Source organism: Musca autumnalis, unplaced genomic scaffold (assembly GCF_047663935.1).
Source record: "Musca autumnalis isolate F117 unplaced genomic scaffold, ASM4766393v1 scaffold_3, whole genome shotgun sequence".
Taxonomy (NCBI): Eukaryota; Metazoa; Arthropoda; class Insecta; order Diptera; family Muscidae; genus Musca; species Musca autumnalis.
In genome coordinates this window covers 114,805,044-115,048,485 of record NW_027411866.1, presented here as the reverse complement: position 1 = coordinate 115,048,485, position 243,442 = coordinate 114,805,044, and the positions used below count along the sequence as shown (strand labels likewise).

Here is a 243,442-nt window from a genome sequence, read left to right as displayed (position 1 = left end):
TCACTAGTAGTGGCTGTGGAATTTCATTTTAATTAATTTTCTGAAATTTAACATGTTTAACACAACAATGTTTAAACATTTTTAGAATTAAAAACTATTATTTATTTTTATTTATGGATATGGAACAAAAGGCAAATTTTTCGGTGTCGCAGGGTGAATGTGCAACATATTGACATCTGAATATCTCGGAAACTATAGGAAATAGAGAAACCCCGATCAAAAAAGCTGAAAGAGCATGGTTCAAAACCTTGTAAGGTAACATTATCTCAAAATGTCAAAAATGTCGTATGGAACACTTCAGCATGACACCGACGATATTTTAACATCGCATTGAGCTATACAAGACGAAAAGTTTTCAACTTCACCAATCTTTTGACTGTTGTGTTTTGAGATAAGATATTCAACTATCTATATATGGTAAAAACCAAATTTCCTTTACAATTCCATTTGAAAAAAATTAAAAAAAAATTTGCGAGCACATCTACGGTTTTTGGTATCGAAAAATCCGGGTTGAAATCTGTTCGCGTTCACAAAATTGGCCGATGGCGCAAAAGTTATAGCGGCTTTTATTCTCTTATAAAGAAAAAATATTTTAAAATTTCTTATTTATGCACTATATTATATGCACTATAATTTCTAAAAATTGTTTTATTTTCGCGGAAAATTAAAAAAAAAAATCTGGGAGCAAATCTAAAGTAGGTAGTTAAAAATACGTACAGAATCTAGACAACGCGTAAAAAATATGAAACCAATATTATAAACATTGGCTTTATAAATTGCATATTATAGCAACAACAAAAGAGAAAAAACTTATGGCCTGTTTCTCTAAGACGATTCTAATTCAAATTCGTAAGAATTACTACCAAACTCCTGTTGTTGTAGAAAATGTTTGATTGAAAATAAAAACAACTCAAATATTAAAAAAAAACAGATGTTTGGTGGTAGTTTGAACGAATTTGTATTCGAATCGACTTAGTGAAACAGGCTATTATTGTTAAAATATTATTCCAAATATATTACAAAAACAAGTAAGCAGAGGTTATAGTCGGACGGGCCGACTATGTGATACCCTACATCACTGCCCTGGGAATTAGCTTTCAGCAAATCAAAATTCCTTTATAGAACAAATAAGCTTATTGTAAGAAATAACTTTGCCGATTCTGCCACCTTATCACATTAAGCTTGGGACCTACAGTTTATGGCCGAGTCCGAACGGCGTGTCCTAAGACACCACATTTAGAGAAGTTTTATATGGCTGAAATACTCAGAAAATGTCGCCAATATTACTGAGGTGTATTTTGTCCACCGTTGAAAGTTTGATGTTACCTCGCCGGGGAATCGAACCCACGACCATCTGCGTACAAGGCGGATGTAAAGTTGAAATATAGCTCCAATCTATGGAATAATATTAGAAACGAAGATACGTAATGATTTTTTGCTTGGAGCATATTAAATGTCTCCGAAGTAGAGTTTGGGAATTCCCGACTTTTTTTCAGTCCCGGGAAATCGGGAATGAAAATTTCTCATTCCCGGGACTATGGTTATTCGAATTCGTGGGGCATAGACGCGACAGAGATTATTCCTGACTAATTAGCGGAGGTTATATAAAATATCTTTTTCCAACTACCATCCTAGCAAAGCTTCCTTGATATCAAAGAGTGCTGTCCGATTATATTTTTAAAGTCAACTACATTGTATGTTCTTCTTATGATTCGAAATGCGTGTTGATCATATAACAAATCCGTTTATAATGAATTTTTACACGGTTGACCTTTTGGGTACACGGCTTCACAATGGCAACACGTTGGCACCAATGATATAGAGTCGTACTTACATGAACATGCATACCATTGTTATAACTGGTTTCCAATACTAATATGCTCTATTTGCCACTTACACATTATACAGTGTTTTATATTGCAAACAATAATTCGAATGGATCACAGCTTTTATATCTTAGCCAATTAATATCCTTCAAGAATGCCACCAATAAAAATGTAGACTAGAGCAACCATGATAAACTAAAAATTAAGAATTATATGAGGCTATACAGACTTCCAATTCCAAAAAAACACCAATTATCGAGAAGACCAATACATACATATTTTATACGAATTATAACGATTTTTCCAATGGGCCCGCAATTACGAATAATCGGGGCACGAATTATCGCCATTCTACTATATTTCCAATATTAATTAACTATAAGGCAAATAATATATGACTTATACATAAAAATACAAATACCCGGGAATTTCCAAAAATTTTCCCGGGAAATCCCGTTCAAAAAATTTCGGGGATTCCCGGGCGGGAAATTCCCGACCAGAAACTCTAGTCCGAAGTCTATTCTTCAAAAATCAAAAAAATTTAAAATTTCCATGTTTTGACATACATATCTAACAGGGTGTCACCGTGGTGCAATGGGTTCAGTTCCTAGACAGGCCGCCTAAAATTTTTAACGGTGGCAAAATACCCCTCAGTAATGATGGTGACAATTTCTGAGTATTTCAGCCATGAAAAACTTTTGTACATGCGGTGTCTTATGGCACGTCGTTCGGACTCGGCGATAAACAGTAGGTCCCTTATTATTTAGGTAGTATGAATCGGGATGCACTCATCCATATGAGAGAAGCCTCCCTTGTCCCTACTGGAATGTTTGTGAACAATTATGTATGTATATCATTATACATTCCTAATAAAGGTCCCAAAATTGGAAAATTGATATTGGTTGCCCTTTCTGAAACATCTGTAAATGTTCTTTGAATATCTGGTGTATTCCAACTAATATAAATAAATATATAAGCCGCTGCAAATATACCCAATTACAATGCAATTTGCCATATCTGACCCTGACATTTTCGACATACGGACACTGCTCCAATTTTATTGAACACTTCAAATTTTCAAAGGAAACATTGTGAGTTTATTGAAGATCTATCGTCCAAAAAAAGTGCACTAGTACCATACATATGCTTGCACGCGATTTTGCGTTTTTTAGGGTATTTTACAAATAGTTCGTTGTGGATATATATTTTGATATCAAAAATATATTTTGACCGTTAAAAAACAACTAATTATGCGTAGAAATTCAAATAAATTGCATACAAACGGTAGCGACTCCGAGTGTATTTTGAAAAAAAGGTGGCGAAGCGACCCCATGCTGCAATATACATATGTATAAAAAATTCAATTGGACAATAAATTAGGCAATAGGCCCGTTAGTTACCCAGGAGACACATTATTGAAATTTCCATCAGGGGAAAGGTCAGTAGTTATTTTCCCACATGTAGGCTACTTTGCTGATATATGCCCTTCAGGAAGTAAAATATGGACCAAATTTTAAATTTTTATATTTTTCATACAAAAGTAGTGGTCCATTTAACCCATTAGATAATGGTCCATTTAACTAGAGTTGTTAAAATCTAGTTCGTTTGAACGACCTAGTTCACAATATAGTTCAGTGGACACCGGTTGTTTGTATGAACGAACTGCGAATGAGTTATATTATTTCTTTGTTTTAATGAAATAAATAACTCTGTACTCTGTAACACGTAAATCAACATAATTGGCATCAATGGAAAGGTAAAGAAATGGGCGTTATTTACGTGGGCGGAATGTATCTTCCAGGAATACAAATATAAGCTATATATTAAAAATTTTCACACAAAAGTTGAGGTCCATTTAACCCTCTAAATATTATCTGATCAGTATCTCAAATTGCAAGCTACTCTTACCTTAGTCAAAATTTCGAGGCGATCGGACTATTATTGCGACCTACAGAGCAGCTACAAAATCGGATAAAAATTATGTTTTTGGTCCATTTCACCCGTTAAATATTTCACGATCATCACCAATAACAGTAGGTCTCTATTCTGGTCTGAACCCGTCAATTGCATCTCAATGTGTGCCGTCAGTTGCATCTCACAACGCCAAAACCCTTAAAGTGAGTAAAAATCACGCAATATGCATACGATTTTGATGCACATCCGGTTTCATTAGCGCCTATCAAAAATACGTCGATATACATCTGTTTCTAATAGTTTCTTCAAGAACCGCGGATTTGCCTCCACATTCTATTTTGCGTAAAATACCCATATATTACTCGCATATCTCTATAATTTATGACACGCGTTAGGATACTGTACGGAGCACACCCATGAGATAAAGATTAAACGAAGTAAAATCACGAGTTTTATAATTCTATTATGAGTTTGGAATATTATCATGTTGCGCGCCCGGATTATTAAAAAAATCAAAAAACCCCGAAATTCCGGCATCAAAATGCCAGAACCAATTTTAGGCGGATGCAGTGGATATATCGAAAAATCATACACTAGTATAATGTTGCCCATGGAGTATTCTGTGATTCTTTCTTCGGGCATAGGTCTATAAAATGTAAGGTTAAGCCACAAATCGGAAGGGAACATAAAATAACTTGTTGGCTTCAACCCATTTTTACCCACTTTTCTACATTGATGCCAACACAGCTTCCACGAAAATTAGTTTTAATGGTCGACATTATGGGATGCCTCCTAAAAGTTCATTTTAAAGAACTTCAGTCATACTATATAGAATATGTTGACAGTTCGCGAATTCTGAATGGATGAAATTCGGATTCATCGATTGTAAAACATTTTTGGGTTTTACCATTTATAAACAAGTGAGCCAAGGCTATAGTCGGGGCCGACTATGTGATACCCTACACCACTACCCCTGTGCATAAAATTGGGATAGCTTAGCGCCTTTGCTCTGAATGTCTTCATTAATACATGCCAATTTTGTTGAAACTCATTTAAGTGCATCGTCTGTACAACTCATATAAAAAAATGGAAAAGTGGGATGTACGCCAACCATCAATAGGCTTCTTTCTTTGTGAGACCCCCATCAACACACAAAATTTCGTGAGGATCCGATCAAAAAATGGAAAAGGGATGCATTACCGACTATTGCGATATCTCTGTTGTTTGACCACCTATGACAACCTACTTCACATCGTTGTAAAGGTGATCAGGGCAATCATGAATAAAAATTCCGTGCGGAATTTGTTCCCTTTCCAAAATTTCACATTTTTTATTTCCATATTTATGCCCAAAACGGGAACATTTTTGTCGATTCGACTAGAATACGCCATAATTGAGTGAATCTAGTATTTTTCAACGTTTTAAAATATTGATTTTAAAAGAATTTCACGTTATAAAATTATTTTCCGTGCGGAAAATTCCGAGGGAAATATTCATGATTGCCCTGGATATTTTTCACTTTCCTTGCCAGGTTTTGCTTTTGATATACCTCTTACAGAAGAGAGATATTCGCTTTGAAATAAAACGTTGGCCTTTTCTCCAAATAAGTTTTTTTCACATTCCGACCCCTGAATAATATCTGACCATTACCAAAATCAATAGGTTTTTTCCTCTGTGGAACCCCCTTAACACCCCAAAATGTTGTGAAGATCCAATCAAAATTGCAAAGTTAAAAAATGGGCTGTATTACCGACTATTGCGATATCTCCGTTATTTGGCCACCTTCGCCATCCTTCTTTGCATCATTGTAAAGATGGGATTTTCTTCTTTCATAGTCAGACTTTGTTTTTGGAAGGTCCCCAACCAAAGCTGTGATATTCGTCATTATTATTAAAATCTCAAAAATGAAAAGTTGTGTTCTATTAGAGGCTATTGCGATATCTTCGTTGTTTGACCACCTACGACAGCCTACGTTACATCGTTGCAAAGGTGATATTTTGAGGTTTTGCTTTTGATATACCCCATATAGAAATAAATATGTTGACTCTTTCTCCAAATACGTTTTTTGCACATTCCGACCCCTGAATATTATCCGACCATCACCTGCAGTCCAGGGTTTTCACCAAAAAAATTAAACTACAACAACAGAGGAAAAAGGAAGAAAATCTTCTTGGCAGAGAAAGTGTAAGTTAGTCCTCTAATTCTCAATTAGTCCAATACTGCGAATATTCACAAGAATTAGAAATATGTTAAATTGAGAAGAATTTTATGGCACAAAGGAGAGGAGATTTATTTAACAAACAAACAAGCAAAAATGCAACTGATTCCCATGTAACAACTGACAGAGATTTCATAAGTCTGAATTAAGGGAAGACGTATCTAGTGGAATGTCAAGATGCATTGGGTCTCTTAATATTTAAACTGATTTTATGTATGTAGGTAATATGAAAATATTAACCATCCTAATGATAAGGTTGTTTAATTGTTTAATTTTATTCAATCGCAATAACAACTTCATTGTACGTAATGCTTGGTTTCCATTTACGAAAACCACTCGATTTCAACTGTCAATATCATGGCTCAAACGTCAAATGAAATCTTATCCGAAATCCATTGGATTTCATTTGACGTGTAACCAATGGAATTGACAGTTTAAATCGAGTGGATTTTGTAAATGTAAACCAAGCATTACGTACAATGAAGTTGTTATTGTGATTGAATAAAATTAAACAATTAAACAACCTTATCAAAGACATACACCACAGTTATCACAACTATTCAGCCTTAGATGGCGCTCCATGATATGTGAAGTCAGTTGGTACTTTAGAGAGTAAAGCAAATACGAAACGATTTGGTGAAGAAAAATATACAAAGCGAATAAAACACTTGAAAATCTAGTTGCTTTTTATTTATAAACCTAATAAAGAATTGTCATCCATAGAAATATGGTAAATGTTTCAAGCATATATACACTCAAGGCAATCATGAATATTTTCCCTTGGAATTAAATTGTGAAATTCTTTAATCAAAATGTTAAAACGTTAAAAACTACTACAATCACTTAATTATGGCATTCGTCCCTTTTTGGACATAAATATGGAAATAAACAATTGTGAAATAGGGTAAAGGGAATGAATTACGGACGGAATTTTTATTCATGATTGCCATGACTATTTAAAGCATTATTGTGCCAAACTTTTTTATCTCATCAAATATGAAGTAATAAAGTTTTTTCGTGTTACGCCAGGCAAGGCTAGCAAAATAATTACATTTTTCAGGAAACCAAGAAAATTATTATTGTAATTTCTATAAACTCACGTCCAAATGCAGAAATGCGAAGAAATAGTACCACCAGGAAAGTGTTCGAATAGAATAAATAAAATAACTAAACATTTATAAGCTATTTATCTGGTAACAGACTATATCTGCGAGATCCATATCTTCAGATTAAAATATCCAATAAAATCTTGCAATTTCCCCCAAAAATTCAACTCGAGTTCGAGTTTTTGTTTGAGTCTATACATTAATTAGCCTTTTATGAAAAAATCTTTAGTGAAAAATCTATATATATATATATATATATTAAACGGAAGAATATAGAGATATGAATTTGTGATTTGGTGATATTTTAGCCCACAGAGTTACAAAAAAATCATATATTTACAAATGTATAACTTAAAAGTGGGCGGTATCATTATATAGTGGCTACATCAAAACGTAGACCTATTTTGAAACTTTTTGCAGGAATGTTTCTTACTCACTAGAATTACAACATGCATTTTTTGAGACAATTTAGTTCAACAATGTGGCCAGAAACTCAAAAAAACTCAAAATTGGAGGTATTGTTATTAGGCCGGTGCGATTTAAAAATCGTAATACACTGGGAACTTCAAATGTCAAATTACAGATAGTTCGGTTAGTGGAAAAGTTTTGAGATAAAATATATTGACAATTTTCAGTATAGTGGTGTTGCGATCGCTAGGAACCTCAAGTAGCAAATTATGGAAAGTTTGGTTAAATTGTAACTAAAATCCCCAAAATAACGGAAATTGGGAGGTACTGCTTTACCAAAACATTGACCTACGTTGACAATTTTTGGTGGAGATTTGTGAGCACTGGGAACCTCAAATGTCCAGTAAAAGGTAGTACGGTCAATAAGTAGTTAGAGTTCTTAAAATACCTGCAATTCTGAGGTACCGTTACATGGAGGCTATACCAAAAAATGGACCTATGTTGACAAATTTTGGTGGATAAGTGTTGTGACCACTAGGAACCTCAAATGACAAATTACAGCTAGTTCGGTTAAAAATTTTAGCTAAAATCCGTAAAAACAACGAAAGTCGGGATATTATTTTGTGACCACTGAGAACCTCAAATCACATTAAACAGCTAGTACGATTACACATTTTAGCAAAAATCCCCAAAAAACAACGCAAATTGGGAGGTACCGTTATATGGGGCTATATCAAAACATGGACTATGTTGACAACTGGAAGCCTCAAATGCAAAATTGCAGCTACCTCTGTCAAAAAGGTAGCTAAAATCCTCAAAATACTGAAAATTGGGAAGTACCGTTATATGGGGGCTATACCAAAACATAGACCTATGTTAACAGTTTTTGGTGGAGATAATTTGTGACCACTGGGAAAAATTTAGCTAAAACCCTCAAATACCAAAAATTGGGAGGTAACGTTAGATGTGGGCTACACGAAAATATGGACCTATGTATGTTGACAGTTTTTGGTGGAGGTGATTCGTGACCTCTGGGAACATCAAACGTCAAATTTCAAGTTGTTCGAACAAAAAATGTTACCACAACCCTCAAAATACCGAAAACCGGGAGGTACCGTTTTATGGGGGCTATACCGAAACATGGACCCATGTTGAAAATTTTTGGTATATGAGTTTTGTGGCAACTGGGACCCTCAAACGTCAAATTATTCTGTGCAAAAAAAAATTGAAATTTCGAAACTTCAAAAATTGTGCAATGTACATATGTATGTTGACAACTTTTGGTGAAGATAATTTGTGACCTCTGTGAATGTGAAACGTCAAGTAACATTTATTTCGGTCAAAAAATCTTGCAAAACCCTCAAAATACCGAAAATCGGGATGTACCGTTATACGGGGGCTATAACGAAACATGGGTCTATGGTGACAATTTTTGGTGGAGATATTTTGTGGCCTCTGAGAACCTCAAACGTCAAATTGCAGGTAGTTATGTCAACAAATTTAGCTAAAATCCTCCAAATACCGAAAATCGGGAGGTACCGTTATATATGCGCTATACCGAAATATGGGCATATGTTAACGGTTTTTGGTGGAGATATTTTGCGACCTCTAAGATAAATTACAGGCAGTTCGGCAAAAAATTGTTGCTAAAATCCTCAAAATACGGAAAATCGGTAGGTACCGTTCTATGGGGCTATACCTAAACATGGACCTATATTGCCGATTTTTGGTGGAAAAGTTTCGTGGCCGCTGAGAACCTGAAATGTAAAATTACAGCTAGTTCGGTTAAAAATTGTAGCTAAAATCCTCAAAATAGCGAAAATCGGGAGGTACTGTTATATGGGGGCTATACCGAAACATGAACATAGGCCCATAACTTTTAGAATATAAGTTTGGAATATAAGTAATTTGACCCTAAATATCAAATTATAGCTAATTCAGTTTGAAAATGTGACTTAAAACGTAAAAATACCTGAAATCGGGCGGTACCGTTATATGGGGGCTATATCAAAACGTGGACCGATATATCCCATCATCAAACTTGACTTGCCTGCAAACAAAAGACGCATTTCAGCGTCCTATCTCCATATTTGTGGGTGCTAGAGTGATTACCACAGACGGACGGACGGAATTTTACCCTGATCAAGAATATATACTTCGTAGGGTCGCAAATGATTATTTCAATGCGTTACAAAGGAAAACAAACTTAACATACCCTCAATACTATGGTGGAGGGTATAAAAAGGTTGCATTTCGTTGTACAGTGTTTTTTGTATCCAGTCCCATTAAGCCGAAATTAGAACTTCATTATTTATTTTCAGGTGAATATTTATTTTTAATTGACAACTTTACAGGAAGGTTTCTTAACTATTTAAAAAATCTTAATGTAGGAGGGTATAAATTATTTACTCTCAAAACAGCTTCAGAATGTCTAATAACATGTTAACATCAATTATGTACTCTTTGAGATTTCTTCGACCTTCTTTCCCCCTTGGCAAATATTTGGAATATTTTGGGTTTTGTATTGAATAAATATCAAAATCAATAAATATAAATAAAAAATATTTTTGTTTAAGGAATAATTGTGGACGAGGTGGATATTCAGATAGAAATACATATAGGATACAGTATATAAGTACATGTGTATGTATGTATGTGTATAAACTTAACAATGACATTTTATGAATAGGTATATTGGATATGATAAACTTAAATATATAAAATATCTGCATTTAACTACTACGAGTACTACTGAAAAAAAGGCAATTATTTGGCTCCGCCATTTAAACTTCATTGGATTTTTCTAGATTGCGTAACTTCTGATACATGCTAATGTAGTGGCTTTGCAATTGTTTCTGATATTGCAGGACTTTTTCCTTTTCGGCAGACCATTGACGTTTCTCCAACTCAAAATTGACACGTACCACATCCAATTGTTTACGTAACTTGGCAATTTCTTCAGCATAACTGGCTGATTCCTCAATCAGGGTATCCAATGTGGCCTCTTCCAAAGGACAATTGGCCAATTTTGATGATAGCTTGGTATTCAGGGCAATATCGGGTAAATTTTGTGAACCATAAACAAAGTTATGGATATCGGAAGACATTTTTGCCAAACGTAACTCACAATTGAGTTTATTCAGTTCACGTTCATGTTCATCATCCCGATTCTCATTCTCATCCAATTGAGGTGGAGAGATTTGCAGGCAATTGATAATAACCTCGAGATTTGATTCGTCTATAACTTTCTCGGTGGCGTGATGATCTTGTTTCTCCTCATTCTTGTGATTTTCGATACGTTGTTGGGTGTGTTTTCGAGTCTTGTTACAGATATCGGTGAGATTATCCAGTTGTTGCTTCAGCCGTGTGTACTTGCCCGATGGTTCTTCACCGTATTCATGAAATATTGCCAAATCGGAGAGTTCTTTACGCAACTTGGCCAATTCGTTGGTCAGCGCCAATATAACTTGATCTTTGAGTATTATGATTTTATTGAGCTGCTTCAGCTCTGTCTGGGTCTCCTTTTGCGACTGGGCATTTTGTTGCTCCTCCTGCATCTGTTGTTGGGTAATTTTTTGATTCTCTTGTAGACTTTGGTAAATTTGTGTTTCGGCATTGGTATTTTCATGTTTTAAGTGGACTATAGCGTGTTCTTTGAGAGTTAATTCGTTCTGGAAAGAGGAGGGTAAGGGGGTTTTATGATTTTTATTAAAAAGCATTTTACGTTTTTTTTTTTAACTTACAGTTGCCTCTTTGAGCTGCGTTTTCAATAAAGCTATTTCTCCATTTTTCTCACACACCTTCCATTCGCTCTCCTCCAACTGGGCTTTGAGTCTGGCCACAGCATTTTGACTTTCTTCATATTGCTCTTCAATATAAGCCGAACGATCCTTTAGATTTCTTTCGGAATTCTTAATGCTTATGTTGTTGGTTCTGAAATAGATAGAAATAATTTAGAAGTGGATTGTTATAATTATTAGACATTTATAGTTATACAACTTAAAGAAGAGAAAGAGTTTTGGGCCAACACAAACTAATAACAACTTAGAATAGTACTTTACAGACAAATCTCAGTCCCACGACGATCTGTTCTATGCACCGAATTGACTTGGAGGATTTTTTTTTATCGTCACCTTAACATTTATGTGTTTATGTTCGTATATTTGTTCATCATGGGAACGGCAATATATTCCGGGATGCCTGTTCCGTGCTCTTTTGATCTGTGTCGGAATAGGGAACAGCCACGGGCCATGTTCCCTTCGCCAGATCCACATCAACCACATGTCAGCATCAGCTTGTTGTAATGGATGTAGAGAATGGGTACACTTCCGAGGCTGTTTTGACATTACGTCCTAGGCAATGACCAGAGGGGTACAGCGCTGATAGTTCCACATTTGCACGGCGAACGAAGGCGTTCCTACGAGGATAAGAGATTGCCACAAACGCCACACATAACCATTACAGGATACGGTCTATTAAAAGACGTGTCCTGGTAACACGTAGTTTTGCTTGGCTCAGACCTATCATAATCCCTCTTAGCAGACTTGACGACTTGATAACCTCTGACCGCCGTACTTTTCTGAACCATGGAAAAGGTGATTGCCAAGGGTTCAGAGAAATTTAGCACTCATCGCTTCAGACAGCTGCCCATTCCCTTAAATGCTCGAGTGTTGAGAAAAATTTCCGGGATATCATCACAGTTGCAGCCGCTTGATGTACCCCAAATTTCCCAACAGAGGCGACGGCTCTAGCAAATGAGTAAAGGTAAGGAACTTACTCTTGAAGTCAAAAAAGGCTGTTAGGCGAGCATAAGCGGAAAAGTAGCTATATGTGCGGACGTGAGTCGTTTGTGGAAGTCAGAAATAAGAAGTCTTAGATCCGTAGAGTGAAACAGAGAGTTCCCCAAGGCGGGGTGATATCACCGAAACTGTTTAACATCTACCTTTCTGAAACTCCACACCCGCCAGATATATCTTAATGTCGGGTCCTATCGCCGTGAACATTCTTGCAAAAAATCTTGTTGGCGCCTTACAAAGCAATCGCCCAGCAATCTGTGCAGTCTGTGGTAAGCCGGCGTCGGTAGGATATGAAAATGTTAGCGCCACGCAGAGGACGAATATTCAAACCCGCCAGGACTGCAAGGCAGAAGACAACCGCTCATGACTCCAGTCACCGTGGAAATTCTTGTCGCAATCTAGGGGACACCTCCATTGCACGTCACAACTCCATAGCACGTAGGGAAAGATTTTAATGATCTAGAGAGACGACACCAGTTGTTTGTGGAATTTAGAAATTAGAAGTCTAAGGCGTGGACATATATTCGGAAATCCACTGCCATGTTGTTTATCACCTGAACGCCTGAAATAAGGCTTCATCTGAACATATTGGTCATTGGTGTCCTGATATCGACCACTGTATTTGCGACAAGAAATAGAAACAGAGCAATATGCCGGTCTGTGGTTAGCTAAGCAGATTCGCCAGTATGCCACTCTGAGGACTGCAAAAGGGTGCCTCCTGATGACGCTAGTGGTACATGACACAGTACAAAGAAACAGTTTGAATGCTGTACTCGGAGACCATCCCCCATCAAATCGCGGATTTTCAAAGAATACTTTTCGAGGCACCTTCAGGCCACAAGTCGTAGATTTTTAAAGAATATGTTTAAGGCACCTTCAGGCACAAATCGTGGATTTTTAAAGAATATTTTTAAGGCACCTTCAGGCCACAAATCGTGGATTTTTAAGAATATGTTTAAGGCACCTTCAGGCACAAATCGTGGATTTTTAAAACAAGTTTTTGAGACAATTTCAGATCACAAATCGTGGATTTTTAAAGAATGTTTTTGAGACAATTTCAGATCATAAATCGTGGATTTTTAAAGAATAATTTTGAGGCTCCTTCAGGCCACAAATCGTGGATTTTTAAAGAATATTTTTGAGATACCTTCAGCCACAAATCGGGAATTTTTAAAAAATATTTTTGATGCACTTTCAGGTCACAAAGAATATTCTTGAGATACCTTCAGGCCACAAATCGTGGATTTTTAAAGAATATTTTTGAGATACCTTCAGCCACAAATCGGGAATTTTTAAAAAATATTTTTGATGCACTTTCAGGTCACAAAGAATATTCTTGAGATACCTTCAGGCCACAAATCGTGGATTTTTAAAGAAAATTTTTGAAACAACTTCAGATCACAAATCGTGAATTTTTAAAGAATATTCTTACGATACCTTCAGGCCACAAATCGTGGATTTTTAAAGAATATTTTTGAAACAACTTCAGATCACAAATCGTGGATTTTTAAAGAATATTTTTGAGGCACCTTCAGTCACAAATCGTGGATTTTTAAAGAATATGTTTTAGGCACCATCAGGCCACAAATCGGGGATTTTTAAAGAATATTCTTGAGGTACCTTCAGGACTCAAATCGTGGATTTTTAAAGAATATTCATGAGGTACATTTTAAAAGAATTCACAAATCGTGGATTTTTAAAGAATATTCATGAGGTACATTTTAAAAGAATTCACAAATCGTGGATTTTAAAGAATATTTTTGATACACCTTCAGGCCACAAATCGTGGATTTTTAAAGAATATTTTTGAGGCATCTTTAGGCTACAAATCGTGGATTTTTAAAGAACATTTTTGAGGCACCTTTAGGCTACAAATCGTGGATTTTTAAAGAATATTTTTGAGGCACCTTTAGGCTACAAATCGTGGATTTTTAAAGAATATTTTTGAGGTACCTTTAGGCTACAAATCGTGGATTTTTAAGGAATATTTTTGAGGCGTAGACCGATATAGCTTATTTTCAATGGTAAAATTGTAGGAGTAATACGAAGTTCTGTTCCAATGCTTTTGTAAAGGCCCGCTAAACCCTCAATAATTCTCCATCACACTCAGGGTTCTCCACCCATCAATTAACGTATTGTATAAAAAAAGTTATTCGTTCTTAAATTGTCCTAATTTTGGAAGTTTTAAACAATAATATCGCTCATTTACTCAAAGAGTGACACATCTCAAAAATCAAGTTTCGAGAAAAACGCGGTTTAAGTTGTCGATAGAAATTTGACTTCACAACTTAAAACAATTATTACACAAAAAGTAAAATAACTAACTAACTCTTTTGTAAATAGCTAGCCAGATATCAGTGCTAAATTTCTGTGCAAGATCAAGCATGATTTAAAGTGCTTAAGTGCATCATAAGCTCAAAAAACTTTTTTGATGATTTATGCCAAATTCCTACCAAATAAGCTGTAACTCGTTGAGATTTAGAGATATCAACTTGAAAATTTTACACAATATAACGTAGAAGTCTTAGAAAAATACAAATTGCTAACTCAAAAACCCCATTTTTTGAGTAAGGCCACTCTTTGAGTAAATGAGCGATATTTTTTTACTACTCACTTCAGCATTTCATATTCACTCTTCAGCTCTGCCAGCTGCTCCCTTAGCTTTTGCGTTTGTTCGTTGTGACGTAATTTGTGTTGCTTGAATTGGAATTGCTGCATAGCGACCATTTGTTCCATTTTCTTGATTTTCAACATATATTCACGTTGCTGGGCCTCATAATATAATTTCAGGCGTTTGGTTTCATTTTCCCAATATGATTCCTTGTCCTAGTGTAGATGTGGGTAAGGGAGAGAGAGAAAAACAAATTATGTCACCACATCTATTCAAAAATTCGCGTTTTACTAAAAAATTAAACCTTTTGAACTTTGAAAATTACTTTCTCATTGTGCTCCATGGTTTGTCGCAAATACGATAACTCTGAATCACGATCCTTGAGGGCAGCTTCCAAATCCGAAATTCCCGAATCCGAGGGTGATGGTGTCATATCGCACTGGTCATTGGACATGTGATATTTGTTGGTGCTACTGGCGGCACTGCTGCAACTACTGTTGCTGGCCATTGTGTTGGTATTGCTGCCACTACTGGTCATGGCCATATTGAGGCCACTGCCACCACTATCATTGGATTTTCTACAACAAAAATAAATTAACATTTATGACTGACCAAAATTTCTAAACCGAAATTAAACCGAAAGAGAGACAGACGAACGTGACGCGATAGCTAGCAATATCACGACAGGTTTTGCTGCCATTTAGGAGTGTGTCTGACTTGCAACTGAATGCAATTGTAATTGGGACCTGCTACTTACAAGGTGCCTGTTTGACTGTTGATATCCGAGTCCGGTGTATGTCGAATAGATTCCATGCTATCGTTGATTTTCAACGATCTGGAACCACGACGACGTGCCATCAGGCTGTTGCAATAATTACTGCTTGAATAACCACCACCACCAACAATAACTCCGCTGCTGCCACCGCCAACACTGCAATTGCCGTGGAGTCCACCGCCAGCTGTCATAAGAGTCATGCCACCACCATTACCACTATGCCTTAAATCGGTTGTACCTGCAAAAGGAGGAAGGTGATGAGAGGAGGAATCAGAAACTGAAATAAGTGTTAATCCAAATATAACCACAACAAATAATGAAACCGAATTAGCAGAACTACAATGGTAATTAGCTTGGCTTATGGCCCAAAGTTGTTGCGATAAGATTTGTAAATATTTATTTAGTTGTTGTAGTTGTTTTTTTAAGGAGTCCTATTGTAACTACACTAAAATACAAAGACTTATTCTGAGGCACCTTCAGACCAAAAATCGTGGATTTTTAAAGAATATTTTTTTAGGCACCTTCCGAACACAAATCGTGGATTTTTTAAAAATACTTTTGCAGGCATCTCCATAACACAAATCATGGATTTTTAAAAGAATACTTTTTGAGGCACCTTCATACCACAAATCATTGATTTTTAAAGAATACTTTTTGAGGCACCTTCAGACCAGAAATCGTAAATTTTTAAAGAATACCCTTTGAGGAACCTTCAGACCACAAAGTATACTTTTTGAATACTTTTTGAGGCTCCTTCAGACCACAATCGTGGATTTTTTAAGAATACTTTTTGAGCCAACTTTAGACTACAAATCGTGGAATTTTTCAAGAATATTTTTTGAGGCACCTTCAGACCACAAATCATGGATTTTGAAGAATATTTTTGACGCACCTTCAGACCACAAATCGTGGATTTTTGATTAATACTTTTTGAGGCACCTTCAGACCACAAATTGTGGATTTTTAAAGAAAACTTTTTGAGGCACCTTCAGACCATAAATCGTAAGTTTTTAAAAAATACTTTTTAAGGCACCTTCAGATTACAAAGAATACTTTTTGAGGCTCCTTCAGACCACAAATCGTGGATTTTTATAAATACTCTTTGAGCCAACTATAGACTACAAATCGTGGAATTTTTCAAGAATATTTTTGAGGCACCTTCAGACCACAAATCGTGGATTTTTGAAGAATATTGTTTGAGGCACCTTCAGACCACAAATCATGGATTTTGAAGAATATTTTTGACGCACCTTCAGACCAACAATCGTGGATTTTTCAAGAATACTTTTTGAGGCACGTTCAGACCACAACTCGTGGATTTTAAAAGAATAATTTTTGAGGTACCTTCAGACCACAAATTGTGCATTTTTATAGAATACTTTTTGAGGGACCTTCCAACCACAAATCGTGGATATTAATAGAATACTTTTTGAGACTCCTTCAGACCACAAATCATTGATTTGTAAAGAATAATTTTTGAGACACTTTCAGACCACAAATCGTGGATTTTTTAGAATACTTTTTGAGGAAACTTCGACCAAAAATCGTGGATTTTTGAAGAATACATTTTGAGGCACATAGAATAGAATAGTTTTTGAGGCACCTTCAGACCACAAAGTATACTTTTTGAATACTTTTTGAGGCTCCTTCAGACCACAAATCGTGGATTTTTTAAGAATACTTTTTGAGCCAACTATAGACTACAAATCGTGGAATTTTTCAAGAATATTTTTTGAGACATCTTTAGACCACAAATCATGGATTTTGAAGAATATTTTTGACGCATATTTAGACCACAAATCATGGATTTTTAAAGAATAATTTTTGAGGCACTTTCAGACCACAAATTGTGCATTTTGAAAGAATACTTTTTCAGGGACCTTCAAACAACAAATCGTGGATTTTTAAAGAATAATTTTTGAGGCACCTTCAGACCACAAATCGTGGATTTTAAAAGAATAATTTTTGAGGTACCTTCAGACCACAAATTGTGCATTTTTAAAGAATACTTTTTGAGGGACCTTCAAACCACAAATCGTGGATATTAATAGAATACTTTTTGAGACTCCTTCAGACCACAAATCATTGATTTGTAAAGAATAATTTTTGAGACACCTTCAGACCACAAATCGTGGATTTTTTAGAATACTTTTTGAGGAAACTTCAGACCAAAAATCGTGGATTTTTGAAGAATACTTTTGGGTGACGTAGGGGATGGAAGATACCAAGGAACGGTCCTGACCGGTTTTAACATGGCAAAGCCCAGGATTTATCTTGGTCCCTCTTTCATCCCAAGTGGACACTGACCTCCCCGTGGTGTCACCTGGGGAACTGCCTTTAACACCCGTTAAAGGTAGTGAGCCAACATGTGCCGCGCGTTCACCCATAAGAACGTTAAAAACTTGGGTTTGGGCGTCGGGTTAGTAACCCTCCCCTAGAAAAAACAGCCTACTATGAAAAAACGAAAGAAAAGAAAAACAAACCCCTCTAAAGTTGACGAACCCCGCAAACGTTTTAAGGACCATGATCTGCGAATCTGCACCTGGAATGTTCGCACTCTTTATAGAGAAGGTGCAGTCTTCGCATTGGCAGACGTACTTGAAAAGTACAAGACCGATATTACTGCCATACAGGAAATACGATGGATTGGGAAAGGCGTCACAACAACACCTAAAGGTGACGCACTGTATTATAGCTGCCATGACGTAAAGCATGAGTTTGGTTGTGGATTCGTAGTTAGTCGGAGACTAAAACATCTTGTATCCAGCTTCACTCCAGTGAATGAAAGACTTGCTGCTATTCGAATAAAAGCTAAATTCTTCAACATCAGCTTTATTTGCGCTCATGCTCCCACTGAAGAAAAGGACGAACAGACCAAAGATATATTTTACGAGCGCTTAGAAGAAACATATGACCGTTGCCCTGCCCATGACATTAAAATCATTCTAGGCGATTTTAATGCCAAAATTGGAAAGGAGAATATCTTTGGCCCAACAGTCGGGAAATTCAGTCTCCACAGTGAAACATCTGACAATGGTATGAGACTGATAGACTTTGCAGCTGCAAAAAACATGGTAGTTAGCAGTACCAGATTTAATCATCTCGATATTCATAAGGGCACCTGGCTGTCTCCAGATCAGAAAACAAGAAACCAAATTGATCATGTTGTGATAGATGGAAGACATTCATCGAGCGTGTTGGATGTACGATCGTTCCGAGGCGCAAATATTGATTCGGACCACTACCTTGTTGCAGCAAAGGTACGCACCCGCTTAAACGTAGCAAACAAAGTACGAACAGACACAACACGAAAGTTAGACATCGGTAAGCTGCAATCACAACAGATAGCCACAGCATATTCCACTCAACTAGCCCAATTGCTTAATCAAAGCCCTCCTCATCCCGATAACATATCAGCGCAATGGCAAAGCATTGCCCACTCCATGCAAACAGCCGCAAAATCCATACTTGGATACCAGAGACCTCCACCAAGGAATCCATGGTATGATGAGGAGTGTCGTGCTGCCACCGAAGAGAAAAATGCGGCATATAAGGCTACTTTACAATCCGTAGCAACGCGTAGCGCACGAGAGAGATACAGGGAGAAAAGGAGAGAGGAGAAACGTCTTTTCCGCAGGAAAAAGAGAGAGATGGAAAAGCGGGAGTGTGAAAAAATCGAGATGTACAGGAGCCAGAATGAAGTCCGAAAATTCTACCAAAGAGTCAAGCATCAAACTGATGGCTTTGGTACAGGCACATACTCCTGTAGAGACCAGCAAGGTAATTTGGTAACTGATACAGATAGTGTACTCAGGATATGGAAAGAACATTTTTCAAATCTGTTGGTATCCAATAGCAGCGAAGACGACGAAGATACCACAGTCCCAATCCCAGAAGATGGTATTGAATGTATACCGCCCAGCCAAGATGAGGTAAAGACAGCAATAAATCGGCTGAAGAATAATAAGGCAGCAGGGGCCGATGGCTTACCAGCCGAGCTGTTCAAAACCGGAGGCGACACGCTGATAAGGTGTATTCATCAGCTAGTTAGCACCATCTGGCAGGAAGAACGAGTACCCGACGATTGGAACCTGAGTATCCTGTGCCCCGTCCACAAGAAGGGAGATAAGACTGTATGCTCTAACTATAGGGGCATAAGTCTACTCCCTATTGCCTACAAGATCGTGTCAGGGATATTGTGCGAACGACTAAAGCCAATGGTCAACGAGATTATTGGACCATACCAATGCGGCTTTAGACCTGGCAAGTCAACCATTGACCAGATATTTACCCTGCGGCAAATCCTGGAGAAGACCCAAGAGATGCAGATCGACACCTACCACCTTTTTGTCGATTATAAAGCAGCCTTCGACAGTCCGCTGCGCTCAAAGGTATTCCAAGCCATGTCTGAATTTGGTATTCCCGCAAAGCTCATCCGGCTTTGTAAAATGACTTTAACTGACACGAGGTCCTCAGTTAAAATAGGAAAGAACCTCTCCGAAGAGTTTGGTACCAAAAGAGGTTTCAGACAAGGAGACAGCCTTTCGTGTGACCTCTTCAACATCCTGCTAGAAAAGGTTATACGAGAGGCAAACGTCAAAAGAAATGGCACAATATACACCAATAGTCACATGTTACTTGCTTATGCTGATGATATAGACATCATGGGTCGATCAGTAAAAGAAGTAACTGATACCTTTATAAAGGTCGAAGGAGAATCTGCTAAAGTGGGTCTGGCGGTAAACGGTGAGAAGACCAAGTTGATGGTGTCGACGCGCAATGCGTCCATTGAGCTCGGACCGACTGTGGAAGTTGATTCCTATAATATTGAGGTAGTAAAAGACTTCGTCTACCTCGGCACCTCCGTCAACACAACAAACGACATCAGTTGTGAAATAAAAAGAAGAATTGTATTGGCCAACAGATGCTACTTTGGATTAAGTAAGCAGTTTAAAAACAAAGCCACATCTCGTCAAACAAAAATAACGCTCTACAAAACACTGATACTACCCGTGCTGATGTATGGCTCCGAAGCCTGGGTACTTGCGCAAGCAGACATGGCAGTGCTTGGTGTGTTTGAGAGAAAAATTCTTCGAAAGATCTACGGACCAATCTGCGTTGACGGTGAATATCGACGTCGCATGAACCACGAGCTGTATCTGCTATACAACGACATCAATATTGTTAAACGTATCGAGAAGCAGCGATTGCGTTGGCTAGGCCATATCAAAAGAATGAGCGATGATGAACCCGCTAAAAAGGCGTATGAATACATGCCACATGGCGGTGCACGCAGAATTGGCTGGCCAAGGAATAGATGGCGCAAACAAGTGGATGATGAGATGAAAAGGCGCGGTATTCCAGAGTGCAAAGCAACAAATAGAGAGGAATGGAGATCTCTTCTTAGTTCGGCCTATAGAACAAATGTTCTGTAATGGGCCAGCTAAGTAAGTAAGTACTTTTTGAGGCACCTTCAGACCACAAATCGTGGATTTTTAAAGAATAGTTTTTGAGGCACCTTCAGACCACAAATCGTAAATTTTTAAAGAATACTTTTTGAGGCACCTTCAGACCACAAAGTATACTTTTTGAATACTTTTTGAGGCTCCTTCAGACCACAAATCGTGGATTTTTTAAGAATACTTTTTGAGCCAACTTTAGACTACAAATCGTGGAATTTTTCAAGAATATTTTTTGAGGCACCTTTAGACCACAAATCATGGATTTTGAAGAATATTTTTGACCCATCTTCAGACCACAGATCGTGGATTTTTGAAGAATACTTTTTGAGGCACGTTCGGACCACAAATCATGGATTTTTAAAGAATAATTTTTGGGGCACTTTCAGACCACAAATTGTGCATTTTGAAAGAATACTTTTTCAGGGACCTTCAAACAACAAATCGTGGATTTTTAAAGAATAATTTTTGAGGCACCTTCAGACCACAATTTGCGGATTTTTGAAGAATACTTTTGGAGGCACTTTCAGACCACAAATCGTGGATTTTTAAAGAATACTTTTTGAGGCACCTTCAGACCACAAATCGTAAATTTTTAAAGAATACTTTTTTAGGAACCTTCAGACCACAAAGTATACTTTTTGAATACTTTTTGAGCCAACTTTAGACTACAAATCGTGGAATTTTTCAAGAATATTTTTGATGCACTTTCAGACCACAAAGTATACTTTTTAAGCCAACTTTAGACTACAAATCGTGGATTTTTAAAGAATAATTTTTGAGGCACCTTCAGACCACAATTTGTGGATTTTTGAAGAATACTTTCGGAGGCAACTTCACACCAAAAATAGTGGATTTTTAAAGAATACTTTTTGAGGCACCTAAAGACCTCAAATCGTAGATAAAGAATGCTTTTTGAGGCACATTCAGACCACTTTTAGACTACAAATCGTGGATTTTTAAAAAATAGTTTTAAGACACCTTCAGACCACAAATCGTGGATTTTAAAGAATAGTTTTAAGACACCTTCAGACCACAAATCGTGGATTTTAGAGAATATTTTAATGCACTTTCAGACCACAAATTTTGGATTTTTAAAGAATACTTCTTGAGGCACCTTCAGATCACAAATCGTGGATTTTTGAAGAATAATTTTTGAGGCACGTTCAGACTACAAATCGTGGAATTTTTCAAGAATATTTTTTGATGCACCTTCAGACCACAAATCGCGGATTTTTAAAGAATACTTTTTGAGGCACCTTCGGACCACAAATCGTGGATTTTTGAAGAATACTTTTTGTGGCACGTTCAGACCACAAATCGTGGATTTTTAAAGGATATTTTTTGAGGCACCTTTAGACCACAAATCGTGAATTTTTAAAGAATAATTTTTGAGGCACCTCCAGACCACAAATCGTAGATTTTTAAAAAATACTTTTTGAGGCACCTTCAGACCACAAATCGTAGATTTTTAAAAAGTACTTTTTGAGGCACCTTTAGACCACAAATCATGGAATTGTGAAGAATATTTATTGAGGCACCTAGAGACCACAAATCGTGGATTTTTAAAGAATACTTTTTGAGGCACCTTCGGACCACAAATCGTGAATTTTTAAAGAATACTTTATGAAGCACCTTCAGACCACAAATCTTGGATTTTTAAAGAATACTTTTTGAGGCACCTTCAGACCACAAATCGTGGATTTTTAAAGAATACTTTTTGAGGCACCTTCGGACCACAAATCGTGAATTTTTAAAGAATACTTAATGAAGCACCTTCAGACCACAAATCGTGAATTTTTAAAGAATACTTTTTGAGGCACCTTCAGTCCACAAATCGTTGATTTTTAAAGAATAGTTTTTGAGGCACCTCCAGACCAGAAATCTTGCATTTTCAAAGAATGCTTTTTGGGGCACCTTCAGACCACAAATCGTGAATTTTTAAAGAATAATATATGTGGCACATTCAGACCAGAAATCGTGAATTTTTAAAGAATTCTTTTTGCGGTACCTTCAGACCGCAAATCGTGGATTTTTAAAGAATACTTTTTTAACCACCTTTAAACCACGAATCGTAGATTTTTAAAGAATACTTTCTGAGGCACCAAAGAAAAATTTAAGTGTTTTTACATCACACTCTATAAATCTGTCTTTTGTTAGCTTATAAAGACCTCCTCTAGCTCGTTTATACTCTCCTCTTCTATTCGAGACCTTGTCTCTCCTGGGAAAATCTACTGATGTCACTTTCTTCTGTCCCCGTAAAACACAAATGCTCCTTAAATCAATAAAAACAATTTTAAGCAATACTTACTTCCAAATCTCATATTAGAACCTTGTACTGCTGCCAATGATGGTGTAGAACCATAACGATCGCCCACGACCATACTATGGTGATGGTGGTGTGAATTTGTTGTTGAATTATGATTGCCACTGCTGCTGCTGTTGTTGTTGTTGGTGTTACTCGATGTTGTTGAACCACAACTGGGGTTGTTACTATTAGCCGATGCTGTTGCTGACTGAGCAGACGTAACAACATCACAATAACGACTGGGAATGGTATAGTCCGGCTCGAAAGGGATCGGCTTAAAAGCAATCGGGCGTAAAAGACTTGTTGACTAAACGAGACGAAAAAAAACAAAGAAACAAAATTTATGATAAAAGAAATTGGAAGGGGAGAAACCAGAAATATTTGATAAAATATTGAAGGTAATTATAAAAAATCTATACACAAATAAATACAGAAAAGGGTGTTATCAAATGAATGACAAAATTTGAAAAATCTAGCCTGTTCAAGATGATTACCTACTTTGGCTTAACATTAAAATATGTTAACCTACCATAACATTCATTAATCATTTTAAAATTCTGTCACCCTTGTCGGTGACCCCCTTTTTTAGAGTCTAGTTCTGTACAAAAGCGTTACAAACTTATAAAAAATGCTTGTGATTAATAAACATTTTTATCTGCTGAGTATTGACAGTTGAGAAAAAAGTGTGTGTTTCATTTGGTTGGTTGGTGAGTAGTAAAGTGCAACCCAACTCTAATGACACACCCATGAAATATTCCGGACAGCCAAAGCGACAGGCGGATTCAATCAGCAGACAAGTGTCTAGGGCGAGATATAATTTGAATCTGTTTGTTGTTGTTCTCCAATGGCATGTTGTTGAAGGGAAGTATGCCATTAGTGCATAACAATTAGCGATATACTTTACAATTCCAAATATGTGAAAATCTTCTCATGGCTCGGCGGCCATCCCAATATAAATAACTTCATCTGTTCGTCAACTTATAAATTCTCTTTTCAGCTCGTCTATAAGTACTCCTTTAGCATGACCTAATAATTCCACTGCTTCAGAGGTTTTTTTTTTATGAGAAACAAATGTTCACAACGTCATATATGTACATATATAAGTATGATTGTTGCAGCCTGGCAACTCATCTGAGGAAGAAATATAATCAAAGCGCTGAAAACAATGTTATATTTTATTTCAACAGTCGTAATCCCGACCGTTCGATGTTCGGCATTCTTGCCTGCCCTTGCTATTGATCGAAATGGTTGTCCCCTCACACCGCTAAGGAATGGGTCCTATGGATTTTAAGTTATCTGAACATGTCATTACCAATTCGGCCCGCTTCAGCATAGGGTCGTTTTCTTCAAGAGGTAAAACCTAACTTTGAAAAAAATTAACATGTATATTCGGGTCTGCTCGAAAAGGGTGAAAAGGTCGAGTTGGTGGCATCAAAGGACGAAGCGTGCAGTGGGAAACAAACAAAACAAACAAAATAGGAAGTATGAGTTGTAAGATAAAAAGAAGAAAAGTTCTGGAATGAGCAACCATTTCGATTGTTGGAAAACAGCACCAAGGTGGACAATGTATATAAGACTCAGTTCAAGGATTGTCAGAACAATCATACGATGCTAACTGTCCACATGAATATTAACAGCCACACAAAACGTGTGCAATGATGTAGGGTCGTCGAAAAATATATTCCCTTCTACAGCTAGACAATACTAGAAACCCTCCCTTAGAACGGCAGTGAAGACTCTGTTCTTCACCTCTAAAACATAGACCTATTATTTTAGCTCTAAACTAAAAACATCTTTAAATTCGCCCTAAAGGTGTCTACTATTGATAGATGATCTCCTAAAGGAATATCCTATTGATAGAGAGTCTCCTAAAGGGATCTTATGTTAGCAGAAGACCTCCTAAGGTCGCATTCCATTGAGAGAAGGCCTCTTAAGGGATCTCCCATTGAAAGAAGGCCTCCCGAAGGGTTCTGCTTTTGATAGAAGTTATTCTAAATAGGGACCTTTCCTTTATATAAGACCTCATAAAGGTACCTTCTATTCATAGAAGGGGTCTTTCATTGGTGGAAGACACCCAAAGAGGTATTCTACAGATAGAAGACCTCCCACAGAAATCTTCAGTTGATAGAAGACCTTTTAAAGGGTACTTCTTTTAATAGAAGTCCTCCACTGACAAAAAATGTTTTCTATTGATAGACAACATCCTAAAGGAGTCTAGTATTGCGAGAAACCTCCTAAATGAGAAGATCTCCCAATGTGGTATTCTATTGATAGAAGACGTCCTAAAAGGGTCTTATTCCATTTACAGAAGACCCCTCTAACCCAACAGCGCGTTCCCTTGATAGAAAAACCACTTAAAAGGATCTTCTATTGATAGAAGACTTCCTAATGGCGTCTTTCATTGATTGATATTGACACTGATAGAAGACCTCCTAAGGAGATTTTCTGTTGATAGATGACCTCATAAATTGGTATTCTATTGATAGAAGACGCCGTAAAGGGGCATTGCCTTAATAGAAGACCTCCTAAGGGATCTTCTATTGATAAAAAATCTTCCAAAAGCGGTATTCCTTTGATAGAAGACCACATAAAAGGGTCTTCTATTGATATATGGGCCCCTACACGGGTCTTCAATTGATGTAAGGCCTTCTAAAGGGGTCTTCTACAATTATAAGGTGATCTTCTATTAAGTGATCTTCTATTAATAGAAAACCTCCTAAAGGGCACTTCTTTTAAAAGTAGTTCTTACACTGTGCCACAAATTGGAACTCAAGGTCTGTGCGGTGGAAAATTCCTTTTGGAGATGAAAGCCCTTAGTGAGTATATTAAGAACCCAAAAGGAAATTTTCCCCATAGGTCAAGTTTCTGAGATATCGCGCGATGAATTTTTTTGAATTTTCGCCTGTGATGCTTGAGAAAATAGCTTTATATCTCTGTTTGCCGTTATTGTAGCTTCATTTTGAGATTACATGTCTTCAGTCAAATCGAATGGCGAATCTTTTTGTAGAACATTTCATTCTCCTAACTCAATTCTTTTCATGTCCTTTTCGTCCTTTCTTTTTTGAACCGTAGTAAAAGTACCATAAGATGAGATTTTACAGCATCCAAATATTCCACAAAAATGTTGCTCAGAGAATTTTAGGTATGGTTCTCATTGACAACTAATCGATATTGTCACGTTTTCATTGTCTTTTTTGACATTTACCCGATTTTTGTTCAGAAAAAACCTATGTTTTGTTTTTCTGTATATTCGTTATTTGTTATGTATTGGTAGGTAGACATACCCATTGGTTATCGCTTATATTGACATCTGGGATGTATCTGAAATATTTACCATATATAGCTCCCGATATGCTGAACACGTTAATGACAAATTTTCTTGCAGAATAGATCCGGTTATCTAATATTTTGAACCGGATATAGGGATATAAAACCCGGATTTTTTACCGATTTTAAGTAACCGATTAAGGTTATATGTATACCATTAGAAAGCTAATAAAATTGCCAATCAGGGAAAATAAATTTTTTGACAGCATCTCACCTGAGTTCGGTGCTAAAACAAAAAACCCGTATTCTTGAACCGTTTTTAAGGAAAAATATCACTGCGCGTAAATAAGAAGATCAAAGCTTGGTGGGTGAAATATTCTTTTTGCCGATGAAAGTGGATGAAGTTAATATTATGAACCCTGAAGGACAGTTATGCCGTAGGTCAAACTTCTGAGTTATAGCGACATGGAATTTATGTTACGGGTTTATTGTCGTGCTCTTAAAGTTCATCAAGAATGTATGCATCACGCCATAAAACAGAAGTTTGACCTATGGCATAACTGTCCTTCCGGGTTCATAATATTAACTTCATCCACTTTCATCGGCAAAAAGAATATTTCACCCACCAAGCTTTGATCTTCTTATTTACGCGCAGTGATATTTTTCCTTAAAAACGGTTCAAGAATACGGGTTTTTTGTTTTAGCACCGAACTCAGGTGAGATGCTGCCAAAAAATTTATTTTCCCTGATTGGCAATTTTATTAGCTTTCTAATGGTATACATATAACCTTAATCGGTTACTTAAAATCGGTAAAAAATCCGGGTTTTATATCCCTATATCCGGTTCAAAATATTAGATAACCGGATCTATTCTGCAAGAAAATTTGTCATTAACGTGTTCAGCATATCGGGAGCTATATATGGTAAATATTTCAGATACATCCCAGATGTCAATATAAGCGATAACCAATGGGTATGTCTACCTACCAATACATAACAAATAACGAATATACAGAAAAACAAAACATAGGTTTTTTCTGAACAAAAATCGGGTAAATGTCAAAAAAGACAATGAAAACGTGACAATATCGATTAGTTGTCAATGAGAACCATACCTAAAATTCTCTGAGCAACATTTTTGTGGAATATTTGGATGCTGTAAAATCTCATCTTATGGTACTTTTACTACGGTTCAAGAAAGAAAGGACGAAAAGGACGTGAAAGGAATTGAGTTAGGAGAATGAAATGTTCTACAAAAAGATTCGCCATTCGATTTGACTGAAGACATGTAATCTCAAAATGAAGCTACAATAACGGCAAACAGAGATATAAAGCTATTTTCTCAAGCATCACAGGCGAAAATTCAAAAAATTCATCGCGCGATATCTCAGAAACTTGACCTATGGGGAAAATTTTCTTTTGGGTTCTTAATATACTCACTAAGGGCTTTCATCTCCAAAAGGAATTTTCCACCGCACAGAAACCTTGTTGCACAGTGTTATCAAGAAGTCCTACACTGATAGAAGATGTTTTCTATTGATAGACGACATCCTAAAGGGGTATTGAATTGACAGAAGATCTCCTAAAGGATATGATCTTCTAAAGGGGTAGTCTATCGATAGAAGAAGTCAAAATTTTGGGCGTATGAACCGGCAAAAGTATGGATAGGATTAAAGCTCAAAAATTTGCGGGGATATCGATAGATAGGGCTTATTTTATCACACTAGCCTACGAAAAACATAATATCGCTGTAAACAGGACCACTAGGAAACCCTTCGGTAAAAATGTCCAAAGGATCCTCCAGCCACACAAAACTGTTGAACATTTGTGTGGGTGCTACCACAAAAAGGGCCCAAATTTGAACATAAACCAAGTTTCGGCGCAAATTTTAGCGAATATTTGCGAACTTTTGTGGGGGAGGTACCAGAAGGAGTGGACCTACAAGCACCACATTCGAATTTCATCAAATATTCGAAGAAATATTACAAAGTGTGTACGAACGCAGTATTCGGTTCTAGCTCTCCAGCTACTACATATGGTGCCATAGGGGTTTTTACAACTTTCGTGCTGTTGTTTCAAGAAGTATGGACTTGCCCCTGAAAAAAAACTTTTACTGCCGTAATTGAGGCAGCGAATGCAAGTTGCTTCAACAAAAAACAAATCAAAGTGATTCGAGAGCTGGTCTTAAAGTGAATTTATCCAAAATTTTGTGTGGGAGGTACCCGAAGGAGTGTACAAATAAAGTCCATATTCGAACCTGATCTATATCTGGTAGATATATTGGGATGTGTAAAGTATAGACCAAATCGGTCACTCCCTTCAAGAATTATCGTGCGCACAATTTTTCCGAACATTTTTGAACTTTTGTGGGGGAGGTACCCGAAGGAGTGGACCGATATGGCTTTTTTCTAACTTAAATTAAGTTTTGGCAAAATATTATGAAGGCCAAATTTTGAAACGAATCGGCAGATCCGTTCGAGAGTTATCTTGCGCTCCAACCAATACACACGGTGCCAAACGGGGTTTTTGTACCTTTCAGGCTGTTTTCTCAGGAAGTATGGACTTGCCCATGATAAAACTTATACCGTCGTATGGGGGGCCGTGAATACAAGTTGCTACAACAAAAATCAAAGCGATTCGAGAGCAGGTCCTAAACTGAACTTTTCCGAAATTTTGAGTGGATCGGTTGAACCAATATTGGAACCTCATCTAAGTCTGGTAGAAATTTCACGATATATAAAGTATGGACCAAATCGGTTACTTCCTTCAAGAGTTATTGTGCGCACAAATTTTCCGAACATTTCCAAACTTTTATGGGGGAGGTACCGGAAGGAGTGGACCGATATAACCCATCTTCGAACTTAAACTAAGTTTGGACAAAATATTAAGAAAGCCATATTTTGGAATCGGTTGATCCGTTCGAGAGTTATCGTGCGCTCTAGCCAGCCAGACAAACAGACAGACTAACAGACAGACGGACGGACCTGGCTAAATCAACTCCAAATTGTCTAAAACACATTTCGTCCAAACATACTTGGGGTCTAAAACCATAATTTCGATAAGACACATTTTGCCCGTATGAAAATGTATATACGCTCGTTAGCATAAATACTGAGGGTATAAAGAGTATCCTATTCATAGATGACATACTAAAGGGGTCTTTATTGATAGAAGATATCTTAAAGGTGTCTTCCATTGATATAAGACCTTCTAAAGAACACTTATTTTAATTGAAGTCCTCATAAAGAAGTCTTCCACGGATGGAAGACTACCTAAAGAGGTTATCTCTGGGTAGATAACCTCTTATAAAGGTCATCTATTGATGGAAGACGTCTTGAAGGGTTACTCTGCTGATGGAAGATCTACTAAAGACAACTTTCAGCTCGTCTATAAAGACTACTTTCAGCTGATCTATAAAGACTCCCTTCCACTCGCCCTTAAAGACTCTCTTCCGTTCATCTATAAAGACTCCCTTCAGCTCGTCTATAAAACTACCTTCCTCTCGTCTATAAAGACTCTATTCAGCAGGCTTATAAAGACCCCCTTCAGATTGTCTATAAGAACTCCCTTCAGCTCGTCAGGGTAACATAATCGGTATACGAACCTGCTGTTCATGATTTTCATCGATGGTCTGAATGTGAGACAAATCACTTGCACTGCGTTGTGGTTGATGCTGGTGGTGTGGCTGCTGCGGCTGATGTTGTTGCTGCTGCGCCTGTTGCTGTTGTTGTGTGTTATGAACTAAGGCTGTATGAGTTTGGGTACGTTGAGCTTGTAATATCTGACGATGTTGCTGCTGTTGTTGTAATTTATTGTTGTTAGATGACATTACATCTAATTGTTGCTGCTGTTCATTTATATTTAAACGTTCACTAACGTCCGTAATACTGTTACGACTACCAACCATGCTGCATCCGTTTTCTGATTTTCCGTTGGGTGTGGGTATTGGAGGTTTCCGTGGCACTGTCGTCGATCGTTTAGTAGACATTTGCATCATTGGCGAATATTTTTGATTTAATGATGTCGATAAATTTGTTATAGATGATGAGGAGTGGGAGAAGGTGGAGGGGGATGTGGATGATGCCGTCATTGATGTTAGGGAAGCTGTCATCATTGGTGGCAAGGATTGCATTGATTGTGGTTCATTGTTGGCATCATCTGCAGTTTTAGTGCCACTGCCTTTGGTTAGTTCAAACATTTGCCGTATGTTGTTGAATTTGTTGCGTCCCTGCTGCACGAAGTCATCCAGATTGCTGTGACTGCCAAATTTGTTACGCATGCGTTTTTGTTCATTGCGGGATTTCAATGTTCCCGTTTGACTGTGCGGCGGTACCAATGGTAGACCAAGGGTATTTTTCGATACCAATGAATTGGCATTTTCCAAGGATGCAGAACGTATGTGACCACGTTTGTTGAAATTGCTGATAATGCTGCTGCTGTGGTTTTTGTTGTTGTTGTTGTTCATTAGAGTTGGTGTGGTGTCATGTGTTTGCTGGAGTGAAGAATGTCCACTTGATGTGTGGTGTAATTTATTACTGCTAGGTGGACCTATTGCGGTCGCCATTGTTATAAAGTTGTCTCAAAAAGGCTGTTAACGAGGATCTGTAATAAGAAGAATAGGGAAATTTTATTAGCAATTTGAAAGCAATTATAAATGGGTAAATTGATCTTAGAATCTTAGTATTATTTGTTAGCCTTTGAAAACCATAGGTCTGAGAATATTCTCGTATAAAAAGGCGAAAAATGATTTGTATAAAAGGTGTCCTTCTGTAAAAACCGAGGAAAGTTTTAATTAGACAAATATATCTTATATCAATATATCAATGTCAATACCCCTCTATATTACAATAAGGACGTCATAAATCCCACTTTCAACGATACGCCAACCTTGCTATCTAATGTAGATCTAAGCTGACTCTCTAACCATGACGTTGCATAGCTAATTGTTAACGTTTGCCTTCCTCCCTTTTTTGTGTGTGTATTTAGTTTCGCGCTTCTCAGTACTTTAAGGTAATGATCTTTTGATTTGAGAACAAAAGTATAATTTCCATGAAGAATATCACTCCAAGATGTTAGCTAATCTTGATGTATGATGACGTTCATGGTACCAAAACTGGAGATCAACATGGCATAACAAAATGAATAGAAGAAATAGAATGAATAGACACAATGATGATGATGATGAGTTGTATAAATTTGCTGTGCTTTCATCAAGAATTATTCTATCTGGTCCTCCCAGCCAAGTGAGGTTGGAGTGTATCTCTTTATGTGAGATGAAATTCATGGCATCACGTTTTAAAATATGATTCGCATTACATTAGAAATGGTGAGACAGACACACACATGAATGGGTAGTCTAAGGTTTTGTGTGACTGACTGACTGACTCGCTGAATGATAGATAAATTGAGGGACTCAGTGGTTGACTGCAAACAGCGTGTGCCACAAGCACATTAACCTAATTTTGTTGTTTACAAAAAAGCCTCATTGTCTGTAGTTGGGTTTTATATTCTTTAGTGCCGGCCAGCCTCTTTTTTATTGCTATGATGAAGTCTATTTTATGAATATTCCATTTGTGATTTGCTTTGTTTGTTTCTTTTCATTTTAAATTAAAGTTTTACCTGTGCAAAATTATAGCCATTTTTATTATTCGTTGCGGTTGGTAAAGTTCTAAACGAATAAGAAATATATTAGAGGTTTCCTTGTTATTGTGATTCTGGTGGTGATAGAGGAAGACTTGAGAAGGTAAGGGCTCTCGAAATAGTAGAGGAAATTAAATTATAAGTCACATAAACCCATTGATATATAAAGATACTAAGATTCAAGCGGTTTAAGACATGTAACATCCTAAGCTTCCCACAACTTTTTGTAATAGAAAAAGGGGGAGGTAATTGATATAACATTCACCAAGATTCACCAATATGAACTTGCCAAGAAAAACATTATATCGCTGTAAATAGGAGCACAAAGAGCAGCTTCGGTCAAAATTTCAGAAGGATCCTCGAGCAGACTTAAACAAAAATTTTGAACATTTGTGTGGGTGGTACCCAGCGTTGCCGACAGTCAAATCGTCAACAAAACTAGGTTAGGTTACCATTTATGTAATACTAGCAAATGCCCGCTACTTCGTATGCGGAAAGGGAACAGAATATATAATCAATATTTAATACGGGAATGGTGAATGCTGGAGATTCTGTTGTACTAAGACCTATTTTTATTACCAATATTTTTTTCGATTGTAGCCAGAATTTACAAAAAAAATTTGCCGTATCGCATCCCTACACAACTACCATATTTTTTATTTCGAATTTCCTCCTCCTGGTTTTAACCCTTCTAACATATATTCAAACCCCAATTCACTTTTCCAGCTTTATCTGTTCCCCTGAAACCCATTATAGTACTATTTAGTACTTTTTGTATAAATAAGTACGAATTTTAAAAGCCTCCTCCCTACCTCCACTCTAAACACGAATTGCTAATCTAATGCCAAATTTCAAAATTCCAGTTCTACCCCTTACAAAATCACAAATTGTACAAAATTCTATACCATATAGCCAATACCAAAAGGTGCCAAATTTTGTACCATTTAGCACTTTTCGTACACGATTTTCCAAAATGTACTTTCATATCTATCCGTTCACCTAAACCCAATTTATAGCCAATGTAGTTCCATTTAGCACTTTTCCATAAGTACGAATTTCCAAAACTACCTCAATCCTACACTCCAACAATAATCTGTTCACGCAAATAGAAATTGTTGCGAATTCTGTACCATTTAGTACTGCTTCGTGCACGTTAGTACGATTTTCCAAAGCTACGTCTCTATCTCAATTCTATATTCCAACAGTAATCTTAATTCCATATTTCAGGATTCCAGCTCTTCAAATCCAAAACATACTAAGCTCACTACCATTCAGGACTTTTCGACCTTTGGTACATCTTTCTTACTCTTCATCAGTGACCCCATTCCAAATTTCAGGATTCCAACTCTATCCGTTCACCCAAATCCAAATTGTACTAAATTTAGTACCATTAAGAACTTTTCGTGCACTTATGTATAGTTCGAATTTCCAAAAACCATTCCTTGTTACTCTCCACCAGTGACCCTAATTCCAAATTTCAGGATTCCAGCTCTATCCGTCCACCCAAACTCAAATTGTACTAAATTTAGTACAATTTAGTACTTTTCGTACCCCTATATTTCGAATTTACAAAAACCTTTCATTGTTACTCTTCATCAGTGACCTTCATTCCAAATGTTTGTTTCCAGCTCTATCCGTTCACCCAAATCAAAATTGTACTAAATTTAGTACCATTTAGTACTTTTCGTACCCTTATAGTTCGAATTTCCAAAAACCTATCATTGTTACTCTTCATCAGTGACCTTCATTCCAAATGTTTGTTTCCAGCTCTATCCGTTCACCCAAATCAAAATTGTACTAAATTTAGTACCATTTAGTACTTTTCGTACCCCTATAGTTCGAATTTACAAAAACCTTTCACTGTTACTCTTCATCAGTGACCCTCATTCCAAATGTCTGTATTCCAGCTCAATCTGTTCACCCAAATCAAAATTGTACTAAATTTAGTACCATTTAGTACTTTTCGTACCCTTATAGTTCGAACTTCCAAAAACCTTTCATTGTTACTCTTCATCGGTGACCCTCATTCCAAATGTTTGTATTCCAGCTCTATCCGTTCACCCAAATCCAAATTGTACTAAATTTAGTACCATTTAGTACTTTTCGTACACTTATAGTTCGAATTCCAAAAACCTTTCATTTTTACTCTTCATCAGTGATCCTCATTCCAAATTTCACGATTCCAGCGCTATCCGTTCACCCAAATCCAAATTGTACTAAATTTAGTACCATTTAGTACTTTTCGTGTACTTATAGTTCGAATTTCTAAAAACTTTTCTTTGTTACTCTCCATCGGTGACCCTCATTACAAATTTCAAGATTCCAGCTCAATCCGTTCACCCAAATCCAAATTGTACTAAATTTAGTACCATTTAGTACTTTTCGTACCCCTATAGTTCGAATTTACAAAAACCTTTCACTGTTACTCTTCATCAGTGACCCTCATTCCAAATGTCTGTATTCCAGCTCAATCTGTTCACCCAAATCAAAATTGTACTAAATTTAGTACCATTTAGTACTTTTCGTACCCTTATAGTTCGAACTTCCAAAAACCTTTCATTGTTACTCTTCATCGGTGACCCTCATTCCAAATGTTTGTATTCCAGCTCTATCCGTTCACCCAAATCCAAATTGTACTAAATTTAGTACCATTTAGTACTTTTCGTACCCTTGTAGTTCGAATTTCCAAAAACCCTTTGGTACATCTTTCTAACTCTCCATCAGTTACCCTCATTCCAAATTTCAGAATTCTAGCTTTTCCCGTTTGCCTAATACCAAGGGTACCATATTTAGTACCTTTTAGTACTTTTCGTACACTTCTAGGCCGAATTTCCAAAAACCCAGCCTTATCTCACCCCTACACACCAACAGCAACCTACACCCAAAATTTCAAGTTTCTAGCTTCAGCCGTTTCGTCTGTGCGTTGATGAATCAGTCAGTCAGTCAGTCACTCACCTCACTACTCTTTTATATATATAGATTTTCGCTAAAAGTTTTGTCAATGAGACTGACAACATAAAATATACAACCAACAGCAATAAATCTAACCCAATCCCACTTAAATACCGCTATAAAACAGCATTCAAATGGTGATAGCAACATATATGTAAAATAACATATCGTGTAAACCCAGCTAACATTTTTTTCCGAATTCTTTGCCAATTCGGTCAGAATCTCTGCACAAGTTGCCGATTCTGATGCCGAATTCTTTTCGAATTCGGTACAAAAGTTGTATGGCCGTGTCCACCGAATTCGGAAAGAATTTTCTATGAAAATTCTAACAAAATAATAGAGTTTCGCAACAATATCGGTCCGAATTCGGAAAAAATTCTGGAAAATTCGGTGGAAAATTTAGATTTTTTGAAGAAAATCGGTCCTAATTCGGGAAGAAATGCTGGAAAAAATTCGAAGAAAAGTTTAGATTTTCTGAAAAAAATCGAATGAAATTCTTGGCCGCTGATGCCTTTGATACTGACACACAACGCAGAACAAATATCCCAACTCAGGGACAATTTTGTTTTAATGCGCTTTTTATGGATGATTCTAATTTCAAACGTCCTAATGATTTTCGCTGTTGTTATTATTTCGTGATTAATAGTAGAAGAATTTGCACTAATATGTTGAAGCTATCAACACTAGCCTGAATTATTATATGTTGAATTTATATTAAAACAATTCAAAATCTGTATATGCGAATTTTATAAAAAGTCAATTTGTTTTTCGACAACAATCGAACAAGAAAATCCCTTAGAAAATCGATTCGAAATCGGAACGAATTCGGAACGAGATTCTTAAGGTTCTTCAGAAAATGTGCAGAGATTCTTAAAAAAAAGTTTTAGAAAATCGGTACAATTTCTAGAAAAATATTACAATTCTAGAAAAATCGACAAATATCTAAAAAATATTCAGAAAATTTCGGAAAAAATCGGAAATCAGAGCCCTCGGAAAATATTGTTAGCTGGGAAGTACCCATTATAGCTCAAATATCGCTTGCTTGACAGTGTGACCGTCAATGTTACACGTACATTTTGGTAGTTGGACAGTCGGAAATCGATAAAAATTGTCATTGAAAACTGACTAACCGATTAAAGAGTGCATATGTAGGAAGTATCTCGAAAACTTTTCAAGGAAGATGTTCATCCATTGACAATTCTCAAAATCGAGTTTGGAACATTGATTTCCTTAAAGTCTATCGTGAAATTTTTGTCAAAATATAGTTATCGTCTTTTATTTCATGCAATTCTGGTTTACGATAGAAATCGTCAATTTGGACCATAAAATCGTCAAATCAGCATTTTTTAATTTTGGGCTAAAAAATCGTCAAAATGACGATAAATCGTCAAATTCGGCAACAATGGTGGTACCGAACATAATAAAGTTTGGACAATATATATCGAGATCCAAAATTTGGACTAAATCGGTTGCTCGGTTTAGGAGATAACGCGCGTACGATTTTAACGAATATTTTCGAACTTTTTTGGATCGACGCAGTTTTCGGCTCGAGAGTTGTTGTGCGATACTGTGGCTGCTGCAACCACTATACATGCTGGGTTTTTTTTACAGCTTTCGGGTTATTTTTTCAAGAAGTGTGGACTTGCCACTCAAAAAAACTTGTACCATCGTAATAGGGGCCTTCAGTGAAACCTGTTGCAAAAAAAACGATCCGAGAGGAGTTCTTAAACTGCACTTTTCCGAACTTTTGGGTGGGAGTTACCCGAAGGAGTTGACATATCGTCGGTGTCATGCTTAAGTGTTCCATACGCCAATTTTTGCTTTTTGAGATACATGTGCTTTCTAGGGTTTTACGGTATGCTCTATCTGAATTTTTGCTCGTCTTTCTCATATCTGCTCTAGTTTCCGAGATATCTACGCTTCGACGCGAAAGCCTAGACTTCTTTTAGCTATAAAATTAATATTTTAAAAATTTACAAGTTTTAATGCACGTATTGGCCAAGAGCAAATTTTAGACCAAAATATGTTGTGTGATTTTACCCATATTAATAAACATAGGAAATCTAAAGATATGGTAATCAATTCTAAAGGAAGACAATTATTAAGTATTATGGAGGATATAGGTGGCATCTTTATTAATGGTAGAACGGCAGGCGATGAAAATGGGGAGTTCAGTTTTTGTGGAGTTATGGGTAACTCAGTTATAGATTATTGCATTTGCTCTTTTGATTTCCTAAAACATATCAATAACTTCATGATTGCCTTGATATACAAATTCCGGCATGTTCTACCGATTGCAGCTCTCAGAACTTGATGTAAAAATTATATTGGAAAAATAAATATTGAGAGATCTAACTTAGAGATCTAACTTCACAGAATAATACTTCAGTGGATAATATGATAAATGCGGTTACTGAGAGCATAAGAAAAGCCAGTGTAAACCCCCCAAAAAACAAAATATTTTGAACCAAAACAAGTCTGGTTTGATTGGAAATGTTATCGACTCAGGTGTGTTATGCGTAAAAATTTAAAAGAGTATAGAAAAAATCATAATGTGCAAAATAGAATCAAATATTATACTGCAAGATCCAAATTTCTAACGGTATGTTCACAAAAGAAGTTAGAATACCTTACAAATAATATAAAAAAGTTAGATACTGTGAGTAGTCGCAAAGACTGGTGGAGTCTGTCAAACGCAGTGAAGAAACAAAGCTTCACGAGTAAAGGTAATCTTTGACTTTTTTCCATATTTTGGAACATTATTACTAGAAAGTGAAGACAAACAGAAAATTAAATGGTGTATTCCCTACTGGATTGATGCTGTTTTAGATTCTCCTTTTGAAATTTGTGAGTTGAAATCAGTATTAAGAAAGTTGAAATCAAACAAATCTCCCGGTGAGGACGGAATTCCTTACGAATTCTATAAGTTTGCTCCTGGATGTGTTCATAACTATATGTTAGCACTTTTTAATCAGATCTTCCTACATGAAGAAATTCCAACATCCTTTAAACGATCAATCCTTATTCCCTTGTATAAAAAAGGTGACCCTAGCATTGTTACAAACTACAGAGGTCTTTTACTTATTAATACGATATGCAAAATTTTTACGAACATTGTGCTTAATAGAATAACAAATTGGGTTACTTGTAATAATATTCTGAACGAATTCCAAGCCGGCTTTAGGGTATTCTACAGTCGATAATATTTTCAATTTATCCAATATTGTATGCCTTAAGAATCTAAAGAACAGCCGTACGTATGCTTTCTTTGTCGATTTTTCGTCTGCTTTCGATTTGATACCAAGAAACAGCTTGTTTTATAAACTATCATGTATGGGATTGTCTTCAAAAGTGGTAAGAGTTTTACAATCTTTGTACTCAGGAACTGAAAGCCGAATCTGAGATGGAAGTACTTTTTCTACTTCTTTTGAGACGCAGTCTGGCGTGAGACAAGGCTGTATTCTCAGTCCACTTTTATTCTCTTTATATTTAAATGATTTACCAGATGCTCTCCCAGGTGGAGTAACCGTCGCAAATACCACCATAAAAATATTATTATACGCGGATGATATTGTCATCTTATCAAATTCACAACAAGAACTGCAGATGATGATTGACGCTTTACGAGAATACTGCCTACACTGGAGTTTAAAAGTAAATCTTTCCAAATCAAAAATAATTGTTTTTCGCAAAGGTGCTAGATTATCACAAGGACTTAATTGGTATTTTGGTGAAGAAATGATTGAAATTGTCAATAGTTATAAATACCTCGGAGTAGATATAACCTACAATATGTCGTTTTCCAAACACTTAAAACAAAAGCTTTCTGCATCCAAGATAGCAATCAACTCCACGTGGTCCAAATATCTTACCCACCAGCAAATTTCACGTAGAAACAAACTAAAAATTTTTGAAGCTTGTTCAAAGTTCATAATGCTGTATGGAGCTCTGGTTTGGGGAAGTAAAAGATATGAAGAAGTAGAAAAACTTTTTCGTTTCTTCATAAAAAGAATATTATTTTTGCCTGAAAATACACCAAATTATGTACTTTATATAGAGACAGGTTGGAATACAATGTTCACCTCTACATTAAAATTGCATTTTGGTTACATAAATAAAGTTCAACAACTCAATCCGCAAAGACTGCCGAGGATACTAGCACAAGAAATTATAGATAAACATGTTAGCTGGGCAAGCGATTGGTCCAATATATGCTCCACATTACAATACGCTCCACCGAATAACAATACTCCAATTTGCTCTTATTCAAAAGAAGTTTTAGAGTTGCTGATTAGAAAAGAACGTGAAGATTTCTTCACAAATGCATCTAACTCGCAGCATCATGATTTATATAGTCGATTAAATTTCAACGCATCATCCTTATACACAGATATACTTTCAGCGCGTGCTGTCAGTTTAATAATAAAAGCTAGGTGTGGCTTGTTAAGTCTAAATGGAAGAAGTTTCAGAACCGATACAAACACTGCATGTTCATTATGTAACCTTAACCTTCCAGAAGATACACTACACTTTATTGGTATCTGCCCCGTGTATAGTGAATTCAGAGCTGTCTACTTTGGTAAAATCAAGTTAAACTTGGACGAAGTTTGTAGCATTCTAAATGGCATAAATTATATTTTGTTGTATAAATATCTAGAAGCATTCATAAAATATAGAAATCTACTTCTAAATGAATTTAATGTATGAATGATTATTAATTTATGAATTTTACAACCAAAATATTGTAATAAATATATAAAAGTAATAATGGCTTACAGCATTATGCTAGCCAAATATAGATTAGGAACTAATGTATTATATCACGATATTTGTTAAATATGTTCAGCGAAAAAATCTATTAATAAATAATAATAATAATAATAATAATAATAATAATAATAATAATAATAATAATAATAATAATAATAATAATAATAATAATAATAATAATAATAATAATAATAATAATAATAATAATAATAATAATAATAATAATAATAATAATAATAATAATAATAATAATAATAATAATAATAATAATAATAATAATAATAATAATAATAATAATAATAATAATAATAAATTTACAAGTTAATAAACACATTTCAAAAATCAGAACTTTAATTTTCGATTTAGAAGTTTTTAATTTATTGAGGCAAAAATGGAAACATTTTTTGTCACTTTGTTCGATATGGTGTACAATATTCACATTTTTGTTATAAGTGTGGATATGGAACAATTCGACAAAAAATCTATTTTTATAAAATTCTCTCCAACTTTTATATTCCAATGCATATTCCTCTATATTTTTGCAAATATTTTCTATATATTGTTATTAATAATTCAAGTCAAAAATACAAATATTTTCTTTAGTCAGCTCCACGCAGTTGTGATGCAAAACATTTGTCAAAACGGACAAATGGCGTATGGAACACTTAAGCATGGCACCGACGATATACATATGGACTACATAACCGGATCTATTTCTCGTAGAAATATTACGATGTGCAAAGTATGAACCAAATCGGTTACTGCCTTCGAGAGTCATCGTGCCCACAATTTTAGCGAAAAGTTTTGAACTTCTGTGGGGGAGGTACCCGAAGGAGTGGACCGATAGGGTTCATTTGCACAAAATATTACGACTGCCAAATTTTGGTCAGAATCGGTTTATCCACTCGAGAGTTATCGTGCAATACACGGTTTTTCCAGTTTTCAGTTTTTCAGGTCATTTTCTCAGGAAGTATATACATACTTGGACACCGAATACAAGTAGTTAAAAAAAATTCAAAACTATTCGAGAGGAGGTCTTAAACTGCACTTTTGCGAAATTTTGTGTGGGAGGTACCTGAAGGAGGGGACCAATATAGTCCATATTCGAATGTCTGGTATAAATATTACGATGTCCTAAGTATGGACCAAATCGGTTAGTCCCTTCGAGAGTTGTCGTGCGCATAATTTTTGCGGGAAATTTTGAACTTTTGTGTGGGAGGTACCCGAGGGAGTGGACCGATATTGTCCATCTTCGAGCTCAATCTAAGCTTGGACAAAACATTAAGAAAGCCAAAATTTGGATCAAATCTATTACAGTAATTTCTGGTTACCCACATCATTCATACCTGCATTCTGACCATTCCATTTTTAGGCAACTATTCTCCGGATTCCCGACATATTATGTTTTAGTGCACATTCAATAGTTGCATTTTGGGCATAGCTGCATCAAAATTTTGGCGATTTTGCTTTACTTTAGTTGTAGAATATCTATAGATCTGCACAAGAAAGAAATATAATTTTTTTTGCAAATTCAAGTGACTCTCTATTATTGCTTATTATCATCGCAGGGCAGGTAAGCTTCCTGCATTTTCGGCATTCCTGCACAAGAAGTCGTGTTTGAATGTGCAGCTAAGCAAAAAATGCTTTAATCCGTTCGAGAGTTATCGTATCCAGGCAGCCAGACGGACAAACGGACAGAAATTGCTTTGGGGTCTAAAACCATTACTTCGATGAGGCACATTTTATCCGTATGCAAGTGTATAATCCCTCGTTAGTACATATAATTGCTGAGGGTATAACAAAATTAGCATCTCATGATAGCAGAGTAATTTTAGTATTTAAACAAAAGACTTAAGAGACAAACTTCAGACAGTAATGACTCTCTTTTAACAAAGAAAGTAAACTTGAAATATAACAATTTTGAAATTTGTTCGTCTTCTTTGTTTTTATTCTTACTAAATATTATTTCATTATCTTAAATAATATTTTATGTTATTAAATACTATTGTAAATAATATTGCATTATATTATCAATATTTGTTGTAATATTTAAGTATTAGTTTGAATCAAATTTAATCGCAGGCCAAATCTTTCACATAATAACATATTATTTCCCAATTTGTGAAAACAATAGAGATTTGAACAAATTAGTTTAGAGATTAGTCCGATTAAAATATAAATTTGGCACATACTTATAATCACTTTGTTCGATTTAATCGCTCGAAATGATCGATGATAACCTTTCAATAGCGGATGGATTAAGTTTTTTTTCAACACCACTGACGTAAAGTAGAGAGTTAATAACAGATTGTAATATGAATGCACAATACAAATCACAGCAATTAATTGCTAAACTAGTGGGATTATTTGCTAATAAAATGTGGGGTTTCGCGATGTACCTGAAGCAAAAAGGCATTTTATTTTTAAATTATTACTTTAGGGCAGCAATGGGCACCACCAATACTAAAGACTAAACATTGTGTTTGTATTGTGTTAAACAACAACAAATGCCTTAACCGCTTTCGTTCGGTTGCTTTTATAGTGTACATGTGCTTCTGTTAGTCTGCCTGTGCTTCGGAGCAAAGGCGATGCTCATTGCGGTATTAAATTCTTCTTTTTCAGAAACTGGGGGTCTTGTAATAACTACATGGTCTCAAGCAGTTGAAATCATTGAAACTGCATATAAGCCCTTCGTTCATTCTCAGGACATGTCAGGTATTTTGTACATTTGGCATTGCCTTTCAACATTTTAGTCTTAAAATGAACTATGACCCCTTTATAAAGCTTCTAACAACCCCCTAAGCTACTATACACCAAAAACCAAACAAACAAAAAATATCCGGTTTAACATCAATCAATAAACAAAGCATATGTTGCACTAGCTAGGTACAACAACAACCCATAACCAATCACATATTCATAACAACATTGAAAATAACTGTTATTTGCGTGATTTAGCTCAGAAAATATGATGCGGGTATTTTGGTTTTGTTTGTAGCACGAGAGGTTGAGTTGAAGAACAAAAATTAAAAAAAAAAAACAACATCAAAGACAAGGTGTTGGTGTGATATCAAGTTCGTTGTTGGTTTTGTGGTGGTTGGTAACAATTATTATTTTGTATTATTGGTGCAAGGTAACATGGCGTGTGCTTCAATGATTATATCATCAGCATCATCATTAGGTCACCAACAATGGTGTGCTTGCTGTACCCACATTTGATAAATCAAATTTGACTCATTAATTACTCACAATGTGAGAAGAAAAAGAAATATGATAATAGATCATGGACAATTCCCAACAATTATAGATATTGAAGCGGGGGTACATTGAACCTACATTTTTAAATGAGGACACAATGTAATAATAGAAAATCTTAAAAATAGTAGAAGCTAAATAACAGCCATACTTGTCACAACCATGGACGAGATCACTTCAGACATGAAGCAGAGTTCAGTTTTCTAATTTTTATCCGTTTTAAGGTTATCCTAACATTGATAAAGTCATAGATAAGGAACTGTTTTATGGGGTAAAGTCTGTTAAAAATAAAAATACAAAGTTATAGGTTAAACCCTCCAAAATAATTTTCACTAAAATGAACAAGTAAACAGAGTAAACCCACTAGGGTGACGATTTTTACATCCGCATAATCCACATCCATTGGCAAGTGCGGATCTGAGCAGACAACAACTCAATCAAGCCACCTTTGTGTCATTTCATGTGGCAGCTAGAATGAAGACATCGGGATAAGGCTAGGAAATGCTAGGTATCAAGGCAATCTGACCAAACCTCTTCAAGCGAAGAACTATATATCTGCTTTCCATGAAGAAATCCGATTCGAAATTAATGTTGACAATAATTACGGGTCATTGCAGAATAAGATCAATGTCCTGCAGTTGGGAAAGATTTACAATGTCTTACTATTGCAAATTATACAAAGATAAAGAAGAGACAGAGAACATCAATCACGCTGCCCAATGCTCACGACCCGGACACACGATCCAATCTCCTGTCAAAAAGGGCCAACAAGTGTACTTTTCCTTAAAAAGGATCTAAAGTGGCTGCAGCGAGAAGGAACTATCAGCAATATTTTCTACTAAACAGAAGACATTTTGAGGTATTCTTTAGTAGACAGAAAAGTTTTTAAGGTCTTTTCCAGTAGAAGAAGACTTTTTTAAGCTATTCTCTAGTAGACATGAGACCTTTTAAGGTATTCCTAAGTAAACAGAATACTTTTTAAGGAATTCTATAGTAGACAGAAGACCTTTTGAGGTCTTCTCCAGTAGTAGGACGACCTTCCAAAACATTCTTTAATAGACAGAAGACCTTTTAAGGTCTTCTATAGTAGACAAAAAACCTTTTAGGACTTCTTTAGTAGACATATGACTTTTTAAGGTATTTTGTAGTAGACAGCAGACATTTTAAGATCTTCTATACAAAACAGATGACTTTTTAAGGACTTCGGAAGTGGAAAGAATACATTCTAAGATCTTTTGTAGTAGATAGAAGATATTTTAAGATATTATCTAGTAGATAGAAGACCTTCTAAAGTATTCTATCGTGGACGGAAGTAATTTTAAGGTATTCTATAATGAACAGAAGGCATTTTTAAGGTCTTCTGTAGTATACGGAAGTATTTTTAAGGTGTTCTGTAATAGATAGAAGGGTGCCCGGACATAACTCCCAAAATGATGTTGGACGTTATGTCCACTTTGCTTTGCGGACATAACTCCCAATTTTTTTTTTCTTATTTTTTTCTTAATTTCAAATTTATTTCTTTGCACAGTTTTGAAATGTATAATTATGACAATTTTATAAATTTTAGAGTAGTAGTAAGAATGTAAGCGAAATTATACATTTGAGAAGGCCTAAGTGCCAGCCAATGCCGAAGTATCCACAAAATCCTCCTGATTTCATAAAACTATTTAAAAAAACATCGAAATAATGCCCGAAATTAATTCATTAGCAGTTTGGAGAAGTTTTACCATATTACGTCGAATACCGTAAGTCATTTTGTCTACATGATAATTATTTAAAATTGTCAATATAGAGGCGTAAATTAGGGTTATGACTTTTTTACAACCTCGCATCCCTGTAAGCAGATATTTAACTGTAAACAAGGTATAGGGGCACACGACATAACTAAAATGACATAACCGTTTGTTTCTCACTAATTATATCATCGTATTATAACATATATATCATTTTATATTATATATAACTTTATTTCATATATCATAAAAATTAAAAGTGGTTTGTGCGGGACCTTCTTTCAAATTTGAATGGAATAAAAGTTATTTTAGTCATTAACCCATACCGTACCGAGACAATTTTTTTATTTAGTTTTTAAAATCAAAACACTTTTTTAGGATAATTAGGACCCACTGATGTCAAAAATCAACTCGAAAAAATTATCCGATTTTTCGCTTTCCCGGAAAGTGGTGTTCGAAATTTCGAACACTGGCGCTTAAGCTACATAAATATAAGTAAATTAAAATTGATTTATTTGCCCTTTTATTGATTTATTTCACCATTTTTGTATGAAAAAATGGTTGAATTATGGTATTGAGACTTCTTTGGACCTACAAAACTTTTCCCCGAAATGTGTCAGCACTGGTCCACATTTTGGATTGCCCCCCATATGTAGAACGGTACCGCCCGATTTTTGGGAGTTTTCAAGGATTTATCTGCATTATGCTGCAGAAATGGCTGTAAACTAATACATAGTTAGTCTTCTTTGAGGCTACTTTGCTTTCCTCCAGAAATTTGTCAGCACAGGTGCACGTTTTATATAGCCTCCGTTGAACGGTACCTCCCGATTTTAGGGTATTTCAGGGTTTCAGCCACACTATCCTTTAGAAATGGCTGGAATTTAGTATTTAGTCTTCTATGGGGGTATAATATTTTTTTCCGCAATTTGTCAGTCAATTTCCACGTTTTGATATACCCATCGATATGTAGGTTAAGTACCAGCGTTCGAAATTTCGAACAGTCAACTTTGCACATCTGTAAAGTCGCGCTTGCGCATGTAAATCATGTTCTCTAAATTTTGTGAAACGGATACATATATTGGCAATAATTCCCCATGATTTCAAAAATATACCCTTAACATCGAGGGGGAGGGGGGGGTTTTCAAGGGAATATTTTTTTTTATTTGCTGACAGATTAGACTTAATATATATACCAAAACTTATTTAAAATTTAACCTTTTTCATTCATAAATATTTTTTTGAAAAAAGTGATTTTACTGTTCGAAAAATCGAACACCAAGTACGAAATGGGTTAATAGGCAAAATGCCATTCATTCCCTCAATAGGAAATAATTTTTTGAGATTTTTTTTTTCATTTTATAGAATTTAAAAAAAAATTCAAAGTTTTTTGTGCGGAAACTTATTTTATAATAAAATGGAATAAATGTTATTTTAGGCACTAATATACAAAAGTTCATTCATTCTCACTACAGGAAATTATTTTAAAGAAAAAATTTCAAAAAGTCAATATTATTTTTTTCTTAATTCGGAGTAGTAAGAAAAAATTATTTTTTTTTAATCGAGCGATTTTCAAAGTATTTCCCTATTTTACAAAAATGTTGTATTTTCTTTAATTAAAAATATTTTTTAAGAAAATCGAGCGATTTTTTTCAAAAAAAAAAAAAAAAAAAATCAGGAAGTACATGAAAATTTTTACAAAAACTTTTTGTAGAAATATTTTTATAAAAAAATATTTTTTTATAAAATTGATTGTAAAAGGAGGACCTACCCATAAAAGAACCTGAAGAGCAATTCAAATTAAATGTACACAGAGTTTTAAAACGTTTGTCTCATTATCTCAAGAAGCACCGAAATTGTCATTTTTAGATATTTTTGTATATTTGCTAAAATTCAAATTTTATCCCTTGGGTCCCCTGAAATGGCGTCGAGATAGATTTCTGTCTGCGTCCCTGTCCGGAAGTGTAGACTTGATCACGTAATTAGAACCACAGGGAATGTCATTGGTAAACATTCCAAAACGATTCTTGAAAGGCTCTTAAATTACGCTTAATAAAAATGTTTGACCTTTTTAGGGGAACGAGATATAGCCCATCTCCGAACTTGGTTTATGTTTGGAAAAAATATCAAGTGCCTTTGCCGACACAGATATACTCTCAGTCTGTGTCATAATGAAAAGAAGTACATTACTGTTGTAACGAGTACTGCGAAAACTATCCGAAATAAAGTTTGAAATTTAACATGTTCGTAAACCTAAATGTTTAAACTATCGTGGAGGAAAAAGTGGACCGATTTACACTACCGCTCACTTGAATAGAACCCCCCTGCAAAATTTTTTTCAATCTCCATTTTTTCCAAATTGTACAAGATACGAAATTACTATGTTTTATTATATTTTGCTTCATGTGTTTGGAGTAAACTTAGTCATTCATTTGCATTCAAGACCAATTTGTATAAGAATTATGCAAGGAAAACAAAATAAAGTCAAATATTGAAGTAAAAAAATTGGCTCATTTGAATAGAACCCCCCTTTAAAACTTGGGAATACAGAAAGATTGTAGTAGAATATCGATGCATATTTACTCTATATTGAAAACGAAGTACTTTCAGTAATATTCAGTAAAAGTATATCCCTCCTGATTAAGGATACACCCGTATATCCTGCTTTGGCAAGGACCGCCATATTCTAGAGTGGAAAATATTCTCTAAAATGTATGGGAATGATTTATGCGTAAAATGTACGACTAAAGGAGACAGCAATCTTCCAAAAATAAACTTGTTGAATGAAAAAAGCAAGCTTTGTTGGGCATTACACCCGATTATTTGAAGAATCCTTGCCAACGCAGGATATACGGGTGTATCCTTAATCAGGAGGGATATACTTTTACTGAATATTACTGAAAGTACTTCGTTTTCAATATAGAGTAAATATGCATCGATATTCTACTACAATCTTTCTGTATTCCCATGTTTTAAAGGGGGGTTCTATTCAAATGTGCCAATTTTTCCTTGCATAATTCTTATACAAATTGGACTTGAATGCAAGTGAATGACTAAGTTTACTCCAAACACATGAAGCAAAATATAATAAAACTTAATAATTTCATATCTTGTATAATTTGGAAAAAATGGAGATTGAAAAAAATTTTGCAGGGGGGTTCTATTCAAGTGAGCGGTAGTGTAGTTAATGTTGGAATTAGACGTACATATGGAAGAATTATTACGAAGTGCAAAGATTGAACCAAGTCGATGACTCTCTTTAAGAGCCCTAGGGGTCTTTTCAGCTTCAGGGTAATTATCTCGGTCAGTATAGACTTACCCCTGAAAAAATTATACTGTCGTAATATCCCAGAAAACCAAATGTCGGATGTCCGACATATCTGAACAATTTCGGAAGCAAAATCGATCAGAAATCTGTACGAAAATTCGGAAGAAAAAATTCGCTTTTCGAATTTCCCAAGGATTTTCTTTCGATTCCGTTCCGAATACTGACCGAAATCGATCAGATTTCGCTCGGACATTTCGTTCCGAGATTATGTGAACCAGTTCATACAACATTCGTTAAGATATCGATAATATTCCGGATCCGACATTGGAGGTAGCTTCCGAATTTTGTTCCGATTTCGTTACGATGTCGGTACGTTTGGTTTGCTATCTGTTGTAAAAATTTGCACATTTGAGAAAAATTTAACAATTTTGTATGGGAGGTAAACCGATGGAGTGGATCGATATAGTTCATATTCGAACATGATTTAATTGCTAAAGAATTATTTCGATGTGGAACTTTTGATCCAATGTCAATCACTCCTTTCGATACTGCCCATCAGGTACTTTAGTTGGTTAGAGTGGGTGTTTTCAGAGATTTAAGTTTATTATGTCGGGAAGCATAGACTTAACCACAAAAAACATAAGACCTAATGTCTTCATGGTTAAGAGGGAGGTACCCGAAGCTGTTTCTCAATATAACCCTTCAAAGAACTTGATTTACGGTGGGAAGATTGGGTCTGGGATATTATTTGAGAGACTAAATTCTATGGTCAATGCAATAATTTGGCCATCTCCATGCGGCTTAGACGTGCAAAATTCAGCATTAATAAGATATTTGCCTTGCGACAAATTCTGGGAAAGATCTAAGATATGTAGATCGACACTTACCATATTTTGTCGATTATAAAGCAGCCTTCCCTATACATTTTTGAACGTATCATTTTGTTTTCCCAAGCTATCATCGTTGGATGCCAAGTCAGGCCAGGAAGGAAAAATTTCGATATTATTAAACATTTTTGAACAGAATTAGCAAACTATTATTTGGAGTTGCCGAACGTCCTTTAACTTAAATTCTGCCTAATTTTGGTAATGATCGGTTAATCCGAACAGAAGTTATAAACAAATATTGACTTAGCATAGTACTGAAGTTCAAAAAAATTTCCAAACTTTGAGAGCTTCTCCTGCAAAACTCACTTTTTAGACTTAGCATACTATTATTTGGAGGTGTCGACCATCAGAAAATGAACAAAAATTACTCGAAACTAATGCAGAGGAAGACTCATTTGTGATTTGCTCAGACGAGTCGCCTGAGGTTATGTTTTTCTACCGACAAAGGAGTCATTTATGATCAGAAAATAAGCTCATATTCCAGCTTTTTAATCGCGCAGTCGGATCAAAAAAGACTCGAATTTGATTAAAATTTTAAAAAAATGCTGGCTGGGTATGTTATAAAATTTATGAATTTATGATAAATTTCTGTATTTGTCCGTTTTTTAGTCTCATTGAGTAGAGCAAAAAACCACACACTTTAAACACTCACAAAAAGCGCAAAAATATTCAATGAAATAACAAACAAAAAATTTAAAAATAGTAACGAAATAAAAACATTGTATAAACTTAATTGCAGATTGATTGGAGGAACTGTGGGCATAATTATGGAAAGTAAAAAACAAAAACAGCCAAGAGCCAAAATAAATAAAAGAATTATATTTGGGTCAAATCATCAATCTTTGTATTTGTGAAATGTTGTTGTGTTTTCTACTTTTTGAAGGGTGATTTTTTCAAAGATTTTAATTCATGATGAAGAGGGTTTTTTGGGGCACCAATAGCATCAATGACTAATACTAGTACATAACCTTTTTTGTGGGGGAGTTTATGACAATATGAGTTAAGTAGAATATAGTACACGGTGCTCTTGAATCAAATTTAAATGGAAGGTGCTTACACCTGGGGAGTTTTTGCGGATTCTGAAACTATAATGTTCATAGATGAGAAAAATAAAAAAATAAAAAAATCGCCGGAGCGTTTTTTAAATAAATCGCCGGAGCGCTTTTTAAATAAATCGCCGGAGCGCTTTTTAAATAAATCGCGATTCAAGTTGACATTTTTAGGGGTTGTTTAGGTTTTTTTGCGATTTTGCTTAGAAACCGCAAGTCCTTCATTTAAATTTGATTCAAGAGCACCGTGAGTACTTTTCCTATATTCTACTTAACTCATATTTTCGTAAACTCCCCACAATATTTGAAAAACGTAGCACCTTTCTAACAAAGTTAAGATTGTACGTATATTGAATTTCATTATATCCTACACCACTATATGGGGAGGTTATTATACCCTACACCACTATGTGGGGAGGGTATTATAAGTTGGTTTTGGCCAAAAAGTTTGTAACGCATCGAAATAATGGTCGAAGACCCATACTTATATATACCAAAATGAATGTCTCGACGAGCTGAGTCGATCTGGCTATGTGTGTCCGTCCGTCAGTCCGTCCGTCTGTCCATCTAAACCTTGTAATCACGCTACAGGTCGCAATTTTGATCGGATCGTCACGAAATTTTGCATGTTGATGGGGGTCCCGGAAGGGAAGAAGCCTATTGATTTTAGTGATGGTCGGATAATATTTAGGGATCGGAAAGGGCAAAAAACTTAGTTGGATAAAAAGACAACGTTTTTTTCCAAAGCGAATATCTTAGCTTCTATATGGGGTATACCAAAAGCAAAACCTGACAATTAAAGTAGAAAATATCCCCTTTCTAATGATGTAAAGTAGGTGCTCGTAGGTGATCAAACAACGAAGATATCACAATAGTAGCAAATAAAACCCAGATTTTAATTTTTGCGATTTTAATTATATTGACGAATATCACAGCTTTAGTTGCAAACTTTCCAAAACCAAAGTAACCAAATGACGGAGATATCGCAATAGTCGGTAATACATCCCATTTTTCTATTTTTTTTTTTTTTTTGAAATCACGCTACCGGTCGCAATTTTGATCGGATCGTCACGAAACAGATGAAGAAGCCTATTGATTTTGGTGATGGTCCGAGAATATTTAGAGGTCGGAATGGGCAAACACTTATTTGGAGAAAAGTCAACATTTTATTTCAAAGCCAATATCTCTATTTCTTTAAGAGGTATATCAAAAGCAAAACTGGGCAAGGAAAGTAGAAAATATCGCCTTTACAACGATGTAAAGTAGGTTGTCGTAGCTGCTCAAACAACAGAGATATCGCGATAGTCGGTAATGCATTCCATTTTCTGATTTGTTTGTAATCACGCTACAGGTCGCAATTTTGATCGGATCGTCACGAATTTTTTGGGAGTTGATGCGGGTCCCACAGAGGAAGAAGCCTATTTAGTTTGGTGATGGTCGGATAATATTCAGGAGTCGGAATAAGCGAAAAGCTTATGTGGAGGAAAGTCAACGTTTTTTCTTATGCGAATATCTCCGCTTCTGGTTGGAGTATTCCAAAAGGAATACCCGTCAATGGAAGAAGAAAAGTCTCGTTTATATTGATGCAAATTATGTTGGCGTAAGTGAGCAAACCGAGATATTGCAAAAATCAGTAATAAACCCAAGTTTTAAATTTTTTGTAATGACGCTACAAGTTGAAATTGAATGGGGAAAAACTCATTTGAAGACAAATTCAAAGTTTTATTCTTTGTGAATATATCGGCTTCTAGTAGTGGTATTCCAACGGCAAAACCTGTCAATGGAAGAAGAAAATATTACCTTTACATTGGTGTAAAGCAGGTTGGCGAAGGTGGTCAAACAAGGGAGATACCACAATAGTCGGTAATGCATCCAATTCTTCCATTTTTTGCAATCAAGCTACAGGTCGTAACTTTGATCGGATGGTCACGAAATTTTGGTTGCTTATGGGGTCCCAGAGAGAAAGAGGCATATTATTTTTGGTGGTAGTCGGATTATTTTCCCTAAAAGAAATGTTTACCAGTGAAAAGCTTATGCACAGGGATAGTGGTGTAGGGTATCACATGGTCGGCCTTTGCTCACTTGTTATAAGTTGGTTTTGACCAAAAAGTTTGTAACGCATCGAAATAATGGTCGTTGGCACATACTTATATATATCAAAATGAATATAGCTCGATGAGTCGATGAGTCAGTCCGTCTGTCCATCTAAACCTTGTAATCACGCTACAGGTCGCAATTTTGATCGGATCGTCACCAAATTTTGTTTATGAGGGTCCCGGAGGGAAAGAAGCCTATTGGTGATGGTCGGAATAGGCAAAAAATTTATTTGGAGAAAAAAATCAACGTTTTATTTCAAAGCAAATATCTCAGCGTCTATAAGGGGTATACCAAAAGCAAAACCTGACAATGAAAGTGAAAAATATCACCTTTCTAACGATGTAAAGTGGGTTGTCGTAGGTGGTCAACCAACGAATATATCGCAATAGTCGCTAATGAAACCCATCTCTTAATTTTTTCCGATTTTAATTATAATGACGAATATCACAGCTTTGGTTGGTAGCCATCCAAAAGCAAAGCCTGACTATGGAAATATAAAATATCACCTTTATGAAGATGCAGAATAGGTTGCGCACATCCCACTTTCCGATTTTTATACCCTCACCATTTATGCTAACAAGGGTATGTACACTTTCATACGGGCAAAATGTGCCTCATCGAAATAATGATTTTAGACCCCAAGTATGTTTGCCATAAATTGTATGGATGAAATCCGTTTCAGACAATTTGGAATTGATTTAGCCATGTCCGCCCCTCTGTTTGTCTGTCTGACTGGATCAAACGAACGGATCAAACGATTCCGCCCAAAATTTGGCTTTCGTAATATTTTGTCTAAACTTAGTTTAAGTTCGAAATGCGTTATATCGGTCCACTCCTCCCGGAACCTCCCCCACAAAAGTTCGAAAATATTCGGAAAATTTGTGTGCGCGATAACTCTTGAAGGAAGTAACCGATTTGGTCGATGCTTTGCACATCGTGAAGTCTCTAGCAGACATAGATGAGGTTTGAATATGTACTCAATCGTTCCACTCCTTCGGGTACCACCCACACAACATTTCGGAAAAGTACAGTTTAGGAGTAGCTCTCGAATCGCTTTGATTTTTGTTGTAACAACTGCCTATACTTCATGAGCAAATAGCCTGAAAGGTGCAAAACACCCCTATGACACAGATAACTCTCGAACGGATCTGCCAATTCGATCCAAAATTTGGCCTTCGTAATACTTTGTTCACACTTAGTTTAAGTTCAAAGATAAGCCGTATCGGTCCACTCCTTCTGGTACCCCACAAAACTTCAAAAATGTTCGGAAAAATTGCGCGCACGATAACTCTTAAGGGAGTGGCTATTTGGTTCATACTTTACACATCCTAATATATCTACCAGATATAGATCAGCTTCGAATATGGACTATATATTACACAAAATTTCAGATAAGTTCACTTTAAGACCTGCTCTCGAATTACTTTGATTTTTATTGAAGCAACTTGCATTCGCTGCCTCAATTACAACGGTTTTTTCAGGAACAAGTCCATACTTCTTGTAGTGGCTGGAGAGCAAGATAACTCTCGAACTCATCAACCGATTTAGTCCAAAATTTGGCTTTCGTCGTCCAAACTTTGGATCTCCTAATATTTTGTACAAATTTAGTTTATCTTCTAAAATGGCCCATACCTGTCCTCACCTTAGGGTACCACCCCCAGTTTAGGGTCTCTTCGAATATCCTTTGGAAATGTATACCGATGCTGTTCGTTGTGGTCCTGTTTGCAGCGATATTATGTTTTCCGTGCACAAAATTTATACGAAATGACTAGTGAGAGCGATATCTGTCAAAAAGATATGACTCCCAAAATAAGATCCACTTCCATAATGGACTATGTCTGTTCATTCCTTCAAGCACCTCCTTCGCAACACTTTTAAACGTTAATCCTAATCCACATTTTTGACGGCAAGTTCAAAAGACAATAAAGGGCCACAAAGCTCTGAAAGGACTCTAAATAAATTTTTATCTGTCCGTAGATGAAAGTTTCAATTTACATAGGATGAGGGTATATCTCTGTTTTATTTGAATTGTACTGACGTGTATCTCAGCTTTGGTTGGATGCATTTCAACAATGACGACATTCTGTGCTTTAAAATAATTGGGGCCATTTTAGCGTTACCAAAATTGGTGAAATGCTTGTGATGTTGAAAAAGACGCTGGGATATCCCAATTTCCAATTTATGGAATTTTATTTGCATGTCAGATATTTCTGCTTCTGTTGGACATATTCCCAGAAGGCAGCTTGATAATGAAACTAAACCATTTGAGCTTAAAATTAATACAAAATCTAGCATTTATGGTAAAATAGCAGAGTTATTGCAAAAGGCGCTAAGCTATCACAATTTCAATATTTTGAAGTTTTTACTTTGATGACAATTACCTCTGTTTCTATTTGGTGTATTAAAGGCATGTAAAATGCTAATCAAGAAAACCAGCAAAGCTTTCAATCAGTATGAAATAGATATCAGGTTAGATGCACAGGGGTAGTGGTTTGGGGTATCACCCCCTTCCCGATTATAGCCTTTGCTCACTTGTTTTTTATGTTTTTTTTACGTGAAACATGACTCATATCAAAGAACATACCTTTTATGCTTAAAAGTTGGGTTGTTCCCTTAGAACATAACTTTAATAGTGGGTTGAATTTAAAATTTTAAAAACTTTTTCGTTAAACATCCCAGAAGGGACAAATACTTCGATTTCAGTTAAGCTCCATTATATTGGTACTCATTTGTATTGCCGAGAACGAATATCAGTATCACTTGTCGAATATATTACATCACTTGTAGAGAATGTTTTAATAGCTAAGATACTCAGGAAGTGTATCTGAATGTATCGAATACTCGCTCCAATTCCACTCGCGAGTGAAACTCTTCTCGAATTCGAGTAAGTTGAGGGGGAAAACTTGCCCCCTCCCCACCACCAAACAAAAACTTTCCTACCCCCTAAAAAAATTGTCTCACAACCACTAAAAAAATTTCAAAAAAAATTACCACATCCCCCAAAATTTTCACTCGCGAGTAAATCGAAGCTCTGAACCCTTTACATTCTGTATCAAATACGGACATGGTAATCATTGGTTCATGTTAGTATCCAATTTTATCTACCCAATTTTTGGAAATATCAAAATGCCATGCATGAACCGACCTAGACTCCCCATTTCCTCCTTATTATCTGATTTCATTAAAACTCATTGCATTGCTAACTTTCCCCCTAATCAACAACACCTACGTAAAACTGATAAATATTTGTTTAAACATTGTTCAATATTTAATGTTTAGGCCTAGACGGAAGTATCTCAAGTGACACAAAAACAATATTAAAAAATTACACGATTTCTTCTTCTTCTTAATTTGCATGGCCTTATTATCCAATGTCAATCTAAATATCTGAATAACATAAATTTCCGTTTACAACCACGCTCGCTTTGAAGACACGCTAATACCCGTTCATTGGCTCTCACACAAAATGTGTTAATATATGCAACACTATTTCATGGTATTATTACTACTGGGCGGTCGAAAATTTCTAAATGCCAGTAAATTAACGCATTCAGAGATTTTTTTAAAAAAAGAAGAAAAACTTAAAGAGAGACGACATCAGAAGACATTGCCATCATTACCGACCACATGAGCAAAGTCGACATTAACATCAATGATGCCACCACACCACACCATATCAAAGCTATGCAGCAGGCATAGCATAAAAATATGTACAATACTATGTGAACTGGTTCAGGTGCATCTTGCAAAGCATAAAGTAGCTTGGCAGCTTAACCATGCCACTAAGCCATTTTGACCATCCCAAGAAAATACAAAAAAACAACAACAAATTCCCCTCATTGAGAAATGTTTGAATGGCTAAATACCATCAAATGCCACAGAAGTGGTTAAATAGTCCAAGTAATGAAGACAACCAAGCACTTGTTGCTAATAATAGCTAGGACGTTCATGGTGACATTGCCATTGACAAAGTAGACCATCATTCGCAAGAAAGAAAGACAGAAAATGTATAAATGGTCCCCATATGGCTTTACAAAAATAAACCGACCGGCCACCGACCACTCATATTTATTGTCAACTGGAAAAATATGCAGTCATTATTTGCAGTGACTGGTTGTAGTTGCTGTTGTTGCCACCGCCATCTAACGGATACCAATCAAAGTCAACTAAAGTGTGCCACTGTGTAAATTGTGTTCAGCTCGGTTGGCACTAAAATGACAATCATCATGATGTTGATCATAATGACATTTGAATCCAAGTTGACTAGGATGCACCACAACCTACCTGTCTGCCAGCTTGTCATGTTGGTATTCCCTCCACCCAACATCTCCATGCCAGCAACAGAAGAAGAAAACACGACTGATTAAAATATTTTTCCAGTTATTGTTGGGCTATGGTGTTCAGTTGTTGAGGTTTTCTTGGCATTTTCCTGCATTTGTCCTCTTTCTATAGCAAAGAAGGAACAAGTTTAATAAGTTCTATAACTAATGGACAGTGGTTAAACAAAAAATTAGAAGAAATCGTTTAAAGTAGACAAGGACGAGCAGACCTAAAAAGCTTATGACTGTTGCGCAATTGGAAAAAAGAATAGTTTTACCCAAACTATCGGGTACAAAAAGCGAGTCAAAGCCATCTATCGTTGGATAGATGGGCTCAAAGGCCATCTATCGTTGGATAGATGGGCTCAAAGGCCATCTATCGTTGGATAGATGGGCTCAAAGGCCATCTATCGTTGGATAGATGGGCTCAAAGGCCATCTATCGTTGGATAGATGGGCTCAAAGGCCATCTATCGTTGGATAGATGGGCTCAAAGGCCATCTATCGTTGGATAGATGGGCTCAAAGGCCATCTATCGTTGGATAGATGGGCTCAAAGGCCATCTATCGTTGGATAGATGGGCTCAAAGGCCATCTATCGTTGGATAGATGGGCTCAAATACCATTTACCGTTGGAGAGATGGGCTCAAAGGCCATCTATCCTTGGATATCGTTGGAAGGCCATCTATCGTTGGATAGATGGGCTCAAAGGCCATCTATCGTTGGATAGATGGGCTCAAAGGCCATCTATCGTTGGATAGATGGGCTCATAGGACATCTATCTTTGGATAGATGGGCTCAGAGGCCATCTATCTTTGGATAGATGGGCTCAAAGTTTAACCGATTTAAGAAAATAATAACTTGTTCGAAAGATATTATTCACCCCTTAAAAACTCCAGAAAAACTGAAATCCGTTGTGAAAAAAGAAGATATGTCCGTTTAAATTTGGAAATGTAAGAAACCCAGATTTTCACTACTTTTACCGTTATAAAAAAAATAAAACGAAGTGATACAAACGAACTAAAGGTATTGTCGTTGTCCATGGATTCCATCACGATATAATTTTGCATCAGAAAGCTTGAATATTTTTCTGGTCAACTTTTTAGCACAGTGTCATTTATCGACATTTTTCGAAAAGTTTGCACCTTCTCAAGTCCAAAACTGTCTGAAGGAGCGTTCCAATGCTTTTGCGATGTATTAGAGAGTTCTTAACTACTGTCATGGCTACAATTGTTTACCTTATGTTCGATCGAAGTTCTCAATGGTTTGGTTGTTATATGCCAAAATGTCCAAAAAACGAGGATAAAAAACTTAAAGTCAAAATCGGGAGGCTTGATTTTCACGATAGACCTATGGTCTAGTAGACTTTTTTGCTCAATTCAATCCCAGGAATAAGAAACGCGAAGGGCCCATTAAGGTTTTCAAATCGCCCCGGCCTACTCAAAGGCCATCTATCTTTGGGCTCAAAGGCCATCTATTCTTGGATAGATGGGCTCAAAGGTCATCTATCGTTGCATAGATGGGCTCAAAGGCCATCTATCTTTGGGCTCAAAGGCCATCTATCGTTGGATAGATGGGCTCAAAGGCCATCTATCGTTGGATAGATGGGCTCAAAGGCCATCTATCGTTGGATAGATGGGCTCAAAGGCCATCTATCGTTGGATAGATGGGCTCAAAGGCCATCTATCGTTGGATAGATGGGCTCAAAGGCCATCTATCGTTGGATAGATGGGCTCAAAGGCCATCTATCGTTGGATAGATGGGCTCAAAGGCCATCTATCGTTGGATAGATGGGCTCAAAGGCCATCTATCTTTGGATAGATGGGCTCAAAGGCCATCTATCGTTGGATAGATGGGCTCAAAGGCCATCTATCGTTGGATAGATGGGCTCAAAGGCCATCTATCGTTGGATAGATGGGCTCAAAGGCCATCTATCGTTGGATAGATGGGCTCAAAGGCCATCTATCGTTGGATAGATGGGCTCAAAGGCCATCTATCGTTGGATAGATGGGCTCAAAGGCCATCTATCGTTGGATAGATGGGCTCAAAGGCCATCTATCGTTGGATAGATGGGCTCAAAGGCCATCTATCGTTGGATAGATGGGCTCAAAGGCCATCTATCGTTGGATAGATGGGCTCAAAGGCCATCTATCGTTGGATAGATGGGCTCAAAGGCCATCTATCGTTGGATAGATGGGCTCAAAGGCCATCTATCGTTGGATAGATGGGCTCAAAGGCCATCTATCGTTGGATAGATGGGCTCAAAGGCCATCTATCTTTGGATAGATGGGCTCAAAGGCCATCTATCGTTGGATAGATGGGCTCAAAGGCCATATATCGTTGGATAGATGGGCTCAAAGGCCATCTATCGTTGGATAGATGGGCTCAAAGGCTCAAAGGCCATCTATCGTTGGATACATGGGATCAAATGAATATATTCTAAATACTGTAAAATTTCCTAGATCGTTGGATAGATGGGCTCAAAGGCCATCTATCGTTGGATAGATGGACTCAAAGGTCATTTATTGTTGGGTAGATGGGCTCAAAGCAGTGTTGCCGAATTTGACGATTTATCGTCATTTTGACGATTTTTAGGCCTAAATTTGAAAAATGACGATTTGACGATTTTATGGTCCAAAATTACGATTTTTCACGTAATCCCGAATTGCATGAAATAAAACATGATAACTATATTTTGAGCACAATTTCACGAAAGTCTTTAAGGAAAGCAATATTCCAAACTCTGTTTCATGAGCTATTTTAATGTTTTTAAACAATTTCGAGACGGCTTGGCTTTATTTAGGCACATATCTGGAATAGTGGTATTTTCATTCATTTACATCAGCTGAAAATTTTCATGTAGGATTGTTAATGAATGAAAATCTACCTTGAAAATTTTTCAGGATATAATACTTCCGACCAATGTCCTCTTTAATGAGAGTTTTTGTCGATTTTCGACTGCCCATCAACCAAATGTACGTGTACCGGCAAACATGGACGGTCACACTGTGAAGCAAGCGATGTTTGAGCCAATCTGTCATTCCAAACTGGCAATGTGTACCCAGCTTTACCTTGCTGCATTACTGCAAATTAGAAAAACACGGGGAAAACTATCATCTTCTGAAAGTTGTTTTATAGCGGTAACTAAGGGGAAACATCTACTTGTCAAAAAAATGGCTTAGGTAGTGTAGAGTATGCCGCTAAAAAATTCAAGAAGGGAACAATTTCTTGAGATTTGTATGTACAATAGATACTTTAAACGCGTTTTTTCGAAATGGCATTTTTGAAGTCGGTGCCAACGACATCTCGAAACCGAATAGACCGATCTTCACATGGTTGGTGAGCTTATTAAATAAATAAAAGTCTTGCCCTTAAGCGAGACAGTTTTTAAAAAGAATTTTGCCAGATTTTTTGAAAAAAAAACAGTCAATTATTTTCGTTAAAATCAAAATTTTGACTTTGACAGTTAATTTTTTTATAAAAAAGTTTGTTTAAAATTCTGTTTCGCCTTAAGGCAAGATTAATAGGTTCTTAAAATGCTTACAAACATGTACGATAATCGACCCAAAAAGGGTTTCGCAGATAGCCATTTACCACAAGACATTGCAATATATTTTCAACAACAAAAATGGCAAAAGTAGTATAAGATGTGATCTTTCTTTCTGGATGAACGAACTTTTTAAAAAAGATTTGGTAATTACTTTGAAAACAATTCAAGAAAATGAGTTTTCTTTTGGTCTGCCCAACTAGGGAAAACCCTTTAAGTGAGATTGGGTTATATTTATTGCTGTGGGTTGTATATTTTATGTTGTCAGTCTCAGTGTCGGCTAAAAAATCGCATCAAACGGTAACCAAACCTAGTTTTGGATCATGATGACGATTTTCCAAATTTTGTTGACGGTTTGACGATTTTTTTTGACGATTTCCGACCAAAAACTGTCGGCAACGCTGGCTCAAAGGCCATCTATCTTTGGATAGATAGGCTCAAAGGCCATCTATCTTTGGATAGATAGGCTCAAAGGCCCATATATCGTTGGATAGATGGGCTAAAAGGTCCATCTGTCGTTTTATAGATGGGCTCAAAGGTCATCTATCGTTGGATAGATGGGCTCAAAGGCCATCTATCGTTGGATAGATGGGCTCAAAGGCCATCTATCGTTGGATAGATGGGCTCAAAGGCCATCTATCGTTGGATAGATGGGCTCAAAGGCCATCTATCGTTGGATAGATGGGCTCAAAGGCCATCTATCGTTGGATAGATGGGCTCAAAGGCCATCTATCGTTGGATAGATGGGCTCAAAGGCCATCTATCGTTGGATAGATGGGCTCAAAGGCCATCTATCGTTGGATAGATGGGCTCAAAGGCCATCTATCGTTGGATAGATGGGATCAAAGGCCATCTATCGTTGGATAGATGGGCTCATAGGCCATCTATCGTTGGATAGATGGGATCAAAGGCCATCTATCGTTGGATAGATGGGCTCAAAGGCCATCTATCGTTGAATAGATGGGCTCAAAGGCCATCTATCGTTGGATAGATGGGCTCAAAGGCCATCTATCGTTGGATAGATGGGCTCAAAGGCCATCTATCGTTGGATAGATGGGCTCAAAGGCCATCTATCGTTGGATAGATGGGCTCAAAGGCCATCTATCGTTGGATAGATGGGCTCAAAGGCCATCTATCGTTGGATAGATGGGCTCAAAGGCCATCTATCGTTGGATAGATGGGCTCAAAGGCCATCTATCGTTGGATAGATGGGCTCAAAGGCCATCTATCGTTGGATAGATGGGCTCAAAGGCCATCTATCGTTGGATAGATGGGCTCAAAGGTCATCTATCGTTGGATAGATGGGCTCAAAGGCCATCTATCGTTGGATAGATGGGCTCAAAGGTCATCTATCGTTGGATAGATGGGCTCAAAGGCCATCTATCGTTGGATAGATGGGCTCAAAGGCCATCTATCGTTGGATAGATGGGCTCAAAGGCCATCTATCGTTGGATAGATGGGCTCAAAGGCCATCTATCGTTGGATAGATGGGCTCAAAGGCCATCTATCGTTGGATAGATGGGCTCAAAGGCCATCTATCGTTGGATAGATGGACTCAAAGGCCATCTATCGTTGGATAGATGGGCTCAAAGGCCATCTATCGTTGGATAGATGGGCTCAAAGGCCATCTATCGTTGGATAGATGGGCTCAAAGGCCATCTATCGTTGGATAGATGGGCTCAAAGGCCATCTATCGTTGGATAGATGGGCTCAAAGGCCATCTATCGTTGGATAGATGGGCTCAAAGCCATCTATAGTTGGATAGATGGACTCAAAGGTCATCTATTGTTGGATAGATGGGCTCAAAGGTCATCTATTGTTGGATAGATAGGCTCAAAGGTAATCTATCTTTGGATAGATGGGCTCAAAGGCCATCTATAGTTGGATAGATGGGCTCAAAGGCCATCTATAGTTGGATAGATGGGCTCAAAGGTCATCTATCGTTGGATAGATGGGATCAAAGGTCATCTATCGTTGGATACATGGGCTCAAATGAATATATTCTAAATACTGTAAAATTTCCTAGATCGTTGGATAGATGGACTCAAAGGTCATCTATTGTTGGATAGATGGGCTCAAAGGCCATCTATCTTTGGATAGATAGGCTCAAAGGCCATCTATCTTTGGATTGATAGGCTCAAAGGCCATCTATCTTTGGATAGATAGGCTCAAAGGCCCATATATCGTTGGATAGATGGGCTAAAAGGTCCATCTGTCGTTTTATAGATGGGCTCAAAGGTCATCTATCGTTGGATAGATGGGCTCAAATGAATATATTCTAAATACTGTAAAATTTCCTACTGCAAAAATCATCTTTGAACTACTAAACAAACTTAAATGCACCTTTAAAGCCATTTCTCAACCACATAACGACTATGTCTATTCTTAAGCTGATGAAAACGATGATGATTGTGTTTGCTGGAAAATACTTCACCTGAACATGAAATGCGTATCATGCCGTAATAGATCATTTTCCAGCTGGATGTGGGTAACAAAACACACAACATCCAATATCTAACATCATAAACAACCAACAGTCACGTTAGTTGTAGATAGACATCGCAAGACAAGAAATCTCAGCATAAGTTTAAACAACGAACACTGAAGAGCTGCGCTTACTTCCTCCCTCCAATGTCAGCAAGTTTTTTTGTTTGTTCTATTCACACAAATCCTTGGCCAAAGGCTTCTCGGTCGTCTATCTTTGCTGTTGTTGTATGACTATGTCATTGGCAACATTGTTGGCCGTATAATTTACAATAAACACTTAAAATCCCGACACATACAAGATCAACTATTCAACAAACCCATACAATGTTGTGATGATGATGATGGCGGTTAGGCAAATTAGCAACAGTTTGTAGGCAAAATAGCTTCCATAAAAGTTGGTGTGTAGACGTCTCCACATTGTCTCTGGAGTTAGAGTAAATGTTTTTCTTTCGTTACTGGGTGTCTTTTCTATGTAAAGTTTTTCCAACAATTAAATACGACAGTTTGTTACAATGTTTGAATTTGCATATCATTTGTGTCGTACCATGAACCCGTTTCTTACTATTCAGACCAGACCAATAAATTATAGAAGCTGCAATTATTTTTTATTTTAAAAAAAACACAGGCGCAAATGATGGTAAATAGTCACTCATGCTGATATTTAAGAGAATAAATTGGAATTTTATAAACAATAAATCTACTTGATCGTTAAGTTGCAACAGTTGCAACATATCGTTTGGTTCGAAAAGGATTTTTGGTAAAAGTTTCCACTATATTCACTAATTTATGCATACAATTATCTTATAAAACAGTATAAGCTGAAAATTATTTGTTGAAACCCATTTTCGCACTTTGTTGTTTCGCAAAATTTACCTATATACAGAAATTGGTAATTAATTAGGGCAGAGACTGTCTGACAGAAAAAGTATGTCCTTGGAATTAAAATGCGATATATTTTCCTTAGGAACAGATTAATCTCTGGTTTGCAGAAAACTTAGAGCTCAATTTAATCGGAAATTTGATAAAGAAAATATTTTTGCTGTTAAAAAAGTTACTTGACTCAAAATGTTTAATAGCCTTGGGGAAAATCTATAATGTTTTCCGGCAGGTTCAATTATCTGTATCTTTTTTGATCAAGTGCTCAGAAAAATTAATGTCCAACATTTGCATTGCTGAATATTTAATATATTTAACGACTCAAGTAATTTAAAATGACATCAACCGATATATGACCTTTTAATTTGTCTGAATGGCACAAAAAGTAAATAAAATAAACATCAAACACACCTTCAAAGTTTCCTGTTTTGCCACACCACAAACATTTGCCGCGAGTTCGAACAGAGAAATAAAACAAAAAACTTAAAGGTAATTAAATTAAAGCATATTGTCTGACTGCCTGATTGACATACTGACCGACCATGCAATCGAACGATAATGGTCGATTGTAAGAGAGACACTATTCGAAAGAGATGTTGTGGTTTCAAGTGTCACTTCAAAAACGTTTGAAGTGTGCACAATTTTTAAACTCATAGGAAATATTTCCGGATCAGCTACCGCAAAATTGAAATAGAATGTCATACGTGGACCATAGGGGAATACATTATGGTTATGACTTTTTTACAACCTCATATCCCTGTAACATATTGTGATGAGCTTTTACCTAAGATTAGATAAAATCTTATTATAAGGTAGTTCGATCAAAAAGCTTCCGCACAAAAATTTTAAAAGTGCCCTGCCTTTATCAATGCAATGCCGTTAAAGGCTAGTCTAATATGGGGCAAGCCTGGCTGATACAGGACTTTCCAAATATCATTAAATTGTTTGTACGTACTGTAGACATAAGCGCTCATGATTTTTCATGGTCATTTTTTGGAAAATAACTTCAAAACTACAAATGTTTAGCCAAATTTCCTACAGAGGGACATTAATTACAATCATGCCAAAATTACGTCAGGAATATAATTTTTTCTATCGGAATCAATGACAAAACTACTGAAAACGATAGAGGACCAATTATTCTATTCCACCATTCTGATTACTAAAATTGTGGTGCATCATTTTTAATGCTTAATTTAAAAATGCCCATTTTTTGTTTTCCGGTAAAAATTTTAGTATAACTTTACTGTAAAGGGAATATTTTTCTATGCCATCTTAAAGACAACTTTTCAGTCTACAAAATTGTTTTTTGAATTGTTACAAAATCTCAACTCGTTTCCAAGTTATCAACGTTTAGATTTTTTATTTCAGGTTGCCTCAATTTCAGTGACAGTCACTGTATATCATATATAGCTTTATTCCATATATCAGATCAATTAAAAGTGTTTTAGCGTGAACTTTTTTTTACAATGTTTTATTTAACTTGCTTTGGTGTCTGTTTAGTTCAAAACTAGTAACGCATTTTCCACACAGTTGCAGTTGACAAATCGAACTAAACCTTTGCACAATTTTCAGATTTGTATGACAATACATGAATATGAAATCAAAACCAATATGGCTCAATTTTTTCCTATAGCCCCAATATAGCGGTACCACCCGATTTTAGGTATTTTGAGAATTGTATCTTCATTTTTAGCCTGAATTGACTGTAATTTGGCATTTGGGGTTCCCAATGGTACAGAAATTTCCCTACCAAAAATTTTGGACATGGGTCCACGTTTTGGTATAGCCCCCATATAGCGGTACCACCCGATTTTAAGTATTTTGAGGATTTTATATTCATTTTTAGCCCGAACTGGCTGTAACTTGGCAGTTGGAGTTCTAAATGAAACTTCCCCACCAAAAAATTGTAAACAAAGGTCCAGATTTTGGTATAGCCCCCATATAGCGGTACCATCCGATTTCAGGTATTTTAAAGCTTTTATCTACATTTTTGGCCTAAATAGGCTGTAATTTGGTTATAGGGTTTCGTTGATGGTGGAAAGGGCAGGTTGAGAGGGGGAAGTTCGGAGAAGGTTGTTCGGAAATTCGGAGGAGGTTGCTCGGAGGTTCAGTGGAGGTTGTGCGGAGTTTCGGAGAAGGTTTTTCGGAATTTCGGGGAGGTTGTTCGGAACAGTAAAATCTATTTACTAACAAAATAATAATAAAAAAACAAGTAAAAAAGTATCAGTCGGCTTGGCCGACAGAGATATACCCTCAGCCTGTGTATATTGAAAACATTTTTTCCCAAAAAACGTATGTATTTAGAGGGTTTTAAAATATTTGGTCGGAACCGACAAAAATGATGATTAGATTAAAGAGCAGAAGTTTTGCGGAAGAAATACTTACAGAAATGGATCGACGTTGACCATTATGGAAGTCGATCTCCAGCCTCTACATATGGTGCCACTAGGGGGGTTTTACTCCCTTCGGGCTGTTTGCTTAAGAAGTGTGGATTTGCCCCTGAAAAAACTTTTACCGTCGTAATTGAGGCAGCGAATGCAAGTTGCTTCAACAAAAATCAAAGTGATTCGATAGCAGGTCTTAAAGTGAACTTATCCGAAATTTTGTTTGGGAGGTACTGGATGAAGTGGACAAATATAGTCCATATTTGAACCTGATCTATATCTGGCAGATATATCAAGATGTGTAAAGTATGGACCAATTCGGCCACTCCCTCCAAAAGTAATCGTACGAAGAATTTGTCCGAACATTTTTGAAATTTTGTGGGTGAGGTACCTGAAGGAGTGGACCGATATGGCTTATCTTCAAACTTAAACTATGTTTGGACAAAATATTACTAAGGCCAAATTTTGGACCGAATCGTCAGATCCGTTCGAGAGTTATCTTGCGCTCCAACCATCTCACACGGTGTCATAGGGCTTTTTTTGCAACTTTCAGGCTATTTTCTCAGGAAGTATGGACTTGCCCCTGATGAAACTTTTACCGTCGTGTAGGGGGCGGTGAATAGAAGTTGCTAAAACAAAAATCAAAGCGATTCGAGAGTAGGTCCTAAACTGAACTTATCTAAAATTTTGTGTGGGAGGTACTAGAAGGAGTAGACCGATTGAGTCCATATTGGAACAGCATCTAAGTCTGATATATATTTCACGATGGGCAAAGTATGAATCAAATCGGTTACCCCCTTCAAGAGTTATCGTGCGCACAAATGTTCCGAACATTTTCGAACTTTTGTGGGGGAGGTACCGGAAAGACTTGACCGATATAGCCCATCTTCGAACTTAAACTAAGTTTAGGCAAAATATTACGAAAGCCAAAATTTGAACCGAATCGGTTCATCCGTTCGAGAGTTATCGTGCGCTCCAGCCAGCAGGACAGACAGACAGACAGACGGACGGACATGGCTAGATCGACTCTAAATTGTCTGAAACACATTTCGTCCAAACATACTTGGGGTCTAAAACCATTATTTCGATGAGGCACATTTTCATCGTATCAAAGTGTATATACCCTCCTTAGCCTAAAGGCTGAGGGTATAATAATTAAAAACAAGTAAAAAAGTATCAGTCGGCTATGCCGACGGAGATATACCCTCAGCCTGTGTGAACTGAAACGCTTTTTTTTTCCAAAAAACTTATGTATTTGGGGTGTTTTCAAAATTTTGGAGGTATTAACCGACAAAAATATGGATTTGGATTAATGCTTAAACGTTTTGTGGAGGAGGTATCTAAAGGAATGGATCGACATAGTCCATTTTGGGAGTCATTCCTCTGTATAGATATCGCGCCCACATGTGATTTCAGATAAGTTAGAGCTTTTGGACCATTTTATCAGGAAACATGTACTTGCCTACAAAAAACATAATATCGCTGTTAACAGGACCACTAGGAGTACCTTCTGTAAAAATTTTCAAAGACTCCTAGAACCGACTCTTAACGGAACAAAAATGTTGAACATATTCCAAGGAGTGGACCGATAGAACCCACTTTTGAACATTAACTAAGATTGGGCAAAATATTTCGAGATCCAAAGTTTGATTGATCCGTTTATGAGATATCGGGCGTACCATTTTAGCGATTTTTTCTACCTTTGGTGGGGGAGGTACCGGAAGGAGTGGACCTATAAGCATAACCTTCGAATTTCATTTAATATTCGAAGAAATATTACGATATGCAAAGTTTGGACCAAAGCAGTATTCGGTTTAAGAGTGGTCGTGCGCACTAGCCACTACACATGCTGGCCGAGGGCTTTTTTTTACAGTTTTCGTGCTATTTTCTCAAGATGTATGGACGTGCCACTTGAACCATCATAAAAGGGGCTTTATTGGAGCGAAGGCCCTAAACGGCACTTTTCCGAAATTTTGTGTGGAAGGTACACATAAGAGTTGACTTATATAGTCCAATATTTTAACCGAATCTATGTCTCATACAAATATTACGATGTTCAAAGTATGGATCAAATCGGTTACTGAATTCAAAAGTTGTCATATGCACAAATTTCTCGAAAACTTTTGAACTTTTGTGGGAGAGGTACCCGAAGTGGGTGGTACCCCAGGGAATGGATCGATATGGCCAATCTTCTAAATTAAACTAAGTTTGGACAAAATATTACGAATGCCAAATTTTGGACCAAATCCGTTAATCCGTTCGAAAGTTATTGTGCGCTCCAGCCAGACAGAAAGACGAACGGACATTGCTAAATCGACTCCAAATTGTCTGAAACGGATTTCGTCCAAACATACTTGGGGTCTAAAACCATTATTTCGATGAGGCATATTCTGGCGTATGAAAGTGTATATACGGTTGTTAGCATAAATGCCATAAAACTTAAGTTTCAACGTTTTATTTAAGAATGCACTAAAAACTAGAAAATAATTTTTCTCTTAGCCTCAATAAGTATATTCTTCTTCTACTTTTATACAGACCGCATTTTTTGATATTTATATGTCTGCAACCTCATTTTCTGACCGAATTGGCTATAGTTTAGCATTTGGGATTTTCTATTATGTAGAGAACATTTATGCAAAAATATCAACCAAATCGCAATATGTGTCCAAATTTAGTATAGTCCCATGTTTAACATTTTTCAATAAAAATGGCTGTAATTTGGCTTTTGGGCTATGGTATAGGGTAAAACATATGAGAACGGTGTTTAGTTCGGCCGGCCGAAGTTCTTATACCCTCCACCACAAACTGTATTGAAGTATGTATATAGGAACAATTAGTTATTTATCTTTCGTTTATGAAAGCAGTAAGCTCTCCCTGTATTTTATTGCAGGAACAGAATATATTTACCGATAATAATCAGTTTAACAGAGTTCTTATGGGGCGTCATCGTTGTTTCAACGTTTGTAGGCTCTGGCAACCCAAAATATTAAATTACAGCATTCGCGGTTCGAAAATTTTACAAAAAAAAAAAAAAGAAAAAAAACAGCGAAATACATAAAATTGGGCAACACCGGTTAGACTTAAACTTGAATATCGTCACCATAAATGCCCGAAGACGTAACCCACAAAATCAAAACTTTACAGGAGAAGCAAAAAACGTTATAAAATGAAAAACTGTTTTATGGAATATAATTCTTATGATGGCGAGTATTCGGAATATTATCAATCCCATACGAATGGGAGTAATAAATGAAGCCAAAACAGCGGAAACGCTAGGTTTTGGGATCCGTCATAACAACAAAATCTGCAATATTATCCCATTTTCCAAAATGCCATTTCTTGAATAGGATCGTTGTTTTTGAAGGTAGAAGCTTGACATTTTTCCAGAGCATGTATTTTAACTTTATGTATCAGATTTGCGTGTGGGTTTCGTCTTCGGGCATTTATGGTGACGATATGAATGGATAGTTTTTTTGTGAGTAATTTTTCTATCTTCTGGGACCACAAAATTCCAATTAATAACCACTTCAGTAGAAAAAAAACTTAAAAAAATCTTTAATCTTATGTCCACGCCTCCATATAAGGGTAACCCCCATATGGGGGCGTGGACATATACACTCTCATATTTAGCAACGATTTTTTGTAGCTGTTATATTATTTAGCGAATACTAAATATGAAACTTCAGTTATTTCCCTTGAATCGTGTGGCTAAAACATTCAAAATAAGACAAATCGGTAGTACCGTTCTATGGAGGCTGTATTTAACGTTTACTTGTATCGAGTAATTTCTGGAGAAATGTTTGTAACTCTAACGAATACTAAATTTCAGGTGGACAAATTTCAGGTTATTCAAATTCAAAATAACGAAAATCGGGGGTAACGTTCTATGGGGACTATATAAAGACGTGAAGCAATACCGACAATTTTCAGGTGGAAATTTGTATACCCCCAATGAAGACTAAATACCAAATTTCAACCGTTTCGGTTGGATACTGAGGGCTCAACCTTCAAAATACTGAAAATCGGGAGGTACCGCTCTATGGGGACTAAATGTAGATGTGGACCTGACCTTTACGGCAAATTTCAGGTGGAAAGTTTTATACCCCCAACGAAGATTAAATATCCAATTTCAGCCATTTCGGTAGGATGTTGATGACACAACCTTCGAAATAATGAAAATCGGGAGGCACCGTTCTATGGATGTTATATGCGGAATGACTGTAACTTGGTATTTCGGATTCGGAATTGATGGAAAACATCGATGTCTAATTGGTATCGAACAATCATCAAAAGAAACTGATATTTTACAGTTCGCATATTCCACTTCTTTTACGAATTAACCTAGACGGGGTGGAAGAGCATAAACTGAATCACGTTCTAACTTATTACTTCATGATGTAGGGTACAATATGCAGGTACATACAAATATTGCTTTTGTTCACAAATTACTAAAAATTAGTTCTGGTAGTTTGCAAAATTAAATATTTCATACAGATTTCACTTGTTTTTCGGTTTTTGTTTTATTTCATTTGTTTTTGTTGTTTTGTTTTAATCAAGACATTATCACAGGCAGCAATTTACTCCCACTTAGATAATAACTTTAACGTTTTTTTTTCATTGTCAATGGAAGCATTCGGACGGAATTCATTAACATTGAGACAATCATACAAACGGTCATTATGTGGTAATATGCGGATTCAAATTAACTTTATTTGGAGAATTCAAAACTCCGACATAGCAGCGAAATAGTAAATCAAGCGTTTCAAGTGATTTCGATTGAAATTTCCAAGTGGATACAAATCTCAAGTGATTAATTTGAAAGCATGCAATTTATAATTGAGTGCAAAAAAATAAGAAAAATAAAAAACACGCAAACTGGTCCAATATTAAGACACTTTAAATTGTTAGATATTTTTCATGTTGTATTTTTTTATATCGGCGACAACAGCCAAATTAATGAATGAAACAGTTTTGTTTGAAATTGTTTTGCAATATTTCACAAAAACCAGTCGATTGTGGGAGTTAACTCTCATATACATACATATATTAATACTTTTAAATTATAGGAGGGTATGTGGAAAAATATACGAAATATTACAATAAATAATTCGCAATTGGGTGACGTAGTGGATGAAAGGTAGCAAGCAACGGTGCACTGTGGTTCAGAAATGGATTTTCCTGGTCAAAACCCCAATTTTTTTTCGTCACCTATTTTTAATTTCTATATGGGATTCGATAGTAAACCATGGTGCGCCTGAACCAACTTTAAATGAAAGGTGCTTACACCTCAGAAGTTTTTGCGGATTCTGAAACTACAATATTCATAGATGAGAAGAAAAAAAACACCGGAGCGCTTTTTAAATAAATCGCGATCAAAGTTGGAAATATTGAAGTTCAAATTGGGACAATGCACTAACTGTATCGCCTGAATTTTTGAAATTTGACCAGCGATTTTTTATCGTTTTTGGGTTTTTCTCATTTATGAACATTGTTGTTTCAAATCGGCAAACGGTTTTCATTTAAAGTTAGTTAAGGTGCACCTACATGACATTGTTTTATAAGAAGGCGATATAGTAAATGCATTGTCCCAATTTGAACTGTTATATCTCAAAAATTATATAATAAAGATCAATCTTGTAGAGAATTTTAACAGCTACAATATTTTCTCTAATCCCATTTTGGTAGGACTTGCGGTTTCCAACCAAAATCGTGAGAACCTAAAAACCCCTTAAAATGTGAACTTTGACCGTTATTTATTTACAAAGCCCTCCGGCGATTTTTTTGTTTTTTGATTTTTCTCATATATGAACATTGTAGTATCAGAATCCGCAGAAACTTCCTAGGATCAGGCGCACCGTGAAACATATTTAAACTAAGGAAATCAAAAATTAGGTCAACATATTTCAGCCCATTTTTATAAATTTATGTTTTTTTTGAAAACCCAAGGAGTATTTTTTGTATTTTTGTGGTTTGTTTATTGGAGTTTTATAATAGATTGAAACATTTATATAACTGAAAAACACTCATAAATTGGTGGAAAATATGAAAAAAGCTAAATTTTTAATTTTTTTTGTAGTGAGTCAGCTAATCTAGTGTGGTTAATTTTGAGAAGTAATGGGGTGGCTTATGATTCTAATAATGTTGTTGATTGTAGTGATGTTGATCGTCTCAATTGTGAATTTGTGCGTAATCAGTCTCATAGTAGTTTACGTCTACCTTGTGTCCCTGAGGGAATATGTGAAGGCTTTAGCTTTCGTACTGTAAGTGTTAATAAAATTGTTGAAGTTTTTGGAACCATTAAATCCAAAGCGGTTGGTTCTGATGGGTTTAAACTAAAATTTTTGTGTCTATGTTGGCCATATCGTGAATTCTATCTTGACTACTTCGGTGTTTCCTTCTGATTGGAAGGTAGCAAAAATTGTGCCAATTCCTAAAAGGGCACTGGAGATTTAAGGCCTATTTCGATTATGCCCATTATGTCTAAAATTATGGAATATGTGATGAAGAAACAAATGCTGGAATATTTGGATAGTTCGTCCCTACTACGGTGTAATCGCAGCACCACATCTTTGCTTGTGGCGATGACTGATAGCATAAGGAAAAGGGTCAGTGATGGTGGTTGTTACATTCTTTTGTCGTTGGATCTCGAAAAGGCTTTCGACAGAATTAATCACGCTATCTTGACTGAGAAGCTTTTTAATAATTTTAAATAATTGTCTGTGAGTAGTGTGGTACCACAATGTTCTGTCCTGGGTCCCGTGCTATTCATAATGTATATTAATGATCTGTTTAGTTGTATTGCAAGTAGAAATTGTTTGTCTTTTGCGTTTGCTGACGATGTTCAGCTGTTGTTTGTTGGTGATTTTGTGTTTTTGGACGTTCTTCAAAATACAATAAATTTACTGGATGATGGAAATTAAATCGATCCGTTTAAATGTTACAGAGTTTTGACCAGGAAAAAACGATTATGAACCACTGTGCAGTCCTGGCCGACTTTAACATGGCAAAGCCTAGGACTTATCTTGGTCCCTCTTCCATCTGAAGTGAACACTGACCTTCCCATAGTATCATCTGGGAAGCTGTATTTAACACCCGTTAAAAGTAGTAAGCTAACATGTGCCGCGCGTTCTGCCATAAAAACGTTAAAAACATGGGTTGGACGTTTGGGCTAGTAACCCACATCTCAGAAAAAAACACGTGCTATGAAAAAATAAAGAAAAATAAAAACAAACCCCTCTAATGTTGACGACCCCCGCAAGCGTTTTAAGCACCATTATCTGCGTATTTGCTCTTCATACAGGAAATACGATGGGCTGGGAAAAGGCGTCACAACAACACCTAAAGGTGATACACCACTGTATTATAGCTGCCATGACATAAAACATGACTTTGGTTGTGCGGTTTTGAATTTGGTCGGGGGTAAAAACGTTTGGTCTCCAGCGTCAACCCAGTGAATGAAAGACTCCCTACAATATGAATAAAAGCAAAACTCTTAAAGATCTGTCTTATTTGTGCTCCTGTTCCCACTGAAGACAAGGACGAATCGATCAAGGATATATTTTGGAAAGGAAAAGTTCGAGAAGTTCTGTTTCCATAGTGAAACGTCTGACAATGGAATGAGGCTGATGACTTTGCAGCGGCAAACAATAATGGTAGTTAGCAGTACAAGCATCTCGACAATTAAAGGGGCACTTAGCTGTCTCCAGACCAAAAAAATACACTAAATGAAATTGATCACTTTTTTATTTTTGCCTTATTAAGGCGAAGGCCATTTATAGTGATATTTAATTAATTCTCTTTCGAGTTGAGCTGTTTGGCCTTTAGAGATACATTGAAAAATTAGGAGTCTACCGAAGTCCCACGCATCCAACCATTACACTACGTTTCACGGGTGGTAAATCCGATCTTCAGGTGTATTAGGATGTTGTTTTTGTGGCAGACGAAGGCAAAGCTTGGTAACTGGTATATATATCGAACTTCATTAGATAAATGTATATGCGAAATTATGTCAGTTAATTATGTCACGTTGCAATAGATGGAAGACATTCATCGAGCGTGTTGGATGTAAGATTAAGATAAGGTAGGCAAATGCTAGCGATATGCAGTGGAAGAATATTTAAACCTGCCAGAATGCTGCCCTGAGGACAGCAACAGGGTCCTCCTCATGATACCAGTTGACCATCTTCATGAGGAGACGAAGGTTATGCCGATGTATGGGCATTTAATGGACAGGCTTCCCCCACCTAGGCACGTCAGAAGAAAGCTTCATGATCTAGAGAGAGAGAGAGAGAGATCCAAAGTTATGAACGAGAATCTCTAGACCAACGAGCCTATCAGGCAGGATTGGGTAGCATTCACACTGCTGCAGTCGCGTAGGCTGTGCAGAGATACAGTGTTAATGTCGTACTTGGGGACAACACCCTATCCATCGCAGCAGAAGAACGTCAGCTGCCAAGGCAAACACGAGTGGTTTAAGCCCAGTTAAAATCCGGAAGATGCAGCCGCCACAATTCGTATTGGGTCCGAATAGATGCCATGATACTCAACACATGTGTATTGGGATCACACGATACACTGCATTCATTTAGCTGTCCAGCAACCAGACTGCAGCTTGAGTCTGGATACAGAGGAACCAGAACTTGATAACTGAAATAATACACGTACGTTGTTATTGCGTTGCTACAACAACAAAGTTACCACAGATTAAATCCCAGAAGATTGTATTGAATGTATTCCGCCCGGCCGAGATGAGGTAAGAACAACAATAGACCGGCTGAAGAATAATAAGGCAACAGGAGCCGACGACTTACCAGCCGATATGTTCAAAACCGGAGCGACCAACTGATAAGACTGTGTGTGCTCTAATTATAGGGGCATAAGTTTGCTCTATATTGATTATAGGGATATTGTGCGTGGTCAAGTCTTTTGAAACCGATACATTCGTAATTATTGTAAATATAGCAGTTTTAAAAAATACGGTATAGGGGAGTGCTCCGCTCCCTACCATATTAAAAAAAATATTTAGCCTATTTTTACCGGTGGTCATCCCTGATAATTTCAGAAAAATCGGTTCAGTAGTTTTTGTAGAAAAATTTAAATTGAAAATGGAATAAAGTGGGCGTATGAGTCGGAGTGGTCAAAATTGTTTCCATAAAAACCTAAGTTGGGCTACGACGAACAAAAAAAAATATCCAAGTCGGTCCAGCCGTTCTCTGATGCAAATACCAAGGAACGACATTTGAGTTGTATTTATAAGGACATGACATTTTTTTAAATATGGCATAGGAGAGATACCCCGCTCCGTTCGTAATTCGATAAAATATGCAACCTATTTTCCCGGTACACTCCCTGAAAAGTTCAGGAAAATCGGTTCAGTAGTTTTGTAGATGTTGCATTTTTTAAAAGTGGGTGTGGTGAAGTCTTTGGATCCCAAATAAGTAGGTAAGGAATCCCAAATAAGACACAACCACAATTGTCTCTCAAATTAATTTCCAAACCGATATTTTCGTAATTATTGTAAATATAGCATTTAAAAAAATAGGGAATAGGACAATTTCAGAAAAATCGGTTCAGTAGTTTTTGTAGAAAAAAAATTAAATTAAAAATTGAACGAACGACATTTGATTTTTATTTATAAAGATATTATGACTTCTTTTCTATGCACAACGCTGTTCGCTTGTTTTCCCCCAAGCAGATGATTGCATGTTAACCTTAGCTGTATGTTCATAAATCTTGGCATAATTTGTTGGCGGAAACCATTTTTCTTTTGCTAAAAATTATTCTTATATAGTTATTTTTCATTCATTCCTGAGGTTTGAAGATATTTTCTAAAAAATATTCTTCAACAATTATGTGGTTAAGAAGATACGGTGGTCAAATTCCTGACTGCTATCAAGCAGCGCAGCTATTCGCATATTTTTTCGTTATAATTACATATTTTTACTTGCAATGAGGAAGTTAGTGTTCCCCTCTTCTCCCCGTCCAGTCAGTTATTCGTTACCATCTAATTATTAATTGCTTATTTTTCACCTAACTTCTGAGATCTTTTATGCAATAGTTTGTTGTTGCTTCTTCTTTGTACTCCAGATTTACTTTGTGATTATATAATTAACGTTTTGCTAAAAGAAAACAATGCTAGCGATCCGTATAATTATGGTAGGGAAAAAGAAATTGTTGTGGATTTCTAGAAGGTTGCACTTCTTGGTCTTTAAGGCTGTAGTACCTTAAGACTTTCTATTGTGAGATTTTTTTAGGCTTTTGTTTGTAAGGTTCGCAGTATAATAGGCAATCTGGCACAATATACCGCAAAATAGTTGCAAACTGGTAGGAACTAAATTCTTTGTGGTTATGCACATGGTTGGGTTGCATAGCATTGGCAACCTCCGTTAAATGTGTGATAAGAAAAATTTATGAAATTAGTTTTAAGGTTATGGAAGGGGTCTTTAAAAAAATATTACATGAATTAAGGTAGCTAATCATCACGTTAACTCATGTAATAGTTTTTTTTAAAGAGCTCTTCCATAACCTCAAAACAAATGTCATAAGTAAGGCAATTTTTAGCTCAGTTTAAGTATGGATGTTATCAATGTATTACAAAACAAGTGAGAAAAGGCTATAGTCGGTACGGGGCCGACTATGTGATACCCTACACCACTACCTCTGTGCATTATCTTTTCACTCATAAACATTTCTTTTAGGGAGATACGAAAGTTTTCACCTATCTGCCTTTTATACCAACTGAATTAAGGCGAACTGAACCAAAATAATTAATATTTAATTTTATATTTGACTACTATCACCAACATCAATTTGCTTCTATTTCTGTGAGAAAATTTCGTGATGATCCGATAAAAATTCCGACCTGTAGTGTGATTGCAGAAAAAGTGGAAAAAAGGGATGTATTACCGACTATTGCGATATCTCCATTATTTGACCACCTACAGTGGCTCCAAGCGAAAGTCGTACACCTAATGCAATTTTTTTAATTGACTTATATCTCCGATACAAAAAGGGATATGAAGAAAGTATTTACGCAGCTTTATAGTGTATTTAGTCGACAATTTAGAAACACGATATAATAAAATAATCAACCCGTTTACATTGTTATAAAATTAAAATATCTGAAATACTAAGAATTTTAGCACAAAGCGAATGTCGTACAGCAATTATAAAGTCAAAATATTTATTAATATAAATCGTCCTTCGGCATATTTCTGGTTTCAGTTGAATTCTGCAATCGATTTAGAATATTTTTGACTAGTTTAGAACAGCTGAAGTTTAAAATATGTCGCTGTTTGTTTGGAAAATCTCTCCTATAAAGATGTCTGGAAGTATAAGTCGTCTGGAGACATTTTCCATTTATAGAACCACTATAGACGATTTATTGTTCAAGCTTGGACTACAGTCCAGCCAACCCATGTTATTGAAACAATTATTTAATACCAGTGGTCGCAAATAATAAGCTTTTATGCTTGAAGTCAGAGTTTTGGCAGAAAGAACAACGCTTACCTTGACCAATACATTATTCGACAGGTAGTGAGAACTCATTTTAATTATAAAATCTCAGAGTTTGATTCCCAATGACTTCAGAAAAATTATAAAACAAAGATTCAAATCTGAAAGATAAGCCCCACACACCCACAAATACACTGATGCGTTATGTTCTATTTTTCGTGTATTAGACATGAAGCAATTTGTGAGATTTTTCACAATGTAATGTCAGGTTTCGGACAGAACTTGTTGGATCTATGAAAATTACACTCTTTTAAGAAAATTTATGCATTCATCGCTATTGTTTTGATATTCTAAACATCGCTCTTGGATAAATTTATGTATAGCTTTTTTACGACTTTTTTTATCACCAATTGTCAAGGTATTTATGTTGTAAAAATTTGAGTGCACATTGGAAAAATAAGCTTCCAAATATTTTTCTCAATCGATTAGAGTGTCGGGACACTAAAAATGAACTCATTTTGCACTTCGTATATTAAACTATCCAAAAGAAAATATTGTTTTTTTAATGTTTTAGTTATTTTAAATATTTCATATGGGTTTTTTTCTTATTAGTAGACATCAAGGTATTAAATGGCTTTGCAGTTTTAATTTTCGATATCTGCTGAATCTAAAAAAATTGTTTTTGTAAAGTTAAATAAATATTTTCTCATGTTGTTTTATAAAAATAATTTTTATTTCATTTTACGCTTCTTTCCCATTTAACCTGATACAAGTTTCCAGAATGGACCCTGTCAATTGTAAAGAAGCGCAGATGTTACGCTAAATCGATCGTAGGATTTAACAAAAAACAGGAACATGTACTAGAATTAAATATTTTAACAAATACTTTGTCTTTATAATTGCTGTACGACTTCCGCTTGGTGCTAAAATTCTTAGTATTTTAGCTAATTTAATTTTTCAACAATGTAAACGGGTTGATTATTTTATTATATCATGTTTCTAAATTGTCGACTAAATGCACTAAAAGGCTGCGTAAATACTTTCTTCATATTCCATTTTGTGCCGGAGATATAAGTCAATTAAAAAAATTTCATTAGGTGTACGACTTTCGCTTGGAGCCACTGTACGTCAACCTACTTTGCATAATTTTAAAGATGGGATTTTCTACTTTCTTAGTCAGGCTTTGCTTTTAGATGATCCCCAACCAAAGGTGTGATATTCGTCATTATTATTAAAATCGCAAAAATGAAATGTTGGGTTCTATTAGCGACTATTGCGATATCTTCGTTGTTTGACCACCTACGTCAACCTACGTTACATCGTTGTAAAGGTGATATTTTCTACTTTCATTGCCATGGTTTTGCTTTTTGTATACCCCTTATAGACGCTGAGATATTTGCTTTGGAATAAAATGTTGACTTTTTCTCCAAATAAAGTTTTTGCTCATTCCGGCCCCTAAATATTATCCAAAATCAATAGGCTTCTTCCTCTGTGAGACCTTCAGTAACCCTCGAAATTGACGAACCGATAAAAATTGCGACCTGTAGCGTGATTTCCAAAAAAATGGAAAAATGGGATGTGTTATCGACAATTGCGATATCTCCGTTATTTGGTCACCTACGCCGACCTAGTTTGCATCATTGTAAAGGTGGAATCTTCTACTTTCATAGTCAAGCTTTGCTTTTGGAAAGTCCCCAGCCAAAGCTGTGGTATTCGATATTATAATTAAAATGGCAAAAATGAAAAATTTGGGTTTTATTTGGGACTATTGTGATATCTTCGTTGTTTGATCACCTACGAGAACCTACTTTACATCATTAGAAACGAGATATTTTCTACTTTCATTTCAAACAAATAAAAGTAAAGAAACAAATTTTAGCCTCAAACCACGACGTTTATGTTTTCTATGGAAAAATAATTGGAAACAAAAGCGATTAACAGTGCTGTTAACTATTCCAGTAAATTGTTTAGCCATCTATAACCAAAATTCCACACCACTATCACATGTTTTTGGAAAATGCATTTGTTCCTGTCTCAGTTCTGTATGTCTTTGTAAAGAGGAACAATTAGTTTGCTTTCGTTTATGAATGTACTAAGCTTTTCCTCTTATTCTCTGCAGGAACGGATTATCTTAAATGATAATACTCCCTTTAAAAGAGCTCATGTGGGGCCTCATCGTTGTTCTTTCCAAAACATGGACCAATATTTACATTTTTCCAAATTGAACTTTCGAATCTTCTGGCAACAAAAATCATTATGTTTCTCATTTTCAGGTCCATAGATACTAAACCGTATAAAATTCACGAAAGCAATAAACTACAAAATTGCACCTAACATAAGCAACTTTCTAGAACACCTGAATTTTCTAGGAGTTCAAACTAGTAAAATAACTTAAGCAAGTAAAAAACATTAACTTCGACCGGGCCGAACTCCAACATTAAATATTCTGAACTTAAATTGAATAACACTATTCAACACTGAAAATGCAAACAACTTCTAGTATGCATTTTTTGAAAGTACATATTTAGACAACAAAAACCCTAGTAGGGTTTTGTACTGTCAGATCCAGTTCGGATTTTATGGCCTCATCTAAACCGGGCTAAATCTACACTTTTTTGCATTTATCAGGCCTTTATCTAAGAAACGAATAGGCCTTGCTGTCTTTAGCAATACTGTAGCCCTATACTAGTAGAACTTATCTTTTGAAAAAACTACACAAGAAAAACTCCATCTAGGGCATCAAAATCTATCAAATATAGAAAATTGTACATAATTGCTGAAATTCTGGTCAGTATCGGCTAAACTATTGGGAGTTGAACCAAGTAAACTTTCGCAAAAATCTTCCAAATAAAGTTCTCAACAATTCTTTAGAACATTCTGAAACTCTAAAATGCTTACTTCATGTTGTTTCAGCGGTATTTTGCATCATTTCTTTAACAACACGTATTTCAAACACAGTTGACACCAACAGTTTATTCTCGCATTTCGGATTTCACCACATTATTGACATATTTATTAAATGGTCGTTGAAAAATATACTGAAAACAACGTGGTAGAGGCATTTTACAACAATGACATGTTCCGAAGAGTTGTGTATTACATTCCAGCGAATATTTTTCCAAAAAAAATATTCAGAAAAAATTAACGGTTTTGGAGATACGGTGCGAAATGTATAAAAAATGTGGAATTTTTGCATATATTTTGAAATTTGAGTTTTTCGAGTTCATTATTTCCCTAAATATTTTATTCTTGTCCTTATCTACAAATTTGCCTCAGAGTTCAGAAGAAGATTCGCATTGGTTTCAGAGATATAGCACCGAATTTCTTTAAAAACTCAACAACACGGGTACCCAAATGCGTAAATTAGGTCAAAAATGTATCTAAATTGTTATACCCTACACCACTATGTGGGGAGGGTATTATAAGTTGGTTTTGGCCAAAAAGTTTGTAACGCATCGAAATAATGGTCGTATACGCAGAGAAAAAATATTTTTCGCTTTTGTTGGAACAAAAATATCTGTTTTGGTTCCAAAAATGTATTTGTTTTGTTCAAACATTGTAATCCAAATCCAAAAATACCATATTTTGTTCCAAACATAGAAAACAAAAACAACTTTCGAATTTCCGCAATATTGTAAAAATCGTTAACAATACCGGTTGTAGGAACTATCATAATCTAATTTTGTTTACAAAAAGTATTGTCAACCCAGAAAACCAGCCCAGAAATTTTTGATTTGAGTGCATATACTTCTCATATACACTTTTCGCATAACTTGGATATAAATGTCGCGTATAATATTGCAATCATTGATGAACACAATACATGGTTTGCTGCATTGGCTGACAACAAAGACAAACAAAAAGCCACAAGCAGCCACCACAACATAAGGAATAATTAAACACCATAACAAACTCCGGTATAACACCAAACCTCAAAGCACAATGAAGATAGAAGAATGAAACAAAACAGAAACAAATAAAAACAAGAGTCTCCTTGTTGGTATACATACACACAAAAACAAAGATAAAGGCATCATGTCATACAAACAAAACTCACCATAATTGTTTTTTTTAACACGGCATCGAATAGCGAGAGAAGAGAAAAAATTGTCGAAGAAAAGAGAGAACTATTGTCCAGTTGACAAAAACAATTTTTGGATTTAACAAAACCCAATTGTTGGAATCACAATACTACATTTGGAATTTAACAATATCTTTACAATACATATTTTGCTCTTCGTTGGATCAATCATATTTTTTTCTCTGCGTGTAGACCCATACTTATATACACCAAAATGAATGTCTCGACGAGCTGAGTCGATCTGGCTATGTGTGTCCGTCCATCTGTCCATCTAAACATTGTAATCACGCTACAGGTCGCAATTTTGATCGGATCGTCACCAAATTTTGGGTGTTGATGAGGGTCCCGGAAGGGAAGAAGCCTATTGATTTTGATGATGGTCGGATAATATTCAGGGGTCGGAATGGGCAAAAAACGTATTTGGAGAATAAGTAAACGTTTTATTTCCATGCTAATATCTCCGCATCTATAAGGGGTATATCAAAAGCAAGCAAAAGTACCTGCTAATGAAAGTAGAAAATATCACCTTGACAACGATGTGCAGAAGGTTGTAGTAGGTAGTAAAACAGCAGAGATATCGCAATATTTGGTAATGCTTCCCATTTTCGGAATTTTTGGGAGTTGATGCGGGTCCCACATAGGAAGAAGCTTATTAAGTTTGGTGATAGTCGGATGATATTCAGGAGTCGGAATAAGCAAAAAGCTCATGTGGAGAAAATTCAACGTTTCTTTTCTTATGCGAATATCTCCGCTTCTGGTAAGAGTTTTCCAAAGGAAAGCCCGTCAATGGAAGAAGAAAAGATCTTCTTTATATTGATGCAAAGTATGTTGGCGTAAGTGGACAACAACATTTTCTTTAGACTCATTTCGATACGACTTGCGGCTTTCAAGCAAAATCGTGAAAACCTAAAAAAACCCTAAAATTGTGAATTTTGATCGCGATTTATTTAAAAATCCATCCGGCGATTTTTTCTGTTTTCTTTATTTTTCTTATCTATGAACATTTCTGTTTCAGAATCCGCGAAATCTTCCCATGTGTAAGCGGTTTTCATCAAAAGTTAGTTAAGGCGCACTGAGCATGATATTGTTTTATAAGGAGGCGATACAGTCAGTGCATTTTCTCAATTTGAACTTCTATATCTCAAAAACGGCAAAACCTATGGAAATATCATAAAGGGCAACCTTGTGGAGAATATTCACAGCTACAACATTTTCTTTAGGCCCATCTACATAGGACTCGCAGCTTCCAAGCAAAATCGTGAAAACCTAAAGAACCCCTAAAAATGTAAACTTAAATCGCGATTTATTTGAAAATCTCTCCGGCGATTTTTTGTTTTTTAATATTTCTCATCTGTGAGCATTGTAGTTTTAGAATCTGCAAAAACTTTCCAGGTGTAAGCACCTTCCATTTAAATTTGGTTAAGGCACACCGTGTTATATATCCAATTTTTCCGTTTTTTGTAATCACGCTACAGGTTGAAATTTTGATCACGAAATTTTAGGGGTAGATGGGGGCCCCACAGAAGAAGAAACCTATTGATTTTGGTGATAGTCGGATAATATTTAGGGGTCGGAATGGGGAAAAACTCATGTGGAGACAAATTCAAAGTTTTGTTCTTTGTGAATATATCGGCTTCTAGTAGTCGGTTGGCGGGAGAAATCGCAATAGTCGGTAATGCATCCAATTCTTCCATTTTTTGTAATCACGCTACAGGTCGCAATTTTGATCGGATGGTCACGAAATTTTTGTTGCTTATGGGGGTCCCAGAGAGAAAGAGGCATATTATGTTTGGTGGTAGTCGGATTATATTCCCAAAAGAAATGTTTACCAGTGAAAAGCTTATGCACATGGGGTAGTGGTGTAGGGTATCACATGGTCGGCCCTGTCCCGACTATAGCCTTTGCTCACTTGTTTTTTATGGACCTATATAGACAATTTTTGGTGGAGGAATTCCGGGACTTCTGGCAGCTTCAAATGTCAAATTATAGCTAGTTCGGTTAGAAATCCTAAAATCCTCAAAATACCGAAAATCGTGGGTTACCATTATATGGGGGATATACCAAAACATAGGCCTATGTTGACGATTTTTGATGGTGAAGTTTCGTGACCGCTAAAAACCTTAAATGTCAAGTTTCAGCTAGTTCGGTCAAAAATTGTAGTTAAAATCCTCAAAATACCGAAAATCGGGGGTTATACCAAAACATGGACCTATGTTGACAATTTTTGGTGAAGATGTTTCGTGACCGCTGAAAAATACCGAAAATCGGGGGTACCGTTATATGGGGGGTATTCCAAAGCATGGACTTATATTGACGATTTATGGTGGACTACTTTCGGAACAACTGAAAACCTCAAATGTCAAATTTCAGCTAGTTCGGTAAAAAAATGTAGCTAAAATCCTCAAAATATTTTAAATCGGGAGGCACAGTTATATGGGGCTATACCAAAACATGGAACTATGCTGACGATTTTTGGTGGAAATATTTTGCGATCTCTGGGAACCTCACATGTGAGTGTAGCTAAAATCCGCAAAATACCGAAAATTGTGAGATGCCGTTCTTAGGGCCTATACCAACAAATGGACCTATGATTTTTGGTAGAGAAGTTTCGGGACCACTGGGAACCTTAAACGTCAAATTTCAGCTAGTTCGGTCAAAAATTGTAGTTAAAATTCTCAAAATACCGGAAATTGGGGGTACCGTTCTAACAATTTTTGGTGTAGAATTTTTGTGACCACTGGAAACCCCATGTGTCAAATTACAGCAAGTTCGGTAAAAATTGTAGCTAAATACCTGAAAATGCTGAAAATCGGGGGTACCGTTATATTGGGTCTATTCCAAAACATGGATCTATATTGACGATTTTTGGTGGAGAAATTTCGGAACCAATGAAAACCTTAAATATCAAATTACAGCTAGTTCGGCCAAAAAAATGCAAAAAATACCTTATATTGGGTGGTACCGTTATATACCAAAACGTGGGTCTATATAGCCCATCTTCGAACTTGACCTGTCTATGGAAAGAAGATACTCGGGTGCTAAATGTTAGCGTTCGATCTAAATTATTGGGGACACTACAATGACTACAACAGACGGACCTGGCTAGATCATCTAGAAGTTTATCCTGATCAAGAATATATTTACTTTCTGACAGAAAAACAAATTTAATATACCCTCCATACTATGGTGGAGGGTATAAAAAATATAATGTTTAGCTTTTTTTCTCCGATTCTGATCCATATGCGCCAATTTTTTTTCCTCATAAATATCCGCTCTCGAACGATGTTTATAAAAATCATTGACTTAGAAAAAACGTTGATATATTTATTATTTTATAGACGTCAAAATTCTACTTACCGAAAAATATTGCAAAAATGTATTTTTAAAATTAATATCGAAATAATTGCCAGTTTCGATTAAATGCAAATTTATTATCCCCGCATTGAATATGATTTCATATGGAGCTGTGTGGTGCTGACCAATCGATATGTAAATAATTCACTGTGTGTGCCAATAATTTCACACAGTGTCAGTGAATTTCACATAAAGTTCAAGTTTTTTGAGAATTTGACGTCTCCATTGAATAAACACCGTTTTGCGCGAACAAACAACAGCTGGTGTATCTGAAAAACAAAAAAAAAATTAACTGATTATTTATTTCAAAGCAAATGCTATTTCTCTGTAACTTTGTTGCAAAGTTGTTTTGTTTTCATTCACATTCACCAATAGCGAGATCAAACTAAAGCAAATCATACCAAACCCTATAATTATGAATATTGGCGCTCCTTTTGGTTTGCGTCTTTAAATAGAGAATACAAAAAAGTATGTTTTTGAGCCACCTTGGTAGTTACAAACAAGGTACTGAAAACGTTTTATTGTCTGCTTGCCTCATGGCAAATTTAGGTTATAATGAAAATAAGTACGACTTCGTCTTGTTTTCATGTTCATATATTTTATTTTAAAGCAAGGAAAAAAATATTGTTTTTTCTTTAATTAAAAATTATTTCAAATTTCACAATTTAAGGTGCACGGATACTCCAAATGCTAAAATTATCTAATCTAATCTAAAAAATATTTTCAATCAGATGTTACCTTTATATGGGGGCTATATCAAAGTGCGGTGGAAATGTTTTGTGTGCCTATACAAAAACATGGACCCATGTTGACGATTTTTGGTGGAAAATTTTCGAGAATACTGAGAACCTCAAATTAAAGCTAATTCGGTTAAAAATTGTACCTAAAATCCTCAAAATACCGAAAATTGGGAAGAGCCGTTATATGGGGCTATACTAAAACATGGACCCATGTTGACAATTTGTGGTGGAAAATTTTCGCGAATACTGTGAACCGCAAATTACAGCTAGTTCGAAATCGGGACGAACCGTTATATGGGGCTACACCAAAACATTGGCCCATGTTGAGGATTTTCGGTGGTGAAGTTTCGGGACCACAGAGAACCTCAAATTTTAAATTACAGCTATATAATTGTTCCACAAACATCCCAGGCGGGACAGGGGAGACTTCTCTCATATCAATGAGTGCACTCCTATTCATATTAGCTCAATGATATGGGACCTACTGTTTATCGCCGAGTCCGAACGGCGTGTCTAAGACACCACTTGTAGAGAAGTTGTACAAGGCTGAAATACTCAGAAAATGTCGCCAACATTACTGAGGGGTATTTTGCCACCGTTGAAAAGTGTTTGATTTCGACTGGCCGGGGAATCGAACCCACGACCTTTAACGTGCAAGGCGGGCCTGCATACCATTGCACCACGGTAGCTAGTCCGGCTAAAAATTGTAACTAAAGTCTTCAAAATACCGAAAATCGGGACGAACCGTTATATAGCGCTATATCATAGCATGGAACCATGTCGATGATTTTTACTGGAGAACTTTCGTGAATACCGAGAACCTCAAATTACAGCTAGTTCTGTTAAAAATTGTAGGTAAGTCCTCAAAATACCTTAAATCGAACGGTACCGTTATATGGGGCCTATACAAAAACATGGACCGATAAAGAACACCATCGAACTTGACCTGCCTTGACCTTCAAACAAAAAACGTATATATACTTTATAGGGTCGCAAATGATTATTTCAATACGTTACAAAAGGTAAAATAATCTTCATATACTAGTGTGGAGGTTATAAAAAATTCTTAATTAAGAAGGACAATGGAAGGAAGCTAAGTCAGTAAGTAAATTTTGTGTCCTTTGCTATGAGAGTTCCAATACGAAATTTCTTTAACCCTGATATGTAATATCCATGTAACTTTCTGTTGTAACATTACCACTTAGTTTCTATGTGGAATTTCACTCATTTATATTCTTAAATTGTGGGGGGCTTTACAATTAGAAAGAGAAAATCACCGATTATTTAGCTTTTCACTCAATTCTGATTACACACGACGCAGAGAATACCATTAAATTCCTCCAGACCTGACCATAAACTAAGCTCTGATCTAAGCAATGCGACACACAACAAACACCACAGGAAGGAAAGTTAAGGCAAAGAAAAAAAAATCGAAATTTATAGCAGCTTGTCAAGATTTAATATCTTTAAAATTTGTTCATTTACATCGGTGAACACGTCGTGTTAAATCTCAATTTAACATTTTATACAACAAGGCTTGCGGATTGTTGTTGTTTTTGTTTTGCTTGTAAAATAAACATTGCCTCCATATGACAAGGCTGCGGCAGCTAGGAGCCGACTTTTGTGTTGCTTTTATCAATTTTTATGGGAGAGTGGGTTAGTAGACGCATCTCATTGCATACATAACTAACTTGCAAATAAGAATTATCCGCGCAACACCAGCAGCGATAAACAGGAAAAGTCAAGTGAAAGTTTTTTAAGAAAATTTTTAACATATTTCTTTTCTGGGGAAATTAGATGAAAATTATCGATTAAACAAGTATTTGTGTGTGTGTGTGTGGGCAATTGCAACCAAGGTGAAACTCTGCGAATGGACATCAGGCAAATGAATGGCGGAATGGTTAAGATGTCAAGAAAGATGACAATAAAAAACTAAACACAGAATTATTCATAGTTTTTGTTCTACATAAAAGTGACAGACAGAGGAATCTTTTTATAGTGGTCAGCATAAAATTATGATCAGCATAAAATTCTGTGTTAATATAAACATATCCGCATGTCCGTCTGTTGTAAGCACTCTAACGTCCGCAATAATTGAGCTGGAACACTACATTTTTGCACCCGAGTGTATTTTTTCAATAGGTAGGTCACGTTCAAAGATGAGCTATATCGGCCCACATTTTGGTATAGCCCCCATATAACGATTTTCCGTATTTGGCGTGTTTTAGCAACCTTTTTTGGACCACACTAGCTATATTTTGAAATTTGAGGTTCCCAGTGGTCCCAAAACATCTCCACTATAAATTGTTAATATAGGTCCTTGTTTTGGTGTAACCCCCATATAACGATACCTCACAATTTTCCGTATTTTGAGGATTTTAGCTACTTTATTGAACCGAACTACCTGTTATTTCACATTTAACGTTCCCAGTGGTCGCAAAATATCTCCACCAAAAATTGCCAACATAGGTCCATGTTTTGGTATAGCCCCCATACAACGGTACCTCCCGATTTTCGATATTTTGCAAATTATAGCTACTCTTTTGGACCAAACTATAATTTCACATTTGAGGTTCTCAGTTGTCACAAAATATAACGATACCTCCCGATTTTCCGTATTTTGAGGATTTTAGCTGCATTTTTTGGACCGAACAATCTGTTTTTTTAACATTCGAGGTTCCCAGTGGTCACAGAACATCTCCATCAAAAATTTCCGACGTAGGTCAATGTTTTGGTATAGCCCTCATATAACGGTACCTCGCGATTTTCGGTATTTTGCGGATTTTAGCCACATTTTGGAACCAAACTACCTATAATTCAACATTTAAGATTCCCAGTATTCACAAAATATCTCCACAAAAAATGTTCAACATAGTTATATGGTTTGGTATAGACCCCATATACGGTATATTGAGGATTTTAGCTACATTTTAGGACCAAACTACCTGTAATTTCAAATTTGAGGTTCCCAGTGGTCGCAAAACATCGTAATCAAAAATATTGAACATAGATCAATGTTTCACTATACCCCCATATAACTGTACATTCCGATTTTATGTATTTGGAGGAGTTTAGCTACACTTGTTCCCAGTGTTCTCACTTGAACTTGCCGACAAAAATATTGATTTGGACTAAATCTTAAAAGTGTTGCGGTGGAGGTACACGACGGAATGGACTGACATAGTCCATTTTAAGAGAGGATCTTAGTTTGAGAGTCATTTATTTCGATAGATATCGGGTCCACTAGTCATTTCAGTTGGTCACCGTATAATTTAGAGCTTTTCCACTATTATGTCAGGAACCATGGACTTACCCATGAAATATATAATATCGCTCTAAACAAGAAGTAGCATCGGTAAAAATCTCTAAAACATCCACGAACAGACCTTAAACTAAAATATTGAACTTTTGGGAGCTGTGTACCGATATGATCAATTTTCGAACTTAAAACTAAGTTTGGACAAAATATTACGAGTTATAATGTGTGGACCAAATCCGTTGCTCTGTTCAGAAGATATTTTGAGTAACATTTTCCTGACTATTTTTTAACTTTTGTTTATAGTTAACGAAAGGAGTTTGCCGATTAGCACCATCGTCGAACTTTATCTAAGATTCGCACATATATAACGATATGCAAATTTTGGACCAACGTAGTAGCTGGTTTCAAAGTTAACGTTCGCTCCATCCACTACTACATATGGTGGAAGTGGGGTATTTTACATCTTCAGTGTACCCTAAAAAGTGAAGCGAGATAGTCCGTATTCGAACCTTATCTAAGTCTGGTAGAAATATTACTATGTGCAAAGTATGGACCGAATCGGTTACTGCCATCGAGAGTTAACGCGCGCAAAAATTTAGTTTAAAAAGTTTTGAACTCTTGTGGTGGTGCTACCAGCAAAAGTGGACAGATGTGGCCCATTTTCGAACTTAAATTAAGTTAGGACTACTTTTTACCAATGACTAATTTTGAGAGTTATCGTATGTTCCAGCCACACAGACAGAAGGACGGATATGTCTAAATCCTGCCCAAATTGTCCGAAAAGGATTTCGACCAAAATTTTTTGGGGTCTAAAATAGTTAACCTAACGGTACGGCAGTGTTAAACGCGAAGCATTGTACAATAAAAGGTTACACATTTTCAACGAAGGAGTCATCTCGATCGAACGATTCTTTTATACAAGTGAGTCCTAAGTAAGAATCAAAAGATCGAAAGATCGATTTTTGAGTTCTAAGTAAGAATCAAAAGATCGATTTTTGAGTTCTAAGTAAAACTCAAAGGATCGAAAAGTCAACTTTTGCTTGGTAATACGTATCCCTAGTCTAAAACCACTATATCGATGAGACAAATTTTGGCCTTAATATAGAGTATATACCCTCTGTAGCCTGAAGGGTTTAATGAGAACATGCAAAATGCCTCTTAACGGCCTTCTTTAGGTAGATGACCTCCTAACAGTCTTCTATAGACAGAATTCCTCTGAACGGTCTTTTAAAAAAGAAGACCTTCTAACGGAGGACTATTGATAGAAGACCTTCAAACGGTCTTGTATTAATATAAAAACCCTCTAACTGTCTTCTATTGACAGAAGACCACCAAACGGTCTTCTATACAGAGAAGACCTCATAATGGTCTATTAAAATCTGAACCGATTTCGAAATATTTTGGCACATTTGTAGGCTAAATTCCGTCACACATTCCAAATTTGGCGTCTGTATCTGTAACCGTTCTATAGATATTTGATACAAAGTTTAAATTTTTTGGAGATACCTCCGATTCTAATGCTATATCTCCCGATCAGAGCGGAATTTCAAAACATTTTATAGCCTATGTTATTTTTAGGCGATGTACTAATATACCCTGAAATTTTCAGAAAGATCGGTTCTGCGGTTTTTGAGTCCATAAATTTCAAAACAAAAATTTTTCTACTTTATATATAGATAGAACACCTACTATCGATATTTGTCTGTAGATAAAAGACCTCCTACCGATCTTCTTCTGTAGATAGAAGACCATTTATCGGACAACTTCTACAGATAGAAGACCTCCTATTAGATTTTTTATAGATAGAAGACGTCCTTTTGGTCTTCTTCTCTAAATAGAAAACCTACTACCTATCTTCTTCTATAGATAGAAGACCTCCTGCTGGTATTCTACTATATAAAGAAGACTTCCTAGCAGTCTTCTTCAGTAGATAGCGGTCCTCCTATTGGTCTTCTTCTATATATAGAAGACATCCTACCGATATTCTTATTCCTTCTACCAGTCTGTTTCTAACGGTCTTTTTCTATATATATATAAGACCTTATATCAGTCATCATCTAGATATGGAAGACCTCTTACCGATATCCTTTTATATATAGAAGGTACAGTGGTGTGAAAAATAATAAGGACACTTCAGTCCATAACCAAGATTAAATTGAAAACTGACTAAAAAAGTGAAAATTACATTAGTTTATAAAATTTATTGTTTTCTTAAAATGTTAAGAAAAGTATTATAAAAATATTTTGATTGCTTGTAGCCATATTTTGTTTATCTTTTATATTTTATGCGAATTGTCGTAGTTTGGTGTGTGAAAAATAATAAGGACACTTCATGACATCTTTTAATAAAGACCAAACTTGAAAGAAATTAATGCAGGTTTTTCTAAATAATGGTAGATAAAGTGTTTCAGTGTCATTAATACTTTGTAGACGATCCTTTGTTTTCTAAAAGGGAAGCGCATCGTCTGGGCATCGAGTAGATCAAAATTCGGCACTTCTCTACTGGTATCGCGTCCTACGCAACCTGTATAAGTTGCCAAAGGTCGCCATAATTTTATGGACACTTTCCCCTGCTTGATTTTTTAACTTAATTCCACAACATTTTTCAATTGGGTTCAAATCAAGCGATTGTATGGGCCATTCTAAGAACTTAACTTAATTATCCTGGAACACCTTTTTTCATTTTGCCGTCATTTTTGGGTCATTAACCTTGCTGAAGACTCATTTGAGAGGCACACCCCCTTCAGCATACGGAAAAATTATATTTTTCAAAATTTCAAGGTAATCCTGTGATTTCAAAAACACTTTGAATACTGTATAGAGACCCCACAGCATAGTAAGAAAATGAGCCCCACACCATGCTGTTACCTCTGCCATATTTAGCCGCCTTCAGAGTATATTCTGGGTTCTATTATTGATTTTTAGGTCTTCAACCCTGATAAACTCCTCTATCGGAACAAAAAAATATATTTGGTTTCATCAGATCAAAGAATGGTACGGAATTTTTCTTAGACCAAGCGATGTGATTTCTAGCAATCTGTATTATTTGTTAAATATTTTTATACCCTGCACCACTACGTGGGAAGGATATTATTATTATTATTTTTTTTTTTTCGGTCCCACGCCACTCTTTCCCGCCCACCCGACCGAGGGGGCCACCTCCCTATATCGTAGGGAACGCGTACACCCCATATACCGGACTATGGAGGGTTAGTAGAATGATGGGATGACCGGCTACATATTAAATCAGCCGGCATACAGTAAAAGTAAACAAGTATTAATACACTAAAACTAATTATAATAAGGTTAGATGAAGAAGTACTAAATCACAAATCATGCATACGTGTCTGGCACTCACTACATACGCATAATAGCATTTTTTATCAAGTTTAAAGGGTCAGTAAACGATATACTATTATATATATTATTAAAGGATTCACATAAAGCTCTCATGGGATTATTAGCTTCATAATTGGTTCTAACGAGTGGCAAATTTATTGGGATAAAATTACGAGTTAAACGAGACGGGAAATTAAAATTTATTTCGCCTAATAAAAATGGAGAATCAATTAATCCACGAGTCAGTTTTATAATAAACATTGATTTCAACATGAAACGTCTTCTCTCGAGTGTAGGCAGGTCAATTAACATAAGACGACTTTCATAAGGGGGGAGCGGTTCGATTAAAATGATACATTTCTGGCACTATGAGCTCTAATGTGGACACCAAAGATTGTTATTTTTACTAAAACGAAAAACTGTCATTATTATTTTTCACAGCAGAAATCACGGATTTTACGAAAAATATTTGTTTTGTATAAAAACTAAACAAAAATAAACCAAAATCATAGTGGAATTTCTTATTGCAATACATGTACATTTTCAAAAACAAATTTCCATCGCAAATTCTTCCATTTTACACATTTTAGGAGCGACCAAAAGTTGTGTATGTCACTGTCCTTATTATTTTTCACACCACTGTATCTCATCGATCTTATTCTGTAGATAGAAGGTCTCCTATTCATCTTGTTCTATAGTTAGAAGACCTCCTTTCGGTTTTCTATAGCTAGAAGACCGATAGATAGAATACCTTCTAATAATTTCAACAGATAGAAGCCCTCCTACCGATCTTCTTCTAACGATAGAATAGCCGGTCTTCTTTTATAGTTAGAAGAACTCATACCGATCTTCTTCTATAGATATAAGACCATCTATCGTTCTTCTTCTATATATAGAATATATATATATCGATTTTTCCTATAGATGATATCTTACCGGTCTCCTTCTATAGATAGAACCTCATATCGGTCTTTTATAAATAGATAATTTCCTACCGGTATTCTATGGATAGAAAACCTCCTACCGATATTCTATAGATCGAAGATCTTTCACTGATCTTCTTCTATAGATAGAAGGTCTCCTTTTAGCCGATAGCCTTAGATGCTAGTGCTATTTTTTACATAATTTTATTGTAATTTGTTATTATAATAAATATTTGAAATAAAAATAAAAAAGCGATCTTGTTCCTAGTTAGAAGACCGATCTTCTTCTATAGATAAAAGACCTCCTAACGGTCGTCTATACATAAAAGATCTCCTAACAGTCTTCTATAGATAGAATACCTTCTAAAAATTTCTACAGATAGAAGACCCCTATTGGTCTTCTTGTATAGATAAAAAAAAATCTAATACCAATTTTCTTCTATAGTTGGAAGAACACCTGCCGCTCTTCTCCTATAGACAAAAGATATAGACACAATGATATGGCGCGTAAACTCAACTGCATAACTACAGTTGCCGCCAATGCCGGATTATTTATCAATAGACATCGGATTTTGCATATTTGCATATTTTTTAATAATAAAGATACGAAGATGCTGATTGGAACAATATTCGTTTCAAAGAAACTGTATTCAATGACAGGGTCATATTTTGAAATATCGAAAAATTTGACCTTAAAACGCCTAGATCCAAAATTTGAGTCAAATCGGATAAGAAATAAAAAAACATGCAAACAATGCGATTAAATACATCGAATTCTCACCCATTTCATATAAACGGGAAACCGCTTGAAGATGCGCAATCCTTTTTATATCTAGGTAGCACTATCACAAGCAACGGTGGAAGCGCAGACGATATCAAGAACCTTATAAAAAAGGCACATCAAGATTTTGGACAGCTAAAAAAATTTGGAAATCCTCATCTATTTCAATTCGAACTAAGTTACGCATATACAACCCAAACGTATCTTCAGTCCTTCTGTGCGGTTGCGAAACATGGAACCGCATAGACCGATTACAAAGTTTCAGCAACCGCTGCCTAAGGCGCTTGCTAAAATTTACTGGCTCAACACAATCTAAAATAACAGGCTCTGGGAGATGACAAACCAAACACCAATCTATGTGAATATCATGGAACGGAAATGGAAGTGGATTGGGCATACACTGCGGTAGGATTCCAGTGATAGAACAAAACAAGTAATTGAATGGAATCCATAGGGAAGCCGAAGAAGAGGACGTCCAGCACACACTTGGAGGTGACAAATTGAAAAAGATGTTGAAAGAAGCTGAGTTATATGGATCGAAATCAAAAGAATAGCATTAGCTCCTTATAGGAGTTTAAAGGAATAAATATAAAATAGAAAATCTACTACCGTTCTTCAATAGATAAAATACCTCCTCCTACCTGTTTTCGTATGTAGAAGATCTGCTGCCGGTCTTCTTCTATAGCTAAAGGCCCTCCTATCAGTCTTTCTACGTTACTGGCTTCGTAAAATAATTGACTACCATAATTTCAGGTAGTATTTGAAACATAAGTTCTTATTTTGTGTTCAATTTTTTCAAACAGTGTAGTTTGTGGCCTCCGCTAAACCTCTATCTCTCTCTCCTGCTTAGTCAAACGAAACGTAATGCTTGAAAAAAAAAACTTTTTTGTTATACCCTGCTATATTCATTGCCAGTGGCTATAAAACAATGTTTAAGCGTTTCTTTTTAAAAGTTTCTTGTTATTGTTTTTTATTTTCTTCGGTTCTTTAGACATTCATTCAAGCAAACATAAATTTCATTGGTCATAGTCAAGTCATGGATCAAAACAGAATAAAAAGCTTGGCACAACGTTCGACGATATTCATGTTCACAATTTCCAATGTCATAATTCTGAGTTGTTTGCAGTTGGGCGATGTTTCATCTCCTTAGAGCCAAATCAGAAAACACGACAACAACAACTCACGTGTGTCCAGAACCAGAGTCTCAACCTAGAGATTCAGTTTTTCATCATTCATCAGCATTATTAGTTGACGACGATGCTGCTGCCATAGTTGCATTTATTGTCTGGCCAAGTTTTCAGACTAACTATTGCCGTTGTTGTTGTTATTACTCATGAGTGTTTTTTGTTGTTGTTTTTGCTTCTCTCATATTAAAAACATCAACATTTTAATTCGCATTTATTTTCCCACGCTTGCATATCCGTACTTTGAGCTTTATTTAGAAAGACGTAAACAAATCTTGTCCAGCATACATATGAGAGTTGCTTTGCTATGGTTGATGTTGTTGTGGTTGTTGCTATTATTGCCATGAATCCCCCAACACAACCCAATCAAACATCACTAAACACTAAAAAATGACTAAACGTTCATTGTGCGATCGCCCGCCCTCCCGCTCTCTGATCAATGTCTACAAATATGAACATTTGCTTGTGAATGAAAAGAAAAAATATGCCATTGACATACAGTGTGGGGTATTTGAATATGGTTAACGAATACTTTACGAGGACCTATTGCGGTTTTCATCGGATTTAACTCCCAATAGGAGTTTGGTCTGCCAAATAACTTCGGACATAAGTCCCATTAAAGGCTCGTCTGAACATATTTGTCTATAGTGCCCTGATTCTAACCTTTTACTACCCCCAGATATTGGGTGTAACGTTCTACAGCATGTTTAAGTCGTCCGCCCAAGCCACAGCTATTTGCGACAAGGTAAGAAGTAGGGAAAAGAAACCCTGTCGGTCAGCGACTGGCAGCACTTGGGGTGCTGACAATGAACTTTTACAACATCTTAAAATGGTCTTCTACATCTGGTCTGTGGTAAGCTTTGCGGCGCTAGAATGGTATGATCAGCACAACGAGTTGTTGTCGCCGTAAGCATCCCTGCTACAATCTAGTGGACAGGCCTCCACCACTCAGGCACGTCAGAAGAGATCTTTATGATTTAGAGACCAGCCCAAAGGTACAAAGGAAAACCTTCCAGAGGAAAGGGTGATTTTGCAGACCCTTTCCAAAGGAAAGGGTGCTTCTGTAGACTTTTCCAAGGAAAGGGTGCTTCTATAGACCCTTTCCAGATGAAAGGGTGCTTCTATAGACCCTTTCCAGATGAAAGGGTGCTTCTATAGACCCTTTCCAGAGAAAAGAGAGTTTCTATAAACACTTTTCAGAGAAACGAGTGCAACTATAGACCCGTTCCAGAGTAAAGGGTTCTTCCATAGACCCCTTCTTAAGAAAAGTGTCCAGAGGAAATGGATGCTTCTATAGACCCTTTCCGAGTAGAGGGTGCTTCTGTAGACTCTTTCCAGAGGAAATGGATGCTTCTATAGACCCTTTCCAGAGGAAAGAAGTTTTTCTGTAAACCCTTTCCAGAGTAGAGGGTGCATCTATTGACACTTTCCACAGAAAAGGGTGCTTCTGCAGACAGTTGCCAGAGGAAAAGGTGCTTCTATAGACCCTTTCCAGAGTAGAGGGTGCTTCTGTAGACTCTTTCCAGAGGAAATGGATGCTTCTATAGACCCTTTCCAGAGGAAAGGGTGCTCCTGTAGTACCTTTCCAGAGTAAAGGTTGTAATGGACATGGGTGATATCGGTTCAAATTGTGAATCCACTCAGACCTTTGGTTGAAGAGAGGACGGCGGGAGCCGTTTGAGGTAGCTACAGTCGGGTATGGGGGGTTCTTGTCCACCTCCAACCAATGTCAGTTTGTTCTACAGGTATTATTGTAGACTCCCTAATAGCAACAAGCAAATCTATTTAATCATATATCTACATATGTGGACCAGTTAAGGAAAGGAAAAACAAAAATACTATCGAAACTAAGGACCCCAAAATCCTAAACTAAAATAAATAATTAACATGTTGTTGGTGGTTACAGTTATAATCAGAAGATAAATCGTTGAATTTCCCAGATATTCGGGGAAATAAGCCTCTTAACCCTCACCAGCCGTTGTTCATAATGGCATATTTAACTATGAACCCCTAAATACATTTCACTCCGGATCTAGAATTACATCCCTTTTAAAGAAACGTCTGATTGTTTTTTCTTTACCAACTCATATTGTCTTTGCAAAATTTTTTTATTCAAATCATACTAGAACCTATGACAAAGAGATTGTATACGGTAAATCTAACTAACTATACATTCATATACTTTACTTTAATATTTATATAAAAAATGGGTTAATTTTTGAAGAATTCATGAGATCTAATTCCCTTTATGGGTTAATAAATTCGTAATGAGTGTAAAATAAAAAAAAATCACCACACATAAAGAGAAAAATATTATCAAGAAATTAATTTGTATAGAGTAATTGGAAAAATCAATTGAAGAGACCCACTATAAGAAGAGCCCCTTATTAAAATTTGAGAGTAATTAAGAGATTGAACAGCTCTTCCAAATAGTGAGATCCCTTATCTTGGAGATTTCTCAAATACTCATATAGAGGTGATAAAGTACTTTTAATGACTTACCATGCACTCCGGTATCGTTGAAGGCCTTCTCGAATATCTGGATGCCGGTGTATGTATCTATAGGATTGCTGTGATTATAGGATAATATTTCTCTTGTTGGTGTGGTTATTTCTTGCATGCGATGTATATAATCAAATACCTTATTATAAAAAGAAAATTATAAATATCAAATCTGGTTTATAAATGTAGGCTCAACATGATATTCAATATTTAAATTGAAGTAACTTCAACAAAAAAATAATTTTTTAATGGGAACCTTAATATCGTGAAACGCGTTTTGGGTATACAACCACCATACATAAAATGAAATGTTTCACAAGTAAAATCGTATTGAAATTTCATACCATACTACAATTTGGGAACATTGTTGGGTATGAAATATTATTGTATATCATGTTGAGGGCTAGGATATATGATATTATGTATACTTATTTAGAAGATCTTATGATATTATTTTGAAATTCAAAGGCATATACACTGGTGGCAATATTATGTACCACTATTAGAAAAGGTCAAATATACTGCGAATGGATGCCTCTTTTGTATTGAGAATGAATATTTCGTAATTCAGGATTGGTGAATGATTATTTCTTTATGATGTAACCTTCCAGGATTGTTATGCAATATTGTGTTTAGGTTATGGGTTTTAAAGTTGACAATGGCAATAACTGAGACCACTCTTGCAGATGTCCATTAGATGTTTGGGTAAGAAATTTATTAAAGGTTATTCTTGTTTGCTGTCATACAATCATGAAGGCAACAGATCATCACTGCCTTCAATGAACAAAATTTAGGCATATTGGGGTACAGGACAATGTTGATATGTGTCACTCGCTTCGTATCCAGAAATTGCTAGTTCCGATTCACACTATCCAATGGGCCGTAGGAATTTGTGCATGGCTGTTTATACGTATGATTCCAGGCAACTCGGAAGATTATGGATGCATATAGAGCTTTTCTCAAGCTAGTAGTTTGTAATTGTCGATAAATGACGGAAGATTGTTGATCGCAGACTACCCTGTGGGTAGTCCGATCTCCGGAACAAGAGCCGGTTGTCTTTTGGAAGCTTTTCGCTCGGATTGAAATTGGCTTCTTCAAACTATAGCACCATATACTCACGATTAGATCTCTTTTAAAGAAATGCACGCAGTAATATTTTCCTAAAAATTTACTGTAGTTACACAATAGTTCGCTTTTCACTTTATAAAGGGAATAATTACCTCAGAATGTTGTAGAACAAATTTAAGTTATAATTTTAAAGAAATTTTTTTCCTTTGAAACTTATGGATGGAAAGGATTTTTAACGATTTTGTTCGAAGAATAGATGATCTTTTCACTTTCAAGGTTTCCAGAAAAAGAAATATTAAATTGTTGGCAAATTATGTGCTAATCTTAAGTTGGTCGCAGCGAAAATATGCACAAAGTAAAAAATGTAAAATCAAGACTAAATAACGTTGCCACCCCAAAAGACGTGTTATCGATTTGTATAGCAAATTTAGGATGTGGAACAAAATTTATGTTAATCCATCAACTTCATTGCGCTGAATTTGAATATCATAATTAAATTTTTATTTAGAGTGTATTTATTTCAAAAATTTATTGAAATACCTATATGACATTCACTTTGAGTTTTTTTTAAGCCAAGACAATCACCACATATTTGATAGAGTGGTGAATTTGTAAATGCACAGAGAAATGCAAGAACTGATTCAATGTTATGAATGAATACATAAAGCATGAATGAATGTAGGTGGGAAGAGAAATGACCAAAACTAAAGAAAAGAGTAATGACCAAAACAAAAAAGAAACATTCAACACTCAGTTCTATTGTGCATTTTATAATTATTTAATTATTATTTTTTTTTACAGGAGAAATACAAAAATGTATGTACGTGATGTGTGATATTTGTCATAGTGATTTTCTTTATACTAGGGTGTTTATCTTCGTTTCAGTGTAAGTTTTTGTTTTGTGTTTACAAAAAATTTCTCAAAGATGTGACGAGGACGTCAACAGGGGAACCTTGGTAGTATGAATATTTGGAACGAACCCTTGATTTGGGAAAAATATATACTTATGAATCTCAATTCAATATGCAGATGAAAATATGGAAATACTGACACACCTTTTAATATTCGAAATTTTTTATATCTTAAGTTAACGTTTGGTGAAATACAGACATTAAGAAGCAGTTGAAATGTGCAAATGTTTATGTTATTTTTAGCCCCACATATATTTGAGGAAACAGAAGTATAATGTAGGCATAGCAGTGATACCTTCATAAAACCAACTACGTCATATGATTAAGTGTTATAACGAATAAATTGGGAATATTAATCGTCTATAAATGATGTAGTGTAATTATAATTTGTTCGTCTGTTGCTTATTAGGGCTATGTAACAATATTTCAGATTCAATGCTTCTTTGCTCCTAAACGTCGTCCACAAACCGGATAATTAGCCGGAGTATTATAAAGGATAATTAGATGGAATAAGACGTTTAAGCCTTGATATCCTTTCCATGATAGGTGCCTATAGTCCTGCCTTCCATGTCCTCAAGAATATAATAATGTTGGCCCAATTTTTCTTTTATTTTGGCCTTAATAAATACAGGAGCAAGCTTTGCATTGAACGACTTCTCTTGACTACTCTGAGCAAAATTTCTGCGATAAACTGTTTGACCAACAGCAAAATTTTGTGGCCTTGTTCTTAGGTTGTAGGATATTTGATTTTTGTCATAAGCTTCTTTTATGTGTTTTTTGAGGTCATGTCGAAGGAGTTGAAGGCTGTCGTCCTTCGACAGTGGAATTATTGGTTCATTCAGGACATTTAATTGCCTTAGAAGCTCATATGATGAGGCATGGGTGACCATATCAAAGCCATATAAGGAATGATATGGTGAAGTTTGTATGGTCTGATGGAACGAGTTCCGTAGGGCACAGCTGATATGGCTTAATTTCTCGTCCCACTGCTTGTGGTCCTTCTTAAGGTAAGCCCGTATCCCTGCAATCAGCGAACGATTCACGCGTTCCGATGCGTTGGATTGCGGGGAATACAACGCAGTGTACGTATGCTTAATCCCATATGAAGTCAAAAAAGCATTGAGTTCGTGGGACCGAAATTGACTCCCATTGTCACTTACTAGTGTTTCTGGGACCCCATATACATGAAAAATTTGCCTTAAAAGAAAATCCTGAATGGCTGGAGCGGTAAATTTCCGAAGAGGGCAAAGCCAGTGGTATTTGGAAAGGTGGTCAAGCACTATCAGGATCCCAATATGACCGGACTTGCTACGAGGATAGGGCCCAAGAATATCTACATATAGCCTTTGAAATGGTCGGACGGACTCGATTTGAAGGCCCATTGGGGGTTTCATAACCATATTCGGGGCTTTGGTGGTCTTACACACATCACACTTCCGAACATAGTCCCGGACATCAATAACCATTCCTGGCCAGAAAAAGGTTCTTCTCAGGAGTTCCAGCGTCTTCGCCATACCTCCATGAGCCGCTTCTGGTGCATCATGTGCTTTAGAAATAACATGGTTCCGTAACTTCTGGGGAATCCACAGTTTCCAACATTGTGGTTCCTGGGACTCCTCACCAGAGTAATGCTCGGTCCTGTAATAGACATATTTATCTACGATTTTGAGGTCCGGATTCATACTGGGATACTTAGAGATCGTTTCCTTGAGCTGATCGTAATCGGGGTCGTCGAAGTGGGGCGAACGAAAGTCGATCCAGGGGTCAATTGTTTCTATAGCTGCGATCTCGTCATGTGGGACTCTGGACAAAGCGTCAGGTACCACATGGTCTTTACCCTTGCGGTGGCTGATGGTAAACTTGAAAGGTTGAAGTTTGAAGACCCATCGAGCCAACCTGCCGCTCAAGTCCGATTGACGCATAAGCCAAACTAGACTCGAATGGTCGGTAATGACTTCAAAGTCTTGAAGCTCCAGGTAGCACCTGAACTTCTTTATCGCTTCGAGAGCCGCCAGACATTCTCGCTCCGTAACGCTATAGTTACGCTGAGCGGTATTTAGTTTTTTACTCATGAACGCTATTGGGCGTTCATTACCTTCGTTATCTAGTTGAACTAGAACGGCCCCTATCCCATAGTCACTCGCGTCACAGTGAAGGTAGAACTTTTTGGAAAAGTCCGGATTAGCCAACACTGGAGCAGAAGTGAGTAGGGACTTCACTCTCTCGAAAGCCTTTTGAGCCTGTTCCGTCCACTGGAACTTCTTTTTGGTGGAAATCACTTCGGTAATGGGATATGTCTCTGTCGAAAAGTTACTCAGAAAACGTCTATACCAACCGGCTAGACCAAGAAACCCTCTAACTTGTTTCAAGTTTTTAGGTACTGGCCAGTTGGTAATAGCGGTAATCTTTTCGGGGTCCGTAGTGATGCCTCCGTTACCAATTACATAACCAAGGTAGTTGACCTTGGTAACACAGAACTTACTCTTGGTCACGTTAAGAGTTAAGTCGGCTTTTTTAAATTGAGACGAGATTCGTATGAGGACTTCAAGATGGGTTTTGAAGTCTTCCGATATTATAATCAAGTCGTCCAAATAACCGAAGACTGAGTGGCGGAGGTCTGGCGGGATTAGTTCGTCCATAAGTCTGCACATTGTTTGTGGGGCATTGCACAGCCCGAACGGCATAACCACAAACTGGTAAAGGGGCCGTCCGGGAACTGTGAATGCCGTTAAATGTTTAGACTTATGGTCGAGGCTAATCTGCCAGAACGCATCCTTTAAGTCTAATTTGGTTATAATATTAGCTTTTGGCAGTCGCGAGAATATGCCCTCAATATTAGGGAGGGGATACGCATCCTTCTTCGTCACTGAATTGAGCTTCCTAGCATCGAGGCACAGTCGGACCTTATTCGGCTTCACGACTAGCCTCATGGGAGAGCTCCATGGAGAATTTGAAGGCTCGATTACCCCTAACTGCAACATTCGGTCAATTTCGCTAAACATCAACTTTTCTACCGCCGGGGAAACGGGGTAGAATCGCTGTTTGATAGGGGTGGCGTCCCCGACATCAATAGAATGCTTTATGAGTTCGGTTCTGCCTAAGCCCTGAGTTTCGAAATTGGGGAAAAGTTCAATTGCATTGTTCAATTCTTTTCTCTGATGAGGTGTTAAGGGGAAAAATGTCTCGTCTTCAGCACAGGACTTCTCTATGTTTGGTAGAATATCAAATGAGGATACATCGGGAGTACATAAACCATTCATACTACTGCATATAATATCTGTGGATCCCAAGATGTTTTCTAGAAGATTGAATGTTTTCCAAAAATCTATCCCGAGGATCAATCTCTGGGAGATCGTGGGGATTATATGCAGTTTTAGATTTTTGGCTTTGTTCATAAACGCAACATTGACAACAATCCATCCTACTACATTCTGACGATTACCGTCAGCAGTTTTTACAAAGGATTTGCAATTGCAAAAATTGGGAAATTTAGAAAAATCCTTTTTGGCCAGATCTCCACCTATGCAACTTATGTTTGCCCCCGTGTCTAAGAGGCCGTATTCAATATAAGCCAGAAACGATATTTTGGCATAATACCTCATGTCATTAGGGTTTGAGATTATGGTAGAGATCTGTATTTTCGAACACATTTTTCGAATCTTGAAAAATTTTCGCAACCGAATTGTGGATCGTTTGGGTTTTTTGAGAGAAACGAGGGAAGAAACATTGAAGATTTCATTTCGCTTCTGAATGTACATCTCCCAGCGTTTATGAAGTGGAAGTCTGGGGTATATCATTTTTGTATCATCCTTTTCTAAGCTTTCTTGCAAACTATCAGGCCTTTTAAGAATCATAATTTTATTGGAGTATGGCTCTACGTGGTCTGAAATAGGGTTGTGTGTGTTGGAATGGCTTTGCTTATGGACAATATTGGGGGGAGTAAAAGTTGTGTAGTGTGAACTGTAGTGTGATGTTACTTTATCTTCGAGGTCAAAATTTGTTTCTACTGAAGGTCCCTCGGTAAGACTGGGTCTTTGTGAGGGGCCATTGGTCGTCCGTTTTTTGAAGTGGACTGAGCTCTGGAAATACACTTAACACACTGTGGCTTGTAGATGTTTTTAGTACCACAGCCATAGCAAAAAACTGTTCGTATTTCCATGCAGTCTTGCCAATGGTGACCAGAGTGGTCACAATTCCAACATTTAAAATTGGAATCGTTTCTCTGTATGGCTTCAACAACGTATTCTGGTTCTGTTTCTGCAAGGTAATTTGAATTATCTATTTCAGCCACAACTTTGCGGGGAAATGGGTTAGGATTAGGATTGCGCTGAGCTAGGGTTTTTCGAACATATTCATCGCTGAGGAAGTTCTCCCGCATTTGTACCAACTTCCTGAGGTGAGATAACGATTTTATTGGTACATATAATAAATCTTGGCGGATCTCTGGACGCAAATTACGCGCAATAATTTCTATGAACTCCTCCTCGAACATAGGCCTGGGTAATCTATCTGCTATCATGCAAAGGGCGTCAAAAAAGTTATCATAACTTTCCCCTGGTCTTTGCTTCCTATTTCTTAGCTCTTCCCTAAGATCAAAGGAGGACTTCATGTCCTTATATTGGCCACGAATGTCTTTACAAAATTGCTCCCAGGTAATGGACCGTACCAATTTATGGTAACGCCAGAACCATTCGCGGGCTTTACCAGCCAAAATAGTATTTAAATTTTTGCAAATAAGGGAATAATCGCCATTAAACGTCTCATTGGTGAGCGTTGTAACCCTATATAAAAACTCATCAATCGTTAAACCGTTTGTGGACCCATCAAATCTAAGGTTCCAGTTGCTTATTATTGATGTGACTTTGTCAGCATGCAAGTTACCAAAAGAATTATGGTATTGACCAGCCAAGGGCGGAGGAATTTGTGGAGGAAAGTGCGGAGGAATGGGCGGAGGGATGTGTTGATGTATGGGCGGAGGGATGTGTTGATGTATGGGCGGAGGGATGTGTTGATGTATGGGCGGAGGGATGTGTTGAGGAATGGGCGGAGGATTATTTCCATTTGCATGATTAGGAATAGAATTTTGGTTACTAGGCAAGTCTTGATTGGAAACATTTCCAGACTTACTGCGAGAAATTTGTGGATTACCTTTAGTATTATTCAAACTACTATTATTACTATGAGTAGGTTGAGGATCGCCATTGATATTTGTTTTTGAAATGTTTTGTGGAAAATTAAGATTTTGTAGCATGCGAGTTAAATTTGCCTCAATCATTCTATTGATTTCGGCATAGTCGACAACAGGAGTATTAACCCCTTTTGGACTGTTGTTGTTTGAAAATGGCGACATGCCAAGGTTATCATTATCCAATGGGTTAGGTCGAGTTGGAGATCCTTGTTGATTTGTGTCTGGATTAGGAGATCGTTGTTGATCTGTGAGTGGATTAGGAGAACGTTGTTGATCTGCGAGTGGATTATTACCCATTACGAAAGAATGTGGAAACAAGTTTCGACTGACGCTTCTCGTGATATAGGGGCGAGCCATACCTCCTCTGCCTCTTCCACGTGTGGTTTGTTGTGACATAAGAGGTTGTTTCGGGGTGACAACATATGTCCGCAACTCATTTAGTTGACATGGATGTTGACACACCGGACATTGTGCTGATGTAGCCAGATGTTGCTCAATACAGTCCCTTTGAAAGGAGTGCAGACACTGACTGATGAGCAGACAATCTTGACCTTGCGACATAGGTCTATTACAAATATTACAACCAGATGATATTTCATTGCTCGAAGCAAAAGGTTGATCTTCTGATATGGGAACCGATTGTTCAGCCATATTTAATTATCAAAATAAGCGATATCTAAAAATATTTTATATTGTGTTCCCAATGTATAAAAATGCCAGATTCAAATCAGTTTGAACAATAATGGAAAATATATACATTTAGGAATATAAATAGATCAATTTAAGATCAAAGTTATATGTTGGAAATGTAATTTTATGGATTTACAAATCTTTAGATATATGACGTTTCTTTTGAGGTGATGAAAAAAGATTGGAGTGAAATTCTACTGATTATAACTAATGAAAAACAAGTTGGTCTATAGAGTTTTGCATATCTCCCAGTAATATTTTATACCGACATCATCAGCTTTGACTTCAAAACTACCTACTATAGCCTCATCCTTTTAACAGAGGTCACTACCTCGCAAACAGCACAGATAATGAGATTCCATCAATAAAAAGGGCGCTGATAACTATGTCAAGATATAAAAATATTAAAGAAAAATATACCAAAACCAAGGAAGGTAAACCATATGCTTCCAAATAAGAACTATAGAGGTCAGAAAGTGTTGCCGGATATCCTTCGGTCGACTAAATCGAAGTTAACTTCAACTGGTCGAAAATCCTGAGGGATTCCGAAAACTATTCCGAGCCTAAATGTCCTACAATGAAAACAACTAATTAACCTTCAATTTGATGAAATCTAAACTTGGTCAGAATGAGCCGGGATTCCAGGTAGAATCTTCCAGGCCCCACGTTGGGCGCCAAATACTGTAATGGACATGGGTGATATCGGTTCAAATTGTGAATCCACTCAGACCTTTGGTTGAAGAGAGGACGGCGGGAGCCGTTTGAGGTAGCTACAGTCGGGTATGGGGGGTTCTTGTCCACCTCCAACCAATGTCAGTTTGTTCTACAGGTATTATTGTAGACTCCCTAATAGCAACAAGCAAATCTATTTAATCATATATCTACATATGTGGACCAGTTAAGGAAAGGAAAAACAAAAATACTATCGAAACTAAGGACCCCAAAATCCTAAACTAAAATAAATAATTAACATGTTGTTGGTGGTTACAGTTATAATCAGAAGATTAATCGTTGAATTTCCCAGATATTCGGGGAAATAAGCCTCTTAACCCTCACCAGCCGTTGTTCATAATGGCATATTTAACTATGAACCCCTAAATACATTTCACTCCGGATCTAGAATTACATCCCTTTTAAAGAAACGTCTGATTGTTTTTTCTTTACCAACTCATATTGTCTTTGCAAAATTTTTTTATTCAAATCATACTAGAACCTATGACAAAGAGATTGTATACGGTAAATCTAACTAACTATACATTCATATACTTTACTTTAATATTTATATAAAAAATGGGTTAATTTTTGAAGAATTCATGAGATCTAATTCCCTTTATGGGTTAATAAATTCGTAATGAGTGTAAAATAAAAAAAAATCACCACACATAAAGAGAAAAATATTATCAAGAAATTAATTTGTATAGAGTAATTGGAAAAATCAATTGAAGAGACCCACTATAAGAAGAGCCCCTTATTAAAATTTGAGAGTAATTAAGAGATTGAACAGCTCTTCCAAATAGTGAGATCCCTTATCTTGGAGATTTCTCAAATACTCATATAGAGGTGATAAAGTACTTTTAATGACTTACCATGCACTCCGGTATCGTTGAAGGCCTTCTCGAATATCTGGATGCCGGTGTATGTATCTATAGGATTGCTGTGATTATAGGATAATATTTCTCTTGTTGGTGTGGTTATTTCTTGCATGCGATGTATATAATCAAATACCTTATTATAAAAAGAAAATTATAAATATCAAATCTGGTTTATAAATGTAGGCTCAACATGATATTCAATATTTAAATTGAAGTAACTTCAACAAAAAAATAATTTTTTAATGGGAACCTTAATATCGTGAAACGCGTTTTGGGTATACAACCACCATACATAAAATGAAATGTTTCACAAGTAAAATCGTATTGAAATTTCATACCATACTACAATTTGGGAACATTGTTGGGTATGAAATATTATTGTATATCATGTTGAGGGCTAGGATATATGATATTATGTATACTTATTTAGAAGATCTTATGATATTATTTTGAAATTCAAAGGCATATACACTGGTGGCAATATTATGTACCACTATTAGAAAAGGTCAAATATACTGCGAATGGATGCCTCTTTTGTATTGAGAATGAATATTTCGTAATTCAGGATTGGTGAATGATTATTTCTTTATGATGTAACCTTCCAGGATTGTTATGCAATATTGTGTTTAGGTTATGGGTTTTAAAGTTGACAATGGCAATAACTGAGACCACTCTTGCAGATGTCCATTAGATGTTTGGGTAAGAAATTTATTAAAGGTTATTCTTGTTTGCTGTCATACAATCATGAAGGCAACAGATCATCACTGCCTTCAATGAACAAAATTTAGGCATATTGGGGTACAGGACAATGTTGATATGTGTCACTCGCTTCGTATCCAGAAATTGCTAGTTCCGATTCACACTATCCAATGGGCCGTAGGAATTTGTGCATGGCTGTTTATACGTATGATTCCAGGCAACTCGGAAGATTATGGATGCATATAGAGCTTTTCTCAAGCTAGTAGTTTGTAATTGTCGATAAATGACGGAAGATTGTTGATCGCAGACTACCCTGTGGGTAGTCCGATCTCCGGAACAAGAGCCGGTTGTCTTTTGGAAGCTTTTCGCTCGGATTGAAATTGGCTTCTTCAAACTATAGCACCATATACTCACGATTAGATCTCTTTTAAAGAAATGCACGCAGTAATATTTTCCTAAAAATTTACTGTAGTTACACAATAGTTCGCTTTTCACTTTATAAAGGGAATAATTACCTCAGAATGTTGTAGAACAAATTTAAGTTATAATTTTAAAGAAATTTTTTTCCTTTGAAACTTATGGATGGAAAGGATTTTTAACGATTTTGTTCGAAGAATAGATGATCTTTTCACTTTCAAGGTTTCCAGAAAAAGAAATATTAAATTGTTGGCAAATTATGTGCTAATCTTAAGTTGGTCGCAGCGAAAATATGCACAAAGTAAAAAATGTAAAATCAAGACTAAATAACGTTGCCACCCCAAAAGACGTGTTATCGATTTGTATAGCAAATTTAGGATGTGGAACAAAATTTATGTTAATCCATCAACTTCATTGCGCTGAATTTGAATATCATAATTAAATTTTTATTTAGAGTGTATTTATTTCAAAAATTTATTGAAATACCTATATGACATTCACTTTGAGTTTTTTTTAAGCCAAGACAATCACCACATATTTGATAGAGTGGTGAATTTGTAAATGCACAGAGAAATGCAAGAACTGATTCAATGTTATGAATGAATACATAAAGCATGAATGAATGTAGGTGGGAAGAGAAATGACCAAAACTAAAGAAAAGAGTAATGACCAAAACAAAAAAGAAACATTCAACACTCAGTTCTATTGTGCATTTTATAATTATTTAATTATTATTTTTTTTTACAGGAGAAATACAAAAATGTATGTACGTGATGTGTGATATTTGTCATAGTGATTTTCTTTATACTAGGGTGTTTATCTTCGTTTCAGTGTAAGTTTTTGTTTTGTGTTTACAAAAAATTTCTCAAAGATGTGACGAGGACGTCAACAGGGGAACCTTGGTAGTATGAATATTTGGAACGAACCCTTGATTTGGGAAAAATATATACTTATGAATCTCAATTCAATATGCAGATGAAAATATGGAAATACTGACACACCTTTTAATATTCGAAATTTTTTATATCTTAAGTTAACGTTTGGTGAAATACAGACATTAAGAAGCAGTTGAAATGTGCAAATGTTTATGTTATTTTTAGCCCCACATATATTTGAGGAAACAGAAGTATAATGTAGGCATAGCAGTGATACCTTCATAAAACCAACTACGTCATATGATTAAGTGTTATAACGAATAAATTGGGAATATTAATCGTCTATAAATGATGTAGTGTAATTATAATTTGTTCGTCTGTTGCTTATTAGGGCTATGTAACAATATTTCAGATTCAATGCTTCTTGGCTCCTAAACGTCGTCCACAAGGTAGCATCTGTGGTACCTTTCCAGAGTAAAGGTAGCTTCTGTAGACCCTTTCCAGAGTAGAGGGTGCATCTATTGACCCTTTCCACAGAAAAGGGGTGCTTCTGCAGACACTTTCCAGAGGAAAGGGTGCTTCTATAGACCCTTTCCAGAGTAGAGGGTGCTTCTGTAGACTCTTTCCAGAGGAAATGGATGCTTCTATAGACCCTTTCCAGAGGAAAAAAGTTTTTCTGTAGACCCTTTCCAGAGTAGAGGGTGCATCTATTGACACTTTCCACAGAAAAGGGTGCTTCTGCAGACAGTTGCCAGAGGAAAAGGTGCTTCTAAAGACCCTTTTCAATGGATAAGGTGCTTCTGTAGACCCTTTCCTGAGAAAAGTGTGCATCTATTGACCCTTTAACAGAAAAGGGTGCTTCTGCAGACACTTTCCATCGGAAATCGTGCTTCTATAGAGCTTTTTTTACAGGAAAGGGTGTTTCTATAGACCCTTTCCAGAGAAAAGGGTGTTTCTATAGATCCTTTCCACAGGAAAGGATGCTTCTGTAGACCCTTTCCAGAGAAAAGGGTTCTTCTATTGACCCTTTCCACAGGAAAGGGTGCTTCTTTCGACCCTTTTCAGAGGAAAGGCTGCTGCTATAGACCCTCTCCCCAGGAAGGGGCGCTGAGAAGTGGTTTAGTGGAAGGTGCTAGATTTGAGCTAGAAAGGCATACGGACTGCAATCATTGACGTAAGAGGGGTAAAGTTTTGTTCCTCTTTATTCAAATTCAATGCAGTGTAGCTATTTGACTTCAAAATCCACAAAAAATATATGTATGTATATCCCACTCCAAAATGTCGTTGGTATATTCAAATACAATCATCAAAACCATACACAGCTGGCAGGCGTTTTAGGTTTGCTTTGGGAGATTTTCTTTCTACAACCCGTTTTTTTTGTGTTAACCCGATCTAATGCTTCTATGTAGCCAAACTCTTGGATTGAAAACTTATGGCGACTAAGCAAATGAATGACAGAAACACACACAAACAAAACAATACATACATACAGTGATGGATACAATATGACAGACAAACAAGCAAGTAAAAAACGCTCAGTCTTATGGTCAAAATAAACATAAATTGATTTGTTAGCAAATTTTGAACAATAACAATAACTTTATGACCCGTTTGTTCTGTGAGTAAACATTGTGGCAGCTTCTCCATATCTTGAGTAACAGCAAACAACAAACTAAGGTTATTTGCTTGCAAATTATATAGAATTAAAAAAAATCACAACCAAATAATAAACATTTAATGTTTAGTTTTAAGAAACAAATTTGCGCTAACTTTTTGTGTCTAATGTAATATTTAAGCAAATAAGAGTGTGTGTGGTTGTGGGAATGTGTCGTTTTACATGCGTATTTGTTAACTATAGGAAGGAGTTAAATGTTAATGATCACCTGGCCTTTTGTGTTAAATAGCCAATTTATTTTTCTTCATCTTCATTTTTGGTAGTTGTGGGGCTTTAACAAACATTTGGTCGTTGTTTGGTCGAGCGGTAATGGTAAAAATGTAGTCATTATTTTTGGCCACTATGCCATTTATCTCCCCCCTCAATGCAGCAACAGCCACATCATATGTGTACGTAGTTTGACATACAAGAAGTCCCGTTTTAATTAAGTTTGTTTTAGTTTTTATTACCCACCACAGGTTATGTCTTTCCACGATATTTTATCTACATTTTATTTTTTGCATTGAAATGTTTATGACTTCTATAGTGCATTTAGCGTTTTTGAGAGATAAAAAAATTAACAATTTCAGAGAATTGCTACAACGCATTTTAAATTTTAAGTGCAATGTTTACGTTTAACGTTGAACAATTTGGTTTGGTTTGTGGCTGGGTTTTTGTTTTATCTTGAGGCAACAAATGTTGTTGTTTTCGTTGATGAAACGTTTTTCTTGCTGTTTTACAAGTTTGTTTCTTAAGTCTTTCATATTTATGATTGAGTGTCTGTTTTTAAGTCTTTCGTAATAATGAATTCATAATTTAATGTCTGCCTCTTAAAACTTTTTGTACAGTACAATTATGTCAATATGGAGTAAGATAGAACTATGCTGATAGACCTCAACTGGCCACCTCATTGTCAAAAATAAGGAGAAAAATATCAATATGGTGGCACAACAAGCACGCTTCGAGATGCTTGTAGATGCCTTCCAGAGGAAAGCGTGCCTGAATAGACACCTTCCCGAGCAAAGGGTGCTTCTATAGAACCTATCCAGAGAAAATGGTGCTTCTGTACAACCTATCCAGAGAAAAGGGTGCTTCTATAGAACCTATCCAGAGGAAAGGGTGCTTCTATAGACACTTTCCAGAGAAAAGGGTGCTTTTATAGACACTTTCCAGAGAAAAGGGTGCTTTTATAGACACTCTCCAGAGAAAAGGGTGCTTTTATAGACACTTTCCAGAGAAAAGGGTGCTTTTATAGACACTCTCCAGAGAAAAGGGTGCTTTTATAGACACTTTCCAGAGGAAAGGCTGTTTCTATAGACCCTTTACAGAGGCAGGGGTGCTTCTATATACCCTTTCTATATACCCGTTCCAGAGGAAAGGGTGCTTTTATAGACACTTTCCAAAGGAAAGGGTGCCTTTATAGACACTTTCCAGAGGAAAGGGTACTTTTATAGACACTTTCCAGAGAAAAGTGTGATTCTATCGACATTTTCCATGGGAAAGGGTGCTTCTATAGACCCTTCCAGAGGAAAGACTGTTTCTATAGACCCTTTCCAGAGACAGGGGTGCTTCTATATACCCTTTTCAGAGGAAAGGGTGCCTCTATAGAACTTTTCCAGAGGAAAGGGTGCTTCTATAGACCTTCTCCAGAGAAATGCTTGGAAAGCAAATGAGAGCTGATTTTGTTGTAGCAGAAACATAGGTTTGTTTCAGGGATGGCAGCCGATGGCCGAAACACTATGATCCATCCGGAGCAAAAGAGCCCGCTACCTTGGGGGCGCCCTACAAACCCTGAGGTCCCAGAAATTGAAGTCAACAGACTAGTAGACGATCATAAGCGGAAAACGTTGCTAGACCACCTGAAGCAATCCAATATTACACCTGCTCCGAAAGCTGCAAGAATCTTCAAGTTTTCACTACGATAAACATTTTTACTGAAGAGAGAGAAATTAGTTTCCTTCCGTTTGTAAAGAAGACTAAATTTCGTTAAAACAATGCCGCTAACCTTCAAAACACCGAAATTCGGGAGGTGGGGGCTGCACAACCTTCAAAATGCCGAAAATCGGGAGGTACTGCTCTATGGGGGCTATATGAAGGCGTGGAACTATACCGACAAATTTAGAGGCTAAAGTTTCGTAACCCCAACGAATACTAAATACCAAATTTCAGCCATTTTGAATAAATATTGAGGCCACAACCTTCAAAATACCGAAAATCGGGAGGTACCGTTCTATGGGGGATATACATATGAAGTCGTGGACCCATACCAACAAAATTCTGGGGGAAAGTTTTATACCCCGAAAGAAAAATAAATACCAAATTTCAGCCATTTCGAAGGAATATTCAGGCCACAACCTTCAAAATACCAAAAATCGGGTGGTACCCTTCTATGGGAGCTATATCAAAACATGAACCGATTTACAATACCAAACATCCTAGGATTAATGGAAACTTCTATACCAAATTACAAAGTTCTATCTTATAAATTGCGATCTGTATCTTGATATCAGCAGACGGACGGACAGACGGACATTGTTATATCGATTTAGAATATATATATACGTTATAGGGTCTCCGAGGAATATTTCGATGTATTACAAACGGAATGACAAATTTAATTATACCCTCCACATTACAATTTTTTTTTGAAGAAAGTTTCTCGCTTAAGGACTATTTTTATGTGTATAATAATCCCACAAAAACATGTGAAGATCGGATCATCCGTTTTCAAGCTATAGTGGCACCGCTTTCAAAAATTGCATATTCCGTTTTAACGCTCATGTCTCAGCCAATTTTTGTCCGATTGACTCAAATATTTTTCCAACATAGTCTATTCTACCTGTAATTTAAAATGGGTCAATAAATAAAATTCGATTTTGTTAAATTTACCAGTGGCCATAACCCCTTAAAGAATCTTTTTCCAATACCACCAAATGTGGACTTTTAAAAGAATATTTTCGTCGAAGACCACCGAACGTGGACTTTTTAAAGAATCTTCGGTTTTCCTTTTTCACTTGCAAAAATAAACGGTCATTAAGCTCGATTGCAACGAGAAATTAATTAAAAATTTAAAGAGTATTTTTTCGAAGACCACCAAACGTGAATTTTTTTTAAGAATATGTTTTTGAACACCATCAAACGTGAATTTTTTTTAAACACCATCGTAGATGGATTTTTTAAAGAATATTTTTCGGAGACCACCAAATGTGCAATTTCTAAAGTGGAATTTTCAAAAGAATATTTTTTTGAACACCACCAAACATGGATTTGTCAAAGAATTTTTTTTCGAACACTGCCAAAGTTGAATTTTTTTATAACATATTTTTTCGAACACCTATTTTTCGAAAACCACCAAAGGTGGATTTTTTAAAGAATGTTTTTTCTTTTAGTATTTACCTGAATGATTCTTTTTTTATTCTTTGTTCTTTTTTCTCTGATTGTTGTTGCTGTAGCTTTGCTACTAATTGCAATTTCCCTTGATCTATTCTAATGTGCCAACAAATGACACTAACTGCCGCTTTTGCATGTGGAGCATTTCTAATTTCAGCACTTGGCAATGATATCAGCAATCATCAATCTCATTACCATTACGTTCTCTCCCATAATTATATACCCCATGATACCCCATAGTGGCGACCCAAATATAACTTATTTGAAAAACTCCATCGGAGTGGAAACACCGTATGTGGGTCAAAGTTTTACAAGTACAACTTCAAATAAGTTTCAAATGTTCTTTAATAAAAACAAAAACCAATTCAATTGATATTGAAGGAGTCAATATGAATTTGAAGAAAAAAAACATAAAACAGCAATTGGTTAACATATTAAAAAAGAAGAAAAAAGTAAGCAAAGTCAGAACCAGTTTCATGGCATGAATCAAAAACAAGTTGAAGCAAACAAGCGAGCATTGTTCGAACATTTGCTTTGCGGCATTGTTTCATGCTCTTGGCTCTGGATGTTAAGATATTGGCGGTCGACACAGGGTGCTGAACAATATTTGTAATTGTTGTTTTTGTTCTTGTTCAGAATTCTGCATGAATGAATGATTTTCAAGAACACCACCATCGCCGCAGTCATTCAAGCCATAAAAAAGAAGAAAAAAATCGCAGAAAATATGGGCTATGGTCAATGGTCAACAAATATGAAAATAAATGGCAATAAAACGAACCAACCACACATGTAATTTGTCTTAAACATTTTATACCTGAGAAAATGCATGAATTTCAGTTACCAATATTTGTTTTCTTTCTTTGCCAAAACGTTTAAAAACCCAAAGGAAATCCTCTCCCAAAACAAATTCAAATATTTACCAGCACCGAAATAAGCTCAACAACGGCCATGGCACGATAATTGTTCAAATACCAATCACATTTGCCGCCATTGCCGCCAGCCAGTATAATAACAGCAACCTTCATGTCACGACAGTCTGGCTAAAAAGGATGAGTCATTCAACATTCATTGATTCTAGAAATTTGTTTCAGCTTACGACGTTTTTATTAACCTCTCAAAAAATAAAGAGACGCCAACATACAGCAGCAACTGGTGAGAATTTTTTAATAGTGATGTTCAGGGCAGATATTTTGAAGATTCGTCACGATCAACGCTTGATTTCTTCTGTGTAAGGCGAAAAGGATGGTTTCAATTGTTTTTAGAAACCAATCTTTTCAAATAACCAGAACTTTTATGTTTACCGTAAGTACTTTTAACCGAACTTGTCCCGACACAGAACAGCTAAAAATAGATTTATAACCTCGCTAAAGTTTCGGTGGGGTATAACCCCAAAGCTACTGGAGTTAGTTTGCAGGGCAGTTGAAAAGATACAGTTTGGAGTATCGACCAGTACCACATGCTGGGTAGTGTCATCACTGCCCTTGCCCTCCCTATAGGAATTTAGATGGCTGCACCATCCCGAGCGTAGTTCAACCGTAATTACTTTGGTTTGTCATAGCACCTGACGCTTCCTCACACGATTGTTGTTTATGGCATCTGCGATTGTAATTGTATGATTGCTATTCAAACCTGCTTGATAGGCTTATTGATCTAGGGGGTTTCTCATGTAACGTTGTACCTCTCTTTCTAGATCTAGAATCTAGAAGATCCCAAACGACATCCCAGGGTAAAGAGGGGAGGTTTTATCAACCATATAGTGATTAGGATGGCTTACATAGTAACAACAGAGCAAGTACTGCAATGAGAGCATGTCTTTCTGTTGATGTACTGGACGAATCTATGTCTCCTCATGTAGATGGTCATATGAAGACGCGAGGAAGCGCCCTGTTGCAGTTCACAGGGCGCCATTCTGACAAGTTTGAATATGTTCTATCGCGTTATAAGTGGTCAACAAAGTTTCTTTATCTGCACGCCAAGCGCTTCTGGCTACTGATTTGAGGATCTTGATCCTACATCTCAGCTTGTCGCAAATATATGTGGCATGAGCGGACGAAGTGAACATGCTGTCGAATATGTCCCCTAGAATCTTGGGGTATTTAGTGGTCGGAATTCCTCTACCATCGACTATGACACTCAAAACAGTACTCACCTCTGCAGAATATATGGTGATAGAGTAGTCGTAGACTTAGTGGCGGATATTTGCATATTCCTCACATGGAACAATGTGTTAAGATCAGTCAAATATAAGTTCAGCCTTTCACAAAAGACTTCAGGAAAGGTACATGACGCCACATACGTTTAGATCTCAATGCCGCCTGGAATGGGTGAAATACGGAGGGGTAGATGTTAAACAGTTTTCAGAGATGTCACCCTACTTCGGGGAATTCCCTGTTTCACATTACGGGGCTTGAACGTCTTGTTCCAGAATTCCATGTACGACTGGTGTTCACACAGATAATACATTCGCCAACGTTTCAAACTTGACCAGAGGATTGTCTGCACTATGTGTGGGGTCCTTGACAGCCTTATCAAAGACTTCTGATAAGTCGAACGCCACCAACACCTATCGCTCGACTTGCTCTGGTTGAGTCCTCGACTAATATATGTTGAAATGGCGTGCAGCACTGTTCTGCTTACGGAACCCATGCTGATGATCGGCAACTGGATAGATATTTCTGATGCTGGGGAGGAGTAAAGCCTCAAGAGTCTTTGCTACGTATGGCAAAAGCGAAATCGGTCTGTGCGATTCACCTTTGGTGGCATTCTTGTCTAGTTTCAGTAGCGGTACCACTCCGTCCATTTTCCAGAATTCGGGAACGATGTGGGTGGTTATCAATAACTTGAGAACTTTGGTGTAATGCTCGACGCTTTGGATGATTTAGCGTTCTTTTTGGCATTCGCAACATCATCCATTGTAAATTTTTCTGGTTCCTCTTCAACAGGAAGAGATCTAATGCGACGTATAACTCTTCCCTTCGCCCTGTCACTTACCGGGGTACTCGGCAAACTGTCGATTAAAATAACTTGAGCACCTCTTTGGATCAGTCAGCGAAACGTCACCAAATGTAACTGAGGTCCTATCTTTATTCTCTCCATGGTTCGAGAGTAACTTAACCCGCGCCCACAATTCACTCCAATGTTACAATTCTTCAGATGATTAACCACTTGTTTCGCTTATGGTCACCGACCAACCTGTTAATTTCGAGTGTCAGCTACCAGACTTTGTGGTCACGGGGTTGGCTCGATGAAGCTCATCACGCTTATTTGCTAATCGCGTCGCCTCTGCTGGGAAATATGGTCTCACTTCGTCTGTCAACTTTTATTTGAACTTTTCATTCATAATTTTGCTTTTTAACTTTACCGATATTTGTCGGAAACTCAAAAAATGAGTTAGAGAATCGCACTACAGGTCACAGAATGCCGCAACTCGTAGTGAGGATTGAAGTCCACTAAGACCAGTCAGTTATGACGTATCAAGAGCGGACTTATGTTGGCGAGAGGTAGTTTAGTTTTTCCGAATGGTGACATTTATTTAAGATAGTAGTCAAACATTTGGTTGGACTATACCTTACTCCTTGTGCGTTGATACCATCAACTTGGACCAACTTTAGCGGATTTTCTATCTATTGATTCTACCATGATGCCTTTGTCGTCGGTTTAAGCAAATAACATTTTAATTACTCCTTACCAGAGTATACTGGATACGATCTTATATGCGATTGGGAGCATACTTCTACCTCAACATTGGAGAATGTTGTCTTACTTCCTTTTTGTGAACGAGGCATGTAACTCCCATTTCATTGGTTTATTTTATTTACAGACTAACCACAATATGATGCTAATCAGGTTATAAAAGTGTTGCTTCCATTCGATATATTTCGGTATGTAATCCATTGGATTTTCCTGTCCTATTCCTTGGCGAGAACCTTGGCGAGGGGACAATGTCTTGACATTGTCTTTTCGTAAAGCTATTGGATAAGTTGAGCGAAGTAATGTTAAATCGGGTGCCAAACTTTGCTGCAAAAAGGTAGTGGTCGGAATAGATGTTTGCTTCACGAATCGATCGATTTTACTTCCAATAATCAGTTTAGTGTCTTGTAACTTCATATTCTTCTACTGTATAGCACTGGCATTGCATAGCCTAGCATGCAACGTCCTATTACTTTATATGAAGTCAACAAGGTTTCTTCGTCGGCTTCCCTAGGGCTGTCAGTCAGCGACGTCCAATAATCGGTAAGGTAAGGGGTATTATGTCCTTGTGCATTTGTATGAACATGCATAAGGAATAACTTTCTGAGTCGACATTTTGAGTTTTTGTTAATATTCTACATCAAATTATGAGTGTTTTAAATTTGTCATATGCTCTAACCATTTAAAAAAGGTCAAACACCAATAAACAAACCATAAAAATACATTTTTAATATTAATTTTTAATTAATTTCTCGAGTTTAATGACCCTTTATTTTTGCAAGTGAAAAAGGAAAACCTAACCACTGTGCAGCGGATGTTTCCAACTACATATCAATACTTTATTAAGGAATCATTACTTTAATCGCGGCATATTAAAGTAGAGCTTTTATCGAAACAAATGTTTGGAATATTAATCGATTGTTTTTTTAATGAATTGATTTTAAAAGCTTTATGCCGCTCTTTGCAGTAATAGCTTCCTGATAATCTGCAATCATTACCTGTGTGGGTCACTTCGAGATAAATTAATTATATTGAATTTAATTGTTAGTTAGAACGTGGGAAAATTTCACTCTAATAAAATAGTTCCACAGCAACACCTGATGTAATATTAATTTCCAATGAAACTCCTTAGCACTGCAGAATTTCGAGATGAATAATAAATTCATACGTATTTTCAAATTGCCAATGATTAAAATGATGTTGTGAACATTTGTGTGATTGAAATGCAAGGCAATAAAAACCAACACACTGTCAAATAAAGTTCTATGTAATTGAGACGGCTTCTATAGCAGTGCATAACTAGTTTTGGAACAGTCATCAATATGTCTAAAAGAGACAGCTGTTGGCCAAACCAAGTCTTTTCTTAGTTTTGAAAAAACAAAAATGCTAAAAATATATAAAAATATGTGCAGATTTTTCTTCGTTATATTTTGTAGCAAGGCTGTATAACCTCGTCAAAAGAACGTGTTCTCATGGTTTGATGTCAGTCCTCAGGGCATGTGGAAGACGATTTTTTGTGAAGATTTTTTAACTGTATAATATATTTTGGAATGGAATGAACATGAGCATTACACAATACGTATTTCAAGTAAAGTTGCCTAATTAGTTGGCCACTAACTGGCTACTTTTCCTACAAACAGAACTTCGAATAGATTTCAAATATACATAGTCAAGATTTAATGAAGAGAGTTCTCCCACCCGTTCTATGACACCCGATAACACCGTTCGACAATTTTCGAAAAATTGCGATACCCCTGAACCGGACTACATAAGTCTGAAACTATAGAAAAAATGGAGTGGCACTTAAGATTTTTCTTTTTCTCATCCTGTTGACCTTTATATTAAGGAAATTGGACCTTGACGATTTTTTTTGAAGATGTGGTTTGGTGGGTTTTATGTGTTCAGAATTAGTTCTTTAAAACAAGATCTACAACTTTGCCTCCTAGAGAAAATTAAAATTCTATCGTTTTAGCAAATATGAGCCTGGCAAAGCTCAAACCTTTTAGGGTCCATAACCGCGCAAGTTAAGTAACGCTCGTACCTTGGATAGATGGAAGATAGGACTTCAGTCACGTTTTGCGACGTTTCGCTGACTGATCCAAAGAGATGTGCAAGTTATTTTAAACGTCAGTTTGTCGAGCACCCCCATAGTGACACTGCGAATAAAAGAGTACAACGTCGCATTAGATCTCTTCCCGCTGAGAATAAACCGCCACAATTCGCAAAGGGTGTGTCATCAGGAACGCTAAATCATCCAAAGCGTTGGGCCCTGATGGAATCTCCATGGTAAAACTGAAACAGTGGCGGCTGTGGAATATCTCACTAAAGTTCTCAATCTGTCGCTAGGCACCCACATCCCACATGGTCAGGGTCGTCCCGCTACTGAGGCCAGGCAAGGATGCCAGCAAAGGTGAATAGTACAGGCCGAATTCGCTTTTGTCGCCTGTAGCAAAGATCCTTGCGGCTTTAAACCTCCCCCGCGTCAGAAATAGTTATCTGGTTTCCGATCAACAGCATGGGTACCATAAGCAGCTACATATATTAGTCGATGACTCAACCAGAGCAAGCCGTGTGATAGAACAGTGATGGTGGCGCTTGACTTATCAAAAGCCCTTGGAAACTGTGAAGCACTCCACGATATTTGAGTACATCGAGCAGACAAACGTCCGGCCAAGTTTGAAACGTTGGATAATCAATTATATGTGTGGACGCCAGTCGTACGTGGCAGGGACGTACGCAGGATTTCATATCGGGGGGGCCCAACTTGACCAAAAATCATTTAAGATAAAAATGTTGTGTATAGTTACGTAAAGCTATTTTAACGGTATTTTAGTTGATTTTATGTATATGCAATATTGGTACAAAGTATATAATTCAATAGAGAGAGATCACAATATTTTAGATATAAGATTGAAATTTGGTACAGAGTATAATATATTAGTCCTTGGATGTTAACGTTCGGTATAGTCCCCATACAAAAGTTTTTAACCAAATTCTCAAACAGAATTGAAGCTATAACTAAAAAATCTTTCAAATCAACCACATTAGCTCTTATTTGGCATTTTAGGTTCTAAATCCCGCAGAGAATTGCTTTCGAAAGATTTTATACAATTCGGGGCTATTAGCATAATTTTTAAAAATATCGTTAGTAATATGGATTTTGGAAATTCTTTTGGTGAGAGAACCTTCATGCAAAAAATGATTAAGTTGGAACCCCGTTCGAATAAAGGAATTGCATTCTCGAATATGTCGAATAGAGATATGCAGTGTTTTAATACGATGGAGGATATAAACACTTCGGCCCGAATATAACGCCTTTTCTTCTTGTTTAAAGTACATATCCAGATATCACACACTAACTTCAGTCCCATTAAAAAAGTTTTGTATTACACTATGCAACACTGAAAATGCAAACAACTTCTAGTATGCATTTTTTGAAAGTACATATTTAGACTAAAAAAACCCTAGTAGGGTTTTATCATGTCAGATCCAGTTCGGATTTTATGGCCTCATCTAAACCGGGCTAAAACTACAGTTTTTTCCATTTATCGGGCCTTTATATCAGAAACGTGTATAAATTTGGCCTTGCTGTCTTTGGCAATATTGTAGCCCTAAACCAGTTGAACTTATCTTTTGAATAGATTGCATAAGAAAAACTCCATCTAGGGTATAAAAATCGATAAAATATAGAATATTTTACATAATTTCTGAAATTCTGGTCAGTATCAGCTAAGCTATTGGGATTTGAACCAAGCAATACTCTGCAAAAATCTTCCAAATGAAGTTCTCAGTAATTTTTCAGAGCATTCTGAAACTCTAAAAACCTTACTTCATGTTGTTTCAGCGGTATTTTGTACCATGTCTTTTAGAACACGTATTTCAAACATAGTTCACACCAACTGTTTATTCTCGAATTTCGGATTTCACCACATTATTGACATATTTATTAAATCGTCGTTGAAAAATATACTGAAAACAACGTGATAGAGGCTTTTTACAACAATGGCATGTTCTGAAGAGTTGTGTATTACATTTCAGCGAATATTTCTCCAAAAGAACACATTAAGAAGAAATTAACGGTTTTGGAGATATGGTGCGAAATGTATACAAATTGTGGAAATTTTCGATATTTTATAAAATTTGAGACAATAAATGTAGTTTTTCGAGTTCATTATTTCTACAAAAAATGTATTCTTGTCCTTATCTAAAAATTTGCTTCTGAGTTGAGATGAAGATTCACATAGGTTTCAGAGATATAGAGCATAATTTCTTTAAAAAGTCAATATTTAACCATGTTTAGATGGGACCATAAAATCTATGCTGGATCTGACACAACAAAACCCAACTAGGATTTTTATCGTTTGGGTCCGTACTTTCAAACAATCCTCTGATCAAAATTGTTTACACAAGATTACCTTATTGTAAGAAAATAATATTCTTTAATGTCATAAGAACACCAACAATTTACTGTTTAACGAGAAGTGATAGAGTCCATGAAAGCCTACAAAAAATTCAGAAAATTACAATAAAAAAGAAAACATTTTTATCAGGAGCCGGGCGATGCAATCTTCGATTCATAGATTCCGAACTCGCAGTACTGTTTGAGACTACGCAAAAACATGGCCGAAAAAATATCTCTTAAAAAAGCTCGGCAACAATGTAATTAAGTCCTGAAAAAATAGGTTAAGTCTGATACCTCAATGGTTGTTGTTCCCGCTTATTTTTATCTTAATTGTATGATTAGATTTTTATGGACTCGATGGCATTAAAAACTTTCCAAAGACCAAATACTTCTGTCGGCACCGCGGAGGCAAACTTATAAAAATTCATAACTTTTGTTTTCTGGAAAACAAGTAAAAAAGAAACAGTCGGGTTTGCCGGCAGAGATATACCTTCAGTGTGTGTGAGTTGAGACTTTTATATATAGGATGATCGAATACGGCCAACATAGCCACATTTTTTTTCTAAATTGTATAGCCAGGAAGTTTCAGAATTTCGTGTCCTGTTTGGAGGTATAAACGATTGTTGGCGTTGCGAATAAATGCTTATGTTGTGCTCAAAAATTTGACTACGATGAAATCGCAAAAGTTTTGCGCTTTTGTACAGAAGATACCTGATATCTACTTTTGGAAGTCATTCCGTTTGATAGTTATGGTGTCAAGCCGTCAATTTAGTTGGTCGCCGTAAGATTTAAAGCTTTTGGACCAATCCTGACATAACCATGGACTTATCCACGACAAATACGATATCGCTATAAACAAGACCGCAAGGAGTACCATTGGCCAAAATGTGCAATGGATCCTCGAATAGCCTTCAACTACACTTATGTTGAACCTTTGTGAGGAATGTATCCGAAGATGTTGTCCCAAATAGACCCTCTTGGTACTTGATATATGTACGTTTGGAAGTTATTTTAGAATGTTCAAAGTTTCAGTCAAATCGGATAATTGAAATGTTGTGTTGGAGGTACCTGAAGGACTGAATCGATATATTCCATATTCGGACATAAATATCCCTCGAAAAAATCGATTTGAACTTTCGAGAGTTATTGTGCTCAAGAGTGGACCGATATGACTTAACGTTTGGACAAAATATTGCGAGATCCAAAATGTGGACAATATCCGTTGATCTGTTCGAGAGTTAAAATGCGCTCGAGCCAGACAGACGGATGAACTGGGATAAATCGACTCCAAATCTTTTGACGCGTGTTTCGTCAAAACATATGATTAGTATAACTACATTACATTGATGAGGTACATTTTTATCGTTAGCCTAACGGCTGAGGGTACAAGATCACGGTGTTCTTAAACCAACGTTAAATGAAAGGAGCTTACAACTGGGAAGTTTTTGCGATGTTCATAGATGAGAAAAATCCAAAAACAAGAAAAAATCGTTGCAGGTATTTTTAAATAAATCGCGGCCAAAGTTCACATTTTTAGGTTTATTTTATTTTAGAATTATTTATTTTATCACTTTTTGATGCACAACAACAAGTTGATATAAAATAGGAATACAAAATTCTGAGTAAGGCAATAAAACAATTTTTAAATTGGTTTTCGAGATATACTCCACGAAGAACCCTTGATATGTCGCACATATTGTCCAATAGACATTTAATTTCATGTACTTCTAATCCGCACAATACTGGATTTGTAATCGTTTTGAATACAAAATGAGTTAAAAGCCTCAAGACCTTTACATTCATTACAGAATTCCAAAACACTGGCATGGCACAAAGAAGGAATTCAGTTTTTACTGGAAGTTCCTCTCAAAAATAGTATTGAAACATTTTTTTTAATGTATCTTAGACAACTTAATAAAGTACATTTTCAGTACAGAACCTTCAGAACAATATATGTTTTTTTTTTTTGAAATTTCAAAAACAAAAAATATTTTAGAGAAAAAAAACGTAATAATTTTTTAAAGTAGCTCAAAAAATTTTATCGGACCAAACCATTTCGGGTGGGGGCCCGAGGCCCCCTGTGCCCCCCCCCCCTGCGTACGTCCCTGGTACGTGGAATTCAGGAACAAGAAATCAACTTCGGTAGAGTGAAAATAGAGTTCCCCAAGCACCAGTATGGTCCGCGAAGGTGCCGAGACATAACGATTTTGGGAGTTATGTCCGGCTTGGTTTGCGGACATAACTCCAAAATTTTGTGGGAGCTATGTCCGACCCCCCTTAGCGTACATAAGACCCAATGGGAGTTATGTCCCTTTTTAAAATGTAAGTGATTTTTATTTAAATACAATTTTTATTTCAAATGTATAAGAAAAAAAAATTAAAAATTAACTTTAAGTTCATATCCATTTTTCATTTCATAAAATAATTTATAATTGATTTAAATTTTTTAAGAAAATTAAGTACAAAATAAGCAGTAGCCATCTCAAATCGAACTATATTCAAAATTTGCTCTCAAACCTAAACGAAAAATGCTGCCTACAGGAAAATGAAAAGTTTTTGTTAAAATTCGCTGATACTTTCTGAAAAAAGATAAGCGCCGCTTGCGAAAATATATTTAAAAAATCGCGCGAGTTTTTTCAAAAATATTTTCACAATTTAAGAAAATAAAAAGTTTTTGTAAAAGTATTCAAATACTTTCTGAAAAACGAAAAGCGCCGCAGGCAAAAATTTTAAAAAAATCGCGCGATTTTTTACAAAAATATTTTCACAATTTAAGAAGGTAATAAGTTTTTTTTAAATATTCGCGATTTTTTACGAACATATTTTCACAATTTAAGAAAATAAAAAGTTTTTGTAAAAATATTCAAACACTTTCTGAAAAACGAAACGCGCCTCAGGCGAAAATATTTTTGTAAAAAATCGCGCGATTTTTTTCAAAAATATTTTCACAATTTAAGAAAATAAAAAGTTTTTGTAAAAGTATTCAAATACTTTCTGAAAAACGAAAAGCCCCGTTGGCAAAAATTTAAAAAAAAAAATCGCGCGATTTTTTACAAAAATATTTTCAACATTTAAGAAGATAAAAAGTTTTTGTAAAAATATTCGCGATTTTTTACGAAAATATTTTCACAATTTAAGTAAATAAAAAGTTTTTGTTAAAGTATTCAAAAATATTTTCACAATTTAAGGAGGTAAAAAGTCAAAAATATTTGTGAAAAAAATCGCGCGATTTTTTTGAAAAATATGTTCACAATTTAAGAAGATAAAAAGTGTTTGTACATATATTCAAATACTTTCTGAAAAACGAAAATATTTTTTAATAAATATCGCGATTTTCTTAACAAATATTTTTACAATTTAAAACTTCTCCTAACTGCTACTTACATAATTTCGGGCATAATTTCGTTTTTAACTAATTTTATGAAATCAGGAGGATTTTGTGGATACTTCGGGATTGGTTGGCACTTAGGCCTTCTCAAATGTATAATTCCGCTTACATTCTAACTTCTACTCCAAAATTTAAAAAAATTATAACTATAAATTTCAAAATTAAGCAAAGAAATAATTTATAAATTAAGAAAAACTCGTTGGGAGTTATGTCCGCTATTTTTTTGGGTGTTATGTCCGCTTTGCTTCACGGACATAACTCCCAACGAAATTTGGGAGTTATGTCCGCAAAGCGCAGCGGACATAACGCCCAAAATCATTTTGGGAGTGATGTCCGTGGGAGTTATGTCCGGGCACCGTCCGCGAATATAAGTGCAACCTGAGAATTGCGAGAGAGTACCTCCTCACGTTTTCAGTGGACTATCCTTACGATGAGACAAATATTCTGCCAGTACAGCAACCCAATGGCATGCTTTCGTTGCAGTACTTGTTCGGGTGTTACCGTGACAGCCATCCTAATCACCATATGATGGATAAGACCACGCGCCCAGGCATGTCAGGAGGGATCTTTATGATATAGAAAGAGAGGTCCAGCTTTACAAGAGATAGCCCCTAGACCAACAAACCTATCAAGTAGGTTTAAATCGCCCACAGATGCAGTCGCAAATGCCATAAACAACTATCGTGTGAATTCGGTCCTCGGAGAACATCTCCCAAATTCCTGTAGGGCAAGGATCGATGACACCGTGCGAATCATTTGCCCAGCATGCGGCACAGTGCCCCATTCCCCCTGCCCTGCCAAACCTACACAATTAACTCCAAAAGTTTTGTGGTTACATCCCATCGAACTGGTGACAGACCCAGATCCAGATTAAGCAGAACAAGTAAAAAACATTTTATGCTCTCCACCATAAATAATCTGAACTAAAATGGTTAGGTGCAAAAATTATTCGGCCTAAATGCCTAAAATTGGTCAAAAAATATATAAAAAATGATTTCAATATGTTGTTACCTTTATATGGAGATATATCAAAAAATGGACTTCTGTGGACGATTTTTTGTGGTGAAGTTTCGTGACCACAGAGAACCTCAAACGTGAAATTTCAGCTGGTTCAGATAAAAATTGTAGCTAAAATCCTCACAATGGAAAGGTAGAGAAGTTTCGGGACCACTGAAAAACTAGGCAAAATTTCAGCTAGTTCCGCCAAAAATTGTATTTAAAATCTTCAAAATACCTAAAATCGGGGGATACCGTTAAGTGGGAGCTATTCCAAAACATGGGCTAATGTTGACGATTTTTGGTGGGTAAGTTTCGTGACCTCTGAAAACCTCAAGTGTCAAATTACAGGTAGTTCGGTTAAAAATTGTAGGTAAAATCCCCAAAATACCGAAAATCGGGGGGTACCGTTATATGGGGGCTGTCCCTAGCATGGACCTATCTGGATAATTTTTGGTAGAGAAGTTTATTGGTCATTCAAAACATCAAATGTCAAATTTCAGCTTGTATGGTAAAAAAATTGAGCTAAAATCCCAAAAATACCTTAAATATGGAGGTACCGTTATATGGGGGCTATTCCAAAACATAGACATATTTTGATAATTTTTTTGTGGAGATTGGGTACATTAAATGCCAAATTTAAGCTAATTTAGCTAAAGGCATTTTTTGGTGCCCAAAAAGTGATTGGACGAAATGGGTTTCAGACAATTCGGGTTTGATTTAGTCCTGTCTGTCCATTGTAATTGCAGAAGGTACTGCACATGTATACTAAGGCTATAACCAAAAAATACCACGCCATGCGAAATGTTGCCCTGATAACGAAATCGGGCGTTTTAGTTCGATTGTGTGAAAAAAGTTCCCACACCGATAAAGATTTCTCAAGACTTTTGCATAATTTTTTCTATGTAAAATTTTCGGTTTAATTTTTGATTTATTTAAGTTAAAATTTGTTTTTACATTTGTTGTATTTTTATGGTATGTTTATTGGTGTTTGACCTTTTTAAATAGTTAAAACATAAACAACTCAAAAACCTCATATTTGGATGCAAAATAAGAAAAAAGTCAAATTTTTAACTTTGATCTTAAATTATTAAAATATTTCTATCCGTTCAAAAGTTACAGAGTATTGACCAACAAAGCAGAGCAATAGCAGCAACCAAGCCAAATGAACATAATTTTTCGAATATGTATTTGAAGACAATAATAATGAGGGCCACAATCACGGGTTGGATTGATTTTAATTTTCAAATTACTACTTACCTTTCTTTAAAATTTGAGTTTCTTGTTCATGTTACTCCAGCCGAGTTAAATTTTTAGCTTATCGGAAAAAGATGTCATTAAACACTATGGTTATTTCCTGAAAAAAAACGAGAGAAAGAGATGAACAGTTATTGTTTAAACCAATTTTGTAGAAAAACATTTAAATTGTAAAAAAGTAAACAATCTCAAATGACTTCCTCTAAATTATAAAAGAAAATAAACAACAGCGACACAAGGAAATCCATGAAAAACTGCATCCATTTTCTTCGCAATTTACAAAATTAATTGCAAGAAATTATTGCATTCAAAGAGTGTTCAGTTCGTGCCAACATTTCAATTAATAAAAAAAGAGAAATTTCCATTCGTAAATACAGCAATTTTAAATAAATTAAATATAGAAAAAGACAACAATAAACAACAGCAACATTTCTTTCTGGAAACTCTCCCCCCCCCTATTTTGTCACTAATTGCTAATCATTTGGAACCAACTGTTGCTTACATGAGATCCGGTCCAGATGATGTTGGTGGCTTGGACAACGACAACCATGACGACAGCAACAACAACATGCAAATTAACAACAAATTGTCATATACATACATCGTACATACATATGTATGTAAGTATGCTCCAAAGTCCAACAGCAGACATCCTGAATTTGTTGTTGCCGGTGTCTTTCCTGCCACCAACATGTGGGGACAACTGTTAAAAAACAATTTTCTGACAAATGAAACATAAAAACTGCCACAATTTCACATTGATTGCCTTAGTCCAAATTCACGAATGAATTTCGCCAAAAAAAAAAAAACAGTAACAGTAAACAGTAAAAAACCAGCAACAGCTGGACCCGGTTGTTACCTAGTTTGTAGGATGCTGCTACTGTTGTAGTTTCATTCACCATAATTAGTGTAAGTTTGCATGTCATGTGAATGGAGTTGTACACAACATATGCTTAATTTTGAAAATATTGTCAATTTGGCAATAAAATAAAACCAAAAAGTTGGTGGATGTTGGATGGATATTCAGTGAAAGTTGAAATATAAATATAATTTATGGTTAAATGTTACTGCTGCACTTTTTTACTGGTCAAATCTATGGTCAGTATGACATACTCGTATGAAATATAGTTCAAAAGTTTGTAACAAATCAAAATAACGTTTTAGAACCCACATTTATAGTTGCAAATAATAAGTATCCCTACGAAACGAGTCGATCTGGCTATGAATACAATTTCACCTATTTTAACCAAAGAAGATTTTGTCGATTCCAAACCCTAACCCAACGACTCCACAAGAAATTCCGTCACGGCGACTGACGAACGGAAGAGCACACATGACCAGAACGACTCAAATCTACTCGTACCGATTGTATGTATAGTATAGTCTCGATAATCCGGACGCTCGTTAATCCGGACAATGCTTACCGCACCGCTTCCGGACACTAAAAATATTTACACTGTAGACTCGGTAATCCGGACACACGGCAATTTGTTTACCCCAATAATCCGTATACTCATTCATTTTCTTCTACATTGAGTTATTTCTGTTATTCATTTTATTGTTTGCTGTGGTAATTTGGTTTTTACAGGGTTTTATTTTATTAATAAAAAAGTAAAAAACACTGTATTTGTATTTCCTGACAGAGATATACCCAAGGCGAATTTAACAAGGTGATCCAGAAGGCGAATTCAGGCCGTAGTCTTCATTTTCTGTCAATTTTTTTGCGCGAAATATCCACAAAAGGTAAAAGAAAACGGTAAAATATTCTTCGCGTATTTTACAAAATCTTTATTTTTTAGACATAAATTCTTTATAGAAGCGAAATATTTGTTATTTATTTTTGATTAAAAATATGTTTTGACAACAAATAAAGACATCAGTTGGTATTATTGTATCACCTTCTTTCTTGCACCATGGATATACCCTTAGCATGTGTGAATTGAAACACTTTTTTCCCAAAAACAAAAAAAAAAAATTATGTATTTCGCGGGGTTGTTAAAATTCTACGTTTATGAGGTACTGCGCGTACAATTTTAGCGAATATTTTGGAACTTTCGAGTACCACCTTCGAATTTCTTCTAATATTCGAAGAAATATTACGATATCCAAAGTTTGGATGAACGCAGTATTCGGTTCGAGCTCTCCAGCCACTACATCCGGTGCCACAGGGAATTTTTACAACTTTCGGGCTGTTTTCTCAAGAAGTATGGACTTGCCCCCGAAAAAACTCTTACTGTCGTAAATGATGCAGCCAAGTAAAGTAGCTTCAACAAAAATCAAAGTGATTCGAGAGCAGTTCTTAAAGTGAATTTATCCGAAATTTTGTGTGGTAGCTACCCAAAGGCGTGGACAAATATAGTCCATATTCGAACCTGATCTGTATCTATATTAAGATGTGTAAAGTATGTACCAAATCGGTCACTCCCTTCAAGGGTTATCGTGCGCATAATTTTTCTGAAAATTTTTTAACTTTTGTTGGGGGACGTACCTGAAGGAGTGGACCGATATGGCTCATCTTCGAACTTAAACTAGGTTTGGAAAGAAAACATCACGAAAGCCAAAGTTTGGACCGAATCGGTCGAAGGTTATCTTGCTCTCCAACCACTACGCACTGTGTCATAAGGGTTTTTTGCAACTTCCAGGCTATTTTCTCAGGAAGTATGGACTTGCGAACTTTTGTGGGGGAGGTACCGGAAAGTGTGGACCGATATAACCCATCTTCGAACTTAAACTAAGTTTGGACGAAATATTGCGAAAGCCAAATTTTGGACCGAATCGGTTGATCCGTTCGAGAGTTATCGTGCGCTCCAGCCAGACAGATAGACGGACGGACATGGCTAAATCAACTCTAAATTTTCTGAAACGGATTTCGTTCAAACATACTTGGGGTCTTGTAGAAGCTACTGCACATGTATAATATAGCCAAAAAAAAAACCACACCATACGAAATATTGCCCTGATAACGAAATCGCGTATTTTAGTTCGATACGGTGAAAAAAAGTTCCCGTGGTAATTTTATATGGGGGCTATATCAAAGTGTGGGCCTATTTTGACAATTTTTGGTGGAAACGTTTGTGACTGCAATATGTGAATCCAAAGGGTGTGTCTTACGGCACACTATGTCACAATGACCAACCTAAATGACTGAAATTTGGTGGTTAGTCTTCGGCAGAGGTATGAAACATTCCCACGGAGAATTGTGGGTGTAGGAACACGTTTTAATATAGCCCCCATAGAAAAGTACCACCCGATTTTCGGTATTTTGAAGGTTTTTGTTCTCATTATTATACAGAAATTGCTAAAATTTGGTATATAGACTCATTTGGGGCATAAAACTTTCACCTAGATATTTTTCGGTATAGGTCCACGCCTTCGTATAGCCCCCATAGGACGGAACCTCTCGATTTTCGGAATTTTGAAGGTTTTAGGCTCATTATCACACCGAAATAGCTGAAAATTGGTATTTAGTCTTCGTTGGGGGTATAACACTTTTACTTAGCAATCTGTCGGTATATGTCCTCGTCTTCATATAGCCCCCGTAGAACCGTATTACCCTCAATATCCCCCTGAAATGACTGAAATTTGGTGTTCAGTCTTCATATTTTTTGTGACCTTATTGAATACATCAAACAACTACAATTTTCCTTTAAAAATGTTTTTGGCCGATTAATGGTCAAAAACGGCCCATTTTGGTAAAAAAAATCGAGTTTTGATTTTCGCTGTTCACCATTTTCCTTAAAATTGATATTTTTAAAAGTGTATCCGTTCAAAAGCAAGATTATTACGTACTTAATAAGCCCACAAAAGTATATGATGATCGGTCCATTCGTTTTCGAGCTATAGCCAACAACGCCAAACGCTTTGTTAAAAAAGGGGGTAACCACTGAGTGAGGCGGTCACTGAAAAAGAGAAATAACATATTCGTCTGCAAACTGGAACCTTTATACATTTGAAGTACCCACTTTTCACAACTCAAACAGCAAATAATATCGACATACACTTTTATAAAAAATTTTCCCCACTCCACTAATTTAAAAATGTGGTTCACAAAATCGATGGGCTATGTACTACAGACTTGGGTTGCTGTAAACACCACATGATCACTATTTACTTACAAAAAAATTAAATCCATGTTAATTACATTCGAATCGACTGTAAAATTTATTTTAGAACGATAAATTACTTTAAATATGAAAATGTTGGAGTTATTAATTTTAGTAAAATAAGGACAAAAATGCATATTTCCAACAATTATCGGATTTGAACCTTCATATGGACAAAACTACTTCACAAATCAATACCATAATTCAAATTCCTTCCAATTGAAATGTTTACTATCAATTCTCATCAATAAATTTGTATTCCGAAGCACTTTGACCATTTTTGGCCACGGTCGTGACACTGTGCGGCACCAGTTGTAAAGTAGTTTTTTCATGGGTGAACTACTCAACAAATGTAGGCCAACAGTACACTAAGGAGATTTGCCACCTCCGAAAAGTTTGATGTTCTGGTCAGGCCTTGAACCGCAGACCTTCCGAGTGCAAGGCGGACGTGCTTACCACTGCACCACGGTGGCTCTTTGAGGTCTTTGTGTTTCAATAATGGCCCGATTCTTTTTTGGGGTGTAGAGTGTGGCGATTGGCTCTGCTATTGAAATAATTAGGCCCACTGTTTATGATACCTACCTCACAAATATCTTCATAAACTTCTTCTTTCACCTACGACAATGCTATTTACTTTATTGATCTGATCATCTGCACGGTGCGCCTGAATCAACTTTAAATGGAAGTTGCTTACACCTGGGAAGTTTTTGCGGATTTTGAAACAGCAATGCTCATAGATGAGAAAAATTCAAAAACATGAAAAAATCGCTGGAGGGATTTTAAAATAAATCACGGTCAAAGTTCATCTCCTATCGAGATGAGACAAAATAAAATATTGTAGCTGTGAAAATTCTCCACAACATTTTCTTTAGTCTAATTTCGATAGGACTTGCCGTTTCCAAGCAAAATGGTGAAGACATAAAAAACCCAAAAAGTTAAAACGGCGTTTAGTTCGGCCAGGCAGAACTTGTTATACCCTCCACCATGAGTTATATTGAAGTAAAATGGAACAATCAGTTTCCTTTCGTTTATGACAAAGACTAAATACCAATTTCCCCGTTCCTTGGGGCTATATCAAAACGTCGATATATACCCACAAATTTCTGCGGAAAGTTGTTAGACTTAAAGAAGACTAATACCAAAATTCTGATATTTCGGTAAAACCTTCAAAATACCCAAAGTCAAGAGGTACGCTTTTATGGGGGATATAGGAACCAGCGGACCCATAATGATAATTCTCTTCTGGAATATTTTATTATCCCATAGAAGACTAAATAACAAATTTTAGCCTTTCGGTGGGATACTGACGTCACAACCTTCAGAATTACGAAAATCTTGAGGTACCGTTCTATGGGCGCCATATCGAAACGTGAACGTACACCGACGAATTTCAGTCAGAAAGGCTTTTCCTCCCAACAAAGACTAAATTCACATTTTAAGCCATTTCGGCGGTTTGCTGTGGCCACAACCTTCAAAATATCGATAATTGGGAGGTGCCGTTCTATGGGGGCTATAAGAAGTCGTGGACCTATACCAACAAATTTCTGGGAGAAAGTTAATTACCCCCAACGAAGAGTAAGTACCATATTTCAGCCATTTCGGCGTGATAATGAGGCTGAAACCTTAAAAATACCGAAAATCTGGAGGTACCGTTCTATGGGGGGCCATATGAAGGCTTGAACCTATACCTACAAATTTCTGGGGAAAGTATTACCACCAACGAAGACTAAGTATTAAATTTTAGCCATTTCGGTGTGATAATGAGGCTAAAACCTTTAAAATACCGAAAATCGGGTGGTACCGTTCGAAATCATGAAAACCTAAAAACAACCTAAAAATATGAACTTTGACCGCGATTTATTTCAAAATCTCTCCAGCGATTTTTTCTTGTCCGTGGATTTTTCTTATCTATTAACATTGCTGTTTCAGAATCCGCAAAAATATCCCATGTGTAAGCGGTTTGCATTTAACGTTGGTTAAGGCGCACCGAGCATTACATCGTTTTATAAGGAGGCGATACAGTCAGTGCATTGTCCCAATTTGAACTTCTATATCTAAAAAATGGTAAAACCTACGAAAATATCATGAAGGTCAATCTTGTAGAGAATTTTCACAGCTACAACATTTGCTCTAATCCGCTCTGGCGAAAACTTAAAAACCCTGTGCTATGAATATTGTAGTTTCAGAATCCACAAATACTTCTCAGGTGTAATCATCTTCCATTTAATGTTGGTTCAGGCACGCCGTGTCTGTGTATATTTAGGCCGGGGTAGGTTGAGGGTATTTAACTGTCAACAGGTCCAATTGATTCTTTTCTACTTATTGTGTCATACAGCATTCGAGTGATTGATTCATACTCTCTCTTTCTTTCTCTGTCAGCCTCCTTTTTATGTAAATTGAATGAAATATAACTTCATTGATTAGACACCATCAGACCATTAGATTAAAGAGATGATTGATGTATTTTTTATCAACACCTTCGTCTTATTCGTGTATTTTATGGTTATTTCGAAAAACGTTTGTGTCTTAAGTCTTTTGTATTACAACTTTAAATTCTCAATTTGTAATGTTAAATTTTCGTTATCAAATCCCCCAACATTTATTTTCGCTTCTATAGAATTTCACTAACCATTGGTGGACTTTAGCTGATTATCAAGAATACATTTGATATTGCCGAAATAGAGAATTAAAAAACACACAAACACCAACAACAACAACAAAAGAGAAAGAACGAATGGAAACAATAAAAAGCTTCGATGTAATGAAAACTTGGCCAAATGATATATAACTTTTGTGATAAACCATAAAACAACAACATATGCGGATGATGATGACGATGACTATAACCTATAAAGATGTGGTATAAAGTGTGTCCACACTTGCACAGACACACACACGACCGCAGTTATTAATGCTAGGTTGGTTGGTTGGTAAATCGTTGGTGGTACATTCAAAGTGGGTCACAATAACACTGGATTAGAATTGAGTGGATGGCAAGAGGTAAATCCAGTGGGGACGCTGTGTGATGGACTTTAAATTGAATGAATTGCTTGGCTGGAATTAGGGGCTACATTGAAGCGGCATGCGTGTTTATTACTGGCAATAAAAATATGTATGTATGTTTCTGTGTGTGTGAGAGAGTGTATTTTTAGCCGGTGGCCTAGTGTTCGATGGCTGGAGGCATCACAAAACTACAAAACTGCTAAGCACTGCTGGTGCTGCTGATTTTGAGTGTTGCTTTTGTGACTTTTAAAAATATCTCCGTACTTACTGCTGTTGAAGATTGGTGTTGGTGTTAATACTGCAACTGCTGTTGTTGCTGGATGCTGCTGACTCCCTGACAGCTTGGCTATGACTGGTGTTGTTACTGCTCTTGGCTATATTAATCAGCCACAACCAGTATAAAAAAATATTTTTGAAGAACTTCTCTCACACTTCGGCACACCTGAACACTCTTTATGTTTAACACTTTAACTGTATGAGCCATAAAGTGTTGCTGCCCATTTCTGTTGTGGCAAGAGATTCAAGTGCTTCTTGTAAGCCAATGTAGTGAGTGGAGGTTCTCCAACTTATCTTTGTCGCTTTGTATTAATATTAAAGAAAGAATACTGTCTGCCTTCTCAACGAATAATAAATTGTTTGTTCTTTCATTCTTTCTTTCTTCATCAGACATACGGCCTTTCTTTCGATATGAACTTTCAACATGTGTCCGCTGTGTCCTTCCTTTTGTATTTCGGTCGATCGACCGATTGCTGCCGGAATGTAACACTTTGTGGCAGCGAAAAAAGTGTACCAGAAGTTAGTAAGGATGGATGACTTGATTACAGAAACACAAGTTTAAGCAAAAAGTGAAAGCGTTTTTTTTTTGCTTTTTCAAAGATTGTGGCATGTGCATGAATAATTTTTCCGCAAAATTTTATTTTTGTTTTGAGGAGAAGTTTTGTCTTTTTCTTCCACTGGGTGCAGTTTTGTTTTCGTTGCTTTTATTAAAATTTGTTGCAGCTTTAATTTATGGATTGCAAATTTTTGAAAGACCTACGAAGCAGTGGCTGTCTTAATGTTTTCGAAGAGAAGTTAATTGAATCGAATTACATTTTGTATTATTAATGTTTTAATTTGTAGCCTGGGCAGATTAAAAGCTTCCAAATATGAATATATATACATACATACTAAGGAACATTGGTATTTGCCAACGCAGATGGCGTAGAAGAAATGGTTCGAACATTGCCAGTTATAATAGTCACCTTTGAACATATTGAGAGGAGCAAAATAGATATCTGCCATAGTGGGTCTGACTCAAATTCAAAGTCTTCAACAACACCAATAGTTCCCGATAAATAAAAAATATCCTACAAGAGCCAAGCAGGGTGTCGTCAACGATGAATAAAAGAATGTAGCTGTAATATACCGAAAACACTTGGGGCAGTATGACTGCAAAACGGAATTAATGTCTGGCAAGTAAAAAAGTAACAGTCGGCATTGCCGACAGAGAATTTTAACGTTCATCTACGGACGCACAGTGGATCCACTTGTATGGAGAAGGTGGCCAAAAATATTTAGAGTGTAAAAATCAAGCCAATGCGCCGGTTACAGCTTTATGCTGCTGCGAAGATTGTTTTAAGAAACCACGAGCGTGACATTCTCCCCCCTTTCCCCTCTGGAGGGGTATATGGTAAGAATTGTTTTATGCTGTTAATACAAAATGACATGAACAAAGGTCCCGATTATATTATGATGCAAATATAGGCTTGGGGAAACAAAACAATCTCCAAAACAACATAAAATCTAACCAATTTAGCGGATTAAAAATAATAAAATAATAATATTTTTGTCTGAAAATTGGTAAAATTTTTAATACATTCTGCCTGGAAGGTACGTACTGCCAAAGTAAGACTAATTTGGAAGAAGATTTCTTCATCTTGCCACTGATGCCAATTATGTTAACGTACCTGGTCAGATAACAGAGTTATACGCTAATATATCTATAGAAACCCTATTCTAGGGCAGCTTTAGTCATCGACCCACCATTTATAGTCTGGCACTAGATGGCAGCTGATTTTAATACTGAATAATCTTAAACCCATGACCTACTTTGGAAAATTATTCCCGAGGTGGGCACTGGTGGGCATCATGACTAAAACCTTAGGTCAAATTTAAGTATATGATCGAATAGGCATTACAAAATACACTAAGAAAATATACATCTAACTAGAATTCCACACCACGCTAAAACGCTACTTTTTAATGAAAATTAAGCTATTACCCCCTCCTTCAAAATCCACTCTAATATTTTGCTATACGTAATAGTTTCGCGATTTTTTGAATATATTTACTTGGACTTAAAATATAGGTTGTACTCACAACAAAAAATATTCATCAAATGTTCCGACTTTTAAAGCTATTCTTCAGATAATCGCGGGCAAATGAAACAAACACTAATATATTTTTAAAAAGGTCTATGTCATATCTGTCGGAGTTGCCAGATGTTGTACCAACATTTTGACATTAATTTTTTTATTTTTGGCTAATGAGTGGATCCACTGTGGGACGGGTCGAATGAATTTAGGGTCTTTTCAGAATTTTGTGGCCCTTTTTGACATTTGAACTTGCCGACAAAAATGTGGATAAGGATTAAAGTTCAAAAGTGTTGAGGAGGAGGTACTTAAAGGAATGGACCGTCCATTATGGAAGTAAATCTTATTTTAGGAGTCATATCTTTTCGATATATATCGCACCCACTAGTCATTTCAGTGGGTCATATAACTTTTGGACCAGTATGCCAGGAAGAATGGACTTGTCCACGGGCCTTTAAACAGGGCCACAACGAACAGCATCGGTATACATTTCCAAAGGATCTTCGAACAGACCCTAAACTGCACTTAGACACAAATTTTGAACATTTGCGGCTTATGTAGCCTAAGGAGGGTACTGACATGGGCCATTATGAACCAAACTTGCACAAAATATTAGGGGATCGAAATTGATTCCAAATTGGTTGCCCCGTTCAAGAGATATCGCGCATACCATTCTAGTGACGTTTTTTAAATTTTGGGGGGAAGAACCGGAAGTTGGAAGTACCCATCTTCGAACTGGCCCAGGCCCAGTTTTGGACCGAAATGGCAGATTCGTTCGAGATTTATCTTGCGCTCCCACCACTACAGACGGTGTCGGAGGGGTTTCTTTGCACCTTTCAGGTTATATTCTCAGGAAGTATGGACTTTCCCCCGATGAAACTTGTACCGTGTGTGATGGTACCTGAAGAAGTGGACCGATTGCTTCCATATTGCAACCTAATCTATGTCTGGTAGAAATTTCACGATATCCAAAGTATGGACCCAATCGGTTACTCACTTCAAGGGTTATCGTGCGCACAAATGTTCCGAACATTTTCGAACTATTGTGGGGAAGGTACCGGAAGGGGTGGACCGATATAACCCATCTTCGAACTTAAACTAAGTTTGGACAAAATATTACGAAAGCCAAATTTTGCGCTCCAGCCAGACGGACAAACATGGCTCAATCAACTCTTAATTGTCTGAAACGGATTTCGTCCAAACCTACTTGGGGTCTAAAACCATTATTTCGATGAGGCTCATTTTGCCCTATGAAAGTGTATATACCCTTGTTGACATAAATGCTGAGGGTATAATTAAATATCGTTCATTGGTAATGGCATCAGTTGAGAACGGCTGGACCAATTTAGATAATTCTTTTTCTGAAATGTCCGTCATATCCCAACTTACCACTTTTTTCAAATTTAATCTTTTCTACAAAAGCTACTGAACCGATTTTCCTGAATTTGTCATGGAATGTACAGGGATGTTCCCCAGTGAAAATAGGCTACATATTTTGTTGAATTTCGGAAGGGGTGGGGTACTTCCCTTTTACTCTATTTCTTTAAAATGCTATATTTACAATAATTACTAATGTATCGGTATGGAAATTAATTTGGGAGACAATTGTGGTTGTGTCTCCAACCTTACCTACTAATTTGGGATCCAAGGACTTGACCACGCCCACTTTTTAAAATATGTTACATCTACAAAGCTACTGAACCGATTTTCCTGAAATGTTCAGGGAATGTACAGGGATGGCGGGGTACTACCCTTTGCCATATTAAAAAAACGCAATATCTTTATGAATTAAAATCAAATGCCGCCATAACCCAACTAAGATTTTTATTTTTACATTATTTTTCCTAACTACTGAACCTAATTTCATGCAACGACGAAATTTGTAGACGAATTTCGGGAGCCTATTGTTTTATAATCGCTATATTTGCTAAACTTATGAGTGCACTGGCTTGCAAGTTAATTTTCGAGACAACGGTGGTTGCGCCCCCGATCAAGAAAAACGATATATTTACAAATTTCCTTAAATGGTAAGGTTGAAGGGTCCATCAGCCATGAAAAACTAAAACATATAAGTCTCAATAAGCGGGAGAATTCGACTTAACCATTTTTTAACTTTAGATCGCTTTAGAATAGACAGGGGACATGGATGATCATAAATCCTAAACAGCATCAATGGACGACAAAACCGACAAAGTCCGTAAGAGAAAATAAAGTTTACAGATTAATTTAATATCCTCCTCGGTTTGACAACGGACCGAAGAAGTGAGGTAGAAAATACCTATTTTTGAATTGTCAAGCATAAAGTCCATAAAAAGTTGTCATTAACGGGCCAGCAACGCGGGCCGGGTTCTGCTAGTTTTCTAATAAAATCTAGAAAATGGGTTCAATCAGGTGGTTCCTTTACATGGGGGCTATATCAAAGTATGGACCTAGGTTGACAATTTTTGTTGACGATTTTTGGTAGAGAAATTTCGTGACCACTGATAACCTCAAATGTCAAATTACAGCTAGTACGGTTTGTAGCTAAAACCCTCAAAATATCGAAAATCGAGAGGAACCGTTATATGGTGGTTGTACCTAAACATGGACCTAAGTTGATAGTTTTTGGTGGAGGAGTGTTGTTGCACCTAAGAACTTTAACTGTCAAATTACAGCTAGTTTGTATAAAAATTGTAGCTAAATCCCTCAAAATACTGAAAGTCGGTAGGTACCGTTATATATGTATAGCCCCCAACCAAAACATTTGGTGGGGGAGTGTTGTTGCACCTAAGATAAAAATTGTAACTAAATCCCTCAAAATACCGAAAATCTGTAGGTACCGTTATATGGGGGCTATATTTATATAGCCCATCGAACTTTGGTCTACCTATGGAAAAAAGATACTCGGGTTCAAAAATCTAGCGCTCTAGCTCAAACATGCTATATACGTCCGATTTCGATGAAATTCGGAATGTGTGGCCGAATTCGGTCTATAATTTATTATATTTTATCGAAATCGGTTCAGATTTGGATATAGCTCTCATATATATTTTCGGCCGATTTCAGGTAATTGATGCACCAAACACGCTATATTTATCCGATTTCGATCAAATTTGGAATGTGTGACTGAAATCGGTCTAGAAATAAATGCGCCAGATTATATCGAAATCAGTTAAGATTTGCATATAGCTCCCATATATGTACATATATTTTATTTTTTATTTTATTCATATATTTTATCACTTTCCTTACTGGGTTTATTTGGATTTTAATTGTAAAGAAAAATCAACCTGTTTCAAATTCGTGTATTTTAATAAAAGCGTCCAGTGCTAAAGAAGGCCCTCTGAGCTTTAAAGCAGCTCCAATTTTGTAGGGTAAGTGGTAAAATTTCGGAGATATAGCAAAACTAGTTTTGCCATCTAAACTTTTCTGCAGCAGAATTCTTAGTTCAATGGTCAATATCTCTGTTTATATTAGACCATGTCCATTTCTGTTTCTAAAACCCAAATCAAATCAACGCAAACTAGATCAATGGTAGTGGTCAAATTCTGACCTATTGCTGTCGCAATTTTATTAGTTTTAAATGTTGTTGTAATGTCAAATAAATCTGCTTCTATTAGTTATATTCCAATAATGTAACCTACTTATCCATGAAGATCAACAGAGCTTTAAACCAGTACAACGTAGATTGCCTTCAGTGGGATTTTTTTCCAGTTTCTTTTTATGTTCTATACGACAAAGTTTAAGTAATCGATATGTAATAAAAATTACCATTCCTTACAACCACAATTTTTTGTTATTCTTAAAGGTTTTAACAAGCACATTTTATAAAGAATTTTGAAATACTGACATGCCTTATCTACGTACAATCTCGAAATAAGCTGAAGAAATGTTATAGGCAAAAGACATATATATATATTCAAACTTAATACGTATTAAGTATTATAAACTGTAAGCTACAATAAGCGTTGCTTGTTAAGATAAATGCAAATAATAATAATAGCTTGTTTCCGATGCCATAGTTCGTTGTTTTGGTTTCTTCAAATCTCTCTGCAAGTGCCTTGGCAAAGCAATAACTTAACATAACCTAACGATTGCTAAACCTTACAATTATGCTCCATTTCAGTGTTCCACAGCTGTAGGGCATTGCAGTTCATGCACCGTTTAACGCTATTTAAAGAAAACAACAACCACAACAGCAACAATAGCAGCAACTGGGCGAGCGAATCATTTGAATTTCCGTTGATTAATCTTTCACCTAAATTGTTGTTTAAGCATTTCTATGCTTTGCTTACTTCTTGTTGTTATTGTTGTTGTTGTTGTGGTTGTTACTTTATTGCTATTGTGTAGTTATAGCTGTTAATATAAAACGTTTTACGTAGTTGATGTTCATTTAAAAACACATTAAAGAAAGTAAGAAAGTGTATAGAGGCAATACCCGAAGAGAAATAAAAGAAATTTATCATTTCAAGATGAGTATTCGAAGATTTTTAATAGCAAAGTATTTGTTGTAAATTTTTTAAAGAACACCTTTTATTAAGTTTCTAAGGTGTAGAAAATTTTGCAAAAGACAACTGAAGATTATAAATTTATGTATATAATCTTCAACAAAGATTTTTAGTATGTTACGCCCTGCTTGACATCATCATATTAACTTTTTTTTTTTTTTCTTGTTTTGAAAATTTCTCTTAGACCTCCACCAAACTTAACTGGTTTCCCCATCATTGGTTTATTAAATACAACAACAAATGTCACACTAAACGAAAAATTGGAAAACATGTCAATTTCATATGTAAAAGTCATTTATTTGGCCTATCTATGCTGCATTATGTAATGCTTAACCTGATGCCACCGTTGTCGCCTAGTTAAACTGCCGTATAATTCTGGTGTGTTTTCAACAAAATTAAATCACTTTTCCCTCCTCCTATAATGAGTTACACCGGCCCAAACATCATAAAACCTGACTAATAATTAGGCGTATCACACTCACAGTATGCGGCGGCTAGATGATCGGGTCACCAAATTAGTTGAAGTTAGAGCTTGTTACAGCAAACACAGATTGTCTTGTACTAGTTTACGAGGTGATGTACATAACCATCTCTCGCAGTTAGGGGAAATTTTAGGAGTGTTTACAGAAAAACCATCAGACGTGTGGTCTGAGAATTTTTTCTATAGAAAAAACTCACATACCAGAAAAAAATCATCAGAAAAAAATCATCAGATCTGTGGTCTGTGAATTTTTTCTATGAAAAAAATCATCAGACATGTGGTCTGTGAATTTTTTCTATAGAAAAAAAACCATCAGACCTGTGGTATGTGAATTTTTTCTATAGAAAAAACCATCAGACCTGTGGTCTGTGAATTTTTTCTATAGAAAAAAAACCATCAGACCTGTGGTCTGTGAATTTTTTCTATAGAAAAAAAACCATCAGACCTGTGGTCTGTGAATTTTTTCTATAGAAAAAAAAACCATCAGACCTGTGGTCTGTGAATTTTTTCTATAGAAAAAAAACCATCAGACCTGTGGTCTGTGAATTTTTTCTATAGAAAAAAATCATCAGACCAGAAAAAAATCATCAGAAAAAAAATCATCAGATCTGTGGTCTGTGAATTTTTTCTATAGAAAAAAATCATCAGATCTGTGGTCTGCGAATTTTTTCTATAGAAAAAACCATCAGACCTGTGGTCTGTGAATTTTTTCTATAGAAAAACAACCATCAGACCTGTGGTATGTGAATTTTTTCTATAGAAAAAACCATCAGACCTGTGGTCTGTGAATTTTTTCTATAGAAAAAATCATCAGACCTGTGGTCTGTGAATTTTTTTATAGAAAAAAAACCATCAGACCTGTGTTTTGTGAATTTTTTCTATAGAAAAAAACCATCAGACCTGTGGTCTGTGAATTTTTTCTATAGAAAAAAACCATCAGACCTGTGGTCTGTGAATTTTTTCTATAGAAAAAAACCATCAGACCTGTGGTCTGTGAATTTTTTCTATAGAAAAAAACCATCAGACCTGTGGTCTGTGAATTTTTTCTATAGAAAAAAAAAACATCAGACCTGTGGTCTGTGAATTTTTTCTATAGAAAAAAACCATCAGACCTGTGGTCTGTGAATTTTTTCTATAGAAAAAAACCATCAGACCTGTGGTCTATGAATTTTTTCTATAGAAAAAAAACCATCAGACCTGTGGTCTGTGAATTTCTTCTATAGAAAAAAACCATCAGACCTGTGGTCTGTGAATTTTTTCTATAGAAAAAAACCATCAGACCTGTGGTCTGTGAATTTTTTCTATAGAAAAAAAACATCAGACCTGTGGTCTGTGAATTTTTTCTATAGAAAAAAAACATCAGACCTGTGGTCTGTGAATTTTTTCTATAGAAAAAAAACATCAGACCTGTGGTCTGTGAATTTTTTCTATAGAAAAAAAATCAGACCTGTGGTCTGTGAATTTTTTCTATAGAAAAAAACCATCAGACCTGTGGTCTGTGAATTTCTTCTATAGAAAAAAACCATCAGACCTGTGGTCTGTGAATAGAAAAAAACCATCAGACCTGTGGTCTTAGAATCTTTTCTATAGAAAAAAAATCATCAGACCTTTGGTCTGTGAATATTTTCTATAGAAAAAACCATCAGACCTGTGGTCTGTGAATTTTTTCTATAGAAAAAACCATCAGACCTGTGGTCTGTGAATTTTTTCTATAGAAAAAACCATCAGACCCGTGGTCTGTGAATTTTTTCTATAGAAAAAACCATCAGACCTGTGGTCTGTGAATTTTTTCTATAGAAAAAACCATCAGACCTGTGGTCTGTGAATTTTTTCTATAGAAAAAACCATCAGACCTGTGGTCTGTGAATTTTTTCTATAGAAAAAACCATCAGACCTGTGGTCTGTGAATTTTTTCTATAGAAAAAACCATCAGACCTGTGGTCTGTGAATTTTTTCTATAGAAAAAACCATCAGACCTGTGGTCTGTGAATTTTTTCTATAGAAAAAACCATCAGACCTGTGGTCTGTGAATTTTTTCTATAGAAAAAACCATCAGACCTGTGGTCTGTGAATTTTTTCTATAGAAAAAACCATCAGACCTGTGGTCTGTGAATTTTTTCTATAGAAAAAACCATCAGACCTGTGGTCTGTGAATTTTTTCTATAGAAAAAACCATCAGACCTGTGGTCTGTGAATTTTTTCTATAGAAAAAACCATCAGACCTGTGGTCTGTGAATTTTTTCTATAGAAAAAACCATCAGACCTGTGGTCTGTGAATTTTTTCTATAGAAAAAACCATCAGACCTGTGGTCTGTGAATTTTTTCTATAGAAAAAACCATCAGACCTGTGGTCTGTGAATTTTTTCTATAGAAAAAACCATCAGACCTGTGGTCTGTGAATTTTTTCTATAGAAAAAACCATCAGACCTGTGGTCTGTGAATTTTTTCTATAGAAAAAACCATCAGACCTGTGGTCTGTGAATTTTTTCTATAGAAAAAACCATCAGACCTGTGGTCTGTGAATTTTTTCTATAGAAAAAACCATCAGACCTGTGGTCTGTGAATTTTTTCTATAGAAAAAACCATCAGACCTGTGATCTGTGAATTTTTTCTATAGAAAAAACCATCAGACCTGTGGTCTGTGAATTTTTTCTATAGAAAAAACCATCAGACCTGTGGTCTGTGAATTTTTTCTATAGAAAAAACCATCAGACCTGTGGTCTGTGAATTTTTTCTATAGAAAAAACCATCAGACCTGTGGTCTGTGAATTTTTTCTATAGAAAAAACCATCAGACCTGTGGTCTGTGAATTTTTTCTATAGAAAAAACCATCAGACCTGTGGTCTGTGAATTTTTTCTATAGAAAAAACCATCAGACCTGTGGTCTGTGAATTTTTTCTATAGAAAAAACCATCAGACCTGTGGTCTGTGAATTTTTTCTATAGAAAAAACCATCAGACCTGTGGTCTGTGAATTTTTTCTATAGAAAAAACCATCAGACCTGTGGTCTGTGAATTTTTTCTATAGAAAAAACCATCAGACCTGTGGTCTGTGAATTTTTTCTATAGAAAAAACCATCAGACCTGTGGTCTGTGAATTTTTTCTATAGAAAAAACCATCAGACCTGTGGTCTGTGAATTTTTTCTATAGAAAAAACCATCAGACCAGACAATTTTTTCTACAGAAAACAAATCATCAGACCTGTGGACTGAGAATTTTTTCTATAGAAAATCATCAGAACTGTGGACAAGCTTTTGCTGCAACTTTTATACTAATAACTCCAGAGTCAGAAAATCACATTCATAACTCCTTTTCAAAACACGCATGCAGCATGTAAACTTTAATTATTTTTTATCTGCATAAACAATAATACCCTAAAAAACAAAAGACTTAAGACACAAACTTTTTGTGGCATTTCACCACATCCATGCGAGCCACCATATTTATCTTGCGCTGACAATTTTTCTTATCACAGCAATTATTTTTTTATTTCACCGAATAAAAAACCGAACAAAACTGTGAATTAAATTTATTGTGTGTCATAGCTACCAAAAAATAACAAAACAACTTTCGAAGTACCATAGGAAAGTCGTATTAAAAGGCCATAAATAAAATTTTGTTGACTTCAGCTATACAGAAAATATAAATCAAATTACGCAAATCGTTTGTCAGACAAAGTGGGAAACGCACAAATGCAACACTCTCCTAAACACTCACACATACGCTCAGGTAGATGCACGCAAGCCACCAGATGACAGATTGAGTTACTAAACAAAAATGATTTGTATCTTTGTTTTATTTTTTAATTCTTTTGTTTTTGTTGCATATGGGAGTTACAAAGTGTTCCTTCCCTAAGACAACGAAAGTGAAGTAACTTTGTTTTTACTTTATGAAATTGTAAACGATACGGAAACATATTTTCGTTGGCTTATTTGTTGCACATGTGTTGGTATTTTACCGCCACAAGAAAAGACCCAAAACTTGCCGCTCATGCATAAAAATGCAATCGCCAACAGATTATTATTTATTTTGTAAAAGCTTAAATTCATTTAGTTACGCATTGTCAGGCGATTAATAGCAAATGTGAGCTGGTTTTGTTGTTGTCGCCGTTATTGGTGGTGGTGGCACAGCGATGACGACAAATGCGCGTTATACAATGTAAACGAATGAAAAGCGCAAATTAAGGCAATTTTTCAATAGTTATTCATCATGATAATGCACTTTTTTGTAAAAATGAAAACAAACACTTTTTTTTGGGTAATGTAGCAATGCGAAAAAACACAAAGTTTTGTTTCTTTCTTTTTGCCCTTGTCATAACAATGGTGTAATAAATGATGATAATTAATTTACAATGAATATGCTAAATAGTTACTATTGTCTATTACCAACACTTATTTTTTTAGCATTATTTTGTTCTTTTTGTTTCCTGCACAAAGTGATATGAGCAAACAATAGAAATGGATATATAATTATTTTTGATGGTAATTTGATCTTAGCAGTTCGTTAGTTGGACATTGTTGTGTAGGTTCAATAGGAAGAATTTCAAAATGTATGGCAATCCGAAGTCGATTTTTTGTGAGATCTTTTTGTTGCGATATATTGATTGTAGAGTTGCAGAAAGACTCTCCTAGTCATAACATGAATTCCTTGGTAACGGCCTCTGGTATCCAAGTAAGGATTTTGTGGCTGTTTGCATGGAGTGGAATGGAATATGCGATGATTGCAGCTTTACGACGTCCAACTTCCGTGTTGTATTTGTCCGTATTTGCAATGTTTAATCGAGTACGTACCTTTGCTGTACCAAGGCACTATAGGCCTAATGCACAGTGGATGCGCCCATATGACACAAATCAAAAATTTGATGTCTGTGTATAACAGTTTTATGAATGTCAATTTCACTTAAACATGACAAATTTTACTGTACTAATAATGTTATGTCAAATTGTATTTTGTTTTGCAAGCATAAAAAACATATTTTCTTTCTTGGAAATAGTACTGTGTGAATAAACCAAATAAAGTGTATTTACAAAAAAATTGATATCATAATCCATATAAACATTAATCACGATTTATAAAATGGAAGTTGTTGCTGAAGGTATTATAGCATATATTCTGTATAAATACATGAGTGTATATTGGACCTAGTGTTTGTAATAATTTTAGCCAAAATATTGTCAAATTAAATGTCCACAAACATTAAATGTCCACAAACATTTAACTACTTGTGCCATTTATATCCGCGGCCATATATGTACTAATTTTTAACTTTCGGTGTCTACATTTAAAAAGTATATTAGTTAGTTCCATCCGTTCCATCGCCGCGTGTTATAATCAATTTTGTGACCTAACCTCAAAATGTGAACAATCGTTTTAAGGTGGTGGTACGGGTTTCTGTTCCGTGTTTAATGTTTGTATTTATGTGTTGTTATGAAGGACCGTTCCTAGAATGTTCATATGTTTTAGAAAGTCATTAACTGAGATCTTAGGTAAATTTTTGTAGTTGTTTATATTCTTGAGTTTTGAACGGTTCAGTATCTATTGACCAGAATCGGAGAAAAAACTAAAAAAATCAATTATTTTCTAAAGTTTTTTGCTATTTTGACCTTTAAGAGCCGTTCATAGAGAGGTCGAATGTTCTAGAAAGTTGTTGTCTTTGCGACATTATTGTGGTTGATTGTTTTCTTGAATTTTGAATGGTTTAGTTTTTATGGAGCAGAAACCGAAAAAGAGGATGAAAATCACAATTGTTTTGTCATTTTGACATTAAAGAACCATTTTACAGATTTAGTATGTTTGTAGAAAGTTGTTTATTGAGATCTAAGGCACATTTCTGTAATTGATTGTTTGATTCAATTTTGATCCGTTTGATATCTGTAGACCAAATTCCGAGAAAAAATTATAACAGAAATTTGACCTTAACGATTTTGACCTTGAAGATGAAGTTGAATTGATTTTATGTGTTCACAATAATTATTCTTTAAGATGAGAGCTACAATTTTGCTTCCACGAGTAAATCAAAATTCTTAGCGGTTTAGAAGATATGAGCCTGGCAAAATTATCCCTTTTTTCATCAAGGCCTTTGGTCTTCTATACCGCTGCGGTGTCAGAATATGGTTAATTTTCCATGACTCAATAAATTCCACACAGTGTTTTTTTCTTGTTAATAAATAAACATTTATTTTTTGTATAATTTTGCTTGTTTTTATATCGTTGTTTAAAACAACGTTAGTTGGTATTATTAATTGGTATGTATATGGATGGTTTTAGCATCGAAAGGATACCATAAGCATGTCCGATCGTGTTGAAAATTGGTTATGATTCTTCTATAGTGTTAAATACATAGTCCATAAAGTTTTAAGATGGTATACCGCATGGCTTATGGCCACGAAAACCTATAGAAACCTATTAATAGGTAGCGTGATACTTAAAAACATTAATTAATGATAAAGGTGACAATTACTATTATTTCGTATACCAATACTTTTAATAACCTTTGAGATTTCGCGTTTGGCTACAATACGTTGTGGGGGAGGTCCCCCGCCCCCTCCATTTTCCGGTATAAAAACTATCTTCTAATCTATTCGCAGACCTAATGTCCCTTCTGATGACCTTTGTGCGGCTTAAATATAAAATCGGATGAAACATATATATGAAAGCTATATTTATATCCGAAGAAGAATTCCTACCAAATTTTGCAGATATGTATATTTGTATGCTCATTATAAACATCGGTACAAAATTTGGAAGCTCCAGCTGCTTCCAGTGACTGGTTGCCTCAAAAACCTGTCATTGGGCATATAGTGCAAGATAGTGATCCGAGTCGATGTTTGCTCCTCGGAACAATCGAACATCCAACATGCTCAATGAATGTTTTACATCTCTCACAACGTAATGAATTTGGTTTTTTATTTCTACCCTCCAGTAAGTATATTCTTGATCAGGTTAAAATTCTGAGTCGATCTATGCATGTCCGTCACCCCTATGTGGTAGTCACTCCAACATACAGAAAAATTTGATATATGTCACCAAAATTTTAGAAAGATGCGTCAGGTTTTTTAGCTCCCACATATTGGCACCGCCCGATTTCATTATTTTGACGTGCTCAGCTACATTTTCAGACGGAATTAGCCATAATTTGGCACTGAGGCTTCGAAGTGGTCAAAAAACGTATCTACTAAAAATTCTGGACACAGGCGCATATTATGGAATAGTCCTCATATAACTGCACAGCCCTATTAAAATTATTTTGAAATCTCCAACATATGTATGTCCCAAACATATTTTGCAGCAAACATATATTTGTTTCCAAGCAGTCCCAAACATAACAAACGTTTGCATCCTGCAAACAAATATAGGTTTGGGTGTATTAGGGTAACCCTAGTACTACCACATAAAATGCAACAATCTGGCAGCATCATAGCAGTGTTGCATGCATCAGTAGTTTTAAGTTATTATCTCTCTCTACTCATTGTCAGTACACAGTCAGTCAGTTACTTTGCAACCACCAATTAATAGACATCTCATCTGTACATATTTCGTCATATTTCATTGTTCTTCATAATTAATACTTTATTTCAACTCATAAAACAACTTAAAGTTTTATTCAATAAATGAATTGATTGTTATGTTTAAACATCGTCTTTCATTCAATCGACCACCTCCGTAAGAACATAACAATTTGGCGACGAGGATTTTGGAACAAAGATGTATCATTCTCGCTAACAATTTGGCGACGAGGATTTTGGAACAAATATGTATCATTCTCGCTAACAATTTGGCGACGAGGATTGTGAATCAAAAACCGCTCACACAGTAACAAAAGGAATTTCACAATTTCATCAGAACTTTCAACAAGGCTGCGTAATAATATCAAGACACCGCACACAATAAAAGTTGTGGCAGGAAGATTTTCAAGGAAAACATCAAAACGCACAGGCGCAAGTTCATCAGGAATATTCTAACAAGAATTTTCAAGAAATCTTCAGCGATCAACACTCACACAAACAACAGTTTGCAGTCTCACATATACAGAAATTTTTTCAGCTCAACACACACACCACTACAACGTTGGGAATTTCATCATTTTTGCAGCGCACACATACAGACATACAACGGCAGCGTCTCTAACAAAATTGTAACGGCTGATAACACACAGACACTAGAACAATCTAGAACATGTCGGAACAAGCGAATATTTTACAAATACTTGCGAATCAACAGGATTTGCTCAACAAACTCACACAAATCATCGCTGGACAACAAGGTGCAAACACAGTTTCATCATCAATTCCAGGTGAATCATCAGTGGCAAAAGCCCACCTCATGGAATCTTTAGCTAATTCCATGACGGATTTTCACTATGAGCCTGACAGTGGTTTATTATTTGAATCGTGGTACAATCGTTTTAAACACATCTTCGAAAGGGAAGCAAGTGCACTGGACGATGCAGACAAAGTAGGACTTTTGTGGAGAAAAATGTCCAATCACATTCATGAACGATTCAAGAATTTCGTGTTACCAAACCAACCTCAAGAACTTTCATTGGCAGACACAATCAAACAGCTTACAAGACTATTTGGCAGAACAGAAACACAAGTAAGTCTACGATACAAGTGTCTCCAAATCACAAAGATGGAAAATGAAGATTTTAAAGAATACGCCAGTCGTGTCAATCTTCAGTGTGAACTTTTTAAACTGGATGACTTAACTACAGACCAGTTCAAGTGTTTAATTTTCATACTTGGTCTTAAATCATCACAAGACAGTGACATCAGAATCCGTTTATTAAGGCATCTTAATGAAAGTAAGGAAGTAGTCAACCTAGAAAAGCTAGTTGATGAAACACAAAGCATTTTGGATTTGAAAAGTGACACAGCACTAATTGAGGGAAGTCAAAAACAGTGCAACAAAATTGGTAAGCCTCAACAAAAACAAAAGATACCAAAAACAGCATGTTGGTATTGTGGAGATATGCATTATGCAAAACATTGCCCCTACTCCAAGCACAAGTGTACCAAATGTCAACAGATTGGTCACAAAGAAGGATTTTGCAACAGCATGCACAGGCAGAGCAAATCAAAACACAACAACGACAAACATCAACAAAGCAAAACCAATCATGATCAAAACTCAGAACAGAACAATGTGAGTCATCAGAATTTTAACACCAACAAAACAAAATTCAGCACAAAAACAGTATCTACAACAGATCCAGTCAAAATCAAGCAGGCAAGAAAATATGCTACAGTGAGTATTAATTCAAAGCAAGTGAAACTACAGTTGGACACGGCATCAGACATTACCATAATTTCTAAATCAACGTGGAAAAGAATCGGAAAGCCGGATGCATTTGAAACCACAGACACCGCCGAAGATGCAGGTGGCAATAAACTCACATTTTTTGCAAAACTTTTTCCAATAGAAGTGTCAGTTGCAGGAAAATCAAAAATTGTGGATTGTTACATTTCAAATTTGGAATCATTAAATGTCCTAGGCATAGATTGGATTGAGAAATTTAATCTATGGGATATTCCAATAGCAAAATGGTGTCATCAGATCAAGTTCACAGGAACTAAGTCATTGAACAATGTTTATCAAGTACTCAATGCTCACTTTCATCCCAGCCCAAATAGGCAAGTCAAAACAGCACTCAAAAAAAGGGAAGAGGAAGGAGCGACCGCAAAAGCATCTTCAAGAAGAAAAACTCACAACGTATTCAACGTTCATAAAAATCTATGTTCATCAGTCATGGACAGAAATCAGAAAAAGGAAAGTCAGTATAATTCCAAACACGGAAGTCGCATCAAGGTACATGCATATCAACTTCAAACAAAAATAGGCGATACTTCTGCTTCATCAAACAAATTATCACCTTTGGACATATTACTTCGAGAATTCAACATTAAATTGCCGTATACAGATTCTACAGCATATCAACCAGAATCACCCACAGAAGACAACCAGTTGAAGTAATATCCAGAACCCAGGTTCAAACTTAAAAGGGGAGATATTAGGGTAACCCTAGTACTACCACATAAAATGCAACAATCTGGCAGCATCATAGCAGTGTTGCATGCATCAGTAGTTTTAAGTTATTATCTCTCTCTACTCATTGTCAGTACACAGTCAGTCAGTTACTTTGCAACCACCAATTAATAGACATCTCATCTGTACATATTTCGTCATATTTCATTGTTCTTCATAATTAATACTTTATTTCAACTCATAAAACAACTTAAAGTTTTATTCAATAAATGAATTGATTGTTATGTTTAAACATCGTCTTTCATTCAATCGACCACCTCCGTAAGAACATAACAGGGTGCTAACAAATTATATGTTTGGGTGCAAATAAATACAAACCCAAAAGCCACAAACAAAACAAACACAAGCACCAGTGTGCGCGTTGTGGGAGCAAATGAGCGTAAATGTCAATGTGAAACAAATTGAAATGTATGCTCACTTGCTCTCAGTCAGCGCTCACTGGCTATCTCAAACATATACACACATTTATAAATGGTGGTGGTTTATTGAAAGGCATAGAAAAAAGCAAAAGCAACAACAGACACATAGATACATAAAAAATTCCAAAGAAATACAAAATATATAATTGTTCCACAAACATCCCAGATGGGACAAGGGAGACTTCTCTCATATCAATGAGTGCTGAAATACTCAGGAAATGTCGCCAACATTACTGAAGGGGTATTTTGCCACCGTTGAAAATTGTTTGATGTTGCTTGGCCGGGGAATCGAACCCACGACCTTCAGTGTGCAAGGCGGGTGTGCATACAATTGCACCACGGTGGCACCCAGAAATACATAACAGACTTTAATAAAAGAAAAACTGTATGAAATAATTTATAAAAAGTCGCACTTTTAAAAAGAAAATATATATAGAAACATCGTTTAAAGATTCTCCTTAGTTGTGAAATAACACAATCATCAGCGGGAAATCGGCATCTAGAATCAAATGATTATATAATGTAATAAATAGGTACATCCATATTTCAAATATACATATGTATGTATGTATGTATATGAAAAATGTATTGATGGAATTACCAATACTAAATGCGATTTCTTCCTTGTTCAATAAAATATTTCCATTCAACTTTTTGATTCAATTATAAAATTTCCAATTATAAAATGTATTTGGCATTTAGTTTACTAAAAAGCACCATTTCTTTAAGAAAACACAAAACACTGATTTATTCACTCAATTTACCGTCTCTACTCAACGATTATATTTTGAAGACTGAAGAAAAAAGAACAATATAGGTAATTAATAATTTTTTATACCCTCCACCATAGGATGGGGGTATATTAAGATTGTCACTACGTTTGTAACTACTCGAAATAATCATTGTAGACCCCACAAAGTATATATATTCTTGATCAGCGTGCAATTCTACATCGATATAGCCATGTCCGTCCGTCTGTCCGTCTGTGGAAATCACTCTAGCGTCCGAACGGATTGACGTAGGTTGATGAAATTTTGGGAAAATATGTTATATTTACGTAGGACTTTTGGTATTGAAAGCGGGCTATGCAGGTCCAAGCTTTCGTATAGCCCCCATACAAAATGGCGCGTGACGCGTCGTCGTTTTAAGGAATTTTAAGATATTTGGCCCATTTTACCACCGAATTGGTTGTAATTTGGTACTTTGTGTCTCCAGAAAATATCCCTACCAAAGTTGGGTTATATAGGTCCACGTTTTGGTATAGCCCCCATATAAAGCCCCATATAAAGTACGCGTCATTTTAATATATTTTGAATGTATTAGACCCATTTGACCACAGAATTGGTTGTAATTTGGTATTTTGTGTCTTCAGAGGCCAGAAAACATTCCTACCAAAGTTGGGTTATATAGGTCCACGTTTTGGTATAGCCTCCTCATAAGGCCCCATATAAAGTACGCGTCATTTTAATATATTTTGAATGTATTAGACCCATTTGACCAAAGAATCGGCTGTAACTTTGTATTTTGTGTTTCCAGAGGCTAAGAAACATTTCTACCAAAAAATGTTTATATAGGTCCAGGTGTTGATATAGCCCCCATAATACAATATCTCCCGATTTTCGATATTTTGAACGTTTTAGCCTCATTATCACACCGAGATGGCTGAAATTTGGTATTTAGTCTTCTTTAGGCGTATAAAACTTTCCGCCAGAAATTTTTAGGTATAGATCCACGCCATCATATAGCCCCCATAGAACGGTACCTTCCGAATTTCGGTATTTTGAAGGTTGTGGCCACATTAATCCACCGAAATGGCTGAAATTTGTGGTGGGTATAAAAAGTATAAAAAGTTCGGCCCGACCGAACTTAACGCTTTTCTTACTTGTTTCTTTTCCTCTTCGCTTGCTACTTTGGTTAACAACAACAAAGCACGAAACACACGTGTTTGGCCAAAGCTTCTGCGTCTCCTATTACACCATACACACAAGCTCTGTATCAGGGATAGCAAATTAAAAATTCCAAAAAGTACTAAAATGGTACTTTTTTCCATTGAAAATGTACTTTTTTCAATATTTTTTCCTTGTTCGCACTAGCGAGTTTCTTGAAACGAATAATAGTAAGAGACAACATCGCAAACACAGAAGACCATTAACAGCGGTTTCACTATCTCATACCCCTCGCCTATAAACTCGAAGTCGCCATGTTGAAAAAGAGCTAGTGTGACCTTCGACTATTTAAAAAAATTACTCAGTAAAAAAGCAACAACAAAGGCTTATATGTGAAGAATGTTGCAAAATCGCATATATTTTTATAACTTCCTGGAGGGTATAACTAACATTGTTTCCGTTTGTATGTAACACATCAAAATATTCGTCGGAGACTCTATCGGTTCCTGACGATTTTCGATATTTTGAAGTTTTGACGCATATTATCATACCAAAATTGTTGAATTTTGGTATTTAGTCTTCGTTGGGGTTAACAAATAAGTGTAAACCCTCCGTCCAGGATGAAGTAAGGACATCTATAAATCGGGTAAAGAGCCGATGGTTTACCTGCTGAGGCGTTTCACACTGGAGGCGACATGCTGATAAGATGTATGCATTAGCTAGTTAGCATCATCTAAAAGGAGAAACGGGTACCCGATGACTGAAATATGAGCATTCTATGTCCCGACCTCAAGAAAGGACTGTGTGTTTAATTTACAGGGGCATACATCTGCTCCCTATTGCTTATAAATCTATCGTTTGTGGAATTCAGAAATAATAAGACCAGAAGAGTGAAAAACCATGTCGGGGTGATATCACCAGATATCGATACCATCAACGTGTTTAATACAAAGTTGATAGTATCGACGCGCAATACGTCTACAGAACTGGAATTGACAGGGGAAGTTGGTTGGAAGATCCAAACGTCCTTCCGTAGAAGACTAAAAGGGTCTTTCTAAAGATGGAAAAAATGTGTCTATGGAAGAATAAAGGTCCTTCTATAGAAGAGCAAAGGGTTCTACTGTTGAAGGTTCCTTTATAGTATAACAATTGATCCTTCTCTAATAATCCAAAGAGTTCTTCTATAGAAGACCAAAAGTTCCTGCTATAGTAGACGAAAGAGACTTTCTGTAGAAGAACAAAATTACATCTTATAGAAAGCCGGATGGTCCTTGAAGACAAAAATTGTCTTCTATGGAAGATTAAAACATTAATTTAACTTTTTAGGTCGTTCCAAAATTCATGGGGGTATTTCCAGAATTACATGTGGTTATGAATCCGCTAATCACATCTCTTAAAGAAATTTATTCATTCATTTATTAAAGCAATTTCAATGGGATGTTCTGCTCGATTGATTCTGTGGTTTAGCGAGCTTATATACGTTTTCAACATACATACATGTGTGTATGTATCTGTCGATAATAAAAAAGTAGTGAAGTACACAAAAAAGTTTACAACAATTTATAATTTAAAAAAAAAAATACAAAAGAAGCGTAGAAATTATTATTGTTATTACCAATGCCCACAAATACCTGGTTTCTTTTGCTTGAGTTTGGTTACGCTTTAGAGAGATATTGCAAAATTATAGGAAAGTTCAACAAAAACAACAAAAGCCGCACCAGCAACAAAATAACAATAATAATCACAGACATAAAAGTTGCCGAAGAGGAAGAAATTTCATAAACGAATTAATAACAACAATACAACAAAGAAAGAAAATCTGAAAAAGAGCTCAAAGAATGAACTCATGCTTAACCATAAAAACAAGTTTTACAGATTATTCCGATGATTACAGGCGGTAAATATATATGGACATGGATTCTAAAACGTTTAACATGCAGAGAGGCTACATCGGGGGCTTTTATGTTGTAGCTGAGAGTTTACATAAAAAGTAAGAAAAATCTATGATTTTATCGAAATTCTAAAGATTATTGTTTTTGTCTATTTTCCAAGAAATAAACTTTTTCTTCGCAAACGTTTTTCCATTAAATTATGTGTGGTGCAAGGAATATTTAGCATCTTTCACTGAAGATTTACGTAGACTTTGATTTTTTAAAGCAAATGATTAGATAAGGAGATTAGAAATTAACATTGTTGCAAAGTTTTTATTTTTTGTGGTTTTGCCAATACTATTGGGTTACACAAATGGACATTTTATATTTAAACCCACCACCATAGTATTTTTATACCCACACCACTATTTGGAAAGGGTATTATAAGTTTGTTTTGGTAAAAATTCATGTAACACCGCGAAATATTCGTCGGAGACCCCCAATGTGGTATATCAATCTTCATATTTCGGCGAGATAAAGCTATTTTGAGATGTGTGTCCGTCCGTCTGTCCATTATAAATTGTAATCAAACTCCAGGACGCAATTATGGACCGATCGTCACGAAATGGAGTATGGAGGTCGGTTTCACATCAGAATAGATCGCTATTTTAATTGCTGATGTTCGTGAAATATTTAGCGGGTGAAATGGACCAAAAACATAATTTTTATCCTATTTTGTATATGCTCCGTAGGTCGCAATAATAGGCAGATCGCCTCGAAATTTTAAATAAGGTAAGAGTATATGACAACGAAGAATCTTGCAATTTAAGATGGCGATCAGATAATATTTAGAGGGTTAAAAGGACCAAAACTTTTGTGTGAAAATTGTGAACATTTTTAATATACAGCTTATATCTTTATTCTTGGAAGAGACATTCCGGGCAAGTAAGCTATACCTGGAAGAGGAACGCTTGACCTTTATATTTATGTCAATTGTGTTGGTGTACATGATAAGATAACAGAGTTACAGCCTAATATACCCAGTTATTTGTTTGTAGTGTAATCATAAACACGCTAGAGGTCGCAATTATAGCTCAATAACCACTAAATTTTGCACTAGCTAAGAGTTTAGGTAGAGGAAGATGCTTACAATTTTGGATGATGATCTGATACTATTTAGCGGGTGAAATGGACCATCACTTTTGTATGAAAAAACCAAAAAAAATATTTTTGGTCTATGTTTTATTTCCTGGAGAGCATATGCCGGCAGAGCAGACTACATACGGAAATAGATCTACTGATCTTCCACCTGATGAAAATTGCAATAAAGTGTCTGCTAGATAACGGGCCTACTACTTAATATATAATGTGTTTTGTGTAGAGAACCACATTTTCCCATTCCCAGGTGCCCTAACGTTTTAATTGTCCAATTGGAGCATGGGTCGCTTTGCCACCTTTTTTCAAAACGATTCCCCAGCCAGGCAAAATCAAATTTTCAACGGTTGCAAAATATCCTTCAGTAAAGTTTGCGACATTTTCTGAGTATGTCAGTCATGTAAAACTACTCTACAAGTGGTGTCTTAGGACACGCCGTTCGGACTCGGACATAAGCTGTGGGTTCCATACAGTGTTGCCGAATTTGACGATTTATCGTCATTTTGACGATTTTTAGACCCAAAGTTGAAAAATGACGATTTGACGATTTTATGGTCTAAAATGACGATTTTTCACGTAATCCAAAATTGCTTGAAATAAAAAATATTATAATAATTATATTTTGACCAAAATTTCACGAAGGACTTTAAGGAAGACAATGTTGCAACTCGATAATTGAGCTTGTTATTAGCAATTTCCAGCCATATTGATTATATTTAGGTATACCTAGAATACAAGTATTTTGATGGTTTTTATCTCACCTTTCGAATAAGCTTAATTTTTTCCTAGGATTGTTAATGGATGAAATCTTCCTTGAAAAGTTTTCGAGATAAAATTGAAATTGTATATATCTCGTTGTAAAAAAATACGAGTAAAACATTCATAACTTTATACTAAACGGTCAGTCAGTCAGTTTTAAGTAACAGTTTTTATTGATTTCCGGCTATCCAAAAACCAAAATGTACGTGGCACAGTGGTTCAGGAATCGATTTCGTGGGCAAAACCCGATTTTTTTCGTCACCGATTGTTACAGCCTTTTTCACTATGTCAAACCGAAATGAAAACGAAAGAAAAAAATTAACTCGTGTATGATTTTTAAATTTTGTAATTGTTTTAAAGCAAACACAAAGTCAATATTGTCATGAAAACCAAAGTTTAGGTGTTTAGGTCACAATATTGGAAGGTGTGGGCGTGGCGTGCTCTTAAAGACGCCACTTTTTTTCGCAATTTTGGAAAACACGAAATTTTTGCAAATTTCTGGAGAATGAAATAGCTATTTCTCGGAAACTATAACAGAAATTGTGTTCATTCTTTTTTTGTTAGGTAGGTAAGATTGTTGTTTTAAGAACCGTTTCAATAAATTACCGTAGCGATTACACGTATTAAGCTAATTTATTTTTCCTCAGGTACTAAATTTTAGTGAAATTCGAACTTTTGTGGACTAGAACTTTTAGGGAAAATCTTGGAAGAAAGTTCCGTTTTCACAGCATGATTCCCGAGAGCGTCCTCTTTCAACCTATATGTACTTTACATGGGTAAAAATGTGTGTTTTTTACATACCGTTTCCCATATAAATTATAGTTTTTTTTACACAAATGGACATTTTTTAATATATGAGTTTTTATAACCCAAGGTGTATTTTTTAATTTTGAAAAAAAATGTAGTTAGAACATATGAAAAACTGAAAAACACTTCTATTTTGATGCAAATCACGAAAAAAGGTCAAATTTTTCACTTTGACCTTGAATTCCTCAACCGCTCAACCGAATGTGGCTTCTAATGTGCGGAAAGCCGAAAGTGTTATCTGTCGAACAAAAAAAGAATTATGAAAATATCTATATCCTTTCAAAAGTTACAGAGTTTTGACCAGGAAGAAAACGATTCTGAACCACTGTGGGTGGATGACTAACAAACATGGTCATTCACACATTCAAGCAAGCGACATTTAAGCAAATCTGTCGTTCAAAACTGGTAATGTGTACCCCCCATAACCTTTGCTCTTTTCCAAAACCTGTAAAAGTCTACTATTTTTGGATTTTTGAAAATTTGTTCCGTTATAAATTTGTCAAAAAATAAAAACTCGATAACCATAGGGAAAACTCTCATCTTGTGAAAGCTACTTTTTATAGCGATATTTAAGTAATATTGGGTTAGGTTTATTTTTGTGGGTTGTATATCTTATACAGTCAGTCTCATTGTCATAACTATCAGTGAAAAATTGCATTAAAGGTAAACAAATCTTTGTTGGAAGATGTTGACGATTTTTGACGATTTTCCAAATTTTATTGACGATTTGACGATTTTTTTGACGATTTCCGATCAAAAACTGTCGGCAACGCTGGTTCCATATCATTGAGCGTTGCCCCTTTTGTGATGTTTGTGAAACAATTATTATGTTATTATTTAAGCTTGGTGTGATACGGTACCAGAATCCACAAATTTACTTCTTACAATAAGTTTATTTGATCCATAAAGAAATTTTGATATGTGGTAAAGGGGTAGAGTTTTGCATGGTCGGCCCCGTCCGACAATAGCCTCGGCTTACTTCTTTTTCATTACGTTTGTAACACATCGGAGACCCTATAAAGTACACCAAGACATCGATTTGCGTCGCTTCACTTTGCGTTGTTTTCGAAGTTGGGTCGTTGTCCAACGGTATCAATTTCGTATCACGAGTTTTCTTCAAAATTCGTGGAATCTGTAGGTACCGCAATGAGTGGATCTACCAAACCATTGACATATACCAAACATTTTTAGGAAGTATATTTCTGATTCATAGAGCACGCGAAATACTAAATTGCGTTAAACTAAGTTTGGATGAAATTTTTGAAAAAGTTTGAGAGTTATTTTGCACACTATCCATTTTAGTAGTACCGGCGGAAAACGTTGTTAACGTTGCTACAGGCACCGTGAAAGCAAACTTTGTGGGGACTTCCCGTAGTAATGGACCGATATAGCCCATCTTCGAACTTTAAATAAGTTTGGGCAAAATATTACAAAGTGCAAAAATTTGGTTCGAATCGGTTGATCCGTTCGAGAGTTATCGTGCGCACCAACCAGCCAGACATACGGGCGGAGAGGGTAAATTTGACTCCAAGTTATCTGAAACGCCTTTCATCCAAACATGCTTGGAGTCTAAAACCATTATTTCAATGAGGCACATCAAAGTCTAGCCCTCGTAAGCCCAAAGGCTGAAGGTATAAAAACGATGCTGACTCTGAACGGAGTGTCCCAGGCAGTAGTTGGAAATATCAGTTGCTACAAGGAAATTTTGCGCTGAGACCATTTGACCAATATGTAGTAAAAGAAAACTGTCATATTATAGTAATTTTCGTTTTAGAAAAAGTAGCGTTTTCTTAACCCTGGAACCGATCTCCGAGCTTTACATGGGTTTCCATTGAATATAATAAATCGCTTTGCGTCGTTTCACTTTGAGTCACGTTTTTTGGAACGCATTAACGACGCAAAGCGAGTCCTTGGTGTATATATATTCTTGATCAGGGTAAAATTCTAAGTCGATATAACGTCCGCCTGTTGAAATCAAGATAGGGCTCGCAATTTTTAAAATATAGCTTTGTCATTTGGCATAGAAGTTTATATTACTCCTAGGATATTTGGTATTGTAAATGGGCTTTATAGGTCCATCCGATTTTCGGTATTTTTAAGGTTGTAGATTCATTTTCACACCGAAATGGCTGAAATTTATTACTCAATCTTCGTAGGGTGTATAAAACTTTTTTCGTCGTGGGGGCTATATAAAGGCATGGACCTAGCCTTTATATAGCCCCCATAGAATGGGATCTCCCGATTTGCGGTATTTTAAAGTTTGTGCCCTCAATATTCCTACGAAATGGCTGAAATTTGGTACTTAGTCCCCGTTGGGGGTATAAAACTTTTCCCCACAATTTTGTCGGTATAGGCCCACAGCTTAATATAGCCCCCATATAACGGTACCTCCTGATTTGCGGTATTTTGAAGTTTGTGGCCTCAATATTCCTCCGAAATGGCTAAAATTTATTTTTTAGTTTTCATTTGGGCTATAAAACTTTCCATATGAAATTTGTAGGTATAGGTCCTCGCCTTCATAAAGCCCCCATAGATCGGTACCTCCCGATTTGCGGTATTTTAAAGTTTGTGGCCTCAATATTCCTCCGAAATTGCTGAAATTTGGTACTTAGTCTTCGTTGGGGGTATAAAACTTTTCCCCACAATTTTGTCGGTATAGGCCTACAGCCACAACGTTCAAAATACCGCAAATCAGGAGGTACTGTTCTATGGGGGGTATATTAACCCCACTTCTTACAGCACCCATAGAACGGTACCACCCGGTATTTGAAGGTTGTGGCCTCAATATACCCCCGAAATGGCTGAAATTTGGTATTTTTCTTGGTTGTTGGTATAAAACTTTCCCCCAGAAATGTGTCGGTACCCGTCCACGCCTTAATATAGCCCCCATAGCACGGTACCTCCCGATTTGTGGTATTTTGAAGGCTGTGGCCTTAATATTCCACCGAAACGGCTGAAATTTGATATTTAGTCGTCATTTGGGGTATTAAACTTTCCACTCGAAATTTTTCGGTATAGGCCCACGCGTTCATATAGCCCACATAGAACGGTACCTCCTGATTTTCGATATTTTGAAGGTTGTGGCCTCAATATTCCTCCGAAATAGCCAAAATTTGGTATTTAGTCTTTATTGGGGGTATTCAACTTTCCCCTCTAAATTTGTATTTATAGTCTACATCTTTATATAGGCCCCATAGAACGGTACATTCAAATTTTCGGTATTTTGAATGTTGTGGCCTCAATATTCCAGCGAAATGGCTGAAATTTGGTATTTAGTCTTCGTTTGTGGTGCAAAACTTTCCACCTGAAATTTGTAGGTATAGGTTTACGCCTACATTTTGTCCCCATAGAACCATACCTCCTGATTTTCGGTATTTTGAAAGTTAGCCACATTATTCTACCGAAATTGCTGGAATTTGGTATTTAGTCTTCTTATAAACGAAAAGAAACTAATTGTTCAGTTTTACTTCAATACAACTCGTGGTAGGCACCAACGTGGTTCTTACTTGTTTATATTAAAATATAATACTTGTATAAACAGGCTAATCCGATATTTAAAGTTGACAACACATAATAGAATATCAGTCAGTGATTTGTCTAGTTTTCTCTCGATTGCGAATATTTTTCGAATTATAATATGAAAATGTTTAAGCTTATGTTAAACTCTGCGACACAAAAAAAACAATATTCTGATACCGCAGCGTCAAGGTCAAATTTCTTTTACAATATGTCCTCGGGTATTGGTCTATACCTAAAAACTCCGTAAACAACTTTGCTTTGAAGAAGATTTTATCGGTACATCAACACAACAAAATGCTATCGATGCAGTACCTGCTTGGGTGTTATCGCTGTAAGCATCCGTTCCACAACCTAAGGTACAAGCTTTCCCACACAAATAATCGAGAACTTCTACATCAACGATCAACCCATCAGGTGGCCTTGAATAGCATTCACACTGATGCAGTTGCGCAGGCAGTACGCAGGTACAGTGGGAATGTCGTAGTCGGAGACCGTCCCCCGTACTCGGGGAGAAACAATTATGCGGTACTGAAGGTTAGGGTTAAGTCCTGCATTTATACATATGTGTGCGAATATGTGCGAAATATTCTTCTATTCGATCTGCAGCCTAAAACTTCACCATTTCTGCCTTACTAGCTAACATTCTCTACCTTGGTTTCATACCACCCTATTGTCCATACATTTTTACCAGTCACTGACCATTTGTTATTTGGCATAATTGTTGTAATGTTACGTTTCTTCTTTTTGGTTTTTTTGTTCTTGTGGTGTGTCGTGTTTTGCCATTCTATGGTGTTATGATTATTATTTTTTCTCTTAAGCGTTTTTTTGTTTTTCATAATTCTTATAAGAAGTCATTTCTGTTTCTTAATGGATTTTTCACAAAATGTATTCTTCTCGTGGTAATGTTTTTTGTTTTATGATTTTGTTGTTGTGTTTAGCAACTAATTGTTATTTGTGGTTAAGCAATTCGCATTGAGTTAATTTTATTCTATTTTACGTTCAGCTATGTTCAACTGACCGCAACTGGAATGAGGAATTTTGTTTGTTGTTTTGCTTTTTGCTCTAGAAATCTCTATGAAAAGTTGTTCTTTATCAATTTTAATCATCTGTCTGTGGACAGCTAGATGGAATTTAGTTTAGAGTTATTGCAAAAGGTAAACATTTTTTATTAAATAATGACATTTTTATTGCATTAGGTAAGACAAAGAGAAACAGAGGAAATGTGTTTTATGGTTCAATGGTTGGAGTACTACTTGTATTATGCAAAGGTTTCATAAACATTCAGCATCTTTCTTCAAACCTTAAGTGTCAATATGTACCTTGCACCCAACACTACTACCTTGAAAATAATTTATAAAAAATATATACATGGAAATTGTATCAAAATCTCAACAGAAAAACAAAAATATTCCAGAGTATTCCCTTATGAACGCACTTGAAACTAGCTCACCACCATTTATTTCCTTTGTTCTACCAGCACCGACGAACAAGAACTGGAAGAACACCATTGACAACAAAATGCCACCAACTTTGCCATGGAAAATTTACAATGCATATATCCGTATTTATGTCTGAGAATGTGTCCAAAAACGCACAGACATATCATCACCAAAGAGACACTTTTTTCAGAAGACATTTTCAGTAGAGTTTTCCTTATATGGTCTGGTCAACAGGCCACATATGCGAAAACAGCGACATTGCTGAATGTCTTTTGTCACTGACCTTCTCCAAGACGCATTTCCTGCGTCAAGGTTATTGTTAACCGCTTCGTGGCGTCTATGGATGGTTGGATGTGGTTACCGGCAAGCACTAATTACGCTGCCGATGATGATGATGAAGATAATGATGCAGTAGCATGGCTGCTGTGAATACTTAAACAGAGATGATGTTGATGATGAATGATGTGGTTTCACTTTGGTTAACAAAAGTTTACAGCATTAACCAAATTTAGTAGGAACAATAAACGTAAATAACCACAAAAAGGAGCTACTGTTTTTATATGCTGAAGAGAGATACATATAACAAAGGCAATATAAATATCCTTAAGCTCACAAATAATTACTTACAATGGAATATATACAAAAACGTAAATCTGTTAAAGAATATTTTTTCAACCACCAAAAAATGTCGATTTTTTAAAGAATATGTTTTCAACCACAAATTGCCCAATAAAAGTGGATTTTTTAAAGAATATTCTTTCAACCACCAATAGCCCAATACACGTGGATTTTTTAAAGAATATTTATTTGTTCAACCACCAATAGACCAATAAACGTGGATTTTTTAAAGAATGTTTTATCAACCACCAATAGCCCAATAAACGTGGATTTTTTAAAGAATATTTTTTCAACCACCAATAGCCCAATAAACGTGGATTTTTTAAAGAATATTTTTTCAACCAACAATAGCCCCATTAAACGTCGATTTTTTAAAGAATATTTTTTCAACCAACAATAGCCCCATTAAACGTCGATTTTTTAAAGAATATTTTTTCAACCAACAATAGCCGTGGATTTTTTTAAAGAATATTTTTTTAACCACCAATAGCCCAATAAACGTTGATTTTTTAAAGAATATTTTTTTCACCACCAATAGCCCAATAAACGTTGATTTTTTAAAGAATATTTTTTCAATATTTTTCGGTGCTGCTATCGAAGAGAACAATGCAGCATATAGGGCTTTGTAACAATGTAGAGCTATCGTGAGAAAATGAGAGAGGAGAAACGTAAAGAGAGCAGTGCGACAAAATCGAGATATACAGGAAGGAGATGGAATGAAATGGCAAAATTCTACCAAAGAGTAAAACACCAAACTTACGGCTTTGGTGCAGGCACATCCTCCTGTAAAGACGAGCAAGGTCATCTTTTTAACAAATACCGATAGCGTTCTCAGGTTATGGAAAGAGCACTTTTCCAAAGCATTGGTATCCATACTCATTCTTACGAAGACAACAAAAATACCACGCATCCAATCCTGAAAGATGGTATGGAATGTATACCGCCCGGCCAAGATAAGGTAACGACAGTAATAAACCGACCGAAAATAAGGACGTAGGAGCCGTTGGCTTAACAGCTGAGCTGTTTAAAACTGCGGAGGAAAGCTTATATGCTGTATAAATCAGCTGTTTAGCAACATCCGGTAGTAGCACCACTATTTCTCATGATGAGAAACAGTTTCCCAGTTGCCCAACATCAACATAGATTCCGAATAATGCACAACAACGATGACATATGTGATCGGTTGTCTATATTGCTGACTTAGTGCAGTTTTTCTATCTGTGGAATATTCAAATATCCACCGCTAAGTCGACTGCCTGGGCAGCTGAAATTAGTTCTCAAGTCGTTGATCTTTGGCATTTGGGGTGCTGACAAAGAAACCTTGCTGACCTCTTATAAAGCAATAGGCATGACAGTGGAATGCAGATGTTAGAAGTAGAAGAATATTAAAACCTGCCATAATGCCGACATGAGGACTGCAACAGGTGCCTACTTCATGACGGACAGGAACAATTTACCGGTACATCGACACAACAAGATGTTGTCGATGGAGCTTGTCAGCGAAAATCCCACCTCAAGAGCAAGAGGAATCCCTATCGATACCCTTAAGGAGGTGACGACTGAGGAAACCTCTAATTCGAAAAAGTATACTCTTTAGTCCAAAGCGGGTTAGTCGCAGCCTTTAAAAAGACTGAAAAGAATCCAAAAGGCAAATAATGTGGCCAAATAATCCGGTAAGCTTTGTCTTGACTCTTCATCTGGCTCAATTCAATTAATGAACAAAGGGAAACCATTTGACACAGGTGGAAACGCGAGGAGGTAGAACGATGATGGGTCTGTAACACCGACATCTGCTTTAAAGGCAGCTGGTCCTCAGTCGACCATTAAAAAAAACACACACACACACAACCAGTGGTTGTGAAGAAGTTCCGTCGTGAAGAAGTTCACACTATCACAGCCGATCCATTCGAGGAAGGTGAGAAGATCACCACGAGAGGGACCAAAATCTCTTCAATCAGTGCATTCTTCGAAACGCTGTTCGTATGCGGAGGCAACCAAGGATAGCGCAAAGCTCTACACTTCGCAGAATCCATGATCGTCTAACCTGAAGCATGTTGACAATACTGATCGATGAATTGTCCCGGATGATCTCCGACTAAAAATCATCGACAAAGCTGATCCCAATGGTCGCATCAGCGATTATTGTTGGTTGTTGCTTGCAGGTAATCTTAGGGACATTCTTAACCAGAGAAACGTACGGCTTGGCCAGGCTTCTCTATATGAGGGTGTCAAAGTAATTAACTGCGAGAATAAGGAATCAGTAGTTGTTCTACTTCAGGCTGTCAACGGCATTGGCTCGCTTTGGGAAGACAGAAAACGGTCAGTTGTGCCTCTGAATGAGCTGGGATGAATATTGAAGTTAGTCGAGAACGTCGGTCTTCAAATGGCAAAGTGGAGGATTTTTAACTTCATCCAAAAAAAAAAAAAAACGACGGACTTGTCACCTACCCAAGAAGTCGAGGGGGGTGCTAAACATCGGACTAGAGTGTTTATGCTTCTGAAAAAAAAAGTATCAGTCGGCTTTACCGACAGAGATATACCCTCAGCCTATGTGAATTGAAACTTTCATCTACGGACAGATACATTCGATCTGGGTCTTTTCAGAATTTTGTGGCCCTTTTTGGACATTTGAACTTGCCGATCGAAATGGATTAGGATTAGGACTAAAGTTCAAAACTGTTGCTGAGGAGGTACTTAAAGGAAGAGACCGACATAGTCCATTTTGGAAGTGAATCTTATTTTGGGAATCATATCTTTTTGATAGATATCGCGCCCACTAGTCATTTCAGTGGGTCATCGTATAACTTCTGGATCTTATGCCAGGAAAGCATAGACATGTTCACGGAGAACGTAATATCGCTGTAAACAGCACCACAGCATCTGTATACATTTCCAAAGGATCTTCTAACGACCCTAAACTACACTTAGACACAAATGTTAAACTTTTGTGGGGAGGTACCCAAAGGAGAGGACCGATATGGGTCATTTTAGAAGTTAAACTAATTTGTCAATCTTCGAAGAAAATCTAAGTTTGGACAAAATATGGCGAAGGTCAAATTTTGGACCAAATCGGTTGATCAGTTCGAGAGCTATCGTGCTCTCCAACCACTATATGTGGTGTCATAGGAGGGTTTCCCGGCTGTTTCCTCAAGAAGTATAGACTTGCTCCTTAAAAAACTTTTACCGTCGTAAGGAGGCAGCGAATGGAAGTTGCTTCCACAAAAATCAAAGTGGTTTGGGAACAAGTCTTAAAGTGAACTTATCCGAAATTTTGTGTGGGAGGTATCCGAAGGAGTACGTACACAAATATAGTCCATATTTGATCCTTATCTATATCTGGTTGATGAATTAGGATGAGTAAAGTGTGGACCAAATCGGTCACTTCCTTTCAAGAGTTATCGTGCGCACAATTTTTCCCAACTTATATGGCTTATCTTCGAACTAAAACTATGCTTAGACAAAATATTACTAAGGCCAAATTTTGGATCGAATCGACAGATCCGTCCGAGAGTTATCTTATCCAACCACTACACACGGTGTCATGTGGGTCTTTTGCACCTTTCAGGCTGTTTTCTCAGGAAGTATGGGCTCGCCCCTGATTACAACAAAAATCAAGGCTATTCGAGAGCAGGTCCTAAACTGAATTTTTGTCCATATTGGAACCTCATCTATGTATGGTGGAATATTCACGATGTGCAAAGTATGGACCAAGTCGGTTACGTCCTTCAAGAGTTATCGTGCGCACTAATTTTCCGAACATCTTCGAACTTTTGTGGGGGAGGTACCAAAAGGAGTGGACCGATGTAACCCATCTTCGAAATTGAACTAAGTTTGGACAAAATATTACGAAAGCAAATTTCGGACCGTATCAGTTGATCCAAATTGTCTGAAACGGATTTCGTCCAAACATAATTGGGGTCTTAAACCATTATTTGGATGAGGCACATTTTACCGTCATGAAAGGGTATAATGAGATGAGCGGATTTAGCGACAAGACCTATACAGTATTCTCCGCCTCGAATGGGGGCAAAGTCAGATCATGTATAGTCGCTAAAAAGAACCCTAGTTTTATTCTGTGAAAGTAAAGGGGGCTATGGATTCCCTAGCCAGCCCTTTTCGGACTTGCCCTTAGAACTCCTGTTCGAAGTATGTTGAAAACCCATGCAACAAATATAAACCTGGATTTTACACAACATTCTTTCAAAGACCAGTGAGATTGCTCAAAGTTCATATTTATCGCCAAGTGGATAACTTCTACTTCAGTCTGGAAAATGTTAATTGTTAGAGAAGAGGGATGAAAAGAAACGAGCTCTCTCTCATTTGTCAAGTTAACGTTGCTTCTTGTAATGCCAGTTCACAACAACTAAATATATTAGCCCACAAACAAATTTCAAGTTACAATCGGTCCCCTCTCGTTTTAACATCTTCCTGGCCATATTGTCGTCGTTGGCCAACAAATACAGATTTTGGCTAGTTTATTTCCTCGTTATCTCTTCTTTTGGCTGGTTGTCGTCAATTTTCTTTCAGTTTTCCCCACCAGCAGCAGCATCAACAGCAAGTGCATCTGTTGCTTTTTTGGCTGAGCATTGAAGCTCAATGCTGGTTTCTTGTGGCAATAACTTTTTATGGCAAGGCAGTTATAACTGCCTTCAAGATTTTCTTTTTTTCGTTTTTGGTGTCATTGCAGCAAGTTCTCAAGTGGCCTTCAAGTGTCCGAGATATCTTTTTGTCCGTTTTTTTTTTCTTTGTTTGTTTGGGAATGGTGAAAATACGTCCGCATATCTAAGTGGACATACGGAGGCAGCAAACCCGTCTTCAAATGACACCCCATTCTTATAAGCGGTTTTCTTAGATGCTGTAAATGTCTGCAAATAAAAAAGGCTAAAAACAACCTCCACAAAGACGTTTCGCATCTTGTGATGTGTCTGTTTGGGTTTGTTTTTTTGCGATGTGATTTTTTGTCGTCTCTATCTCGATGATATCTTGTGTGGCTACAGGTTTTTCTCTGCCAAAGAACATGTCTAACAGAAAACATACATATTTTTTATTGTCGGTTTTTCTTTCTCCTCTCCTCTGATCAAAGTTAAAAAAGTAGGTTTGTACTGACATTTGTCAACGAAAATCGTGAAAGTTTTCATAACTTTCTTAATTTCGTATCGGTTGTATAGTGAAGTGAATAGAAGTCATACAAATTTCCAATAAATTGTTGTATTTGGAATGTGAGAACACAGAAAACTATGGCTGCGTAATAGCGGAATTTTATTATAATTTTCACTCCCATCACAGAGTGCAGAAGGTGATTATGACTTGTTATTCGAAATGAAGTAGGCTTTTTATGAAATTTGGTATAAGAAGGCCTTTCCCGCTAGAACCAGTAGTTCTGGAAGATACAAACATGAGATCTCCTTGTTACTAATAGTTCAGAATATAAAATGATATAATATAATAAAAGAATTTTAAATATAATAAAAGAATTTTACATTTAACAAACCCAGAATAAAAAATATTCTTAAAATATCCACGCCGGTTGGAGTCCCTCCAAAAATAATCTTAAAATATCCACGCCTGTTGGAGTCCCTCCAAAAATAATCTTAAAATATCCACGCCTGTTGGAGTCCTTCTAAAAATATTCTTAAAATATCCACGGCTGTTGGAGTCCCTCCAAAAATAGTCTTAAAATATCCACGCCTGTTGGAGTCCTTCCAAAAATATTCTTAAAATATCCACTCCTGTTGGAGTCCCTACAAAAATATTCTTAAAATCTCCACGCCTGTAAGAGTCCCTCCAAAAATATTCTTAAAATATCCACGACTGTATGGAACGCCTAAAAATATCCGCGACTGTATAAGTCGTCCGGGAGCTATTAACGTCATTTTCATACCAAGCTAATATTGTATGGACGGCAGTCTTCAAGAATTTTTTTGAGATGCAGATAAATAAATAAGGCATACCAACGACATACTTTTAATATATGTATATATTTTGTTGTTGTTTGTATGTATGTTTTTGTCTGCTTAACTATATGAAACTGATGTTTATGCATTGCAGTCATGCCTCATTAAAAGGTGTTCATTAAAAGTCACTTGAAACGAGTTGGTAATTGCTGATTTTTTACTTCTCTTCTTCGACTATGGCTCTACACGTTTTCTTTAAACGTTATGTTCCGCTAGACCTCTTCTTTAGTTCAATATAAATTAAATGTTTTTTTTCTCATTCAAGTATTTGCCTTCCACACTGTAACACACATATGTTTGTTTGTATGAGCGATTCACGTACGTACACCATATTGAGCCAATTCTCCCCACCTTTATCTTTCTCCTCTGGTTAGCGATGATTAACAATGTGAATTTTTTATTCACATTAAATTTTGTATAAAATCACAATAAATAAACTTTAATTGCACTCTTAAGTCAAACGTCGTCGGCATCGTCGTTTATGTGAGAGAACAAAAAGCCGCAGCTTATTTGCCACTCGACCATATTTTGTTTGCAATTTTAAATTTCAAAAGAAATCGCTTTGAATGTTTATTATGTATTTATATTGCGATTTATATAATAAAATAATAATTATTATTTTTATGTTTGTATCATCTGAGAGTACACAAATTTACAGAAGCCAAAATGAAGTTTGAAAATTCTACCAAAGATGAGGTAAATACTGAGCAATACACCGGAAGAAGAAATAGGCAGCAGGAGTTGAAAGCTTACCAGCCGGTCTGTTCAAAACCAGAGGAGAGACCGGACCAACTGTGGAAGTTGACACCTATTTTTTTAGATGCGGTTAATGACTTCTGACCGTAGCACAGTGCGAAATATGGGAACTTTAGTGGAACTTTACTCAAAAATTAAAGTACATAAAACTAATGTGATTCTTGTTGAATTCTATTGCAAAGTATCCGATGACTAATGCCTCATATTCAGTTTTGCGATTTACCCGCGAAACAACTAGAAATGCACTTAAAAGTTGCACTTTCGCTTTACAATATTTATTTTCTTAAAAACTTGCTTCTAGCTTTGCTTAAGTAATATAGTGATACAAACAAATTGTACGTTAGTTGACTATAGTTTTTGTTGCTGTTATAATTATCGACAATGTTTTGATTATTTGGCGTTTATATATTTGTAATATCTAATTTAGTTTGGTTGCTATTCGTTCCCCAAAAATGTGATTTTTTAAAATTGCAGAATAAATCACACATTTTCTGAGATATACGATATTTTTCTATTGACAAATCAAAAATTAGCTACAGGTTTGCGCAGCTTTGCGAGATATGCGACTTTTTCAGAAAGTCATTGGAATATTCATATATCTATATTTTTGAAAATTTGATAGAAGAACCGGCATTATACGTCAATGTTTGTTTCGTTTATCCCAAAATGGGTTCACCAATACTAAGAAATGTAGCTTTTAATAGTTATACCCTCAGCCTTTAGGCTAAAGAGGGTATTTACACTTTGATACGACCAAAAATGTGCCTCATCGAAATAATGGTTTTAGACCCCAAGTATGTTTGTACGATATCCGTTTCAGACATTTTTGAGTAGATCTAGCAATGTCCGTCCGTCTGTCTGTCTGTCTGTCTGTCTGTCTGTCTGGCTGGTGCGCACGATAACTCTCGAACGGATCAATCGATTCGGTTCAAATTTTGGGTATCGAAATATTTTGTCCAGATTCGATTTAAGTTCGAAGATGGGCCATATAGGTCCACTCCTTCAGGTACCTCCCCCACAAATTTTCAAAAATTGTCGCAAAACTTGTGCGCACGATAACTCTTGTATGGAATAACCGATTTGGTCCATACTTTGCGCATCGTGTAATTTCTACCAAACTTAGATGAGGTTCCAATATGGACTCTATTGGTCCACTCCTTCGGGCACCTCCCACACAAAATTTCGGAAAAGTTCAGTTTAGGACCTGGTCTCGAATCGCTTTGATTTTTGTTTACGCAAGTTGTGTTCGCTGTCCTCTATACGACGCTGTAAGTTTCATAGGGGCAAGTCCATACTTCCTGAGAAAATAGCCTGAGAGTTACAAAAAAACACTATGACACCGTGTGTAGTGGTTGGAGCGCAAGATAACTCCCGAACGAATCTGCCGATTCGGTCCAAAATTTGGCTTTCGTAATATTTTGTCCAAACTTAGTTCAAGTTCAAAGATGGATTATATCGGTCCACTCCTTCCGGTACCTCCCTCACAAAAGTTCGAAAATGTTCGGAAAATTTGTGCGTACGATAACTCTTGAAGGGAGTAACCGATTTGGTCCATAATTTGTACATTATGAAATTTCTACCAGACTTAGATGAGATTCCAATATGCACTCAAACGGTAAACTCCTTCGAGTACCTCCCACACAAAATTTCGGACAAGTTCAGTTTAGGACCTGCTCTCGAATCGCCTTGGTTTTTGTTGTAACATCTTGTATTCACTGTCCCCTATACGAAGGTACAAGTTTCCTCAGGGACAAGTCCATACTTCCTGAAAAAATAGTCTGAAAGTTGAAAAACAAACCCTATGACACCATGTTTATGGGTGGAAGCGCAAGATAATTCTCGAACGGAAATGCCGATTCCGGCCAAAATTTGGCCTTCGTAATATTGTTTCCAAACTTAAGTTCGTAGATAAGCCAAATCGGTCCACTCCTTCAGGTACCTACCGCACAAAAGTTCAAAAATATTCGGAAAAATTGTGCGCACGATAACTCTTGATGGGAGTGACCGATTTGGTCCATACTTTACACAATCTCATAATATCTACCAGATATAGATCAGGTTCGAATATGGACTATATTTGTCCACTCCATCCCGTACATCCCACACAAAATTTTGGATAAGTTCACTTTAAGACCTGCTATTGAATCACTTTGATTTTTGTTGAAGCAACTTACATTCGTTGCCTCAATTACGATGGTAAAAGTTGTTTCAGGGGCAAGTCCATACTTCTTGAGAAAACAGACCGAAGGGTGTAAAAACCCCCTATGGCACCCCCATGGTCTCTGTCGGTCCATTCCTTTAAGTACCTTTTCCGCAAAATGTTTGAACTTTAATCCTAATCAACATTTTTGTCGGTTCATACGACCAAAATTTTGAAACCCCCTAAATACCTAAGTTTTTTGTGAAAAAATGTTTCAATTTTCACAGGCTGAGGGTATATCTCTGTCGGCAAAGCCGACTGATACTTTTTTACTTGTTTTATGACTATTCGTGCGAATTTCATTCACATTTTATGGAAAAAAATGGTCAAATTTGAGCAGTTTTCTCAGGACATCGTTAAATACCTAAAACAAAGCATAGTTGAACCAGATGCTCTTAGGTTATATACTCATTTGCAGAACCGTGTAATAAGATAAAAATATCCTCAGTCGAAACGTTCAATTTGTAAAATTTATGTTATATCAATGACACAATACTAAAAATAAAATATCTAAAAAAATTTTTTTTTTTCATTTACGTATGTGGATGCTTGGGAGGAGGGGCCAAAGCAACGGTCTATGCTCTGAATTGGTTTTTAGAATATTTTTTATTCAATGAAGACAAATTTTAAAGTAAACCAAACTCGGTGTGCAATAATTACCTAACACCATTTAAATACCCCAAATGGGGTGCCCCTCATATTGGGGCTATAGCAAAACGAGAAAATACGTTGCTAATATTTCGCAAAACGGTTTTCTACCTACGGAGAACATAAAATACCAAAATGCAAACAAATAGATTATTAAATGTGCTTGGAATCTTTACAATATATTATATTGGCCGGCACCGCTCAATGGGCTATACCTATACGCAAACAGATATTGACAATATTTTGTACATATGTTCTTCATCCACTGAAACCCCAATATACCAATTTGCAGCAAAATCGGTTGAAAAATGAACCTAATACGTAAAACGGGTCACCACCGATATGTGGGGGCTATAGGAAACCGCAGATCTATGTGGACCATATTTATCCACATACGACCCTCAACTATAAGAAACATTTTTGGAAAATTTTAGTAACCTACTTTATTCACATTAAAAGTTATGAGTAAAGTTCCACTAAAGTGCCCACATTTCGCACTGTGCGTAGGTGAAAGCCTCAATTTCTGGCTCAAGACCTGCCTCATACGAAAACTGTGATTTGCAGGGTCGAATTTCGACAAAATGTATTTCTTAATATGCCTTATGGGAAGGCTTTATCGGACCAATTTGTTATACCCACAGCCTAGCCTAAATGCTAGGGTACATAAAATTTGATACGACAAAAAATGTTCCTCATAGCATTTTTGGAAGAAATTCGTTTCAGACAATTTGTAGTCTTCTCGGATCGTTTGGAGTAAAACACACTCTGGAATATTATGACTGCTCAACTTCACTTGATTTGATATTTATTTATTTATTTTTATTTATTTATTTTTATTTGTGTATTTTTGCAATCATTTTTTTGGGCCCAAATAAAATCACGGAAAAATACGTTGATGGAATTCATAAATGGGCTGCCTCTTTATAATTCATGAGTTATGAAATGAACGTTTGCAACACACAAAAACATCTTAAGAATGCATTTACTTACCACAAAAAATTAAGAGTTTTTTTAATTCTGAAAATAAAATTAAAATAAAATACGTTAAAATGAAATAATCACAAAAATAAAGGCAACAAATTAAAGCCACAAAGAACTCTCATTTAGGTAAAATAAACAACAATTGTCACTTTGCGTTTTTGGCTAAGTTAGCAAAAGTCTAAGTGGGTACCAAACATAGTCATATATCCATCTGCTGGAAGTTAAAAGTCAATGTCATTCACATTAGTCGTTAAACTTCATCTAAAGTTTAAAAGTGAAAAAGGCCATAATTACTTAAAAAGCGTTTTGCTACAAAATTTATTCTCCACGACAATGAAATTTATTACATCTCTGGAAATGTCAAAGGTAAAGTGAAGTAATGAATAATTAGAGAGAAGCAGAGGGAGAACTTTTAGAAGAGAACAAAACAAATAAAATAAATCAACGAGTATAAATATATTTATATTTTTTGTAAAAGAACTTTGAAGGGGATTTTAATTGATTTGTTTCAACTGAAGGAAGGTTTGGATATACGACTATTATTTTGATTCACTCATGTGATTAATGTCTGTCTCTTCCTATATAAGTTTTAATCTGAAACTTGTGTATGTGTCAGGTGGGATTTAAACAAATTAAAAGTATCTAGGGTCCAAAGTATCTATGGTCCATACGGTCGTTGATCGCAAAGAAATGTACATTAAATACTTGTAATAAATTATATTTAATAATTGCCACTTTTAAGCCGACTATTAAAATATATAGATACCAATAATTCCATGTAAATATCTCCTCAATATTTTATGTATTTAGTTAACATGGAAAAAACCAGATTTGGATAAATATTTCGTTTTTGTTTTTCTTTTCAAATATTTAAAGCATAGCAAGCAACTGAGAGATACGTAAGGAAGTGGTAGCCAGATAGACATAAATAAATGAGTGTTAAAGGTGATTGGAGTTTTACAAAAATATCAATCAAACGAGTCAATGTTTGTCATTTTATTTTTTTCTGAGTTTAAGAAAAACAAAAAGTAAATAAAACAAAAATAAAACGTCGGCAGACAAAAATATGTGGAATTTTTTTGTGATTTTAATTTGAGTGCTTTATTACTTTAACCAGATGGATGGATGGATGGATGGCTGGCTTGGTGAATGTTTCATTGGCGGTGGTGCTCACAAAAAATAAAATGCCTAAATGGCATTTTGTGATTTGCCTAAATTTTTTATTTTTATTTATTTTTCTTAAAACCAAAACATATACTCTCAAAGACAAAGCTATAGTTATGTATTATATAAATTATCATATCATTAATAGTTATTAATTATGATAAATTGTTCTAAGGTATGAATGAAATAATGTTTGATGGTGGTCTATAATGAGGTATTGTTTTTTTTTTTTTGCCAAAATATGTAAATACATACATATTTAACATGGTGTGTTAGGAAACTAAAAACATGTTTATTTCTTTGTCATGATTTGTTGAAAAATGTAGATCATTTACAAATCATTTGAGTTATTTTTCTACTGATAACAACTCATGTATGTGTCTTAAGTTTTTTGTTTTGGTGGTCCAATATTTCGACAGTATTTAAATGATTTATTTATGATTTATTTTCCAAGCAACCCAATAAAACCTACAACTCTAATATTTGTTTTATAAAATAGTTACCTTTGAAATACTTAATAGTAATTATACGTGGGATTAATGATATTTCAATAGAATACTCATAGACATTCAGTGTCTAAGGTTTGTGGCATTTAAATTGATCATTTAGTATTGTATTACGCACACAAAATGCAATATCATTGTAATTGATCGATTTAGTGGGTTTTATTAGGCTGAGGTTGGCTTGAGAAAATTCTGTAAAAATTCACGTTTTATTTGACTGATGTTGGCTTTAAAAATTCATTAAAAAAGTCCACGTTTTATTTAACTGAGGTGGGCTTGAAAAAAAATCTTTAAAAAAATCCACGTTTTTTTTTAACTGAGGATGGCTTGAAAAAAATCTTTAAAAAATCCACGTTTTTTTCTTAGGTTGGCTTGAAAAAATTCTTTAAAAAATCCACGATTTATTTGGCTGAGATTGGCTTGAAAAAATTCTTTAAAAAATCCACGTTTTATTTGGCTGAGATTGGCTTGAAAAAATTCTTGAAAAAATTCTTTAAAAAATCCACGTTTTATTTGGCTGAGATTGGCTTGAAAAAATTCTTTAAAAAATTCTTTAAGAAATCCAAGTTTTATTTGGCTGAGATTGGCTTGAAAAAATTCTTTAAAAAATCCACGTTTTATTTGGCTGAGATTGGCTTGAAAAAATTCTTTAAAAAATTCTTTAAAAAATCCAAGTTTTATTTGGCTGAGATTGGCTTGAAAAAATTCTTTAAAAAATCCACGTTTTATTCGGCTGAGATTGGCTTGAAAAAATTCTTAAAAAAATCCACGTTTTATTTGGCTGAGATTGGCTTGAAAAAATTCTTTAACAAATTCACGTTTTATTTGGCTGAGATTGGCTTGAAAAAATTCTTTAACAAATTCAAGTTTTATTTGGCTGAGATTGGCTTGAAAAAATTCTTTAAAAAATCCACGTTTTATTTGGCTGAGATTGGCTTGCAAAAATTCTTTAAAATATCCAAGTTTTATTTGGCTGAGATTGGCTTGAAAAAATTCTTTAAAAAATCCACGTTTTATTTGGTTGAGATTGGCTTGAAAAAATTCTTTAAAAAATCCACGTTTTATTTGGCTGAGATTGGCTTGAAAAAATTCTTTAAAAAATCCACGTTTTGGCTGAGATTGGCTTGAAAAAATTCTTTAAAAAATCCACGTTTTATTTGGCTGAGATTGGCTTGAAAAAATTCTTTAAAAAAATCCACGTTTTATTAGATGAGGTTGGTTGAAAAAATCCACGTTTTATTTGGCTAAGGTTGGCTTGAAAAAGATTCTTTAAAACATCCACGTTTTATTTGGCTGAGATTGGCTTGAAAAAATTCTTTAAAAAATCAACGTTTTATTTGGCTGAGATTGGCATGAAAAAATTCTTTGAAAAAACACATTTTATTTGGCTGAGATTGGCTTGAAAAAATTCTTTAAAAAATCCACGTTTTATTTGGCTGAGATTGGCTTGAAAAAATTCTTTAAAAAAATCCACGTTTTATTAGATGAGGTTGGTTGAAAAAATCCACGTTTTATTTGGCTAAGGTTGGCTTGAAAAAGATTCTTTAAAACATCCACGTTTTATTTGGCTGAGGTTGGCTTGAAAAATTCTTTAAAACATCCACGTTTTATTTGGCTGAGGTTGGCTTGAAAAATTCTTTAAAACATCCACGTTTTATTTGGCTGAGGTTGGCTTGAAAAATTCTTTAAAACATCCACGTTTTATTTGGCTGAGGTTTGCTTGAAAAATTCTTTAAAAAATCCACGTTTTATTTGGCTGAGGTTTGCTTGTAAATATTGTTTAAAAATCCACGTTATATTTAGCTGTGGTTGTCTTGAAAAAAAATTTTAAACAATCCACATTTTATTTAACTGTGGTAGGCTTAAACAAATTCTTTAAAAAAAAAAACAACGTTTTATTTGGCTGAGTTTGGCTTGAAAACATTCTTTAAAAAATCTACTTTTTTTGGCTTAAGTTGGTTTGAAAAAATTCTCTTTAAAAAATCCAAGTTTTATTTAGCTGAGGTTGCCTTGTTAGCTGAGGTTCTTTAAAAAAATCCACGTTTTATTAGATGAGGTTGGTTGAAAAAATCCACGTTTTATTTGGCTAAGGTTGGCTTGAAAAAGATTCTTTAAAACATCCACGTTTTATTTGGCTGAGGTTGGCTTGAAAAATTCTTTAAAACATCCACGTTTTATTTGGCTGAGGTTGGCTTGAAAAATTCTTTAAAAATCCCCGATTTATTTGGCTGAGGTTGCCTTGACAAATTCTTTAAAAATCCCCGCTTTATTTGGCTGAGGTTGCCTTGAAAAATTCTTTAAAAATCCCCGCTTTATTTGGCTGAGGTTGCCTTGAAAAATTCTTTAAAAATCCCCGCTTTATTTGGCTGATGTTGCCTTGAAAAATTCTTTAAAAAATCCACGTTTTATTCGACTGAGGTTGGCTTGAAAAATTCTTTAAAAACTCCACGTTTTATTTGGCTGAGTTTGGCTTGAAAACATTCTTTAGAAAAATCCACTTTTTTTGGCTTAAGTTGGTTTGAAAAAAATTCTCTTTAAAAAATCCAAGTTTTATTTGGCTGAGGTTGCCTTGAAAAATTCTTTAAAAATCCCCGTTTTATTTGGCGGAGGTTGCCTTGAAAAATTCTTAAAAAATTCAATTTTTATTTCGCGGAGGTTGCCTTGAAAAATTCTTAAAAAATTCAATTTTTATTTGGCTGAGGTTGCCTTGAAAAATTCTTTAAAAAATCCACGTTTTATTCGGCTGAGGTTGCCTTGAAAAATTCTTTGAAAAATCCACGTTTTATTTGGCTGAGGTTGGCTTGAAAAATTCTTTAAAAAATCCACGTTTCATTTGGCTGAGATTGGCTTGAAAAAATTCTTTAAAAAATCCACGTTTTATTTGGCTGAGATTGGCTTGAAAAAATTCTTTAAAAAATCCACGTTTTATTTGGCTAAGATTGGCTTGAAAAAAATTCTTTAAAAAATCCACGTTTTATTTGGCTGAGATTGCCTTGAAAAAATTCTTTAAAAAATCCACGTTTTATTTGGCAGAGATTGGCTTGAAAAAAATCTTGAAAAAATTCTTTAAAAAATCCACGTTTTATTTGGCTGAGATTGGCTTGAAAAAATTCTTTAAAAAATCCACGTTTTATTTGGCTGAGATTGGCTTGAAAAAATTCTTTAAAAAATCCACGTTTTATTTGGCTGAGATTGGCTTGAAAAAAATCTTTAAAAAATCCACGTTTTATTTGGGTGAGATTGGCTTGAAAAAAATCTTTAAAAAATCCACGTTTTATTTGGCTGAGATTGGCTTGAAAAAATTCTTTAAAAAATCCAGGTTTTATTTGGCTGAGATTGGCTTGAAAAAAATCTTGAAAAAATTCTTTAACAAATCCACGTTTTATTTGGGTGAGATTGGCTTGAAAAAAATCTTGAAAAAAATTCTTTAAAAATTCAAATTTTATTTGGCTGAGGTTGCCTTGAAAAATTCTTTAAAAAATCCACGTTTTATTCGGCTGAGGTTGCCTTGAAAAATTCTTTGAAAAATCCACGTTTTATTTGGCTGAGGTTGGCTTGAAAAATTCTTTAAAAAATCCACGTTTCATTTGGCTGAGATTGGCTTGAAAAAATTCTTTAAAAAATCCACGTTTTATTTGGCTGAGATTGGCTTGAAAAAATTCTTTAAAAAATCCACGTTTTATTTGGCTAAGATTGGCTTGAAAAAAATTCTTAAAAAAATCCACGTTTTATTTGGCTGAGATTGCCTTGAAAAAATTCTTTAAAAAATCCACGTTTTATTTGGCTGAGATTGGCTTGAAAAAAATCTTGAAAAAATTCTTTAAAAAATCCACGTTTTATTTGGCTGAGATTGGCTTGAAAAAATTCTTTAAAAAATCCACGTTTTATTTGGGTGAGATTGGCTTGAAAAAAATCTTTAAAAAATCCACGTTTTATTTGGGTGAGATTGGCTTGAAAAAAATCTTTAAAAAATCCACGTTTTATTTGGCTGAGATTGGCTTGAAAAAATTCTTTAAAAAATCCACGTTTTATTTGGCTGAGATTGGCTTGAAAAAATTCTTTAAAAAATCCAGGTTTTATTTGGCTGAGATTGGCTTGAAAAAATTCTTTAAAATATCCATGTTTTATTTGGCTGAGATTGGCTTGAAAAAATTCTTTAAAATATCCAGGTTTTATTTAACTAAGGTTGGCTTGAAAAAATTCTTTAAAATATCCATGTTTTATTTGGCTGAGATTGGCTTGAAAAAATTCTTTAAAAAATCCACGTTTTATTTGGCTGAGATTGGCTTGAAAAAATTCTTTAAAAAATCCACGTTTCATTTGGCTGAGATTGGCTTGAAAAAATTCTTTAAAAAATCCAGGTTTTATTTGGCTGAGATTGGCTTGAAAAAATTCTTTAAAATATCCAAGTTTTATTTGGCTGAGATTGGCTTGAAAAAATTCTTTAAAATATCCAAGTTTTATTTGGCTGAGATTGGCTTGAAAAAATTCTTTAAAATATCCAGGTTTTATTTGGCTGAGATTGGCTTGAAAAAATTCTTTAAAAAATCCGCGTTTTATTTGGCTGAGATTGGCTTGAAAAAATTCTTTAAAAGATCCACGTTTTATTTGGCTGAGATTGGCTTGAAAAAATTCTTTAAAAAATCCACGTTTCATTTGGCTGAGATTGGCTTGAAAAAATTCTTTAAAAAATCCAGGTTTTATTTGGCTGAGATTGGCTTGAAAAAATTCTTTAAAATATCCATGTTTTATTTGGCTGAGATTGGCTTGAAAAAATTCTTTAAAATATCCAGGTTTTATTTAACTAAGGTTGGCTTGAAAAAATGCCTCAAAAAATCCACGTTTTATTTGGCTAAGGTTGGCTTGAAAAAAATTCTTTTACAAATCCACGTTTTATTTGGCTGGGGTTGGCTTGAAAAAATTCTTTTACAAATCCACGTTTTATTTGGCTGAGGTTGGCTTGAAAAAATTCTTTTACAAATCCACGTTTTATTTGGCTGAGGTTGGCTTGAACAAATTCTTTTACAAATCCACGTTTTATTCGGCTGAGATTGGCTTGAAAAATTCTTTAAAAAATCCACGTTTTATTCGGCTGAAGTTGGCTTGAAAAGTTCTTTAAAAAATCCACGTTTTATTCGGCTGAGGTTGGCTTGAAAAATTCTTTAAAAAATCCACGTTTTGGTTGAGGTTGGCTTGAAAAAATTTAAAAAAATCCACGTTTTATTTGGCTGAGGTTGGCTTGAAAAAATTCTTTAAAAAATCCACGTTTGGGCTGAGGTTGGCTTGGACAAAATTCTTAAAAACCCACGTTTTATTTGGCAGAGATTAGCTCGAAAAATTCTTAAAAAAATCCACGTTTCATTTGGCTGGGGTTGGCTTGAAAAAATCCACACTTTTTTAGCTGAGGTTGGCTTGAAAAAATCCACGCTTTTTCAGCTGAGGTTGGCTTCAAAAAATCCACGTTTGTTTTGGCTGAGTTTGGCTTGAAACAAACGTTGAGCTTTTTTTGATATTGTGTGGGCCCACATATGGAAATTTCAATTCAAAATTTAATTGTCATTTTGTAATGCAATTTCAGGGGGAAAATTACTCATTTCCATATTTGTATGGCGATGTTATTGTGATGGCATCCCACACAAACCGCCCATGAAGGTTCAATAAAAATAAACAATGGAAATTCCCTATTGAAATATTTATTATTGGGTTTCTTATAGTTTTGAATTCAAATCTCATTAGCTACCATAATTGATGTGAGTGATCAAAGAGAAACGATTTACAAAAATAATAAATAAGAAAATCGTTCAATTTGCGATTATTGTTGTTTTTTCTTTTTTAATGTTCGTAGGGAGAGGAAAGAGATGAGTGGGGAAACAATAAAGTGATTGTTTGCCTGTAAAGCAAATTAAATGTCAATTTCCGGCATCAATCTTTGTCAAATCATTTTGATGACAATGGGAAATTTACAAGTCAACAATGGTCTGTCTCTGTTGTGTTTCTTACGATTGGCATCGTTGTCTGTGTTGGAGTGTCTCATGGCAAGTAAATGTAACAATATGAAAAGGGAGGAGGATTAATATTATATCAGAAATCTGTCTTTGACAAAATGATTTGACTGTTAGTTAGACACGCAGGCGTGTTGTTAGATTGATGGACTAACTGCAGCAGATGGACGTGCAGGCATAGTGAAGTAAATATGTATTTTGCTTCTTTTTCGTTTATTTCCTTCCTTACTTTTGAATTTGAATTGTTGATTCCATTTCGTACCACTCACACAAGTTCTCCCTTTTGGCAAATAATAAACAAATTTTTGGAAAAAAAAAACTTCTCGAATAGTTTAAATTGATACTCCCACTCATTTTGTGTCAAATCTCGTAATAGTTTCAATAGCCGATTTCTGAGTATGGTATTAAATTTTTTGTTAGAAGTTTTTTGCCCAAAAAATAATGTTTTTGAATAGAAACGCAAAGAATTTGTGTTATTTATGTGCGGTAATTTATTTTTCCTTTAAAGACAAACTAATAGTTTTTGTCTTGTTGATTACTGCTCCAATTTGGTAGCAATTTAGACTTCAAAACATGACATCATATTTTTCATAATGATTTGAAGTGATTTTTCAAAAATTAATGGACAAAAAGGCTACTTTGTTGTAGGTTTGAACAAATTTCATAATGATTTGTGGATTTTCTTTTGTAATTTTTTTTGGACACAAAACATACCACAAATTTGAACATGGAACGTGGATGTTTTTAAATATTTGTTTTTTCAATGACCACTAAACCTAGGTCTTTTAAAAAATATTTTTTCAAGGACCACCAAACGTGGATTTTTAAAGAATATTTTTTTCGAAGACCACCAAACGTGGATTTTTTAAAGAATATTTTTTCAAAGACTTCCAAGCGTGGATTTTTTGAAGAATATTTTTTAAAGACCACCAAACGAGGGTTTTTGAAAGAATTTTTTTTCGAACACCACTAAATGTCGTTTTTTTAAAGATTTTTTTTTTCGAACACCACTAAATGTCGTTTTTTTTAAAGAATATTTTTAGAACAGCAACAAACTTGGATTTTTTTAGAATATTTTTTTTGAAAACCACCAAACGTGGAGGTTTTTAAATAATATTTTTTCGAACAGCAACAAACGGGGATTTTTTTTAAATAGTTTTTCGAACACCATCAAACGTGGATTTTTTAAAAGAATATTTTTTCAAAGACTACCAAGCGTGGATTTTTTGAAAAATATTTTTTTAAAGACCACCAAACGAAGATTTCTGAAAGAATTTTTTTTCGAACACCATTAAACGTCGTTTTTTAAAGAATATTTTTTAGAACACCACCAAACTTTGATTTTTTTAAAGAATATTTTTTCCAACAACGCCAAACGTGGATTTTTTTAAAGAATATTTTTTCCAACAACGCCAAACGTGGATTTTTTAAAGAATATTTTTTCGAACACCACCAAACGTGGATTTTTTTAAGAATATCTTTTCGAACACCACCAAACGTGGATTTTTTTAAGAATATCTTTTCGAACACCCGTAAACGTGGATTTTTTAAAGAATATCTTTTCGAACACCACCAATTTTAAAGAATATATTTTCGCACACCACCAATTGTGGATTTTTTAAAAAATATATTTTCCAACACCACCAAACGTGGATTTTTTTTAAAGAATATTTTTTCGAACACCACCAATTTTAAAGAATATTTTTTTAAAAGACCACCAAACGTGTATTTTTTTGAATAATATTTTTTCAAAAGCATTAAACGTGGATTTTTTAAAGAATATTTTTTTGAACACCACCAATTTTAAAGAATATTTTTTTTAAAAGACCACCAAACGTGTATTTTTTTGAATAATATTGTTGTATTGATTTGTATTGTATTGTTTTTTGAATAATATTTTTCAAATGCATTAAACGTGGATTTTTTAAAGAATGTTTTTTAGAACAGCTACAAACGTGGATTTTTTTTAAGAACAGTTTTTCGAACATCGCCAAACGTAGATATTTTTAAAGAATATTTTTTCAAACAGCACCAAACGTGGAATATTTTTTCGAAAACCACCAAACGTGGATTTTTCTAAACAATATTTTTTCGAACACCACCAAACGTGGATTTTTAAAAAAATATTCAAACAGCACCAAACGTGGATTTTTTTAAACAATATTTTTTCGAACACCACCAAACGTGGATTTTTTAGAGAATATTTTTTCAAATAGCACCAAACTTGAATTTTTTTAAAGAATATTTTTTCAAACAGCACCAAACGTGGATTTTTTTAAAGAATATTTTTTCGAAAACCACCAAACGTGTATTTTCCTAAACAATATTTTTTCGAAAATCACCAAGCGTGGATTTTTCTAAACAATATTTTTTTCGAAAACCACCAAAAGTGGATTTTTCTAAACAATATCTTTTCGAACACCACCAAACGTGGATTTTTTTTAAATAATATTTTTTCGAAGACCACCAAACGTGGATTTTTTTAAATAATATTTTTTCAAAGACCACCAAACGTGGATTTTTTTAAATAATATTTTTTCGAAGATCGCCAAACGTGGATTTTTTTTAAATAATATTTTTTCGAAGACCACCAAACGTAGATTTTTTTTAAATACTATTTTTTCGAAGACCACCAAACGTGGATTTTTTTAAATAATATTTTTTCAAAGACCACCAAACGTGGATTTTTTTAAATAATATTTTTTCGAAGATCACCAAACGTGGATTTTTTTAAATAATATTTTTTCGAAGACCACCGAACGTGGATTTTTTTAAATAATATTTTTTTGAAAACCACCAAACGTGGATTTTTTAAATAATATTTTTTCGAAGACCACCAAACGTGGATTTTTTTTAAATAATATTTTTTCGAAGACCACCAAACGTGGATTTTTTTAAATAATATTTTTTCGAAGACCACCGAACGTGGATTTTTTTAAATAATATTTTTTTGAAAACCACCAAACGTGGATTTTTTAAATAATATTTTTTCGAAGACCACCAAACGTGGATTTTTTTTAAATAAAATTTTTTCGAAGAAAGAAATCCATACGTGGATTTTTTTACATAATATTTTTTCGAAGACCACCAAACGTGGATTTTTCTAAACAATATTTTTTCGAAAACCACCAAAAGTGGATTTTTCTAAACAATATCTTTTCGAACACCACCAAACGTGGATTTTTTAAATAATATTTTTTCGAAGACCACCAAACGTGGATTTTTTTTTAAATAATATTTTTTCGAAGACCACCAAACGTGGATTTTTTTAAATAACATTTTTTCGAGGACCACCAAACGTGGATTTTTTTAAATAATATTTTTTCGAAGAAATAAATCCATACGTGGATTTTTTTACATAATATTTTTTCGAAGACCACCAAACGTGGATTTTTTTAAATAACATTTTTTCGAAGACCACCATACGTGGATTTTTTTAAATAATATTTTTTCGAAGACCACCAAACGTGGATTTTTTTAAATAATATTTTTTGAAGACCACCAAACGTGGATTTTTTTTTAAATAATATTTTTTTGAAGACCACCAAACGTGGATTTTTTTAATAATATTTTTTCGAAGACCACCAAACGTGGATTTTTTTTAAATAATATTTTTTCGAAGACCACCAAACGTGGATTTTTTTAAATAATATTTTTTCGAAGACCACCAAACGTGGATTTTTTAAATAATATTTTTTCGAAGACCACCAAACGTCGATTTTTTTAAATACTATTTTTTCGAAGACCACCAAACGTGGATTGTTTTAAATAATATTTTTTCGAAGACCACCAATCGTGGATTTTTTTAAATAATATTTTTTCGAAGACTACCAATCGTGGATTTTTTTAAATAATGTTTTTTAGAAGACCACCAAAGAATATTTTTTCTCTCAACTGCTTAGTGTCAAAATCACATGTATAAAATTCAAATGACCCCAATTCGCTTTGCCCCACTGGTCAACAGTACAAAAAGTCTTGTCAACAAAGCAAAAAATAAACAATAAAAATAAAATTCACAACACCCTCAGCAAATTCCCAACAAAATTAGTTTAATTAGTTGGACATTTTGTTCCGAGCTGTTACTACAACTAAACGCCGCTGTTAATTTAGTTTTATTTGCAATTGCATTACGCTAACCCCCCTGTGGCAGTATTAGGAAGCCAAACTAAAACTCGTGGGGCCATTGCAAATGATTTAATTTTCGCTGATTAAGTGTAGAAAGAGCGTGTAATAATTGTGTTTAAGCTGTCAGCGGCAACGGGTCAGTCGCAGCCGTAGCAGTTTATCCGCATTGACCGTTAATCGTTGTAGAGTTTGTGATTTTTTTGTAATGTTTGCACAATTTTTGACTTAAATACCTCATCACTTTTGTGGCCGGTTGACTGGCAGATAGATGACTTGAGGCTATGAACCGGTGACGTTGAATTTGGTTTGGTAAATCTTTGCTGCTGTTACGGCGGGTTTATTAAAATAAATACTAAAACTTATGAATTTGGTTAAAATATTATCAAATCTGAGAAGGGGAAAGGGGGAGATAGGAGAATAAGTCGTGTGTATTATAGTTGAGATTAGGGTTACCAATGCAAATGTAGTTTACTTATTGACAAGTTTTAGATGGACATAATAATTTATATATAGATTTAGATCAAATTGATGGAGCTTTTTGGTATAGATTGATGATATAGTAAAAACTTAAACCGAAACAATGTACTATAAGCTAATCCATCCATGTAAGACCAACAATCCCATGACCAAGAAAATAGAACTCGTACCAAGAAAATGCAACGTTTTAACTGATTTATAGCTCTAATGAACTGGCTTCCAGCTTAAATGAAAATAGGAGAATTTTCATACATACATTATTAAATTTATTTATTAATTTTTAGTGCTAACTTCCAAATGAGCAATGTTGGAAAAAAATTCCACCAACATCAACAAAAATACACACACATCGGCCTCCATAAGAATTACAACATTTAAACAAATATGAATGAACGAAAGTAAATTTACGTCAATTTAGCAGAATAACAAAAAAGAAACAAAAACATTGCAATATGATGTGTGGAGTTGTTGCAGTTTACAAGGAATCGTTAGCATTTTTTTCTTTGTCTCTCTCTTTGATTTTTTTGTTTTACCCGGTAACGATGCTGTTTCGCGTTAAGCGTTGAGTATTTCAAGAAACAGGCACTGTTGAAAAATTAACAAAAAATGCTACAAGATTTTGTAACAAGCTGTTTTTTTCGTTTCATTAGTTTAACAATTTCTAAGATAAGAAATTTGAGTTGTTACATTCGTGCCGATGTTGCCTTCCTTTTGGCTGCATCCTGTTTCAGCGAGTTTTTGTTTTTTTGGTTATGCGTTAAACTCTTTGAATTTCATAATAATTGACAACTGGTAAATGTGGCCAATTGAGAATTTTGGATTTATGAGAAATTTTCACAAATTTGTGTGGAAAATGTGGATGCAGAAAACGAATCATCAGGTTGTTGTTGTTGTAACAGTGTTTATTATTATGTTTGTATGTTCGTTCCTCTGTTCAATCTGGCTCTGGGTCTGTCTCCAGTTCCAGGAAAGTGGCTGCTTCGATGCTTCGACGTAACCACAGATCCACTGGAGTTAGAGTAGGTTTGGCTGGGCAGTTGAAAAGGTCTTTTGTGTCGTGCGGGCCCATGCCGCGTACTGGGCTGATGTCTTGCACGGCGCGGTCGATTTCCGCCTAATAAGAATTTAGGCGACTGCTGACGCTCCTCAGCTGCAATATATGGGGGATGCATTTCGAGGACTTTATTCACACTATATTTGCTTATGGCCTTAGCAGGGCCTAGCCAGCAGATGGTGATTGGGATGGCTCTCACGGTAACACCCAAGCAAGTACTGCAAGCATCTCATTGTGTTGCTTTACTGGAAGAATCTTTGCCTCCTCATGCAAATGGTCCACTGAAGACTTGAGGAGGCACCCTGTTGCTGTTCTCAGGGCGGCAATCTGGCAGGTTTGAATCTTTTTCCAATTCGTATCATATAATCCCGGGGACCAAACTGGCGCAGTATAGCTTGCCACAGACCGACCTATCGCGTTATATGTGGTCAACAAGGTTTCTTTATCTGCACCCCAAGTACTGCCGGCTAGGGACTTGAGGACTTGCTCCTACTTTTCAGTTTGTCGCAGATAGCTGTGGCGTGCGCGCACGTCTTGAAAGTAGTGTCGAATGTGACCCCTAACATTTTGGGGCAGTTTGTGGTCGGAATTCTGCTAGCGTCGACCACGACATTCAATTCTCTCCCAAACAGCGGTGTCCATGTGATGAACAGAGTGGCTGTTGATTATGTGGCGGAAATCTGCATATTCCTCGAATGGAAAAAGGTGGTAAGATCGGTTAAATAGTTGTTCAGCCTCTCACATATGTCATCAGGATAGGTACCTGATGCCAGAATCGTGCAATCATCCGCATACGTTACGATCTCGATGCCGTCTGAAGGGGGCGTAATACAGGAGAGGTAGAGGTTAAACAGTTCCGGAGATATCACCCCACCTTGGGGAACTCCCTGTTTCACTCTACGCGGTTTGGACTTCTTGTTCATCAGGTTGGAAGTGATCAGTGGTTAAGGCTACTAAAACTGGGCACACATTATCAGTTTTGAATGACAGCTTTGCTTGCTAGTGTGGCCGGTCAATTTTGGCATACATCATGCAACCACAAAATATTTTGTGGTTGTAGGACGGTTGGACAGTTATCAATAATTGCGAAAAATCGACATTCAAAACTGACAATTTGGAGTCTATTTAGCCCTGTTCTTCCATCTGATTCAACTGATCAACCGTTTTGACACAAACTTAGGTCAAGTTCGAAATGGGTTATTTCGATCCATTCCTGTGGGTGCCTCCCCACAAGAGTTCAAAATGTTTTGTTAAAACGTTGCACACGACAACTCTCAAAGAATTTTGGTTCGATTTAGTCCAAACTTTGCACATCGTAATATTTTTACCTTATATAGATCGTGTTCGAATATAAACTATATCGGTTTGGTTAGTTCCTACACAAAATTAAAAAAAAAAATTATCTACATTTTCTTCGGAGAATCCTATTTTTCTGGTCAAAATTCTGTAACTTTTGAACGGATAGAGGTATTCTCAATTTTTTGTTCTACAGATAGCACAATCAGCTTTCTGGTAAATAAAAAACAGTCAGTCAGTCAATTCGGTCTAGTAGTTCCAGAGGAATTCAAGGACAAAGATAAACTTTTAAGTTTTTTATGCTAGCGAGGGTATATTGGCCTTCTTGTAGAAAATTAACATATGTTGAAACTGAGGTATGGGGTATTGTAACTCGCGAACAATTGTACTATACCAGAAGTTTTGAACGCATTTCTGTGAAATCAACTGTTTTAGCACGGTTCAACGAGCTGAGGTCGTATTAATGTACAAAATAGGAAAAAAACCGTTGAAAGAAACGAGTTTTTTATATTAATTTCCAATTAGTGGCTTTTCAACACAATGTAAAGCTTAATACTCCAAAAAAAGTTAAAAAATACACTTCAAAGATGAAGTTCCTAATGTGTGCTTTTTTAATATATCCACTACATCAGCCTCTAAAGGAATGCTGTCATTTCTTATATATTATCGAAATTCAAAAACTTCGAACTAAACTAACCAAATCTGTATTTATTCCTTTTGCAGCTCTTATTGTACGATTTTTAACAAAACGTTATATTGGTGAATATGACCATCAGACAGGTGGGGGCAAAAGAAAACAACAAAATAAACAATTTACATTTGTTTGCTAAAAGCTTTTTGGATGCGCAACTGGATTTATGTAAAAGTTTAATATGCGATTGTAGTAATTGCGGTTACGCGATCAGAGCAATCCTCTCCCAAAGTAAAAAATTTTTGCGCATACATTTTTCAGAAAAACATATTTTTTGGTTCAAATTTCACAACTATCATACAATTCCCGTGGAAACCCGCGTGAATATAGTTTTTTATGCATTCTGAATCTAATAAGCCATTGAGCGTACAAATCCTTCAATTAGGTCAGCGGATATGATAGCCCTCAAATTTCGAAAAATTGCAAAAAATTGTTTCGCAAATATCGCATGTTAAAAGATCGATGCGCCTGTTTAAAATTATCGGAAATCAGGAGATATAATATTTTTTTCGAAAAATTGAGTGAGATGCTACATCCATGGTTCTTGATGGATCGCACCGTAACGGCACAGAATAATGTATTTTTTAATGGTGATCATTGAAATCGGATGCGCATAAAATGTAAATGTACTTCGTGGAAATTATGGTCATTTTACTGGTTTTTCGACCCTAATATGCAACTGATGCTACATCATTGTCGCCAAATAGAATTTCACGACATAGGCTTAATTTTATTTCTCGCGAAGTCTGGATGCTTTTGTAATTTTTTTATATGTAGATTTTGTAAGCATGTGCGCTACTATTTGGAAAAAAATGTCTTAAAATACTTACAATTATTTTCGCGAATCCATTTAGCAATTTCGGAACTATTTTTGCATAATCTTAAAGAATACGAATTCAGTTAACGGTAATGACATATAATAGCTTAGTATATCAAGCCGCGATTTTTTCAATTTTCTTCTAAACATTCAAATTAAAACGGTCGTATCAGATTTGGATTGACGATTTTTTTCTTAATCTTTGTACCAAAAATCATTGATGTAGCATCAACAAATTTTTTGGACATATATTGAGCATTTTATACAAGGAGCTTTTTTGTTCACTGAGAATTCAAAATTACAGAAAATTTGGCTAAGGTCGTAAAAATACCAAAAAAATCGGGCGATTGGCTTTCGTTTCGGATTACCCTTATAAAAAGCTGATATAATCGCATACAAATAAACATTTTTGGAGTTTTTTTTTCATACGACGACCCCTAAATATTATCCTACCATAACCTCTCTGGGATCCCTTTCTACACAAAAAGGTAATATTTTGCGACATGTAAAGGTATTGCAAGGTTTAGATGTACAGACGGACGTACGGACACGCATAACCAAATCGAGACATTCTTTCTGGTATGATTATCATCCCAGAAACAACATACAACCGCAGGAAAATGAGTTATATATATTTTTAACTTGCAATAAATGCTCAAAGACTCAAAATTCATCACGCCATAGTTCAGTAGTTAGACTTACGGGGAATATGTTCATCCGAGTTTTCAACATACTCAAGAAAGTCTCTCATTCCCTAAAGGAATTTTCCACCCCCAGACCATGATCCTAAATTTTTCACGCACAAAATTGTGTCCTCACAAGCGTAAAAAACGGTTCATGTATAGGAGTTTTTATACCCTACACCACACTGTGGTAACGGGTATCATATCTTTGTGCATTTGTATGTAACATGTATAAGGAAACGAGATAGACCCAAAGTTCGTTTTGGGGATATACATAGAATCACTTTTCTGAGTCGATGTATACATATCCGCCATTCGCAACGTTCAGGTCGCATTTATTGTCTGATTTAGCTGAAAATTGGGGAATATCATTTTTTAGTCATAGGAAGAACGCTATTGCTTTTGGTAAAAATCGGTTTAAATTTGGATATAGCTCCCATATATATTATCGGCCGATCTCACGCACTATTTGCTACACCAAACACGCTATATATGCCCGATTTCGATGAAATTTGAAATCAGTGACTGAATTCGGTCTAGAAATACATGTGACAAATTTTATCGAAATCCGTTCAGATTTGGATATTTCGGCCGATTTCACGTATTTGCTGCACCAAAGACGCTATATACATATGTTTGATTCGATGATATTTGGAATGTGTAACTGAATTCGGTCTAGAAATAAATGTTTAAAATTAGATCAAAATCGGTTCAGATTTGGATATAGCTCCCATATATATTTTCCGCCGATTTCAAGTATTTACTTCACCAAACACGATATATTTCCCCGATTTCGATGAAATTTGGAATGGGTGACTGAATTCGGTCTACAAATAAATGGGCAAAATATTATAGAAATCGGTTCAGATTTGGATATAAAATTGTCTTTTCTATTTCAAAACCAGTAAGGAAAGGACCAAAGTCGGGCGGGGCCGACTATATAATACCGACTATATAATAATCAAATATCATTTCAAAAGCTATATTGGCAAGATAAACATACTCTTCAATACAAAAATAAGTTATCGGAGCTGTCAACATATTACAGATATATGCCAAATCAGTCTGTAAATTATTTGGTTAATGAAATAACTTCTAAAATAAAACAGTCTCAAGTGAGAAAGATAAATAATGTAGTCTTTGAACCCAAACAAAAATGGTTTGATTGGCAGTGCTTTCGATTCAGATCCAATATGATTAAAAATTTAAAAAACTATAGAAAATCTCACACAATAATTAACAGGCAACGCTATTTCTTATCGAGGTCCAAATTACGATATTTGTGTACTAAGAAAAAAGAAGCATTCTATAATAACAACCTAACCAAGCTAGATAGGATAAACTGCAGTAAAGATTGGTGGGCACTGTCCAAATCTTTGAAAAAGTCTAATCAATTGCGTAGAGGTAATATCAGTTCAAATCAATTTAAGATTCATTTTGAGAGTATTCTGCAAAATAATATTGATGATAGCTCTATATTGTGGTGCATTCCTTCTTACGTAGATCCCTTTATTGATTCTCCAATCGAATTTTTTGAATTGGAAAATGTCATAAAAAAGCTCAAAAGCAAAAAGTCGCCGGGTCAAGATGGAATACCCTACGAGTTTTACAAGAACGCACCAATGAATTTTCTCAGGGAAGTACTCCATGTGTTTAATACCATATTTTTATATGAAGATATCCCAGAGTGTTTTAAAGAATCCATTCTTATCCCATTATTCAAAAAGGGTGATCCGAATGTTGCCTCAAACTATAGGGGTTTGTCCCTTATGGATACAATATCCAAAATTTTCAATACCATATTGTTGAATCGCATAACCTTTTGGCTTACCAGAAATAATGTTCTTAACGAGTTCCAAGCAGGTTTCAGAAAGGGGTACTCTACTGTAGACAACATTTTCAATCTTGTAAATATTATACATCTAAAAAGGGCTAATAATAAATCTACTTATAGTTTTTTTGTTGATTTTTCAACAGCTTTTGACTTGATCCCGAGGAACAGTCTTTTTTACAAGCTGTCTTCTATGGGTCTATCTACAAAACTAATAAGAATACTGCAGGCCTTATATGATAATACAACAACAAAAGTTTGGGACGGATTCACATTCTCTAATTCATTTACAGTTAGCTCTGGTGTTAAGCAAGGCTGCATTCTAAGTCCAACATTGTTTTCGCTGTACCTTAATGATTTGCCGGATGAATTACCTGGAGGGGTCGATGTAGCTGATACGATCGTCAAAGTTCTACTTTACGCTGACGACATTGTTATGCTATCTGAAACACCTGAAGGTTTACAAGTAATGATAGATGCTTTACACAGATATTGCATAAAATGGGGTCTTAAAGTTAATCTGTCTAAATCGAAAGTACTTATTTTTCGCAAAGGCAATCGAATTGCATCCAATTTAAAATGGTTTTATGGAAATGAAGAAGTTGAGATTGTCAATAAATATACGTACTTAGGAGTCGAATTAACTTACAATTTATCATTTACTACACATTTACAAAATAAACTAGCGACATCCAAAATGGCTATCAATTCTACTTGGTTGAAATACATCACACACCCAAAGATATCAAAACATAATAAATATAAAATATTCTCTGCTTGTTCAAAATCTATATTATTTTATGCGGCACAAATATGGGGGTTTCAGCGCTATGAATGTGTTGAGAAATTGTTGCGTTTCTTTATTAAAAAAATGTTGTTACTTCCAAACAATACACCCAACTACATGCTTTACTTAGAAACTGGCCTAACCACATTATATGCTTCTACTTTAAAGATGCATTTCAGTTATATAAACCGGGTGTTAAGACTTAGTCCCAATAGATTACCTCGTATACTTGCCGAAAAGATCATGGAACTAAACATCTACTGGGCAAAAGAATGGTCCGACCTATGTGAAAATCTAGGTTATACTCCTCCCAATAACACCGTACCAATATGTGTGTATTGGAAGGAGATAATTATTGCATTGAGTACTAGGGAACGTGATGACTTATCCAATACAGCGAGGAATTCGCAATTCCATGATCTGTATTCGAGTTTACAATATAATCAGATGCAAGAGTTAACTAAGGATCTCTCCTCACATGCGACAGGCTGGATTATAAAAGCCAGAGGTGGTTTGCTAAATTTAGCCTCTAAACCGTTTACTTCTAAAGCTGATGCAAATATACTTTGTACAATTTGCAACATGAATGAAATTGAAAACACAACCCATTTTATTGGCGTATGTCCCATTTATTCGGAATATAGAAATATGTACTTCGGGAAGAATAGACTCCAAGACAATGAAATAATCGATATATTAAATGGCACAAACTTTCTCTCTCTATATAAATATGTTCTTACATGCTTCAAATATAGGCAACTAATTATAAATGAATATAATATGTAAAAAACTATTGTTATTATTATATAGATGTATATTATTATATAAATATAACTTTAATATGGCTAACAGCAATATCGCTAAGCCAACTATTAGATGTTTACTATAACTAAAAATACTTATACAACAACTGGATTTACTATAAAAGTTTGTAAAATCATCTATTAATAAAATAAAAAAAAAAAAATAAATATAATACCCTACACCACTGTGAATATGTAAAACATATATGGGAGCTAAATCCAAATCAGAACAGATTTCGATATAATTTTTCACATTTGTTTGAAGACCAAATTCCGTCACATAGTCCAAATTTCATCGAAATATATAGCGTGTTTCTTGCATCAAATACCTCAAATCTGCCTAAAATATATATATGAGAGCTATATCCAAATCTGAACCGATTTCGATATAATTTGGCACACTTATTTCTAGGCCAAATCCCGGCAAACATTCCAAATTTTTTTGTATACCCTACACCATAATATGGAGGTTATAATTAAAACTGTCATTCCGTTTGTAACACATCGAAATATTCTTCGGAGACCCTATAAAGTATATATCGCTCATTTACTCAAAGAGTGACACATTTCAAAAAATCTGGTTTCGAAAAAAACGCGTTTTATGTCGACGATTGAAATTTTACCTTCCTACTTAAAAATACTATTATACAAAAAATAAAATAACTACTTGAACCATATTGTGCAAAAAGCTAGCCACATATCAGTGCTAAATTTCTGTGCCAGATCAAGCATGATTTGAATTGTTTTAGTGCTTAATAAACTCAAAAAACTTCTTTGTTGAATTATGTCAAACCCGTAGTAAATGAGCTGTAAGTCGATGAATTTTAGAGATATCAGCAAGAAAATTTGACACAAGATAAAGTAGAAGTCGTAGAAAAAATAGAAATTGCTAACTCAAAAAACGCATTTTTTGAGTTATGTCACTCTTTGAGTAAATGAGCGATATACACTGCACCCCGGTTAACTACCTCTCATAAAATTCCAAAAAATTGAGGCAGTTATGCGGGAAAGGCAGTTACGAAAATCCCGCATAGCTACCTCATGTGGGTAGTTACAAAAATCTGATCTCAACTCTACCAATAACGACAAAAACTAGAACATAATTGTCAAAAAACAAAACGGTGTAGAGTAGAATAGTTCATTTTAAGTCTAAAAATATACAAGTTATATTATTTAATTAATAAGAAATTTAGTCGTCAACAGTGAGCGTAGCACCATAACATAACGATGGACATCTTCATCACAATTCAGGTTGTCATCGAACTTGATTATCTCAGAAATACAACTGTGCGGGTAATAAACCGATAAAAATATTATTAAATGTTCCTTTTAGGGAAAATATTTGACGGGCAAATATCCGAATTGGGTACTTATAGAAAAGTAGTTAACCGGAAGGGTTTAAACTTATTTATATGAAAAAACTTTGGGGATTTATGTTCTGAGGCAATAAAACGGAAAAGGAAGTTCTTGATCAGGGTAAAATTCTAAGTCGATATAACCATGTCCATCTGTCCGTCTGTTGAAATCAAGATACAGCTCGCAATTTTTAAGATAGAGCTTAATTTGGTATAGAAGTTTCCATTATTATGTCGGTCCACGTTTTGATATAGCCCCCATAGGACGGAACGAACCCACACACATCGTTGGGGGTACAAAACTTTCCCTCAGAAATATGTCGGTATAGGTCCACGCCTTCATATAGCCCCCATAGAACGGTACCACCCGACTTTCTGTATCTCACCTAAATGGCTGAAATTTGGTATTTAGTCTTCGTTGGCGGTATAACGCTTTCTCCCAGAATTTCGTTGGTATAGGTCCACGCCTTCATATAGCCGCCATAGAACGGTATCTCCCTCTTTCCGGTATTTTGAAGGTTGTGACCACAATACTCCACCGAAATGGCTGAAATTTAGTATTTGGTTTTCATTTGGGGTACTAAACATTCCATATGAAAATTGGTCCACGCCCCCAAAGTACGGTACCACCCGACTTTCTGTATTTTGAAGGTTTCAGCCTATTTATCACACCGAAATAGCTGAAATTTGGTACATAGTCTTCGTTGGGGGTATAAAACTTTCTCCCAAAAAATTGTCGGTATAGGTCCACGCCTTCATATAGCACCCATGGTACCTCTCGATTTTCGGTATTTTGAAGGTTGTGGCCTCAATTGTCTTCATTTAGGGTATTAAAGGTTCCATGTGAAATTGGTTGGTATAGATCCACACCTTCATATAGTCCCCATAGAACGGTACCACTCGATGTTCGGTATTTTGAAGGTTTTAGCATCATTATCACACCGATATGGCTGAAATTTGGTTCTTATTCTTCGTTGGGGGTATAAAACTTTCTGCAAAAATTTGTCGGTATAGGTCCACGCCTTCGTATAATCCCCATAGAACGGTAGCTTCCTATTTCCGGTATTATGAAGGTTGTGACCACAATAATCCACCGAAATGGCTGAAATTTAGTATTTGATCTTCATTTGTGGTACTAAAGGTTCAATATGAAATTTGTCGGTATGGGTCCACGCCTTCAAATAGTCCCCATAGAACGGTACCACCCGACTTTCTGTATTTTGAAGGTTTTAGCCTCGATATCGCACCGAAATGGCTGAAATTTGGTACTTAGTCTTCGTTGGGGGTATTTTGAAGGTTGTGGACTCAATTTTCCTCCGAAATAGCTAAAATTTGTTATTTCATCTTCATTTAGGGTATTAAACGTTCAATATGAAATTTGTCGGTATGGGTCCACGCCTTCATATAGCCCCCATAGAACGGTACCACTCGAATTTCGGTATTTTGAAGGTTTTAGCATCATTATAACAACGATATGGCTGAAATTTGGTACTTATTCTTCGTTGGGGGTATAAAACTTTCTGCAGGAATTCCCAATAGAACGGTAGCTCCTTATTTCCGGTATTGTGAAGGTTGTGACCACAATAATCCACCGAAATGGCTGGAATTTAGTATTTGGTCTTCATTTATGGAATTAAACTTTCCATGTGAAATTGGTCGGTATAGGTCCAGGCCTTCATATAGCCCCCATAGGACGGTACCTTCCGATTTTCGGTATTTTGAGGATTTTAGCATCATTATCACACCGATATGGCTGAAATTTGGTACTTATTCTTCGTTGGGGGTATAAAACTTTCTGCAAAAATTTGTCGGTATAGGTCCACGCCTTCGTATAGTCCCCATAGAACGGTAGCTTCCTATTTTCGGTATTATGAAGGTTGTGCCCACAGTAACCCACCGAAATGGATAAAATTGGTATTGAAGATTTTAGCATCATTATCACACCGATATGGCTGAAATTTGGTACTTATTCTTCGTTGGGGGTATAAAACTTTCTGCAAAAATTTGTCGGTATAGGTCCACGCCTTCGTATAGTCCCCATAGAACGGTAGCTTCCTATTTTCGGTATTATGAAGGTTGTGCCCACAGTATCCCACCGAAATGGCTAAAATTTGGTATTTAGTCTATGTTGGAGGTAAAAGCCTTTCTGACTGAAATTCGTCGGTATAGGTCCACGTTTCGATATATCCCCCATAGAAGGTTGTGACGTCAATATCCCACCGAAAGACTGAAATTTGTTATTCAGACTTCCATGGGGTTATAAAATATTCCAGAAGAGAATTATCAGTATAGGTCCGGGTTCATTTTTCCCCATAGAAGCGTACCTCTTGATTTTCAGTATTTTGAAGGTTTTACCGAAATATCGGAAATTTCGCATTTAGTCTTCTTTGAGTCTAAAAATTTTCCGCCAGAAATGTGTAGGTATATATCGACGTTTTGATATAGCCCCCATGGAACGGTACCCACCGAATTTCGGTATTTTGGGGGTTAACCACATTGTTTTAACGAACTTGCTGAAATTTGGTGTTTAGTCTTCTTCATAAACGAAAGGAAACTAATTGTTCCATTTTGCTTCAATACAACTCGTGGTGGAGGGTATAACATGTTCGACCTGGCCACTTATTGAGCACGAAAAATTTAATTTTTCATTAATTTAAAAAAAAATCTACCAATTTTTTTTGAAGATTTTGTTTTCATCTGATAAATCACACCCGAAATTTTTGCAACATATTCCATTCTACCTGTACTTTAAAATGAGCCAATAAAAAGTTTCGATTTTGTAAAATTCGTAAGTGGCCATAACCCTTTAACGCCGTTCTTACTTGTGAACATTTTACAAGTATTTTGTGTACAGGAACGGGGGTTCGGGTAAAATGTGTAAAAGTGAAAAAACTTTAAAAACTTTTTAGTCCTGGAACAAAAATATATTTATGTAAATGCTGCAAGTACAGTAAAATCTCGGTAATTCGTAATTCATGATACCAGTCTTTCTTTACCAATTATTGAACCGTCAGTATGCTCCGAATTCTTGTGGTTTTCGATTTATCAGGATCCAAGTTATCACGATTCTACTGTATTTCTATTAATACTACTTTGTTGATTTTATAGAAAGAGAATAATAACCAATGATATGAAAAACCAATGAAAGTTTTATTTCTTTGCTAACTTTGGGCACGATTCCTTCTTTTCAAAATAGAAAAAAAAATCCCAACTTTAGATAACAAAACAAAATAATAATAATGAAAAATCCAAGGGAATCATAAAAACCACATCAGCTTAACTAAAAGGCTTTAGTTGTTGCCAAACACATTATGAAGTCTAAGGCTGTCCGTCCGTCTGTCTCTCTTTTTTAAGCCTTTTACAATTGTGTTCAAATGTTTGCCAACAATACCAAGACTAAATAGTAACCGCGTTCATACAATGTTCCGAAAAAGTATCTGCGTAATTTTATCTTAATAATGAAACCGTAGCAGCAAACAGAAGAAAATAATGGCATGACGAAGACGACGATGGCGGCGGTGATGGTGATCATGCCAATAATGATGGAGATGATGGTAATGATGACGATAGCGTTGGTGCTGGCATGCGGCAGGCAGGCAGCTCAGTGGATGATGGTACCTATAAATGCTGCAATCATCTGGCTACAAAACAAAACCCAGAAGACGTTTGAAGAAAATTCAAAGCATTTTTGGCTTGGCACGGAACCAAAACTCACAGATGTGCGGGTTCATAAGGAAGCAAAAAATTAGTTTTTGTTGTTGTTATTTCGTTAAGACAAAAAAAAACTAACAAACCAAATGTACCACCAAATCGAACTCAAATTCAATTGAATTAAGCAAGAAGCGATCACGTAACTTCTTTTTAATACCCTTTCTCAATTCCGATTGCCCAAGAATATTGAACGCTTTAATCTCTAATAACAAATGTTTGGTTCCTTATAGACAAAACGAAATAATAAAAAAATAAAGTAAAAAACTTCGACCAAATGGCAAAGCCCGAGAATAGATGAATGAATTGTGAGGAAGGAGTATTGTCAGTGCTCCTATTGTTTCTGTTTGCCTTTTCCTGCCGATGATGTTAATCAGAAAATGAATGCGTGTTCCAGCTAAGAAACCACTAACAACAACAGTAAAGGTAACTTCTATGGCAACTTAATGGCCACCATTAAATGTTAATAATTATTATTGGAAAATTTTTGTCATAGATTTTTTTCCACAGATATGTTTGTTTGTGGCCTTATATGGATTAAAAGAAAATAACATATTAAGGAAGTTTGATACTAGGTTTTGATATATAGTCGAACTTCTCTATAATGTAGCACTTGGGGACCGAAGAAATACAACGTTATAGAGAAAATTCGTTAAAGAGAAACCAAGGCCAAATGAGTAATAAAGAAACAAACGTGTGTATGTGAATAAACATAAATTTAATTATACCCTCCACCATATAGAGGGTATAATTAAATTTGTCATTCCGTTTGTAACACATTGAAATATTCGTCGGAGACCCTATAAAGTATATATATTATTGATCAGCATAAAATTCTATGTCGATTTAACCATATCCGTCTGTCCGTCCGCCTATCTGTCTGTTGAAATCAAGATACAGCTTTTATTACTTGCAGGATGGTTGGTATTGAAAATGGCATATATCGGTCCACGTTTTGATATAGCCCCTATAGAACGGTACCTCCCGATTTTCGGTATTTTTAAGGTTTTAGCTTCATTATCCCACCAAAATGGCTGAAATTTGGTATTTAGATATCGTTGGGTGTACAGAAATTTCCACCTGAAATTTGTTGGTATAGGTTCACGCCTTCATATAGCACCCATAGAACCGTACCTCCCGATATTCGGTATTTTGAGGGTTTTAGCTTCTGTATCCCACCAAAATGGTTAAAATTTGGTAATTCGTCTTCGTTGAGGATATAAAAAATCGTTCCACCTGAAATTTGTTGGTATAGGTTCACGCCTTCAGATAGCCCCAATAGAACCGTACCTCCCGATATTCGGTATTTTGAAGGTTTTAGCTTCATTATCCCACCAAAATGGTTGAAATTTGGTAATTAGGCGGAGCTAAGTACTTTCGTAGATGAAAGGAAACTAATTATTCCATTCTCTTTCAATTTAATTTTGGTGGAGGGTATAAAAAGTTCGGTCCGGCCGAACTTAACGTTTTCTTACTTGTTTTTATTTGGGAGTGAAATAAGAAGTGATTTTCATTTGTAGTTGATTTTGTCACTTGCTTTATTAAAGTCTTCACAATGAGTAATGGAAAAAAACATATTTCCCGATCACTGTTTCGAGACTCCAAAAAGGACATTAACATGGTCTTCAATCGTAACATCTTCAATATTATTTCTGTACATGTTGAGACCCTATTTTGTAATAGAAATATTATATTCAATATCAGCGGCTTCCGTAGCTGTACTAAGAAAAACAGCCTCTTTAAAACAATGGTCAGTTCTTTCCCTTAAATGTCTAAATTCCGAGCAACTAGGCACGCTAGTCATTAAAAATTTTACTTATAGAGAAGTATTCGTTATAGGGAAGTTCATTATAGAGAGGTTAAAATAAGTGAAAATAGGCTGAAAAACTGTGTTTTCAATATTTCTTCGTTATAAAGAAAAATTCGTTACAGGGAAGTTCGTTATATAGCAGTTCGACTGTAGTTCTCTTCATTCAAAACAGTTTTGTGAGCAGAGGTAAGATTGGTCGATCTTTTATGATTGGAAGGTACATAAATAGAAGAAAAACCATACAATTTCCACGGTTACATACTAAGGTTATGGCCAGAGATGGCCTATCAGAAAGTATGACGTATGTATATTACATCCTTTTCCGACATATAATACATGCGTCGAAAACGTGATAAATTCTTTAAAAAATCCACATTTAATTTGGATGCGGATAGCTTGAAAAATGCCTTAAAGAATCCACGTTTTATTTGGCTGCGATTGGCTTAAAAAATTATATAAAAACCACGTTTTATTTGGCTGCGGTTGACTTGAAAAACTATTAAAAAATCCACATTTTATTTGGCTGCGGTTGACTTAAAAAATTTCTTTAAAGTCCAGGTTTTACCGCTGCCAAGGTTAGCTTGAAAACTTCTTTTAAAAATCCACGTTTTATTTGGCTGCGGTTGGCTTGAAAAATTCTTTAAAAAATCCACGTTTTATTTGGCTGCGGTTGGCTTGAAAAATTCTTTAAAAAATCAACGTTTTATTTGGCTGCGGTTGGCTTGAAAAATTCTTTAAAAAATCCACGTTTTATTTGGCTGCGGTTGGCTTGAAAAATTCTTTAAAAAAAAACACGTTTTATTTGGCTGCGGTTGGCTTGACAAATTCTTTAAAAAATCCACGTTTTATTTGGCTGTGGTTGGCTTGACAAATTCTTTAAAAAATCCACGTTTTATTTGGCTGCGGTTGGCTTGAAAAATTCTTTAAAAAATCCACGTTTTATTTGGCTGCGGTTGGCTTGAAAAATTCTTTAAAAAATCCACGTTTTATTTGGCTGCGGTTGGCTTGAAAAATTCTTTAAAAAATCCACGTTTTATTTGGCTGCGGTTGGCTTGAAAAATTCTTTAAAAAATCCACGTTTTATTTGGCTGCGGTTGGCTTGAAAAATTCTTTAAAAAATCCACGTTTTATTTGGCTGCGGTTGGCTTGAAAAATTCTTTAAAAAATCCACGTTTTATTTGGCTGCGGTTGGCTTGAAAAATTCTTTAAAAAATCCACGTTTTATTTGGCTGCGGTTGGCTTGAAAAATTCTTTAAAAAATCCACGTTTTATTTGGCTGCGGTTGGCTTGAAAAATTCTTTAAAAAATCCACGTTTTATTTGGCTGCGGTTGGCTTGAAAAATTCTTTAAAAAAACCACGTTTTATTTGGCTGCGGTTGGCTTGAAAAATTCTTTCAAAAAATTCACGTTTTATTTAACTGCGGTTGGCTTGAAAAATTCTTTAAAAAATCCAAGTTTTATTTGGTTGCTGTTGGCTTGAAAAATTTTTTAAAAAATCCAAGTTTTATTTTGCTGCGGTTGGCTTGAACAATTCTTTCAAAAGTTCACGTTGAATTTGGCTGCGGTTGGCTTGAACAATTCTTTCAAAAAATTCAAGTTTTATTTGCTGCGGTTGGCTTGAACAATTCTTTCAAAAGTTCACGTTGAATTTGGCTGCGGTTGGCTTGAACAATTCTTTCAAAAAATTCAAGTTTTATTTGCTGCGGTTGGCTTGAAAACTTCTTAAAAAATCCACGTTTTATTTGGCTGCGATTGGCTTGAAAAATTCGTTAAAAAAAATTCACGTTTTATTTGGCTGTGGTTGGCTTGAAAACTTCTTTAAAAAATCCACGTTTTATTTGGCTGTGGTTGGCTTGGAAATCGATAACACTGGTCAACAGGACTTTTGTTTCAACCGAAGTTGCAGTTGTTTCTAGATGAAATCGGCGAGTTATTTTCAAATCCGGTCCCGGTTTTTCTCCATCAGCTCTTGTTTTTGAGATATAGCTCAAAATCGGGTTTTACGTGTTTAACCTAGACTTTCGTTATTTTCGGATACAAACAAATATTTTGTTGTGGGTTTTTCGACATTAATATATTAAGGAGATGTTGTACGCTCGATACAAATTGTTTTTGAAATAGTTATGGTGAGTATATATCAAAAAAAATATAGAAATATACGACGGACCTTGTAGAAATTGCATATTTTGAGTACTTTAAGCTGTAATTACGTCATCGGGGGAAGTCATAGGATCTTCATATGGTACTCCGGATATGCTTAGGGTGTCTACTATATAATCCAGTATTCAAATGTATAATATAAAGTTCATAGCCCCCATGATTCGGCCATAACCTAAAAATCGCCATGAAGATTGCTAAAGGGAAATAATTTACCAGTGATATCATTACCACATAAGCCACTTACTTTTCAATGGCAGTCTTCATGATGATTTTTAGGTTATGGCCGAATCATGGGCACTATGAACTTTATATTATATATTTAATTACTGGACTATATAGTAGACACCCTAAGCATATCCGCATTGCCATATGAAGATCCTATGACTTCCCCCGATGACGTAATTACAGCTTAAAGTACTCAAAATAAGCAATTTTTACATGGTCCGTCGTATATTTTCTATATTTTTTTCATATGTATTCACCATAACTATTTCAAAAACGATTTGTATCGAGCGTACAACATTTTCTTAATATATTAATGTCGAAAAACCCACAAAAAATATTTGTTTGAATCCGAAAATAACGAAAGTCTGGGTTAAACTCGTAAAAACCGATTTTGAGCTATATCTCAAAAACAAGAGCTGATGGAGAAAAACCGGGACCGGATTTGAAAATAACTCGCCGATTTCATCTAGAAACAACTGCAACTTTGTCTGAAACATTCAACTTTTTCAATTTTGTTGAGCAGTGTAATCTATAAACACCATCATTTCCGATCATCCATAGCGACCAAACATCCTCAGCCTACCATCCTGTTATATTTCATTAAAATATAATACACTAGTATTTGAATCAAAAAACATCTGACTTAACCCCTACCCGTCTTTTAATTCGAAAGGTTAGTGGGTCCTTGTGGAGACTATAGACTGGACTGGGCTTACCCCAGCCTACAAGAAAACCATATTACATTTTTTTAAGTAAGACCTTTAGAAACTTTTTAGAAAAAAGCAAACCTTAAAGAGATCTTTTATCACTAGATTGTTGTTCGTAGGTTTTCTGTTTGACGAGGAAATCCTTTACAGGTCTTCTATAAATTTGCTGGTCCTATCAATTTACATATTTAAGCTTACAAACCGTCTGTTATTGCCTCAAGGTCATTATGTCATATGATGCCTACCTCGCCCAGCATTCCATCTAACAAAAAAATGAGACAAAGGCAATTGGAATTCCACAAAACTGATGCATGTTTAAGGAAATGTGGCCTTGCTTTCTCATATTTCGCCAATTTTACAAAATACAATTATGAAATAACAACAATAATGAAATAATTAAAAAAACAATGTCGGTACATGTAAAATTAAAAATGTTAAACAAGCCCAAATTTTTAGTTAGACCCAATACAAAAGAATTAGGTTTGTGCCTCAAGTCTTTCATCTTTGGAGTGTAAAACTTTAAAAAAAATTGTTTTTGTATTGTTTTTGTCATATTTGTTTTCATTTCTTTAAAGAAATAAAACAATGACGACGGCATTCACCTCATAAAACACAATGTGCCTCGTTTTTTCATTGATTAAGTTTTTGTATTTTTTATTTTTATTGTAAATTTGTTTTTGCACATTTTTTTTCCAGACCAAATTAGGTTGATTGGGATCTGAGATCTATAACAGTTTATCATAATGTTCCCAATTTGATAATAAAAAATTTGCATATTTTAAATTTTAAATTTAAATATGAATATTAATGTTGAATTGTCATTAATAAATGACAAGTTCATAGCCATAACACCAGCGAATCCGCAGAGAATTGTTTCTAGAGCGTTAAGAATTCTTTGACGTTCTATTCGCACAGTTTCGTGTTGTTGTTGTAAAATATACATTTATATATTTTCATATTAACTGTTCGTCTGTATGTAGGTGTATGTTATTGCCTTTGTGATATAACGGCAAAAATGTTTTTTCTACAGTTTTACCCAGGAATTTTTTGTATTCATTTGTTTATGTTTTATTCTTTTGCGCTCAACAATTCACTTTGAATTCCCGTCAAAGGTGTGGTTGTAGTGTGAAAAAAAATATTTCACCATCCGAATGAATTTAAAATACCACAACAAATCAATAAAATTAATTATATTGGAGAGGTTAAATTGTAAAAGTAGTTTAATATAGAAGAGAGAAATAAAAAAAAATACAATTATAACAACAAAAATGATAATGAATTCATAAATCAAAACAAACGTCATTGTGGGTGGTACGATTTGTGGTTTGGGAACTTGATTAAAAACATATTTAGAAGAAGTAAAATAAATCAACAAAGTTTTGTATTTTTTTTTTGGAGGAGCATTTGCTAAGTTGAAGACAAACAACTAAGTAAGAAACGCGTAAAGTTCGACCGGTCCGAACTTTTACCCTACCCACCACCACAGGTTGTATTGAAGTAAAATGGAACAATTAGATTCCTTTTGTTTATGAAAGAAGTAAGCCTTCTGTCACGTTATGATTGATATACAGGAAGAATGTCAATTCCTTTTAAAGAAGGTTTAATAGTACCAATGAGACATCGCACGGTGCTCTTGAAACTATTTTAAATGAAAGGAGCTTACACCTGGAAAGTTTTTGCGGATTCTAAATTACAATGTTCATAGATGAGAAAAACAAAAAAATCCCCGCAGCGCTTTTTAAATAAATCGCGGTCAAAGTTCAAATTTTTAGTGTTTTTTATGTTTTTTTTTCACGATTTTGCTTGGAAACCGCAAGTCCTATCGAAATGAGATTAAAAAAAATGTTGTAGCAGTAAAAATTCTCTACAAGACTGTCTTTTATGATATTGTCGTAGGTTTTACCATTTTTGCGATATAGAAGTTCAATTTGGGACAATTCACTGACTGACTGTCTCCTTATAAAACAATTTTATGACCAAAATTTCCCAATTTATACTTATACATATATCTCAAAAAAGGTACAACCTAGGAAAAAATTTCGAAAGCCAATCATGTTTAGAATTTTCACAGCTATAAGATCTAGTTTCATTTCGATAGGACTTAACAACTTAAAAATGTGACCTGTACTTCTATATCTCAAAAATTGTAAAACCTAGGAACAAATCATAACGGTCAATCCTCTAGAGAATTTTCACAGCTACAACATTTTCCTTAGCTTCACTTCGATAGAACTTGTGATTTCCAAACAAAATCGCGCAAACCTAAAAAACCTAATATGTGAACTTTGACCGCGATTTATTTAATAAATCCTGCAGCGATTTTTTGTTTTTTTTATTTTTCTCATCTATGAACATTGCAGTTTCAAGATCCGCAAAAACTTCCCAGGTGTAAGCGGTTTTTGTTTAAAGTTAGTTAAAGCACACCGTACAGGAGAGGCGATACAGTTAATTCATTTTCCCAACTTGAACTTCTATATCTCATAAAGGACAATCTTGTAGAGAATTTTCACTGCTACAACTTCTTATATAGTTCCATTTTGATTGAGCATGCGGTTTCCAAGCAAAATTGTGAAAACCTAAAAAACGCCTAAAAATTTAAACTTTGACTATGATTTATTTAAAAAGCGCTCCGGCAATTTTTTATACCCTCCACCATATGGAGGGTATAATTAAATTTGTCATTCCGTTTGTAACACATCGAAATATTCGCCGGAGACCCTATAAAGTATATATATTATTGATCAGCATAAAATTCTATGTCGATTTGACCATGTCCGTCTGTCCGTCCGTCCGTCTGTCTGTTGAAATCAAGATACAGCTCGCAATATTAAAGATAGAGAGTCACAATTTGGAACAGAAGTTTTTATTACTTGCAGGATGGTTGGTATTGAAAATGGGATATATCGGTCCACGTTTTGATATAGCCCCCATAGAACGGTACCTCCCGATTTTCGGTATTTTTAAGGTTTTAGCTTCATTATCCTACCAAAATGGCTGAAATTTGGTACGTAGTCTTCTTTAGGGGTACACAACTTTGAAATCAAGATACAGCTCGCAATATTAAAGATAGAGAGTCACAATTTGGGACAGAAGCTTTTATTACTTGCAGGATGGTTGGTATTGAAAATGGGATATATCGGTCCACGTTTTGATATAGCCCCCATAGAACGGTACCTCCCGATTTTCGGTATTTTTAAGGTTTTAGCTTCATTATCCTACCAAAATGGCTGAAATTTGGTACGTAGTCTTCTTTAGGGGTACACAACTTTCTCCCAGACTTTTGTCGTTATCGGTCCACACCTTCATATAGCCCCCATAGAACGGTACCTCCCAATTTTCGGTATTTTGAAGGTTTTCGCCTCATTATCACACCGAAATGGCTGAAATTTCGTACTTAGTCTACGTTGCTGGTATAAAACTTTCCCCCATAACTTTGTCGGTATCGGTCCATGCCTTCATATAGCCCCCATAGAACGGTACCTCCCGATTTTCGGTATTTTGAACGTTGTGATCTCAATATTCCACCGAAATGGCTGAAATTTGGTATTTAGACTTCATTGGGGGTACTCAAACTTCCCCTTTAAATTTGTCGGTATAGGTTCACGCCTTCATATAGCCCCCATGGGAAGGTACCTCCCGATTTTTCGTATTTTGAAGGTTGTTTCTTCAATATTCCACCAAAATGGCTGAAATTTGGTATTTAGTCTTCAATGTGATAAAAAAACTGTTCGCCAGAAATATGTCTGTACAGGTCCACGCTTTCATATTGCCCCATTTCTGTCTAAAATTCGTCGGTAAGGTCCACGTTTCGATATAGCCCCCATAGAACGGTACCTCCCGATTTTCGTAATACTGAAGATTGCGACGTCAATTCCAACCGAAATGGCTGAAATTCGTTATTTCGTCTTCCAAGAGTTATAAAATATTCCAGAAGATTATTATCCGTATAGGTCCACGTCTTCCTATATCCCCATAGAAGCGTACTTCTTGATTTTCGGTATTTTTGAAGTTTTAGCCACATTCTCTTACCGAAATATAGGAAATTTGGTATTTAGTCTTCTTTGAGCCTAAAAAGTTTCCGTAAGAAATTTGTCGGTATAGATTGACGTTTTGAAACAGCCCCCATAGAATGGTGCCCCACATTGTTTTACCGAAATTGCTGAAATTTACTATTAAGTCTTTTTCATACACGAAAGGAAACAAATTATGCCATTTTACTTCAATACAACTTGTGGTTCTTACTTGTTTTTTTTTTATTTTCTCATTTATGAACATTGAAGTTTCAGAATCCGCAAAAACTTCCCAGGTGAAAGCGCCATTCATTTAAAGTTGGATCAAAAGCACGGTGATCGATGTTTTCTAGCCACTGAGAATAAGAAATACCAAGTTGCCGACACTTCAGTTGAAAAATCCTTTAAAAGACTTCACATCGGTGTGTATCATTTACCTTTCTATCTGGGAACCTGTTATCAAAAACTAAACAAAAAATTCAGCCATCTCGGGGTATTATGTGGCTGTGACCTTCAAAATACCGAAAATCGGGAAGTATTTTCTTTGGGGGGGCTATACCAAAAAAGTAGGCCTATACTAGAGATGGGCGCGTGCCTAAAAAATTAGGCACGAACATGGACGAACACGGAACAAAATTTTTATGCACATTCACGCACAAACACGGCGTTTTTCAAGAAGGCACGAACACGCACACTCACGCACGAAATTACAAAAAAAGAGATATTCATATAGTTGTACAGTTATTTGTTCAAAAAATATTCATATATCACGGTGTGCCTTAACCAAATTTAAATGGAAGGTGCTTACACCTGGGAAGTTTTCGCAGATTCTGAAACTACAATGCTCATAGACGAGAAATATCAAGAAACAAAAAAACCGCCGGAGGGATTTTCAAATAAATCGCGATTTAAATTCACATTTTTAGGGGTTCTTCAAGTTTTTACGATTTTGCGTGGAAACCGCGAGCCCTATGTAAATGGGCCTAACAAAAATGTTGTTGCGGTGAAAATTCTCCACAAGATTGACCTTTATGATATTTTCGTAGGTTTTACCGTTTTTGAGATATAGATGTTCAAACTGAGACAACTGACTACATCGCCTCCTTATAAAACAATATCATGCTCAGTGTGCCTCAACTTTTTATGAAAATCGCTTACACATGGGAAGATTTCGCGGATTCTGAAACAGCAATGTTCATAGATAAGAAAAATAAAATAGCAGAAAAAATCGCCGGAGGGATTTTTAAATAAATCGCGATCAAAATTCACAATTTTTGGGGTTTTTTAGGTTTTCACGATTTTGCTTGGAAACCGCAAGTCGTATCTAAATGAGTCTAAAGAAAATGTTGTGGCTGTGAAAATTCTCTACAAGACTGACCTTTAGGTTTTTTCGTAGGTTTTACAATTTTTGAGAGGTTCAGTTCAAATTTTTAGGTTTTTATCTTAAAGGTTTTGCTTGGAAACCTCAAGTCATATCAAAATGAGACTAAAGAAAATGTTGAAGCTGTGAAAATTCTCTACAAGATTGGATGATTTATTTTATCCCAGGTTGTACCATTTTCAAGATATATAAGTTTAATTTGGGAAATTGCAGTAATGACATTGTTTTATAAGGAGGCGATATAGTCAGTGTATTGTCTCAATTTGAACTTCTATATCTCAAAAACGGTAAAACCTACGATAATATCATAAAAGTCAATCTTGTGGAGAATTTTCACAGCTACAAAATTTTCTTTAGGCCCAGTTACATAGGACTAGCGATTTCCAAGCAAAACCGTGAGAACCTAAAGAACCCCTAAAATGTGAACTTAAATCGCGATTTATTTTAAAATCCCTCCGGCGATTTTTTTTTTGTTTCTTGAAATTTCTCATCTATGAGCATTGTAATTTCAGAATCTGCAAAAACTTCCCAGATGTAAGCACCTTCCATTTAAATTTGGTTAAGGCACACCGTGATATACTTCTAAAATATACATATTGCAAAATTACTTATAAACTAATATTTACATATTCTTATTTAAAAGCAATATTTCCAGGTGTGGAAAAAATCTCTCGCTCGTTGCTGAGCTGAAGGGCATAGCCAAAATTTTCCTGTCTAATTGTTTTAAAAATTTTAGATTAGATTCTTTCAAAAAGCTTAAAACATCAGTCTGGCTAGACGCGGCACTCGCTAAATATGTATCAATTTCTTTATCAATTAGAGACTTGTCCATTTTTCGTCTTTTTGCCAAATTTGGATCCAAAAACTCTAAAAATTCGTGTAAATGTGGCATTATAATTTCTTGCTTATACTTAGAACATTCTATGTTCTTACGTTGTACATCAAGTAACATTGCTTTTACATTAGCTATTACGTTATTTTTTCTTCTAATAAAAAAAATCATCTCCTTAAATGGCGGGAAAAAAACATCCCTATACGAACTGTCATTGCTGGTACAAAGCCTTTAAGCACTGTAAACAATCAATGCTTTCAAATCTTTCATTTTAGCATTCAAATCTATCATGAATTGAGAGTCAATGGTATCAATTGAGCAAACTTTCAAACGTTTTTCAGACCAATTTCTGCATAGTAGGTTATTTTTCCGAGCTTAATTTTTCGGAACACTCTTTGCATATTTTGAGAAAACCCAATAAAGGTTCTAGCTTTAAGTCAGATATACGATCCAACTCATTCTTTTCTAGCAAAATACTCTTAATCTCATTCTGGACTTGGTATATGCTCTCAAGCATAACATATGTTGAATTCCAACGTGTTCTTATATCTTGTTTTGACGTTTTCGACAACTTGTTGTTTAGCTCCGAGTGTTTAAAATATCTTACAAGATTTTTTGAGCGGTCAGTCAGTTTTCCCAATTCGGGAAGAAGATGTTTTTCAACAACATCATCCATAACTATGTTCAAATTGTGACAAGCGCAAGGTATACGTTTAATTCTTTTAAAATCCGGAACAACGTTGGAACCATTGTCGGTTACAAATACATAATTTCCCAACTTGTCTTCAATATCAAATATAGCAAGATAAACAACTGATTTTCAGACTGTATATTGCGTTAACCCGGTGAGTTAATTTTGTATTTGCTTCTCTCTCGTGAACAAAACAAACATCATATTTTTGTTCTGGCCTCTCCATAACAAAACGGCAAAAAGTACCAGACTACAAAAACGAAGCAAATAATTTTAGGAAAACTACAGTTGGAAAATTTGTTGTTGAGTTTTATATTCTTGTTCAATTTTTGTGTTTGGTATGGTCTCTTGCACGACTTCTAAAGGGAGCCCAAAAATTTAGCACGATCGTGGCACATAGTGCAGATCGTGTTTGGTCGTGTCGTGCAAAATCGTGCCTTGAAAAAAGCACGATCACGCACGGCCAAAAATTTATTCCGGCACGACACGCACAAACACGGCGATTTTCGAGAAGGCACGAACACGCACTACTCACGGCACGACACGCGCCCACCTCTAGCCTATACTGACCATTCTTAGCGGGAATGCTGTATATTCTCAACAAAGACTATATGTATATGAAATTTTACCCATTTCTGTAGTACAATCCGTCTAAAACCCTGAACATACCGAAAATCGAAAATACCGTTTTATGTGGACTATATGAAGATGTAGACCTATACCGACAAATTTATATTGGAATGTTGTATACCCTCAAGGAAAACTAAATGCCAAATTTATGAGATTTTGGTTGAATATTGAGGTCATAACCTTCAAAATATCGAAAATCGCGAGGTACCCTTCTGTGGTGGCTATATGATGATGTGGACCTATTACGGCAAATTTCTGATTGAAAGTTTTTTTACCCGCAACGAACCCTAATTCCCTAATCTCAGCCATTTCGGCTGGATATTGACGCCACATCCTTCAAAATACCGATAATCGAGAGGTAGCACTCTATGGGGGCTATATTCTAGTGGTAAATGTTATACCCGCAACAAAGACCAAAACAAAGACCAACTTCATCCATTTCGTTTTGATAATGATTTTCTGGTTTAACGTTTTTTAATCCAAACGAAGGCAAAATACCAATTTTTAGTCATTTCGGTGTAATATTGGGACCACAATCTTCAAAATACCGAAAATCGGAAGGTACCGTTCTATGAGGGCTATATCAACTCGTTGGCCATTATCGGCCCATTTTCAATACCAAACGTCTTAGGAGTAATATAAACTTCTTTAACAAATTATAAAGCTCTATCTTAAAAATTGCTAGATGCATCTTGATTTCAACAGACAGACGAACGGACAGAGGGTCATGGGTTATACCGACTTAGAATATTATGCTGATCAAGAAAATGTATACTTTAATGGATCTCCGACGAATATTGCGATGTGTTACAAACGGAATGACAGAGTTTATCATAAGCTTCATATTCTGGTGGAGGGTATACAAATTAGGTAGAGAATCATAAATACCAAGCATTCATTGGCCCTGATCAGCTTTACCTCAAATGTACATTCATGGGCGTGGTCTAGATCATGCAAAAAAGTTCATTTGTGTGTAAACAATTATAAATTTAACAGGTCTTTTACCATTAGAAATCCTTTAGGGGTTTTCTACCAATAGAAGATCACTCAGAGGTTTTCTAGCAACAGGTGAACCTTAGAAGATATTTTATCGATAATAAAAAAGGTATTCTCTCACACATTCAAAAGGCCTTCCATCAATAAGAGACCCTCAGAGGGTCTTTAATCAATAGAAGGCCTTTAGGAGGTCTTACATCAATTGAATGGCTCCAGGAAGTCTTCTGCTAATAGAAGATATTTAAGAAGTTTTCTATAAATTTAAGTCGCTTTGGTCTTCTATCAATAGAAGGACTTGACAATGTCTTCTGCCAAGAGATTACCTTTAAGATATTCTATATTAATAGAAGGCTTACTTATTTGAAGATATTTTGCCAGTATGAGTCCTTTGCGACTTTTATATACTACGACTTTTAGAAGATATTCTGCCAACATAAAGACGTTTAAGAGTTTTTTATCATTAGAAATCATTTAGGAGCCCACCAAAATTTGAGGGAAGGCGTTCCATGCGATGACGTGATTTCATGGCATCTTTTGCATTGGTTCAAACGAAGTCGTGAAAGATCCGATCTTTTCATTAGCATTTGAACAAATGCAAAGGAAGTCGTGAAAGATCCGATCTTTTCAACAGCATTTGAACCCATTCCATCGATCCAATAGAAATGAATTTTGTGTTTTTATTTGTACACATTTTTCTATATATATAAGATTAATTATTTACAATAGGCTTGATGTTGTCGGAGACTCGAAATCACAACCAACGTTAATAAAACTCTCGTCGTAATGATAATGTCATTGCAAAGGGTTGATGAAAATTACATGCCAAAGCATTGGTGGGAATGGCATGCCAAGACATTGGTGAAAATGACATGTCAAGCATTGGTGTAAATGGCATGCTTTGGATCCAAAAATGAATAGCATCTTTTGGGGTCCACGCTCATATAAAATTCATCGATGAAGATGCTAAAAAGAGACATGCCAGATCACTTTCACCCATGATTGAATGACATCTTTGGCATCGAACATTTTACTGGGAGTTTTCTGTCAATAGAAGACCAGAGGTTTTCCACCAACAGGAGGCCCTTAGAAGTTTTTTTTTTATCGATAAGAAAGGAGGTATTCTCTAAATAGAAATGCTTTAGGAGGTCCTCTATCATTAGAAGACCTTTAGATTGCCTTCTTTACTTTAGTATGCCTTCCATCAATAGGAGACCTTCAAAGGGTCTTCCATCAATAAGAGACCCTCAGAAGGTCTTTCATCAATAGAAAACCTTTAGGAGGTCTTCCCTCAATTAAAGTACTTCAGGAAGTTTTCTGCTAATAGAAGACTTTAGGGATCTTCTCCGAAAAGAAAAGGCCTTTAAGAGATATTTTTCAATAAAATATTAGTTATTTATCAAGACTTCTGCAATGGAGGCCTTTACAGGTATTCTGTCAATAGAAGGCCATTAAGAAGTCTAACATGAATTGAAGTCCATTTGGTATTCTATCAATAAAATAGGAACTTTTAGATGTTTTCTATCAATAGAAAGTCATTAGAAGGTATTTATTGGGAGACCTTTTGCCAATATGACTCCATCTTTAGAAGGGCTTTTGCGGTATTCTACCAATAGAAGGCCTTTAAGAGGTATTTTGCAATAAAATACATTTAGGATTTCGCCCCTCTATAGGAAGCCTTTTTGGGATTTTCTGACAATAGATGCCTTTTAAGAGGGTCCCTTTAGAAGACCTTTAGAAAGATTTTTTAATAATAGAAGATAATCCCAGCAAAAAAATCCTTACTAAATAATGAGTTTTTATTTACTTTTTGGTAGTCGTAACTACTTACAAAACCCCTACTAACCCATTATTTTAACAAGAGCATGTAGCACTGAATTATTAGTTATTCTATGACCACTAAAATGACTAGTTATTCTGTGGTCACTAGAAGTTGAAAACTAAGCTAAAAAAAATTATTTTTAGAACAGTTGAGGTGGAATTTGTTGTCAATTTCAACACACTTCATATTTTTATTTTATTTCGCTCTCTGCTGGATTTGATCATGCGAACTTCTGATGTGAACCGAACACACTACGCCACGCGTACGAACATTAAGGGCTGTTTAACGCTTACATGTGCACCACCATCTGGTTTTTTTTAACTTTGTAAGGAGTAATATACGTTTTTTTTACATTTCTTTGTTATGGGTTACATATGTAATGACTAACGGATTCGAATTTTTGCTGGGATAGAATACCATTGGAGATCTTTTGCCATTATCAGTTCTTCAGCAAGAATTCTGCAATGGCCTTCTGCCATTAGAAGACCTATAGGAATTTTCTACCAATAGAAGGCTTTTTGGGTGTCTTTCATCAATAGAGGAGATTTTCCATTAACAGAAGGTCTTAAGAAGATCAACAAAAATACCAAACAATATTACTATTGTGTCAGATTGGATATTCTATGCCAAAATAAAAAAAACAACAACAAAAATAAATAACATGATCATCCTTCTCGCTGATGTCAGGTTAAATTCTAAAAATAAACCACAATCATAGCAAATCTCAAATTTCCCACAAAACTAGTGGATATATCCAATATATAGACACACGGACAGACAGGCTTTAGATTTTATTGTTCGGTGATAAATGTTGTAATGCAAAAACGGTCGACAGCAACAATAGCAACAACAAATGGCTAAAAACTTTCTTTCATTAATAAAACTTAGCGCGACAACTGATCAGACCCCGATGAGTGAGAGAAGTAAAAAATAAACAGCAACCCAGCAACCGAAGCAGAAGAAGAAACTTTCAAAACAAAATTCTAGACAGGAATTTCATCTGTCCATTGGCAAAGTAACACCAAAAAAAGAAGAAAAAAGGAGAAAATAGTCTGGCTGACAGCTGTAGAAACCAATGGTTTGGACATACGGACAGACTGGCAGACAGACAGCCACAACGCGACATTCATGTTTAAATCTTAAAAGCTGACACAACGTCGATGGCATAGTCACCGTCACCATTGCCGTTCCCGCCGTCATCGTTGTTAACTGTCGATTGTCGTTCATGGTGGCTGTGATGGTGGTTGGTTGGTTGGTAATATGCCTCTAGGCTAAAAACATGTTTAGATCCTCAAAATTTTATCGGTTTTCGATTTGATTTTTCTGCTTGTCGTTTTGGTGTTTTTTTTTTTTTTTTTTTCTTTTTTTGGTCTCTTCAATCTTTGATGTCTGTGTTTTTCTTCATCTTCTAACAAAGTACCTACACAACGGTCTCACCTAAATCTTTTAAGCGTAAATTTAACACTCGAAGAACACACACAAAATGCCAAAATAAAAAGAAAAACAAAATAACAAAACATGAGTTTCGTTTTCACATTACGGCTACAACGATGTCTCTTAAAGTCAATTAGAAGTCATGTTTTGTTTTTGTTGCTGCTTAAGCAGGTAAGAGTTTTGGTTTGGTTTTTCGATTTTTTGTTCTTCAATACTTCATTAAAAAATAAATGAGAGTTACCTCTTAGTGTTAGAATTAACATCAATGACAAATTAAGTTTCCAATTAAAGTGAAAATGAAAATAAAATCTATAATCGAATTTTATACCCTCCATCATAATATGGAGGGTATAATGGTATAATTAAATTTGACATTCCACTTGCAAGACATCGAAATATTAGTCGGAGACCCTATGAAGTATATATGAGGATTTTTGCTGTGGTGATGCTCTGCCCATCAGCAAAACATTATAGCATAACTTCTGATTTTTTGACTAACGGTTCAAGAGATATCGCGCTTTGAATAAGTCAAATTCTTTAAGAACTACCCAGCAAAATGTTCGATGCCAAAGATGACATTCAATCATGGGTGCAAGTGATCTAGCATGTCATCTTTTTAGCATCTTCATCGATGAATTTTATATGAGCGTGAACCCCAAAAGATGACGTTCTTTTCTGGATCCTAAGCATGTCATTTTAACCAATGCGTTGACATGTCATTTCCACCAATGCTTTGGCATGTCATTTCCACTAATGATTTGACATGTCATTTTCACCAATGCTTTGACATGTCATTTTAACCAATGCTTTGGCATGTCATTTTCACCAACTCCTTTGCATGAAATTTTCATGTCTTGTTTGGAAAATGGAAATGCTGTATTGAAATATGGTTTTCATGAAAAACAAAACTCTTTATTAATTCAAACGAATTCATGAAATAGCTACAATTAATTTATCAGTTTAGTTTTTCAAAAGTTTACATCCAAAATTGCAATGTAATCACCACCGCTGCAACGCAAAAGATTACTTCCTCCGTTCTCCGCAACTGATATTCTTTCATCTTACAAAAGGTTTTTTCAATTATCTTCCCATCACCAGTTCAGATTTCAACATGGACTCCAAATGCACTCCTTTAAGTATTTTTATTTCGTAAATTACTTTTATTTTATAATTTTGTTATTTTATAACAACATTTTGGTAATTTATACTCTTTTGTTTAGTGACGGAAATATGTAGGGATCTACAACCCGGCTTGCTTTAGGGATCTCTAAGAACAAAATGTAACGAACGGGGAGGAGAGACTTTTTATGGAAAATACCATTTATGCTTAATTAATTTATTTTTAATTGTTTCTTTCCAAAAGTAGTTTCTTCATTATTTTCAGATTCTTGTTCCTTTTCGTTTTGGACTTTTTTTTTCAAATTCCAAGAAGCGAGATTTGATTGATTTCATTCTATGTCAGATTTAGAACAGACAAGGGAACTTTTAAAATAGCAATAGCTCTGTTCCTTTACGTGCAAGAATCTTAAAGTTTTACCACTTTTTACTCGAAAAGCGTTCCTTTACTTCTGACACCATACAATTCATATGGGGGCAGTTTACAACTTTTACTACTTTTGCCGGTTTTACCATTTTCAAAAGTAAAGGAACAGACCAAATGTGTGCAGTCCGATTCTGTTTTTAGCTCGATGGTTGGGACTTCATATAATACCAATTGTTTAGAAGTTTTAGTTGTTTGATATGCAGGAAATGTAAGACAACATCACGACGACAGTTCTAACAACTTTGGTCTGTTCCAGAAACTGCAAGAATCTACTTATTTTTACTACGATAACAATTTTTCCTTTATGTTATCGGAAAAAATAGTAAAAATTAGTAGATTTTTGCAGTACTGGAACATACCAAAATGAAAATAAACAGGTGTGTAAATAAAAACACAAACATCATATCTATTGGATCGATGGAATGGGTACAAATGCTGATGAAAAGATCGGATCTTTCACGACTTCCTTTGCAGTGGTTTAAATCCTAATGAAAAGATCGGATCTTTCACGACTTCCTTTGAACCAATGCAAAAGATGACATGAAATCACGTCATCGCAAAGAACCCCTTCCGTCAAATTTTGCTGGGTATGTGCAAAGAAATGCTCATAACTTCTTTAATATTGGTCCAAATAGATAAAATCTTTTTTTGTATTTTATCACTGATTGTACTTTTCGATTTTCATGAAATTTGAAATTTTTTATAACTACGATTAATTACAGAAATTTGAAATCCCATTTGGTAGTGGGATTCGAATGATAACTATTTTTTCTTATTTTTTTAAATTTGTCAATACAAATGTTCCTTTATACCAGTGTGAAATATTTGTTGTTTTACCAAAAAAATAAATTTTTCAACATTGGTTTTGTACTTTTATTTGGGAATTTATCTTAAACGCCTTAAAAACTTCGTCATTTTTCAATTTTGAAAATGGATTAGCAATAAGTGTCCCAGTCGGACAATAAACTAAATAAATTGATAATTAAATAACCGCGGTTTGGGAATTATATGAATGGACATCCGAGCCAAATAATCTACTTATTAAAGTGAGATTTTCTCAAGAAGATGGTTATTTAAATGCGAAAGAGGAGTTGAATTTGAGATATGAATTGGCTAAACTTATCGCGGGCACAAAAAAACGCCATTCAGTAATACTTACTAATGTTGGTACAATAATTGCTAAACCGTTTGACAAATGATGCAGTTTTTAAGATAAATTCCTAAATAAAACAACAAAACAAATGTTAAAAATGTAATATTGTATTTTTTTGGTAAAATAACAAATGTTTCACACTGGTATAAAGGGAAAATCGTATTGGCAAATATTACAAAATTAGAAAAAATAGTAGTTATTCGAATCCCACTACCAAATAGGACTTACAAGAATTTCGAAGAGTACAATCATTGCTAAACATTGATTTTAAATTTTAAATCGCGAAAATTGCTTCCAAGCCCACTGTGCAAAATGTTTTTCTATTTTTTTATTAGATAGCTCATAAACATAATACATAATAAAAGACTTTTTCTATTCGGACCAATATTAAAGCAGTTATGAGTATTTCTTCGCATTTAGTTTTTACAAATTCGACTTTTTCAAGGCGCGATATCTCTGAACCGTTTTTTGAAAAAGTGTCGGATTTCACTCAGAAATCCCCATATGTTCTTGATCAGTATAAAATTCTAAATCGATATACCATGTCTTTCGGTCCGTCCGTCTGTCTGAAATCAAGATACAGCTTAAAATATTTAAGATAGAGCTTTGTCATTTGGTATAGCGGTTCACGTTTTGACATAGCCCCTTAGAACGGTACCTTCCGATTATCGATATTTTGAAGGTTTGGTACTTAACCTCTTTCAGGGCTACAAAACTTTTTCTCAGATATTTTTCTGTACTGGTCCACTTTTAGATATAACCCCATAGATCTGCACCTCCCGGTGGTATTCACCCTTTCATGGGGCTACAAACCTATCTCCCGAAAATTTTCAGTACATGCACACGTTGATATTGAGCCCCCATAGCACGGTACGTCTCGATTTTCGGTATTTTGAAGGTTTTAGCCTCATTATTACACCAAAATGGCTAAAATTTAGTATTTAGTATTCTTTGGGACTAAAAAACTTTCCCCAGAAATTTGACAGTATAGATCCACGTTTTTATACAGCCCCTCCTAGAGTTTTATATAAATGGGTGAAATTCCTTTATATTGTCCTCGTTGGAAATATACAATATTCCTGCAGATAATTGTCAGTATTAGTCCATCTTTTGATATAGTCCCCTTAGAATACACAGCCACATTATCCAACCGAAATGGCTGAAATTAGTTTTTAATAATGGCTTCTCAGATCGGAAGGTAAAGGGTACTGCCCGAAGTGAATATTTTCGGAGTTTCAACTGGTAGAAATTATTAATGTCTCATTGTTATAAAACCTTGTTACTTCAAAGCAAGTAAAAATTATCCGTCAGCCTCGCAGACAAGAATATACCCCCATTGTTGGACTGTACAATCAATCAAAACAATCTTCGAACAGCCCCTCAACTGCAATTAAACAAAATGTTGAACTTTTGTATGGGTGGTATCTTACCCAATGATTATAGTCGAAACTTCATTTTTTCGAACTGACACTTTCATGTGTAAACGTTCGGAAAAATTGAAGTTACTTTCAAACCACTTACACTGATTACTGACAAGGAAATTTTATCGGCAGTGAGGTTGATAGTTGGTATGGCAGTGAATATGTGTGAGTGTATTGGATTTCTTCGAACTGCCACTTGCATGTGTAAACGGGGGGTTAGAATTTGATATATGTAAAACTTTGGAACAATTTTGGATGTACAAAGTTTTGGCCGAATCGGATGTATTTTTTTGAGCCTTTGGGCGTTTATCTCAGGGAGGGTAAGGTAAGTAAAGTGCATTTTTTATTGGAGTGTATTTTTCCGTTGGCTATCTATTAGGGATGATTTTTTTATAGACACCACATTTATGAGCGGTCATTATTTACAGCACTATGGAGTACAGCATTGAACTTGCCGCATATATCAGATCAACCAGTTTGTGCAAAACTAACAAAACTTCTGAAAGAGTACGAGCGGTGTAGAAACCCCAAAACATGGATACATTTAAGGAACTGTTTGACAGCACGAAGGTAAAATTCGAATGCATGTGTAGTGAGGAAAACACCTGTACAAAATGCAAAATAAGAGCATTGGTTACTTTCTCGATAAACTGCCATACCATCGATAAACTGTCCATACCATCTGGCCAACCAAACGAAACGGGGCAATGGAAGCGACTGTGTCCCTGCTTATCAATTCAGCGATACTTGTTTGTTACGAAGCACAGTGGCACAGTTTTTGTCGTCACCGATTGTTAATATCTATATGGGATTCGGTAGTAAACATATTGAAACAAAATATTAAATGTAGGGGCGTGGTGTGCTCATAAAGACGACAATTTTTCCCCAATTTTGGAAAATACGTAAATTTTGCAAATTTCTGAAGAAGGAAATAATTATTTCTCGGAAACTATAAAATATATTGTGTTCAGTGTTTTTTGTTAAGTAGGTAGGATTGTTGTCTTTAAGAACCGATTCAATAAATTACCGAAGCGTTTACACAAAGTGAACTATTTTATTTTTTCTCAGGTACTAAATTTTAGTGAAATTCCACCATTAGTGGAGTAGAATTTTTAGGGAACAGTTTGGCCGATATATACTTTTGTAAAGGCACGTTCCGTCCGTTTAACAATTTTTTTAAATTTTGTATTTTTTTTCCATACCGTTTCCCATAAAATTATGGTTCTTTTCCACAAATGGACGTTTTTTTAATATATGAGTTTTATAAGAATTATATGAGTTTTATGAAAACTCAAGGTTTATTTTTTTATTCTGAAAAAATTAAATTTTTCGAAAAAAATTTTAGTATTTTTTTTTTAATTTTTTTCCAAAAAATTTTGTTATTGTTATTTTTCTCTTTTTTGTGGTTTGTTTACTGGTGTTTGAACTTTTGTAAATATTTAAAACATATGAAAAACTCAAAAAAACTCATATTTTAATGCAAAATATGAAAAAACTCACATTTTTATCTTTGACGTTGAATTCCTCTGTAACTACTTACTTACTTACTTAGCTGGCCTTTTACAGAACATTTGTTCCATAAGCCGAACTAAGAAAAAATCTCCAATCCTCTCTGTTTGCTGCTGTATTTTCCCAATCTGGGATATGTAGTTTACTGATATCTCGTTTCACTTGTTCGCTCCAACGAAGCTTTGGCCTTCCAGATCTGCGAGAACCTCCATGCGGCCCGTATTTATACGCCTTTTTAGCGGGTTCATCATCACTCATTCTTATAACATGGCCTAGCCATCGCAATCGTTGTATCTCGATTTGTTCAACTACATTGATGTCATTGTATAGTTGGTACAGCTCGTTGTTCATACGACGCCGATATTCGCCGTCAACACAAATTGGCCCGTAGATCTTTCGAAGAATTTTTCTCTCGAACACACCAAGCACTGCCTTATCTGCTTGAGCAAGTACCCATGCTTCGGAACCATACATTAGCACGGGTAGTATCAGTGTTTTGTAAAGTGTTACTTTTGTTTGACGAGAGGAGGCTTTATTCCTAAACTGCTTACTCAGCCCAAAGTAGCATCTGTTAGCCAACACTATTCTTCTTCGTATTTCACAACTGATGTTATTTGTTGTGTTTATGGCGGTGCCGAGGTAGACAAAGTCCTTTACTACCTCAAAATTGTAGGTACCAACATTCACAAATGGTGCGGGGTTTGTGGTAAAATTACGCGTCGATACCAACAACTTGGTCTTTTCGCCGTTTACTGCCAGACCAACTTTAGCAGATTCTCTTTCGACTTTTGTAAAGGTGTCAGTTACATCCTTTACCGATCGACCCATGATGTCAATGTCGTCGGCATAAGCCAGTAACATATGGCTGTTCGTGTATATCGTTCCATTTCTTTTGACCTTCGCGTCTCGTATGACCTTTTCCAGCAGGATGTTGAATAGATCACACGACAGGCCGTCTCCTTGTCTGAAACCTCTTTTGGTAATAAACTCTTCGGAGAGGTTCTTTCCTATTTTAACTGAGGATCTCGTCTCAGTTAATGTCATTCTACAAAGCCGAATGAGCTTTGCAGGAATACCAAAATCAGACATGGCTTGGAACACCTTTGAACGTATAGGGCTGTCGAATGCTGCTTTATAAGCGACGAAAAGATGGAAGGTGTCGATCTGCATTTCTTGGGTCTTTTCCAGGATTTGTCTCAAGGTAAATATCTGGTCAATGGTGGATTTGCCAGGTCTAAAGCCGCACTGATAGGGTCCAATAATTTCATTGACCATAGGCTTTAGTCTCTCACACAGTATGCCAGATACTATCTTATATGCAATAGGGAGCAGACTTATATATAATAATTGTTCCACAAACATCCCAGATGGGACAAGGGAGACTTCTCTCATATCAATGAGTGCACGCCGATTCATATTGGCTCAATGATATGGGACCTACTTTTTATTGCCGAGTCCGAACGGCGTGTCTTACGACACAACTTGTAGAGAAGTTTATTATGGCTTAAATACTCAGGAAATGTCGCCAGCATTACTGAGGGGGAATTTTGCCACCGTTGAAAATTTGATGTTGCTTGGCCTGGGATTCGAACCGCAGACCTTCTGAGTGCAAGGCGGACGTGCTAACCATTGCACTACGGTGGCCCCAGCAGACTTATGCCCCTGTAATTGGAGCACACAGTCTTATCACCCTTCTTGTGGACTGGACATAGGATGCTCACGTTCCAATCGTCGGGTACGCGTTCTTAGTGCCAGATGGTGCTAACTAGCTGATGCATACACCTTATCAGCGTGTCGCCTCCGGTTTTGAACAGCTCGGCTGGTAGGCCATCTGCTCCTGCCGCCTTATTATTCTTTAGCCGGTTTATTGCTGTCCTTACCTCATCTTGGCTGGGCGGTATACATTCAATACCATCTTCTGTGATTGGATCTGTGGTATCTTCGCCGTCTTCACTGCTATCGGATACCAACAGTTTGGAAAAATGTTCTTTCCATATCCTGAGCACACTGTCTGTATCAGTTACCAAATTACCTTGTTGGTCTCTACAGGAGGATATGCCTGTACCAAAGCCACCAGTTTGATGCTTCACTCTTTGGTAGAATTTTCTGACTTCGTTCTGTCTCCTGTACATCTCTATTTGTTCACACTCCCTCTTTTCCATCTCTCTCTTTTTCCTGTGGAAAAGACGTTTCTCCTCTCTCCTTTTTTCCCGATACCTCTCTCGTGCGCTACGCGTTGCTACAGATTGTAAAGTAGCCATATATGCCGCATTTTTTTCTTCGGTAGCAGCACGGCACTCCTGGTCATACCATGGATTCTTTGGTGGTGGTCTCTGGTATCCAAGTACTGATTTTGCGGCTGTTTGCATGGAGTGGGCAATATTTTGCCACTGTGCTGATATGTTATCGGGACGAGAAGCGCTTTCATTAAGCAATTGGGTCAGTTGAGTGGAATATGCTGTGGCTATCTGTTGTGTTTGCAGCTTAGCGATGTCCAACTTTCGTGTTGTGTCTGTCCGTGCTTTATTTGCAACGTTAAGACGGGTACGTACCTTTGCTGCAACGAGGTAATGGTCCGAATCTATGTTTGCTCCTCGGAACGATCGTACATCCAACACGCTCGATGAATGTCTTCCATCTATCACAACGTGATCAATTTGATTTATTGTTCTTTGGTCTGGAGACAGCCAAGTGCCCTTATGAATATCGAGATGCTTAAATCTGGTACTGCTAACTACCATGTTTTTTGCCGCTGCGAAGTCTATCAGCCTCATTCCATTGTCTGATGTTTCACTATGTAGACTGAATTTCCCGACTGTTTGTCCAAAGATATTCTCCTTTCCAATTTTGGCATTAAAATCGCCTAGAACAATTTTAATGTCATGGGCAGGACAACAGTCATATGTTTCTTCTAAGCGCTCGTAGAATATATCTTTGGTCTGTTCGTCCTTGTCTTCGGTTGGAGCATGAGCGCAGATAAAGCTGATGTTGAAGAATTTTGCTTTTAATCGAATTGTAGCAAGTCTTTCATTCACTGGGGTGAAGCTGGAGACCAGATGTTTTAACCTCTGACCAACTACAAAACCGCAACCAAACTCATGCTTTGTGTCATGGCAGCTATAATACAGTGCGTCACCTTTAGGTGTTGTTGTGACATCTTTCCCAGTCCATCGTATTTCCTGTATGGCAGTAATGTCGGCCTTGTACTTTTCAAGTACATCTGCCAGCGCGTACACTGCACCTTCTCTAAAAAGAGTGCGAACATTCCAGGTGCAGATTCGCAGATCATGGTCCTTAAAACGTTTGCGGGGGTCGTCAACTTTAGAGGGGTTTGTTTTTCTCTGTAACTACTACATAGACCGAATTCGAATTTTTTAATACATCTGAAAGGTTATGCATCAAAAAGATTATGTTATCTGTCGAACAAACAAAAAATTATGAAAATATCTCTATCCGTTTAAAAGTTACAAAGTTTCTACAAGGAAAAAATGATTCTGAGCCACTGTGCGAAGGCAACAAAGACTTATGGGATAGTACAGACAGTTCTTGGGTGGATGACAATGCAGCATTAAGAATGAGACGGAAGCATAGCCCTATGGCCCTAAGCTCAAAAATCGCGTTCCACAAAGCAGCAAGGGTGTACCGCCAGCTATCCGCTTAGGTCATTGAAATCCCAACCCATGTCAGTCCACAAGGCTATCTACAAGGAAGTTGATCGTGTGAAGGAGTATTTGGTAAGCACGATTTGTCCGGAGAAGTGGTGCACCGGCGACATACACCTTGAAAGCTTTGAATATTAGACCGCGGTCCTCACAAATGAATATAGAAATTAAGTAAGCTGGGCTCAAGTTGCAATATGGAAAAAGTTGAAACAATTTCAAAAGGTCTCCAGAATGTGTAAGACGTGTTCAACATGTGGGCATCAATTATGATGATTGTTGTTAATACAACAAGCGTGAATACCAGCTAAATGACGGGCATTGTAGTTCGTCTGCTCCAAATATTCGAAAAGAAAAGTTATCCCACACCCAAGTTCAGCATCATGTGTTCGATCGCGTTCTTCTCGTTTTCATGGAAGATGAGTTCCATGGGTTGACTAAATCAACAAACATCGAGTACTTCTTTGTGCCTAATTTGATGGGCAGTTATCCTCAATTGAAAGCAGCCTTCATCGATGGTAAAACGGCGATTAAGGCTGGAGAGACGTTTAAGCAAATCTCAAACATCTGCAATGCACGCTGGAACTCTTGTGTCATTCCACTTTTCTTGCGTCAATTCTGATGCCTGAAAAGGTTGCTTAAAACCTGTTCATTCATTTCCTTAATTGGTAATCAATTGTTCCGCGTTAAAGATTTTTTGCTTGAAGACCGACAGAAAAAAAATATGAATCTCCAGTCAACATTTCCCGAAGCAACCAGTGCTGTGAGCGTGCGATCAAAGTTATGCATGACTTTTACAAATCCTGATGCAACAAGGAAAACCTCCCACAGAGATCCATCCTCTCCAATGACAACGTGAATGTTTAACTTTCTTGTGTGTTTGATGATCCTATGCACTGTTGCATATTATGTGATTTTAATACTTGTGTTTATGTTTCAAAAATTGCCAAAAAAAACACGTTGCTCTTGAACCAACTTTTAAATGGAAGGTGCTTACACCTGTAGCGCTTTTTCAATAAATCGCGGTCAAGGTTCACATTTTTAGTTTTTTTTAGATTTTCACGATTTTGCTGGGAACCGCAAGCCGTATCAAAATGGAACTAAAAAAATGTTATACCAGTGAAAATACTCTACAAGATTGTCCTTTATGATGTCTTTGTAAGTTTTACCATTTTTGAGATATAGAAGATCAAATTTTGACAATTTACTGAATGTATGTATAAATCTATGAATCCTTATAAAACAAGGTCATGACTGAAATTTCCCAACTTAGACTTACATATCTCAAAAATGGTACAACTTTAGAAAAAATTATGAAAACCAATCTTATAGAGAATTTTCACAGCTATAAGATTTTTTCTAGTCCCATTTCGATAAGACTTACCGTTTTCAAGCAAATCGTGAAAACCTAACAAAAAAACCAAAAATGTGACCTGAACTTCAATATCTCAAAAATGGTAAAACCTGGGAACAAATGTTTTTTTTTTGGTTTATTGATTATTCTCATCTATGAACATTCTAGTTTCAGAATGCGCAAAAACTTCCCAGGTGTAAGCACCTTCCATTTAAAGTTGGTTCAAGAGCACAGTGAAATAAAATCAATTTGCGAGTGAGAAGATTTTTTATCGAATCTCTCTCTTTATGTTGTGGAGACTCATATTATAGGTGAAAAAGCTTTTCGACCACTAGAACCTCATATTGAAAATGTTTTGTGGAGATGTTTTGTGACCACTGGGAGCCTCAAATGTCAAATAACTGGCAGATCCGTCAAAAATGTTCCTAAAATCATCAACCTTAACTGATCAGGAGGTACCGTTATACCAAAACATGGACCTGCATCAACAATGTTTGGAGCAGAAGTTTCGTGACTCAATCTCAAATGTCAACAAAAAATTCGGTCAACAAATGAAGCAACAAATTTTCAAAATACCGAAAATCCGGAGGTACCGTTATATGGGGGGCTACATAAAGCATGCACCTATGTTGACAATTTTTGGTGGAAAAGTTTCGTGACTGCTGGAAACTTCAAATGTCAACAATTAAAAAGTATCCGAGATACACTCTCAGCCTACGTGAATTAAAACGTCCATCTACTAACAGATCAAATACCGGTTACAATCATTTTACCCAAATATTATGTACTAGGGGACCCGGCGAACTTCGTCGCGCAGTTTGTTAGGTACAGAACACAACTGTAAATCGGGACTAAGATATATTTTTAAACAAATAACACGTTTTGCGATGTAAATAAAAATATTTGGTAGCACAGTTGAAGCAAAATAATATCATAACGCCCCTATTCGTTTCATAATCGATGGTTTTCTGCAATTCTTGTTTTCACCACTGAACACGATATTTCACTCAAGCAATTGAATACGAAGGAAGGAATGCGATCGTAGGTATTTGAATTTTGTGGATTTTTACCTTTTTCTTTAAAACTGTGGAAACCACTTTCGGCGTTATCATCTTCATCTTTTCAATCGGAATCTGAAACCCCCACTAATCTTTACAAACTCTAAACTAATAGTACGTTTATATATAACCGGATTTAACAAACCCACTGGGTTTCAAATGTCAATTCCTTTGCGTATACGTCAAATAAATCCCCATTGAGAAGGTTAACCCTGCAAAAGGCTATAATATAAACATGGTCTAAGCCCTCTCCTTTTAAACATTTTTCGCTGCTAATTTCCTAAAAAGACGCTTGAAAATAAATGAAAATCGATTTGATTGTGAATAACAAATTCTATACAACTTTCAAAAATTTACAAACCATAGGCATTTTTAGCCAAAAACTGTCCAAATAGGTGTCAAGGTATACTCCAAACGCGAAGCTCGATAGAAATTTGTGGAAAAATGGACTTTCTTGAAAAAATACGTTTGAAATTTTTTCGCGATTTTTTTAGGTTTTATCCTTTTCTGCCATGAGACCATTCCAAATTGGCGCGAATTGTAAAAATCTGTTCAGCCGTTCATGAGTTATAAGCGTAGTAACTAACATCATCCTTTTTTATATATGTATATAGATTTAGGGGGGTTTTCAGAATTTTGTGACCATTTTTGGAATTTGAATTTGCCGACAAAAATGTGGATTAGAATTCAAACTCAAAATTGTTGCGGACGAGGAACTTAAAGGAATGGATCGACATAGTCCGTTTCTTTCCGATAGATATCACGCCCACCAGTCATTTAAGTTGGTTGCCGTATACTAGTATCTTTGAGTTTTTGGAACTTCCAAAACGAAAAACAAAATATGTATCGCTATTAACAGGACCGCAAGAAGTTCCTTCAGTAAAAACTTCCAAAGGATTCTCGAACAGACCTTAAATTGCACAATAACAAAAATGTTGAACTTTTGTGAGGAAGGTATCCTAAGGAGTGGAACGATATGACCTTTCTTCGAACTTAAACTAACTTAAACGAAGTTTGGTTGGCTGATGCGCAACCAGACAGAATAACAGACAGGCAGAAGGACGGACATGGCTAAATCGACTTCAAATTGTCTGAAACAGATTTCCTTAATAAATTTTTCGTCTTATAAATGTATGTATATTAATTTGAAAGTCAGATCGGATTTTGATATAGCCCAAAATCGGCCAAATTTGCACATTGGAGCTATATCAAAATCCGATCCGGTTTTCAGAAATCGTCTTTTGGCCACAATAATGAACTGGTAAAGTTTTTTCATCGATCGGACCATAATTGTGGCATTTAGAGAACTTTGGTGAAAATGTGCCTTTGGCTACATACAAATTACTATAGAAACAAAGATCACGGGTCAACCTTAACTGATCGCCATAAAATTTCATATGTAAGGCTTTTGCATAAAATGGAAAAAAATTGGGGGGTAGGAAATCAAAAAGAAAGAAATTTTATTTTTTTTTGGGTCACCCTAATGTATATACCCACGTTATCCTAAAGGCCTAAAGGGTATAAAAATATACAATATCATATTTTAATTGGACCAGCCGACCTTCTTCAGGTGTAAATTTTCCTCTTTCAAGCACCTCTTGTTTACACAACCCATTCAGAAATAGAATATACGAATAAATTAATACATAATTGATATGTTTCACAACCTGCAAGTATCTACTATTTTTGAATGTTTGACAAATTATAAAGGAAATAATAATCAGAGTCCATTTTATAACGTTTTGTGAAATTTTGAGGTTGAAATACACTGAGAAATATTTTCAAACTTTTTTAATGGCAAACAAATTCTACTCTTAAGCACATAGGGTCAGAGAGACCTACATATAAATTTGTGGGGCACATGTAATTGTAGTGATAATTCAGTTGTGGAAGAGATCATCTTGTACAGTAGTTCAGTTATTTTGGCACTTCATATCCATCGATAAAGATGGATTTTGGAAATCTAATTTAAACATTTTGAATCAATTTCCTCTACTGCCCCATCTAATATGACTCTTATTATGAATTTCACATTTCTGATTTACTTACCTTTTTAGTGACTATTTATTCAAATGTAATCCAAAGGTGATGGTGATGGAATCAAATTGGTCTAAAACTCTTATGTTTTTAAAATATTACACTTTGATATTTTGTTTATTTTTTTTTCAATATTTTAAACGGATTTTCTTTGATTTTATGTATTTCCAAATACCGATTAATAAAAATTCAATCACTTAAAAAATGTATTCTCTTGTGGACACATTAAGGCAGACAGACGACCATAAAAACAACATCAAACATGCCGAGACATGATTAACTACTTCTTTTCTTTGCGTAGCAGCGGCGAAAAGGGTAAAATCAAATGCACTGAACTTTGTTTTCAATATCTTTTCGTTGATTGTGATGTTGTTGTAGTTGTTAGTGGAACATCCAATTCAAACACTCGCACACAAATGGCAGATAGATATTTTCATTGGTAAGCTATTTTCCAGATATCCACTCTCAAAACCAAATGTTTTGATTTTGTTCAAAAACGTCGTACGAAACACAAACAGAAACTCCCAATACACAGTGGACTGGTCAATAATACAAAAACCACAAATAACAGACTCAACCTCGTTAAGCGTTGATTTTGCACGACTTTATTGCACGACCGCCAAGCTCAACTGAATGTTAGTTGCCAACATTAAAGACCCCAAACAGACTATGGACAAAGTCAAGAGCTTAAGTCAGCAAACATAGGCAGTGGCAGAGCTGTTAACAGAGCAGCAGCAGCGGCAACACTTAGCCAACAACAACAACAGCAGAGAAGACCCAATGTAAGTATCTGCTCGTACTCTCGTTTGTAGTATCTCCACGGCTGCCAGATTTGAAGATTTATCGTCATTTTGACGATTTTTTGGTCAAAGATTGCCAAATGACGATTTTTACATAAAAATTAAGATTTTTCGTTATTTTGCTAATGCAGTCATAAATGAGTTAACAAAAACAAAACTGATTTCAAGTGAAGCAAGCAAAATGTGTACTCGTAATTGCTCCGCATCAGAATCTTCAAAAATCTATTAGTTTTGATTTTTGTTTTTAATTTATAAAGGATAAAAACTGTCAAAATTGTAACCATAATAGGCTCTTGAAAGTTCTGGAACAGAACAGAACTGCGTAAATTATTATTTAGCTTCGTACACAAATTTTAAAATTTAATTAGATTGGATTTTGGAAGCAATTTTTGCTCTGATGGTTCGAAAAAAATAGTAAAATTGGAACAGAGCATTTATTCGATTTTCGGCTTCCTTAAAGAATTGTCATATTTTGTAAACAAGGGGAGAAGCAAAACTTGGATTCACAGTATCGTAAACTAAGATTTTTGTATTTTGAGGAAATGTTTGAAAATAGTGAAACGGATTTATTCGTGGGAATATGTGTCTTCTTTCTTCTTTTGGGATAGATTTCCCCTTATCTATTTGCCTTTTAAGCGGAACACACAAAGATATTCACTTCCATACAAAATTTATTTAGGAACAAAAAATAATTAACAAATTTGAAAAAAATTATAACAAGACTTCAAGACTATAATGAATAGATTGAAAAATATTTGATATTTTCAAAATACAATAGGTACACAATATTTTTCAAAGAAGAATGTGTTTGTTGAAACAATTTAAAGCAAAGTATTTTGATAAAAGTGTATTCACTCCACCACAACATGCATATTCTTCACATTTTTGAGTTACTGCAAAGTGATTAAATTGACAAATTTTTGATATTTCGATTTCGCTAGGTTCTTTGTAAATATGTCGGCAACCATATCGTCTGTTGGGCAACTTATATCGCTCCACCTGACCGATTTTTGCAATTGATTGGCTTACATCCAGGTGGAAGATCCTGCATTGTCCACGTATTCTTTTGATGATGAGATAGCATTTCATTCTCCAAGGCTTGTTTCCATTTAGTACATAATTTACTGGATATTGCTTCTTTATACGTTTTAGGAATACTATCCTCCACGACATTATTCAGTAAGTTATGTTCTTTTCGAGGGACCATTTCTAATAATCTTTGGTCTACCTCGTCCTCTTCTTTCATCTACAGGTTTAGCATTTTCTAGCTCATCTGAAGAAGTAGATCCGAGAAATTGTCATCCGAACTTGACTGTTCCTCAACGATTTCTTCATTAGTTTCCTCTATTTCTTCAACTTCGACAGATTCCTGCGTTTCTAAATTTTTCGATGGCACATAAAAATACATTTCTGGCACTTGCTCTTGAGATTTTTCTAATATTTTATCTTCATCAAAGATAACATACCGTCTTTCCACAACTTGTTTAGATTTGTGATCGTAGAGCCTATACGCTTTAGATACTAATAAATATCCAACCATGACCATTCTCTCTCCCTTTTCTTGAAACTTTCCAGTCGCCTTTTTATTCAGCGCAAAAGCTTTTGAACCAAAAACTCTCAAATGGTTAACATTTGGTTTCCGACCAGACCATAGCTCCATTGGTGTAGTGTTTTCCAAACCTTTTGATGGGCATCTATTTCTTAGATATGTTGCAGTAGCAACCGCCTTGGCCCACAAACTTTGATCGAGTCCAGATTCAATAAGGATACAACGTCCCATTTCAACTAATGTGCTACATAATTTTGCTGTGGGGTGTAGGGAACAGTTAGTTGTCTCTTAATCCCATTAGTTTCAAGATAATTGTTAAATTCGTTGCTTAGGTATTCTCCGCCGTTATCGCTTCTCAGAGCTTTAATTTTGCAACCCGTTTGCAGCTCCGCCATGGTCTTCAATGCCTTACATTTTTCGAAAACTTCGGACTTTTTCTTCATGAAATATGTAAATATCCTGCGGGATTTATCATCGAAAAATTTCACGAAGTACTTTGATCCACCCAAGGAATCAACTTTCATCGGACCACATACATCCGAATGAATCACTTCAAGCAAGCCCTTCGATTTTCTTAACGATTGTTTGGGAAACGATGCAACGTGTATTTTTCCAATCATACACACATCACACTTGTCGCTAAATTGAGAATTGAATGTCATGTCATTGACCAAATTCTTAGAGCATAACTCTTCCAAGCTCTGATAATTTACTATAGACTATCGGAAGTGCTAATACAACTAATTTGATTACTTACACGCAGAGAAAAAAATATGTTTGATCCAACAATATTCCAAGAGCAAAATATGTATTGTTAACATATTGTTGGATTCCTCATGTAGTATTGTAAATCCAAAAATAGTTTGTGTCAACTGAACAATATTTCTCTCTTTTCTTCGAAAATTTGTTTCTCTTCTCTCGCTATTCGATGCCGTGTTGAAAAAACAATTTTGGTGAGTTGTGGTGTGTTTGTATGACATGCTGCCTTTACCTTTGTTTTTGTGTGTATGTACTTGTGAGACTCTTGTTTTTATTTGTTTCTGTTTTGTTTCATTCTTCTTTCCTTTTCATGTTTGTTATGGTGTTTAATTATTCCTTATGTTGTGGTGGGTTCTTGTGGCTTTTTGTTTGTCTTTGTTGTCAGCCAATGCAGCAAACCATGTATTGTGTTCATCAATGATTGCAATATTATACGCGACATTTATATCCAAGTTATGCGAAAAGTGTATATGAGAAGTATATGCACTCAAATCAAAAATTTCTGGGCTGGTTTTCTGTATTGACAATACTTTTTGTAAACAAAATTAGATTATGATAGTTCCTACAATCGGTATTGTTAACGATTTTAACAATATTGCGGAAATTCGAAAGTTGTTTTTGTTTTCTATGTTTGGAACAAAAGATGGTATTTTTGGATTTGGATTACAATGTTTGAACAAAACAAATACATTTTTGGAACCAAAACATATATTTTTGTTCCAACAAAAGCGAAAAATATTTTTTCTCTGCGTGTACAGGCTGAGCATCAAAGACGAACAAATCATTTTTTCTGGTAGCAGCATCTTTGAAAAATTTTACGGAACATCCATTCTCAACCATCTTGTTAACGGAAATAAAGATTCCATTTAACTCCGGACAATAAATGGATTCTTCAGCCTAATATTTAATCCTTTTACCCGCAATTCGACTTCCTTTCCCTTTGGCTTTGATGGGTTTCTTGTCGGCTAACATTATGGTTTCATCTGAATCTTCCAGACTTGTAAAATAATTCTTCAAGGAACACATATGACTTGTTGCTCCACTGTCAGCACACCATTGCATTGAATCATTTTTCGTTTGCGTTCCGGCAGCAACAGCAATCATTGTGAACGATTTGTGTCCACCATCCTTGAACTTGCACTTGTTAGCGTAGTGACCTTCTTTGCGACAAACGAAACATGCACCCTTTTCTTTATTTTAATCACTTTTCTTACCATCTTTCCTTTTTGCTTTGATACCTATAGCTCCATATGCTTGCTGATTTGATGATATGCATCCACTTGTACATTGTTCTCGCCGATCCCATTCTCCCAATAATTTCTGCTTTAACACCATAAGCGTAGGAAGATTGTCCCTTGTTTCCATGGCTATTACAAAATGTTCATAATCGATTTCCAAACTTGAAAATAGGATTATTACCAAACGTTCCTCCTGGATTTGTATTCCAGCTTCTACCAATTGATCTGATCTAGGTTTATACACATCTTTCAGTTTTTCGTAGGCTTCTTTTGACGTACTGCAATTCTTGATATAGTTCAGCTGGGAAGGTTTCACACAAAGAAGCAAGAGCCAGAACAAGCCTACTAGACCGGAAAAAACTATAATGAATGGAATGAAAACATTTCACATTTTCAAATACATACACAATATTTTTCAAAGAAGAATATGTTTGTTGAAACAATTAAAAGCAAAGTATTTTGATACAAAGTATTTTTCCAACATTTATTTCGCTTTTGGAATGCAACATCTCCTATAATAACAAAATTTGTAAACAAGGTAATGGTAGGCATTACCTCATTCGTCAGCAAATGTTGAACGTGTTTACAGCCAAGTAAATCTTAAAAAAATGAAATATTGAAATTCTCTTCATAAGGATTCAAGATTCATAAGGATGCAATACTTTATACCAAAGATGATTTAATATTTAACAAATCAAATTGTTGTCAAATTAACAACAAATTGTTGTTAAATTAAAGCCGGTTCATATAAAATAAATAAACTTAAATTTACTGATTTGAAGTAAAAACATGTTTAATAACTTGAATATACATTTTATGTATCTTTTAATAAAAATATATTAAAATGTACATACATATCTAAATGTGCGTATTTTAGTTGTTGATAATTTTTTTTACAGTTTTAAAAATAGATTTGACGATTTTTCATAAAAATCATATGGCAACCCTGAGTAACTCCCCAGCAAACAACCAAACAAACCGTGAAAAAACTGCTCTGTAGCATTTTCAAACTCCATGAGTTTATGATATCAATGAAGTTGTTGTTGCTGTTGTTTGTTAGCCACGAAAAATGGGTTTGGTGATTGAGGAGGGTATCCCCACAATCGACAACCAAGTCAGCAATCGATTGACATACAGTGAGGAGTGAGTGAGTACATGGTGCTGCTACAAAGCAATAAAAAATATCAACTTACAAAACAGGCTTGAAAATGATTCAAACAGAAAAAACGTCAACAAACATTGCCACAGCTCTGTTACCAACAACGGTGGCAGCAAACAGCATCTTAAAACATATGGAAACACTCAAAACCACAACAACAAACACATGGAACTCCTCTCCATTGCGGTAGACAAGCCTGTCTTCAAACTAGACTTACGGTTGTTATAGTAACAAAGAAAAACAACAACAATAAAAAATAACTTCTTTTAAATAAATAACCGACAAGAGAGCCGAAAAAAAGGAGCAGATACAATGACAAACGATCTCAGAGAGTTTCTTTTAAGTTTGGGGGAGGGGGGGTAGGTTTGGGGCAACTTCATTGATATTGTTGACTCTTTTGTTTGTTTACTTTTAATGGGCTCCAGAGGGTGGGTGCTGGTTTTGTTTATTTTTACACCCTACATCAGATTATATCGAAATTTTATACCCTCCCCCATACCGAAATATTCGTCGGACACTCTATAAAGTATATGTACACTGCACCCCGGTTATCTACCTCTCTGCTTAACTGTCTTTCCCGTTTAATTGCCTCACAACTTAAATCCCCAAAGTTTTTTCATATAAATGAGTTCAAACTTTCCCGGTTAACTACTTTTCTATAAGTACCCAATTCGGATATTTGCCCGTCTAATATTTTCCCCAAAAGGAACATACAATAATACTTTTATCGGATTATTACCCACGCTGGTGTATTTCTGAGATAATCAATTTCGATGTCTACCTGAATTGTGATGAAGATGTAAAGTTATATGTTATGCTCACTGATGACTAAATTTCTTATGGGTTAAATAATATAACTTATATATTTTTAGAATTGAAATGAACTATTCTACTATACACCGTTCAGTTTTTTGACAATTATGTTCCAATTGTTGTCATTTTTTGCAAGGTTGAGATGAGATTTTTATAACTACCCATATGAGGTAGCTATGCGGGATTTTCGTAACTGCCTTTCCCGCATAACTGCCTCATTTTTTTGGAATTTTATGAGAGGTAATTAACCGGGGTGAAGTGTATATATGTATGTGCATACTCTTGATCAGCATAAAATTCTAAGTCGATATAACCATGTACGTATGTCTGTCTCTCTGTCTGTCCGTCCGTCTATTTCGTCGGTCGGTCACAATATTTAAGACAGACCTCAATAATTTAATATAGAAGTGTCTATTACTCCTAGGATGTTTGGTATTGACAATTGGCTATATCGGCCCACGTTTTCATTGAGCCCCCGTAGAACGGGGGTTGTTGCCTTAATATCGCACCGAAATGGCTGACATTTGGCAGTTAGTCTTCGTTGGGGGTATAAAACTTTCCACCTGAAATTTGCTGCCATAAGTCCATAGCCCCCCTAGAACGGTGTCAGTATGAGTCCAAGTTTTGATATAACCCCCTTAGGACGGCACCGCCCAATTTTCGGTATTTTATTAGTTTTACGCTCATTATCACACCGAAATGGACCAAGTTTGTCATTTAATCTTCGTTGGGGGTATACATCTTTCCGACAGAAATTTTGTCGGTGTAAGCTTTGTGTTCGATTGGGGCATGGGCGCAAATAAAGCCAATGTTGACAAACTGAAACTGGAGACCAGATGTTTTAAATTGCGACTAACTATAAAACCGCAAACAAACTCATGCTTAATGTCGTGGGATCTATAATACATTGCGTCGTCATTAGGTGCTGTTGTTAAATCTTTCCCAATCCATCGTATTTCCTGTATGGTAGTTATATCGGCCTTGTTCCTTTTAAGTACATCTACCATCTTAAAACGTTTGCGGGTGCCGTCAACTTTAAAGCGGTTTGTTATACCCTCAGCCTTTAGGCTAAAGAGGGTATTTACACTTTGATACGACCAAAAATGTGCCTCATCGAAATAATGGTTTTAGACCCCAAGTATGTTTGTACGATATCCGTTTCAGACAATTTTGAGTAGATCTAGCAATGTCCGTCCGTCTGTCTGTCTGGCAGGCTGGTGCGCACGATAACTCTCGAACGGATCAATCGATTCGGTTCAAATTTTGGGTATCGAAATATTTTGTCCAGATTCGATTTATGTTCGAAGATGGGCCATATAGGTCCACTCCTTCAGGTACCTCCCCCACAAATGTCCAAAAATTGTCGCAAAACTTGTGCGCACGATAACTCTTGTAGGGAATAACCGATGTGGTCCATACTTTGCACATCGTGTAATTTCTACCAAACTTAGATGAGGTTCCAATATGGACTCAATCGGTCCACTCCTTCGGGTACCTCCCACACAAAATTTCGGAAAAGTTCAGTTTAGGAAGTGGTCTCGAATCGCTTTGTTTTTTGTTTACGCAAGTTGTATTCGCTGTCCTCTATACGACGATGTAACTTTCATTAGGGGCAAGTCCACACTTCCTGAGAAAATAGCCTGAAAGTTACAAAAAATTCTATGACACCGTGTTTATGGGTGGAAGCGCAAGATAATTCTCGAACGGATCTGCCGATTCGGACCAAAATTTGGCTTTCGTAATATTTTGTCCAAACTTAGTTTAAGTTCAAAGATGGATTATATCGGTCCACTCCTTCCGGTACCTCCCCCTCAAAAGTTCGAAAATGTTCGGAAAATTTGTGCGTACGATAACTCTTGAAGGGAGAAACCGATTTGGTCCATACTTTGCACATTATGAAATTTCTACCAGACTTAGATGAGGTTCCAATATGGACTCAATCGGTAAACTCCTTCGAGTAGCTCCCACACAAAATTTCGGAAAAGTTCAGTTTAGGACTTGCTCTCGAATCGCCTTGGTTTTTGTTGTAACATCTTGTATTCACTGTCCCCTATACGAAGGTACAAGTTTCCTCAGGGGCAAGTCCATACTTCCTGAAAAATAGCCTGAAAGTTGAAAAACAAACCCTATGACACCATGTTTATGGGTGGAAGCGCAAGATTCCGATTCCGGCCAAAATTTGGCCTTCGTAATATTGTTTCCAAACTTAATTTAAGTTCGTAGATAAGCCATATCGGTCCACTCCTTTAGGTACCTACCCCACAAAAGTTCAAAAATATTCGGAAAAATTGTGGGCACGATAACTCTTGATGGGAGTGACCGATTTGGTCCATACTTTACACATTTTCATAATATCTACCAGATATAGATCAGGTTCGAATATGGACTATATTTGTCCACTCCATACCGTACCTCCCACACAAAATGTTGGATAAGTTCACTTTAAGATCTGCTATTGAATCACTTTGATTTTTGTTGAAGCAACTTACATTCGCTACCTCAATTCGCTAAAAGTTGTTTCAGGGGCAAGTCCATACTTCTTGAGAAAACAGCCCGAAGGATGTAAAAACCCCCTATGGCACCCCCATGGTCTATGTCGGTCCATTCCTTTAAGTACCTTTTCCGCAACATTTTTGAACTTTAATCCTAACCAACATTTTTGTCGGTTCCGACCAAAATTTTGAAACCCTCTAAATACATTAGTTTTTTGTGAAAAAAGTGTTTCAATTTGCACAGGCTGAGGGTATATCTCTGTCGGCAAAGCCGACTGATACTTTTTTACTTATTTTACTTTTCTTTCATTTTTTCATACCCGACTCCCAAACCCAATTTTTTATCGTTCTTATGGGTGAACATTTGCCACGCATGTTACCTCACTACCTTCAACAGGTGTTAAAGGCAGTCCCCAAGTGACACCACGGGAAGGTAAGTGTCCACTTGAGACGAAAGAGGGGCCAAGATAAATGCTGGGCTTTGCCATGTTAAAGTCAAGACCGTTGTTTGGTATCTTTCATCCCCTACGTTACCCATGTTTATATAGGGTCTCCGTTTTTTATGGGTTACAAACCGAGTGACAAAGTTAATTACACCCTCCATATTATGGTGGAGGTTACAAAAAATAATTGACAGTGGTTTTGTCCCGGAGCTTTTCTTATCGAATCACCTTATATGTTAAAATTTACTAATCTTAAATAAAAACTTAACAAATATGGAATACTAGGTTGCAAAAAGTCATAAACGCAGTACCCAACCATTCTAATTTTACGAAATTATACATTCACTCACTGTATGCATACATTTTGGACAAACCTTTATGAATTTATACATACATATGTTGTAGGGGTACCAAGTGGTCTATTATGTTTGTCTTAATAGAAGAATTTTAAAATTTTAATTTTTGAATATATACTCCAGACCGCAGCTCATATCATTTAACTAGAACTCTCCCACAACAAACGTCTGGTCTCGAACAACATTCGTTCTTAAAGAGCAAACCTTGTAAAATGAAAAAAAAAAACAAATATTCCATTTCGAATATTTTCAGATGCCGGACATGATATGCAAACATAGAGTGTGACACTTTACGACAGGTTCCAGCTGTGTGAGATCATTGTCTTAGATCTTGTTGGGCAATTGAATTCTCAAGAAATGTTATCTCAGATTTGAAGTTGGTTGGTGTTTAATCAAATGTAGTTGACGGTTGTTGGTGGGGGTACGTCGATGTTGGTACTTTAGATGTGGAGGGAGTATGACATGTGTGCGTGTGTGTTGTTTACAATATACTAGAAATCATGAAATAGATATTTATCAAAAGATTTTGCAGTACATGCTGTTCGTTGCCTGAGGACAGCTTACTTGTTTGACATCAGGTGATACACGTGTTGAGAAAATTAATCGTTTGGACATCTTATTGAAATAAAACAAGAGGCTAACAGCGAGAGATCATCTTTGAAATTATAATATATGGGGCATTTATGGACTGTGGATATTTTATGTTCAATTATCCACGAATACAGATCTAATGTGTTCCGTAAAATTTCTATAAAAATTGTTATAGCTCTAACAGCCCTATAAAGTACACAGTGCGCCTGAAATAACTTTAAATGAAAGGACCTTACACCTGGCAAGTTTTTGCGGATTCGGAAACTACAATGTTCGTAGATGAGAAAAATTAAAAAACAACAAGTAAGAAAAGCGTTAAGTTCGGTCGGGCCGAACTTTTTATACCCTCCACCACAAATTTCAGCCATTTCGGTGGATTAACCTTCAAAATACCGAAATTCGGAACAAATTTCTGGGGGAAAGTTTTATACGCCTAAAGAAGACTAAATACCAAATTTCAGACATCTCGGTGTGATAATGAGGCTAAAACGTTCAAAATATCGAAAATCGGGAGATATTGTATTATGGGGGCTATATCAACATATGTGGGGGCTATACCAAAACGTGGACCTATATAACCCAACTTTGGTAGGAATGTTTTCTGGCCTCTGAAGACACAAAATACCAAATTACAACCAATTCTGTGGTCAAATGGGTCTAATACATTCAAAATATATTAAAATGACGCGAACTTTTTATGGGGCCATATATGGGGGCTATACCAAAACGTGGACCTATATAACCCAACTTTGGTAAGAATATTTTTTGGCCTCTGGAGACACAAAGTACCAAATTACAACCAATTCGGTGGTAAAATGGGCCAAATATCTTAAAAATTCCTTAAAACGACGACACGTCACGCGTCATTTTGTATGGGGGCTATACGAAAGCGTGGACCTACATAGCCCGCTTTCAATACCAAAAGTCCTACGTAAATATAACATATTTTCCCAAAATTTCATCAACCTACGTCAATCCGTTCGGACGCTAGAGTGATTTCCACAGACGGACAGACGGACGGACATGGCTATATCGATGTAGAATTGCACGCTGATCAAGAATATATATACTGTGTGGGGTCTACAATGATTATTTCGAGTAGTGACAAACTTAATATACCCCCATCCTATGGTGGAGGGTATAAAAAAATCGGCGGAGGGATTTTTAAATAAATCGCGGTCAAAGGTCAAATTTGTATGGGGTTTTTTTAAGGTTAAAATGAGACTAATGAAAATATTGTGATAGTGAAAATTCTCTTTTCAGGTGTAAGCAGTTTTCATTTAGATATAGTTAAGGCGCACCGTGCAAGACATTGTTTCATAAGGAGGCGACAAAGTCATTGCATTGTCCCAATTTGAACTTCTATATCTCAAAAATGGTAAAACCAAGGAAAAAGTCATAAAGGTCAATCTTGTGAGCATTGTCACAGTTAATCCCATTTCGATAGGACTTGCGGTTTTCATGCAAAATAACGAACCCCTAAAAACACCTAAAAATGTCAGATTTGAGGAGTATACAATCGGAAACCCTTAGAAATATCTTAAGATTTAACTTTTTTGTTTACATGGAATATTGAGGACCTTTCCTTTGTTTCCTACTTCACAAAAGTTCAAAATCACGGCTTTAATTTTCCACTCCAATTTTATTGAGTAATTTATGGAAGGAAAATGAGATTAGTAGAGAACTGATTTATGCAGAGGGAACGTTTGGATATCATGGCGTTATCCACTAGTTTTTTTTATAATTACAGGAGAACTTAGGAGTTATATAAATAAAGGAAAAACGTGGAGACACGTGTATTCTTTTTTCTTGTGGCCGATAATGGTTTTCTTGGTAGAGAACTAGTGCTAAGCAATAGTGAGGATGTCCATAGACTAATTTTGGAGTACAATCGTTTGACTTCTCTTATAGAAATTCAGGTTTCCTATCGTGGTTCTTCTACTAAATGAATCAGGATCAAGAAAAACTCTGGCAACGAGTCTCGAATTCTTTTAAAATGAAATTCTGGCGCCCAATCCGAGGTCTATACACGTATACATTCTTTTATACTCTCAGTCTTTAGTCAAAATGTGTCTCATCGAAATAATGATTTTAGGGCTAAAGTGTGTTTGGAAGTACATAATCTGTTTCAGGAAACTTGGAGTCGACTTAGCTATGTTCGTCCGTCTCGGTGGCTGCCTGGAGAACACGATAATTCGAACAGATCAACCGATTCAGTCTAAAATTTGACCTTCATTACATTTTGTCAAATT

General features: G+C 35.7%; 1 protein-coding gene across 2 annotated transcripts; it reads right to left on the bottom strand.

The window, feature by feature from the left end:
* Nucleotides 1-9,782: 9,782 nt before the first annotated feature.
* Nucleotides 9,783-231,661, bottom strand: LOC141397580 (uncharacterized). 2 transcript variants are annotated; one of them, XM_073974015.1, is made up of 11 exons: nt 231,003-231,661; nt 175,275-175,301; nt 127,788-127,884; nt 84,843-85,108; nt 30,293-31,290; nt 23,425-23,728; nt 15,637-15,892; nt 15,184-15,457; nt 14,883-15,094; nt 11,216-11,405; nt 9,783-11,143 (listed from the first exon to the last, which is right to left on the bottom strand). In XM_073974015.1, exons 5-11 carry the CDS (start codon nt 31,250-31,252, stop codon nt 10,256-10,258), a joined length of 3,084 nt encoding a protein of 1,027 aa, XP_073830116.1. In that variant the 5' UTR covers nt 31,253-31,290; nt 84,843-85,108; nt 127,788-127,884; nt 175,275-175,301; nt 231,003-231,661; the 3' UTR covers nt 9,783-10,255. The 2 variants fall into 2 exon arrangements, with proteins under 2 accessions (XP_073830116.1, XP_073830117.1); XM_073974016.1 differs by having other exon boundaries at nt 15,205-15,457.
* Nucleotides 231,662-243,442: the final 11,781 nt, after the last annotated feature.

What these genes read in the sequence shown, in the direction of transcription:
- LOC141397580 (XM_073974015.1), bottom strand. Translation starts at nt 31,252, where the DNA reads ATGGCGACCGCAATAGGTCCACCTAGCAGTAATAAATTACACCACACA. An exon ending in TTCTAATATGAGATTTGGAA is followed by an intron (nt 15,893 to 23,424) that starts GTAAGTATTGCT and finishes CTCCTTTTGCAG; the next exon opens with GTACAACCGATTTAAGGCAT. An exon ending in AACAGTCAAACAGGCACCTT is followed by an intron (nt 15,458 to 15,636) that starts GTAAGTAGCAGG and finishes TTTTTGTTGTAG; the next exon opens with AAAATCCAATGATAGTGGTG.